Raw genomic sequence first — 272,383 nt, forward strand, 5'->3', positions numbered from 1 at the left:
TAGCATGGGGAGGGCCGGGGGGCCATTGGCCCGGTCACGAATTTATGAGGGGGCACCAGCAGGTGCCCTTACGACAGGCTCCCTCCTCAAGGCCAGAGCTGCAGGGAGGCAAGTCGCACCCCGGCCGGGCCTTCGGGGCTGGGACAGCTGTGGGAACGGTCAGGGTGGCAGGAGAGACTATATTGTTTATTAATATCCTTCGTAACTTGCGCTAGCAAGTTCATTCACTTAGCAGAGCGCATTCCCATTTACACAGCAAAAAGCTAGTTGCAAACTCGTGTGAGTTTCTTAAGACAATACGCAATTCAATCTGGCTTGTCCAGATTGAAATGTGTTCTAATATTTTCCTGGTAAAACCCCTTGAATCCCTCCTAAAAGAATAAAGACGCCACAGTCTTATTCATAAGCAACAAAAAGAAAGTTTACTCACGATCAGGCAGAGCACAATATGATCCCTGAAGGCAGATTTTAGGCTTAAAGTTTCAAACTTGCCACTGTGACAATATACAAACAGGTTTACAACTAAGGGAGATTGACCTACCCTGTTTCTCATATTTTAAGACATACACATAAAATAAGACATAGCAGGATTTTTAAGCATTCAAGGAATATAAGCCATACCCCGAAAATAAGACATAGTGATAGGCGCAGCAGCAATGCTGGCCGCGGCAGGAGGAGGAGGAAAAAAATAAGACATCCCTTGAAAATAAGCCATAGTGTGTGTTTTTTGAGGAAAAAATAAATATAAGACATGTCTTATAATATGAGAAACACGGTAGTGACTGCAGGCTAGCAGTCGAAAGGAAGATGGAAAAGGAGAGAGAGTGGCCGCATTCCTTGGCCTTTTACCAAGTCTGGAAAGGTAATGCTCACCCACTAGTCACATGCAAGGAAGGATGCTCCAAGCCAGGAGGAACAGGAAGTTTCGACTGGCTGGACCAAACATTCCCTTGCATGACCACTCTAGCAAAACAAGGAATGTTGTATTTGACTGTTCCCGGTGGATTACATTCCACAACAGCACTTCCTCCTCCTCCTTGTGGCCGGCAAAGGGACTCCCACACCCCTGGCCTGCCGTGATGGAGGGCGAGGGTGCCACCACTGCCCACTGAGGACCAAGGGAGGAAGAGGAAGGCAGGAAAGCACTGCTGGAACCACATGCATTGCCCAGGCACCTCGCTGCAAGGACAGGAGGGTGAGGTGGCACAGTGGCACACGTTTCTCTGCCTTATCTCTACCTCCAGGTTGGGGCAGATTTGCAAGGAGAGACACCCTTGGTGAAGGGACTGACCACTGCCCAGGCGCAGCACTTGCCCCGCCCCAGGTGCCAGCAACCCACGCTACGCCCCTGCCCTTGGGAAGCCCCAAAGCAGAATCTGAGTGCAACATCCCTCTCCTCACTTGTAATTCCCGGCAACTGGTAACCATAGAACATAGGCATTGCAGACGAAAGTGGGACTGACGCTGGGTACCACTCTCATGCTGGTGCAATGCAAAACTACAAATACTTATTCCAGCTTGTCCTTTGGGCATAGATCTCTGGAATCTAACTACAACCTGAAAGCAGTGTGTATAATAACTGAATCCAAGTACTGCAAAGCTGCCCTAAAACTGCTTGGACCAAGTTAGACTGGCATCAAGTGTTCTGCCATAAAGCACAGGTACTGCTGAACATGCAAACATGAGAGGCTCAGTTCAAATTATTTGCGATGGAGAGCTACAGAAAGCAGATTAGAATCGCCACCTACTATATTACACTGTGAGACTTTTAATTTGGGGTTAGCCAAACAAAAACAACTGTTGAAAGGGTCTCTTAATTGAGAAGTAATTGAGCCTGTTTTGAATAAAAGGTTAGATCAGTACCCAGTGCTTCATTAAACGCTCTAGACTAAGCGTTTTAATTAAAAACTTGGATGTTTTCTTCTCGAAAAGCCTTTTCAGTTTACAAAATAATGCCAGAACTAAGACAAACGTTGAGCCGCAAATCCTTTGTGATTGTCTTGGCCCTCGCAGGGACTCCCGACTTGAGTTCCTATCATTCATCACTGCTACCGTCACCAAGGAGAACTATCTTAACAAGGCATTCCACAATATGAACCACATTCAGCAATTTACCAGCATTGTGAAGGTCCAGGACACCCACTTCTCCAGAGGTACTTCCAGCTATCTAATGTACACTAGTGAGTACAGCCACAAAAATATCATAGGTGTATACCGAAATGGACCAGCTCAAGATTCTTAAAGCCACTGTTTTATTTATTTCCTTACATTTATATACCTCCTCTCATCCATCATGGAACCCGAGGTGGCATATATGTGGTTATCAGGCAGTCACCTATACAGACACTGGCCAGACCTGCTTAGCTTCAGCAAGATGATCTCGTATGCCTTCAGACTTTATCCTGGGGACCAAAGCACTAGACAATGGAAAACTTCCCTGCACAAATTGAGTGTACATCCCAGAATCCTCTTCAACATTGCTGATGATTCTGGAATGGCTGGTCATGAGTCTGTCTATTCACACACTAGTCAGGGCTGGCCCTACCGTTAGGCAGAATGTGACAACCTCCTCAGGTGGCAAAAGCTGTGGGACAAGAGGTGCAGTCCTTCCCCCCCCCCCCAGTTGCTTACCAGCACTGGAGTAAAATTCAGCTGCCATCCTAGACAGCTTCTGTGTGCGTGGAAAGGGTGGTCACTGCTTTGTCCTTCACCTCAGACGGAAAAATGTTTGGGGCTGGCCCTGACATCAGCTTTAGTCAGCTCCACCAAACTGTATTTGTCGAGGACAAAGACACAGAACGAATCTATCTCCGCAGCTCTAAAACAGGGTGTGTGCCACAAGCACCTGCAGAGCAAATACATATAACTGCCGGAACGGAGCCGACATTTTCTCCATCAATCATGTCATCTTAAATAAAATAATTCCCCGTAAAATTCCTGCAGGTGGCACCGAAATGGATCAAGTCATCCAAGAAAACATTCTAAGGCACAACATGATTTAAGCTCAATCTTTAATGGGGGAAAGAAGCATGAGGTAGCTGATTCTACAGCCCAGGAAAGTATGGATTTGCTACACGACTGCAGGAGGGTATGGATTTACTACATGACCAGAGGCAAAAGTCATATTCATTTTATTAGAAATGTGGGAAATTCATTGGCAGTAGAAAGAATTGCTACAAAAGTTCAAATCTTAAATCAAGTGCTGCTTCGAATAATGCCATTAAGCGTCAGGGCTGAAATGCTGCAGAGATTTGTTAACCTAAATGATCTATGGTCTTTTGAGGGGGGGGGGGAAGAGCAGTGGAAGTGAATGGATCAAAAAAGGCTGTATTTGAACTTGTTGCTATGAGGGTGGCAAATAGCACCCCTCTCACTCTCACATGTGGAATACCATTCCTCGAAAACAGTCCTATAGCAACGAATAAGAGTGCCATTCCTGAAAGAACCGGCCTTGCCTGGTAACTGAACAGGAGACGGCCTGGAAACGTCAAAGGAAAAGTCAGATATAAATACAATTTTTAAATGAATGCAAACGGCGCTGGGAAATCTCATAACCAGCCTAGCAGGAAAACTCATGACATGTGGCCTGTACTGTCACAGGCATCAGGGCCGTGGGATCGGCAGGGTAAGAGAAATATGCCAGGACCTTGTATTTTTACTGGTTGTGTACAGGTGATCATTTTTCAGAGGTTGTGTTGTAGAACTGTAGTTTGCACATTAATTTTTTAACATTTCACCAGGCTGAAGGGCAGAACTCTTTGTTAAAACATATGGAGGTGTAACAGGAGCTCAACAAGCGAGGAAAGTGAGCTTTGGAAGGGGGAAGTCATGATGTGTGTGTCGTCTGCACACGAAACCTTCATTGCTTTTCTGCCTCAAATTGCCTCAAGATGCCTGGTCAAATTGCCTCAAGATGCCAGCACATAGCACTATTAGTTTCCTCCTCAGTCTCAGTGCTGCCCCTGCAGAACTCAGCAGGAAGGAGGATAGGGACAAATCTAGAATTAGTTGGGCCTTCCAGCTATTATCTCTGTCTCCACCTACTGTTGACCTCCTACCCTACCAGTCCCAACAAGCACCAATCACTATGGCCAAGACCAGGGGTCAGCAAAGGTCCGATCCACTGTCCCTCAGACCTAGTGGGGGGCCGGACTATATTGGGGGGGGGATGAACAAATTCCTATGTACACTGGTAAGAATGGGGGAAGGGCAGGCAAAATAAAATAAAATAAAATAATGTGCATTAAAGCGGGGTGGGGAAGGCTCCTCAACAGACAAGCTCACCCACCACCACGCTGCTCATCCTCCCGCCACCCCCCAAAACACCCACCCACACAGACCCACAATCGCCCCACGGAGAAAAGGGCAGCAAGTTCAATATGCAGAGAATGGCTGAGGCGAAGGAGGGATGGAGGCTCCGGAGAAGCGGCACCAGGGGAGGGGAGCTGGAAGAAGAGGCAAGGGGGGCTAGTCCTCCTCCCCACCCCAGCCCCAGGCCCCTACTCAGTTTGCTGCTTGCCTCATTTGCCGAAGGGCTGGTGGCGGTGGTGTGAAACGAGCTTCTTCCCCGCCTAGAGAAAGAGGGCGCTGTGCTTACCTTCCGAGGGGCTGTTGCCACCGCCGCCACCACTGCCGCTGCTTCTCGTGAAGCGGGTAGGCAGAGCAAGCTCATCCACTCCACTCTCTGGCCCACAGGAGCACCAGGGCGGCAGCAGCGAGAGGAAGAGGCTGAGCGGCAGCGGCGGCTCTGCCAATCAAACGCCGCGCCTGGTTTACTTCAGCGGCGTTTGATTGACAGAGACATCCCCGTGCTGCGCTAAGGTAAACCAGGTGTGGTGTTTGGTTGGCAGAGACGTCCCCGCGCTGCTTGAAGTGAACCAGACATGGCATTTTGATTGGCAGAGCTGCCTCCGCTCGGCCTCTTCCTCCCGTCGCTGGGAATCTCAGCTTCGCAGAAATTAAGGTTACCAGACATCCCCATTTCTTGGGGACAGTCCCCGGATTTACAAATCAGTCCCCATACAAAATCCATTGAAGTTGAAAAGTGTCCCCGGATTCATTGGGAAAAAATCTGGTAACCTTATCTTAAATGGCCAGGTGGGCCGGATTTAGGACCCAGGTGGGCCTGATGCGGCATGGGAAGCGTAGTTTGCCAACCCCTGGCCAAGACATTTAGACATGGAAAAGCAGCAAGGGTGGTGATTTGAAACTATTGAACCAGCTTGGAGCCATTTGCAGCTAAGAATTGGCAATATTTCCTTGACAGAAAGTGTTGGGGCATGTGCAGAGTGCCTGTTCAACACGCTAGCAGAGTCTACCAATGGAACAGAAAAACACCAGGCAGTTTGAGGTAGGGTCAGTCCACTTAGTAACAGTATGAAGCAAACTGGTCCGGAACATAAGCAACTGACTAATGTCTAGTCTAGCGCAATGTCCTTGAAAGCAACTGTCTGTAGGTCTCCAGGATTTCAGATGGGAGTCTGAACAGCAGAGATTGGACTGGAGAACTTGTGCATGCAAAGCATGCATTCTAACACTGAACTGAAACCCACCCCTGTTTTCTGAGACCCAGTGATCAGCGCCCATAACTCTGATCTTGTTCTGGCTATGCTGGTTACTTGTTTCCCGGCTCAACGTAGAAGTTCACAAACAACAATGCCATCGGAGAAACAAATTGCCCTCTCCCTGGGATATTGCAATCAAGCAAGCTAATACAGAGGGCCGGTTCCAATTTCATGTGCAATCAGCAGTGTACTCCAGAGTTAATTTGTGGTGGTGCTTTTCAAATGCGTGGTATTTATTAGTTGCTTGAATACTTTAAAAAAAAAATACCCCCAGCACCATACACATTAATAACTCAAAACAATCAAGTTTATTAAAGCACAAGGATACGATAAAATCAGAATATTGCAACCCAATACAATCTCAAAATAAAGCAGCCTATAATTTCAATATAACCTTTTTTTAAACACACTCACAAAAAAAAACCCTGCAGCATTTCACGACATGGAACAAATACATAATGTGGAAACTTTGCAAAGAGATTTTGGCATAACTCCTGCAGTGCAAGAGCTGAATTTTGGGTCATCGTTAAGAATTAACTTATAGATAACTTACATTACAATGGCAGGCATGTCAACTCTGAAATAAGTCTCTTCGTGTTTAATGGGACTTACTCTCAGGTAGGTGGGCAAAGCCCTCTGCCCCTGCAGGCCTAAGATACTTCCTTAGGAATCAATCCCTTATCTCTGGTTAAAGGATCAAATATTTGATGCCAATGAGACCACGCTCTCAGGAGTGCCAGAAGAGGACATCCCAGGATCCAATCAGAAGCCGGGGTGGCTTCTGTAATTCTGGGATGTCCCACTTAAAGTAGGACAGTTGGGGGGGGGGGGCGGTATGAGATAAGTAAAATGCTTTTCATTTGTGTTTTCCTGAGCAATGTAAAACTCCACATGCTCAGCATCCTATTTCTTGTCCATGAAAGCTTATATCATAATAAATTTGTTAGTCTTTGAGAGACCACAAGGCTTTACTACCTTATCTCATGCGTTCCTTTTGGGAAGGGAAGGAGGGCTATTTGGGAAACTTCACCAGGGCCCCCAGTCCCCTTAATTTGCCCTTGTATAGAGCAGGCCTGATCTTCAGCATTTGAGGCAAAACGCTTAAAACCACTGTATCCTGAAAAGCTCAGTCACCTCTCATCCCTTCTGACAAAGAGAAAAATAATTAGTCCTGTATTTTTCTCCCCAACTTAAGTTATTCCTCTTGTCAATTCTCGAGGCTGAGGAAGAAGGAAATCCAGACTCAAGAGCAGGCAGGGTACAGACAGCTGAAAACAAATATGCTTTAGGAATGAGAAAGCAGAACTATACCAGCGTGAAGCGTGGCAGCCAGCCGCGTAAACATGCCCCCGGGTTGCTAAATCTCCTTTTGCATGTGCAAGGCAATTACATTTTCCCCCAGTCCCCCATTCAGTGCTGCAACATTTTTCTTGCAGAGGTTATGGCGTCTCTCCTGTGCACATAGGTATTTGTGTACTTAATCTTGGCATCCCTATTCAAAGCAGCTGCTGAAATGAGTGCGCCTCGTCGCCAGTCCGCTATTGGGAGACCACCCCAAGATATCTTAAATATTTGCATTACACATTACATTTCATTAATATTAAAGTACATCTCCTTTGTGCAGGGAACATTTTTCCAATGTAGATGAGGTTTCGATTCCTAAACATTGCAAGATTAGATGCCAACTTGATAACCAAAGAAAGAGGATCCTAAACGCTTCGTCCTTTTAATGGGGTCAACTGCAATTATGTGGGATGGAACACTGGGGCAGACAAGTCACAACAGTTCCTAGAGTGTCCACTAACAGGAACTCACCTGGAGGGACACCTGACTACAGGTCAGTTCCTGTTCCCTCAGACATGCAAATGAGTTGGATTAGACAAAAGCCCTAGCCTGCAATCACTCTCTCTCTCTTAGCTACTTCCTCCTTCGATGGGAACACATCTCCAGAGAATCTCCAGTTAGCATGGTTCTCACTCTAGGCCTGCAGCCAAGAGTGAGACCAAATGGAGTCTTACTTTACTAAGTAGTCTCTAGATGTATATATACTTGTAACTTTTCTAAGCAAGCCTGCCTTTCTGAGATTATGCTGTAACTCAGGATGAAACTGTAAGTAAACTCTATCTTATTTTATAAACACTGTGTTGTGTATTTCTTTTAAGAGGGACAAAGGGGACCTTTGCCAGGAAGTGTAATATTGAACTATAAAGTGTAATATTGTTATAGAGATTCTAGCGAATCTAACGCACATGCTTTGCTGCGCACAAAAGGGGAATGTCACTCTGCTAATATTGGAAGCTTGCTAACACAAGCTTGGATAGGATCTATCTAATAATATATCCTAATCCACATCCCTAACATTCCCATAAATTAGAGGGTGGTCTTCTTTTGGGGGGGGAGGGTGTCTGGGTGTTTTAAGAACTTTATAACCTACCAACCCAACTGCTCTCCAAAGGTTTGAGCGATGGGAGTTATTATCTGAAGTATTATGTATTGTTATATATGCTAGTAGAGGACATACTTATTAGGTTATTGTGCTGTTGTTTTTATTTTGATTATATATTTTGTGGTTTTATATTTTGATTTTGTTCTATGAACCAGCTTGAGACCTCTGAGTATAGGAGGTATATAAATAATAATAATAATAGTAATAGTAATAATATCCTTCCTCGCGTTTGTGAGTTCAGCAGAATGCATCCCTTTGCAGCTTAAAATGGAAACTTAGACAGGCTAGTTTTTGCCTTTGATTTAAAGTAATCCAGGACGTTTTAAGGCAGTCAGGAATTCTCTTGGTATGTCCCCCTTTTCTCCCCCTTAAAATAATATTCACACAAACAGTCTTGTAAAAGGTAAAAAATAACATTTACTCACTCAGAATACTTGTTGAAGAGGAGCAGATACAGCAATTTTGCTCAGGCAGGCTTAAAATGGTAATTCCAGTTTCAAAATCTAGCTTAAGATAGGGTCTGAGACATGGCATACGTATTTTCTAAATTGCTGGAATGAAGTGAAAGAGGAAGTGCCCAGCCAGGGGAGGAGCTTACAGATGACCACGCCCTTCCCCTGTCATGGCACAGTGGGTGTGTCTCTCAAGAGTTCTCTCTAGGAAACTGACAGGAAAACTCTGTGAACTCCAGCTCCTATCATGTGCCTATCTAGCAAACATGCATTTTTGGTTTGACTGCATTGTAATCATCCCACAAAATGTACAGGATTTGAAGGAGTCCTGTGTTTTGGAGGAAGCAATTTGCTTATCTCCAAAATCAGAGTCAAATCAGACATTTTGAAATGCCTAGGTTCCCTACTTTTTCTAGTTACAGGTAGGTAGCCGTGTTGGTCTGGGTCGAAGTAAAATAAAAAAATTCCTTCAGTAGCACCTTAAAGACCAACTAAGTTTTTATTTTGGTATGAGCTTTCGTGTGCATGCACACTTCTTCAGATATCTGAAGGAATTTTTTTATTTTACTTTTTCTAAATATCAACCACATCAGGACCAGAATGTGTGGCAATACAAAAAAATAGAGGTGGTTGGCTTTTGCCAGAGATGAGTAGATGGAGGCAGGATGCAGTGAAAGCAAGGCAGATCTTAATTTTTCTGTTGCAACAGGGTTCCCTCCCTCCTAGCAAGGAGGCAAGAGAGACCAAGAACCAAGAAGAAACATCTCTTTTAAGGGTTTGTATTTTGGGTGGAGAAGAAGGGCACCCCCTCTACAAACAGTCAGAAATTACATCACACATAAGGTGGGGTTACTGTGGCTCAGGCAAGCCAAGGCATTATATTCCTGAGGCTTTAGCAAGATTTACATTGCTGCAGACACAGTTTACACAAAACATTAGCATTTGATAAGACAATACACCTAAGAAAACATTTTAGGGGTTTTTTTGTGTAGCTTGCAGCAACTCATCCCCTAAACAGACCAACAACTGGCCTAAGGATTTATTTAACTTTTAGCTTTTCTTTTGGTCTTCATCAGCTTTAAGGAGCAGCACCAGTTCTGCTGGAGGTTAAGGTTATCAAACCTTCAGTGATTAAACTGATAGATAAATCCATCAACTGTTTTCTGTACCTTTTATTGTAAGTCACTTTGGGGTGCCTCGTGGGAAGTGATTCATGGATAAAATTAACAATATTAACAATAATCCAAACCCTCCTCAGGCATAAGGGGGGGGTGGATTGAGCTGCTCATATTTAGTTGATCATTCAGCACAATTTTAAGGCAATTTTGTTTCATTAGGGTTGTGAGCTAAGGGCCCTTCTTTCAGGGGTGTTTTGGTTTCGATGCTGATGCAGACGTATCTTTGCTTCAGTGGCACTGAAACTGAATTTGCCTCCATGGAAAACTGGAAGCCCGTGGGATCGGTGTTATATGATCCCAGTAGGCAGCTCCACTAAGCTCCCTAGCTACAACATTTTGCACTAGGTGCATCTTCAAAAGCATTTTCAAGGGGAAATAGAGTGCATTATAGTGATCCTGCTATGAGATTCCCAGCATATTGGTCACCATGGAAAGGCAATCCCGGTCCATCAATGGCTTTACCTGTAACACTAGCAGAAGCTGATAAAAGGGGGGCGACTCCTCACTTTCTGAGACCATTTGAACTCCCAGAGATCTAGAAGCACTCTAAGACTATTCGCCTGCTCTTTCAAGGGCAATGCATCCCAGAACAACCCAACTACCTATCTTCTGAACTTGAGAACCATTCCCCTATAGCAGTGGTCCTCAACCTTGGGCCTCCAGATGTTTTTGGCCTACAACTCCCATGATCCCTAGCTAGCAGGACCAGTGGTCAGGGATGATGGGAATTGTAGTCTCAAAACATCTGGAGGCCCAAGGTTGAGGACCACTGCCCTATAGGACCTCTGGCTTGTTGGGATTCAACTTACCGGCCAGCCCACCAGTGGTCCCCCATGAGGCATGAGTGGCAGATGCTGGGAGGACTTGTCATCACTTCCCCTGTAACTGATTAGAACCCCTTTCTGCCAATGCCTAAAGGTAAAGGACCCCTGACAGTTAAGTCCAGTCACGAACGACTCGGGGTTTGCGGTGCTCATCTTGCTTTACTGGCCGAGGGAGCTGGTGTTTGTCCGCAGAACGTTTTTCCAGGTCATGTGGCAAGCATGACTAAGCCATTTCTGGCGAAACCAGAGCAGCGCACAGAAACGCCGTTTACCTTCCCGCTAGAGCCGTACCTATTTATCTACTTGCACTTTGACGTGCTTTCGAACTGCTAGGTTGGCAGGAGCTGGGACCAAGCAACGGGAACTCACCCCGTCGCGGGGATTCGAACCCCCTACCTTCCGATCGGCAAGCCCTAGGCTCAGTGGTTTAGACCACAGCGCCATGGGCTCTAAATCTCACACTGTGTGCATTCTTGGGACCCGGAACAACATACGGTAATGGTTTGCATGGTGCTCTTAAAGTTCTCCATTTGTGGAGCTGAACTAGTGGGAGGATTTGCTTCACTTTTGCATTGCCTTTTGCATCAGAAGGCAAGAGAAGATCAACTGACTCCACTCCTTGTCAGGCAGGATGCTTCTCACAGATGTTCAAAAACTTAATATTTTATTAAATGGGAAGCATTAAAGAGCAGCATCCAGTAGGATTTTCTGCGCTCATTGGAACTGAAAGCAAAGCAAAGTTAATTAAGAATGTTATTCCATAGCTATTAAAAACTTGTGGGTCTTTTTTTGTTTTGTTTAAATGATATTTTACTCTTGCTAAAGGAAAGCAATTACATATACAGTGGTCTTGCTGTTCAGTGACTGCTAGAAATGGTTGCTAGGCTGCAATCTTACCTGAGAGTAAGTCCCATTGAACTCTCTGGGGCTTCCTTCTAAATAGACATGAATAGAAGTGCATGGCAAATCTGATTAGTATTTGCTCAGATTTAATTTTGTAATCGGTTTTTGTGGGTCCTCCACGGGGCCTATGGCAGACAACAGTGACAGCAAAATGAATTAGTTCTGGTGGGCTACTGTTCATTAGGAATGAAAGCGAACAAAAAAGTATATTAAAAAATGACCTTTCATTCTTATTGGTACTAGTAACTTTTGTATGCTAAATTGTAAGTTTGTGGCTTCCCGTGTCTCAAGAAGTCACCTATATTGAGGTTTTGGCAATATGCAAATATATTTAAATTAATTACTCACAGAGTAATCAGTAAAAGGCAGTACCAATTAAACGATCTTTAATCAGTGGGCAGCTGTAATTGAAACTAAAATTATACCACAGCTCAAGCATATGCATAGTTACATAGAGATAAGGGCACTTATGGACTGTCATTGTTTATTCACTCATATACCAGCAAATTCAGGTTGATTTGGAGCTGTTGTGCAATATACCTGCTGCCCCAAAATATTGGACTTTTTGCAATAAGGAAAGTGATGGGGAAACGCACTGGAAATGAGGTAACACTTGCATTGCAGGGGGTTGGATTAGATGACCTTTGGGGGACCCTTCCAAGTCTATGATTCCATGATGCATCACCATATACCCACCCACAAACAAACAAATCAGAATGCCTGCTCATCAAATAGTCAATGTCGCCTAATGTCCCTGCAAACTATTTTGGATGGTTTCTCAATAAACGGGTTGTCTGGAAGCCCCAGAGTTCAACAGAGCTTACTCCCTGCATACCAGGACTGTAGTCCAAAAGTGCAATGCTGAATACCTCTAAAGATTTATGGAAAGGGCTTGTGCACTCTTGATGCTCTGCTTGCAAGCCAGTAGTATGCTTATTAACTTGTACAATAAATATTTCCAGTTATTCTGAACCATAAGAGAAATTAAATGATGCATCCCCTCTCTAGGGACAAAAGCTGCAGCTCAAGTTTAGCGACAGATGAAGCAGGCTGGCTTCCCAGCTTAATGGGTCATGGATAAAACGAGCTTGGCTGTTGTAGCGGAGTCCTGCTCCAGATGATGGTTTTTAACTTCTCTGCTAAATGCTTCCAGTAGGAGATGACGAAGGGAAAAATGAGGCTGAACATAGTGAATTGGGTCTACATCTGCCGGAACTTAGTCCAGTTGGGATTAGAGCACACACACACACACACACACAGAGAGAGAGAGAGAGAGAGAGAGAGAGAGAGAGAGAGAGAGAGAGAGAGAGTCAGTCTGCTAGAGCTAAAGCTATGTGCATTTTACAGAACCCAGGACCCTAAGGCTATAATCCCAACCATGCCCACTTCCCTGGGCGAAAGGCACATTTAAGGTGGTTAGACAACAAGGGCAACACTTGGCAGAACCTCAGAAATAAGATCAGGGTGGAGTTGTATTTCTGCTTCTAGTGATCAAGGTTTGGGGATTCAAATAGGGTTGCCATACTGTATTTTGAAGAGCAAAAACAGGACACATTTGCCAAGTTCTACTTTTAAATATGGATTGCTACGACGACTCTACCCATGAAAAAGAGGACATGCCCTGGAAAAAGAGGACATACGGCAACCCTCGTGGTGATTAGCTGAAAGAAACAGATTTAAGCGGGGAAACAAAGATGCAGATTTATTTGACTTGCTTAACATACTGTAGTTATTTGGTGTGAACTTCATTCCAAGGGAGTGTGCTTAGGGAACACAGCCCAAAAGAGTCCCAACAACAGCCCAGAGTGTTGTAAAACGGGTCTTCTTAAGTACCGGCTGCGGTGGGAAGGTGTATTTCTGAACTCCAAAACAACTCAGCCAAGAAATCTCTTGAATAGTTTTGTTTTTTGATTTAGCAATTAATTCCCCCCCCCAACCGAAATGAAACATAATCAGATGCAATTATGTGGCTTTGAGTGAAAGTGCTAAAATTTGAACTAAACTATTAAATCAGTGTTACCGGAAATAGTGTGTGCAGAAATTATGATAAAATATGTAACACTGTAATGTGCTTCTCCCACCTCCCCACCACACACACACACGCTTACTTCCTTTCTGTATTAAAAGGATGAAGATAAATGGCAAGGAAAGTTACCCTTTGTAAATTATTAAACCCGTTAAGGCTTCATAATGCACATAAACAATGCACAGTCCTTTGTCCCTGCGCTTTGTAAAGAAAGGAATACCTTTTAGGCAAATATATGCATATTTTATATCCCATGCTACATGAGTACCTTTCTCCAGCTGTTACACCATTTTATATTTTATGACCATCTTTGCAGTTCAAGGAGCACAGTGTTAATTTATGTTGTGCATTTTTGCTGCAGAGACGCACACACAACTCTGGCACGGCAAGTCAGTGCTCTCTGGGCTTCGGCTGCCATCTCGTGGCTGCAGAATATTCCCCAGTCCCCGCACAGTTTATTAGTTATTCTGGGCACTGGTGTACTTTTACTGTTCTTTGAAATGCGATGGATAAATCCTGGCTTTTGCTGCCAGAGCCCATGCTGAGAAGCCCAGCAGCTGAGGCTGAGAGACGGCTCCCCCAAGGGCAACCAAAGGCAAAATGACTCTCGAGGGATGAGAGAGCTGAGCAGTGCGCCTTATGGATGGCACAAACAAATATAAACAACAAGCAGCCATATGAACTGCCCCTCCAGAGCAATGCAAAGATGCATTCTGATCTCTCCCTCCCACCCCCTGCCCACCCCCACTGCTTTAATTTGATGCGTCTGGTGCCACCGGATATTTTTATCCCTTTGATTTTATATATTTTCTGGGTGGCCAAATGCACATGAGATTGGACAAGTGTTTGCAATATAATGTATTGCATGCCAGGTGGGCAAAGCCTCCTGCCAGTTGGTGAAGCCATGGCAGTCACTGGCTGAGATGCTGTGATGTCACAGAATAGCCGCTGAGCAATATGAACTACTAGGAAAGAAGCATAGGGACTACCTCCAGACTGTGTGGTACCCATTGCTCTCCAATACAATACAAAGAGCAGGCATAACATCACTATGTGAGCTGTTGGGGGGTGGGGAAGTTGCACCCAAGCATCCACTTAAGAGGCATGCTTATTAAAAAATATTATTTTTAAATCAAAGAAATGCACATTTTAAAGTTTTATTGAGATCTTATTTTAGTATTTTAGCTCCAATACTTTGGCCACCTCATGAGAAGAGAAGAATCCTTGGAAAAGACCCTGATGTTGGGAAAGATTGAGGGCACTAGGAGAAGGGGACGACAGAGGACGAGATGGTTGGACAGTGTTCTCGAAGCTACGAACATGAGTTTGACCAAACTGCGGGAGGCAGTGGAAGACAGGAGTGCCTGGCGTGCTATGGTCCATGGGGTCACAAAGAGTCAGACACGACTAAACGACTAAACAACAACAACATTTTAGTATTTGTTCGAGTGCAGTGAAATAAATATTATGGCACAAATTTCAAAATCAGTTAAGAAAACGAAACTAATTTGCTGCTAAAATGGCCTGGATTAGAAAGGCACTTTATTGTTTTTGCTGTTCTTTTAATATTCCCTGGGATGTTTATGTTGTCTTTTATTCTTTGCCCTGTTAGCCAAGCAGGGAGCATGTGTTGATGGGCTGCCATATAAATCTAGTAATAAATAAATATGCCAGGGTGGTCAGGGTAGTGGTTAGGGTGTCAAACTAGGACCTGGGAGATCCGGGTTCAAATCTCCCCTCAGCCATGAATCTCACTGAGTGATCTTGGGCCAATCACTGTCTCTCTAGCACACACTATGTGTCAGGGACTGGACTGGGGAGGAATGAAGCCTGATACTATGCCACTGATGGAGCCATGGCCATGCAACCTTGAGTTGCTATTAGGGTGGGGAGGTGAGAATGGAACTTTTGGAGGAGGGAGATGGAATGGAGCAGGCTGGATGAATGGAGCCTTTTGCTCCACTTGCCCTAGGTTGAAGGGTCAAACATAATCCTTGACCAGCAACCACACCTAAACAGAAAGAGATGCCTTTTCAGGAAAAAAACCCAGTCTGCCTCAGCATACTACATCACAGGCACATAGTCCTTCAGATGATAACTCAATACTAGTCTTGAAGCTACATTAGGCTTTGTTTTTCTGCAGCAGATATCAAAAGTATTAAAGCATGCATACTTTTGTCCACCCTGCCCATGGAACCATTTCATCCCTGCTCACGGACTTCTTGTTTGGCTAGCACACCTCTAGCATGAAACAGGATTATTATTATTATTATTATTATTAATGCCCCGCCCATCTGGCTGGGTTTTCCCTGCCACTCTGGGCAGCTCCCAACAGAACGCTAAACACAGAATAAAACTTCAAACATTAAAAACTTCCCTAAACAGGGCTGCCTTCAGACGTCTTATAAAAGTCGGATAGTTGTTTATTTCCTTGACATCTGATGAGAGGGCGTTCCACAGGGCGGGTGCCACTACCGAGAAGGCCCTCTGCCTGGTTCACTGTAGCTTAAGTTCTTGCAGTGAGGGAACCGCCAGAAGGCCCTCGGAGCTGGACCTCAGTGTCCGGGCTGAACAATGGGGTGGAGACTCTCCTTTATCTTCTTAATTCTGGTAACCTCAAAACATAGAGGCCAAAGCCTGGAAATGTTCCTAGTTGTTTTGTTATTGTTGCTTTCAGTGCTTTTTTCTGGGGGTACGCAGGGGTGCGCATACCCCTAAACATTTTGTGACTATTAGTTTGACCTCATTGAGGTGCAGTATTTCAATATGAGTAGGAAAATGAGAGTACCCCTAAACATTTTTTAGAGGAAAAAAAGCACTGGTTGCTTAAAAAAAAAAGGTAAGGGAGAGAGATAGCCAAACTCTATGGTGCTGATTTAATCAAATAGTGCCCCCCATAAAAGCTAGGAAGTGTGAATAAAATAAGTTCTGTATCCAGAAGAGTTAGAATTCCCTTTGTGATTTTAGCCAGACTCTGCCAGACTTACGGTAATTACAGCAGCAGCATCTTCCCCTCTTCCCTTTATTATCTTTTATGTATTTACAATTCAAAAGACAGGACTGGAACAACGAAGCATATGTACCAAAAGGCTCCGTTTTTGTCTCTTGAATTCCCCGGGATGGATAGAGGTAGCCTTCTGTGGGGTAGGTGGATCTAGATTAAACAAGAGACCTCGATCCAGCTCTAGTTATGCACTAAAAGCTGTTAACCTGTGGAATGTGGGTAAGAATGCCCATTGGGAGGCCTGTCCCATGCAAAGCAATGTGCCACGTGCCAAGTTTTGAACTACAACTCCCATCAGCCCTCGGGGAGCACAGGTATGTTGGCTGGAGTTGTAGCCCATAGCATTTGGAGAGCACCAGGTTGGTGAAGCCTGTCATAAAAAATTGCCTTCGGCTTACCAGTAAGGAGAGGTATATCTAGGTTAGTTTTTGTCCATCTCAGTTTCTCGTATTCTCCCATTCTTAAGATCAGTTCTCTACTTTTTCACATCAATTTATTTAAATTATAAATAAATAAGTCCTGATGGAAATCTGTCGGCATCTTACTGCAAATTTCTCCTAATAAGGCACATTTTTGTATGCGATTTTTGCCTAATAAACAAAATTTGCAAAGCAATTTTAATGCATTTTTGAATTAATGCATTTTTGTGTTATTTCATTAATATATGTATTGTTCTGCACACTTCACCCTAATATGTGCATTTCTGCATACTTTGCATGGCTGGAGAACTGCATTGCAGAATACAGGGAAGTGCAAATTTCACAGGCTGGCTGTGCTTCGGTTCGCATATTGTTTCGGAATGGGAAATTTACTAGGTGAGTTTGCCTTTAAATGCAAACTGAATCAAATCGCTCCTCCCCAGTGCTCAGGGAACAAGGACCATCGAAGATCCCTAGCTGGCACCTGAAAGCACAATAGAAGAATGAGAGCAGAATTCCAAATGGAGTTCCCCCTCTTCAAAAGATCAATGATACATCCTTGAAGATAGGCACATAAAGGGACAATAAAAGCACAAACAAGAGTTCAGAGGCTGTGAAAACGATGATGTAGACAATAATATGCTACTCTATTTTTCTTGTTCCAATTCCTTTAACGTTTTCAGAATAGACATTCACCAATTGTGGCATAGTCATTTGGCAACTGAGCTAGAAAGGAAACTGGCATATCTATAGGCAATGGCAAAACAATAAACCAGAGAAAGTACTAGGCATGGCTTCAACAAGATAACAGAAAAGCCTCCCTTTAGGGGACTGTGCAGATTACAAACTGTCAATGCCATTGACAATTGAACAATGCTTCTCTGTCAAATGACCCCACAACATCCAGGCTTTGGGTGCTGGGCAGTCACTGGAAGCCTGCAGTCGCTTGAGAAATAAAGATATAGGCCCACATACATTTAACCCACATTAAAAACACTTCAACAGCCATGGCTTCCCCCAAAAGAATCCTAGGAAATGTAGTTCACCCGGTGCTTTTTTTCTTTAAAAATGTTTAGGGGTATTCTCATTTTAACTCAAGAAAATCACCATAGTGGTTTTATAGTTCAAACTATAAAAACTATAAAACCATAGTGGTTTTATAGTTCAAACTATAAAAACGTTTAGGGGTATGCGCCCCCCCCCCCCCGAAAAAAAAAAAGGACTGAGCTCACCCCCACAGAGCTACAGTTCCCTGCAAACTTAGTGAACTACAGCTCCCAGGATTCTTTGGGGGGGAAGCCACATGCTATATTATATATGCTATACAGTCATACCTGTAGTTGCGTTAGGTTCATATTGCAGATTTTCGGGTAGTGAACGCGGCAAACCCAGAAGTGTATACCCGGAAGTGTGCGCTGCACGTGCATGTGCAGAAGCATTTTGCATGCTTCGCGCCTGCGCAGGAGCACTCCATTGTGTCACATGCACGCACAGAAGCATGGGGTGTGAACAGTAAGTAGAGGTACCACTGTATATTGTGTGAATCTGATTCAAAGCTGTGATTCTCTCTCTCTCTCTCTCTCTCTCTCTCTCTCTCTCTCTCTCTCTCTCTCTCACACACACACACACACACACACACACACACACACACACACACACACACAACGCATGGAGGGAGAACATCCTGATGTCCAAATCCACGTACACACAGATTAGCTCCTTCCACTGAAATGAACAAGGCAGCCTGATGAGTTGTTTGCAGAGCACTCAGATGCCTCTTGAACAGGGCAAACAAGCCTCCTCTGCCAATCCACTCCAAGTTGTGCGGTTTAAAGGGGAGAGAACGCAGGAGATTTGCTATACCGCTCTTGGGGTATGAGGTATGTAAAAAGGTAACGGACCCCTGGGTGGTTAAGTCCAGTCAAAGGTGACTATGGGGTTGCGGCACTCATCTTGCATTCAGGCCAAGGGAGCCGGCGTCTGCCCGCAGACAGCTTTTCGGGTCATGTGGCCAGCATGACTAAACTGCTTCTGGTGCAATGGGACACCATGGTGGAAGCCAGAGCGCATGGAAACGCCGTTTACCTTCCTGTCGCTGCTGTACCTATTTATATACTTGCGCTGGCATGCTTTCAAACTGCTAGGTTGGCAGGAGCTGGGACAGAGCAACGGGAGGTGACGAGGTCACTCCGTTGCGGGGATATAAACCACCAACCTACTGATCGGCAAGCCCAAGAGGCTCAGTGGTTTAGACCACAGCGTCACCCACATCCCTTGGAGGGTCCCAATTTCAATTCCTTGGGAAATCCAGCTAAAAGGCTGTCTGGCAGCAGGCTGTGGAAAGACATGAGGGCTGAGCTAGACGTTGCACAGGAGTTGCATAGAATCATAGAATTGTAGAGTTGGAAGAGACCACGAGGGTCTTCTAGTCTAATCCCCTGCAATGCAATGCCCAACATGGGGCTCAAACCCACAACCCTGAGATTAAGAGTGTCATGCTCTACCAACTGAGCTATCCACAGGATCATTGCATGAACAGCCTCCCACCCAGGTCTGGAATCATCTTCACCGGGCATCCTTGGGCACCCAGCAAGATCCCTTGGACTCTACTGGAGGTTTTTAAGCAGAAGTCATGGATGCTTTAGTTGAGATTCCTGCACTGTGGAGGGTTGGACTAGTTGACTGTGCAATTCTATGATTCTGTGATTCTCATCCCTACTCATCACAAAAAATATACTTATAGCATTACATGACTTAAATTATTCTAAAGGCAGATGCCGTTAATGTCCCCAAGTGAATTAATCTTTTTTAAATGCAAGATTTCCACTCGCGACTAAGCAGCCATGGGTAATGTTCTCGGGAGTAAAATATTGCTGATATTATTCTACGGGAGTTAACAATTTGGGGTATAAAAATCATTAAAGCATATAATAAGATACATCAGACAAGCTGAGAGCAAATAGTGCAATTAGAAATGTCACTGCAAATGAGGAAGAAAGGAGAAACAAGGAAAACTAAAGCCTTTAAATAGAATCATCTGCCTCAGCTCCCAGCTCAGTTTACAGTTCAAATCCTTTGCTATTACACACACTGTCTGCGAGATTAATATTGAGCCCCCATCCTAATGTGCTCTCCATTTTCGACAATGTTTCACACGTCATTTGCACAGCAATTGTTGCCGACTTGCAGAAATGCTGAACTGATGAAAGGCCTAAGACTGTTAAGCCAGTTTTTCTAAATAGGTTTGAAAGGCTTTCGGGAGCGCTGCAGGGATGGGCAACCTGTGGCCAGGGATTTTCTGGTGCCAGGACACTGCCTGTGCGTTGGGCCCCCCAAATCCACCTGCAAAAGAGGAGACAGATTTGCATAAGCTTCGCATATATTTTGCGCCGTATGCAATGGATTCAAGCTACAAGAAAGAAGATTCCAACTAAACATTAGGAAGAACTTCCTGACAGTAAGAGCTGTTCGACAATGGAATTTGCTGCCAAGGAGTGTGGTGGAGTCTCCTTCTTTGGAGGTCTTTAAGCGGAGGCTTGACAGCCATCTGTCAGGAATGCTTGGCAGGGGGTTGGACTGGATGGCCCTTGTGGTCTCTTCCAACTCTATGATTCTATGATTCTATGATTCAAATGTGTGTCATCTATTTCAGGAAGAGTGGAGGGCCCAAAAATTAATCAGTGGCCACAAACGTAATAAAATGTCTGACAGATAGAATGAGAATGGATAAAGCATTCCGTGTGATTCTGTTTCCATACTAGAAAAGACTGAACCTGTTGAATTTCTCCTTGGAATACCCAGTTGTAGCAAAAGAACCCTCCTTTTCCCACAAAGCCAGCCCTATACAAAATCCTGTACCCACCTGTCTGGGAGCAAGCCCCTTTAAACACAAATGAGGCAGACATGTGCTGTATACCATTGTACGGTAAGTTAACTATACAGTGAATTCTTTGCACATGCCTGATCTTTAGCTCCTGCAAAGTTTTCACCGTTCGCATTTGCCATTTGGGAGACTGGGGATTCATTAAGTTCCACCTGCACTTATTGTGTAGTAGCATTTGCAGAAAATAACTTCTAGGGAGTACCTGATCTCTGACAAACCCAGCACCAGAAAGATGCATCCTGGTTGCTAGGGGGGAAAGGAAGGTGAAGCCACGGGGATTCCCTGAACTAGAAAAGTGAGACAGAAGCAGGAAAGAAATGTCTGCTAAATAGGAGGGGAAAACAGCAGCTCTTTAGGAGCCCAGGGGTTCCTATATTCTGATTTCTTAACAACTCACTTGTCAGTCAGAGCTCTGACTCCCTGCTCAAAAAACACTGAAAGGTGGAAGCAGCCAGGTTAGTTCATCTCACATGCTTAGATGATACCAGAATATTTTGCTTCTTACCTCTTTTTCAAGGAGAGCTAGAAACTTCCTTTTGTTTTGAAAGACAATTCTGGCTGTGGGCACTGTACATCAGTACCTCCCAAACCTTCCTCTCGGCAACCCTCCCATCTGTGAACCGCCCTGAGACCTCCAGGTATAAGGCGGTGAAGAAGAAGAAGAAGAAGAAGAAGAAGAAGAAGAAGAAGAAGAAGAAGAAGAAGAAGAAGAAGAAGAAGAAGAAGAAGAAGAAGAAGAAGAAGAGAGGAGGAGGAGGAGTTTGGATTTGATATCCCGCTTTATCACTACCCAAAGGAGTCTCAAAGTGGCTAACAATCTCCTTTCCCCTCTTCCCCCACAACAAACACTCTGTGAGGTGGGTGGGGCTGAGAGACTTCAGAGAAGTGTGACTAGCCCAAGGTCACCCAGCAGCTGCATGTGGAGGAGCGGGGAAGCGAACCCGGTTCCCCAGATTATGAGTGCACCATACTGGCTCTCAATTCTAATAATAATAAGCCACACCAGTGACCATGCTGGCTAGCTGGCTAGATGATATGGCAGCTGTTCTCCAGCAACACCAGGAGGGTTAAAGGTTTCACAGAATAGCCTCTTCCTAATCTGAATTCAGATAACCAGAATTGTTCCGTGTGGGATTATAACTGTATGTAGACCAAAGTACCTAATCCTGCAAACTTACACAAAGCATCAGAGAACTCACATATGCCTGACTCCTTTATCCCAACATCAGATGCCTGGTGAACATATTCCTGGTGTCCGCTTCAGCTTTTTTTTTTCCTCACAAGGACTGAAGACCTCTTTTCTTCTCGGGCAAGAAGTCCTCTGCATCTTCTCTTCTTTTTCTCAATAGCTGGGAGAGATCATTACAAGGCAAAACTGTATCGATACAGAACGTAGCATTTTATGTTGAAATACAGGACAATCCTGTGTCATACAGGACAGGTGGCAAGACCTTAACAGTCGGCTGGCGGAGAGGGACGGGGACAGACCCTTTAGTGATGGTATTGTCCATTTCTTCACTTTATTTCAAAATGTGGCATGCATTTTGGGGGCCTCCTCATTCTGCCAAGTAGGACCAGGGCTGGATTTAGGTTTGATGAGGCCCTAAGCTACTGAAGGTAATGAGGCCCTTTAAATGTCCAGCTGTCCTTTGGCAACAACAAATTGTCACTGTTTTTTGTGTTGAATATATGCTATATGGTAATTTATGGACCAAATAGGTATCTGAAGCCATTTGCACACAACAGAATATGTATTTTATTAAAATAATTGCCGACAAAGGTCCGTATAGCTAAATCTATAGTTTTCCCAGTAGTGATGTATGAAAGTGAGAGCTAGACCATAAAGAAGGCTGATTGCTGAAGAATTGATGCTTTTGAGTTATGGTGCTGGAGTAGACTCTTGTCTTGAGAGTCCCATGGACTGCAAGAAGATAAATCCTATCCATTCTTAAGGAAATCAGCCCTGAGTGCTCACTGGAAGTGATCCTGAAGCTGAGGCTCCAATACTTTGGCCACCTCATGAGAAGAGAAGACTCCCTGGAAAAGACCCTGGTGTTGGGAAAGATGGAGGGCACAAGGAGAAGGGGACGACAGAGGATGGGATAGTTGGACACTCGAAACCACCAACATGAGTCTGACCAAACTGCAGCAGGCAGTGGAAGACAGGAGTGCCTGGCGTGCTCTGGTCCATGGGGTCACAAAGTGTCGGACACGACTAAACGACTAAACAACAACAAATTGTTGAAAAGTCCATGAAGAATGCAAAGTCTATGCAGAATATAGGGACCCTATATATAGGAATGAGCAAACCAGTGATATTTTAGGGAGTAGGCCAGCAGGCGGGGCCCATTACTTACCTCATAGGAGCCTACACAACACAAAACAAAGTTGCTGTATGTAGGTTTCATTTTATTTGTTCTTTTATCTTATATTTTGGAAATGTACATCCAGGTTTTTCTTCTTCTTTAAATAATAAATAAATAGCTAGTTATAGCTAGTTTAGCTTATATGTAAATGCGGCACTGAGTAAGGCCCTGGCCTTCTTCCTTCAGAGCCCTGCCCTGACAGTACCTGTGGCCCAGCATTCAGTTTCCTGAGGAGATCAACTTGCTTTGTTTTGTTTTTTTTAAGCTATTTATACTTGCCCTGCGGCCTAGGATCCCCGGGTGAGTCATGAATAAAAGAACAAAGTCCTCACAGTTTAAAACATGTACCCTTGAGGAATAAAAAGCAAATTTAGCCATCAAATGACAGGCCCAAAGGCCTGAACAAAAGAATGGGAAGAAACAGAAGTCCCAGCAAAGGAAGAATGGATACAAAAATTTATGGAATATGCAGAAATGGTGAAACTTACCGGAGGAATAAGAAATCAAGATGACAAATTTTTTAAATAAAAGAATGGAAATGGTTCATTGAATATTTACAGATAAATGGTAAACAGATAAGAATATTGGCAGGATTATTGTAATACTGTATATTTAAAGATGAATAAATGAGCAAATCAATTTAATTTGGATATGCAGAAGATATTAAAAATAAATTTAAGGAACCGCAGAAAGAGGGGGAAGGAAGTCAAGTTTTGAAATGTTAAAAAGATGGTAAAATTAGTGAAATGTATAAACCTAAAAATATTTATTTTAAAAACAACAACGCCTGAACAAAACAGCCAGGTTGTTGTTTTTTTCAGCTGAAGGCCAGCGGTGTGGGTGTCCACTGAAATTTAGGCAGGAGGGCTTTCCAGAGCCAGGGATCCACCAAGCGTACAGTTCCCAACGGCAAGAATTCAGCTGAGATCTTCCTGGAAGATCTCCGCTGACAGGAAGGAATTGTGTACACACGCCATACCCTTAAAGCATATTTAAAGCGCAGGACTCCCCACCCCACCCCCCAAAAACCTTGGAAGTGTAGTTTGCCGAGGGTGCTGGGAATTGTAGCTTTGAGGGTAAGCTACAGTTCCCAGGATGATTTGGTGGAAGTCATCTGTTTAAAATGTATGGTGTGGACACAGCCGCAGAGCAAGTCATTCTTCTCAGGTAGTTAGGTCTTTCTTTCTTCCCCTTTATGGCCTGGTAGGGATGCTCGGAAACATATGGGCAGCATATTTTCTCAGGTGCCAGACAGAATAAGATGTTGTGCATGGTTTCCACAGGAATGCCCTGTGCCAGAGTTAAGCCAAGAACCCCACTAGGATTGATAGCTGTCAGTCGAAAGGATAGAGGCGGACTTATTGAGGGATGCTTTCAAAAGGACTGAACTCAGATGGGTTTGCTTACTAATCCATAACAACTCATTGGCCTGCTTCTACAGACAGATGAAGAATTACAGCAATTAATTTGCATTGTGAAAAATAATTCTATTAGCTGGAAACATCGGAGGGTTGTGTTTTATAGCAGCATGCAAGTGCATATTTTATGGACCATGTTCTTCATTAACCTGATGGATTGAGGGAGGCTAATGAGCTTCCATCTACGGTCTTTCCAGTTTCTACATATTGACATCATTATTATATATTTTTATGGCTTGTGCCAGATTTGTAATTTCTGACTCGGTTCTCTCACATGCCTGTCAAATGGCGATCATTGCAATTTGACTTGAGCCTACTTGTTAGCAGCACTTCCTTCCCGTATGCAAAGCCTTTTGCTTTATGGTCCTGTTTCTGCTTTGCAGGAAGAATGACCCAAGTTCAATTCTTGCTATCTCCTGGTAGGTGCTGGGAAAGTCTCAGTGACTGATGCCACGGAGAAACATTGCCAGTCCGTGCTGAGGCTGAGCTAGTTGGACCAATGTTCTGATCAGGAACCAGGCAGCTTCCTATGTTCCTTTTGAAATCACCTGTATTTGTGTCCAACAGAAACAACCACAGTGACCCCTACAGAAAAAAATGATGGTTTCCCCCTCCCTCTTCAGGTGCTTCAAATCCATAAGAGGAAACAACACAGGGAAAAGAACAGACCCTCCAAGTGTCCCTTTTTTTCCAGGGACAGTCCCGGATTTACAGAAGCCATCCCGATTTCTTATTTGATTCCGGAATGTCCTGCTTTTCCTTAGAGAGCCAGTGTAGTGTAGTGGTTAAGAGAGGTAGACTCGTAATCTGGGCATAGCTGCCAAGTTATCCCTTTTTTAAAGGGATTTTCCATTATGCTGAATAGGCTTCCTCGCGAGAAAAGGGAAAACTTGGCAGCTATGAATCTGGGGAACCAGGTTCGCATCTCCACTCCTCCACATGCAGCTGCTGGGTGACCTTGGGCTAGTCACTCACACTTCTCTGAAGTCTCTCAGCCCCACTCACCTCACAGAGTGTTTGTTGTGGGGGAGGAAGGGAAAGGAGAATGCTAGCCACTTTGAGACACCTTCGGGTAGTGATAAAGCTACCTCTTCTTCTTCTTCTAGGACGTCCCTATTTTCATTGGATAAATGTTGGAGGATATGGAGTTGAGCAACTCACAAGCCAACAAAGTAAGTAATAATACAACCTTTAGAAGACCTCTGAAGGCGGCCCTGTATAGAGAAGTTATTTTTAATGTTTAATGTTTCATTATGGCTGGGGCAACCCAAGACTCGGCTTCACAGGTCAATTAAAAATGTGCTATGAAATGTGACACCAGGTGGCGCTGTAGAGCAGAAATGAAAGTCAATGGTAGATTGCCTTGGTAGCTCCCCCCCCTTAGCTTCTCCCAACCCTTGTCTGACCTGATCAGTCTCTTCCAGCTACTCTGACATGTCCTGTGCCCCCATCCCTGACAGCTGTGACCTCTCCTCTTGCCCTGGCTCCTGCCTCTGGGGTGGCACTGAAGCCCAAAATCTCTGGCTCTGGCTCTCGTCAGTCTCCAGCCCCCTTGCCTCCAGCACACATTTATCAAGAGCCCTGCCAGTCCCTGACATCAAGTGAGTGGGCTGCCTTAAGGGAAAACTAGGGTGGGAACGGTTGCTAAGGCCATTGGTGGTTTCATCTGTGTGAATGTCTTACGTTGGTTTTTACCTAAGTGTTTTGTTAAATGGGAAAATCTTGGGGTGTTTTTTTTTAACATTCTAGATTTGCTTGTTTACTTTATGACAGAGTTGTCATTTCGTTGTTTCCTGGACCTGTTTATATTATTTTGTCACTGTTCTTTTTTCCTCTGCTTATTTTTATTATTTTGTTCCCTGTTCTGAGATTGAAAATATTCAGTGACGAGTAGGCTAGAAATAATAATAATAATAATAATAATAATAATAATAATAATAATAATAATACAACATATAAAATACATATAAAATAATAATAATAATAATAATAATAATAATAATAATACAATCAAACAAATAATTTCCTTGCCCACCAATTTTATCCTGCAATTCACACCTCCCATCAGAATTGGGGACAGTCACCTTATTCCACATTCTGCAAACAAGACACAGAAGGGAAGCTGTGGGGAGAAAATAATCTTTCCCCAAAGCTCTGGAAATTCATGGGGGCCTTTGTTAACAGTCTTGCATGGCACCTTAAGACTAAGCAACTCAAGCTGCAATCCTGTGTGCAACCTTATAAGGCAGCAATCCACATAGAATTCAGAGGGGCTTACTTCTTTGTAACGTATGGTGATTGTAGCATCAGCCCACATTATAAATTGTGACAGCAGGGACCACTCAAAGTGATGGAGAGGTGGTTAGTTTTGCCATGGAAATTCAAATATTTACTTGCCTACTCTCTCACACTATTGTGAAAAAAAACAAACAACAACCAGTGATTGCCACTAGATGGCAATGTGTCTCAAGGAATAGAGAAACACAATAAAATTCAGAAAAGAGAGTAATTCAGAAAAAGCGTGCTCTGGGTTTGGTTCTAAACTGTGTTCTTTGAAATTATTAGTGTCCAGTGCTTTTTTCTGGGGGGACGCAGGGGTACGCATACCCCTAAACATTTTGTGAATCTAAGTTTGGCCTCATTGAGGGGCAGTATTTCAATATGAGTAGGGAAATGAGAGTACCCCTAAACATTTTTTAGGGGGGAGGGAAGCACTGTTAGTGCCCCGCATATGTTTGTGTTCCAGTTGCCCAGGAACATGATGAGTTTCTCTCTGAGGCACTTGCTATGTGTGTGTGTTAGTCAAACAAAACTTTATTGTGGAGGCAACCTGGAGGAGGGGAAAGGAGAATGTTAGCCGCTTTGAGACTCCTTCGGGTAGTGATAAAGCGGGATATCAAATCCAAACTCTCCTCCTCCTCCTCCTCCTCCTCCTCCTTCTTCTTCTTCTTTGACAATTTAGAGCAGTAAAAGTGACCGTCAACCAAAACTGCCACTGTTACATTTCAAAGGGAAAATAAAAACAAATAAAACTTAACATTTACATAATCTGATGACGTTTTTTAAAAAATGAAAGGCACTACGTGATATGTATCTGCATCATAAAGAATAAAAAATGTGATACCCAAATCACAGCAAATTATCTCCAAATTATCCTGTGTGTTGTACAGAAATTCCTAGCGGGTTTAATCTGCAAAACTTGCAAAAGAAGCTACTCTTCAAGTCACAGAGACAAACTTCCACTTAAAAGCAGTTGGATCTAATAGCAGAAGGCCACTGAGGAATATTTTAAAGAACTAGATCCAAAACCCAATTGTTATACATATTTTATACCAAAGATTCTCCTTAATGAGCACAGGATGTCTTCAGTAGAAATTACCAAATGTGTCCATTTTGGCTTCTTTCTCTTCAGAGTTCCACATCACAACTCCTATGATCCCTAGCTAACAGGATCAGTGGTCAGGGAAGATGGGAATTGTAGTCCAAAACATCTGGAGGGCCGAAGTTTGGGGATGCCTGCCTTAAACAAACAAACACAAAAGTCCTTATGAAAATGTGAATTTACCCTAATATACGCATGTAGTATGCATTTTCCCTAATACACACAAGTCTGAGAAGCCATTTCCCCCAATATAATGCATGTTATTTTGACTAATACAGTGGTACCTCGGTTTACGAACACCTCAGGTTACGAACTTTCCGTTTACGAACCATCGAAACCCGGAAGTAAGTAACCCGAGGTTTCCGAGGCCCATGAAGGGCTCCATGGAGGCATCGGAGCGTCCGTGACTGGGACGCAGCCACGGAAGCGCTCCGATGCCTTCACGGAGGCAAACTGCGCAGAAAGGAGCCTTTCCCCAACGCAAGTGCCCTGCGCTGCGGCCGCGTCTCAGTCAAGGCGGCTGAGTAAAGCGCGGGAAACCGGGGGGGGGGGTGTTTCCCTTTGGAAGCTCTTACCTCACACTTAGAAAAGGGCTCGCAGCAGCAGCAGCAACAGCAGTGAGAGGCTTGGCGAGTCGTTTCGCTGCACGGCGGTGGCGGCACTCGCAGCTCTCCTTCCCTCTTTCTCCGCGGTGCCAGCCGGGCGACCTTCCTCCTTTTCAGAGCAGCCGCCTCCACCACCAGACGCCAGGACTGGCCGGGGTGGCTCGCGGTGCGTCTGGCTCTGGTTGGAGCGGCGGCGGCGATGGCGGCTTCTCTAAACCCTGAGCCTCTCCACCCCGCAGGGGCGCAATGGTGAAGGCCGACCTCGCTTCTCTTGACCCCTCCGCGAGGCCGGGCCTTCGCCATCGCGCGCCTGCGACATCTCTCCACCTTCGCGCTCCTGCGGAGAGGCGTCGCAGGAGCACGAAGGCCCGCTTCTCTTCATCCCTCCGCGAGGCCGGGCCTTCACTGTCCTTCCTCCTTTTCAGAGCAGCCGCCTCCACCACCAGACGCCAGGACTGGCCGGGGTGGCTCGCGGTGCGTCTGGCTCTGGTTGGAGCGGCGGCGGCGATGGCGGCTTCTCTAAACCCTGAGCCTCTCCACCCCGCAGGGGCGCAATGGTGAAGGCCGACCTCGCTTCTCTTGACCCCTCCGCGAGGCCGGGCCTTCGCCATCGCGCGCCTGCGACATCTCTCCACCTTCGCGCTCCTGAGGAGAGGCGTCGCAGGAGCACGAAGGCCCGCTTCTCTTCATCCCTCCGCGAGGCCGGGCCTTCACTGTCGCGCCCCTGCGACGTCCAGGATAGTGGCTCTCATATGGTTTCAGAAAGTATGGATTAGGCATAGGAGCCAACTTCTAGGGACCAAGGTCCCATCAGCCCTCTCAATAAAATATTTCAGAGGGCCACTGCCGCCGCACCCCAGTTGATGGGCATCACCATTCAAATGGTGTGCATGCACTACATCATGTGATCGATTATGCAGGGCGGGGCTTACCTGCCCCTGCCCCAATATTTTATTCAAGTTGGCATGCTTGGGATTAGGTAAGATTGCCTTTAAATAAATGAATAAAGCCTGAATGGAGTCCTCAGTCTCCTTATCCTTGTCAGTAGGAAGCTGCCTCGTATCAGGTTAAACTTTTTCATGTAACCCAGTATTGCTTAATTGTCAGCAGCTGTCAGGACTATGGCCCCCAGAGCTCAGGGGAAGAGTTAGACTCAGAAGTCGAACTAAGTGAACAAGGGACCGACTCTGCAGATGAGACCTGGCTGACAGAGTCAAAAAGGGGCAGTTCAACCCCCCTTCCCAGGGAAAACTCTGTTAGCTCTTATGAAGAGGAAGAGTTGGAAGGCAGTCAGAGCATTGCTAGGCAATCAGCAGATAAGCAGAGGTCTGAGTCTGTTGAGTGAAAGTGGGGAGGTCAGCCTCTCAGTCCCTGTTCTAGGCATCTGGATAAGATCAGATGGCAACGGAAGGGCAAGAGGGGGAAGGGAGGAGTTTGGCGTCATTCCTGCTGTGGGAGGGGCAAAAATTCAGACTGACCAACTATTGTAAATGCGAGCAGGTGAGAAGCCGTGCTCTGGATGTGTCTTTTTGTAAATAAATGTACATAAAACTGCTGGAGAGTCATTACGTCTTATCGGGCTTGCTTGCCTGCCAGAAATCGTTACAGCAGCTATCCCTGGTTTCAGGCTCAGATCTTTCCCATCACCTGATCCCTGATTCTTTGAACTGAAAATGCCAGGAAATTGGACCTAGGACCATTATTATGGACCATTTCACATTTTGCTAGTATGGGAATGTATTTCTTCCCAGGCTTTCTTTAAAAGAACCGTTTGCATGGGCTGTTGCATATTATATGCAAGATGCATATCTTATCTGTTTGTTCATTGGGGAGCATAGGGTTAACCAGCTTGCAAATATCAAAGCACAAAACTTGGCAGTGTGGTAGTAAGAAAAGTCACAGCCCGTTTAGGATAGTCATTTCTTCCTGTGGCCTCCTGGGCGATGCTGATGATTGACATGGGAATTTATATCAACAGGTGGACATCCAGAATCTCATGGTCCCTTCAAACTCTACGATTCTAAAAACTCTTGATGGTCCCTTCAAACTCTACGATTCTAAAAATAAGTGCTCCACTTCATAGGAATCTCTGGATGGATCTACACACGGGAGGGGGGAACACACACACACTATAAATAAGTCAGAAATGGTTAAAACAAAAGAAAAAACGCTATGGAAAATCATGTCGAATTTCTTTTCATTCTCTGGTGCCATCTGGTGTTGCATGTTTATAACGCATTCAAAATGCAGTTTACTTACTAATGTAGCTAAGTCCAGAGAAAGCTGCCATAACGAGTCAGTCGATTGTTCCATCTAGCTCCTTATTGTCACCACTGACTGGCAGTGGCTCTCCAGGATTTTAGATGGGAACCTTTCCCAGCTGTACTTGGAACCATCAGGGATTGAACCTTGGACCTTTGGTGTGAAAATACCATAGAGCCACAGCTATTTCCAAGGTATAGATATGTGGTAGGTATAGATGTGTTAGCTGTTGGTATTGCTCGGTTAATTCAGTCTTACTCATCTTCATGGCTCTTTCCCCTACCCCACTTTCCATTCTCTTAGGATGAAGAATGGGGGGGGGGGAGTCACCAAACTGAGATCTAGTAACTTTAAATTTCAAATTCTGAGTAGATTGTAGATTGTTTTCTTTTCTTTTCTTTTTTTCCTTTTGGTGGTTATGTTTGCATTTTTATGCTTATGCTTATGTTTATTTATTTAAATCATTGCTATGCTATACTTAAACTGTGTCATGAATCATGCTGTGTGGGTGTGGGTGCCATGCAAAAATCACAACTGTGAAGCCAGCCAATGCTTCTCTCGATTCCTGCAGCCCCTGTGACTTCTGCCTGCTCATCTCTCCCCTGCCTCATGCAGGGGCAGCGAATCACAAGAGCAAGCGCCAGCAAAAATCACAAAGCAGGAAAAACCATGAAGCCAGCCAATGCCTCTACAGTCACACCTCTGCTTACGTATCCCTCTGGATACGTAAACTTTGGGTTATGAAAGCGGCAAACCCTGAAGCGCTCTGCGCGCCTCGCACATGCACAGAAGCGCTCTATGACGCCGCGTGCATGCACAGAACAGGCGCCTCTGGTTGCGGACACTTCAGGATGCGTCCGGAACTCCGGAACAGATCCCTTTCGCAACCGGAGATACCACTGTACATAGTTCCATCCTTATTTCAGGCATCATGATATATCGGTATATCGTGATGTTTAGCTGGTGATATATTGCGATGTGGAAAACCAGATGGGATGGCTATTGTAGTTTTTAAATGTAGGTCTGTTCTTAGGAAAGTGGGGGAGAGGGTCACGTTTTTTTCTTAATGCAGCCCACTCCAGTGCATATTTATTCAGAAGCAGATCCTCCTGAGTTTGAGATTTATTCCCAGATGTCTCCAAAGAATTGTACCCTTAATTCACATGTTCTAATCATCAAGATTTCGATGCGATGGGATTCAGGTTCGGGGCTTGTGTGTGCAGGCGTGCGAATGCACGCTTGTCTGTCCTTCTCACCATTTTGCTGTGCCGCCGCCACAAACCCAGAGATGCATCAGCTAAAAGCAGCCTCTCCACCTGAAACACCTACTGGTAGCATCCTGGACAGTCTCCAGTGGCGACTGCCCACTTCCCATCAGAAAGAAAGCTGGCAGGAAAAAGAAAAGGTGTCTCAGCCTGATTTCTCATTAGAGGCAATAAATGCGAAACTCTGGAAGAGAAGAGGACTCCTTACCCCATAATGCACTTCCCTTTCCGCAGGAGCTCCACCTTAGGCGGATGCTGCACGTGTCTCTTTAGTATGTAGGTCTGTTTACATTTGTTTGGTGATTACTCAGAAGGCTCTCTGTGCTTTTGGTTCATTAGCACTTTCCCAGAATGCTGACTTCATCCTTTTGTGTTCCCAGAACCATAATGACTCTGGGTCCTCCTAGCAGCTGCGGATCGATTGTATTTCACCTTTTCCTTGGGCAGGCTAATGTGGCAGCTTTCTGCAGTAAGACTATAGCTTAACCCTCAAATAAGGAGTGGAAGATTTGATCTGAAGAGATCCATCCAGTTAAGCACCTAAGGATGGAATAATGGGCAATGCAAATGCTAAAACCAGTGCCATAAATAAAGAAACATTTGCATTTCAGTGCTGCCCCTTTCCGACAGTAGTTAATAGCAATGGGAAATAAAAAAAAATCTATATTTTTAATTTTTTTTAAAAAAAACAACAACACACAGGGTATGGTTTGAGGAGCCATGAGGACCCACTTTGCTGAAGCAAGGCAGGGCTGGGGCTGGTCAGTGTCTGGATGGGATATTGCCTAGGAACCACACGCATGATGCCTTAGGTTCTCTGGTGGGGGGAAAGGCAGGAGATAAACGTAAGCTTTTTATTTTATTTTCACAAAACTGCAGCATATACAATAAAAAGAGAGGGCCAGTTAAATTGCAGTGATAAAAGGGGTACAGTGTGAGTTACAAGCAAATTTGGTGTCATTTCTACAGGAGAAAGGTTTTTACCTGTGTTCCTAACCTCTACTAGCCGTACAGAAGTCAATAAAGCAAAGTTTTGTCTTTGAAATGATAGCTTTAAAAAAGAAAAGTCAAATTGATTTCATAGAGATTGGAGTAAAATAAAAAAAATTCCTTCAGTAGCACCTTAAAGACCAACTAAGTTTTTATTTTGGTATGAGCTTTCGTCATAAGACTTTGCCACTAGATGGTGCTCAGTGCACAATTTTTGAGTTTGGAAGCTAGGTTTGGGTGCACAACAAGATTAGGGAAACTGTGGCCCTCCAGATGTTACCAGACTATGGCTCCCACCATCTCTGGTCATTGGCCATGCTCGCTGGGGCTGATGGGATTTGTAGTCCAACAGCACCTGAAGAACCATAGACCAAATCCCTGAAATAGAAGGAGAGGTGGTATTCCTGGATGGAGAGGATGAAGAATTACAGTTGATTGCCAGGGCAAAATGAGATTGATTGGTGATTCTACTTTCTGAGAGGGCAGGAATGCTTAGACCAGGGTTTTTAAAGAACCTGTCGCCTGGGCCTCCGTAAATCAAGGAAGCATTTCAGCCTCCCATGTGTACGTAGGCATACATCGCTCAACTTTTCTTCTCGGCCTTGGAACTGGGAGGGAGGGGGCAGGGGAAAATGCAGAAGACAACAGGTTTATTACAGTAATGAAATATCTACCTCTTCGTTTTGGTGGACTTGTTTGGGTTAAGCCTTGATTCTAAACCAGTGTCTTCAATTTCTTTGGTCACATTTGCTGTGTAATTTGTACCCCACCCCCTGAAAGCAGAGAATGCAACTTTAGCTCTTGTTCATTGGGATATTAGGAATGTCTAGACCAGGCATGTCAAACCTGCGGCCCTCCAGATGTTTTGGCCTACAACTCCCATGATCCCTAGCTAGCAGGACCAGTGGTTGGGGAAGATGGGAATTGTAGTCCAAAACATCTGGAGGGCCGCAGGTTTGACATGCCTGGTCTAGACTGTGCGTAGGCAACCTTGGCTCTCCAGATGTTTTGGAACTACAACTCCCATGATCCCTGACCACTGGCCCTGTTAGCTAGGGATCATGGGAGTTGTAGTTCCAAAACATCTGGAGAGCCAAGGTTGGCTATGCCTGGTCTAGACTATGATTCGAGACCTCAAGATGGGCACACATCAGGATCGGTGGCATCTCACTACCTCACACAATTGGTTTACCCTTGGATTTCGGTGATGTCTGAACCTTGGGCCATGTTCTCTTGCTCTATTTTTATGAAAGTGTAGATTGTACATTCACATATTGAGGAAAAAGGGGGTAGACTTCTCCACCTCCCATCACTTCTCTCTCATAACGCTAGAACCCAGGCTCATCCAATGATAGGCAGGGGAGCCCAGAGAACTGACAAAAGAAAGTGCTTTTGCACACAACAGATGACTAACTTATGGAACACAGCTACGAGATGTGGTGATGGTAACTGACGTAACATGAAGTGTTGCCAAAATCGCGGAGGAGAATTCTCTCAATGGCTACTAATCATGCTGGCCAGGAGTAGCATCTAGGACCGGAAGCTTTTCTTTTGGGAATTATAGGGACAGAACTATCTAAACGGTATAGAAACTTGTATACAGCGACAAGAATGTTACTTGCCCCAAAATGGAAAGAAGCAGAAGTCCCAGCAAAGGAAGAATGGGTACAAAAACTTATGGAATATGCAGAAATGGCAAAACTTACTGGGAAAATAAGAAATCAAGATGACAAAGTTTTTATAAAAGAATGGAAATAGTTTATTGAATATTTGCAGATAAATTGTTAACAGATAAGAACGCTGGCAGGATTATTGTAATAACCTGCAGTTCATAACAACATATATTTTAAAAAGATGAATAAATAGGCAAATTAAGTTAATTTGGATATGCAGAAGATATTAAAAATAAATTTAAGGACCTGCAGAAAGAGGGGGAAGTCAAGTTTTGAATTGTCAAATTGATTGTAAAATCAGTGAAATGTGTAAACATAAAAAGTATAAATAAAAATGTTTAATTTTTTTAAAAAAAGTTGCATCTGAGTACCAGCTACTGAGGGAGTAACAGGGAAAGGTGTTGCCTTCCTTCCCTGCCGAGTAACATCCCAGAGACATATTGTCAGCCATTGTGGAAATTAAACTCTATTGTAATTCCCATTTGTGGAGTATGCGGAAGCCCTGGGTCATTTGACCCTTTAATTGGTTCTCCTTTACCCTGCTATAAAAAACGATGCATGACAATTAAAAAAAAAAAGTTTTAAAGAGCATATAACTTTTACTTGGTGTATTTGCAGTTGTAGATTAAATATGCAATGCAGGTGGGTGTTTCCTAAATTGCTGAAACACCTTACACAGTTACAGACTAACGAACACAGCAGCATAATAGTTTATACCTGCCGCTCTAACTGTTAAGACTGTTCAACTGCCATAACTGTACCAACTGCCGTAACTGCCACAGGGTGTATGGTGTCACAGAGTCCTACAACTCTTGCAATTAACCCTTTACCATATGCGTTTTGGATGCTAACATCCCACAAAAGATGCTGGATTAGATGAAGGTTCTTCTTGCATTTCTTATGGGTTGTGAAGAAAAGACGCTTCCAGGTGGCATCAATTAGGAGGTACAAAGTGTCCCTTTTTGCCTCTGAATCCCAGTTCAAAACATGCACACGCTGCAGATGAGTGCATCTGTGCAGTGGGATGATGCGGAGTAGCTTGAGCGAGGGCACATCAACTCACTATCTGGAGATGTGTTGAGAAACAACTGCATGGCAAAGTCAGCTCGCATTAGCTTCACCCTGCCATGAATGTGCAAAAAACCTCAGACTGCTCAGCTCCTGGTATAATTGTTTAGACAGCAAGAAATCCATACACCCAGAGTAACCCCCCGCCCCAAGCAAATAATTTAGTTCCATTGCAGTGGCTTTCAAACTGTGTTCCCAGGGACAATGGGGTTCCTCGTCGGCAGTGACAGGCAAGCTTCCCTGAAACAGCTTGTCCACTGCGACCGATCTTCCTTTTGCTGTGTGCAACATCAGGGGAGTTTCTGTCACTTTCTAGGCCGGAGAGCGGGGAGGGACCCAGAGTGAACTGAGAAGTTGCCTTCGAATGCATCCCAGGATCCTTTGGAAAATGCAGGGATTCTCAGCATGGAAAAGGGGTTTCCTGAGAGCAAGGGATCTGATGCCTACTTTGTTGTAAGATGGGTTCATTAAACATGACGTGATCTTCTAGGTACCAAAAAGACTCAGAGTGTAGTCCAGTGATGTATATTTGTTTAAATATAGGCACATGCTAATTTAAATGCAGATATGAAATTTTAGGACAGCTTTTGAAAAGTTAACTTCCTGCCAAGGATTTGCTTTGCTGCCCAGGCTCAAGGTTTTGGGGTGGGCTATCCCATACTGTGGTTTTCAGCACATACAGCTGTGCTCCTTACATCTCGGGTGGCAAGAATAAAGACAGCAAGCAGGAAAATGTTGTTAATTTTCTTTTAATGGCTGCCAGAATTCTTGTGACTTCAACAGACGTAATTAAAGGGAGCTTTTCTGGGGGTCTGCTATAGTCCGATTTCTGGAGTTTTAGGAAAAAATTGGCCCAAAAGGTGCAGATAAAAAAAGGACATATTCAATTCCACTTGGCAAGCTTTTATTAAACACACAGCAAAACAAGGTGCTATCCATGCAGTCTCAGGGTGTTTCCATCCTGCCGCTATTTTGGGGTGGGATTCAATCACATACCAAGAAATTCAGGTTGCACAATTACAATAGATGGGAAAGACTTGCACGGAGGTTTTGTGATAAGAGATGAGGAAATGTGCTAGAAAGTAACACTTGCCTTGATGCATCTAACATCCCTGCAAGCAAAATGGAATGAATATGCATTAAATAGCCATGTCAGCTAATCTCTCTGCAGAAAAATCGAGATGAAAGCTCAATGAACAGGTCATCTGGAAGTTCCCCCCAGAAAGATGCTCTCCTATGGAGTGGTGGGGTCCTTCGTTGGTTATTTGTTGGCTATTTGTCTTTATAAAAAGAAGATCGATCATCGATACATAAATAAAGAGCTGTGGGGCTTGGTCTAAAATACCTGGGACTTGCCTTCCCCTCTCCCCACCTCAGCCAGGCCACCCACTAATAACATCCCTGCTAATTCGCTCAGTCAGCTCTGGCCAATTTCTTCTGGGGCATCTGGAGTAAACTACCTGAAATGACAACTCATTCACCTCAAGTTCAACCCACATAAAGACAGCCAGCAGATCCTTGCCTAGCACCATAAAACAAAGCCAATGAGATTTATGTATCAGCCACAAGGCAGGAATATAAACACATCCCTTGAAATGGGAGAGAAGCTACTATAGGTGGATATCTGCTGGCACAGCCCTCACGGCTGTGCACTCTTAAAAAAACATTGTGCCTCAGCCAGTTACCGCCAGATAAATAGTTACAGCTCTGCCTTGATTCTGAGCCTCCCTTCTCCCAGCACTCAAATCATGAATGTATTGGCGGGCAGGGCTGTGTGATTTTGCTTCTCTACCTAGCTAATGTGTCTGTCTGCAGTTAGGAATGCTGCATGGATTGTGGCTGCTTGAAGGATGGTCCCCTATTGGATGGTTCTCATCATGACATCACTGGCAGAGTGCTGTACTTTGAACTTGGAGACCAGGTTTCGATGTCCGGGTTGATATTTTCAGCCTCAGTCTTCCCTTCTATAAAATGGGTGCAATAGCAGTGACCTTGTAAGCATTTTCATAGGAGGGCATGGGGAAACATACATATATAGACCCTCTTTGTAGGCTAAATACAGCCTCAAGGCTCAGTTCCCAAAGCCATGCCAGTCCTGCTCGCATCTGCTTGTTTCCTGAGGTCATATGTAGGCACCCAAAGCTTTCCAGGGCATGAAAAAAGAGCCCTCAGGTGTAACATTCCCTCTGCCACAAGGTTGCCTGCTCAGCATTTGGCGCCTAGAATTCCTTAAAGCTGAGCTCGGAGGACGAGTCTTCAAAATCCCAAGATGTGCTATTATTTTTATGTAATATCATGACATTGCATTTTCCTGTCTCGGCTGAGACCCAGGGTTCTCTGAGCAAGAGGTGGGGCTTGTTAGGGAAATATGGGGCACCTTCCTGGGAGGTACAGTAGATTGTTCTTCCCTAATGAGAGCTGGAATGTCAGTCAAGTACTGCCAATTGCCTGCTGTCAAACATTCTTTGAAGCCAATATCTCCGTTGCGTAAGCAGTAACCTTTTTATTCTATCATCTAGTAGTGGGCTTAGAAGTGCCTGGCCCACGTCAGACCTGCAGGAAGCAAGATATGAACATAACAATACACACTTCAATTAGGAGTGGGCATTTCTCTTCCGACCTGCTACGACTCTTGGCATCCCACATCATGTATAGCTGCAGGAGCAAACAAAACCAGTTGCCTAGGACAGTGCCATAGATGTGGGGCATGTGGGGGGGGGGGGACTAGCCAACTTTTTTGCCCTGGGTGAAGCCTCCAGAGGGGCACCATTGATGCTCCCAGCCTGTGCTTGTGTGTGTACGCAAATGTGCATAGTGGGGGGTGCCAAACTGGATCTTTGACCTGGATGAATTAAAGCCTAGTTTTGCCCCTGCCCAAGGATACCTTCTGCTACATTCCTACCTGCTTAACAGTGGGCGGAAACTCAGGAGGGCAAAATTTGGAAATATATCTGGTCTTCAAAGCATCGGGATGAGAGGGACATAACAGCGGTCAAAAAAACCTATGGTCGCCTCCAGACCATCAGTATTTTGCGAGAGGAATTCAAAGGCATGCTAAAAATTTAGCTTTCTGCAATTAAAGTAGATTAAGGGCACTCTGTCACTACAAATCCAACCCCCCTCCCCTTTTCTTTTCTAAAAAAGAAAAGCAGGGAAATTCACAGAAAAGTGTGGGATGAATGAATTACTAACAGGAAAATGTATAACCAGTGCTTTTTCCCCCTGAGGATATACTCAAGGGTACGCAGTTCCAGCACATTTCCCCCCACAATAAAATGTTAAAAGTGTGGCACTTACTGTAACAACTTCATGGTGAGTACCAGCCAATTTTTTTCCATGAAGGAAAAAAAAAGCACTGTGTATAACCACCACATAAGCAAATTGGGATGAATTCAGGATGAACGCGCATTATTGTATAACCTCCCCGCAAACAAATCAGAATGAATCCTCAGTAAGGAATAGACATGGTCTAATCTCGGTGTAACCTTTGTGAAATAGGTGTAGAATAGGAATAGACATAGGCATTGAATTGTAGAGTTGGAAGGGACCACGTGGGTCATCTAGTCCAACCCCCTGCAATGCAGGTATCTTTTCCCCAGTGTTGGGCTCTAACCAGTACCGGATTTACGTGTAAGCTAAACAAGCTAAAGCTTAGGGCCCCACTCTCTTGGGGCCTCCCAAAAGAATTAACGGGGAGAACTGGATGTACATTTCCAAAATATAAGATAAAAAGCAAATAAAATAAAACCTACATACAGCAACAGTGTTTTGTGTTGTGTAAGCTCCTATTGTTATGTGCAAATGGCTTTAGATACCTATTAGGTCCATAAATTACCATATAGCATATATTCAACACAAAAAACAGCAACAATTTATTGTGGACAAAGACAGCTGGACATATAAAGGGCCCCATTACCTTCAGTAGCTTAGGGCCTCATCAAACCTAAATCCCGCCCTGGCTCTAACCCATGACCCTGAGATTAAGAGTCCTGCTGCTGCCTACCAGGGCCAACCTCTGACTCCTTTCTGTCTGAGTCTGCGCTCACACTGCAACTTTCAGCCTCTAACCCAGGCATCCCCAAACTGTGGTCCTCCAGATGGCCTACAACTCCCATGATCCCTAGCTAACAGGACCAGTGGCCGGAGAAGATGGGAATTGTAGTCCAAAACATCTGGAGGGCCGAAGTTTGGAGATGCCTGCTCTAACCCATGGGTAGGCAAACTAAGGCCTGATGGCCGGATCCGGCCCAATCACCTTCTAAATCCGGCCTGTGGACGTTCCAGGAATCTGCGTGTTTTTACATGAGAAGAATGTGTGCATTTATTTAAAATGCATCTCTGGGTTATTTGTGAGGCATAGGAATTCGTTCTCCTCCCCCACCCAAAAAAGTTTGCTGACCCCTGGAAGGCCCTCCTTCTGACCGGGCAGCCGTGGTCGCATACATAAATAGTTGTATTGGCAATTAAAAGGAATGGCAGTACACAAAGGGAGTCATGTGTTGAATCATATGTGTCCCCCTTGCCAGGGAAACTCTGCCTTTAAATGCACATTTACAACGGGTGGCATTGCACATGTTTTTTAACTGCGAAAAAAGGGAGATATAAATCAGCTTCTGGTCCTAGGCCAATTATTTGTAAATGAAATTATGTAAAACTGAAAGAACTAGCATAGAGAAGTTCCTCAGAACTGAAGCATTTGGTTTCACGTGAAGTAGATAGGGTACATCATATGTCCCACCCACCCCAGTCCCCAAAATCAAGGGTGAACTCCCTGCTGCCCTTCTGGTGTTACTAAACTACAACTCCCATCAGCATGGCCAATGCTCAGGGATGATAGGAGTTACAGTTTAGCCACACCTGCAACGTAAAGCTCTCTGCTAACTTTCTGGACCTTACTTCTTAGCAAAGATGCTTAGGATGCAGCTGAACAGAGTTAAGTGATGCTCTTTACAACTGATGGAGATAAACTGTTGTGCTAGCATCACTACTGATCAAGCCTTAAGAGAGTTGCATAAATATTCCAAGCAAACAGCCCTTGTGGCTTTTGCTTTTTTAGCCAGAAACTCTCATTAGTCTCCCCCCTCCCCCCAAAAGGCATGTGCTTTAAACCTACTAAGTTGAATATATATTTTTGCAGATCATTTGTAGTTCACTTTTCTTGAGGAAACGAGGTTTTCAAACGTATAAAAGCTCCCCGAGGCTTTGCAGAATTCACTTTCTTTAATCTATTATTTATGTCTGCATGCAGCATGTGTTCTTTTCCACTGATTTAACCCCCTTTAATTTTTTTTTTTAAAAAACCCTCCTTCTCCAGCTAGCTGGCCTTGTTCATGAGTGCGTGCGTCTGCGGGGGGGGGGGGACTTAAGAGAGTCAAATGATATTCCCCCTCCCCAAGGGAAGTTCAGCAAATCAGCTTCATTTGGAAGAGAAGATGTTGGTGGCTTATGATTTCGTAAAATTCTTGGCAAATGTGCAGGTATGGGAGCAAAGCAGCAGGCTCACAGGCAGTGCTAATTCCAAGCTAGTGTTAGTGGAGGTTCCCCAGAAGGTCAAACTAAGACTCGGAGCATAAATCCTTCTCAGTTCTCTTTTTTAGGAAGCCAGCTGTTTTTACAGGTGAATCTGGACCAGGCATCCCCAAACTGCGGCCCTCCAGATGTTTTGGCCTACAACTCCCATGATCCCTAGCTAACAGGACCAGTGGTCAGGGATGATGGGAATTGTAGTCCAAAACATCTGGAGGGCCGAAGTTTGGGGATGCCTGATCTGGACCTACAGGGCCAGCCCTACCATAAGGCAGAGTGAGGCAACTGCCTCAGACAGCAAATTCCAGGGACTGTTACTCCTGAGCCTCCCAGCCACTCCACTCTACAAGATCACAGAGCTGTATGTGCCACACACAGTCTATCCGGGGGGAGGGGGGCTCTAGTGCAGTGGAGGATGCTATACCTTTTCCACCGTTGAAGTAAGATTCGCCTGCCAGTCTTTTGTACATGGAATGAGGAGAAGGTGCCATCATCTACTTTGCCTCAGACAACAAAATATCTTGAACCAGCCTGTGAGCATGCCACAACCCTCCTGCCATAGGTTGGCCAGCCCTGACTAAGGGTGTTGTGACATCAAAAGGCTAACAAACTTATTATATCTTCTTCCTCCTCCTCCTCCTATTATTATTATTATTATTATTATTATTATTATTATTATTATTAACCTTCATCCGTAGAACTCAGGGCACTTCACAGCATAAAATTACAATATAAAACACAAAAAATGCATAATAAAAATAAGAACAAAAACAAACCAAAAATCCCCCCTTCCGACAACACATTTAAAAGTGCATTGGATGTTATACGCACCCATGGACTAGAATCCACTTCATCAGATTATACATTAATAAATTTGTCAGTCCTTAATGTGCCACAAAGCTACCTCCACCCCAGGAAATCCTTTCTGTATGGAGTTTCCTCCTGTGAAAGTTCAAATGGCTAGATAGCTCAGTTGGTTAGACCGTGGTGCTGATAACGCCAAGGTCGCAGGTTCGATCCCCATATGGGACAACTGCATATTCCTGCATTGCAGGGGATTGGACTAGATAATCCTCAGGGTACCTTCCAATTTTACAATTCTATGACAGTAAGTACATCCGAGAAAAGTGTGTGCTTTAAATGTGCTTGGGGGGGGGCTCAGAGAGGGCTACAACAACCATGGACCCAAGTACCATCATGAAGATGGTTGCTCCTACATACAGCTGCCCATATTGGGCAGGGGCAGCCAACATGACACTCTCCAGATATTGTTAAACTATAAGTCCCATCAGCCCCAGCCAGAATGGCCAGTGGTCTGGGATGGTCCAGAAGTTGTATTACTCCAAAACATCTGAAGGCCACCATGTCACCTACCACAGCACCAGAGAGGGATGGAAGGGTAAGAACTCCATCTCTTGGACCAATGAAGATGCACACACAGAAACTGGGTCAAGAAGGAGCGTGCTATTCTCCCACACAACTGCCCACACCTCATTAGGGAAGCCTCCCTGAATATTTGAAACTCAAAAGCAAATACTTGGTGTGGTATTCTTTTTCCCCTCCCTCCATACTTATAAGAATTATTCAGCAATTCCAAGGGGAACGTCCTGCTTAAAGCAAGAGAAGACTTTATTCTTCTATTAATTAAGATGACTTGAGAGAGTCACATGTAAGAATGCATGAAATCTGGCATAGTTAGTCATCCAAAAGCAATCAACTTTTTTTAAAAAATGAAAGTTTACTATTGGAAGAAGAATACAACCTGATCAGTATGGTATGAGGGGGGATTGTTATGATTTGAGGGGAAATAATCCCTAAATATTATTTAGGGATTGAAGGAAATCAGCCCTGAGTGCTCACTGGAAGGACAGATCGTGAAGCTGAGGCTCCAATACTTTGGCCACCTCATGAGAAGAGAAGACTCCCTGGAAAAGACCCTGATGTTGGGAAAGATTGAGGGCACTAGGAGAAGGGGACAACAGAGGACGAGATGGTTGGACAGTGTTCTCAAAGCTACGAACATGAGTTTCACCAAAATGCGGGAGGCAGTGGAAGACAGGAGTACCTGGCGTGCTATGGTCCATGGGGTCACGAAGAATCGGACACGACTAAACGACTAAACAACAACAACAACAATCCCTAAAGAAGCATGAGTGGGTTTAGTTATTTGAAGGTGTGTGTGTGTGTGTGTACACAGCATCCCTAGCATTCCTTGTATTTTGATACTGGTTGTGTGGCAAAATTGCATATTTCTGTGGAAGCTGTAGACCTGCCAAATGAATAGATGTGCTGTTTCAGCTCAGGTGAAGGGTTATGGCCATACAGTACAGGGCAATCTAATACATGTCTACTCAGAAGAAACTCAATGGGACTTACCTCCAGGGATAGAAAGATGTAAGGATTGCATCCTTACTAGCTTAAACTGAGTCAAACCATTGGCTTAGTATTGTCTACACCAGCCTTTGCTAACCTGCTGTCCTCCACCTGTTTTGGACTACAACTCCCATCCTTTTCTGTCATTGGCCATGCCAGCTAGGACCAATGAGAGTTGGATTCCAAGACATCTGGAGGTGCCAGGTTAGTATACAGAATATACCGGCTGGTAGTGGCTCTCCGGAGCTTCAGACAGGGGTCGTTCTCAGCCCTACTGGCGATTGAACCTGCAATGTTTTGCAAGCAAAGCATGCAGTTTCCCACTGAGCTAACCTGCCCTTTTGCCAGCTGAGCAAATTTATGTCCACCAATCTCTGATTTAGACTAACCTGGCAACGTCCCGTAAGCTCGAAGGTGAGCAGCCAGTCTGGGGTATCATTATTATTATTATTATTATTATTATTATTATTAAAGTATTTTCTGCCTGGAGTGACAATAGAATCTAGTGAAGAAATTTTGCTTTAAAGTCCTGTTCCCACCCACCCACCTCCCCCTCTCACAATCCAGCCTGCGTAGCTAGAAGTTGTTAAATTCCAGTTGATGAGCAGATGTACTGACAGCTCCTTTGAGCATTCTTCATTTAGCAGTGCAGATTGCTGGGCTACAGACTGCAGTCCAGATGGTATCTGTGCTGTAGGTCCTACAAGCCGAAATCACCCTTCCGTCCGTCCACCACTCACAAGTTCTGCTCCTCACACTAACTGTGTGTGGCGAAACGTGACCATAACGCAAAGCGTGCCGGGCCTCTTAGTCAGCAGTTATGATGGATTACATAAACCCTAATGAGTATAGCAGTCAAGTAATACCCAGTGCCCAGGGTTGAGAAGGAATGATCCACCTATCAGTATGCTGATAGCTTCTTCTTCTTCCCTGCCCCCCAGCACACCTGCAGGAGTCAATATTGTGCCTCATTCGCTTAGCCCACCTCTCCTCCCTTATAAATCTTGCAGTAACCCAGTTTCCTAGCCTCAAAAGCTCCTGCCACCTGCCCCTTACCTGCACTGACTCAGCATATTGGCCAGACCACCTCATAAATTCACCTGGGCTGTCACACATCTCACTGTGTGCTCTCTTGGTCTCTCTCTCTCTCTCTCTCTCTCTCTCTCTCTCTCTCTCTCTCTCTCTCTCTCTCTCTCTCTCTCTCTCTCACACACACACACACACACACACACACACACACACACACACTTGCATTCTTTTTATAAGGTAAAAGCACTTAGCTTTTGCCCCTCCCCAATATTTTATTCAAGTTAGCACCCCTGTGGCTAAAATTCAAGCATCAACGCCAGCGATAAACAGCAATTCTCAATCGTATTGAAACAGCGGCTTTTTCCAGGTAGAATTCCCCCATAAAGTTTCCTCTCCCTCAAGCCGAGCATATGGCCAAATCCCCTTTACCTGGAAGCCACCGGTCCACTTAGATCATTGTGTCATTATATGGTTTCCAGTGCTTCTCAAAACCATCCTTCCATTTAGGAAAAAGACCGGCCATTTGGAAGAATTTGGCTGACACTAGGCAATCCCTGGTAAAAGTAGTGAGGCTATACATCAGGGGTTGGGAATTTGTGGCCTTCCAGATGTTGGTGGATTACAAACTCCCATCATCCCTTACCCACTGGCCATGCTGGCTGATGCAGATGTGAACTAGAATTCTACTACATCCCAGGGCCAGATTTAGGTTTGATGAGGCCCGAAGCTACTGAAGGTAATAGGGCCCTTTATATGTCCAGCTATCCTTTGTCAACAACAAGGTGTCGCTGTTTTGTGTTGAATATACAGTATCCTATATGGTAATTTATGGACCTAATATGTATTTAAAGCCATTTGCACATAACAAAATATGTATTTTATCAAAGTAATTGAATTATATTTTGGAAATGTACGTCCAGTTTTGTTTCCTTCACATTTTTGGAGGCCCCCCAAGAGAGTGGGGCCCTAAGCTATAGCTTGTTTAGCTTATACAGTACGTAAATCCGGCACTGCTACATCCGAAGGAGCACAGGTTTCCCACCCCTGCTGTACACAAGTATGCATCTCACTGGCCTTGATCGGGTGTTATCCTATACGAGGGGGTTCCGGTGGCTGTTCTTGTGCCTGACAAGTGCTAGGCATTTGCACGGAGAGTTCCACTCTTGCTCTGTCTTCTCTGACTCTCATTCCACCTTCCCAACTGCACATACATCTATTGCCGAAATTGGTTTTCATCCCACGCCGGGATGAAATCCTACACTTGCTCCATTTGTTGTGTAAGATGTGATTCTAATTTCTCAACCTTACATATGTACATCTCTGTGGCAGACTGCTCCTCCCCGCTCCCCATCCATGTATGAAACGATTTGGGATGGATTCAAATGACTTGATCCCCCCCCTACACACACACACCTTCTTTCAACATGGCAAACATCGCAGGCCTCAATGCCTGGGTTGTCTGAACAGGTTCCTCCTAAGACGGATGATACAAGCATTAAAACCATGTGATGTAAAATTCAATGCATACGCAGGCAAACAACTATGCAAACCTTTATATAAGGCTGTGATCGTAAACATACTTACCTGGAAATAAAATCCAGCAGAGCATTTATTAATGTTCTCATTTCCAAGTAAATGTGTGATAGAATCAAGCTTCTAGGATTCTGTTTGGAAGGTCAAAAACCGAGTCAATAATATATGTTAAAGGACCAAAATGCATATATTTAATGAATGTTTTAATTAAACTGAATGTGAACCTTATTTTACTTACAATATATGACGCCAAAACCTCTTAAATATCCACGTGAAAACAGGACTACATTTAAGTGCATTGTAAAGTATATAATCACAGTTGAGTTGATCCTATTGATTCCCATATTCATCAGCATTGGGGTGTGATGCATTTGGTGGGTAAAATACCAGTCCACACAAATGGAGGATTTGTGTTGTTATGGGGGGTGCATGTTCATGTATGCGTTTGCAGTGGAGGCTGATCCATTATGATGAATGGGGCACTGTCCCACCAACCTCAGTCTGTCCTCATTGCTCCCAACCTGCCTCCTTACTTGGAACTAGGGGGTGGTACTGCCTGTCAGCTTCCTACTCCTTAATCTTATGCCACATTCACAGCATACATTTAAAGCCCTTTTACAGTCGTGGCTTCTGCCAAAGAATTCTGGGAGCTGTAGTTTGCTACGAATGCTGAGAATTGTTAGGAGACCTGTATTCCCCCACACAGAGCTACAATTCCCAGAGTTCCCTGGGAAGAGGGAACATTAAACCACTCAGGGAACTGTAGGTCTTTGAAGAAACTCTTGATCTAAATTGCAGCAGAACAGGAGGAAAGAGAGAAACAAGAGTAATGAGAACAGCACATATAATACACAGAAATACATATAAATATTGCAGTACCAAAGCTGCAGTCATAAGCACACTTAATAGGGGATAAATCCCAATAAACTCAATGCAACTTCTGAGTTAAGATTGCACTGTTTGGCTTTGTTTCTCATGTGTTTGTGTACATACATGTATGTGTACATGCATGTGCTGTGATATCCATATAGGAACTGAATGATCCATATAGGATCCTTCCGTTTGAGGGGAAAGATGGAAACATTGCAAAAGCCCACACTATGAATCAAATTAACTAACCTAAAAGGTTGAGAATTAATTTAACAGATAACTAGGAGTTAGATCAACTCTCCTCCTCCCTTTTGCACAAGCTAATCTTCCTTAAAATAATGTCAATGTAAGATGACGCTTCTTCATTTGTCTGTGGACACATTTTGGAAACTGGGCCTCACTAGAAAGCCACATTTGTAAATAATGGATTGGATTGGTGTGGAGCTTGTTTGGAAGATGCACTGAATTATAGATAGCCAAATAAATTCCATAGCCTGCAAAAATGTGCTTTCCTTTGAATTGCCAGGCACATTGTGCTTTGCACTCAGTGGTTCATTTCCAAGAACGGAGATACAGGGGCTCAAGCATACCCAGACTCTGCATTATGTGCCTGCACCCTTTTCTCAGATGTGTCCATCCGTGGTAATTTTGAGTCAGTTCATATATGCATATTCACCACCTGGTGACTGTGCTATCCAGTGATGACTTAAATGTATGGCTGCACCATCTCAGAACTCACACCACAAATAGAACTTCCACATAATCTCAGATGCAATGCTATGCAGCAGAGCCAGTTCACACATACAGATGCCAGCATCAAGCATCCGGTAATCCAGTGCTGAGGGGTGGATTGTTACAAAAGCCTGGTGCCTGCCCATCTCTCTGCTAAGCAGTGGCAAGAGCGCATGGGGCCACAGGCACACACACACAGGGTCTGTGTCCCTTTGGAGAATGGATGACACGGCAGAGACTGTCGTGCTTTAAGAAATATGGTTTATTCACCTATTTACACCTTCAGTCTGCATGGAGGGGGTCCAGATCTTATGGCATAGTCATTCTAAGAGGCAGCAGCATAAGCTGCCTGCAGCCAGCACACTCCAAAGATAGATCTCAGCCTCACTTCCTACTTCTTTCTCCCAGAAAACCCTGCTTCCAAACTCCCTTTTCCTGTCCTCTCAAACATACACCCCATCACCTTGGTAACATCTCACCCCCTAGCCTAGGCTAAAGGATTCCTCTCCTCAATGGTCCATTGTTGTTCCCTTAATGGCCCTAGCTTGGCCAGGCTGGTTTGCATAAGCTAGCCCAGGAATTCCCTGAATTCCCTGTCTGGCACAGTTTTGCACTATAACCCATGTCCCAATTAATCAAAATCCTATTATTAATTTTACCTACACCTATAACACCATGCATGCATGAATCAGACCCAAGAGTAGCAAAAAGCGTAGAGTAACCCAGGCATTTACATACATGATTAGACTGAGAAGGAAGGAAAAATACATATAAAGTCTCTCTGACTGGTTACTATTTTGCACCTGCGGTTCAATTTTATATTGGCAAATTCAGGTTGCACAGTTAAAGTTGGTTTGATGCTCTTGTGCTCTTGCATATCAAACCTGCTTGCAAAAGAAAAAGAAAACCATGGCATTTTTTGTGGCAAGAAAAGCGATGGGACAGTACACCAGAATGTGTGAGATAAAAATGATGTTGAGCAATGTTCTATACTCTGTGCAAGCAAATCACAATGAATGTTCAGTGAACAATGACATAACCTCTGTGCAGGTTCCCTCCCTCTCTCTCTCCCTCTCCCTCCCTCCCTCCCTCTCTCATTTTATCACTGGTTGCTTCACATGTTCCAGGAATAAACAATAAGTCAACAAATCTTTTTTCAAGTGTATCTGAAGAAGTGTGCATGCACACGAAAGCTCATACCAAAATAAAAACTTAGTTGGTCTTTAAGGTGCTACTGAAGGAATTTTTTCATTTTACTTTGACTCAGACCAACACGGCTACCTACCTGTATCAACAAATCTAGTGATGTTGAGGGATCATTTAGCACAGGCAATTCTTGTCAAGTCTTAGCCTAGCCCAACAGTAGAAGCCCAGAGTTCATCTTAACGAAAATGTGTTTCTTCCTTGACAAGCATCAACAGTAGGGTGCTCCATAGCCCTCCATGCCCATTGCTCGTGGCACATGACAATCTGGATTTATTTTTAAGCCATCTTCTCTGCCTGGGCAAGGGTCACTCTGAATGTTCCTTCCCTGAAGCTTATGGCTGAGAACATGTATAATTCTTACATACCTTCCAGCCTTATGTTATTGGATGGCTGGTTGTGGGCAACGGTTCACAATTCCAATTGCATAATGATGCTGTCTAATTAAGTGCAATTTCAAAAAGAAAACACTTCCTCAGAGAGTTCGGCGTAGTTTGCTCAAGGTGATTTAAACAAAAAAACTTTGCCCACCAATATGCATTTTCAAAGCATGCTTAGATTATTGATTATTCCCTCTTCACTGTGGGCTGCATCTTCTTTTAGTGCTCATGCTGCAGAGAACCTCAAAGGACCACTTGCCGTGCACAGTGTGCCACATTTGTTTCTTTGAAATGTGGTAGGCATGACAGGAGACACAGTGAAAATAGTACCCAAATTCACTGACGGTGTTGTTACTCGGCATTATTGGCCGTATAGTTGTCACATTTGCATCCTAGATGTGGTTCACGCATGCATGCATAATGCTCAACAACTGCAGCATCTTTGAGGCACGACATGTGAGATTGGGAGAGGCTGTGGCTCAGTGGCAGAGCATGCATTTCTCATGAAAGCAATCCCTACCATCTCCAGATTTGGAAAATTTCTGATAGCCACGGGTTAGATAGACAAGAGATCCAGCTTAGCTTAAAGCAGTGTCATCTCTGCTGATTCCCAGCATGTACAAGAGAAGAAGGCTGGACCCCATGTAGTCAGTGGCATAGCATGGGATGCCAGTACCCGGGGCCACGCAGAGAGGGTGGGTGGGGAGGAAAGAAGCGGATGGAGTACGCATACGCATTCAACTGCCTAGCGGTGTCTGTGTCACCCAGGAGATTGGAGCCACAGAGATAAGACAAGAAGAGTCATTCCATTGTTGGAAGAGGTCACTTCCTAGTTTGCATGGAGAAGCCATACTGAGGCAGCACTGGGTGTGGAAATTTTGTGCCCCTAACAATTTTGCACCCAGGGCAACCACCCATGTGGCTCCCCCACACTTCACCAGCCCAGCCATGAAAAGGCTCGGTGCTTTACTTCATTTATTTATTGCATTTTATACTACCTTTTCCACTCAGGAACTCAAGGTCATGTAGATGGTTCTCCATGCCCATTGTGGCATAGGTGAGGTGGAGAAAAAGTGACTATCCTAGGGTCACCCAGTTAACTTCATGGCTGAGTGGGGAGCTGAACCCTGGTCTTCCAGATGCACACACGTTCACATGAATAAGTCACTAGAATATGAAGCTTGATAGATGCCATATTGTGCTTAGATGTTCGGGCTTAGTGAATAGTTTGAAGTATGAAAGGATACAGTGGATGGCTTTAGGCAAGTCACGTTCTCCTTGAAGGGTCCCCAGTGGGTGATGTCTAACGCAAGGCATCATCACAGAAATACACCTTATGAGCTGTGAACATAATGTGTGCCTTTATATGGCTGTATGCAGTGCTTTTTTCTATTAAAAAAATGTTTAGGGATACTCTCATTTTCCTACTCATATTGAAATACTGCCCCTCAAATGAGGCCAAACTTAGATTCACAAAATGTTTAAGGGTATGCATACCCCTGTGTGTTGTTGTTTAGTCGTTTAGTCGTGTCCGACTCTTCGTGACCCCATGGGTACTCCCAGAAAAAAAAGCACTGGCTGTATGTAATCATGGTTTGAGAATTCAGAAGGTTCAGATATAATATATGCAGATTTTGTGAGCATGTGAAAGTTTCAGTCAGTCTAATAGACACTCAGTCAGTGCTATAATGCTGCAAGCATGTTCCTGGGTTATGCTGAATGGCTTCATCGCTTGATGCACAGTAGGATCCAGACTAAGGGCCAAAGACTACTCTAGGCCCTGTTATTTGTGTCTCCCAGCTTGGATGAGGACCGAAAGAAGCACATCTTCAATCCAAATGTGGAAAAAGAAAAGATAATTAATATGGATTTGGAGGGATGCCAGAGTAAGTTGCCAAGAGGCTTCTGTTGTTTGTAAGATGTAGGGAGCTGAATGGATACTGATCAGGGGCCAGTGATGTGTGCATTCTTCCCATGTGCTCCACATATACATTTATAAACAAACAGCTATTACAAAAGGCACAAAAATATCCAGTACTGACCCTAGTCAGGCTGCTCTTGGAACAGGAATCAAAGTTAAAGCAATGCTTCAAAACAGGATTGCATAGATTACAATTAATATCGGGTCAAAAAACCCAAAAACTCTCCTGGGTGGAGAGTGAGACCTGAACTGAAGCAGTGGCAATGATTAGGCAATCAATCCAAACACTAGGAACTGTGCTGCAGCACAGTTTGAAGAAGAACAAAGTGAAGGGGGCAGCGGGAGCCGAGACCACTGGGAGGGGCTGCAAGACAGCTCACAGGAAGCAGGCTGAAGGTTGACTGCAGAAGGTTCAGCACTAAAGGTTCTTCTGACAGAAAATTTCTATAAGCCAATCAGAATGCCAGGCTGGGGACCAGTGAGAGCCTGAGAAATGCCTGCAGGGGTGTTGAAGGGCAAGGAGAGTCTGTTGCTTGCCAGATCTCCTGAAATGACTGAGAGGGTGAAGCATCTGCTCTTGGACCTTAAGGACCCAAATGCTGATCCCCTACATAACAAAAACCACCTGTTAGCTAAGAAGATAAATGTGTGGTTTACTACTGCTTTGCAACTTTAATTTAGCATCAGTGATGGTACTCAATGCACATTCCACAGAAATGACATGATCACAGCCTAAGAGACTGAGGGTACTGTACATGCTCATGTTTGCAAGACTGGGAGAAATCATAGCTGCCAAGTTATCCCTTTTTTTAAGGGATTTTCCCTTATGCTGAATAGGCTTCCTCGTGAGAAAAGGGAAAACTTGGCAGCTATGGGAGAAATCTCAGGTAGTGGGGCGGGTGGGAGGCTTAAAGGGTGATGAAGGGGCAATTAAGACCAGGCTAAGGTGGGCCAGAGTGAGCTTCATTGGCACAATGGGACTTGGAAGAGGAGTGGGAGGCATAGCTGTCAACTTTCGGATTTGAAAATAAGGGCTCAGCAGCCTCATCTGTCCCGGGGACAGTCTACGGTATATCTAACAATCCAGGATAGCAGCGGGAAACGGCACTGGAATAAGGGAATTTCCAGCAAAAGGGGGGGGGGGAGGTTGACAGTTACGGTGGGAGGCAGCTTGATGACCAGAGCAGGGTGGGAGGGGGGCTTTCCAAGTGCCATGAGCAGCAAGTCAGAAATTAGACGGAGGGGTTGATGGCAGAAGGTAGAGAGGAGACATGTTTAAAATTGAACCACTAAAAGCTTGATGTTGACATGAAATCATTGCAAAAAAAGAAGGCACATTACTCCATTTTAGGCTCACCTTAACGTTTGTATTCAGCTTAGGTTTGCAATGAAAAAACCCCTGTGATATGTATGAATTCAACACAAGTTTTTGGGCTCATGGGGCTCACCACCAACCCCCTTCTGGGGTTTCTTCCTGTCATAGCACACCAGAGGACTGAACTTCCATGGAATGGAACTTTATTGGGTTTTAAAACAAACCAGGAACTTCATTGGGTTTTAAAACAAACCAGGATAAAGGCGCTATGGAGATCATAAAGCAAATTCCTATTGGTAGCTCAGTGATGAATAAACAAATACTGTAAGTCCCACCAGAGATGGCTATATCTTTTTTTTTCAGAGGGGGTGGAATTATTTGGTGGAGGTGGGGAAGAGACTGGTGCTGAAACAATCCCTAGGACAGCAGAAATGGTAGAATAATGGTGTCTGTTAAGAGCTTCATACCATCATCACTTCTCCAGTTGTGCAGATTTTAACTACTACAGCGGGCCCCATTCATCTGTCTAACAGCAGGCAGTCAAAGGATGGAACTGAGCTAAAGGCAGGTGCAGTGTGGCCTTAAGTGGTTGGATATAACTAATCTTTGCAATTTCAAAATTACAGCCTGACCCTGTCTGATAATACAGATGCTGGAGTCATCCGCTAAAACTAAGGTTTTTGTTCTGTTTTCGAAAAGCACATTCTACGGAACTGAATTGCCACAGGATATTGTGTTAATACAAATGACCGTCCTAACTGCATTAATTCTGACACACCAAGTGAAACCTTCCTTTGCAGAAATTGCATATCTTGCACCATCACATGCCGGAGGTAAATGATACATCTTCCTAGCATGTGATACATCCATTCAGCTGACCCCATAAGGAGAAAGAATGCTGAGCAAAGACTGACTCACACATTGCCCACCCCCCAAAAAGCATATGTTGAATGTTCTCCTTTGTAGGCATTGGCATGAAACCCACACGCATATCATTTCTTGAACATTGAGAGGGGGTGATGATAGCATGCACAGGAAACAGTAGCCAGTCTCAGTTAATTTTCACATCCACATGCAGCTTGGAGAGTGGATGATCATCAGATGTGACAGGCGGCACATGTTAAATCCCACTAGGAAGTACCATCTGTGTCAGAATTTTGTAACTCTGAGAGGCAACATTTCATTTCGTTTCACAGTCTTCTGTGGCATTTCCTTGTTCTCTTTTCCTTTGGATCCGATTAGTGGTGAATTCTGTGTGTGCATATTTCATCTAAACAGGACCATGTTGCACAACTTGCTTGTCTGAGCTACCTGTCATTATTTGGGGGCATTCATTATCTGCCAGGCACCTCTGGCATCATAGCAAACTCATAGAATTATAAAGTTGGAAGGGACCATAAGGGCTATCTAGTCCAACCCCCTGCACAATGCAGAAATCTTTTGCCCAATGTGGGGCTTGAACCCACGAACCTGAGATTAAGGGTCTCATGATCTACCAACTCATACCACACCCTGCAAGTGGATGGTAAAGACTAATGCCTCAGATGTTTTGAGGAATATAGGCAATTTGGTCTTGGCAGACAATCGGGTCTGGAGTGCAGTAAATGTTACGTGTGTGTTAGAGGTATAGCAGGCAGGAGGGGGCCATGGCCCCACGAGCACATTTTTTAGGCACCCCAACAGGTAAGGAGCCCTGGCAGCTGAGTCATGGCAGCAGGCAGATTGGTCTAGTGGGCAGGTGGTTGGAAGCAGCAGGCGAGGAGCCTGTTGGAGGTGAACTCCATTCACCCTCTGTGCGCTACCCAAGCGTGCCCCCGTTGCGCATACCCCCACCCCAGCTGCCCAGTCCATCAGGGGGGTGCAACACTTGCCGTGCCCTGGGTGCTGGCTACCCATGCTACACCACTGGTGCCTGTAAGTCCCATTGAAATGAATGGAACTGAAGTAACCTCTTGATTTTTTTAAAAAAAAATCTGAACTGTAGCCTGTGTTTGATGTACTTTGAGGAAAGCATGATAAATATTGCTGAAGTGCTACACAAGCACTGCACACAATTTCTGCCCCTGCTTGTGACTGAAGGATGCACCCAAAAATCACATAAGGTTTAATGTGGATTAACTAGTTCATTTCCCTGCTCTATGACAGGATATCCTGTCCATAATGCCAGATAATTCCCACAAGTGGAGTCTGTCAAATCTATCTCTGGGGATTCCTTACCATCTTATGCCTTCCTATACTTTAAAATAATTGAGTCAATTCTGTCCTCAGTGGACAGGATGAGCAACTCTTACTCCTTGGTTTCCTCCAGACATTCTGCAAATATTTGAAAACCGTCGGCATATTCTAGCTAAACTATCTTCTCTCTAGATCCCTTTGTGTGTTCTTTATAACTAAATGTGGGAAACATAGGATTATTTTCCCTCCAGAGGACTAATTCTTGTTCAGTCAATTAGGATAGTCATGCTCAGATTATCCGTTGACTTTCATTCAGTTAATGATCTAGGATAAAACGGAATGAACTGTCCCAAACCAACCCAGTTCCTACATTTCCTTTTCTTAATTGCCATGTTCTCATTCCTACCTGAGAAACTATGTTGAGTGATTCAGCGGTGGCTGTTGTCTGCTGGAGCTGATGGGATGGAAGTCAGGGAGCTAAACCATAAGTGGAGACGAAACCACCAACAGGCAGAGCCAACTAATTCTCATTTTGTTCCCATCCTCTTCAGCAGGGAGTTGTAGAACTCCTTGCTGAGTTATACAAGGGCAGCAGTGAAATTAAGGAGGAGGAATCTGAATGGACCAGCCCCCACTGGTGTGATTCAGAAGCTTCCCACATTCCCAGTGGTACTTGCCTATCACAAGGTATCTTCTCTACCTTTTGGGATCTCATCAAATCTTAGGAGTTGGAGAGCACCTCAAAAGTCATCTAATCAAACCTCTGCTAATGCAGGAAACCCACCTGACAGGTAGCCATCCATCATCTTCTTTAATGTAATAATTATAATAATTATGATTTTGTATCCTGCTCATCTTGCTGAGTTTCCCCAGCCACTCTGGGTGGCTTACAACATATATAAAAACACAACAAAGCACCAAACATTTAAAAACAAAATATCCTATATGAGCAACAAACAAACCAATAAATCAATAGAAACCATTAATAACAACAATAATAAAGAGTTTACAGTTATACCCAAATTAAAATAACCACCAACCCCAACTAAACATTTAACTAACATCAACCCGACAAAAACAAAACAGAGGAACCAAAATTAGAACCACTTAAAACATTTTAAAACAGTTTAGCCAGTTGCCCCAACCCAAGAGTGCATGCATGAGAGTCAGAAGGTTGACAATTTGAATCCCCACAACAGTGAGCTCCCATTGCTCTGTTCCAGCTCCTGCCAACCTTGTAGTTCAAAAGTATGCCAGTGTAAGTAGATGAATAGGTACACCTGTGGCAGGAAGGTAAATGGAGTTTCTGTGTGCTCTGGTTTCTGTCACGGAGTCCCGTTGCGCCAGAAGCGGTTGTCATACTGGCCACATGACCCAGAAAGCTGTCTGTGGACAAACACTGACTCCTTCGGCCTGAAAGTGAGATGAACTCTGCAACCCCATAGTCACCTTTGACTGGACTTAACCATCCAGGGGTCCTTTACCTACCTTGCATGAGAAAGTAATGTGGGAGATTTCTAGATCTGAATAACGAATGACCTGACTGCAAGCTTTGATGAAGTTGCATCCTGATGGCACATGCTTTGGCGATCCTCTGATACATACCTGGTGCATATATCTTCCTCCCACTATGATATGCGCCTCTGATGTTATTTCCTTATTCTTTGATAACATTACAAGTAGCAACAGAACATATCAATGCTGGTTAATGCACAAACAATCATGTACTGCAGCAGAGGGGGGGAAGGGGGATTGGAACAGATGGCCTTTGGATCCCTTCTCATTTTGATGAATCTGTGATCCAGGGAGCCTTTGTAGAATCATAGACATGCTCTCCCTTTTTTTGGCATGAGCACAGCAACGAATCTTTTCATTAAAGCTCAGCCTTTCACTGTGAGAATCAGGAAGCAGAGGCTAGGTTATACCTCTAGCAGATAACCTATAGTTGAATAAACATGGTGGAACCAGAAGACCATGGGGCCCAGCTTCCTGGTGGCAGAGGTACACACAAGTTATTTGAACTGCTGCGTCTAGCACAGAGACCCTCCCTTCTTTTGCTATGTCATAATCACTTTGATAAATTTCAGGGTTCAGACTGGGTGACCCACCTGCTTGCATCGGAGATCTCTTGTGGTCATTCACACTGGAGTCAATCTTAAAAAGCGGGTCCCGCATGAATCAAAGAATATTTGAGGGAAACCGTAAGTTCATCCTTTTACATACATATATGTTATATAGTTCTGTAATCTTAATAATATTTTTTGGTCATGTTGTTATTTTTGTTTTCCTCTGCCTTTTAAATGTTTTTTTTTAAATGTATTCATTCTCTCTCTCTCTCTCTCTCTCTCTCTTTACTTTAACTCTCTGTAACATTCTTAATGAAATAATTAACATTTTTTTTAAAAAAAGGTGGAAAGGGAAGTGTTGGCTCTTCCAGCATTTTGTCCATCTGAGAGGCAATAGGTGCTGTCCCTTGCTCCTCTCCTCCTTCGATATGACTTCAGCACCCCAAGCTGTGTGGGGAGCGTTCCAAACCAGGTGGACAAATTGTGATGGAAGCGTGCGCTTTTAAAACCAAAACCAAAACCAGGGCAGACTTTATCAACAGCTTCCCGCATCAGCTCTCTTGAATTTGTGCCGAACATATATACCTACGAATCCTCAGACACTGCTGCCCCAAGTGTACTTAGCACCGGGAAGAGATGGCAGGTCCTCCCTCCGCTGCACATGTGGGTGCCCCCACCCCCGGCTCCTTCGGCAATAGCTGACCTGCTTAGCAAGCGGAACTCACCGCCACCATCCGGCACATGGTGGGGCTTGCCCGAGTTTGGCCTGACATGGGCGAAGGGGGGAGATCCGGCCCACTCGCCCCCACCACCGTGCAGCTCGGCTTCCCCTGCCAGCGCGGACCCTGCCGCTGCGCCCTTCGTCGGTGCCGTCGGGCCTGCTGCTCTAACTCCCGATAACTTCTCCGAAGTGAGTGAGTTTCTCTTCTCGCAGCGGGGGGAGGGCGAGGGAGAGGTAGAGAGAGATAAGAGACGGGAAGAGAGACCCTTGCCTCCTTCCCGATGTCTCCCAACTTTTCTTCCCGCCAACTTTGCTTGGGGGCTGCGGCCCGGACCCTGGCTTAGGGAGCGGGGCTGCGTGGGAGGCGGGCAGGCGGGGGCGCGGAGTTTTGCCACGCTCCCTAAGCGTTCTGCTGAGAGTCATCAATTATGCAAGGGAACGGCGCGCTGCACTGGGGGGAAGGCAGGGGAGGCAGCGCACCAAGATGGCGACAACCGCAGTTTCTCCTGCAGCCTCCCCACCTCTGCAGTCCAGCAACGCCTTGCAGGAGTCGCGCTAGCGCCGAAGCCACAGTAAGTTGCACCGCCAGCCCGGGGGGGGGGCACTCCAGCGTGATCGCAGGGACCGGGGGTGGGCGGTGGGGGGACGGGGACCCGCGGGAATCCCACTCCCAACAGATCTTCCTCCCCTTGGTTGGTATTTGAATTTAAAAAACAAACAAAAAACCCGAGCCTGCCTCTTCTCTCCCTCCCTCCCTCCTTCATTCACCCCACCTCACCCCACCCCGCCGCCCTCCACTTCCAGGCAGGGGCTTTGCCGCAGAGCGATTTCCCAGCCCCGGAATAGGGGCCGGTGCTTCTCTTCCAACCCCGCCTAAACAGACGCGCACACTTTCCCACCTCCCCACTCTTGGGGTAAGAAGTGTGGGGAAGGGGGGCTCATGGGCCCGAGCCTTGATGGCCCCAAGTCCAACAGTGGGAGATCGTTCTCTCTCTCTCTCTCTCTCTCTCTCCCTCCCTCCCTCCCTCCCCCCGCCCCAGCCTTTTCAAGCAATTCACCAGATCGCGGAGGTGGGGGAATGCTTCCTAGTGCTATTCCTTTTCCATCACCCCCTCCCCGCGCCATATAGCAGGCTTTTCCCCCGTTTTCTTGCTCCCCCACCCCGGATTTCAGAGCGGTGCTGCTCTTGCTCCCCACTTGGGAAGCCCTCCAAAGAGCGGGCTCCTCCTGGGTACTTGGAGGGTGGGTGGAGGGTCTGCTGCGCCCCCCTCGCCCTGCGCTCTCTTCTGCAGGGCTGCTGGGCAACTCCTACCTTTCCTGAGCCGAGGGAAGCCGATCCTTGCCTCCCCCCGCCTCCCCCATAGCCCAGCAGCAACCTCCCGAGCGTCTTTTTTTCTGCATTGGGAGAAGGAGCGCGGCGCCGACTTTCCGCTGCTGCAGGCAAGGCAAGGCAGGCCAGCATCTGGGGCGGGAGGCAGAGAGAGAGAGAGATAGGTGAAGGTGGCGGCGGCGGCGGCGGTGAGGGGGCTAGTGGAACTGGTGCATTTTCTCTTCCTCCGAATCTCCTTTCCTATCCTTTGCAGGCCACCTTTTTCTTGGCAAGGCTCCCTCATCCTTGAATCCGGGCCCTCTAGTCTGTATTGGCCTTCGCACGGGGCTCTTTTCAGCCCCAGATTTAAAAACAAATAACCCCAAACCTCTCCCTCCCTCCCAAATCCTCCGCAAAACTCCGGGTCTAGAGCCTCCTTCACCCCTCCCTCCCCCCATGCTCCCAGCCTCGATCTCTTCCCCCCTGATCTTTTTTCTTCTTCGTCCCAGGGAGGGGGAGAGGAACAGAGAACGAGGCTTCCTCCCATTAGGGGACTAACTTAGAGCTGTCATTATACACCCCCACACTTCTCTCTCCCCCCTCCCCCCGCATTCCCAGTGGAGGAAGTGAAAGGACGGCAAGTTTTATCCTGAGTTTGGAGGAGGAGGAACAGGGGGTTGTCTTATTTGGAAATCTCCTTGGCTGGAGCCGGGGTGGGGGAGGTGCTCTCTCTTCCCCCACCCTTACCCCCCCCCCCCGCCGCCTCGCTGTGCCTCTTGTGTCCACTCAGCCGATGTGGGGAGGACATAGGGGGCGTGGAGGACTAGAGGAAGTTGGAAAGGCCGGTGGGGGAGAGAGAGGATCCACGTTGTTGGAGATCAAAGGTACATCGGTTTTGTTTTATTGTATTGTAAAGGGCTGGCTGGGCAGGGGGGTGATGAGAAGGAGCGCAGGCGGCGCAGCCCTTCTTGATGGAGGCAGAGACTGCAGGAGTCGGAGATCGCCCGCCTGCCTTCCCCATCTACATCTGCTCAGCGTGTTGCAAGAACCCATGGTGATGGGTACGGATACATCTGACTTTCTTAGGTGCGATAGGGAGGTGTGGGGCGGGGGGGTTGGGGGTGGACGGCCTGGAGATGGGGCCGTTTCGCGCTCTCGTCTCTTGCGCGCCGACTCCTAGGGAAGCGCTGCTTCCTCTTGTCACACTGCAGCGTTCTCCTCCGCCGTGCGAACTCATGACCCTGGCGTCCTGCGCTCCATCGGAGACACCTTACCGGGTGTGGGGATGGGAGGCGGAGAGGGAGGAGTTACAGCGGCTTCCCCAAAAGACTTTCCTTTTGAATGGGGTTGTGGGGGGGGGAGGTGATTAGCTTTCGCTCTCTGCTGTCGCCGGCGTCTCCCCGTCATTGGAGGGGGGGAATGCTTGTCTACTGTGTTTTACAAGTGAAAGGGTTAAATCGAGGAGCGGTGGAAGAAAAGGAATGTTATTTAGGGTGTTTTATTTTTGAGATGTTCTCCCGGCCCCCATAAATTGGTCACCTCCCTCGGTATCCGCTTTTGGTTTAGGTTTTTATTCCCCCCCCCCCGTCTTTCTGCGGCGTTGGACTAAAGGGGAGAGCGGTTTAGGAATGTGGTGCTGAAACGGACAGCTCCCTAGACCCCGACGGGAAAGGGAAGAGATCTTCGTTAAAAAGCGCACAGATTTTTTTTTACAGGGCAGGTTTTCTTGCGGTGTGTGTGTGATAGTTTGGGTTGGGTTTTTTTTTAATGGGCTGTGCGTTTTTTCTGTGTCGCTTGGGCCTATCCATTAGGACTTCACGCCAATCATCTAGGCTTTTGCTGATGGTGGTGAGGGAAGACGAGAAGCAATTCCCCTTAAGAAAGCCAGGCTTTATTTATTTATTTTGTAACGTGGTTGCGTGCAGTTGCTTTCGAAAAGCTTCCTCAAAGCGATCCCAGTGTCTTTATCAAATGAAAGAATTTCAAGGCTGTTTGATTCTAGCGTGGAGGTAGCAAAAGGAACCACCCGCATGTCCATAGGAATCTCCCCCTCCCCCCTTGTAAAAGACGGTTGCATGATTACATCACAGCAATGGGAAGAAGAAATATAATGAAGCCCAGTAAGCCCAGTAGAGATGAAAGGGGGGGGACTTGAAAAATGGTTTCAAAGGCCATGGGCCCATTGGGTGCCCTGCTGGAGCAGGTAACTCTCTCACTCTCTCTCTCTCTCTCTCTCTCTCTGCCTCAAGACTCCATCTGCAAAATGGAAATGATTCACTAACCCATTTCACAAAATTACTGTAAGGGCCAGTGAGATATGAAATCACATAGCAAAGCTAAAATTCCATATAAAGTATTAATAATAAATGGAAATTACAGATACCGTTGTTAGATGCACAATATACCTTGTGGGGACTCTTGAAGATGCCTCCAGGTAGCATTTACTTTGTATGGTGAGCTGTGCTATGTTTACTGGTTTGCCGCGTGGCTCAGGCCCCACTGTATAGTTTCTCTCCTTGTCGCTGCAAGTTGCCACCCCAGGAAATTGCAGTGCCAGCACAATTTCAGCCACAGTCAGGGCTGAATTATGTAGTGAGCAACCAGCATCACCTGGTTTGCTGCATGGAGTTAACTGCCACACAGAATAGCCTCCTTGGTCCCATCACATTGAGAAATGCTCTTTGGAGTGCATTAAGCATCTAGAAAAATGAACTGCTTCTGTCGTAGAGTAGATGCATTCGGCACCTTGTCATAGCCCCAGAGATATAATGACCCTTCATCATTGTCATACTGAAGAGCCATCACCAGTATACTTCATGACAAACAGACATCTGGCCATCTGATCTGTCCAGCTGGAAGTCAACAGCTGTCATGTGGTGCTAGCCAGATGATTTCCACTTTCATCCAAAACCTTTAAAATGGTATCTTAGCCCTATGTTGTCTGTTGGTCCACTCTGCTTGATCCTTCTAGACAATGTAAACATAGTTTATAAGTTTTCTGATTATTTGAAAAGTTATTTGCAGTTCATATTGAATAGGTTTTAGGGTGGAATGTGTAGCCAGTGGCCCAGTCTTTTGTAACTAGGTATCATTACAGGTTTACACCTATCATTTTGTGTTACTGCAGCACGCTTCTGGGAGTGGCAAATTTATTTCAAGGACTTAATATTTCCAATGCTCTCCAATGGGTTAACATGTTGAGGAGATGGTTAGTAGCATGTGTTTGCAGGATGTTGACATTCTCTTACATGTTGATGTTTGACTGTGTGGGGTTAACCCAAACCTCACATGATAATGAAATACAGTACTTATTTGGTCTGCCCTCAGACTTTAAAACTCATTCTTTTAAGCCAGTTCCTTAGATTCCCACATTAAATGATATAATATATTGATATATTTAGTCAGTAAGAATCTCCCAGCTGAAATCACTGGTAATGTCAACTGGTAAGTTTCTTCCAGTTACTGCCAGATGAAATCCGCTGGCTTGTGTTTGACTAAATTTTTTTTCTTTCAGAAAGAATCTATTTCTGATTGGAAATGATGATAAATTGGTTCCTCTTCTCTTAGGCAGCTTTGTCAATGGTTAATCATCATTGTAAATAGAACTGGATTGCAGTTGCTTGGAAGTCGGTAGTGTGATTTGGCTTACAAACATGTTCTGCTTTCATTCCTATTTAGAGGGAAAGGATGCTTTCAGTGAGACATCTCTAACTCCTCCATAGTGTGCCCAAAAGCATCTGGAGAAGCTGTGTTTTGTGGAATTGGCCAACTTTCTATCCCCATGATCTGATTTGTTTTAATATATTGTTTTCTATAACATGGTACTAATATATATTGTTTTCCCCCAATTACTTTAAAGTTGCAATCATCCATTAATTAATCAGGCTCATTTTAACAGCACACAATCCATGCCAGTCATGCAATTTCCATTCATTATTGATTACTTTCCTGTTACACTCCCTGACCATTGAAATATATTAAACACACTGGAATAAACGTATCCAGTGGTTTGCTCAGAGGAGTTTTGCAAGGTAAGGAGTGAGGTTAATGACACTGTGATAAATGGCATTTCTGAACCATAGAACTACCAAAGACAGGGTCATCCTTAAGTCCTGCCTCAAGGCAGGACCCCACCAATGTAGATTAAGCCACATGATCCCAAACTCATTGTGACACAAGCAGAAAGCAATTTTGAACAGATGCCTTCAAAACATACAATTCCAACTTACTCTAGCATTATAATAAGTTGCATAATACTAAAAAGTGATAATACAAGACAGACAGTGAGGTCACTAGCTAATCTGAAGCATGAAGGATTTGTTCTTATGTCCAAATAGCCATGAACATAAATTGGCATTCAGGTGATGGTAGGGATGGTGACGATGGTCTTGGGTGGTCTGAAGGGGTTCAGATGTTTTAGTGTCAAGATAGAAAGTAAACTGCCTTTAAAATACTAGCTTCAATATAATTAAAGAGATTAACATTCACCAGTCCATTCCCCCCCCCCCCACACACACATTCACACCAGATCACATGTCAGCGATTGTCCTCTTGCTGTTACTATTCCAAAGCCATTTCCTCAGTCCTGGTTCATTTTATTTGCTGAAACATTGAGCCTTATTCATAAGTGTTGGAATAAATGCCTCCTTCAGTACTTGTTTTCCACCTTACTGCAGTGCTACAACCTGAGCTTTATGTTGATTCACCCATTTAACTGGGGTTCTGTCATGTTGTCTTCTGCTTTGATTATAATCAAATAATTATCAGCCTCCTTGCTAGCCAGTTCTTCCTTCTCTTGGATCAGAAGGCATAGGAAACCAGCTTAATCTGCACCTGATGGTGCAGCTTGATGATCCCAGCCTAGTTCTTAAAGTAAAAAATATGTCCCACTTAAAGGTGTTTAGGCAAATACTCCTCAGTAATGAAATAAGGGGTAACTCTCTCACACACTCACTCTGACACATACGTATATTTTTTGCAACTTTGATTGTGCATTGATAAGACCTTCCTGAGTATAGTGGCTACTAAAGATTAATATGTAGTACACTGAAAGTTTTTGTTTGTTTTGTATCTCTGGGAATGACAAGGCTGCCCAGATCAAGAATAAGAACATAAGAGAACATCAGACCAGTGGTCTACCTAGTCCAGCATCCTGCTCTCACAGTGGCCCATTGGAAGCCTGTAAGCAGGACCTGACCACAATAGCGTTCTCACCTTCTGCAGTTTCCAGCAACTTATATTCAGAAGTACACTTTCTCTGACAATGGAGATAATATGCTGTAGAATCTGTGCTAAAATGAGGCTTTCATAGGGTAATGTTATCTTACATTTGTACCCTGTGGGATTCTAGTACCTTTCTCTAACCCAGTGGTTCCCAATTAGCTAATTACTGAGGACCCCCTATTTTTCAAAAGCCAAGCCAGGGACCCCCTACTTTTGAAAATGGTGATAACTCTATGGTAGTTACCTCTGCAAAGCAATTTTTTGAACAAAATGTGGGATAGCCCCTAATAAGCAAAGGATTTTATGTATACTGTACTATAAAAAAAACCACAGACCATAAAATTTGGGCTATTACCATGCAAAAATGACAAACAATAGTTGGGGGGGACCCGGGGGAGGACAAGGGATGGGGCTGTGAATCCCTGGGTGTGTTCTGTGGACCCCTAATTGGGAACCACTGGTCTAACCCTTACATCAGGCATCCCCAAACTTCGGCCCTCCAGATGTTTTGGACTACAATTCCCATCATCCCTGACCACTGGTCCTGTTAGCTAGGGATCATGGAAGTTGTAGGCCAAAACATCTGGAGGGCCGCAGTTTGGGGATGCCTGCCTTACATGATACCAGCGCCAGGGTCAAGAAACTCAGTTTGACGATCCAGTCTGGCATTCCTCATGGTTATGATTTTAAGGAAGCCAAGGGAAACTCATTTAGAGAGGAGATCATTTGTAAAGCAATTGGTATGTAGACCAGCCATCACCTGCTGCTGCCTCAATGGCCCTTTAGCAGAAAAACCTGTCCTGGGCCAGGACAGGAATGGGTAGAGGATGCAGGTGCTCATTCACAGCATTCTTCTCATCCAAATAATGTATCCAAACATACAAAATAAAGAAAAGTGCTAAGAATACGCAACATTGCCATAGCAGCTTAAGCAACACTCTGTTTAGCCCAGTATCCAGGAATAAAGAGCAACCGTTACCAAGTGTTTCAAAGGTTGTCTACAAGGAACAGGAGACAGTTTGGGCAACATCATATGTGCATAAAAGTATATTGTGGACTGTGTGCATTCACACGCCACAGTTCTCCAGAATCACAGCAAAAGTGTAGAATGTGAGACTGTGTTCAGAATCTAGCTTAATGACAGTGTCAGCTTTCACATCCTTAGGGTTTTGTTTTTGTTTTGTTTTGTTTTAAAAGATAGCCCTAACAGGTATCAAGATGTTGTGGGCAAAGCCTGGTAAAACCTCAGAAGCCAGAGGGAGGGCTGAATAATTTTCCTGATAAAACTCAATGCTCTGCACAGATCCTTGTCTCTGCCCTGTTGAACACTGGACCCAAACGAAAACAGTAATAATTTCAGAAAACTCTATGCAAAGTAAAAATAAATTATACGCATTTGCTCAAACTGCATAATATATAGAGGCTTTTTAAAGGTTGCCTTTAATAGGGATTTATGGATTGGTTGAGGAGGACATGCAGCCCTGGTAAAGAATAATTTCCCTGAGGAAGAATAATTATATTGGGCAATACCGGTAATATGCATTCATTCATTTTGAAAGAATTGTATGCCACTTTTCCTGCCATAATGGTATTCAAGGCTACCTAGCAAAGTTTCATAAAAAACATCACACACAAAAACTGCAACAAACGAGGGCATAGCAACAAATAAAAGCACCACCAAAAATTTACAAACTTTAGAAACCAATAGGTTGTGTCTGCAGTCCAGACTGAGCATGCAGCATGACTGAGACTAAAGCCAAACACCGCAGTAAATTAAGGATGCAGTTCTGTACCCACATATCTGGAAGTAAAGCCTTGTTGAGCTCAATAGGATTTGCTTTTGAATAAAGAAGGAGAGGATTCTGCTGTAAACTACCAAAATCAACCATCAGAAGCCCAAGTAAACGACAAGGTCTTATCCTGGTTCCTAACAGATAGTAAGAAAGGTGTGAGGTAGGTCTCTCTTGGGCAGAAAGTCAGGGTGCTGCAACAGAAAAGGGTCTCTACTTGATAGTGACCAAATGGTCCCATCATACCCAGTAAATATGTGGCAGAATTACCCAGCCCTAGCTGAGGTTGATTGGAATGAGGCCAGGCCAGGCCAGGCCAGTGACTCACCCAGAGATACAGTGAGCAGCCAAGGTGTTCTGAGGGCTCAGGAGCCTTGATTTAATTCATTTCTTTCTTACAGCATACAGTACTGTACTGGCATTTCTCTCAAGGCTCAACCCTGCACACCATTTCAGAATTGCTGCTTTAGGATGTGTATGTGCACGTTATAACTACTTCTACAGTGGCTATATTGATTTTACGGACAGCTGTGTACGCACAAAATGTGTCTGAGGGGACCAGTACAAATTCCAGGGTACGTTTGTGCCAGGTCTATTTCCTTCCCTGATTTGGCTTCAATTTAATTTATACTGGCTCGTGCTCTGAGCTACAGCTTTCGCCCCATTTGCCACCTTAATACTCATGTATGTGTCTGGACCTGTCCAAATATGTCTAGCCCAAATTAGTTTTAAAATACACAAACTCAACATCTCTCCCAATGAGAATCTCCCTCCCCACATTGCCCTCAATGAGGAGCTGCTGGTTGCTCGTGAGCAACTGGTGTGTTTTTTTCCATGTAGGAGCGGAAATAATTTGTTCTTCTTTTCATCATTTTTTTCAGCTTTGATACCCATTTGGGAGCAGATGAGCACCCTGGTGACATATGGAATTTGTGGGGGAGAAATCCAGAATAGCGCCCAGCACGTTAAAAGGCTTAAAGTGTGCTTTTTAAGCTGCTTGTTTGAAAGCCAGGTGCAGTGAACTCAATTGGGCTCCCTGCCAAAGTAAGAGAGCAAGATTCTAGATCTTATGGTTCTCATCACAGGCAACTTACAATGCATGAAAACAAATGGTGGCCTAGGACAGGGGATGTGCATTCCTTTAACCAAAGGTCAGGGGTGGCCTGGATGGCCAATACAGTACAATGCAGATGGGGAAACATGGGTCAGAAAGTTGCTTCTATATATGGATTTCCTTTGATAAGGGCAATTGTTTTTAAGATTGAGCTATTAGAAATGCTTTGCTTGCGGTTTTGTTGTTGAAGTGGTTGAATAGCCAACTGCTACAGGAGCTATTGCTAGATACCTCTCCAAGTATTCAGCTACTGTTGTTTTTCAGACTATGGGACATATTTTCATGATGTTCTTCCCTAAAAGTGAGATCTGTTTTTCCTTCTCGTGTTTGGGTCCCATTTTAGTACCGTATAACATACATACCATATTGGCCTAAATATAAACCACACCTGAATATAAGCTGCACCTTTAAAATTCAAGGGGGGGAGAGACAATACCCAAATATAAGCCCCTCCCTTAAAATTCCGCAGGTAATCACACCCATTCCGTTTTATCGTATGTCTGTTTCAGCAGCGATATCGTAAATGCCAGTTTTTGTAAGGTCGCAAATTTAAGCTGCTCTTTAACTTTTCATGGTCAGAATTTGGGAAAACGTGAGGCTTATATTCAGGCCAATACACTATATACAGTCCCCTGGGGGTTATGTCTTTTCAGGTTGCGTCCCGCGGCGACCTGGAAGTACCGGAAGGGGTTACTTCCGGGTTTCGCCACTAGCGCATGCGCAGTAGTGCTAAATCGTGCTTCGTGCATGCGCACAGGTGCCAGATCACGCCACGCACCTGTGCAGATACGGCGCTTCAGGTCGCGGGCTTTTCATGTTGCGAATGGGCCTCTGGAACAGATCCCGTTCGCAACCAGAGGTACCACTGTATACCCCAAGTTGGTGCAAGTAATAGGCCAAAAAGGTGATGCGCTCCCAACTTGTCTGAGTCACTGAGATATTCCGGGGGCAAATGCTATCCGGATTTTGGTTTCCTTTGGAACGAGAAATCACTGGAAACTTAGGCTGTTTTGTAGTATTTGGGTTATTTACAAATATACAAGCAGAGCATAGATGGAGGCAAGCAGCTTATTAAACACTCCTAGTAATGAGGCAACAGATCTGCTGCCTCACATCAAGCCCCCAGAGAGCGCGGGACACAGCACTACCACCCCCACCCCCAATCTGCTTTCACCTTCAACTTGCCCTTTCTCTGCCTCTGTTCCAAATGGCTTTCCCCTTCCCTTTACACATACATATCTTAAGTCAGCATACCCCCTCCCCCACTCCAGGAATAGAGAAGGATGAGTTGCCTTTCCCAGATAGCTGCCACATTTCACGTATTCCCTCTATGGCCTCCCATGAAAGAGACATCCTTGCACAACTTGGGCAATGCAATTTCCATCACAAAAGACATGAGGAAACATGCTAAAGGAGAGTTGGCTTAGCTTTTGCCAAGGAAAACTGGGCTTCACCAGTCTTTGCTGACAATTCCTTAGAATTCTCAATCTCATGGATAGTGGCAAGTTTGTGGTTTTTGATAGACAGACCTTTGCTGCATGGATTGTTGAAGAGCCTTTCAGAAAGAACCTCACCATCGGTCCCTAAGAACTGTAAACTGTTGTGGGACCTTATGTGGGACCATTGTCTGGCCAACAAAGATAGGAACCTAAAGGTAAGGGATAAGGCATTCCTAGCATGTACTTCTTATATATACCTGCTCACTGGCATGTTGCAGAAATACAGGGTTTCACACGGACTTTCCTCTCCTGTAGGACATACAAGAAGCCCAGTCTGGCAAGCATAGGGATGTTGAGGCAGTGGGAGGTGTCCTCTCACACTTCTCACTTGCCAGCTTCCATAGAATGCAGGGACTCAACAACACTAGTAAGTATGATGGGTTGGATCCAGGTTATTTAGAGTAGACTCACTGAAATAAGTGAGACCAAGACAATGACCTAATTCAGTTCTTTTGATTGCTAAGCCTTGATCCAACCCATTGATATTGTTTTCTATCTATAGAGAATGCATATATATATATATATATATATATATATATATATATATATACCTTTGAAGAACCATTGAGAACACATTCAGCTGCCTAAGACTAGGTCAGACCATCAGTTCATCTAGCCCAGGAATGTCCCACAGCTGCTCTTCAGATGGTCTTGGAAAGAGTTTTTGCTGATCTTCTCCTACGGTACCTGATTCTTTTGACTTGAGATACCAGATTTGCACACAGCACGTGTGTTGTAGATATGGCTCCTCCATGGAGATGCTGATAGGAGAAGATACATTTTACCAATGACTACTAAAGTCCAAGCACAACAGGTATGGAGCATCCTGGACAGAAGAAAGTTACACAAACCATTCTTTGTATAATGGAGCAGGCAGGGGAGTCTAGCGTAGTCAAGCAAGAGGAACAGATGTGATTCCTAGAAAATGCCTCTCCATGTGCTGTCCCCACCTCCCAAGTGTTCCTGATTAAACACCCCCATACATCCACCCCCATTCCTGGACACCAGTAGCTGCATCCACTTTTGTGAATGGAGGCCCATTGCCTCCCTTTCTCTTCCACAGGTGAGACTGTTTTCCCCCCCACCCAGCTTTGTACTGTCTGTTCTGAATGGCAGTAACACTCCAGGGGTATGAAGAACAGTTCTTTTGTGTCATCTGAGATCCTTTTAAGTGCAGACGAGAGGGAGTGAATCTGGAACATTCTGCATGTAAAGCAAGGGCTCTGCCACTGAGCCATGGCCCTCATTCTGCTTCCCCTAGCCAATTTGCATGGATTTGCTTAGGGAGAGAGCCCAGGACATCTCCCACCCAACATGAAAATAATTCTACTAGATTAGGGGTAGCCCTCCAGTTGTTTGGCTTCCCAACTCCACAGCCCTAGCCGACATTGCCAGTTGCTAGGAATGACAGGGACTGTAGCCTAATTGCACCCGCAGGGCCACCATTTCCCCCTGTTTGCATTTGGGGTGTGAAAGGCCCTGGGTTCACTTCCTAGACATGCTCACACAATTAGGGGAGAGAGTCTAAGCTCAGTGGGATTGGCAGAAGGTCCAAGCTTCACTCCCTCTCCTCCTCTCCATTTCAAGGGTAACAAGCCTGAGTTTGCAGAGTGCTTGTACCACACAAATTAGAGCTGGGCATAAACCCTCCCTGTAAACATCCATCCTGAAGGCACCAAGACCCTGATAATTGAGGCTTTGGGTATGTGTGTCCCCATTCAATCTAAAACCCAGTGCATGCATTCAGAGCACAGAAGCAAGTCTAGGTTTTAGTCACTCCTGTGCCTTGCAGTGCTCGAAATTAGCCAGGCGCCAGGCGCATTTTGCTCCTGGCTTTCAACCACTTACGACCAAATGAAGATGCCTGGGTTCCAGGCGCCTGCCACCTCCACCATCTGGGGATCATTGGATATGAACTGTTTTCACACACTAATGCCCCATCCTGTAGAATTCTATCTATTTTATGTGCACAATCAGGATGATTTTCTGGAACCAAATTGCTTTTTCTGTGCAGCCTGAGCAAGAGCAGACACCATTCAGAAAAAAGAGGTCGGAATAGGGCCATATATATGTGGACTGTCCCTGGATCAAGTGATGGTTCTTCTTTAAGTTCTCAAAGTTCTTAACCTAGCTCAAGGTTGTCGTCTGAACGAGCCAAACGTTTAACTGAGAATCCATCACAGTCAGTCCATCATTTGAAAAATAAGACTTGAGAGCTGCCTTGCCCCAAAATGGCAACTAGACATTCCGTTTTGGCAACTGCAACTTTGGTTTAAGGAGCCATGTGGCGCCTAGCTTATTTATCTGAGTTTCTAACATTGGCTGCCTTGTGTACCCCAAGATATGCCACTGCCTACTTCTGGGTGTGATGTCTCTGGGGAAGAGGAGAAGGTGGAAGGGAAAAAACCCCTCCCATTTTGCAAGAGTTCATTTTCTCATCCAACCAGCCCCTTCACTTGCCCTTGCTGCAGATGTTCTTTGAGGCACGGATGCAAGGCAGATCACAAAATCACTTGGCTAAGCAAGAATGTGTCCACTAATAGGCGATAACTGTGGGGGCGACATGAGGTGAACTTACGTGATAGGAAGCTGTGAGCACTGTGCTACTTCTAATTAGTGCATTAGGTATGCAGAGGCAGTATGCGAGGAATCACAGGTGGGGAGAGCGCTGTTGTGCTCATGTCTTGCTTGTGGGTTTCCAAGAGGCATCTGGTTGGCCACTGCGTGAACGGATACTGAGCTAGACGAGCCTTTGGTCTGAACCAACAGGGGTCATCTGTTCCTATGCAGGCGAGGACAAGAGGAGAACATTTGGGGTATCATATGCCTGCTTTTTCTAATGGGGGGAATACATGGCAGAAGGAGAGAAATAAGGAGGAAAAGAAAGTATAATTACATACTTGGAGGCTTAGGGTTGGAACAGGATCTAATTCCAGCATGTCTTTGTGGAATTCTCTGTCTTTGCATTGAAGAAATGTAATAAAATGGACTGCCCAACGCACAGAGAGGCTGCGAGAATGAATGAAATTGTCTGAGAATATGAATTGCTTTGCCCACTCAAAGGTGTCATAAAAACTACCTGTATTAATTTTGTTTAATGAGCATCTAATGTGACACACACACAAACACACAGCCAGCTTAGAGACATGAGTATTTGATCATTATTTATTCTGTGGTGAAATGTACATTACATATGTAAAATTCTCCCCAAGGGAGGATTGTAAAACACATACACAGACACTCACACGTGTGTCCTCACTGGAGCATGGGTCCGACCTCAAAATTTTCATCTGTTCATTTATTTCAAACAATGGACTTTTAATTATTGATGGTAATAACTTCATAATGCAGCACTAAATGGACTGTAGGGAACACTTGAAAAAATAATGTGATGTTGGTAATGGAAGGCCCTTGCTACTGTGCCTTTTGAAAATTAAATAATTGAAGCAGGCATATACGCAGATCTGTTCATGGATAGTGCTTTCCTGAACCCCACAATTCCATCATGGAGGCATCTAGGTAAGCTATCAAACCTCAATCAGTGGTTTTCTAATTCAGCTTCTTAACACATATCGGGTCCTCCCTAACAAGAGGGCACGTGTTGTAGTGGGACCTGGCAATCAGACCCTGTGTTGTGGGTGGGAATTTTGGAGCGGCCACAACACCCTATTGGTGGTCCCTTGAACCTGGGAGCAATTGGGCTAGCGGGACGCCAGTCAAAGCAGTTCGAGGGACCACTATATATCCAGATGCACGTGCCCTGAGCTTCCTCTTTCGGACTCTTTGCATCGGAACACCCACCCACCTCTCCCTATATTTAGGGCTTGCACTTGACCTTGCTATGCCATCGTGTGTCGTCTGTCATTGGGACAGGGGCACGGCACAAATTTTCCCCACTTGGCTGATTGGCTGGTGCCATTTGGGTTTTGCCTGCTGCGTAGCAAATCGTCACAACTTGTAAGGTTGCGGATAGGCTCTGGTTCAGGTGGATACCCTATGCTTTGGGTATTCCTTTAACAAGGAATCCACAGACTCATTGTTGGTCTTCCCTGTGAGGGGTTGTGCCCTGAGCCTGAGTCCAGGGGACATCTGGGTGGAGGCCTAGCAGGGCTCCTGCTTGCCACTGTCCCAAGTGTTCACCCAAGGCTGACTTATGGTTGGTGCCCAGGGTCAGCGCTGCCTGCAAGGGTGCAGGGAGCTAGTTGAACCAGAACCTATGCAACCACTCACTTGATTTGTAATCAATAAAGTTGTGGCCTAAATTCTGCCAAAAACCAAACCAAAATTTGAGTCTTGTCTGAATTTATTTATTTATTTACAACTCCTTTACTCCAGTCATACTGGGGTCCACGGCTTTCTACACTGGTTGTTGCCATAGACCCCAGAGGTGAGAAACCTGTGGCTCTGCAGTTCTTGCTGAACTCCAAATCCCATTAGCCTCAGCATGGCAAATGGTCATGGATGTTGGATCCTGTAGTCCAACAGCATGTGGTGGATCGCAGGTACCTCATCCCTGCCATAGACCTTTATACGGATTAGCCGCTAATAACTAAAAATCTGATTTCTCAAAATCAAATCAATAGGCCACATTTTAAAGCCAATAAGTTGTGGTCCTTGACAATACCCATATAGAAGTAAGTCTCTCTGAAATCAAGGGCACTTACTTCCCAGTATGCAGCTATAGGTACTCATACAGAATCCAAACTCTGGTACAAAGATTGCTGCAAATGGAACATTTTTACTAGCTTTGTCTGGGTTTAGGAACAGTCCTTTGGCAAATTCTGGATTGTGTATGGCGAGACTCAATTCTTGCTTAACATCCAGATTCTAAATTCATTTCAGTTGGATCCGAGTAACAGCTAATCTACTTACTTTATTTTTTAAAAAAATTGTTAGGGTTTATTGCAACTGTATCCTTGCAATCTGATCCCGTTTACTCAAAAGTAAACCCCACAGTCTTCAATGGGGGCATACTTGCAAGTAAATGTGCATAGGACTGCAGCTGGAAGCTCCTCTTGTCATAACGTCTTGGATCAGCTTCAGCCTGTAGTGCTTCGGTGTGGAGCCAGGATATTTGGAGACGTTCAGCCTCCCACATTCTTGCTCAGCACTTAAGGAGAGCCCTGCTGGATTAGACAAAAGCTCCATCAAATCCAGCATCCTGTTTTCCACAGTGGCCAACCAGATGCATCTGGGAAGACTTTAAGCAGGGCATGGAGGCAATAGCCTTCTTTTGCCATTGCTCCTCGAGCACTGAAAGGTATTGATGGACCTATCCTTTTCGGCCTTCTTGATTAATAACGTTCTGCAGATAAATAATGGCAATACCACTTTGACAAATGGCAGTGCCGTCTTTCCTAGAGGACACACAATTAGGCAAATAGGATAAACCTGTATGTGAAATGTGTCGCTCCTGATAAACCCAAGGAAGGCATCCGCCAGTTAAATACATGCAGCTACTGACACAATCAAAACCTAGAAACCATATGTCAAGCGTAACTGAGCTGTAGAAAAGACTTTACAACCTGGAAAAAGGACAATGCACATACTTTTGTAAACCATGAAACTCTTTAATAAAAATATATTTTTTAAAAAGTGTACAGTAGTTAGGAAGGTGAGGGCGGGCAGGTCTGCATTCTAACATAAACTCACCCAATTCACAGATCCTGGTTAAATGTATTTGAATGTGGTCTGCTTTGGAATCTGGTTGGAGAATTGTATTTTAGACTCTTCCACCCTGCCTCGGTTTTTTCAGGTCGTAGGCCGCTTGGAACAGCTGGAAAGGTGTTCTATGGGAGCAGACATCTTTTCCCCGCCTCGTACAGTTTACCTGGAAGGGATGACATGTCATCACAGGTATTTGGGGCCACGTTTTTACACATATATGACAGTTTCTGCACTTTCCAGCTAAAATGGGAAGGAGAGCGGGAAAGAGGCAGCCTCAGGCTAAAATGTTAGTATATTTTTTTCAAAGAATTTTGTGTGGATTTTATTTTTATTTTTATTTAGAGCTGCATGTGCAAGTGGTATATCAGTAGTGTGTGAAAATGTCATGGAGCGAATTTAGACCTGTCCTCGTCTAAGTTCAGAGGTCATTATTACAGGTATTTACCTGGTTGATCCTTAGATTAACTGGAATTATGTATGATCACTCTCACCCTTTTTCTCCCTTTGACACACACACACACTGCTTTTTATTTTATTTGGGTGAGGTTGTTGAGTATTCTTTGATGAATCTATAGTGTTGATATTTTAATGAGAGGGATTGTTACGTGTGCGCCTGTGTCTGCTTTTCTTGTAAGCTGTCCTGAATGCCCTTTTGGGGTTGAAAGGGAAAAGCAAACAGCACCTGCAGGTCTGACCCTACCATAGGGCAGAGTGGCGGATTTGCCTCAGGTGGCAGATGTCAGGGGAAATGGCAGAAGCCTCCTGCCTACAACCATTGCTGCTGAGCTTACCTGTATGTGCCACACAGCTTCTCATGCACCTCCTAAACTAGCCAGCTGACCCCAGTCCGCTACTGTATGTGGAATAGTGGAGGGGGATCTTACCCTTTGCCTTAGGCAGCAACATGTGTTGGGGACAGTCCTGAGCATTAATGTCACATGCTGCAGACACCCCTTTCCCGTCAGAGGGTGTGCGGTGGCACTTTTCACTAGGCACTTTTCACTTCTATATGGTTAACGGTGTTGGAAACTCAGATATAACATCTAGGCGCCACATGGCTCCTTAAGGCAAGGTTGCAGTTGCCAAAACGGAATCCTTAGTTGCCATTTTGGCGTAAGATGGCTCTCAAGTCTTATTTTTCAAATGATGGACTGACTGTGATGGGTTCTCAGTTAAATGTCTGGCTTGTTCAGATGACAACCTTGAACTAGGTTAGGAACTTTGAGAACTTAAAGAAGAAAAGTCCACACATATATATGGGGCTATTCCGACCTCTTTTTCTGAATGGTGACTGCTCGTGCTGCACAGTAAAAGCAATTTGGTTCCAGAAATTCATTGTGTGATTGTGCAGATAAAATATAACTGATAGAATTCTACAGGATGGGGCATTAGTGTTTGATAACAGTTCAGATCCAATGATCCACAGATGGTGGAGATGGCAGGTGCCATCCTGGCGCCCAGGCATCTTCATTTGGTCGTAAGTGGTTGAAAGTGGCTCCTGGCTGATTTCAAACACTGGATTAGAAGTTAACAACTAAAAAGGTCCCAAGGTATGAATGATAGTGGCAAATTCACAGGGCCGGACCAAGCCCCTTTGGTGCCTTAGGCAAGACGTGCCACCGACGCTTCTCCGCTGCCTCAGATCTAGGACCACACCCCGGTGGAGTGGGTGTAGCATGTCACTTGAGGTGGGTTAACTCAGGTCACCTTGGTGTGCCAGGCCAGCCATGCTAGTGCAGCAAGCTAGCTTAGGGCTGCAGGGCAGGCCCCATGGCACACCTTTCTAGCCCATGTTTGCTTCTCAGAATTTGCTGCCTGGGGCAGCTGCACACTCTGCCTCATGGGAGGGCTGGCCCTGCAAATCCGTGCTCACCAGGAGACATTGTAGTCGAGTGGGTGCTGGCCATTGGTAGTGTTTCGTTGATTTCAGCAATACCTGGGAAAGCCTGGCATTCTCAATATCATGTCGCAGAGTTGCTGCACTAGGGATGTATGCTGAAAACTGCTTTGTGTGCAGGAAGTCACAGGTCCAATCCCTGACATCCCCCAATCAGTGTAAGCAGCACTGAGACAGATGGACCGATGATCTGACTCACTATAAGGCAGCTTCCTATGATTCTTATAACTTTTCAAGTACAGCACAAAGGTATGCATCCAGATTGGAGTCGTATATAACTAGAAGGTTACGTGCTCTGTTGGTTTGTTGCACAAGGCCAGGTACAATCTGGCACAGAGATTAGGACCTCTAGAATCTTGGATGTCCAAGTTGCAAGTGCTTGTCATTGTAACTCCTCAAAGCATCCCCCCAAAAAAACCTGTCCCTTTTTATCTGCTTTCCCCCTGTTGACAGTTCCTGTGATATTTGAAAACCTGAATGATAGAAACAGATTATATTGTGAAGAACTGAGGAGATGTATGCAAATACCTTTAATCTGCATAATGTATCATGACCACACAGTACTGTGTATAACAAAAATGCAACAGGACAAAAGACAGATGGAAGGGAAGTCCTGAGCAATGATGCAGTAGATGAACATTTACTATTTTTGCCTAAGCGCTGTAACAGCCTCTGCTTTACTGGCCACAGCAAGGAATAAGGTAGCAGGAGTAAGAATAAAAGAACTGGATCAAGTTCTGAGAGAGACCATGCTCTGACAATCTTTTTGTTCAGATGCACTCTTTCAGACTCCTTTTTAATTTACCCAATGCTTTTCTGACCAATAATAATAATAATAGTCCACCAATCATTTTCTGTGACTGTTCTGTCATTTAAATACATTATTTCTGGTGCCTGTTGCATACAGTACTTATTTTTTGCTTTTTGTACATTGCTCAGATATTTTATAATGTGAGCAGTTTATAAATCTTCTGAAATAAATAAATAACATAAAGTGCCTTGTGGTACAGAGTCAAGGGGGGGGAAAGAGCACAAAAATGCTGATCCATTGGCAGGAACATCATAGTTCCACTTATAGGCATGCAAAGCTTTGCATAAGCACTCACACAATTAGAAGTGTGCACCATGATGTCCCTTGCACTAGCTGCTTGCACAAGGAGAATCACCCTTTGGGCAGTGAAATTTAAATGTCACATTCTACAATTCATAAATTGATTCGATAATCAATGCAAAATGAAACATTTGCCACAATCTGACTTTATCAACCAACGTTTCTTTGGCATTCCAGATATTATGTTTTCTGAGAAGTGTTTTTATTGGAATTTGCAGGGGACAGGGAGAAATCTTAAGGCATGAAGCAAATGATGTTGGTACTGATATCAGCAGGCAATTTCTCATGTGTGTGAGGAATGTAAAAAAAAAATCCAGGGAGCAAGGGATGAGAGGCTTCATCCTTGAGACCAAGGGGCAGGTGGTCACCAGAAAAAACGTTTTAGGATCACCACTGATGACCTGGCACCCATGCTGGTGGATGTTAGTGGATGTGTGAGTTTGGGTGGCCAGCTTTGCAGAAGGAAGCCCTCAGTTTGGAGGGCTTATCAGGGAACAGCCCTCTATGTGCTGCCTTTGAAAGGCTGCTTAGTTTGAGTCCAGTTTTAAGATAAAGAGCAATAGGAAGGGAGAGCAGGGAGGGCCTTAAATTTGCCCATCAACAGCCCCTGAACAGACAGCAGATTGAAGAGCCACACGGGGTGCCTGGTCAGGCTTCCGCACCATAGGAAGATGCATTGGATTTCTATTTTATACTAATTTTATGCAAATACACATACATACACATTCTCTTTTTGGGGTGATGTGTAAACAAGCACTAGTTAACTATCGAAGCTGTGCAGTGTGGTGGCCACTAGTTAAGACTGTTTGAAAAAAGAACAAAGACAAATTCATTGAATATAAAGCTAGCTGTGGCTACTACCGGTACCACACAACAATAGGAGAGGACCACCACCTTTGAGTCTTGCTGCTGGGCTTCCTGGAGGCAACTGGTTGATTACACTGCTGTTCAGCTCAGTTCCTGCTTTCAGGCATCCCATAGACATACTGCCTCTGACCGTGGAGTTAGAATATAGCCATTGAGTCTGATAGCTTTATCGTCCATGAATTGGTCTAATCTTTTAAAGGTCCCATGAGTCATTGAAACGTGTGCTTTTAGCCCAGATGTGAACCCCAGGGAATGGGGTTCCACATTCTTGTTCCATTGCTGGATAGCATTGCTGGCAAATTTCCTTTCCTCATTTCTTCTTAAAGCCCATCTTAAGCCTTTTTGAATCCATTGTTTTCTCTCTTTGGGAATAGTGAACAACTTGCTTTCCTCCTTCTTTCTGACATCCCTTGAAATATTTATGTATCGTCAGCATATGTCCTTCTTTCTGCCATTTTATTTTTGCAAGACTGAAACCTTAGATTCCCAGTTCCTTTAAGGTTGCTGTCACAGAACCTGCCTTCCAGACCTTGCCTCATAGCTCCCTCTCTTCTAGCCTTCCTGAAGTGCCCAGATGTTTGCTTTTTAATTAGATTCCCAGAGGTTTAAGCAGATTTTGCAGTCTTTGTTCATGGTGCGGACTCCTTCCTCTGGTCCCCCATTATCTGATTATTCAGTTTGTTTTATTTCCTTTCTAGGTGAACAGTTTGGTTGTTGGGGTAGTGACCAGGAGGAGATATGCAACACCTTACCATCGACTCAGGGCAAAGACAGCTGCGAGATAAATTAAAATGTGAGCAGCACATTTCAAAGCTGCTGTTTGGGTAGCAGGACCAGGAATGACACAGTTAGGAAAAGTTGCTAACCCGGGCATACACCATTGCTATGGGCCACTTCCCTATTTGGCTAGCATTCATCACCACCACCCAAATGGCTACATTTTACTTGGAATTAAGAAATGCTGTTCAAATGTCATTGGGACTGGACCAATAGGGGTAACGGGTCTTTATTTTAACATAGTAATGCAGGGGGTCCCAAACTGTGCCCCATAGACTGCCAGGGGCCTGCAAGCTTCCTTTATGCTATGTCTGTAAAAACTGAATTAAAGATCACACAGCACATTACAGTTGCTACAACAGGCAGAAAAATCTTTACGTGATCTGCCAAGTCCCTCAGCAATTTTCAAGTGGTCCATGGTGTTGGGAAGTTTTGGAAACCCTGAAGTTGGTGGGTTTATTTTCCTTGTGTCAAACCCCTTTGTTTTCCTTATGTCCAATGGATTGTTTGATCAGTTTACTCCAAGGAAAACTTGTAACCATGCATGCGGCCATAAACGATCCTCGCTGTGGGTTGAGCAGTGGTGTAACCCCCATTCCCCGCAACTTCCACTCATGATGAATGAACCAGATGCCCCGTCTGAAAGGACGAGTCACCACAATCACACAAAGAACACTGTCATATAAGAGGCTTTCCCCCTTGCTTCACAGCAACCAAGAGACATTGTGGTTCAAGTATTTATAGCTCCTCCTTGTGTAGGTTCCACACTTAGGTAGCATGAGGGGTCTCCCCCTCCCCATCAAAGGCTACAGCAAGAATCTCTGTGTGTACTTGAGGTGGATCTTTGACCCATGGTTTAGGAATATTCCAGCTCTCCATTGAAGAAATGTTGTGGGTGTGCCCAAGGAGTTCCCCATGACCCTCGTGATTCTTCTCCGGTATTTACTTTATGCCTTTACTTGGTGTTTTCGTGAGTGAATCCCAAGAATTCCATCATCACTCCCCATTTCCTTTGTGCCAGTCAAAATAACCGTGGAGTAGATTGAAGACTCCTGCAGCTATAAGGCTCATAAAGTGGCCCTATGCAGTGCCATAATATCACACAAGATTTATTTTATGTTCTATACCATACTTCATCCATAGATCTCAGGGGCAGTTCACAACATAAAAATACAAGATAAAAACTTTGGTCAATGACTGGGGCTGGGTTTTTTTTGCAGGGGGGTGTATTTAGATTACAGCAAGGGCAAAGGCCTCTTTAAACCTGTCCTTCCCCAGTGTCAAAAACAATCCACTGACTGGGAGTAAATAGGGACAGCAGATTTTGAGGGTGTGAGTAAGTCTCCATAGAATTTGATGGTTAGGCTACAATTGTTTTATTGGTTTGTGGTTGTTCTTAATTTTATTATTTAGTTTGTGGTTTTTATATTGCGATTTTATGTTGTGAATTGTCCTGAAAATCTATTGATGAAGGGTGATATTAAAATGGCTTGTCCCATTCATTTCCTTGCATTGTGTATCTGTGTAGTGTTGGAAATTGATTATAGGATTAAACCTCCCTATCTCCTGGGAGACATTGAGAATCTCAGGTGGCGGAATGGTCCTGCAGGGCATAGTTGACCTGATTAGAGTTCTGCTAGTGTGGCCTTGGGCAAAATCACTCTGCCTTTCTCAATAATTGCTTGCTCTGTTGGCTTTATAAGGTGGAAGGTGAGGTTTATCGGTGATGCTATAATTGCAGATGAACGTGCTTCAACTGACTGGTATTGCATGCTTGCTCTGGATAAACTGCAGAAGTAAATATTTCACTGTCTCATGCTTAGCACTATCAGCCAATTAAAGAAGTTTTGGTTGATTAATCATATGATGTTTAACTTATTGATCAATTAATAAGTCAGATTGAAACACATGGGCATATTACCAAAACCTCGTTATAGATGCCTTTTTAAATATGCCAAAGGAAGTAATGGAAAAAAGAAGAAAGCTGCCATTCTTTGTTGGACGGGACTGGTCATCTTTCCTTTTTTTTTTGTTATCTGTTAGTGTAACAAACCAGAGCTAAAATATCCTTAAAGCAAACAGGTAATGCCTTTGTAGCCTTATGAAATAAAATTACTCCCTCTGATGAATCAAGAAAAACTTTAGCCAGCTGATCTGCCAGTTAAAGGCTGCAGCCTTACTCGTTTTACAGTTGTGTGTCCTCAGACAGTCCAATATGCAGCACCTCTTCACACAACCATTTGATTATGGGGGTGTTGTATTGTTTCCACCCTTCCTCAGTGTGGTATCTCCTCACAACAACCCTGTGAGGTAGGTAAGGCTAGAACAGGCATTCCTAAACTTCGGCCCTCCAGATGTTTTGGACTACAATTCCCATCTTCTCCGGCCACTGGTCCTGTTAGCTAGGGATCATGGGAGTTGTAGGCCAAAACATCTGGAGGGCCGCAGTTTGGGGATGCCTGGGCTAGAAGATGGTGACTTGCCCAAGGTCATCAAGTGAGCTTCATGGCTGAGTGGTGATTTAAGCCTAGGTTTTCTCAGCAGTCTAGTCACTACACCACAGTAATAAACTCCCGTTAAGGTGGAGCTAAGAGATAGCTGCATCGTAATGATTTGGCCCCGTAGGGGATCGTCAGCTTCAAGGAATATGTTGAGTCATCATTCCTTATTCAAGGGGTCCTTGCTAGTCAGTTGTTTTCTGCTGTAAGAATTGTATGTGAAAAAGCATTTTGTGTTTGCATGTGCCTTTCTCTTATTTGCTGAATATATCTGTATCGTCTCTGTTTCTACAAGTTAGTCCCTCTGTGTCTGGTGCACGAAGCAACGGGATTATTTCTGCACCTTAAAAAACCCTCTGCCCATCCAGCAGTTAGACGGCTCCCTTAAGTGCCAAAGCTCGTGTGCTCTGTTGTATTTCAGTCTGCAGTGCTGCAGTGCCGTTGCATCAGTGCACAGCTTCTAGAATTCCACTCCCCTTCCTTCGGAGCGAAAAGCTCTGAATCGTCAGTCCTGAATCACGGTTTCATTCTCCTTCCTGTTTCTCCGGGAAAGGTGTCAAACTACAAAGAAAGGGGGGGGGCTCTGCTTGTGCATTTCTGTGTGTTTGTTCTACACAGGAGCACCAGATGCAGACAAACTCTTGTTTTTCTGACTCACACTTACTGTTCGGTCTGACAGCACGTCATACCTGGTTGGTGGCCTCTTTGCTGGGGACACTGTGCAGTCCCTGCAGAATGCAAACTTATTTCTCTAGACTCATCCTTCAAATGAGTCTTTGTTTGCTTTTCATGATGCCTGCCAAAAAGAAAAAAATTTCTTAGTAGCATCTCTGTTTCTAAAATCTTACGTCTTTTCTTTACTGGCAATGGAATTTGGTCAGCTTGTGGGGGCGAGGAGGAGAAGGTTTGCATTAAATTCAGTTTGATTTTAAAAAGACATGCAATTTTGGCTTTGTATGCATAGGTCCCTATTGAGATCAGACACAGGGTTGCCAACTGATCAGTAAAAATCCTGAACTGCTCTTGTCCTTGGAGCAGAAGCCTTATCTGCAGAAATCGGCAGTAGATGAAGTTTTTTGCTGCATGAAGATAAGGGTTATCATCTTCTGCTCATGTCTGCAAGATCAGCCTGCTGTTAAGGCATAGAAACAAGCATTCTTTTTTAATGGCAACCCTAGAAAAGGTATTCAGCTAGCCACTTCCCCCACCCCATCCCCAGCAAATACTTGCATGTAATACATAATACAGGAGGTTTCACCCATGCAGGAGGTTGTTGCATTCATGTTTTGCCTCTTTCTGTATGGATGCTGAATAGTGAGTATTATTTGCCATCTATCTTTTTTGGCATGGCCCTTCTTTCCCTGATTTCCAAGGCTTGTAAACTCAGGATCCCTCTTGCACCCAAAGCAAGATGCAGGTCCCTAGACTAGAGCTGGGGAACCTGTGGCCTCTAGATGTTGTTGGACATTCTGGCCATTGGCAATGCTGGATGCAGTTGGTGGGAGTTGGACCCTTTAATGATGTTTGGAGGACCACAGTTTCCCCATGCCTGCCCTAGCCAACAAACTAAACCCATAACATTTTTAAAGGTTAAAAATCCAAGCATTACTGGTCCAAATTTTACCTGGGACACATGGTTTCTTTTACCTGTATAATCTGATCTTAACTCCAATACTTGTGGCTTCCAATAGCGTGAGTAATATGAAGAGATTGTGTGGCTTGATCCTGTATTGTACTGTTCAAGGGAGAAGTGAAAAAGAAGGCGCTGCGTTAGGATATAATCTGCTGGTTTAAAATGCTAGCTGAATCTGTGGATGGCAGAGATTGATTTCTTGCTTAGCGCCCTATAGGATTTCAGGCAGGCAGCTTGACGGAAAGGGAAGAGGAGAAATATACTAGAGCAAATCAGCCAACATTTGAAGATATTTCATATAGATATGGGCTCCTCCTCAGTCCCTATCTCCATCAAACTCACTAATCCCTGAAATGCATTTTAACATTGGCATTCAGAAAAGCTCCATGCATGCAGATGTTAGCATGTGGTGCATGTGCATTTGTGTCAGGGCCAATAAATGTACCGGTATTCTTCTGCCATTATTTCAACATAAAAGTAATAAGAATAATGTTTAAACCATTGACTCACATACGTTTGTGCCAAAATTATAGTGTTGGGGTGTTATTGTTGTAATGTTGTATTGACGATGTTCAAACATCATGGTAAGCTGTAAACCATGGTTTACCGTGTATGAGTTGATCCCACCCTGGTTTTTGCTGCCTGCTAGCACTGGAGGGAATCAAACCAAGGTCTTCGACTTAGAGTTACCTTTGAAAGAGGGATTGTGGTTTGTTTCATTTTCAGCAAACCATGATCTGAAGCCAAGGCTTGTTTTGGCTTACCGATTGTGCTTTGTTGGAGTGAAGCAAACCATGGTCATTGGTTTGAACATAACACTAAGCCATGGTTTGTTTCATCTGCGTACTAGCAGGGAGAAGCAAAACAACCCCTATAGGAGCATTCATATTGAATCATTAACTGTGGTTTACAGTGATGGGCCACTGGTGTTGTTGCTGAACTGTTGCATGGAAAGCTGAAGATGTCTACCTTAATATACTTTAAAAAGAGATGGGTTCATGTGTGGAGCTTTGGTCAAATCTGGCACAGTGGTCTCAGTCTTTCTGCTTTCAGGGAAGTATTTCCAAATCGACTTATCTGCCAAGGACCACACAGGCATTTGCCATGCAACTCCTGTGCATTGTGGTGAATTCTGGGGCATGCTTGATTCATGTGGGACTCTGGTTAAGCTTATTGGACCTCTGGAGGTCCTATGTAACTGGGACAACACAGAACATTACTAATACTACCCTGTAGCTAGACACTGTCCTGGAAAATCAGGGTAACTTGTCCATCATTAGGCATCTTCTTATTAAGGAACCTGCTCTTGCAGACTTTGCCATGTTTCTCTTCAGGCGGTTTTTAGAGAAACACCAGTGAACTTTTGGCATCACAAAATGAAGCTGCTCAGAAGGAAAATAGTAATAGGAGGACCATCGGATTTACAAGTTCTGGAGTGGTTGGCCAGCCTTAATATTAAAAAGCTGTCTCCAGAAGAGGTAGACTTGTCAGGGCAGTACTAAGTATCATAAAATACAGCAAGTAGTAGAGAGTTCATCCACATTACCTGCCATTTTACATGAGTTCTATAATGGACCAATGAACTTGACAACCTTAAGTAGTTTAAAACAGGGATGGGGAACCTGTGGCCCTCAGGATGGTCTTGAACTACAGCTCTTATAATCTCTGAGCATTAACCATGATCTCTGAACCATTAATCTCTGAGCATTAGCCATGGTGGCTGGGGCTGATGGGAGTTGGAGTCCCAGGACCGCACTAGGCCCCATGCCAGTCCCAGCAGTCACCTGGCCTTGTGTGACCTTCCAGGGGCAGCTTAGCCTCCCCTCGTGAGCAGGAGGGGAGGGAGGGAGGGAGGGAGGGGGAAGCAGGTGGGCAAGGATGGAGTTAGTGGGTGGGTGAGTGAAGGAGATGCAGGATGGTGGGGAAGGTACCCCGATGGTGGGGTGTCTGGGTTTTTGGTCTCCGAAATATGGCAACCCTAGACAACATCCAGAGGGTACCATGTTGGCTAGCTCTGCTTTAAGCGAGAGGCTAGGGGTGTGTGTTGAGCTCATTGTCTCAGGCAGCTTTGTTTAACGCTCCCCTCGAGAAGATGCAAATGGTGAATGGTAAAACCAATGCAACAGTTGGTGGTATCTCAGTGGGGATGTGGCTCAACACGACTCATTCATTCTTCCCTCCAAAAATGCTCAATTCACCCACCAGTATGTTGAGGATTTGACTTGTGACCGTCTGTTCTGTTCTCTCCTCTACAGAGCTGACCTATCCCGGGCGCATCATAACTAAATAAGTTTCTGCAGGATGAAAAAATGGCAGGGCGGCTGCTTGCACCACCAGGCCCTGATAGTTTTCGACCTTTCACTCCGGAATCTCTGGCTAACATCGAGAAGCGCATCGCAGAAGATAAGAAGAAGAAGCGCCCTAAGCAAGACAGCAGTCACAGAGATGATGACGAAGAGAGCAAACCAAAACCAAACAGTGACCTGGAGGCAGGGAAGAATTTGCCTTTCATCTATGGGGATATCCCAAAAGGCCTGGTTGCGGTGCCACTGGAGGACTTTGACCCTTTCTATTTGACGCAGAAAGTGAGTCACCAAGACCCAGCCTATTAAAAACTCAAGTCTTTTTTGTCCCCAGGAGGAATTACAGGTTTGGGGTGGCAAGATTCTCTTGCTGCATATGAAAGGGGACCTTTTTTTGTGGGCTTTTCAAATATAAATATTTTCTTCATTTTTTTCAGGGTTGGGGAAGAAATGTATCTGATCGTTTGTTGGGGTAGCTGATAGCTCTGCAAAATCTGCATACAGCTCAATGCATAGCTTAAGCAATTATGGAAGTCTAGTAGGGAGGAGGCAGTTAAATATGATGGGGAAGTGGCAACAGAGGCTGAGAAAAGGAGTGACAGTCCATCTCAGTCATGAAGGAGAAACACCATTGTATTTTAGGTCCAGTGTCTCCCAAGCCAATTTGCACCATTTGAAGACTTGTCTTCTATCCATAGTGACTTTTAAAAATTCATCTTGGACAGAGATGAAATGTATCTAGACCTGACAAAGAGATAGGTGTGGTGTGCCACCATATAATCCAGAACCTGACTTACTTAATTGCGTCAAATGCTCCCTAAAGGTTATTGGATCTGGGTTTGTGGTAGTGATGGGACATTTCCTCCATCCTTTCACTGCCTCAATGTACCATTTAGACTAATAAAAGACAATCACCACCATCACATATTGAGCATATGCCTCAAAGTGGTTGTGGGACTTGGCAGCCCTATTCCCTCTAAAGTGGAAGGGGGTGGGTCTTAAAACTTTGCCATAATGCTTTGCGTGGAAAATTAATGTTGCACATTGAAAGCCCTTCCATTTTACTTTATCTAATACACTCTTAACAGTTTTGTTATGCTCTCAGTCAATATAGCTAAAGAGCCCGTTTCACAACCAGCTCCTATGTTGTGCTTCCTTTAACTATACAGTATGTGCAACTTGGTACCATAAATGGAGGTGGTTGTGTGATAACCAATGGCCTGCTCAAAAGCATGAGTCTACTGCATTTTATCAAGCCCCTGCCAATGAACATAAGAAGAACTCTGCTAGGTCAGGCCAGGAGTCCATCTAGTCCCTCTTGACCTCTCATGGAGGGGGCACATGAAGAAGGGTCTCAGATGATTATTGCAGGCCAGGGAGCCAAGTGGGCTCCATGAAGCAGGAGAGGGCATTCAGATGATCACGTCAGCGGCCCAAGCCATCCAGGTGTTCCACAAGTTGGCCAGGGCTTCAACAGGAGCACAGTCATATCAGCAGGGAAATCCTCCAAGGTTGTCTGAAAAACAATTGGAGCCATCAGCTTCTGAGGGTAGACCATCCTCATAGGTCCCCTCCCTCTGCAAAGGGAGAAGGATGCTGAGAGCCTAAATGTCAACAGGAAGTGATCTGACCATGACAAGGGACTGATGCCAATAACCCGCACTTTCAGATCACCCTCTTCCTGCCCAGGTGAGAAAACAAGGTCCACATGTGTTGGGCCGATGACATGTTGGGACAGCCCCATGGTCATCATGGCAGCCGTGAAGTCCTTAGCCACGCCAGAGCTAATGGCTTTAGCATGGATGTTGAAGTCCCCCAACACCAGCAGTCCGGGAGTCCTCAACACTCCCTCCAAGACCAGCTCTGTCAGCTCAGGCAGGGAGACTCAGCCAGCAGAATCCCTAATATGTCCCAATTACCCAACACCAGGAACAAACTCTCTGGATCCCCACCCAACTGGCTAGAAAGTCTGGAGACAGAGATGGAGACAGCAACTCCTCATCCCCGACCCTCAAGTCTGCCCTGGAGCTGTACCAAGGAGCCAGCACCAGCTCCACCCTGCTTACCCATCCAGGTCTCAGTAATACAGACCAGATCAGCCTCCTTATGCACAATCACATCATGGGTGAGGCAGGACCAACCTGACATTGAACAGCCGCAGAGCCCAGCGCTGGCTGATAGGACAGCCACAATTCCCCAAGTTGAAGGGAGGTCTGGCACATGGCACAGTCACCAACTGCCTGTGCCACATGTCCTTTACCAGTCCTGTCCCACCCACTTTCCCAGAACCTCCCCCTTGCCCAGAACCACTGCAATTGGGGTGCCAACTGCTTTCCCCAGTTGCTCTCTTCCCAGGCCCATTTTACCTCCTTTATTTTGAAAACTCCAAATTAAAAACGTACAAGTTAAAAAGCACTTAAAACAATTCAGGGCAAGGCAATCTCCATAGAAGATGATGTTCTGGGGGTGGGCCTTGTCCTTGCTCCCCCCCCCCAAAGCTACTCCTCAAAAAGGGGGTGACCCTCTGCTGGCCAAAGGTGCAAAAAGGGCAATTCCAGCAGCTGTGAAGGGGAGCCAGGTGAACAGCTCACCTCCTCCACTGATGGTCTCTAGCTGCTACCTCTGAGAGTGAAGCATCCGTTCTCCCGGAACTGGAGGTAGTGCAGGAGGTATTGTGCAGACTTTAATTAGGTTATATTAGGCTGGGTGCAAAATAAATTTCATCGCGCACCAGCGGATTCTGGGACTCAGAAACGCCGTGGCCGTTCTCCCTTTGAAAATATGATTTATTTGGATCTGCCTTCGGCGGTAAGCAGAATGCCCAGGCCGCTGGCAAGGAAGAGAGCTTTTAAGACAGGCATCCCCAAACTTGGCCCTCCAGCTGTTTTGGGACTACAACTCCCATCATCCCTGACCTCTGGTCCTGTTAGCTAGGGATGGGTGGGAGTTGTAGTCCGAAAACGGCTGGAGGGCCGAGTTTGGGAATGCCTGTTTTAAGATGATGAGGCACCTTGTGTGGTAGCTAGCTGAGGACTGAGGTGAATTTGCAGGGTCCAGTCAGTGTAGAGGGGGGGAAGGAAGGAGAGGATCTTTTGCTGTGAGGATCTTTTGAGCGCCAATGTCTGGATTTGGTAGGCCGCTGTGACAAAAGGGTGCAAATAGATAGAGATGGGTTGTGGGTCTCTTGCAACGGGGCTCTTCTGATGCTTGTATGAGCTGGGTAAACAGTTTTTAGCCAGCCTTCTCTACCCACCAAGGGAGGTATTTCCAGACCTTCCAAGTGTCCCTGTTTTCCAGGGACAGTCTCGGATTTACAGAAGCCATCCCAGTTTCTGATTCAATCCAGAATGCCCCATTTTTCCTTAGGACGTCCCTATTTTCATTGGAGAAATGTTGGAGGGTATGGAGTTATCCAACCCCCCAGCCATCTAAAGGCAGCCCTGTATGGGGAAGGTTTTTTTTTATGTTTTATTGTGTTTTCATATATGTGGGGAGCTTCTCAGAGTGGCTGGGGCAACCCAGTCGGATTCATGGGTTTTAAACAGTAAAATAAGAATAAGAGTAATAAAGAATAGGACGTTCCTATTTTCATCGGAGAAATGTTGGAGGGCATGCATTTCCTTTTGCCCGCATGACAGTTTTACTGCACACAGCACAGCCACAACTTAGTACCACACCCTCTTGATGGTGGCTTTGATAGAAACCTTGGAGGCTGTTTCGGCAGGTGTGTGTGGGGGTCAACTGAGCTAAGAGGTGCTGTTTGCAAAGCCAAACACATACAAGGAAATGCAGAATTTTTTTGTGTACAGCACTGGGCACCTTTAGGTGCCCCAGTGTGTGAAAGGCTGTACTGAAGAAAGCCCTTTATGTTTCCCAGAGAAGGCTTCCCATTTAGAAATATGTGGGAGGCCTCTGGCAGCGCATCTTGTGTGCTGTGCAGAGAACAACATGACTGCAAAGAAGGTTTGGTCTTTTTCTTTTTCTTTTTAGAAATAGTGAGCTACTGACACGACTGGAAATGTTTTTGATGAACAGTTTCTCCCCCAGCTTCCTGTTCTGTATAGCGAGGCCTTGTGCATTTTCCCACAAACCCTGGAATGGCACATTTCCTGATTCCATTGTGTTTTACCAGAAAGGATGTGCATTACTTCTCCAAATAACCCGTGGTTCAAGATCATCCCACAAATCCATTTCACACACACACACACACACACACACACACACACACACACGTCTCTCTGAATAATCAAAAGCAGCAGTTCTGCTTGAACAACTGGAATGTTGCCATGTTTTCTTTAATGCCAGATTCTAGCGTATGAAAACCAGTCCTGGCTCTTTCTTTTTAATGCCAGTCAGAGAGCTAAGTGCAGAGGCGTGGCCTGACTGGCACCAGAATTGGAGGATGGCACCTGTCTCTGCCTTATCCCCCCAATACTTAGGGAAGATGGCAATTTTTCTTTATTCCAATGAACCTTATCACAACTATAAGACACAGTGTCATCAACTGAAGGCCAAAAGCTTAGTGGGAGACCTTCTTTATGAAAGCCCCAGGTTCAATCCCAAGCATTTCTAGATTATTATTATTATTTATTGAATTTATATACCACCCTGTACCGGGAGGTCTCAGGGTGGTTCACAGAACAAAATCAAAATATAAAACCACTAAACATACAATAAAAATAAAAACAACAACCCAATAACACCCCCCAATAGGCCTAAGAAAGCTCTCTTGCTGAAACCAGCCAGCTATCTTAGCCAGCAGTGCAGACTTTTCATCTACAGTAGATAGACCAATTGTCCTGACTTAGTATAATGCAGATCTGCATGTTGGAATGTTTCCCTACTGATGCAAAAAAAAAACACAGCTACAACATCCTTGTTAGGTGGTCCCCCAGCTTTTGTTTAAAGGGGGGGGGGGAGTCCACTACCTTCCAAGGAATCCTGTTCCTCCCACCGCCTCCAGCCTTTTCCCTTTTCCTTTTGCTATGACTTCCATTTTAAGGGTTGGGTAAGTGAGTTTAATTGGCATCTTGGTAAACCCAGGGGTTTTGCTTGGGCTGTTGCCCTATATGTTATTGGCATCCCCATTGGGAGCTCCTCAGCCCCTGGCCAAATACTTAATTAGAACAACACTGCATCAGTCTCTGCGCCTGCCAAGCAAATGCCCCCGATATGGACCACTGGCAGAGAAACTCACTACATGACAGCCCCAGCTCTAGACAGTGATCTGTACTAATTCAATATAACGTGGAACAGAGACACTTGCCGTGGAGATGTGAGTCTTAAATATAGACCAGCTCTTTGAGAACATTTACCCAGGTGTCCCCAGTCCAAGTTTCAATTTTTCTCTGGGGGGGGGGGTGATACTTGATTTTCAGATTGTCATTCTTTCCCTCAGTCTTGTTCAGAATAGTTCATCTAGTCAGCTTCCTTCCTGTTCTCACAGTAGTCAACCAGGTGCTTATGCGAAGCCCACAAACAGGAGCTGAGCACAACAGCCCTCTCTCCACTTGTGTGCAGCAACTGGAGCTTGAGCATAACCATCAACGCTTACCCAACTAGGAGAGGACTTAGAAACACCTTGCACCCTGCGCCAAGAGTAAATGGAATGGAAGCCAGTAAACTTGTTTTGTTTCAGAAATAAGCTAGCAAGGGGCCTGAGAATTTGAACAAAATGGCGGACGTTATTCTGGTGTTCCCTGTCGCTATTCTGAATGAGCATGAACAGTACGGAGTACAGTCTTCCTTGGATTGTATCATTTCACATCCCAAGTACTGAATTGCATATTTGAATGTTACCCCATATAGCTAGCATTATATAGCCACGGAAAGTTAAGAGGTATTATAGGTGGGTGAGCTCAGTTTTGAAAATGGACTGAACTGTGTGCTTTAAACTTGTTTCGTCTTCATACTTTGAAGTCTCTTAAACGTTGTAGAAGAGATTCACAGTGCAATCCTATGCATGTTTATTTAGAAGTCAAGCTGCAATCCTATGTGTTGGTACTCCTATGTGTTTTGTTTGTTGGTTCTGTGGTCATGCAGCATCCCATGCTGCCCATGCCTGGTTGGTCTCAGAAGTATTATTATTATTATTTATTATTATTATTTACACCCTACCCATCTGGCTGGGTTCCCCCAGCCTCTCTGGGCGGCTCCCAACAGAGTATTAAAAACACGATAAAACATAAAACATTAAAAACTTCCCTAAACAAGGCTACCTTCAGATGCATACCTGCCAAGTTCCTTCTTGAAAAATAAGGGACAGGACCGGAAGTAGCAGACCGGAAGTAGCGCTGCCGTCATTTTGGAACTGGGCGGAGCATGCTCAGAAGTGACTTTTGATGCTGCTTTGCCCTGTTCCAAAATTGCCGCCGCACCAGAAGTAATGCTGCAGCCATTTTGGAACTGGGCAGAGCAGCATCAAAAGTCGCTTCTGAGCATGCTCCGCCCAGTTCCAAAATGGCCGCTGCGCCAGAATAAACCGGGGGGAAACAAAAAAATCTGTTTTTTTCGGCTGCGGACAGCTGGAAAAACGGGGGTTTCCCGGGGAATACGGGAGACTTGGCAGCTATGCCTTCAGGTGTCATCTAAAAGTCAGGTAGTTGTTTATTTCCTCGACATCTGATGGGACGGCATTCCACAGGGCAGGTGCCACCACCGAGAAGGCCCTCCGCCTGGTTCCCTGTAACTTGGCTTCTCGCAGTGAGGGAACCACCAGAAGGTCCTCAGCACTGGACCTCAGTGTCTGGGCTGAAAGATGGGGGTGGAGACACTCCTTCAGGTACACTGGGCTGAGGCTGTTTAGAGCTTTAAACATCAGCACCAACACTTTGGTTAACCTGTGGGCCCATCTAAGGAGCCTCTCTTCCTAGCACAGTAGTCTCCTCACTGGGATGGTAACTAGGAGGACCAGGGCCCTTTGAAGATTGCTGACTTTTTCTGGAATTCTCTCGATCTGGAAACCTTTTAGGCCCACTATCTGTTAGCTCTTAGGAGCCCATTTAAGACTTTTGCTTTTTCAATAGATGTTTTTAACAGCCGGTGGGAGTGCTTGCTACGCGCCATGTCTTTTGTTGGGTTTATGTGTTTGATTTTATTGTGGAAGTTATTTTTTTTAATGTTCAGGACTTTCAGATGATCATTTAAATAAGTACAGATATCCGACAACTGGTCAAAATTAAAAATGAACCAACAAATGAGGGGGGATGGAAGCACTGCGGCACCAGTCAACAACCCACATGGAAATTCCAAGAAGTTTCAAAATCTGGTTTCTTCCACTACATTCCTGCCTTCCTTATTTTACTGCAGGAGTTCAGGAAATGGGCGAGGGTTGGTGCCTGACCTGCTTTCCTTCCGAGGTTTCTATCTAAGCAGGCATTTGACATTATTCTAGTAATTGTTAATACAAACTATACTTGTTTTACAGTTGCCTGTTTTGAAATTGCTGAAATGAGTTGCCTTGATTTTATTTCCATCTTTATGCTGTTATGTACTTTGAGTTTCCTTTGGGAAAGAAAGGTAGTGGTCTATATAAAAAAGTGATGGACAGGGGAGGAGCCTGGAGTCACTGGTAGAACATGTGGTTTACATGCAGAAGGTCCCAGATGCAAATTACATCATTTCCCGATAGGGCTGGGGAAAGGCTCCTGTCTAAACTTATGGAGAATCACTTTCTTGTCAATGTAAACAGTTCTGGACTAATGGCCAGATGTGGTAAAAGACAGCTTCTTAGGTTTGTATGCTACATTTCATTGAGACATAAGCAAAAAGGCCTTTGCCAGGTGGTGCTGATTGCCACTAACATGTGTCCATCTTCCAGAGTTAGCATCATATTCATATTTTTAAATGGGGCTTTATCTGTTGAACATATTGTTGTTGTGTCACACATTTTTTCATGAATGTCAAGTAGCACCACTTTGGACAACTCCTTAACGAAGGCTTGGGTTTTCATTCTTTCTTTCTTGACTTCGTAAAAAGTCAAAACAGCATGAAAACACAACCCTTTATTAAGAAGTTTTCTCTTTGTTGATTTGATAAATATTTGGCTTTTATGTTAGGTGTGTGTGTGTGTGTGTGTGTGTGTAGTGTTTCAATGCTAGAAACAATAAATGACATGGTAATGTACGAAAAAGTTTTAAATAAGTTCTTTGGGCTGTGTACAATTTTGTCTACAAATTTAGATTTACTGTTTATACTTTATTTCCATTACTTACAATGATTTGTCACTTCTTTCTACCAGCTGAGAATCAGGAACAATATCCCTCAATTCATCTAAGTGAAATATAGACATAAAATTAGACTTAAAATCTTCATCTTGATAAAGATTTTCCATCCAAATTTTATTCCTTTTTAGAACATTTTAAACCCACTCTTCAGCTGCAAGAGCCGCATACAATCAAGTGTAATGAGAGAAATATGAAAATAATTTAAAAGCAAAACTAGTGAAATGTGTCAAGCAACTTGCCTGCTTTTTTCCCCGCTGTTGTTTAAGACTTCTTCCTTGTAAGGCATGTTGAAAACATTTTGAATTGGAGCTTGCTGTATATAAACACACACAAAAATTATTGATGTGTGTGTGTGTGTGTGTTTGTGTGTGTGTGTGTGTGTTTGTATAAAAACATGGCTATAAAACCAAAACCAGTACAATTCTCTGCACATCTACTCAGAAGTAAGTCCCACTGAAATCAATGGGCCTGACTTCCAGGTAAGTGTGTACATGATTGCAAACTTCATTTATGTATTTATTCTTAAAGTACTAATAACTTTCTGTACTGTATTTATTTATCTGCCACATTTCAGCTCTAAAAGGGCCCACAAAGCTGCTTATGACAAACAATGAAACGCAATGATAGGAACATCAGACATATGAATGCAGTCTTAAAGCTAACCCAAAATACTGGATTCAAGTTATGGTTAGATTGTATGTGTGTGTGTGTGTGTGCGCGCGCGCGTTTTTCTGCTGAGGTATATGTGCATAACTTTTTCTTTCTCTCTCTCTCTTTCTCTGCAGACCTTTGTAGTACTAAACAGAGGCAAAACACTCTTCCGATTTAGTGCCACGCCTGCCTTGTACATTTTAAGTCCTTTTAATCTGTTTAGGAGAATAGCTATTAAAATTTTGATACATTCATATCCTTTTTTATGGTAATATTGGTTGCCCATTCTGTAGTCACGTTTCCTGGTGTGTAGGGTTGCTGTACTGACTAAAAATATATGGATTGGGTTTATGGCCCATGACACATCAATGTGGGGTTTTCTTTTAACCCAAACAGTCAGGGGACACCCAAAAAATGTCTGTATACCTGGAAGATCAACTAAAGAAGGACACTTTATTTGGAATTACATTGTTACAGAATTAAATGGGGTGGGTGTATGTATATGCATTTGTGACACAATAAGTTTGGATTGCTAAGGGTTGTTCATTGTGTGCCAGGAGTTATGTGCCCACAGAGGTGTTTGCTGGCACCCAGCGGATTCCTGCCTTGCACTGAAATTAGCACATTTAGCTGATTCCCCACCCCTATTTCAACAAGCCAATACACTTTTTAGTGCCCCTGCCTTCACTTCCTTGGGATATTGGCCTGAAAGGTTGACTATAAAATATTAGGAAATACAAACCTAAAGGGCTCTTATTTATGCACCAGCTTTTCTCTGCTTGCATTACAGTTTTACAGCCTTGACATTAGGTGCTAAGTAGTGATGTGTGTCTAATGTTCAAAGGTGAAAGGGGATGTTTTCGTTTTAATGCTTTAATAGTAGATTCAGGCTGTATTCTCACGTGAAATTTAAATCAGCTTGGAATGTGAATGTGAAACCAAAATGGGCCAAAATTAAGTTCAATATCCCTCACATCTACATTCAATCATGCATTCACATTCAATAGAGACTCAAAATTATTTATTATTCCTCATGTATGCAAGCATTTTAAACGTATGCATATGTTTTACAATAAGCACACAGAGACTTGAATTACCGTATATTCCGGCATATAAGATGACCCCCAACTATTCCAGTTAAAATGTAGAGTTTGGGACAGGCATCCCCAAACTTCGGCCCTCCAGATGTTTTGGACTACAATTCCCATCTTTCCCGACCACTGGTCCTGTTAGCTAGGGATCATGGGAGTTGTAGGCCAAAACACCTGGAGGGCCGCAGTTTGGGGATGCCTGGTTTGGGATATACTCGCCGTATAAGAAATATGACCCAGCGTATAAGACGGCCCCCGACTTTTGAGAAGATTTTCCTGGGTTAAAAAGTAGTCTTATACGCAGGAATATACTTTCAGATCTTCTTTGCTGTAATCACTATTAATTAATATCAATTTCCTGTAACCACTGTGAGACTTAATGATTCAACACTTGAGAGTCTATAATATGCACCCAGTATTTGGAATGGGGTGGCTCTTGACTAGAGTTAGACCCAGTTCAGGAGCAACATCCAAGAAGAACGAGTTATATGCCAACTTTCTCCTTCCTCCCCTCTCTGCTTCCCTCTTTACCTCACATGCACAGCTTCAGCAAATCTCTTGTTTTCTTAAACCACAGTTTCCCATTATGTCCTAATTGAGAAACTGTGGTTTAAGAACTTCCTCCAAATCAGGATATGAAACCAGGTATATATACCGCTCATATTTAGATAAACAGTAGGACAGCCCACTGCAGCCGCAAGCACCTGCTGATAAACTGTTGCAGTAGTAATTGCTGATGATATTGTTTTCCGATTTAATTCAGTAAGGTTCAGCAGGAGTTTAATGGGATGAAATGAATATGTGATTTCTTACGTTTCATGCTTCCTTGACTTTATTCTACAGTATTTAGCATGATCATTATGTGCACTATTTTGACGAACTGTGTGTTCATGACTTTTAGTAACCCACCAGAGTGGTCGAAACAGGTGGAGTAAGTAGCAATTCATTTGTTTGTTTTGTGGGTGGTGGTATAAATCTTGCTTAATTCTTTAAAGTGATGGCGGCCTCTCTCTCTTTTGAAAGTATGCTATGCAGCAAATTCACAGTATGCTATAATTTGTTGCAAGTTGGCACCTCAGGTTTTTCCTTAAAAATTGAACTTGGGTAAATCAGACATTGAAATGTCTGTCAAAACCTGTGAAAACATTATGAAATAGAATGTTTAGAAATCATAATCTAATAGTCTATTCGAAAACCTATTTGCAGTCTGTGGTTGGCCAGAATATCTGTGACTGCATTTCCATATCACAGTAACTATAGTTTTAATGGTTTACTGTTTTGTTTCACTCCATGTAAGCCATGATGTGAGGCCACCAGCTATTAACTATGCATGACAATGAATTGTGCACTGAGCCACTGTGAGCAGAAATCCCACCAACTCTTAAATAAATCTGAATCCAATATTTTAATGTGCAACATTGGCCACCTCTCTTAATGAAGACATTGCTGCGCATTCTAAACTGTATTCTATTTTCCTCCACTGCTTTTCCTTGTTCTGATAGGTACACATTCACTGGTATATATACATTTGAATCACTTGTGAAAATTTTTGCAAGAGGCTTCTGCATAGATGGCTTCACTTTTCTCCGTGACCCATGGAACTGGCTAGACTTCAGTGTCATCATGATGGCGTAAGTTACATATTGTGCTGCTTTTATTGTCTAGAAACTGTATATGTTAGTGGAAGGAGGAACAAGCTGTAAAAGAAGTCCAGGAAGGTGACAAAGCAACTGTGCCATTTGATAATTCTTGACTAATCACTGGTAAAACTCGTACATTGGATATGAAATTATTCAGGACCGAAAACCTTTCCTGCAAAAACGGCTAAACGTTTTTGGACAGATCTCCATTGATAATCATTTTTAATTGCTCCAAATTAGTCTTGAGCTGAAGGTTTCGGCACAAAATTGAAAGCTAGGAATATCCTTAGGAACTTGAATCCTGGCTCTTCCTCAGGGCACTGTTTTCCAACTGATCAGCAAGGAGGAGTGAATGAGCAGGCTTGTTTACACAAGGCAGTTTGTTTGATCCCTCTTGTTCAGCCTATATTCACATCTTTCGACTGGGACAGTTTGCCTTTTCATATCTGATAAACTATGAATAGCCTAGCTAGAGAGAGAATTCTGATATGCCTTTTCAATGTATAGATCACATTTGGCTGGTGTATCTATTGTTTTTTCAAATGTTTTACTTAACCCAGTAGAAACACCACCACCACCACCCCGGGCAAAAAACCCCACACAGAAACCCTGGGCATGGTGCAGTTATCAAAGTTACATCCATGATATTGGCTCAAAAAATTGAAAAGGAACTGGAGAGACAAATTTTGCAATGTGTCCAGAGTGCCTAATTTCAGTAGTGATAGTCTACCCTTCTAAAACTCTGGCTGAATTCTTGGACATTGGGCATCACTTAAGTCTGAGATTTAATTCTTTCTTGGGCAATCTCCCCACCCCCCACCCAGTGCTCCATGCTATTTACCAAAGGACAGCTCCCACAGCCAATCTGTTTATGGTCTGGCACAACTTTTCCCAGGTAGCCATAAACTCAAGCCACCATTCTGGCCATTGCTACAAGCCTTCCAGGTGTGGGTTGAGCAACATTCCAGCCTCTGCTGTGGCAAGTGTTTCAGACAATGTGTTTGCCTATAGTATGAAGCAGAAAGGAAAGGTAGCCATTCACAAGTAGATTGATTATGTGCACTTGTACAGGCAAACGGAGCAACAAATTGGGTTGTTCTGCAAATGATCTTTTGGTATACAAATATCATTTTTATACTAAATCTGTTGGAGCCCTGAAAATTCCAGTCATTTTCAGTCCTTGCACAGCTTGGGGATGAATTAACCAAGATGGCAAATGTCAACCTTGAAATTATGGCCAGGTCCTTTTTAACAATTTCAGCATTAAAACACTGTGAACTAACTTCTTATGTATCCTTTTCTGTGGAGCTGACTCTAGGAGGAAACAAGAAAGTAGAGGTTTGGGTTAGGCAACCTGTTTAGGATTAAGGGCCACATTGTTTTGTAGGGGAAGTGGGGGGCACATGTCAGTGGTGGCTGATAGAGCCAAAGTTCTGTAGAGGGAAATGGAGGGGGTTGCATGGGGCAGAGGGGACTGCATGGAGCCCACAGACCGCAGGTTGCTCACCTGTGTTAAAGGTGAATCACAGAGCTTAGCAGTACTTTTCCAGCAGACAGAGATGGCCTTCTTTGGCGATCACTCGTAGCCGAGTAAGATTATCTTCCATGAACATGGTCTTAACTGTGAGTCTGTAAGTGACTGTGGAGGCCAATTCTGGATCCACACATCTTTCACAGTGGGGACATAGATTTCCGGATGGGAGTTGATCATGGTGAGGGTTTGCCAAACGTGCCTTCCTCTTAGCATGTTTCTCCCTTTCATCTTGAGTTCGAGTGTCTTCAAACTACATGACACCTTTGATAAAGGCTGTTTGCCAATTGGAGTGCTCACAGGCCAGTGTTTGGCCTAGGACATGTTGGTACTATTGAAACAGAAAGCTCAAGTGCCATCTCCCCCCAGTTGACAGTTTCCTGCCCTTTAATGGAACTCTAAAATGTGCCACTCTCAGGAAACCTCATCCCCCTTACCCTTGTTTTGCCACAAGAAAAATCACAAATGGGAACCATAGCTGAAGAAGAAGCCCTGTGATAATGGAGACATCTAAAACTGTTTCATTTGGAATCTTAGATTTGTTTTTGTTTTTTCCGTTTTTTCATGCCACTTCCAAAGCAGTTTACATTGTGAATGCTGTTCCCCGCCCCCAACTGAACGTTACACTTTTATTTTATTTTTATTTTTGAAAGCTAGGTAACCCCAATCGGTGCCATTAACTCTGGTTTAATTCTGCAGGTATATAACAGAGTTTGTAAACCTAGGCAATGTTTCAGCTCTGCGCACCTTCAGGGTACTGAGAGCTTTGAAAACTATTTCTGTAATTCCAGGTAAGGCCGTTGGTGTTAGGTGTTGGGTCGCAGCTCCCTGTGAGTGATGTATTGCTGTCTGTAGTTGTTGTTTTATTTCCCCCATTCCTGTTTTTCGTGTGTGTTATTGTCATTGTGTCTCTTTGTGTGTGACCTCCCTCGTTGCAGATATGTCACAGAGTTTGTGGACCTTGGGAATGTGTCAGCCTTGAGAACTTTCAGAGTTCTCCGAGCTTTGAAAACTATCTCTGTCATTCCAGGTGAGAAATGCTTCTAAACCCGCGTTTTGCATTTCCCCTCCCTTGTCTTCCTGGTCACTTGCCTTTTCAAAAATGACCCTGGCACGTTTTTGATAAGCCTTGCATTCTGCATGAAGTGTAGTGTTTACAACAGTGTAAACAGACAGACCAAAAATACAGCGATAATGCACCTCAGTCAATTCTCCTAAGTACCATAACTGGTGCAAAACAAAGAACTTACATTTCTTTTTCAGAACTCCTACACATTGTAGTTTCAACTTTTGGGAACTTGGACATAGCCATTGAAATCTCAAACCCAGACCAGTTGAGGATTCTGCAACAATATTTCCCAACATCACCCACGCTGTGCAAATTGCATGATTATACTTATTTTTAAAAAAATAATAATAATAGAAGGGAAGTTTGTCTGTATACAACGAAAGTATCAGTTGTTGCCAGTTATGACACTAGGTGACATTGCAAAACTGCTCGTGTTTTTAGATATGTAAATTTTGAAGTGTGGGAGCTTATCATGACAGCTCTCATAAGACGGTCCCAAGAAGAATCCTAAAAAATGCAGATGTGTTGATCCATTTTACACATGCACACACACATAGCAGCAGTAGACAGCATAACCCAGTTTATTAGGATCAGTGTGACTATGGTTAGTTTCCTGGAAGTGAGCTCCACTAAACTCAGTGGTGCTTTACCTCTGACTGCATAGCTTCAAATTCTTAAAACTCATGCTTTTTTGTGTTTTCATTTTCAAAGCAAAAGAGCTTCAGTCAGCTGAAGGGCAACTTTTAATTACAAGTGCAAACAATCTTGCAAAGAAATGTTACCATTTAAACCAGGGGTAGGCAACCTAAGGCCCGGGGGCCGGATCCAGCCCAATCGCCTTCTAAATCCGGCCCATGGATGGTCCGGGAATTAGCGTATTTTTACATGGGTAGAATGTGTGCTTTTATTTAAAATGCATCTCTGGGTTATTTGTGGGGCATAGGAATTTGTTTATTTATTTTTTCAAAATATAGCCCCCCTCCCCCACATGGTCTGAGGGACGGTGAACTGGCCCCCTTCCTGAAAAAGGTTGCTGACCCCTGATTTAAACTGTTAGTGTGAAGTTAGGTAAAAGGTAAAGGTAAAGGGACCCCTGACCATTAGGTCCAGTCGTGACCGACTCTAGGGTTGCGCGCATCTCGCATTATTGGCCGAGGGAGCTGGTGTACAGCTTTCAGGTCATGTGGCCAGCATGACAAAGCCGCTTCTGGAAAACCAGAGCAGCACATGGAAACGCCGTTTACCTTCCCGCCGGAGCGGTTCCTATTTATCTACTTGCATTTTGACGTGCTTTCAAACTGCTAGGTTGGCAGGAGCTGGGACCAAGCAACGGGAACTCACCCCGTCACAGGGATTCGAACCGCCGACCTTCTGATCAGCAAGCCCTAGGCTCAGTGGTTTAACCACAGCGCCACCTGGGTCCCTAGTGTGAAGTTGGAACCCATTAAAAATGAAATATCCAGCATCTTAGGCATTTTCTGACTTCCGCTAATCCAGAGGTCAGCAAACCTTTTCAGGAAGGGGGCCGGTCCAACCTTTCATGAAGATGATTGCCACAATGACTAGGATGTCTGCTTGGGATAGGATTGTTCCTTTCAGATGGCTGCTTTGCCCCAGATATTTTATGTGATTTTGGACTGTGTCGCATGTTACATTGCCCCCCCCCCCAAAAAAATAGGCTCGTGCAACTCATCAATTAATGGGAACTCTGCAGATAACCCACTGAACAGGCTAAAACCCTGCCTAACCCATTCTTTGCAGCAGCAGCTTCTGTGGTCCAAAACGCATTTTCGTGGATTAATGGAAATGGAAAGGCAGCCCAATGTAACATATGAAGCAGCTCTTTTCCTTTGTTTAAAAGTAATGAGCTTAATCCCTCTGCCTCATGTTTTACATAGTTTTGGGTAGGTAGGTGTATGCAGAAATATGTTAAATGCACTGTAAGTTAATGTCTTGCTGAAATGGGTTAACCGAGGTCTAGAGCATGCAAACAAACCAGCAAAAGTGGGCCTTTCTGGTTATGTAATCATGATGTTCGCTTGAGGAAATGTTTGAAAACATTTGGGATAGAAGCATATGTGCTTTGCTTAGCCTTGGAATATGAATCCTGTGCATGATGTAACATTTCCAGCCTTTGCTTGGGCCTGGCTCACATAACCTAGCTTGCTTCACGTTGTCTAATGCCTGCTGAATACTTGTAAGATCAACCTTTCCCATTTCCCAGAAGTGAGTGTTTCATTCACAGTGAATAGTTCTATGATCACTTCACTGGAAAAAAGCTTTTAGAAAGGTTATGTTCTCCTCTGTTCCAATGACGGTATTTATATTAGTCATATACTGCTGCTATAATCCAAGATAATTGTCCTCTAGGTTGTAGATTGCATTCAAAGCCAGTCCACATCGATTGACCTCTCCTAAAGGGACACAGTATAGATTTGGTTCTTTCAAAATGCCAGTGTAGAGTTTTGTGTGTCCTAAAATCCATAGTGATAACATGCAACATGTTCCCTGAAACCTAGGAATTGATAAGACAATGCTTTCTAAAGATGCGCCACACACAAGCCAAAAGGTTGCCATCGGGTATGTTTTTTCAGAACCAGGGTATATCCTCTGGAATGATTCTTCTGGCCAGACATTACACTCTGGGGTTGTCAAACTCTTGGTGTGCTTCTAGCCCTTGTGGCAAAAGACCTCCCCATGACATCTTCACAAATTCTTTTCCCCCATTTCTCTAGGTATCCCTAATGATATTCTCCCCCATACCACCAATGGTAGCAACTGGAGGGGCAGCCGTCTCTATTGGGATGCCTTGCTTTGGAGGCTTGCCTGGCACTAACTTTGATGTATTGGATGCCAGACAAAGATAGGTTTTGAACTGGTTTAGTTTAGTTTAATTGTTGCTTTTCATCCAGCTGCTTACGCCTCCTCGTTATATATCAGCCTACCCCTAACCTGCTGCTGCCCTCCGAGTGCTGCTGCGCTCCAAATACCCTCAGCTAGCGTGGTCAGAGAGTGAATGGTCTGAGAGGGATTTTGGACCTGATTGATACCTAGGTCGTGGCTCACAAGGAGCTTTTTGCAAGCTGCTCTGAGCCGTCCAAAAAAATAGCAGCCCATACATAGATTGCAATAAAATAAAGTATGGTGATCTTTGGGAATGATGACAGCTGGAGGGCCAAGTTAGATACCTCGTGTATATTACAAGTGACAGGAATAGTGCATCAAGCGCTTGACATAAATGTGCATCCATCACAGAACTGGAGTATTAAAACAGTGTGCTTGCAAAATACACTGCAACAAAAGCTATTTATTTGTATACCTTAATCCCACTGGATAGATCAGATGATGCTCTTTATTGTCACTTGTGGGAATGCCTGAGGGTGGGGCGAGTCATGAGCTTGGAACAAAATGAACGAATGAGCACCCCTTCCAAAGCTTTATAAACTGGAGCCCTTTGGGAACGCTTGAAAGCAGCAGCGAGGGGAATGTTAATATCAATTACAGCTGCATGAAAGCACCAAGGGGCTGGAGAGGGGGAAAGACTCAGGGCTCTGAGTCAGGAAATGGATGAAATTTAAGAACTGGGAGTAATAAAATTGTCTGGAAATGCTTGGTTCAAGTGGTAGATTGAGGGGAGCAAGAAATTAATAAGTCAGAACATTTAATGGCTCATTAGATGCCACTAATGGGCATAAATTAAAGGAAAGGAGAGTGAGTTAAAGGGGTTGGTGTATTAGCTGGGGAGAAAACAGTGCAGCTGGTTACTTTGATTAGAAGGTTGCTGGCTGTATCACATTTTAGGGTTACTTTAAAAATCAGTGTTGTACAACCATTGAGTTAAGATTGGGGGGTGTTCATTGATGATGTTGACTAGGAGTAATGGATTGATTGAAAACATATAGAAGCATTTGAAACAAAATAAACTGAGAAGTCTGAGGGAGCGCAAGAATGCATTTGGAGAAAAAAAATTATTCCTATGCTAACTTTTGATTCTACAGACAGTGTTTGCTTATGAGGATGCAAAAGTCCAGCCAAGCATCACACTTATTGCTTGATGTTGGAAAGGTACTTTCAGAACATATTTAGGTATTTGGCTCAGGAGTGCAGTCTGGGGTTGTGCCAAGTTTATCCCTCTTGCAACATGGTGGCAAGGTCTTTGCACAACACACTCTCTGATTCCTCTTGCTTCAAGTTCTCGCCCATTCATGTTCCTTTATCTTCTGCAGCATTTGAAATAAACTGTTCTGTGTTTGGAAATACATCAAATTGAGAAATAAACTGACATGAAAGGGCAAAGCATGCCTGTGGAACCTTTGGTTCTCCAGATGTTGCTGGTGTTCATTTTGCTGGTTTCCACACACCCCCCACAAAAAATCAGCTTTTTCTTCCCCTGGAGAGGGGAGGGGGGAAACCTGCTTTCCCCCATGGTTTCAGAATTTCCAGAAATTTTACATCTCTTCCAGGAACCACTGCTGATGGAATCTACCATGCATTACCATAGATTAATTCAGGGGGATTTGTGTAAGCCTGGCCACAACAAAAAATAATGTGCATTCTTTATCTGAATTCATCCTTCTAGTACTATTACCAAATCACTCAGAAAGGTTATAGCAGGTATGTTGTTCCATGTGCTCTTCAGTGCTGTTTTTGGTCTAGTAGTTCATCCATTGGTAATTTATGGGGACTCCAAACATACAGGCACATGCTGGTGTCAGCACTTGTAATATACAACACTAAGTAGTTGTCTCATCAGCACAATGATTTTCACCTGAGCAACTGGACTCCCCCTTCTCTCTTCTCTCTGTGCACCCCTTAAATCTTTTCTGAGGGGTTCCCCCAAAGCTCTAGATCAGGCATCCCCAAACTTCGGCCCTCCAGACGTTTTGGACTACAATTCCCATCTTCCCTGACCACTGGTCCTGTTAGCTAGGGATCATGGGAGTTCTAGGCTAAAACATCTGGAGGGCCACAGTTTGGGGATGCCTGCTCTAGATGCTGTTGGGAAATCATGGAACAAAGCCTCATAATCAGAATTTCTGCGCATTAAAGCCAAGAAGGCTTTATTAACAGGATAAGTTATGAAACTATTGCCACATACTTTAGGAGAAAGGCTGGTTCCTCCCCCCCCCCCCAAATACCTGAGATTGTGGAGTCATGTTATGTTGTTCTTTGAAACTTCCTCCTCATACTTCCGATGCTTGCTTGCTGCTATGGTATCTTTTGTGATACTTTCATCATTTAATCCTATTGGTATCCCCACATTGAAAACATCAAAGTACCAAGCCTATTTGGGTAAATTCATGAACAATACAAAGCTTGCTTTCATCATAACTTGTGACCCACAATAGAAGACGCTCTACTTTTGAGTTATAATCTAAGCTCTCGTAGTAGATGATACATTTGACGTGCTTTGCTGTATCTTGCAAAGATGTTGCTTAAAGCTTCACATAGATGAGGCAGAGCACGGAGTGAATTTCAAAGATTTTCCTTGTTCGTTATCATAAACTGATTTTATCTTTATGGAAGAATATGCTTCTCCCCCCCCCCCCTTAATGGTTCACAACAATGTTTGCTGGAAATAGAGCAGTGATAATGAATAAGTGAGAACTAGTTTGGTGTAGTGGTTAGACTGTTGGACTGGGACTTAAGAGACCAGGGTTCTAATCCCTGCTCAGCTATGAAGCTCACTGGGTGAATCCAATTTATCCTCCCCACAGCATTGTGTGATAGGTTACCCTGAGACGCAGTGACTATCCTAAAGTCTTCCAGTGAACTTTGGTGGCCAAGTAATGATTTGAATCAGGAGTCCAGGGTTAGGACTGGGAACAGCTGGTTTTTATTTTTTTCTAAGATCTACCCTCCCTGTTTTTTAAGACACACACAAAAAAAATCAAAATGCCCCACCAGAGAATAGTTTAAAAGTTTCCACAACTGCAAAAAGGATATGGTTTGTGTTGTTTTTAATTTCTCCACAGTTGGGGGGGGGGGAGAAAGATTTTGAATCGGCTGCTCTTATCTGTACAGTGGTACCTCTGGTTACTAACTTAATTCATTCTGGAGGTCCGTTCTTAACCTGAAACCATTCTCAACCTGAGGAACCACTTTAGGTAATGGGGCCTCCTGCTGCCGCCACTGCGCGATTTCTGTTCTCATCCTGAAGTAAAGTTCTTAACCCGAGGTACTATTTCCGAGTTAGCAGAGTCTGTAACCCGAGGTGTTTGTAACCTGAGGTGTTTGTAACCCGAGGTACCACTCTATATAATATTAGGAAAAGTCTGCAAGAAAGGAGGCACAGCAATGCAGGCTGAGTGTACGCAGCTCTACATTTTCTTAAAACTTATTTTCCCTTTCATGTGAGGGTACCATATGAAATCATTGAGTTGCACAAACTCTAGCTGCCTTCACTAGATGTTTGTGTTCAGGGACAGTGAATTAATTGTGGGCTATCCCCTTAACATAACCCAACCTTCAGCCTCACCTTAACCTAGGAACTTCCCCATAGACCAGGGAACTGCACATGTCCTTGTTTGATGAACCACTTACATTCCTGATGCCTGTATATTGAGTATGAATCTGGTAAATAAGGTTCAGAAGGCAAAACCCTGGGCTTGTTGTGGAATGGGTGGGCAGAGGACCATAGCTATAGAGCAAAATAGACTTCCCTGTTGTCAAGAAAAATTTAATAGGTAACCCATGTTGCTCTGCCTAGGCTGCTTTTCCTAAGATTCCACAGGAATTCCATAACTGCTTTCCCTTTCCTCAGGCCTGAAGACCATCGTGGGAGCCCTGATCCAGTCTGTGAAGAAGCTTTCGGATGTGATGATTTTGACAGTGTTCTGCCTCAGCGTATTTGCTCTAATTGGGCTACAGCTGTTCATGGGGAATCTAAGGAACAAGTGTGTCGTCTGGCCCATTGATCTCAATGAGACCTACCTGGAAAATGGCACCAAGGGCTTTGACTGGGAAGAATACACCAACAATGTTTGTAAGTGTGTGTGTGTGTGTGTGTTTTGTTTTTTTCCTGGCACAATTCTCTCTAAATAATTATGGCTGTGAGATTCGCTGGGTTAACAATCATGACTTAAAACATTACTAAATCCAGAAATGATTCTTCTCTGGAGGAAAGGTGGGTTTTTTTACCAGTATTTCTCTTATGCACTGTATGTTTCCCTCTTTTCCTTTCATAGAAAAGCCCCTGTGCTTTTGCCACAGTCCTTAAAAACTGGTTCTGTGTAGAGTCCTTTTTTATAATCTGTTCAAAATCCTGCCCAGCGGACTGCTCCCCAATATTTATTATGAATTGGGCCTCATATTTATAATCTTCTGTTCAGTTTAGCAAAGTGTGATTGTTTGTTTGTTTAAAAAAATTAAAGTCTCAATAATGACTTTACAAAGTATTGGTCTGGGGGGGGGATACTTAGGAATTCCATTTCCCCGTAAATGAATAAATATGCCTCATGTAGCAATTGACATAAGAGGTTGTCATCGGGCTAGCATACAGAGTGTCAGAATTATACTCTGCAAAGTGGGAGGATAATTCAATCATATGACAATTGCCCTCCCTACCCAAACACCTGCTCTGTGAAATGGTAAAGTCCCAAATGACCTTGCACTCATGGTACTGTGGTTGTGAAATGCTAATATCCCAGCTTGTGGATCACATTAAGTGACTGTGCTCTTATTTCTCCTCCTTCTTCTTGTCCTTCTCCTTCTCCTTCTCCCTCCCCTGTACCTTCTGTAGCCAATTTTTACACATTACCTGGGTTTCTTGATCCTTTGTTGTGCGGTAACAGCACTGACGCAGGGTAAGTTCTCAATTCAGATTATCTCTGTCTCTCTCAATTTGACAAACTACTTTTGAAAGAGAAAAAAAGTCAATAGGCATGGATTACACTCCAAAAGTACTTAAACAAATTCATTTGAAAAGCAATTGGATTACCTGGTACCTTGTACAACCATAAGTCTTCCTGAATATTTAACTTTTTTTTAATGGAGACGCCTACTGTATCTTACTTAAAGCATACATTAAGCAGAAATGCAGATGTGCACAGAGCCTATACATGATACAGGACTGGGACCCTACCTTCTTTTTTCACCCAAAGTCCAGTTAAGACCCACACATTGGACTTCAGTGTTGGAACAGGGAACGACACGTGTTAGGCCCGATCCAAATTGTTTTAACCGCCCCAACTCAGGCAAAATGGTATAATTATTCCTACATATATTGATTTTAGCTGGGGTACCCATATTAAAATGTGAGGATGTATTACAAGCTTGACGGAGGGGGTGTCTACAGTCCTAATTTCCCACCATGTGAGCATATCTGCATTGATAGATCAATGCTGATACCAGGAGTGGCTCAACCTGTAGGGCAGAGCTGCAGCAATAACCAACAGAAAGGAAGATGCACCGGCAGAGCCAGTCCTGACTGATGTATCCATTCCTGTGCATCTTAAGCTGCAATATTCCACATATGAACCACACTGGTTGAATGCCTTGCTGTATGGTTGTTTGCTGGAGAATATACAGGTTAACACTTGCAGAACAATTATGCAGTATTTATGCAGAGGCAAGTGCAATAATAACTGCTTCTATTGTGAACTCTTGATTTTTGCTGTGGAAGCTGCCAGTTCAATTCAAGTTCGTGTTTTGTTTTAGCATTCCAGAAATTCACATTTGTGTGCTACATTAGTGTACTTGCCTATTAATTGCACAGACGGGACTGTATATGGGTGAATGAATCACTCTTGTAATAAAATTATCCCATGGATGTAAAGAAAATCCATGAAGTCATACAGAAAGTCTACTCTTCCATCACACATTTGTTTTACTTAATACAGTAGTACCTCTACTTACAAATAACTCTACTTACGAATTTTTCTACTTACAAATGGAGCTCCGTCTGCCATCTTGGATGCAGTTTAGATAGGATTTTTTCTACTTACAAATTTTTAGATAGGGTTGCTTTGACTTACGAATTTTTTCTCCCAATGCATTCCTATGGGATTCGACCTACAAATTTTTTCAACTTAGAAATGTGTGTTCGGAACGCATTAAATTCGTACGTAGAGGTACCACTGTATGGGATTTCTGAAATGCCCTTCACTGTAAGGTTTCCAGTGCAAGTTCCAACTACAATATACATTTAACGTCAGGTAAAAGAGTTTAAAATTAGCGCTAATACGCCCAGGAACCTCACCAAAATGCTGGAGAGGGTCACCTCCACAGGCACATACCTCCACATGTGGTGGGAATGCCCCCAAATCCAACTATTCTGGACAACAGCCATACGAGAAATATGTAAAATAACTCAGCAAGTATTAGAAATCACCCCAGAATTGGCCCTACTAAACATCTTCCAAGACAATAATGTCCACTCACATCACAAAGAACTCATAACCCACCTACTCTCAGCAGCCAGAAACATCACAACCAGACACTGGAGAGACCTGTCAGGAGTAAGCAGGGACCAATGTTACCAAATAGTATGGGAAACAGCCTTACTAGAAAAATTAACCAATAAACTGAAACTGACACTGGGACAAATACCTTCACCCCGGTATGGCTCCCCTTTATCACACAGCCGAACAAGATGACAAGAATCCACCAACAGTATATGAATCATTACAGCTAACCTGACTCAAAAACACCCGTCCACCCCACTCACACTTGAAAACAAAGTTCACCACAGCCAATCACAAACAAGCAAACACACCCTAGGCCAACCCCAACTTCTCTCGCCACTAAAGGGACACAAGCGAATAGCGACGCTGACACAAAACCCCACACATGTAACCCTAATGTCTCAACAAATGAAACTGGCCTGCAGAAAATGTAACTTGAAAATAGAGACACTGCACATACTTTTCTAAACCAAGAAATCTTTAATAACACACACACACACACACATCCCCCCCAAAAAGATGGAAGGTAAAAGAGTTTAAATGAGAAACTTTTACAATTCAAGTAAGGAACCAACACAATACAGTAGTAACATCAGGCTTGCTGAAAGCAGACTGTTGAATTGGGGGCAGCGAAAGCATTCACGGTGAGTCTTCCTCTTTCTGGTCTAATAGCTCCTACCATGCCAACTAGCTTAAATTTCTTCCATCTTGTCTGCAGCCAATGCCCCGAGGGCTTTACATGCATGAAAGCAGGGAGGAATCCAAACTATGGCTACACCAGCTTTGATACCTTCAGTTGGGCTTTCCTGGCCTTATTTCGCCTCATGACTCAGGATTTCTGGGAAAACTTGTATCAGTTAGTAAGTATGACATCTCCTATCCTTTACCTATGTGTGATGAGTCTCCTTCAGCCTGCACCAGGGGCCACCTAGCGGTCTGCAAAAATAACGAAAGGCGCAGTTGTATGTAATTATGCTTGTGAAAAATGACAAACATTTTCTGGCATCAAATGAATTCGCATCAAAACAGCAGCTGTGATTCAGCTGAGTACAAACCATTCATTGCACTGGCTCAGCTTGAATGTAACACTGAGCCAAACTATGGCTCAACACAAGTATGCAGGCCTCCCAGAGAGGAGACTGCTGCAGCTCTGCTTCTCCAGTCCCGCTGCTGGGAGCTAAACCATGGCTTGCATGTCATCCGAATCTGGGTTTGTGGTTTGTCACCTTCGTACAAACCACAAGCTGTAAGCCAAGAACAAATCTTGGTTACAGCTTGTGGGGTGTCTGGAGCCAGGCAAACCACGAGCCTAGGTTCAGATGACACACTGAGCCAAACATGGCAGTAGCAGAACAGAAGGAGCAGCAAAGCAACCGTGTTCTCTTCTTCAGGAGACTGCAAGTTTGTGTGTGCCATGACTAAACAAAGAATACCAACACACATAGGGAATGCAGAATCATCTACACCAGCCCAACCCAATTGTCAGGATGCTGTCAGCAGTTCCCAGCTAGTTGCCCAGGAAAGTATAAAGACAAGGAAATTTTCTTACCATCCTTTTTTATTTCAATCTTTACTGAGATTGGCTATAGATCCCAGCCTCTTGGATAATGGCATCGTCCCAAGTGAATCTCCACCCCCCCCCATCTCTCCCACTTCCTCATTCGTTACTTCTAGGGGTGCTGCAACAGGCCCTCTGTATTTCAGCTCTTTGCTGAAAGGCTCACTGGGTTCTGGGAGATGGAGGGTCTGGGATGCTTTTTAATGACAACGTGTCAGCCAGGTGTTGTTCTGGTTCTGCCTCCTCCTCTCCCATTATTTCCCAACTTTCCCCTTCATCTGCCTCTGAGCTGCAACCTCCCTCAACCCCCCTGTTGTAAATCTATTCTGTCTTCCTCTTCCTCCTCCCTAGAAGGGTCAGGTTGGGGAGGCAGTCTCCAGCATTCCTCCTCTGCCCAGTCCCTGACACCAATATGCTATAGCAGGGGCATCCAACCAGTAGATCCCCAGCTGATCCTGGTAGATCACGGGATCCTTATTGTGTACAAAAAGTTATGGGGGGAAAGCTAAAAAACTCTGTGCAATCCTCCTCAAAAATGCTCAACAACTCTGGGCAATCCACCCACCCCATGCATGTTCCTTCTCCCTCCAGTGACAATGGGTAGAGCACTGCCAGTTTTTTTATGCTGGGAGTATCACAGTCTCTTGGGAGTTGGATATGCCTGCGCTATAGCTTTGTATATTCCCTTTGTCCCATGCTGATGGATAGAAAACATATGCATGGTCCCCACCCCCACCCAGCCCACAAAAGGGCAAATAAGTGGAAGGGGAGGGACTGTAGGTATAGCAGCAGGGTTTTCAGGGAAGGGATGCAGTGTTGAAATAGCCGATCTTAGAATTTTTTGCACCCAAAGCTAAAATGGTTAAAATAATACCTTCCTGTTGTTGGAACATGTGGGTTATTGTTGTTGTTGTTTTTTAAAAAAATGACACACAGATGGAGAAAGGAGGCAGGAAACTGATATTCCCTCTGTACACAGGGGCTGCTTTGCATTGCTTTGTTGTAAGTTTGGAATCATAAACCAGCCACCCCATATTTTGCAGGGCTTTTGGGGGGGTAATTTTTACATTTTCAGAGAGTGGCGGGGCAGGGGGGAAGGCTTACCATTTTGAGAAGATGCAGCAGAGGTTTCCAGTGATTTCCCTTTAACTGGCCAAAGGGAACAGCCATCTTTCCTCCCCTTCCCTCAGGCCCGTGGGAATAATGCTACGTCGTAAGGTAAAGAGTCAGCATAGTTTAGTGGTTAGAGCGTTGGACTAGGAGTTGGAACACCAGGGTCGGCGGTTCGAATCCCCGTGACAGAGTGAGCTCCCGTTGCTCTGTCCCAGCTTCTGCTAACCTAGCAGTTTGAAATCACACCAATGCAAGTAGATAAATAGCTACCACTATGGCAGGAAGGTAAACTGCATTTCGGTGTGCTCTGGTTTCGACGTGCTTTCGAACTGCTAGGTGCGCAGGAGCAGGGACCGAACAACGGGAGCTCACCCCGTCACGGGGATTCGAACCGCTGACCTTCTGATCGGCAAGCCCTAGGCTCTGTGGTTTAACCCACAGCGCCACCCATGTACTTTAATTCAAATCACCCTTTGCTTGGTAAAAGGTTCTCTCAACACCCCCTGGGTATCCGCTTGCCTTATGGAGTTCCCAGAAATGGGTTCCCAGCACCTCAGGTGGTCTTCTAATAACTAACATGCCACAAACAAATCTTAGGTTCAGCGACCAAAATAGGAAACCTCACAATGACCTCTTTTTCTTCACAGACTTTGCGAGCAGCGGGAAAAACCTACATGATCTTTTTCGTCCTGGTTATTTTCGTTGGGTCGTTCTACCTGGTAAACTTGATTTTGGCTGTGGTGGCCATGGCCTATGAAGAACAAAACCAGGCGACACTGGAAGAGGCAGAGCAGAAGGAGGCAGAATTCAAGGCCATGTTGGAACAGCTGAAAAAGCAACAGGAGGAAGCTCAGGTTATTCCCTAACGTGCCCCACCATACACACACACACACACTATATATAAAAATAAAAATGCACTAGCATTACTTGTGCGTTCTCATTTTATAGAGAGCACAGGCTAATTTAATCCTAATAATAAACACAACATCCAATCTGTGTTCCATTACCTTGGAAATTGGAGAGTTTGCTGTTCTCTCCATAGCTAGAGTCTAATTAATTACAGTGTTTAGAGGCTGGAAGGAATTCATGCAAGGTGCTACAATTTGGTTATCTTGGCTCTTCCTACTACTCCCCCACCCCCACTGCAGGCTGCAGCCATGGCCACTTCAGCAGGGACAGTCTCAGAAGATGCTGTGGAAGAGGATGGCGGAGGAAGGATGTCCCAGAGCTCTTCCGAGATCTCCAAGCTCAGCTCTAAGAGCGCCAAGGAGAGGCGGAACAGGAGGAAGAAGCGGAAGCAAAAGGAGCTGTCGGAAGGAGAAGAGAAGGGAGATGTTGAGAAGGTGTTTAAGTCAGAGTCGGAAGATGGCATGAGGAGGAAGGTCTTCCGCTTGCCAGACAACAGGTTGGGGCGGAAACTTTCCATCATGAACCAGGTAAAGTGTGCAGGCCCTGCAAGTGAAAACTTTGTGTTGGGTGGAATGTGTCAGAGGAATGGCTGGACTGGAGTCTTTTCCCACCTTCCCTGATAGCACTATTTTCCTTCTTTTAGTTTTTCCTCATGCTATATTGTGGCCATATATATACATTAGCATTTGGCACAATATCTCCTAGCTGTCTCTGCGCCATAAAGATGCCCACCAGCCTTCATGCCTACCCCTCACTAAGGGGGTGCAGTTGGAATGATGTAATTCAAAATGCCAGGAAGACAGGTTTTTTGATAAAGTGGAATGGAAGCAATGCCATATTCCACATCATTTGTACTGCCTCTGCTTAAACTGAGCACCAGTCCCTCCAAAATACAGAAATCACTGGGTTATATCCAGCTTTAGTCATACTCAGAGTAGACCCACTGAAATGGGTCATGGACATGGCTAATTTTGTTTGCATCTGTCTGTCTTGGGAGACAATGGAGGAGTGCACCTTTAAGCATAAGGTCAAACATTGCTCTGCTAATTCTAATGGGTTTACTCTGAGCAAAACTCAGTTGGCTATTGCCCATTACCTTCCATTGAAAAGACTTTGATTGCAAACTATCAAATTCATTCCAGATCAATTTTGGTACAATCAGTTGCCTGACTGACCACGTCATTGCATCTCTTTGTGGACATTCTCTTTGTTTTCATGCTGTTGCTAAAAAGCAAATTGTGTTCTGGAGAGGTGTTCAGTTACTTTGTCTTGAGAAAGTAGTCAGTGCTCTAGAGAGTCCCTATTGCTCTATAAACAATCCATGAAGACCCCAAAGGGGACATGTTCAGAGCAGTTAGCTCCTATGGTGAGACTGAAAACTTGTTGAAAAGAGTTGGTTTAATGGAGGAGAGACACGCATAGGTCAAATCAAAACTATAGACATTTTCCACCAAAGAGTTTTATCTATCTAAATATGTACAGATACATATATGGCAGTTTGGGTTTCTCTTGGCGATCCAAGGGGTAAATGAGAACCACGAAGCAGTAGAGGATGACATGTGCTATTAAATTCATATATTAATTTAAACTAATCAGCTGATTCCTTGGCTACCAGCCTCTAGCGTTTTCATGATGGAGAATTTGCCACCCCCCTTTTTTCCCCTTCGTCCAATTGTGCGGTAAATTCTATGTTTTCGCCTGTTGCTGGTGCTTTATAGCTTCCTGTCCACGTTTCTCTTCCATCTTCCTGCTTGCTCTCTCCTTCCAGTCGCTGCTCAGCATCCCAGGATCCCCCTACCTCTCCCGGCACAACAGCAAAAGCAGCATCTTCAGCTTCAAGAGAGGTTTCCGTGACCCGGGTTCAGAAAATGAATTTGCTGATGACGAGCACAGCACAGTGGAGGAGAGCGAGGGCCGGAGGGATTCCCTCTTCATACCCATCCGGGGCCACGAGAGGAAAAGCAGCTACAGCGGTTACAGCGGCTACAGCCAGGGGAGCAGATCGTCCCGCATCTTTCCCAGCATCCGCCGGAACATGAAGCGGAACAGCACCGTGGACTGCAATGGCGTGGTCTCCCTGATTGGTGGCCCAACCTCCAACATACCCAGCGGACGGCTTCTGCCTGAGGTGAAAATAGATAAGGCAGCTACTGATGACAGCGTAAGGAAGTCAATGAGTAGATAGTCTAGGCATGGAGGCCCACCCTTCTCTCTGCTTTCCTGTATGCCGCCAAAATGGATCCTTGACGGAATGAAACTTGGTTTGTCTAGCCAACAGATGTTATAGTCTGAACCCTTATCCCAGGCTCCTCTGCTTCTTAATCTTCACTTTCTTCACTTTCCCTTCTTTCCCAGATTAACCTACTCACATATTTCCTTCTCTTTTCTCTTCTGGCTTCTAAGAAAAAATGGCTTGGAAAAAATTATGTATCTTCTTGAGGAATGAGAAGTGATCAAGTACCCTGTTTGTTAAATCAAATCCCTCAGAAGTTTCAAAATGTGCAGGAACATCTGGGCGTGAATGGGCTAGATCAGAAATTTTTTAATCCCACTCATACAATTAGGATTACTTTTGTATAAATCTTGCTCGGTGTATTAATATCCTATCAGTTTACTTCCTTTTTATTTTGGACATCTCAGTCCGTATTTTAGAAACGAGATGATGAAGGCAAGTTCTAGTGTAAAAAGAAGTTACAAAAAAAAACACAACCCAAATCATTTAGGAATTCCTAGGGCAGTGAGAAACAAGACTTTCTCCACGCAGTCAGAGACCTGTGACTGAGCTGCACCATTTCAGAGACTTCAGATCACTGAATACTCCTTAACTACCAAAAAACAAACCATAGATGTCAAAGAGACTGTAGTTTTCTCCATGGGGCATAGTTGTTTGTGTGGAGTGACAGGCCTTGAGGTGAATTTCCCCATATATGAATAGCTGGAACAGGAGCTGGGGCGAGGCTTGGTTTTTCCTACAGGACCAATCAAAATCCTCCTGCACCCCCATCTTGCACCCTCCCCATTTTTAATCTGAACTGATACAGCCCAGGTTCAGGTTTACTCGATCAGTTAGAACTATGCCAGAGAATGAAGGCAAACGAAAGGTACAGGGTCACCTGTAAGCCAAAACCATTGCCACCAATTCTAAACAAACTTGCTCCCATTATGGCCAAAGAAAGTTGCTCCAGAGTGAGTGTTATTTATGAATAGCATCACCATCTTTGGCCAAAGTGCACATGGGAAGCCTTATTCCTGTGTCCTTAAATTCCAAGCTTTTTTTTCCTTTAAAAAACAAAACACCTCTTTGTCTAGGTTCTTGCAAACTAAATGAAACTACTCCTTCCCAGTCCTTTTCCCCCTCCTTAAGAATGTTTGAAACCCTCCCTAGTTACTTTCAGCTTCAATTACTACCACTTTCTCTAGTTAGCATGCTAGTCTACTGTGCTCTTTCCAAACTTGGTTCTCTAACAGCATGGAAATGTTACAGATTGTTAACTTTAGCATGACGCATGCATGGAAGGGCACCTAAGATACATGTCTGTATTGTGTGATGCCTGTCATCAAATAGTTCTTTGGGACAGTGGCTATAATGTGTTGTTAAACAATAGAAACACCTAATCTTCATCATCACATCTGAGAGACCACATGAGCCATGCAGGCTTTTCAAAGAGTAAATATTTTATTTCAAAACAAAATTTTAAAAATCCTTCCTGTAGCACCTTAGAGACTAAGTTTGTCATAGGTGTGAGCTTTCTGAAGAAGTGTGCATGCACACGAAAGCTCATACCTATGACAAACTTAGTTGGTCTCTAAGGTGCTACTGGAAGGATTTTTTTATTTTGTTTTGACTACGTCAAACCAACACGGCTACCTACCTGTAACTATTTTATTTCAAACCTCTATATGCAGCAAATGCTGAGTTAGTTGTGCTTGATTGAAGCAAACAGCATTTGTCGTTCCATAGATCTGTGCCTGCTCCCATTTACAAAGAAGCATAGAAGGGAGTAGATTCTCAGTTATTTATGTTTACTAGTCATGATTAAATAGCCAATTGGAAAGTCAGCTTTAGACAAACCATTTTAAAGGATTAGCTAGTGCTGTTTTTGGACAATCAAGGTAGGCACAGAATACATGTTCTTCAAACTTTTTCATTTAATGTGATTTCCAGGGACTCCAGATTTAACTGGAATAGCAGCAGAACTTGAAGAATTCAGAGAGTAGATGAACATATCCAATAAAGAGCTTATAAAATATTATGCAGGGTGTCTCTATCCAGTGCACTAATGTGAAATCAGCTTTCTGCAGCTAGTTTCATCTAAGTTCCTTTTACACCAGAATTCCACCCACTGCAATAGTTTTTGAAATGCACTTCAGAATATCCCTGACTTTAAAAAGTTTGGGGTTAAGTAGAATAGATCTCATTTTTATAACAGCAAAACCTTTCTTCACCTTAAGAAGGGGAGGCCAGTGAGGTTATTATTAGCTGGCAAAACCACCATCTTCCACATATATAAAGATTTGACAGAGGCTTGGAAAACAAATTCTGCCTTTGCAGCTGAGAGCCCATCACATTTCCCTGCGCAGACATGAAAGAGGCTGTACTAATGGGATGTTAATGGATTTTGCAGGGAACCACTGAGGTGGAGATTAAAAAGAAAGCTACTGGGTCACTCTTGGTATCAATGGACCAGCTGAATGCATCCTTTGGAAGGAAGGACCGAACCAACAGTATTATGACAGTAATCACAAATACCCTTGTAGAAGGTATGTGTGTTAGAAAGTTGTGGTCCTGTGCCCACTAGCTCAAGGGATTACCCACTTCAGAAGTTAGTATTCATATTTCGTTTTCCCATGCTTTATTTTTAAAAACCACCTTACATTTTTGTTGTTGTTCTTAAGATTGCATAAACCCTACTTTTCAAACTCTGCATGCTGCCCTGAGCTCCTTGGAGGAAGGGCAGGATTAAAATGTAACATACTCTTGATTTAAGATACAGAATTTTTTCTTTATTCCACTCCACCCCCAAATATTAATTTTCCACTCCACCCCCAAATATTAATTTTATGGATTCTTAGATTAATTTTTCACGCATAGCTTGTTTTCCTGTCTCATTGCAGATGTCCTGATTCCTTTTGTTTGTGAAATGTGACCACCTCTTAAACCTAAAACGTAGCAGCCTAGCAAGGCCCAACAAATCGAGAATGACTTAAACCTTGCATAAAATTTCATTGGGCGTGTCTTCATTAATCTGTTAAACTTGCCCACCTTCTTGTTTTGTTGTAGAACTAGAAGAATCCCAAAGAAAATGCCCTCCCTGCTGGTACAAATTTGCCAACATCTTCCTTATTTGGGAGTGCCACCCATACTGGATGAAGCTGAAAGAAATTGTCAACTTGATTGTCTTCGACCCCTTTGTGGATTTAGCCATTACGATCTGTATTGTTTTGAATACTCTGTTCATGGCAATGGAACACCATCCCATGACCCCAGCGTTTGAGCATGTCTTGGCTGTAGGGAACCTGGTAAGCGTGAAAATGTTCCCAATGCGTATCAAAATAGTATGGGAAACAGCCTTATTAGAAAAGCTAGTCAATGAACTGAAACGGACACGGGGACAAATAGTAGAAGAAGCCTTCATCCCGATATGGTTCCCTTTTATCACATACACAGCCCAACAAAACAACAACAAGAATCCCCCGACAGCATACGAATCAATCTGGCTAACCTGATTCAAAAATACACACACTCACACACAAAACCAAATCTCACTACAGCCAACCAAAGACAACCAACCACACCCTAGGCCACCCTTAACCTCACTCACCACCGAGGAAATACAATGAGCAAATAGTAAGAGAACCCACACAAGTGACACTGACACAAAACCCCACATATGCACTAAGTAGAAGAATAGAAGCATTGCCCCCAACCCCACCCCACTCACCGTTCCCCCTCTCTTTTCTTCCTAACCTAACACTGTATGTAACACTAATGTCTCACAACAAATGAAACTGATCTGTAGAAAACACAACTTGAAAAAAGAGACAACACACCTTGGCTAACTGATTACTCTAGTCAAACAGGGACTTGAATTATTGCCAGCTACTTTTGAATATCAGGATAGACTTAGAAAGGCCTACTTATAAATATTTAAATAAATAAAATAAGGCAACTGTTGCTGCCCACAAGTATCTAGAGTTTTGGGGCTCTAGCTGGTGCCACTGCCAGTTTGGGAATTGAGATAATTCAGTGAAATGCTAAGAAAAAGTTGCAGTGGGGCAAAAATTCTGAAAGAAGAAGAAGAAGAAGAAGAAGAAGAAGAAGAAGAAGAAGAAGAAGAAGAAGAAGAAGAAGAAGAAGAAGAAGAAGAAGAAGAAGAAGAAGAAGAAGACTGTCTCTTCATCCAAATTGTTGGTATACTGTGGTCTGTTTATTCATTAATACACTTTTTTTAAGGCAAAAAGTATTGTCAAGTTCAGGTCAGGGAGAGCTTTGAACATTCTGATCCTTTTTTCCCTTTTATAGGTTTTCACTGGAATTTTCACAGCTGAGATGTTCCTAAAGCTCATAGCAATGGACCCCTACTATTATTTCCAAGAAGGGTGGAACATTTTTGATGGATTTATTGTCTCTCTCAGTTTGCTGGAACTGATGCTGGCAGATGTGGAAGGGCTTTCGGTGTTGCGATCTTTCCGATTGGTACTATTTGCTTATTTTACTCCACTTTTTACAGTTTCCTGTCTTTCAACTCATTTCACCCGATATAACTTTAAAAATAAGGTTATATATCAGAACCCACAGTAAAGTTCCATGGGAGGAATAATTTCCAAATCCTTACTGGCCAGTATTACAAATGAAGACTTGTTCCGTGTCCAAGAGTTGGTTTCTATCCCCTTTCAATTGCCACTTATTCTGCCTAAAATTGCCTCTAAATAGCTAGAATTTGAAGGCTAGTTGCTGCAAGCAATGACTGCAGAGGTTACATGCAGACCTTAGCAACAAAGCAATACAAAAAGGAAGCAGTTGATATCCCAAATACACTCTCAGCATATGGTTTTCTTAAAAAATGGCAGTGAGGATTAGCAGTAGGATCCTATTGGGTTGGAGTGTGGAAGTGATTGTGGCAGGTGAACTGCCCAATGCAGAGCACAATCGGGCTTGCACATCTTATGTAGTCACTTCCAAGAACACGCAGGGTTCTTGCCACTGTTTCTGCCTTGATCAGGAGGACATGAAGGGACTGTCTGTTTGAAAAGTGGGCATTGGGTAGTAGAGTAGTAGAGCTTGTGCTCTGCATGCAAAAGATCTCCAGTTCAATGTCCCTGGCTTCTCCCGGCAGGGCTGGGATGCATCCCTGCCCCCTGAAACGTTTGGAAAGCTGCTGCTAGTCACTATAGACAATATTGTACAAGGATGCTCTAAGTCAGCTAGTGGCAATCTGCCGATCCTGACTTCCCAGCTAATATCTATAGATTGACAGCTCTGCCTCTAGAAATCTCCCATTCAGTGTTTAGTTCATGATCAGTGTTTCTTTTATTTTATATATAATTAATTTTTATTAAATTTCAGAAATTTTAACAAATTAACTTCAACTTCAATACATATTTCCCTTGATGGTTTGACTTCCCACCCTTACCTCCATGATGTTTTTATTCCCTCCCTTTTTTTCTGCTGCATTATATAGCATATGTATCTCTCATACTTATTTCCTCTATTACAACTGTTGTCGTCTCCCTTCTGCTGCTTAAATTTTGAATCCTGATCACGACTTCATTTGGCTATAATACTTCCTCAAATAATCCCAATGGGGTTTCCACTCCTCAATAAAAGTTTGTCACTTTGATCTCTTACTCTTGCTATGCATTTTGCCATTTCCACATATTCCATTAGTTTTAAGAGCCACTCTTCCTTGACTGGAACTTTTCCTTCCTTCCTTCCTTCCTTCCTTCCTTCCTTCCTTCCTTCCTTCCTTCCTTTCTTCCTTCCTTCCTTCCTTCCTTCCTTCCTTCCTTCCTTCCTTCCTTCCTTCCTTCCATTTCTTGCATAGAGGATTCTGGCTGCTGCTGTTATATACATAAATAGTTTAATCATCTTCTTTGGGATGTCCATCCCTATTATCCCTAGATGGAAAGCTTCAGGTTTTTGAGGAGTAACCACTTTTAACATTTTCTTCATTTCATTATGCATCATTACCCAAAAACCCTGAGCTTTTTTGCAGTTCCACCACATATGCAAAATAACCCTTCAGTATGTTGTGATCAATATCTCTTTTTAAATCTGGGTTCCCATTGGCAGGACTGTTGCTTTATTAATCATAAATCTATTTTATCTATATTTCCCTTTCTTTTTTACATCTTCAAGTTGAGGGTCTTCAAGCTGGCAAAATCCTGGCCAACCCTGAACATGTTGATTAAAATCATTGGCAACTCGGTGGGTGCCTTAGGAAACCTGACCTTGGTGCTGGCCATCATTGTTTTCATCTTCGCCGTGGTGGGGATGCAGCTTTTCGGCAAGAGCTACAAGGAATGTGTCTGCAAGATCAACCCCGACTGTGAGCTTCCACGATGGCACATGCACGACTTCTTCCACTCTTTCCTTATCGTCTTCCGTGTGCTGTGTGGGGAGTGGATTGAAACCATGTGGGACTGTATGGAAGTGGCAGGACAGGGCATGTGCCTTATTGTCTTCATGATGGTGATGGTCATTGGAAATCTGGTGGTCAGTAAATATCTATCTGTGGTTGCTTTTGAGTGGGAAGTGGATGGCTGTCTTGTAATGGGCTGGGACAAGAACTCACTGTTTCTATTCTGTGGCAGGCTCTGCAGCTAATATTCCCTATTTGCTTACCGTAGATGTTTTAAAGACCAATGCTAAGAGTTACCGCACATTCAGGAAACATTCAGGATTAAGAATAATGACTGCAGCACAAATGCAGCATTATTATTATTATTATTATTATTATTATTATTATTATTATTATTATTATCCACTCCATATGCTCTGCAATTTCAAATAATGGCATGCAATCTAACAGAGATGACACAAAAGGGAAAAGGAAGATAATAAGCAAATTGTTGTACTGATTATTACATAATGATTGTAATTGTTTATAATGCAAATTGCTTGGAGGTTTTTACAATTAAGTGGTATACACATTCCATAAATAAATAGCTAAACAGGTGGCATTAATGGCTGTGGAGGGAAATGGTTCTGGGATGGGAGGAGCCAACTGGGATGGGAGGAGCCAACAGAGCAAGGCCCACTGCCACCGCCTCTTCCTCTGCTGGTACCAAGTAGAATGATGCACTTTGAGGAAGATATTGCCAATTCACTGGCTAGAAGGAGTCTTGTCTTATTTATCTGCTTCTGCAGGTGTTGAACCTGTTCTTGGCCTTGTTGCTGAGCTCTTTCAGTGCAGACAACCTTGCAGCGACAGATGATGACGGCGAGATGAACAATTTGCAGATCTCTGTCATCCGGATCAAGAAAGGCATTGCCTGGGCCAAGATCAGAATGCACGAGTTTGTGCAGACCCACTTCAAGCAGCCGGAGGCGGATGAAGTGAAGCCACTGGATGAGCTGTATGACAAGAAGATGAACTGCATCGCCAACCACACTGGTGCTGACATCAACCGGGAGATCGATTACCAGAAGAACGGCAATGGCACCACCAGTGGCATTGGCAGCAGCGTGGAAAAGTACATAATTGATGAAGACCACATGTCTTTCATCAACAACCCTAACCTCACCGTCCGTGTCCCCATAGCTGTGGGTGAGTCTGACTTTGAGAACCTGAACACAGAAGATTTCAGCAGTGACACCGATCCCGATGGTAGCAAAGAGGTATGGAGCCATGCTTACTCATAGGCCGCACCCTCATGCCTTTGTTTTGGGTGGCCCATTGCATTGCAAGAGAGAAGCAAATTTGGCCTTCTGGCCAGAGCACGAGGCTTTGCAGCCAGCAAATTTCTCGGTCCAAATAAAGTAGGTCCTCTTTACTTCATTTGGCAAGATGAAAACAAAGGTGGCACAGACTTTTCATGGGCCATATGTATGACTAAGTCATTCATAATAAGAGCATACAAAGAACCCTTTTGTATCAGCCCAAAGGTTCATCATGTGTCATGCAATGGAGAACCAGATTGGATAGGGATAAATCTCTTTCTTTCTAGTTCTGTATCACTTCCTCATGTGTTCATAGGCTTTCTACATAGGAGCAGAATGCTAGGCCCTCTGTGTTGTGTGCTTGGCTTAACACCACAATAGGTCTGCCTAAGTTTCTCCACTTTTAAAAAGGGGGAAATATCTTCCTGGGCAGTGCCAGATTTACGTGTAAGCTAAACAAGCTATAGCTTAGGGCCCCACTCTATTGGGGCCCCCCCAAAAAAAATTAAAGAAAAAAAACCTGGATGTATATTTCCAAAATATAAGATAAAAAACAAATAAAATAAAACCTGCATACAGCAACAGTGTTCTGTGTTGTGTAGGCTCCTATGATGTACATATTTTGTTATGTGCAAATGGCTTTGGATACCTATTAGGTCCACAAATTACCATATAGCATATATTCAACACAAAATACAGTGACAGTTTATTGTTGACAAAGGACAGCTGGACATATAAAGGGCCCCATTACCTTCAGTAGCTTAGGGCCTCATCAAACCTAAATCCGGCCCTGTTCCTGGGAGATATTTGCTGCTTCCAATTGTTTCCTTCTTTACGTCTATTTCAAAATTCTTAAAGGATGTACCATATTAAGATGGGCCGATATTCAGCAGGGGTTAGACTGGGAAAGAGTTTTGTTCTTATTTTATTTCTTTCCTGTGTGCATGTTGGCATGAAGTTAGCGTTTTTTAAAAAAATGGAGCTCTTCATTTCTCCCGGCTCATAATATATGTGTTTGTTATGTTCTTTCCCATTGTTCAAGAAACTGGATGATACGAGTTCGTCGGAGGGCAGTACCATTGATATAAAGCCAGAGGCAGAAGAGGTCCCTGTGGAAGTACCAGAAGAATACCTGGATCCTGACGCATGTTTCACAGAAGGTGATTTTGAACACAGTGGGGCAGAATGGACCTTTTAACAATATGGCGTCCACTCAGGGCATGTTACCTCAAGACACGTCTGCAGAGGAGCCTCCCTTGGTAGGGCTGGCTTAAGGTTTGAGGGGGCCTTCAGCAAAGTGCCCTCTAAGACCTCTGCTGTTTAGTCAGCCACTGTGAAATATGCTCTTAATTGCTCAGTGCCCTTATTTGGCATCACTCTGGGACATTCTGGGAAATATAAATGGCAACTCACAGATCCAGCAGAGTTAAGAAGCTTCTAGGATTAAGCAGAGCCCCTGTGCCTAATTACACTTTTTTTTACATTCAAAAACAAGTTAAACATTTCCTGAAGTTAATAATAATAATAATAATAATAATAATAATAATAATAATAATAAGTTTATTATTTATACCCCGTCCATTTGCTGGGTTTCCAGAATATTAAAAACACAATACAGCATCAAACATTAAAAACTTCCCTAAGCAGGGCTGCCTTCAGATAGTTGTTTATTTCCTTGACATTGGATGGGAGGGCCTTCCACAGGGCGGGCGCCACCACTGAGAAGGCCCTCTGCCTGGTTCCCTGGGAACCGCCAGAAGGCCTTCAGAGCTGGACCTCAGTGTCTTAAGGAATTATAATGAAAATAACCATTATTAGATTTTCCAGCCAATCTCTTAAAAGTCTTGTTAAGAAATTTGAAGGGTACTGTTGGACCAGTTGATATGGAGTGGCCGATGCACGTTCTGACTGCAGCAAATTTCGCTGCAACCCTTTATTAGAGAATTAAATCTTCTGCAGGGTCTTAGGCTCTTAGTAGCTATGAAAAATTTAAGATATTATGCACATCTCAATTTAAAAATATTTTGTAGAGCAATGTCATTGATGATTATGACAGTGCTGGGGAAATAATCTATTCTGACCTTTTATTTTTTTGTAATGAAGCCAAATTAATTAATTATTTTTAATAAAAGAAATAAGCAAATGTTACGGCTCTCGGAAAACCTGTACTAATTTTACATTTGCAGGCTGTGTTCAGCGGTTCAAGTGCTGTGACGTCAGCATTGAAGAAGGGTGGGGCAAGTCTTGGTGGAACTTAAGAAAGACATGCTTTCTTATTGTGGAGCATAACTGGTTTGAGACGTTCATTATCTTCATGATCTTGCTAAGCAGTGGAGCCCTGGTGAGCAGAGTCATATTATATTGGGTCTTCTCTACATAATGCTCTTAGTGTCACTTGGGGGGTCAAACTAGAAAATATACAAAATGTGTAAAAAGCATTTCAAACAGCTGAGTGTGTGTTTGTTTTCAAAGTTAAAGAGCAGCTGTCAGGAGTGGGAAGGGATAGGGACCATTGAGGTTATCCCTGTGTCTTCATGCTGGGGAAGATTACCCGTCCCCAAAGCTGCTGCTCACCCAAGGATGGAAGTTTCTATTGCTGCATTTGCTCAATTTACAAACTCAGGAAATTCAGATGTTGCTCTTACAGTCACTTGGGCAGCACAATAGTTGAGATTGTCTACCATCCATAGGGACGTGGGTGGCGTTGTGGTCTAAACCACTGAGCCTCTTGGGCTTGCCGATCAGAAGGTTGGCAGTTTGAATCCTTGCAACGGAGTGAGCTCTTGTTGCTCTGTCTCGGCTCCTGCCAACCTAGCAGTTTGAAAGCACGCCAGTGCAAGTAGATAAATAGGTACCGCTGCGGCGGGAAGGTAAACAGTGTTTCCTTGCTCTCTGGTTTCTGTCACGGTGTTCCGTTGTGCCAGAAGCAGTTTAGTCCTGCTGGCCACATTACCCGGAAAGCTGTCTGTGGACAAACTCCGGCTCCCTCGGCCTAAAAGCAAGATGAGCGCCACAACCCCATAGTCGCCTTTGACTGGACTTAACCATCCAGGGGGCCTTTACCTTTACCTTTTACCTTACCATCCAGTGCTTCCCCCTCTTCTTCTATTGGGGGGGGGGCTTAGTGTTCATGAAGGGACCTATGGACTTTACCTTTGTGGTACCAGTGACAATCATGTTTTTGTAGCGGTCATGGTGTTGTTTTTTTCCACCACAATGTTCTCAAAGTAAACACAGCTACTAGAACTTAAAATGGTGACCACCCGGAGCTGGTATGGGTGTTTGCTTTTAACAGGGTGAAAATCAAGTGTAAGTATTGGGTGTTGGGTCTCCCTAAAGCTGCCTGAGAATGTTTTGTGCTGACGTCAGCTCTGGAGTCACTTACTGTGAGGGACAAGGGATACAGGGAAGTCCCTCCCATCTTAAGTTCCAGCCCATCCCCAAGCGCTGGAGAGAGTAAGGAGAGCTCTGCCTCCAGCGGAGAGTCAGGAAGTGGTGTCCGAGGCTCAGGCAAGGTTGTGGAGCCCATGCCTCAGGTGGGACAGGAAGTTGGACGCACGGGGGGAGGCCAATCCCCCCAACTCCCGAATTGCGACGCAAACGTAGGGGGAAGAGGTTGGGTCTGCCAAAGCTTTGGTGCTGGAAGAAAACGCGCCAATCGCCATTCGGAGGTTCTGACACCTCACCTTAAGGATGCATTTTTACCGCTCTGAACACTGTAAATAATCAGCACTTAATAAAAGCCTTAAAAGACCATGCTGGAGTCGTTACTCTAGAGTAGCCATATCAGGCCCTCTGACACTTACTATATTACTTGTGAAAACACCATAGGTGTCTTTGACAAGCACAGTGAGCGAGTGACTCCAGCAGATCTTTCGTTTATTTGGCATTGCCTCGGATACAATACTTAAAAAACACAAAGGAAATACTAACAACAACCAGTTTCTACACAACCAGAAAAGCATTGGAACCACTTCTGCATGGCCAGATCATACAGGGTAATATCTACTCGAAGGGCCAATGAAGTCCCAGCGAATTACCTGCACCTTTCCAATGCCGATATTGCTCCTCCCCAAGGATTGGGCAACACTTGCATGCGAAGAAAAAACCCTCCGTATAATCCAGCTGGTGTCCTTCCTAGAGATAGACAGAGATAGACTGGAAATGGCATTCCACCCACATGGAAGCAGCTTCTGTGCCTCTCCAACAATGCTTCAAGCGTTGGGAGATGTGTGATATCTGTAGACATGTGTGAACTGTACGTTCCATGAGAAGTCTGTGTGTCTCCCCCAAGTATTTGGACCCAGTTTTTTTATTTCTAGCTCACTCTGCTTCCAGGAAAAGAGTGTGATAATCCTTGTTGCCTTGTTACTCCTTAGGCCTTTGAGGACATTTACATAGAACAGAGAAAGACCATACGGACTGTCTTGGAGTATGCCGACAAAGTCTTCACTTACATCTTTATCCTCGAAATGTTGTTGAAGTGGTGTGCCTATGGATTCGTGAAGTTCTTCACTAATGCCTGGTGCTGGCTAGATTTCCTCATTGTAGCAGTAGGTATCATTTTGCTTCTTCCAATCCATGCATTAGTTGTTGCTGTTGTTTTTAGCAGGACTGGGGCATTCCTTTGCACAGATAAATGAGGCCCGGCAATACCGTTCCTGTAGCTTTCTAAATCTGGGCTCCAATAACGACGGGATGGAGGACCTATGCCCCCACCCACCCATTGTTGTTGGACTCCAGTTACCATCAGCCCCTGCCAGTTTGGCCCATGGTCAGGGATGATGGGAGTTGTAATCCAGCAAAAACTTAAGGGCCACAGTTTCTCCACTCCTGAACCAAGTGTTGAGAGTTCACCGATATGTGTATACATGTGTGAACAGGACCAATCCATCAAAATAGAATTGTTCTATGCTCTCTACTCCAGCGATTCAAATTGCACGGTTCCATACTTTCACTTTCAGGCCTGCTTTTTCATTGGAATTGGAATGTTGACTGAAACTGAGAAAAGGGCACAGAAACAGCAGACAAACAAAAATAGTTTTGCAAGAAAATCTGGCTGCTGGCGGCGGCGGCGGCTGTCCAAGAGATAATTGAATAACCTGTCAGAAAGATCCAACAATCGAAGTATTGGTGAATGGTGCAGTTGACAGAATATTTTGGGATCATCAGTACCCAGTAATGCTTCATTATTCGGGGGGGGGGGGATAAAATGCAGAAAATTGAAATCTAACCGATCTGATCAGTTTAACAAACCAAAGACCCAGAACAGGGAATATTGTTGTGCTTCACCCCAGAATACCCAATTTGAGCTTGGCGTTCCAATACTGATCAAGAATGAACCACATAATTGCACGTCTTCAATATTCCACCTTCCTCCAAAGCAAGGATTCTCTTTCAGTGTTACCGGAGGAGGTGTGAGTACATGCTAGATAAGCTCCCCCTGCGCCAAAGCTTCTCCATCTCTCCACCCACCTGCCTCAAGTATTGTAAGATGCTCAACTATGTGCCTCCCTCCATATTTTAATTGTACTGTGGGGGCAGGGAGGCAGTGGAGGAATGGTATCCTTTCTGCAGGGAATATTTCTTTCCCTCCCTTGTAAGAAGTGTCAAGCAACCCAAGTTTGCTTGACCTGCCCAGTCCACATTGAATGAGGCTGAGGGACAGAGCTTTCGTTAGGCTTACTTGGCGGGACAGCACCAAAAACTACCGTAGCAATTAATCTCTAAGTGTTCCATTAAGTTTGCAAATACCCACTGTATGAGTTGAGTGGGGAGTGCACCAGTCTTCAATTGCCCTGGGCCATGTCATTGTCTCCTTATCACAGCAGGTGGCACTGTGGTCTAAACCACAGAGCCTAGGGCTTGCCGATCAGAAGGTCGGCGGTTTGAATCCCCACAACAGGGTGAGCTGCTGTTGTTCAATCCCAGCTCCTGCCCACCTAGCAGTTCGAAAGCAAGTCAAAGTGTAAGTAGATAAATAGGTACCGCTCTGGCAGGAAGGTAAACAGCGTTTCTGTGCGCTGCTCTGGTTCACCAGAAGTGACTTAGTCATGCTGGCCACATGACCCGGAAGCTGTCTGCAGACAAACGCCAGCTCCTTCAGCCTATAGAGCAAGATTATTATTATTATTATTATTATTATTATTATTATTATTATTATTTATTTCTACCCTGCCCATGACTCCTGGGTGGCTTCCAACAAAACAGTAAAATACAATAATCTATTAAACATTAAAAGCTTCCCTAAACAGGGCTGACTTCAGATGTCTCCTATAAGTCGGTAGTTGTTGTTCTCTTTGACATCTGGTGGGAGGGCGTTCCACAGGGTGGGTGCCACTACTGAGAAGGTCCTCTGCCTGGTTCCCTGTAACTTGGCTTCTCGCAGCGAGGGAACTGCCAGAAGGCCCTCAGCGCTGGACCTCAGTGTCTGGGCAGAATGATGGGGGTGGAGACGCTCCTTCAGGTATACTGGACCAAGGCCATTTAGGGTGCCGCAAGATGAGCACCACAACCCCAGAGTCATCCGTGACTGGACCTAATGGTCAGGGGTACCTTTACCTTTACCTTTATGTCCTTGTCTCCTTTCCTCTGTCACAGTGTAAGCTTTGAGGAAGCTTAGTATCAAACGACAAGTTTAAATTAAATGTGCACCTGCATTAGTATGTCTGTGTCACATCACAATGCCTGATTTGGGTAGCAGCCGTGAAGTAGGGGCAGGGGTCCAGATTGGGACCAAAGCATCGGTGGAAGGCTTTTAAGCCCTTTCCCCCTTTTCCACAACCCCCCTCCTTCTCACTGCTATTTCTCTGGAAGGGAAGCTGTGATTGGCATCAATTGCAACTTCCCTCCTAGGAAAACAGCAGCTACCAGGGATGATTTTCCCCTCAGGGTTGCAGGGCTGCAGTACAAGGAAAACTGTTAACCCGCAGGACAGCACCATTCAACAACACAAAGACACAAGCAACTGCCCATATGTATTTAATATAACAATTAGTTTGGCTCTGTTTGTTGCTTGCAATGGATCGCAGGGGTCTCTGTGACCATACCCGGCAACCTCCATGGGCCAAGATTGCAAAATGTTCTTGTGAACTCATTCCCTCTCTTCATGGAAAAGAAGATCTGAAAGTGAGGTGATTTTTAAAAAAACAGCATATACCTTTTTCATGGACGCTACTGTTACGTGATTAGGAAGAAAGAAAATAAAACTTTTGGAGACAGCTACTGGTGTGCTCTGATCCATGGAGTCACGAAGAGTCGGACACGACTAAACGATTAAACAACAACAACTAAAATATTTTGATGATATTTGGCTAAAATGAAGTGAAGAGCCTTTTGGTCCTCCAGATGTTGCAGAACTACAACTCTCAACCTCCCTGGCCATTGGCAATGCTTTCAGAGACTGGTGGGAGTTATAGTTCAGAACAATCTGGTGAGCCAGAGGTCCCCCACTTTTGCTAATAGTATTATATTAAGATCTCTAAAATGGCTGCATTATTTCAAACCATGTGCAAATGGTATTTCTGAGGTTTGGAAAAAAGTTCTTCCATGAGTTCTTTTCTGATTCCTGAAGTTGTGGGATATATTTGTGCGTCTCTTTTTCTGAGCAATGATACGTTCTGTTCCTACTGTTCTGTTTTGTTTCGTTTGGAAAAATGTGATAACTTTTCAGTTCCATATCAGAATCCCAACCATTATGCATTTTTTCCTGAAATTATTATTCTGAATATTAACATTATAAGCCAATGTAAATGATCTGTTTGTTTTCTTGTTAGTTTACTGCTAGCATTCAAAATTTTAGAAGGAACTGTCTTGGATTTATTTAGTGCTATTTGTCTTTTCTTCTCCCAAAGTGTTTCCCCCCCCCCCAGTAATAAATGTTGACTGTCTGTTTTTATGTTGGGGAAAGTTTATATCTATAGCATGACTGCACTTCCCCCTTGCCATTCTTTGACTCAAAAGACAAGTGGAAAACTAAAATTCCTGTTAAAAGTCAAGCAGAGATTCTTTCCTTTAAACTAATTTCTCATTAAGAGAGTAAGTGTCCAGTACGTAGGGACAATTACTGTACTGTAAATCACTTGAGATGCCTCATAGGAAGCAATTCATCAATGTAATTATTAATAATAATAATTGCAATAATAATTTAATAAATGAAATCTGTATATACTAGTGCTGGAGGGGTTCTGGTTTTCTACCAGTATCTATTCAGGACTGGCTAAAACACGTTTTTTCAATAATTACAAAAATTATCCATTTCTAAAGCACTTTTACTTCTCATTTGTTTCAGCTAGAGAGAGTTAAACATATGTTTTCTTCACTCATTGAACTCCATGGAACTTAAAAGAGCTTAATTTTGGCTTGGTCGTGCCCTATATGAACACACCTTTTGGGGGGATTTTAAATGTGGCTGACTATTAATATATTGTGCTTCAATCGTTTTTTCAAAGACATTGCAAAAACATTGCTGAAATATAATTCTGGGAAGCCTACTATTTTAACAGTAGAGCTTCTTTCATAATTTCATGGGGAATTTTTTTAAGCAGGAGTGGCTAACTCATAGCCCTCCATATTTTGTTTTTGTTTTGATTTTTGCTTGACTATAAGTCCTTGACCGTTGATCATGGTTTCTGGGGCTGATGGGAGTTGGAGTCCAACAACATTTAAAGGGACACAGGTCAGCCAACTCCTGGCTTACAAATACTATTTTTGTCTGTATCACATATACATGTTGAACTGCCTGCTCCTAATTTAATTTGCATTAAACTGTTTATGCAAGCTTAAGACCCACCGGCTTGTATTGATTCAGATATGTAACACACTTTTCAACCATTAGGTCTTCAAAACAGCTTTAACGTCTACTAAATCCTTCCTTTATTCCCAGTACTTTAGCCTTCGCTATATAGTACAGTTCTACAGTAACTCATCCCCACTCAAAACACTGTATAGCCCATTCCTCCTTTCCTCAATTGGTTAAATAAAGCCCATATTATTCTTATTCTCTCAGTTCCAAAGCACTCTTACCCAAACTTAGTTACTTGTCCTCAATGAGCTGGTGCCTTTAGGCATAACCCTTTGGCAGCCATCTGAAGACTGTTGTCTCCCCAGAGCCACAGGTCTATTTTAATATATCAAGAGACAAAACAGAAAGAAAACCAAGGCCTCCTTCCTTCTTCTACCAGTTAATGAATAAATATTAATGAATCATTAGGTGGAATTTTAAAATATCTCCCTAATAAAGCATACCTTGCCTACTGAATTATAAATCCCCAAACTAGGAGAAAAATGTAGGAGGCAGTAAGCAAAAATAATATTTCCCGTAGAGATGCTTCATATAAAATTTGTGTATATATCACCTGTATAAAATCATAAAATTAGTGTGTATACCACCTGTGTAAAATTAGCTTGTATATACCACCTGTATAAAATGGTAACATTAGTGTGTTTACCACCTGTATAAAGTAATAAAATTAGTGTGTAAATGACCTGTACCTTGCAGCATCACCATAACATATGAAAGGGAAACATAGAATCATAGAGTTGGAAGAGACCACAAGGGCCATCCAATCCAACCCCCTGCCAAGCAGGAAACACCATCAAAGCATTCTTGACATATGCCTGTCAAGCCTCTGCTTAAGACCTCCATAAAAAACATCTATAACCAGGATTTAGTAAATCAACCTTTCTCCATTCTAAATGCACTTACATTAAAACAACAACAACACCCTTATTCTCATACCTGTTGTCAAGGCAGGAGTCAGGATCTGGTCATCAATAAGTCACAAGGTGTCAATGAAGTTAACTCTTTATTCAAAGAAACAAAAGAGCTGAGACCTACCTAGTATGCGCACAGCAGCTCTTCCCAGCAGGTCTTGCTCCAGTTGTGAGGACTGAAGGTCTGTGCCTTCCCACAACTCCCTGGGTCTGTCCCAAGCAACCTAAGACTTCTTTGCCTTGTCTGTTCCACCCTCATTATACCTCCACAGGTTCTGGGGAGACCGGGATGGGGAGTGGGAGCTGGTCACATCAGGAGGGGGAGACCCCCCTGACTTCATCATCAGCCCACCTGATCTCTGCCTCTATGTCCACCTTTCTCTCCAACCTCTGATTCTGCCTCTGAGTTTGAACTGCTCTCTGCCACAGCCTCTTCCTGTTCACTAAACCCTGTTGCCTCTTTGGCTTCTGACATCTCCTCCTCCCACTCTGCTCCCTCTTCTCCTTCTGACCATTCATCAGTGTTCCATCACCAGTCCCCAGGCACTGAGCCTTCTTCCCCTGGGGGTTCTCTTGGGGGGGGGGGTCCTCAGCTGGTGTATACAGCCAGTCCCTGACACCTGTTATTTACAGAAATAAAACATCCAATTAACCTCTTCAAAGATGTGTCCAACAAGCTTCAACCACTCCAGTCCCATAGGGCATAGACGACATATAGATGTATGGTAGTCACTCTATCAGCATGATCAGGTCCTATACTTGTTAATATCTATATGCAAAAACCTCATGGGACAGGTGAACCACCCGATTACACTCATACACAGCAACCATGGTTGCAGCTGAATCCTGACAATGCTAAGACGGGAAGTAGCCCCATCGTGTGTCCAGCCCTCATGGTTCCTGTATTTAGACTGCACCACAGCAGTGTAGGAATGAACACTGTGGGTAGCGCTGTGGTATAAATCACTGAGCCTCCTGGGCTTGCCAATCGGAAGGTCAGCAGTTCGAATCCCCGCGTCAGGGGTGAGCTCCCATTGCTCTGTCCCAGCTCCTGCCAACCAGCAGTTCAAAAGCACACCAGCGCAAGTAGATAAATAGGTATCACTGCAGCGGGAAGGTAAACGGCGTTTCCATGCACTCTGATTTCCATCTCGGTGTTCCATTGCACCAGAAGTGGATTAGTCGTGCTGGGCACATGACCTGGAAAGCTGTCTGTGGACAAACGCCGGCTCCCTTGGCCTGAAAGCAAGATGAGCGCTACAACCCCATAGTTGCCTTTGACTGGACGTAACCATATGCTTAAAATTCTACAAGGCAGGATTAAGCAGTATGTGGACCGAGAACTCCCAGAAATGCAAGCTGGATTTCGAAGGGGCAGAGGAACCAGAGACCAAATTGCAGACATGCGCTGGATTATGGAGAAAGCTAGACAGTTCCAGAAAAACGTCTACTTCTGCTTCATTGACTACGCAAAAGCATTTGCCTGTGCTGACCATAGCAAACTATGGCAAGTTCTTAAAGAAATGGGAGTGCCTGATCACCTCATCTGTCTCCTGAGAAATCTCTATGTGGGACAAGAAGCTACAGTTAGAACTGGATATGGAATAACTGATTGGTTCAAAATTAGGAATGGGGTACGACAAGGCTGTATATTGTCTCCCTGCTTATTTAACTTATATGCAGAATTCATCATGCAAAAGGCTGGACTGGATGAATCCCAAGCCGGAATCAAGATTGCTGGAAGAAATATCAACAACCTCAGATATGCTGGTGACACAACCTTGATGGCAGAAAGTGAGGGGGAATTAAAGAACCTTTTAATGAGGGTGAAAGAGGAGAGCGCAAAATATGGTCTGAAGCTCAACATCAAAAAAACCAAGATCATGGCCACTGGTCCCGTCACCTCCTGGCAAATAGAAGGGGAAGAAATGGAGGCAGTGAAAGATTTTACTTGCTTGGGTTCCATGATCACTGCAGATGGAGACAGCAGTCACGAAATTAAAAGACGCCTGCTTCTTGGGAGAAAAGCAATGACAAACCTAGACAGCATCTTCAAAAGCAGAGACATCACCTTGCCGACAAAAGTCCATATAGTTAAAGCTATGGTTTTCTCAGTAGTGATGTATGGAAGTGAGAGCTGGACCATAAAGAAGGCTGATCACCGAAGAATTGATGCTTTTGAATTATGGTGCTGGAGGAGACTCTTGAGAGTCCTGTGGACTGCAAGAAGATCAAACCTATCCATTCTGAAGGAAATCAGCCCTGAGTGCTCACTGGAAGGACAGATCCTGAAGCTGAGACTCCAATACTTTGGCCACCTCATGAAAAGAGAAGACTCCCTGGAAAAGACCCTGATGTTGGGGAAGATTGAGGGCACTAGGAGAAGGGGACGACAGAGGACGAGATGGTTGGACAGTGTTCTCGAAGCTACGAACATGAGTTTGACCAAACTGCGGGAGGCAGTGGAAGACAGGAGCGCCTGGCGTGCTCTGGTCCATGGGGTCACGAAGAGTTGGACACGACTAAACAACAACAACAACCGTCCAGGGGTCCTTTCCCTTTTTTACCTTTTAGGAATGAACCACACAGAAGCAACAGCCACACTGCAAGTGGTGATCTACACACTGGCCCCCAACTGGCATGCACACTGTTGCGAAGTACTGTATTATATGTTACTTTATTGATTGATTGAATCAACACAATTTATATACCATTTGACTGCAAAAAACAACAACCCCTCTCTAGGCGGTTTAATAAAGTATAAAATAAAACACTAAAATGCTCCATTAAAAATGAAACAGTTTAAAACAGGTATTTTAAAACTTTCAAAAGATGATGAAAACAAACAATAGCTTATAGGAGATTAAAACACATCCAACTACTACATTTCTGGATAGGCTTGCCTAATCGAAATGGTTATAAGCAGGCACCAAAAACAATCCTCTGATAATGTTTGAGGATATAGCAGGGATACGTGGGCTTTGCCTACCGATTCCAAAATGCATAAAGGTTTGGTCCGTCCCAAGCATTTTAGCAGTGGGTTTGGGGGCGCAAGGAAATACGTCTCTCTAATTGTACACCACCATTCTTATTCACCATAATGTATAGCACTTTACTGGGAGGACTGGTCCCCCTAGATGAATTGCAATCCAGCATCTCAATAAAGAGCTTAAAATGATTTACCCCCGCCCCTTAACTGCTGCACACTGGTCAGTGTGCTTCACTTTTGGCTGTTTTCTTTTTCTTTTTCCAAAGGAGGAGAGAACTTAGACACTTCCCCTTCTCACCTCAATTCTCTTCCGTGTCACTCCAGTGGAAATGAGCAAGGCAAGCCCTCTATCTGCCCTGTCTGAATGAAAGAACTAAGGCGGCTTGTGCAGTGTGTGTATTTATCTGTATTCTTTCTCATAGGTACCTTTAAAAATTTGTCTGGCTTAATTTAATGGGCGCTGCTGGGATCCTGCAGACTGTTAAGAGGGCGAGGGTAAGGTTCTTGTCATCCGTTTGGGCTCCTAACCTTCCGACAGACCCCGTTTCCGTCTGTGTGTCTCTGCCTCTCTCTTTCTCTATCTCACACATTTTTCCCCCCTTTTGTTTTATTCTTATGCCTCTCTCAACCGCATTATTTCCTTCCAGGTCGTTTTCAGTGAAGTGAAGTAGGCAGCTGGTGTGGTCATGTCTTCGCTATCAATCTAAATGGGGGTGGACTTTGGGCCTGCCTGCAGTCCACTTTGGGGGATGGATTTAAAAAAAAAAAAAGAAACCTTCAGTGCTAGGGGATTTATTCTAACAGTCTGGAACCTCTTTTTTTTTTCTTCCTTTTTTCCTTTTTTTTCTCTTTCTTTTTTCTGTTTTCTGTGTAGGTCTCTTTAGTCAGCCTTGTAGCTAATGCCCTTGGCTACTCGGAACTAGGTGCCATTAAATCCCTTAGGACACTCAGAGCTTTGAGGCCTTTAAGAGCGTTGTCCCGATTTGAGGGGATGAGGGTAAGATGCCATTAGCGAGCTGATCCTTCTGCATGCCTGTGGATTACCGGGGGTTTTTATTTTAAAAGCATGCTAGAACTGATCAAACTGGTAGAAAGACATACAACAAACAGAATCATGACGCAGCTGCTGACTTGATCACCTCCCTCTGTTTATGATTCACCTTCACCCCTGCTGCACACTTCTCCCTTTTTTTAAAATTGTTTATTGGAAGGGAAAGGGGGAAAAGGGAGATATATCAAGCTGCCTCATTATTGGCCCAAACCACATGTCATTTGTAGATTCTCTGTTGGCACTTGGCTGCTCTTATTTAGCCTGGCTTCTGATACCTCTAGCATCTGAGGGGGGCATTTTCTGGCTGTAAGTTTTGAAACAGGGAGAATCACTAGGTGCAAAGAAGCAGAATTTGAACCGCCCCTTGTTTTTTCTTCTCCCCTTCCCCATAAAAAAAAGGCTATGGCCAAAGGTATCAATCAAAAGAGGTCGAAAACCCGTATATCTCTTGTGTGGGGTTATTCATGGCGGTAGGAAAGCACTGGTGGTTGGTGAAGGAGCTTAGCCATCCCAAAAGAAAAGAGTACTGGTTTAATTCCTCTCGTTTGCACCTCGTTGTTCTCAGTCCAGTCGTCAGTGACTGGCAGCCTTGACTGGTAGTTCAGCTTCTCCCCCCCCCCTATTCTCCTTTCCCCTTTTACCATGCTTTATGGTCCCCTTGTCCTGTCACAGCGATGTTAGCAACAAATCACAAGTAAACGCACAGAACCTGAATTTTCCTGAAATTGTTAGAAGATTCGACTGCCAAGTGTATCTGGTAATTTCCAGGCTTTAATGGGAAATGGCCATTTTGATGTTGCTGTATTAAAACAAAATGTTTGTGTGTGAAATAATCTCATGCAAAACCAGCCCAAGGTTACCTATTTTGGTCTGTATGCAAAGGAAATAATGCAACAGTTTCAAACCTAAACATACATACTAAGGAATAGGCTCCATTGAACACCACGAGACTTACTTCTGAGTAAACATGCATTGAATTATGCTGCACCCTGCGAGGGCGGGGGCGCCAGAGCGATCTCCGCCCCTCAGCGCCAGGGCGCGCGACCTGCTCGAGACTGCCCTGGAGCTATTCACACATCCCAAAATGGGGTTAGAAAGATGCAATGTTTAGCATGATCCTCAGCATGTTTAAGGCGTCAATCTTTACCATGACTGCTCAGGAGTACTATTTTCATTCAGTGGGCCTTATTCCCAGGTAAGTGGAGTTAGGGTCCTGCTGATTTCAATCATATTTGCTCTCCCAAGTAAGTGTTTATAGGATTGCAGCCTCAAAGAGTATAGGTAACTTCTATCAGAAAAAAAAGTCATTAACAGGTATCTCAGGCCGTTCAGAGAAAGCACAGAGATTCTCTATTTGAATTTTTCATTCTAAATATTATGTACTATGACCCCCACATAAAACATTTTTTGGGTGGAAGCTGGCCCCACTGAAACCAGTAAACAGGACCTAGGAACTGCATCCTATTCTCACAGTGGCCAACCAGAAGGCTATGGGAAGCCTGCAAGCAGGACATTTCTAAGGCTACATAATTTCTGTCTTTAGCTCTGTTCATGTTTGAATTCCCCCACACTTACGCATCAGAACTTTCTTGTCTGCGGAAACCCAACAACAAGGAGAGGGTTCTAGCTTCCTTTTCTTCCCTGCTGAGGGACAAATGCAGGGAGTGTTATTGTTGTTTTTTATCCACCACAGTGTGATACAGTAATGCAGTTCCAGAAACTATGTACTATGTTGTTTATTTCCTAGTATAGATTGTTATTGCGTCTGCATAATTCAGCAGAGGGTTAATCATGCCTAAGCCCCATTGATTTGGATGAGATCTGTGCATGTAACTATGCACTGAATTGTGCATCTAAGAAAGTTATGGTTGCATAAATGCCATTAATTTCAATACGGCTTAAAACTTCTCCATAATATAACCAATTGTGTTTAGGCTTTGAGTCCCCCATGCCCGTTTAGACATGAAGTTGAACTAGATTTACAGCGCAATCTTTCACATGTTTACCCAGAAATAAGTCCTGCTGTTTTGAATAGGGCTTACTCCCTAGTAAGTACACATTTAGGATTGCAGTACCATTTACTAGGGAGTAAGTCCCCTTAGTGGGACTTACCTCAGATGTTTCAAGGCAGGACCAGATGTCTCTAGTGGAGAACCTATCTTTGGCACAAATGTAGCCCCATGTCTGAAGGGACGTAAAATCTGAGAAATTTCAGGGAGCCCAGGACACCTTCAGTTTACTGTCACCTTTCAACTGCTGGATAGTTGACATTTTTGGAGAAAGGTTAATAAACTAGATGAATCACAGATCTGATGAAGGCTGGTTTTTCATTTTCTGCCGGATAATCTGAAGATAGCAATAAAAGATTTACACCCATATAGAGTTGGAAATGTGTTCTTTTCTTAGTTTAGCAAATCAAAATTTGCTTACTGGGCTATTTTGCAGCATTTCCCCATTCTTGTTATTAGCACTGATTCAATCTTATACCCCTCAAACAATAAAAAAGAACAATCTGAGCCAATATGAAAGAAAATAAGAACTGAAATGATCTTGCTAAGAAGCACTACATGTAGGTCTTTTGCTTTCCTCTATGATCTAATAACTTACATTTCAAAGAATATACTCAGCTGTATTTTTCTCGGGGAGGGAGGTTGATAGTATTGCTATGAAACATGCATGTACTTTTTGAAAATTTCTAATACACAGTCACACGAAAAAAGCCATGTTCCCTCTCATAATACTTGATGATGATTTTTTACCATTTGTTTAGGTAAAGCATGTATACAGTATATATATTGGTTACATATATTTAAGTGAATGAGTAGAAGAGCGAGAAAACTTGGGTCCTATTTTATGATTAATAAGGCAACCCCAAATGCCAAAGCATTTTAAAGTCACAATGCCTGGCCAATAATTGCACTGCTTTACATTTTCACTAGTTGCCCTGTTCCAGATAAATTGTGGCTATAGAAGGGACAAATTCTGAAGCTCATATCAGGATCTGAGATTTAGACTGAAGGTTCTGAATTTAAGCGTATGTATTATTATTATTATTACTTTGCAAGTATATGCAGAGAAATCAATTGACTATTGGGTGTAATGATTTTTTTAAACGCATTCTGCCTTACACATGACGCATTTTTCTGCACAGTGCTGCACATACATAGATTGTGGTACGTGACACTGCAAGCGGTTGCCTTTTCCATAAGGGTATGTAAAGCAACAGTGGCACCTGCTGGCAAGGAAACAAGTGTTTGTGCAATGTCAGTGCTATCCAGTTAATCCTAACTCTCTGCGGAAAGAAGCCTCAGAGACTGCTAGTTGAGGTGTGAATGGCTTTAGAAGAAACTGTAATTGCTTGGTAATGGGGACTTGATAGCTATTGCACAGAAACTGTAAAACTGAAAGGAAGCAAGAGGCCCAGTGCCATCCCCTTTGCAAGCAATAATGGTGTGTTATGTACTCTGCAAACGGGAGAGGTTGTAGTTACTTTTAAAAAATTGCTTTGGTCCCCAAATGAGCATTTAATAGCTCCCCGTCCTGTGAAATTATAGATTCAGAATGGCACGCTTTTCTGTGTGTCAAACATTGTAGAGTGGACATGCGTTTTTGTAATCCTCCGTTTAAGACGCTGGGAGGAGCGATATATACATCTTAATCAAAGGATAAGAGCCTTGAGTCCAAAGTACCCAGAAAACTGACTGAAGACAGTTTTGAAAGAAAAATGGAAAGGGAGGAAGTAGATCAGTGGTAGAGGACACGGTTTCTCTGCATGCCCCAGATGTAATCCCTGGCAATGCCGTGTAGAACTGAGAAAGACTTCTTCTCTGACTCTGAAACCCAAAAGAGTCACTGCCAGTCAACAGTAGGCAGTTCTGAACTATATGGACCAACTGTCTGACTTAATGTAAGGCAGCTTTCTAAGTTTTTCTAAGTGCGATCAGTTCAATGAGGTTTTCTCCCAGTATAGCATTGCAGCCTAAACTTTTCATTCATTCCCAACATAGGAAATCCTAATAAAAATAAATAAATGACAACTCACCTGGCTCTGTTAAAGATGGCTTAACTTTTCTCCATTAGACTTTCTTCGTATTTTCACAAATATCATCTGTAGTGGCAGGGACAAAAAAAAGTGGGAGGGAAGCCCTGTTGAAAAAGTATTGGTTTCATTTGCTTTGTTTCAGGGGAGGGAATATGGCTTTTCTTTTTGAGCTTGCAAACATGCATGCTCAGCTCTTCCGATATGATTGGCCTTGCTTATCAGACAATAGATACAGCCTTGATTGTTTTTACACTAAGCCACTGCTAAGCCTTAGAGCAACCTTGATACCCATTCCTACTCCCATTTGAAATAAATGGCTCAAAACCCCTCACTTTTCTACATGGGAGTAGGATATACCTTGCCCATGAATTCCATAAGTCTGGTTTTAAAGGGGGAAATTTTTGCTGGCAAAAATTCTTTAAGCCTATTCAATTCCACATTCTCTGACTTAGCTGATGGAGTCAGCCAGCGGTCTTGTTGTTATCAAGATAAGGTATAATCTCTTTCTTCATCCACCACATATTTTACTGAATGGCAAAACCAAAAGAATAAGTTGCCAAACAATCTCTTGAAATATAAAGGCTTCCTTTAAAAAAATGACAATGGACAAAGAGGGTATCTTTTTTATTGCAACTAGCCCTGCTTTGGATTCCCCCCATTAAAACTACGCATGTCTAAGTTTTGCTTCTAAATCATCCTCTCTTCGTACTGAAACTCTCCTCCTTCCTCCCCACTTCTAATACAGGTGGTTGTGAATGCCTTGGTGGGAGCTATACCATCCATTATGAATGTGTTGTTGGTCTGCCTTATCTTCTGGCTGATTTTCAGCATCATGGGGGTTAATCTTTTTGCTGGGAAGTATCATTACTGCTTTAATGAGACGTCTGAGTATCGATTCGAGATAGAAGAAGTCAACAACAAGACAGACTGCGAGAGGCTCATGAATCCCAACGAAACGGAGATCCGGTGGAAGAACGTAAAGATTAACTTTGACAACGTTGGTGCAGGGTACCTGGCCCTTCTGCAAATTGTAAGTTCTGCCTTTGTCACTTGACTTCTCCTGGAAAGTAATCGGATATCTCTGTTCAGTGTTTGATGGTTGCAAATATTGGCTTCCCCATGTGAAGTCCCATGCAAATTCATCAAGCAAATAGTATCTTCTCGCCTGTGGAGAGAAAACAAGACCCCATTTTAATCTTTAGGCTAGTTAGGTTTCAAAGAGAGAAGAAAAGCTTAACTATTACCACCTTTCTCCCATTTACCAGTCAGGATTCAAGAGGTTGGGTTGTTCTTTACAGTACTTGTAGGGGTTGCCAGTGGCAGATTATCGTCTCCTGAGCAGGGTGAAGTCTGAGCTAGGTGATTGGGAAACTTTGTGAAAAGAGAAATGTGGCAGCAAGGAAATGGGAGAATAGTTGGTTGAGAATTTCCCCCAACCATTTTAGATGTACTGTTCCAGATATTTTGCTTTGCTGTTTGCAGAGAAGGCTCTTGTTGTAAAGAACTGAGTTTGGTGGCTGCCAGGGGACCACCAGGGGTCAGCAGAGAGTCCAGGAAGTTGGGACCAGGGCTCTCCAAGTGAGAAGCAGCGTCTCGCAACATCATTTGGAAGATGGTGCTGAGGCTTGGGAGGCGGTGCAGAGCCAGGGGGATGCTGAGAGTGCAAGGTTCCCAGAGAGAAGGCTTGAAGGGTCGGACCAGAGCGTGCAGGAGGGGGAGGCTCCAGAGGAGACAGGACTGGCTCCTCAGCTGAGCAGCTCAGGTGAAGAGGGCGCTCCACCAGCCCCATCACCCCAACAGCGGAGGGGGGGGGGGAAAGAGGCGCAAGCAGAGGAGGAGATTCAAGGCGCCAAGGGTGTTCTGTTGGCGGAAGTCCCGACGGGTGGTGCTTCCAGTTTCTGATTCGGACTAGGACAGTCGTGGACTTTGATGCTCTGTCTTGTACATATGTATATAATAAAACTCTGTAAAAACCAGCCACAGAGTTTGGAGCCGCTTACTCATGAGGAAGCAACCAGCATCATTACAGTGGCCAAGAGAATTTGCACATGAAATCAGTTGTTTCCGAGCACATTAGTAAATTCCCCCCGAAGGAGAAAAGAAACTTGACCACAATCTGAGTGACATGGATTCATAAGAAATGGCATAACCAATTGAAGGAACCATCAGCCGACAGGAGGGTCCATGTTATTCAGTTTGCCTTCACCCAAACCGTAGGTGGAAAAGGAAATATGACCTTGTGCCAGTCACTATCCCGCAGACTATATCGAAACAAATTGTTGAATATTTTATGTGCCAAATGACCTACAAAGAGATGCTCTTTTATATAATCCTCCTGTACAGGTGTTTTCTTTTGTTTTTAAATGAGAAAAATCATTTCCCTCTAAAATAATGTGTGTTTCCCTCTATAGGCAACCTTTAAAGGCTGGATGGACATAATGTATGCAGCAGTAGATTCTAGAAAGGTAAAGTACATCCACTTCTGTCACTGTTATCATAGAGCTGGTATTTGAAACAATGTTTTTTCATGCCATTCTCTATGTACAAAGAATGCCACCTTGCAAGGTCATAGCTGCAAAAAAAATTGCCCCATTATCCTGATCTAGCTGTCCCTAAGACCCCAAGGACTGCCACTGTATATGCAGAATATGTGATGCAGAATCCTTTGTTAAATCCCTCTTACAGATTGCAGCTTCTGAAATATGTATATTGTTTTCTCTTCTGCACACAGCAAGATCAGCAGCCCAAGTATGAGGACAACATCTATATGTACATCTACTTTGTCATCTTCATCATCTTCGGATCCTTCTTCACCTTGAACCTCTTTATCGGTGTCATCATTGACAATTTCAATCAGCAAAAGAAAAAGATAGGTCAACATTTCATACTGACTAGCATACAGGACCCTCAACCCCCCCCCCTTTTTTTTTTAAGATGAAGAGAGTGCACACAAATCCCTGATACTCTCTGAGTTAACTTCCAATAAATAACCCATGGAATTCCCTGAAACTTGCAGCTTATGAAAGAACTGATTCACACATGCAAGTTGCCACTACAGTTGCCACATGGTGGCATGGTTGTGCGAATGTGTCTTCTTCACAGAGAGGACTTTTTTGTCCCCTGAAATGAATGTTTCTGTTTCAGTGATTTTTCACCATACTGAAACAAAGCATTCACACCAGTCTCACACAAAGGACTTGCTACTTGGAGCTGCCATCATACAGTTCCATTTCAAGCAATTATTGTACCACACTTTGAACTTAGATCCAATAGCTTCTTCAAAACTACTAAATATATTCTAAGTTCTGAACTACCAAGGACTAGCATATCTTCTCTCATTGTCTGCCAGTGACAATGTGATTTCCCCCCCCCCATTTTTTATTTTATTTTTTACCTCATAGAGTAAGGAGAAATGGCTACCCCACTTCAGTTGTACCTTCATCTTTAAGCAACGGTGAACAGATTGTAACCAGCTTTATTTCCTTTTCCTTCCTTTACTTTGGAGGTCAGGATATCTTCATGACAGAGGAGCAGAAGAAATACTACAACGCCATGAAAAAACTGGGCTCCAAGAAACCTCAGAAGCCAATTCCAAGGCCTCTGGTGAGTTTTCGGGATTATTCTCAATATGCTGCTCCTTGTACACTCAAATAAAGTCTTCACACTTTTCCAGCATCCAGCTCTTGCTCTTTGAGATTTGATCCCTTCTTATTTTGAGCTGGCGTGGTGTCATGGCTGAGGCACAAAGCTACCTCAGGAAGCCCCTGCTTCAAATCTCACCTACCAGCAGATAGCCTTGGGCCAGCTGCAATCTCTTAGCCTCAGCTCCCCATCCCCAAGCTGGTGGGAATAACAACATGCATCTATCTTGCATGGTTGTAATGCCCATAATCATGTGCATGAAACACCCAGAGCTGGAACCAGGTTATAGGCCCCACCGCTTCTTCAAAGTGCCCCGTTCCAACTGTCCCACCGCACCTTGTCACGTGGTTATGAGCTTCAAGCCACCCATCATTTTAATTTCCCTGCGGTATTCCAGAGTGGATACAAAAATCAAGAACATCATGGCACTGTGGAAAAATCAAAATGGTGGATAATTTCCCTGGCACTGTTACATAATCAAGGGGCCGGGAGCAGGCAGGAGGGTCAAATGGCAGCACCAAACAGCCTTTCTAGGGCTCTTGGACCATGGCACATTGCCTAAGACTCACTGCCAGCCCTGAATACTCAGTATTATTATGTTTATGTTACATTTAAGTGATCTCCTGAAGCAGCATAACGGGGCTGCGACTATTCTTCAAAGGTGGTTTAATCATTTGGGTTCTTAGGAAGAAGGTTCTTGCACTCTGGCACACGTCACGGTGTTCCGTTGCGCCAGAAGCGGTTTAGTCATGCTGGCCACATGACCTGGAAAGCTGTCTGTGGACAAACGCCAGCTCCCTTGGCCCAAAAGCGAGATGAGCGCCACACCCCATAGCTGCCTTTGACTGGACTTAACCGTCCAAGGGTCCTTTCCACACGTACCTGGTGATGAACAGGATTGTGCGGTGTGTTTCACCCTTTGCTACAACGATTGTGAGGCCAGATATGTTTATTATTATTTATCATTTATTAAATTTGCACACCGGCCTGTACCCGCATGTCTCGGAGCGGTTACAACATAAAGACACGATATAAAAACATGCAATATAAAAACAACTCAACAAACCACCACCACCCCCATCCACACATGAGGTAAACACACGAACCAGCTGCAATAGAGTGAATTTATTGCAGTGAATTTCCCAGTACTACAAATACATGCATCCTCCTAACTCTGCGTTCTTCCTGTCCGGTGTAACAGAATAGAGTCCAAGGAGCTGTTTTCGACTTTGTCACCCAACAAGCCTTTGACATACTGATCATGCTGCTCATCTGCCTCAACATGGTGACTATGATGGTTGAGACGGACACGCAGAGCAAACAGATGGAAGAGATCCTCTACTGGATCAACCTGGTCTTTGTTATCTTTTTCACGTGCGAGTGTGTGCTGAAAATGTTCGCCTTGCGTCACTACTACTTCACTATTGGCTGGAACATTTTTGATTTTGTGGTTGTCATTCTCTCCATTGTGGGTGAGTATATTGGCATTTTTCTGCAGGGCGCATGCAGCGCAAAGGCCTGCACTTGCGAGAAGAGAAAATGAGTAGACATGCATCGGATTCCGAGTAAACTTGCATAGGATTGTGCAATTAATACAGTGGCACCTCGGTTTTTTAATGTCTCTGTTGACAAACGTTTCAGTTTTCAAACGCCGTAAACCCAGAAGTAAATGCTTCGGTTTTTGAACGCGCCTCAGAAGTCGAACAGGAAACGCGGCTTCCATATTGAGTTTTCCATATTGCGGCTTCCGTATTGATTTTTTGGTTTTCGAACGTTTCAGAACTCGAACGGTCTTCCAGAACGGATTATGTTCGGAAACCGAGGAACTACTGTGCTGCACATTGACTTATTGCTGCTTCCCTGCTTGTAAAATCAGAGCAGGTCAGGTTTCTGTGGGGAAATAGTTTGGGAAGGAAGTTTTGAGTGAGGAAATAGCTGCTCCCCCCAAAAAAACCCGTTCTTCTGCTTAAACTCTGCAACTTTCTAAGGCTGCTTTCATTTGACTAATTGCATTTGTACCTATAAACTACCCTTCTCCAAATGGTCCTATGCTGGATCACAAAATATGACGATTAAAAACAAATGCAAATTAACAGAAGCCAGCCTTTCTCAACCTTGGGTCCCCAGATGTTATTGGACTACAACTCCCATCATCCCTGACCACTGGTCCTGCTAGGCTGGGGATGGGAGATGTAGTCTAACAACATCTGGGGACCCATAAGCATAATAAAACAAAACCACAAAACAGTAACAAACTAGCAGCACACAGCAATGCAGGAGGAAGACAGCCGCCAAACCAAAGGCCTTGGTAATGATTTTTATTAACTGGAAAGTGTTATCAGGAGCATATTGCACCAATTAATCATACTTCGTGCCATTAGTTCCTGGGCCCAATTTAAAGTGCTGGTGTTGACTTTACAGTCCAGAATGATCTTTGTTCTTGAAGGACAACCTTCTCTCATATGGGCCCACCTTCATATTAAGAGCTCCCTTAGAGGCCCCATGCTGTGTGATGGCTCTATTTTTAATGCAGTGCGCATTTATGCAAGGTAGGGCATTGTCGGTGCTGGAACCAAAGGTGTGAAAATCTCTTTCTAGGGATTGCCTTGCTTCTTCCTTGCTCTCTTTTAGACAATTGGCCAGTAGTTCTGTTGAGCATTTGGGGTTCTCTGGATGACCTAGTTTTGTTCTATATATTCTGCTGCTGTTCGCATTTTCCAAAAGCGCCGATGCCTACTTTGAACATGCAATTTGGATTGTTGCCGTTTTTAACATTTTGTTTTTTGTCTTAGCGATTGGTACCCATTTAGAGGATTGTTGAATAGAAAAACAAGGTATAAAAGTTGTTGTTACACGGGGGGAAATTTACCACACACACACACACACACACACACCGGGATGTTACATCTAGCCTGATCCTAAACAACAGAGCAAAGTAAACAGAAAGGAAGAGAGATCATACTATTTTATGATTCATGGGATATAACGAGGCAACAAGCATTGCCTATCATTTTATAATGGTCATAATAAAAAGATGAGGTGCCCTTGTAAAAGGAAATTTGCTGATATGGCTCATGAGCATTTTGCAAAGACTCAAATACTAAGGATATTGAGATAGGAAGACTGCCAGACTCAACGAACCTAGTATGGCGTTTTTCTCCCAAATATGGCCAGGACTACCTGCTTCTGGGGAAATGGTATGTGATTACTTGAAAGAATTGTAACACTATTTTTTCTCCTTTCCCCCAATCTCATTTAAGGTATGTTCTTGGCTGAAATCATAGAGAAATACTTTGTGTCACCTACTCTCTTCAGAGTCATCCGTCTGGCCCGTATTGGCCGCATCCTGCGCCTGATCAAAGGAGCCAAAGGGATCCGCACCCTGCTTTTTGCCTTAATGATGTCTTTGCCTGCCTTGTTCAACATTGGTCTCCTGCTCTTCCTAGTTATGTTCATCTTTTCCATCTTTGGGATGTCCAACTTTGCCTACGTCAAACATGAGGCTGGCATCGATGACATGTTCAACTTTGAGACTTTTGGCAACAGTATGATTTGCTTGTTCCAGATCACTACCTCAGCTGGGTGGGATGGTTTGCTTTTGCCCATCCTCAACAGGCCACCGGACTGTGATTTGACTAAGGAACACCCCGGGAGTGCTTTCAAAGGCGACTGTGGGAATCCCTCGGTGGGGATCTTCTTCTTTGTTAGCTACATCATCATCTCCTTTCTGATTGTGGTGAATATGTACATTGCCATCATTCTGGAGAACTTCAGCGTAGCTACGGAGGAGAGCGCCGATCCGCTGAGCGAAGACGACTTTGAGACGTTCTACGAGATCTGGGAGAAGTTTGACCCCGACGCCACGCAATTCATTGAGTACTGCAAGCTGGCAGACTTTGCCGACGCTTTGGAACACCCTCTCCGCGTCCCTAAGCCCAACACTATTGAACTCATTGCCATGGACTTGCCGATGGTGAGCGGGGATAGAATCCACTGCTTGGACATCCTGTTTGCCTTTACCAAACGGGTGCTGGGCGATAGTGGCGAACTGGACATCCTGAGGCAGCAGATGGAGGAGAGGTTTGTGGCTTCCAATCCATCCAAAGTGTCTTACGAGCCTATCACGACCACACTGCGGCGCAAGCAGGAAGAGGTCTCTGCATTGGTCATCCAGAGGGCATACCGGGCTCGCTTAGTAAGGAGGGGCTTTATTTACCGAAAGAACATCTCCAATAAGATGGAAAACGGAGGGACAAACAGGGAGAAAAAAGAAGGTACCCCATCCACAGCGTCCCTCCCATCCTATGACAGTGTGACTAAGCCCGAAAAGGAGAAACAGCGAGCTGAGGAAGGGAGACGGGAAAGAGTGAAAAGGCAAAGAGACACCAGGGAACCCAAATATTGAGATGATCCGTAACATTAATAACTCTAGGGGAAAAAAGTATGAGCGTAAAAGATTGTTTACAAACTTCCCGATAAAATATATATCAATAGTGAACAGCTGTGGAGACACTTTACCTGAAGATCCTATACCAAACATAGTCTGCTTACTGTGTGACCATGTTGCATCTCAAAGCAGTGATCTACCACCTGTTTAACGGACCCATCTAGGCAAATATATTTAAAAAAAACAGGAAACAATGCAAAGGCGGGGTAAAAAAAAAAGGATTTTATACTGTTTGGGCAGGTGGATACTGCATGTTCCACATCAGTCAATGCAACTTAGGACAAACAAGCAAAATAACACACACACACACACACACACACACACACACACACACTCTTAAGGAAAAACAAACAAACCTGCTGCTTTAGGATTCGTATATATTTTTTCCGAAGCAGCCAAAATGGATTTTATTTTTCTCATTTTATTGAAAGGAAACCCAGAACAAAAACAAAAAAACCATCACTTTGAAGGATTGGGTTGCTCATGCAAAACTAGATTTTCATACTTGACATTTAGTTTAAGCACCAAAAAAAAAGAAGAAGAAGAAGAAGAAGAAAGAATAAGGGGGGAACAAATTGAGCAACGAAAAAAGCTGAAACGAAACGACACATATTTAGCCCATGTCATTTAATCATCATAGTTCCTTTGGTATTTATTATCTGCATACTTCTTTATTATATGGGCTTCACCATGGTTTGGGAGATGGGGATAATCAGGTGTTTTCAGCCTGCCAAAACTCGCTCAGGCTGATTCCAAAAATAAAATTAAATAAAATTGTGCTCGTTTCAATGCATAGAAATGATTTGCATGATGGCATGCTGTGATCAGGAATCATGCATGAGGAATCATAAAATCACAAGACACTCAATATGCTGTCCAGGCCTTGCGTTAAGCCATATGTTCGAGGCACTCCACTGACTACAGCACACTGTATTGGGAGAGTTACTCTTAGCTATATCTATGCCCTTCCGCCAAGTTACCAATCCTTAGATCTTTCCATGCACCTCCTCTAGGAAGAACAAAAATGTGAAACCAACCGACGGAGACCTGTTTATGTGTATGTTTATTAACCATGCAGCCATATATTTTTCGTACTTTTTAAAAGAAACACAGCAAAAACAGAAAATGCTGCTCTTAAAAGCCTTCTGATGGAGAAAGACCATGCAGCAATGGTTTCTTAATACAATGTCGCTGTCAAAGAGTGCTTTAGGGTTCAAGAAAACCCACCCGGTACTTTTGTTTCCTGCAATACTCACAATTACTCTTTAGTCTCCATTCCGCAGCATAGCTAAGTTTTTCCCCCCTCCCCTGTTAGAGATGAAAAAGTGCTATCGGAAACAGCACGTTATCTTTCACAGGTGCAATTTTCAGCAGATCTATAAAGCAATTTTATCGAGGAGGGTAGGGTTACGATAGGGAAGTTTACAGCACTGTGTGCCGTATTGACATGCCGGCGGTTGCATCCTTTGGGATCGTTCTGATGCAAGGAACTCAACAATGGGGCACGAGCTGATTCCCAGAAAAGTGGCCTCTACTTAGCGTTCTTCCATTGACAGACTTCCTGCAGCTTGCAGTCTTGACATTGCACGGTTTTCTTTGCTTTTTACATTTGTTTCTTTATTATTATTTTTACAGAAAAAGCAAACCAAAATGCTAGCAACAATAACCATAATGTTAAAAACCTACGTTTAGTAGAACATCTCACGTTTGATGAGCAAAGTAGCCATGTGACAAGGGTGCAGCGCTGAGAGAGAAAGTGTCCTATATGTCGTGTGCCTTCACCAACTTTGCATTTCATCCCACATTGTTGTCATAATTTTAATCAGTCCTGCAAAATTCAGGTAGGGATGAAAGAGCTACCTCTCAAATTGTCTTAACTCTAAATTGATGGGAGTCTCACCCCGGGGGGGGGGGGGTTGAGGGGGGAAACTAAATTTTGTGTTTCTAGTTAGTACCTGGGCATCTCAATATTTTGAAATGTTTCATTGTGTCACCTTCGACGAGTCGATCATACTGAGAATTCAATTGTGTGGGTTTTTCTTTGTTTTTTAAGGGCACAGCAATAGTTCTCGCTGATGGGCCCAAGGTTGTATTGAACTATAACCAACTCTGTTCCATCATGCAGCTTAAAAGAGAAGGCATAGGCTGCTATGAATCCTTTAGAATGCCTGGTTGCAAAAAGGGAGGTGTACTGAACTTTTTATAGGGCGTGATGAAAGAAAACAAGCTGTTTGAATGTGGACCAAATAAATTGTATCTATAAAAGGGCAAAAACACACAGACAAAATAATTACTCAAAATATTCCAAAAGCAAAACAAACAAATAGCAATGCCTTTTAGATAGCTGGCAGAGGCTTGGCCTATAGAATCTCGCAGCCTAGATGCCCACAACAAGGGCCATGTAGAAAGCAAGCCATTTGATAGACATCTGTGCCAAGTTGGACTTTTTAAATGCATAGTCTAGCTATCATGAAATCAGTGGAAGAATTCTGCTGTACCAGATACCACAAGGAACAAAACATTTCTATCCTGTTAAACTTACCCCACTTACTCCTACAATGTGTATAATAAAATAAAATAAAATAATACATGCATATGTACAGGCAACATTGTAAACAGCACAACAACAACAAAAGCTGGAAAATGTGGTTGAACTTTTTAAAAGAATATTATAAATACTGTAATATATCATTTTATTTTATTGGCATGCCTTTTTGTAAATAACAAAGGACTACAAAAAATTAAATAGAATGGCTTCTGGCATATGCCACTGTCCATGTTTAATTTTATATCTATATATAATACATTTTTTCTCTTTCTTTTTTCCACTTTTGAGACAATGTCAACTTATGTACATCCCCACAGGGAGAGGAGATAAAGCCTCCCAAACAGACACAGAGCAAAGCTTTATTGCAAAGTTACCTTTACAACAATGGAAATATTTAGACTATATTTTGGTTCTGAGGTGCAATATATTTTGACCACTTCTATGCAAGATTTGGCTAAATGTCATAATTGTTCTTTAGCTGGACTATTGTTCCATATGGAAAGCTCGGTACATGTAGTGTTTGTGCTGTCAAATTTTACTAAGCAATTTTTAGTAAAAATGCCCTGCAATCTATATTTACATTGGGTCATTATTTAGCGATACTTGAACTTTCTTATGTTACACTAGCTTTACTAACAAATAAAAGTTATTAACAAACAGCTTCAGAGCTGAGGGCTATGTCCTACTAAAGTGAATACTTCTGCTTTTTCTAGTTGCTACACTACATTTTTTTTGGGGGGGGGACAATTGTTTAAACAAACAATCAGCCAAACTTCACAGATATTGTGGAACTTGCTCCGTATTTTTATATGCATCGTAATTTAAGCAAAGCATAGAATATTAGGGAAATCTTACTCAAAAATCAACAATCACAAAAAGGTAGTTTGATACGTACAGACAGCATATAAAGATATATAGAATCAAATAATTTGGCAATAAAGAAAGGAGCCTATTAGTTTAACAGGCATGGGCAATGCTTTTTTGAAAAAGCATTAGAAAATTAGAAATCGGAGATATCTCAAAATCATTGAGGACAGTTAGAAAATGTACATTTAATTTTGATAGTGCTAATTTTTAAGCTCAACATTTTGTACTCCTCATCACCACCAGAAAAGGTGCTGTATAGAATTTTGTTGAAATGTTGTTTTTCTGAGAATATTTAAATTAGTTTTTGCTTTTATGTTCTTTTTTCCTTTTTTGGAGTGGTAGAATTAGTAAGAAAAGGCAATCTGGTTTTCTGGGCTGTCTTATTAAATGGGCAGTGGAGATTTATAATCAGCCAACAATGAATGGCAGGTGCTTTGTGAAATTGACATGGAAGATCTTCAATCAAATCGCAACCAGGGGGAAAAACACTCATACATCAAGTCATTTGGCATAAATACTATGGCTGGCTGGGCTTGCAACTTCTCACAAACTCATGCTACTCCAACCATCCTCTCCCTCACAAAAAACAAAACCAGAACTTGAGGGTATTATTGTTAATACAATTTAATGGTATAAATGGCAATAGGCCTTGGAAGCAAACATAATTTCAAGACTGCATTTATATATATTTTTTGGACACATATAATTCTGACAATATTCTTTAGAACAGTGGTCAGGTTGTGACAAGTTCCTATATTGAAAATGCTGGATATTTTAAAATAATATGACCGACTTCCTTTGTTTTCTTTCTTCAACTACTTGGATTGTTTTTATGAAGACTCCAAGAATTCAAGTTTTCCTTAACCAACAGACAACTTTATGATGCAGAAATGCTTAGTAAAACTATGTAATTGAGAAGATAATCAAAACTGACTTGTGCATGAAGGGGGAAATCTAGAATTCAAAGTACCAATGTTACAGGAAGTAACGTTCTGATCAATGTTGTCACTTTTATCTGTGGAATTTTTCTGGAGGGTAATGAAAGGAAATCCTGCTTCTTTTATTCTCGACACATTTTATTATTGAGGGTTTAGAATAAATATTACTCCTAACTTCAAATATTCTAACAGTGCAAAAATGTGCAATCCTATCTCTAGATTATTGTTTCACTAGGAGGAATGAGGAGCTTTTCATGAAGTTAGAAAGCAGAAAATGTTTTGCTCTTCAGGTGGGAAGTTGCATATGTATATCCCTGTTTTTGTCTCTCTATTTTGTAAAGACATAGGACAAAAATGATATTGCCCCAGTTTCACCCTACACCCAGTCCTCCCATTTAAACTTTTAAGATAAAGGGAAAATGCTGAGGAATCTTAAACTCAATCTGAGTTTTCATAGACCCGTTAGGATTTGATATCTGCCATAATCCCTCTTGCAAGTGCAGATTGCCAGTAGTGAATTATCCTTGGGGAGAAGCCATTATTCAGTGGTAAAGTACTTTATTTTCCTACAGAAGGTTACAAGTTCAGTCCTAGACATCTCCACATAAAAGGATCAGGTAAGATGTGATGTAAAATACCCTCTGCCTAAAGTCTTGGGGAGCTGCTCCCAGCCCACTGGGCTAAATGAGCAAATAGTCTGACCTCATATACGGTAAATTGGCTGCTCCTTATTAGATAGTTTGGTAGCTCATTGTGGTCATTATACGAAAACACACTTTAATGATCTATGTTGCTGCCACTGCTAGCCAAAAAACATGAAATGAACATTCCCAGTTCGACTGCACATGGGAAAGTTGGTTTGATGTGTGTGTTCTGCATTTCAGCGGTTAAAAAAAAGTTTATGTAGCAATCATGTTAACTCTTAAGAATGTAAGGGAACTGGGCCTGCTAGGTTGAGAATTAGCATGTAGTTATTCTCAAATGGATAGTTGTGGCAATTATCAAAAAAGCAGGGTCTGGCCATCCAGAAATCGTCAATTATGGTTTACATTTGTTTCTTGCACTGATAGACTGCGTGAAAACCTTTGGTGGGCATCTGAGAGTGATCTTGCCAATAATTTTTAGTTAAGACGCCAGCCTGAGCATTGAAAAATAGAGATTCAGTTTTATTTTTTTACTCTGCTACAGAATCTCTTGTCATACAGGGTACATTCAGGTACAATGAACAGGTCCAAATTTGGCCCAGTGAGAATGTTTCCTTGGGCCGAGAGTCTGATGCTTGAAACTGGTTGCCTTGTGGCAACCAATACAAGGCAACAGTGTGATCTGATATTCGTTGTTGATAAACTGAAAGGTGGCTTCCTGTACAGGACAGAGGGGCCGCTTCATATTTCATGTTGTAAAGTATTTTCAGTATGAACGTAGCCATGTTTGACAACGAGGCATATGTGACCTCTTACGTGTTTGCTGGCACACATGCAAGGTTGCGGTGCCGGTGTGGCTCTGAAGCATTGCTCAGTCTCCTAAGCACCAGCTGGTTCGAAAAAGCCTGTCTAAACATATGAAAGTTCACGTGCACCTCTGGGGGGATGAATGGAGAAAATAACCCTGAACTGGCTCTTATGAACTGGAGAGTGACATGAAAGTGAAGGGCTCAAATATCATGGTGATGAAGACTGTAGATAGATGGTAGTTTGAAACCCTCTGGGCTCCATCACCATGTTGAGGACTTCAGTTTCATGACTACGCACCAGCATGCAAAGGCCCTTACCTGGGGATTGCAGGTAAGCACTCTCAATCATGTCCCGTCTGCAACCTTGGCCGCCTTCTGCTACGTATGTTATTACTCCTTCCAAGCCAGAAGGTCCTCAGGTTGATACTGCACTTGCCTTGGTTCAGGAAATGGGTAGCTCTGTGGTCCTGTGGTGTTCCATGTCCTCTCCTCCTCCTTTTGCCATCTCTTGCATACCCCTAACGGTCTCTCTATAAACAGTATGTGCTAGGGCTTTAGCCGCACATAGGTCTGTGGAAAGACACTCCTTTCAGCAGTTTTGAATCCATCCACCAGATGAAAATAATATGCCTACGCTTTGCACTTTAAATTATTTGTTCCAATCAGCTGCTTTTACATTTCTCTCTCCCTGCCCCCACTTTTAAATCTTTCCATTTAAAGGGCTGAGATGCAACACATTTCCTTCATCCGCTAGCTATGACTCCCCGATTACCAGGTGGCAAAACAATTTTGTATTATTATTGTGTTTCTACAAGCTCACAGATTATTAGGGGAATCACACCCACACACCAGTCTCCTTGTCTGTTGTATGAGGCTTTGTTTTGTTTTGTTTTTATTTTTTAAAAAGTGAGGTAGAACTGGGGCATTGAAATTTGCTCAGAAAGTGGCTCATTTGCTGTGGTTGTGGATAGTTCTGCATGCCGCAGGTTCATTTTTTCTATTTTTGTGGTTTGGGTTACATATTTACCCCAGTTTTCCTCCCACAGTTCAGGATACATGGGATCAGGCAAACTTGCAGGCAGAGAAATTCACTGCACTAATGAATAGCAAAATAAACATTTTGCATTTCAAAAGTTACAGTGATCACCTCCATGTGAGGGTGATGGAGGCTACCCTGAGTGAAGAAGCTATAGGAGGTGAATGGATCATCATTCATTAGAAGAGATCCCACACCCTAATTTAAAAAAAAAAGATAAAACATTTATCCAAAAATTGTGAGTCTCCCTTTAGTGGTGAAAGAGATACTCTACTATTAAACAAGTTTGGACTTTAGTGATGTAGGGCGCTTCCAGACAGGTTCTTATTATGGGATGAGTGCTCCTTATGCTGACATTTTTTTCACAGTGCAATACTAGCCCATGACCCATTTTCATTGTGGTGTATCCTTTCCAAGGAAAATGTGATAAGTTAAAAAAAAACAAATATGTTGCCAACATCCCATCTGCAATAGTAAGTCCCTATCTGGAAGCACATAGAGTACTTCAAGAAAAATTGCAAAAAAAATCTCCAAAGCGGCTGAAATTGGCTTGGAATTATGTGTTGTCACAGATACATATATATCCAAATTTTACCGTAGGTTGATGCATGTTGCATTTGTATATAGAAGGGTTTGAGTGTATCTAGAAAGTGCATTTTGTAGAGGAGAGGATAGAAACTGCTTTTCAGGTGTTATGGGCTGAATATTGAAAAACAGAACTTTATTATGATTACCGGTACTGTTTTCAGCTCCATGGCTGATCTGGTGTGCGTGTGTGTGTGTCCCCAAACTTGGGAGAGTCACCTAACCTCTCTATGTGCCTCAGTTTTACCCATCTGTAAAACGGGTAATTACCTACCTCACAGGGGTGTTGTGAGGCTTAATTTAATTCACGTCTGTTCAAATGCTTTTCTGAGATTCACAACTGCAAGTGCTGTTTAAGTGTGCATAGGGCAGAGCATGGACAAAGGGGAAAGCATAGTGAGGTGGTGCCATTAATGCTGCTAATTAAGAAAGTCACTGCTATCGCTTCTTCCCTCCCCCTCCCCCCCCAACAGATATCAGGGCAAATATTTTCTTGCTGCACTTTGCTTGTTCCCCACCCTACCCCTCAATAATGTCTTTATTTACAGCCCCTTTAGACCCTTACCCAGTAGATTTTATTCTGCTTTTAGACACACACAAACAAAATAAAGCAAAGGAGGAGTTTTGGGGAGGGGAGAAAGAGCATGTGTGTGGTTTTTTTTATATAAAAAATACCTACTTCAACAAAATAGCTGGGACGAAAGATGAATACCGTCTGACTTACAGTATTTGATTTCCTTTGTACTGTACATCTTTTTACTTTGGAATTTGCAATAAAAAGGTATGTCCATCTTGTTTTAACCTCTTCTCTTGGATGAAATGTCATCTGTACCTCTTACTTAGCGGTCAGCGCCATTCCTTGCTGTCATCCTAGCTATCCTTCCCATCCCTGTTCATGGTCATCCCCAAGGCTGCAAGCAATTCTGAAGGGTTGGCTCTGGGCTCCATTAGTTCAACTTCAGTGCCACACTATCAATGGGAGCCTGAAATTGGGACCGAGTTTTCACAATGGGTTCAACGGGACTTGACTGCATTTATCTGAGCCTGGATCCAAAAACCAACCCCGTCCACCATCCCCCCCAAAATCAGCAGATTCCAATAAATTCACTAGTCTCAAACAAAGCAGCCTGATGACTAGAAGATGGGACTGGGTGACTAGAGAAAGTGGCTTCTTTACTCTTCTGAGTTTCTGGTTGGGGGGGGGTGTTAAATCAAAATATCCCCAGCCTTAGTCTCCAGGATTCTAATCCCAACATCATGCTGGCCCTCAATTAGTAATAGTTTGAAATTCCAGAGAGCTGCAAATTCACGGTGTCCAACAAAGCTTTTTGCTTTTAAGAGCATCCCGTCCGATTTATACAATAGAACCTGCTTCCACATGCATTGCATGCTGCCTTTTACATTCAGGAGAGCTTCAACATTTGTGGGCAGTGCAGCACTGCAACGGAAATGCTGCTAATGGGCACATGCAAGTCAGCCTGAGCCCTGGTCCCTTCTGCATTGCGCAATGATGACGCAATTCTTTACTCTCCGTGGATTGCCACATCAGTTAGGGGCACATTTTCTTCTGATGGTGCTGCCCACATACGGCGCACGAGCAAAAAAGGAGAGGCCCAGTGACATCACCGGACACACCAGTCTGTTAACATGGATTGATTTAATTGCCAGTAATTGGTAAAACAGTACCGAGCAGAGCTCAGACAGTTTGACTGGAAAGAACTCGGATGGTGACACTGCCTCCTGTTGCTTTGCATGGAAGCTGCACACAACATTAGTGCATGCTGCTCAGAAATGACTCCTTCCTGCTTTTCTCTTCCTTTGCTTGTGCATTATTTCCATCCATAGCATGGGCACACTTTGAAGGAATCTACAGAAATTGCTGCAAACATAAAAGTTATTTAGAGAAGGGTCTTTAGACAAAAACATGCTATGGATCAGGTCTTTGGCCCTTCACATTGCTGAGCTTCAACTCCGCATCACCCCTTGTCACCTGGCTATGCTTGCTGGGGCTGATGGGAGTTGTAGTTTAGCAACACCTGGAAGGTTAAAAAAAAAGGCACAACAACAGTTGCACCCATCATAGTCTGCTGCAATGTTCCAAGAAACCCAACAGACCAATCAAGTGACGGTAGGAAAAGAACCAAACAGATTAGCCTAGTGGCCATAAGAAAAGAAGCAGAGCAGATCCAGGTGCCCTTGGAAGAAACTGATTTTCTAGATCCATTTCAATCGGGGTTTAGACCCGGTTTTGGCACAGAAACTGCTTTGGTTGCCCTGTATGATTACTCTCAGTGGCTTTTGATACTCATAGCTGCCAAGTTTTCCCTTTTCTCACGAGGAAGCCTATTCAGCATAAGGGAATTTCCCTTAAAAAAAGGGATAACTTGGCAGCTATGGATACCATCAACCATGGTATCTTTCTGGAGTGGCTGTCTGAATTAGGGACAGATGGCACCGCTTTATGGTGATTCCGGCCCTACTTAAATGGGTGTTCCCAGAGGGTGCTGTTTTGGGAGATCTTTTCGACCCTGTGGAGCCTTCAATGCAGGGTTCCACAGGGCTCAATCCTATATCCCCTATGCTGTTCAAAATCTGCATGAAACTGCAAAGTTGGGTTATCTGGTGGTTTGGAGTATATTGTCAGCAATAGGCTGATGACACAGCTCTACTTCTCCTTTACATGTGTAGGTGAGGCCGTGGAAGTGTTGGACCAGTGTCTTGCCTCAGTAATGGACTGGATGAGAGCTAGCAGACTGAAGCTCAATCCAGATAAGACTGAGGCACTGTGAGTGGGTGGTTCCCTAGACCAGATAGGTGGGAGATCGCCTGCTCTTGATGGGGTCGCACTTCCTCTGAAGGAGCAGGTTCGTAGCTTGGGGGTTGTAGCTTGGATCCTTTGCTGTCGCTTGAGGTTCAGGTGGCCTCAGTGCCCAAAGTGCCTTCCATCAGCTTCAGCTGGTGGTCCCTATCTGGACAGGGATAGCCTAACTACTGCTGTCTATGCTCTCGTAACCTCAAGGTTAAATTATTGCAATGCCTTAGGGCTGTCTCTGAAGATACCATAGTTTGGAAACTTCCGCTTGTTGCTCACCAGAGCAAGACAGTTTGAGTCCGACTGCACTGGCTACCAACTAGTTTCCGGGCCCAATTCAAAGTGCTGGTTTTAACCTATAAAGCCTTAAATGGGTCAGGACTGCAAGACCCCAGGGACCATCTCTCCATATTAACCTACCTGGACCCTGAAATCATCTTCTGAGGCCCTCCTTCATGTGCCTCCTCCTCGAGAAGTCCAGAGGGTGGTGACATGAGAAACGGGCCTTCTCTGCAGTGGCTCCCCATCTGTGGAATGTTCCCCCCAGAGAAGTTCGCCTAAGCGCCAGGCAAAAACATTCCTTTTTAACCAGGCCTTTGGTTGATTTGACTGACATCCTATGCCCTTTTAAAACGATGTTTTTTTGGGGGGGGGGATTGGGTTGTTGTTTTTATTTTGATTATATATATATTGTGGTTTTATATTTTGATTTTGTTCTGTGAACCACCCTGAGACCTCCAGGTATAGGGTGGTGTGTGTGTTTGTTTGTGTGTATGTGTGTGTGTGTGTGTCACACAAGCCTTTGGGAGGTACAGAGGGCATCAGAGGAGGGAAAGAAGGAAAGAGGGACAGAGTCAAATAGTCATACCTTGGGTTATGGCCGCTTCAGGTTGTGCGTTTTCGGGTGAAAAAGCTGAACCCAGAAGTCCCGGACGGCCTGCATGTGCGCAGATGCAGCGCTGCGGGTTGCGAACGTGCCTCCTGTACGGATCATGTTCGCAACCCGAGCGTCCACTGTATTGCATGCAGTACCCCTATCATTCAAGGCACCCCAGGGTGCCACAGCACTCTGGTTGAAAACCACTGTCTTAAACCATTATTCTACCCACCGGGCTGCCAGACTATCACCTGCAGCGACCCCAACCCCAACTTTGAGAGGTATGTTCCCGAAGAGCGTCACCTGGTTGCAGTTTTGCGAAAAGATTAGACTGTAACCTTATTGCTTTGCAATAAACATAATGGACTCCTAACTCCTCTTGTCTCTGAGTTTTTTATTGGCTAACTCAGAAGATAAGCCATTTTTTGGCTTACAACATTTTGAGGGTGTCATCGTCACCCCTGTAGAGGATCTGTGCGCCATTCCCAGTTGACTTGGTCGTGCGCACGGTGGCCCTATGCTTGGTGACCAATGTCGCGACCAGAGCCGTCACATTAAATAAAATATTTGAGCCCCACCCCCCAAGTTGATGGACGTTGCCATTCAAACGGTGTGTGCGCATAGCGATGAGAAGACATCAGCAAAGGGAGGAAACTCATGCAGAAAGAAGCTAAGGGAGCTTTCAGGTGGTAGCTATTTTTCAGATGGGATCCAGCCCCGCCCCTTCCGGGAGCGACCGTTGCTCTCTCTCGCGCGCGCGCTTGATTTGAACGTGAAGCGACGGTTGGCCGTCGAGGGGGCGCGTTGCTCACGGCCCTTGGTCGGCGGCTGAGCAGGGCCTTGCTCCGGCCCCTTCCTCCGAGATGGTCAGAGAGGTCGTGGTCAACTTCTCTCGCCCGTCGGGTCCTTCCCGGCTCTTCCGTGGCTCGAAGGCAGAAGGGTAGAGGCGAGGGCTTCCACCGCGGCCTCTGCCGCCTCCGCCTTCCTGAGGGGACACACAGCCGTCGGGGGAACCGCTTCGTACATCGCAGTGGCGCCTCCAAGCGCTCCCCCAGCTTCCCCTCGTTTCCTTCGCCGCTGGGCAAGGGAAAGGCTGGCCGTTTCCAACGCCTCCTGGAAACGGTGAGGTTTGGGCGTCAAATGTACGAATTCACCATCCGGATATGCGCGTCAAGTTACCGACGCGTTAACACGTTGTGTTCCGTTTACTTTTTAAAAAATATATATATATTAAGGGTCAATGTATGTTCCAGCAGATTTCTAAAACGGCCCCAAGAAGCGGCCCCAAGAAAAAGCTCCTAATAGCAGAGCAAGTGCAGATGCCATGCAAGGAATTCTGATCGGATCTCCCATCCTTGTTCATAAAGTAGCCACAGAGGGATGTCTGGATGTCTTCATTTTGATTATATATATTGCTATTTTTAAGGTTGATCTCTTCTGTGAACCGCCCTGAGACCTCCGGGTATAGAGTGCTATATCAGTTCAATTAATAATAATAATTGCACTTTGGCCAATTCAGGTTGTGCAACAGCACCTGTTTGCACAGCTCTTATCTTACACAACAAACCTGCTTCCCCCCAAAGGTCAGACTTGTGCACTATCATGCACCGGGAACTGTGGAATGACGCAACATTTTATATTCCTCCTGCAAACAAATTGGGTTGCATGCTTGAGGGGGAAGGGATGACCTGGTGATCTGGAAATAACCCAAGACACAGGACGCTAAGTCTAAAAGGGAGGTCCAGCTTGGGGAGAAGAGGCATAAACCTAGTGCTTTCCTGTAAATTTTTATGCTTAACAATCCAGTCACCAGCTCTTCCCTGTTTTGCAAAACCTGTGGCAATTGCAGACCAGGCTTAAACTTGAAGCTGATACGTAGGTGCTTGTGGGCAGTTTCCTCCTAAGGCAAATGGCCTTAGGAGCCATTTTCATCAGGATCACAACAAGGGAAGGAAACTTGCCCCCCCCCCAAAAAAAACCCTAATGCAGCCCTGCTGTTATGAGCTCCCCATGATGACCAGTCCAATGAAGCTGATGTTGATGAATCATTTCAACACTGGTGATCTTTGCTTCTAACAGCTGTGTTGGCAGTAGAGGGAGCAGTTAGCTAATGTTTTAATTCTTTTCACAAACTTAATAATAACAGCTATTAAAGGGATTTTGATTTTGTTCCACTGGCTTCCTTATTTTATTTACAGTGGTACCTCGGTTTATGAACACAATTGGTTCCGGAAGTCTGTTCATAAACTGAAGCGTTCATAAACTGAAGCGAACTTTCCCATTGAAAGTAATGGAAAGTGGATTAATCCGTTCCAGACGGGTCCGCGAAGTACTTAAACTGAAGTGTTCATAAACTGAAACATGGGTGTAATTGGTTCCGGAAGTCTGTTCATAAACTGAAGCGTTCATAAACTGAAGTGAACTTTCCCATTAAAAGTAATGGAAAGTGAATTAATCCGTTCCAGATGGGTCCGCGGTGTTCATAAACTGAAAATTCATAAACCGAGGTTCCACTGTATTTTTAAAATTAAATTTCTATACCACTCTCCAAGGATAACAGGGCAGTTTACAATATAAAGACACAAAAATACATATCATAGTTGTTGTTGTTTAGTCTTTTAGTCGTGTCCGACTCTTTTAGTCGTGTCCGACCCCATGCACCAGAGCACGCCAGGCACTCCTGTCTTCCACTGCCTCCTGCAGTTTGGTCAGACTCATAGTGGCTTCGAGAACACTGTCCAACCATCTGGTCCTCTGTTGTCACCTTCTCCTTGTGCCCTCCATCTTTCCCAACATCAGGGTCTTTTCCAGGGAGTCTTCTCTTTTCATGAGGTGGCCATAGTATTGGAGCCTCAGCTTCAGGATCTGTCCTTCCAGTGAGCACTCAGGGCTGATTTCCTTCAGAATGAATAGGTTTGATCTTGCAGTCCATGAGACTCTCAAGAGTCTCCCCCAGCACCATATCATAGTAACAACATATAGTAACAACAACAAAAATCACACAGTTTATATTTTTTAAAAATAAATTTTATTAGAGTTTATAAAGAGAGATACAGCATGGTACCTAATACCAAGAAAACTAGTGCTAATACGCCCGGAAACCTCACCAAAATTCTGGAGAGGGTGCACCTTAACAGGCATATATTTCCACACGTGGGAGTGCCCCAAAATCCAACTATTCTGGACAACAACCATACGAGAAATAAGCAAAATAACCAAACAAACATTAGAACTTACCCCAGAACTGGCCTTACTAAACATCTTCCAAGACAATAATGCCCAATTGCACCACAAAGAACTCATAACCCACTTAACTCTCAGCAACCAGAAGCACCATACCCCGACACTGGAAAGACCTGTCAGGAGTAAGCATAGACCAATGGTACCAAATAGTATGGGAAACAGCCGTTCTAGAAAAATTAACCAATAAGCTGAAACTGACACAGGGACAAATAGAAGAAGACGGCTTCACCCCGGTATGGTTCCCGTTTATCACATACATAGCCCAACAAGACAATGACAAAAACCCACCAACAGCATACAAATCAATATGGCTAACGCTAACCTGATCCAAAACACACACACACCCCACTCACACACAAAACAAAAGACCACCACAGCCAACCACAAATGAACAACCATACCCCTAGGCCAACCCCAGCATCTCTCACCACCAAAGGAACACAAGCGAACGACAGAGAACCTGCACAAGCGACACTGACAAAAAAAACCCACATATATTAAGTAAAATAGAAACATCGTCGCCCAACCCAGCCCCCACCCATCTCTCCCCCATCCACCTCTCCCCCTTTCTTCCCAATGTCTCAACAAATGAAACTGATTTGTAAAAATGTTATGAGAGACATTGCATAACAGTATATCTTTGTAAATCAAGAAAATCTTTAATAACAAAATTAAATAGAGATACAGAACTTAATACCAAATATCTTTTTTTTAATCAGACGCTAGTCTAAATAATGTATCCTTACGAGATGCCTGTGCCACAAGATGAACATACTGTACTAGGAGGAATAAAGAACCATTGGTTTATTTCATGAAATAAAAGAGGAAAAGTATAAAGGGACTGATTCAAACAGCAACATTACAGATGTGCAGGCAGCTGTCCATACAGTAAATTATAAGTGCAAGACTACCTGAGCCTGAAGTGTGAGAATTCGCCACAGTACCAAAGGTAAGGTGGTGGTTGGTAGACCTGATCTAGAAGCAAGCAGAGTGCAAAGTCAGGTATAGTGTTACTGTACAGTGGAACCTCGGTTTATGAACACCTCGGTTTATGAATTTTCGGTTTATGAACGCCATGGACCCATCTGGAACGGATTAATTCACTTTCCATTACTTTTAATGGGAAAGTTCGCTTCAGTTTATGAACGCTTCAGTTTATGAACAGACTTCCGGAACCAATTACACCCATGTTTCAGTTTATGAACGCTTCGGTTTAAGTACTTCGCGGACCCGTCTGGAACGGATTAATCCACTTTCCATTACTTTCAATGGAAAAGTTCGCTTCAGTTTATGAACGGTTACTCCGCGGACCGTCTGGAACGGATTAATCCACTTTCCATTACTTTCAATGGGAAAGTTCGCTTCAGTTTATGAACACTTCAGTTTATGAACAGACTTCCGGAACCAATTGTGTTCATAAACCGAGGTACCACTGTATAAGAGTTCTAAGGTCTCAAATATAGAATAAATATTCATAAATGCTCACATATCTAAATATATAAACCATGTGTCTGAAATAGTACAGGAGAGCAATCCTGACTCTCCCAGTATGTATTTTATCAAAGTAATTGTTGAACTGAAATACAATTAAGAAGTATATTAATAGTGAAATAATTATTAAGCTCTAACTTAAAATGATTTTTTATTCCTAACAAACTTAATAATGCAAACACACTGGCATTTGGCAATACTGTAACTAAAGTTCCTTTAGAAACACAGTTTACAAAGACTCATAATCTAGACTCTAGAAACTTACTATAACTTGAAATAATAATAGGTGTAAATATATGGTGCAAACTACAAATAATTATAAATAGCAGATTGTAGGCAGCCTATATATAGAAATGAGCAAACCAGTGATATTTTAGGGAGCAGGCTAGCAGGCGGGGCTCATTACTTAACATCATAGGAGCCTACGCAACACAAAACACTGTTCCTGTATGTAGGTTTTATTTTATTTGTTTTTTTATCTTACACTTTGGAAATGTACATCCAGGTTTTTTTTCCTTTAAAATCTTTTGGGGGCCCCAAGAGAGTGAGGCCCTAAGCTATAGCTTGTTTCGCTTATATGTAAATCCAGCACTGATCCTGCTACGGGGCCCAGTTGTTCTGAAAGGATCACCGTATGCCTATATTCTCATCTTCCGCACTGGCTAGGGGGATTTATAATTAACCTAAGGTAGGTAATAAAAACCATCAGGTGCCCATGTCTCTCCTGCCACACAGAGACCAAAAGAACAGCCCGGGCGAATAAAAGTGAAGCATTTGCAAGGCAGGACTGAGCTGCTCAAGTCTGCAGCTGCTTGAGACAAAAAAATAAACCCACAAGGGAAGCAAACATACCATTGAAGACTAGTTTCAACTCAGAGGAGCCAATCCTCCCACCCCAACATTTTTCAGCGCAGTTTTGGTGTGAAAGAGTTCTGCCATGCTAAAAAGGTTTCCCCTTATATTTCAGAAAAGTTTGTAACAAATTTAAATCAACATTCTCTTTGGGTTACTACAGGACCGCAAAGTGCACTGCTGCAATAAAGTGTTAAATACCCCCAAAATGAGATTATTTCCCTCTTAAAGTCAGCAAATACCATTTTCAAGTACATGCACACACAAGGTTATTGGTGTGTGTGTGTGTTCAGTTTATTAACAATATTTCTTTCCACCCTTTGAGATCTTTGAGGACTGCAAGCAGCAGATAATAACAAGCCCCACCACCGAGACTCTGCAACTGACTTTCTCTGCCCCTCTGGCTTTGCTGTTTTCTGCCCTCTTGCTAACATGGAAGCAACGTGCCTAGTTGTCCTGCTCAGGATATGTGTCCAGATATTAGCCCTCCCTGCTTACTTGCTGTGGTATCTGGGTATCTGGGACCCCCTTTGCAAGAAATTATTCCCCTACTTCATGGCTGTGATGACTGTCAGTTATAATAAGCTGATGTCCAACAAGAAAAGGGAAATGTTCAGCAACCTGAAGGACTTTGCCAGTCCCACAGGGGCTCTCACACTGTTGGAGATTGGCACAGGAACTGGCTCCAACTTTCAGTTCTACCCTGCGGGATGCAAAATCATATGCTCTGATCCAAACCCCAACTTCCAGAAGTTTCTTGACAAAAGCCTGGCTGAAAATCCACACGTGCAGGTGGAACGCTTTTTGGTGGCTCCGGCTGAGGACCTACACGAGGTACCAGCTGCATCGGTGGATGTGGTGGTTTCAACGCTGGTGCTTTGCTCTGTGAAGAGCCCGGAGCAAGTTATGAAAGAAGTTCTACGGGTGCTGAGACCGGTAAGTAGCTCACGCTGTGGGAAGAACAAGGACAATTCAGTAACTGCAGGGGCACGCTGTATTCTCGGGTGTTAGTCAATTCTATATCCATTGGGGAATCACAAATGCAGGTAGAGGGATTCAGATCCCTCCTTGTTTCTGCATAAACCAATTTGCTTCTGAGCTATTTACATTCTTACACGTTGCAGATGTTGGGAGCACTCCCTTGCTTTTCTCCCTAACTACAGTTGTTGTTGTTGTTGTTGTTGTTGTTTAGTCATTTAATCTCACTGTAAACAAGTGGTACAGTGACAATAAAGTATTTCTATTTCTAGTTGTGTCCGACTCTTCGTGACCCCATGGACCAGAGCCAGGCACTCCCATCTTCCACTGCCTCCTGCAGTTTGGTCAGACTCATGTTGGTAGCTTCGAGAACACTGCCCAACCATCTTGTCCTCTGTCCTCTCCTTCTCCTTGTGCCCTCAATCTTTCCCAGCATCAGGGTCTTTCCCAAGGAGTCTTCTCTTCTCATGAGGTGGCCGAAGTATTGGAGCCTCAGCTTCAGGATCTGTCCTTCCAGTGAGCACTCAGGGCTGATTTCCTTCAGAATGGATAGGTTTGACCTTCTTGCAGTCCATGGGACTCTCAAGAGTTTCCTCCAGCACCATAATTCAAAAGCAGCAATTCTTCAGCGATCAGCCTTCTTAATGGTCCAGCTCTCCCTTCCATACATCACTACTGGGGAAACCATAGCATTAACTATACGGACCTTTGTCAGCAAGGTGATGTCTCTGCTTTTTAAGACGCTGTCTAGGTTTGTCATTGCTTTTCTCCCAAGAAGCAGGCGTCTTTTAATTTTGTGGCTGCTGTCACCATCTGCGGTGATGATGGAACCCAAGAAAGTAAAATCTCTCACTGCCTCCATTTCTGATTATCTGAGCCACAGTCAGCTCCAGTCTTGTTTTTGCTGACTGTATAGAGCTTCTCCATCTTTGGCTGCAGAGAATATAATCAATCTGATTTCGATGCTGCCCATCCAGTGATGTCCATGTCTAGAGTCGTCTCTTGTGTTGTTGGAAAAGAGTGTTTGTGATGACCAGCTTGTTCTCTTGACAGAACTCTATTAGCCTTTGCCCAGCTTTGTTTTGAACTCCAAGGCCAAACTTGCCAGTTGTTCCTTTTATCTCTTGACTCCCTACTTTAGCATTCCAATGAGAAGAACATCCTTCTTTGGTGTCATTTCTAGAAGGTGCTGTAAGTCTTCATAGAATTGGTCAATTTCAGTTTCTTCAGCACTGGTAGTTGGTGCATAAACTTGGATTACTGTGATGTTAAAAGGTCTGCCTTGGATGCGTATCGAGATCATTCTATCATTTTTGAGATTGCATCCCAGTACAGCTTTTACCACTCTTTTGTTGACTCTGAGGGCCACTCCATTTCTATTTTGTTGACTCTGAGGGCCACTCCATTTCTATTTATTCTTGCCATCTCATTTTTGACCACATCCAGCTTACCAGGGTTCATGGTTCTTACATTCCAGGTTCCTATGCAATATTATTCTTTACAGCATTGGACTTTCTTTTCGCTTCCAGGCATATCCGCAACTGAGCGACCTTTCAACCTTGGCCCAACCGCTTCAACAGCTCTGAATCTACTTGTACTTGTCCTCTGCTCTTCCTCAGTAGCATGTTGGACGCCTTCTGACCTGAGGGCCTCATCTTCCAGCATCCTTTTATATTCCTAACTAAGAAACAATCCCACACTCTGTTATTGAGGGCCCCTTACACAGATCTAGACATGCCTCTTATTGTATTTTATTTTTCTGCTGGAAGCTGCCCAGAGTGGCTGGGAAAATCCAGCCAGATGGGCGGGGTATAAATAATATTAATATTAATATTAATATTACCGTATTTTCTGTTGTTGTTGTGCACTTGTGAAATATCAAAGCGAATTTATAAATCTCCTCATCTACGACATTGAAACTGGTAGGTGGTTGGGCAGGAAGCCCCAGTATACCTGAAGGAGCATCTCCATCCCCATCATTAGGCCCAGACACTGAAGTTCTGCGCCGAGGGCCTTCTGGCGGTTCCCTCACTGCGAGAAGTGAGATTACAGGGAACCAGGCAGAGGACCTTCTCGGTAGTGGCGCCCGCCCTGTGGAGTGTCCTCCCATCAGATGTCAAGGAAACAAAACAACTATCTGATTTTAGAAGACATCTGAAGGCAGCCCTGTTTAGGGAAGTTTTTAATGTTTGATGTTTTATCGTGTTTTTAATATTCTGTTGGGAGCAGCCCAGAGTGGCTGGGGAAACAAATAATAAAATGTATTACAGTATTATTATTATTATTATTATTATCCTGAATGTTTTTGACAGCAGCAGATAGCTATAGTTTTAAAGGAGAATGCTATGTGCAGAACAAAGCTGTAACATCTTAACTTTTTTTAAATGAGATGATCTAAAAAGCAATCCGATTGTGCAAGAATGTGCATAAGAACATGCTTAACTTCAGGTTCCTTTTTGCAACAGCCTGTATTCAAGCTAGAGAAGGGCATTTGCGACCAAGGCTATTTTAAAAGAAGTTGGAGAGGTTTTACTGCGCAGACTGTTCCAGCGCAAAAATAAATAGTCAATTAATTTTCCGTTAGTATTTGATGTTACCCTTAAGACTTCTCTTGACTATTGTTTCTCAGATATGGATGAATAGACAGAAAGAGGAAACCCAAGGCTGAACTTCTTCTTTTTTTAAACTGACTGCATTGTAAAACATTGTAAAATATGTGAAAGCCCAAAGAATCGTACAGTGCTCCCCAGACACTCCTATTTTCCAGGGACAGTCCCTCATTTACAGAAGCTGTCCTGGTTTTTTATTTGATCCTGGAATGTACCTCTTTTCCTTAGTATGTCCCTATTTTCATTGGAGAAATGTTGGAGGGTATGGACTTCTGCAATCCCTGCATCAAAGGGATAAGTAACTGTATAAGTTTTAGAAGACATATGAAGGCAGCACTGTACAGGGAAGTTTTTTAATGCTTCATCTACCGGTAGAGGGTCATGTCTGCCTTATCCTAAACCACCCGCAGTAGCATAGATTAGGAAATAGGGTTACACAGAAAGTTGAAATTGCTACATCCCTATGGCCTTTACAATAAACTCTGGACAAATCCTTCATGGAATATTCCGATTCACTCTTTGGTGCAAGGTCTGATGATGATGTAAGAGTTCATTGGGAGGGGGGTGTCGCGGTCACTCTGACCTGCACATCACCCCCGGACGTTTCACGGTCTATTGATGATGTGCCAACGACAAAATAAATACCTTCAGACACTCACACACCTCAGACCAGGAAAAGGTAAAATAAAACAAGATGATTTATTGTGTTCATAAGCTTAATGGTTGCAGTACAAATCTTAGATGTTCCAAATTACAGGTGGTTCCTATACCGGCCTATTACCTCTAAATATAAATTACCGGCCTATTACCGCTAAAGTCAACTAAATAAATATTTTTAAATAATCACACAGCTCTGTATCCTGTCTGCCTATAATCACTATCTATTAGCCACCTCAATATTAAACCAGCTCTCTCTCTCTCTGCGAATAACCAACTCCTAACTTAACGCCAACTCAACAACTGCCTTCAACTAACTCACTGACTCCAGGGGTGGGGTTTTTATACTCTCCCAGAGCCCTCCCCTCTGGGTTCTCAGAGTTCTACTAAGATTAACCCTCTACAACCTGGCTAATTTTTAAGCTGATCGCTACAGGGGGTATTAGGATTTTCATTTTGAGTCAGCAAACTGCAACTGATCTGAAAGGAAAGGAATTTGAATTCTGAGCATATATGATAACTGTCAATTGGCGTCGGCAAGAAACAGCATTCAAACCTCCAGATGTTTTGGACTACAATTCCCATCATCCCTGACCACTGGTCCTGTTAGCTAAGGATCATGGGAGTTGTAGGCCAAAAATCTGGACTGGAGGGCTGCAGTTTGGGGGTGCCTGCTCAAGAGCAATATATTTTAAACCAGCAGTGGTAAACTCTTAGCCTAGGGACATGATCCAGCCCAAACAGTTATTATCTTTCTCCCTGCAACACTGCCAATTTGGACAGCTGCCACAAAAAATAAAATAAGGTAGCATTCAGTGCAGGGTAGACCTATGAAAATGAATGAACCTCTCTTAGTCACTGTGATTAATTTCAATAGGTCTACTTAGTTAAATATATGCCATGGTACCAGGGTGGATAAAGTTATGTAAACCTCTCCTTCAAGCCCAGTGGCCTGATGGGGATGTAAATTGCCCTCTCCTCAGTCATCAGATGGTTCATTTGATGAGCCAGGAAAAGGGATAGCTCCTCTTTTCAACTCTTACATCTGTATGGATCCATACTGAGTTTTGGTCCTTCTCAGCATTGGCATGCAGCTCTCAAAGGGTTTGCTAAGCGTGACTGCAACATTGGGCCCAAAAGGTTAGTTACCTCGGCTCCTAATCCTAAAAGCACCCAACATAAATAAACCTTAGAATTTTGAACAGTTTACATACCACTTCACAGTATACTTGAAGCGTACTTAACCCGAGGTATAACTGTAATTGGTTCTGGAAGTCCGTACTTAACCTGAAGCATACTTAACCTGAAGCGAACTTTCCCATTGAAAGTAATGGAAAGTGGATTAATCCGTTCCAGATGGGTCCGCAAAGTACTTAAATTTAAAGTACTCAATCTGAAGCATACTTAAGCCGAGGTATGACTGTATAATAATTTTTATTAGTTTTCAATTGAAGTTCAGTGGTAGCCTCATTATGGACCCAGGTGGCGCTGTGGGTTAAACCACAGAGTCTAGGGCTTGCTGATCAGAAGGTCGGTGGTTCGAATCCCTGCAACGGGGTGAGCTCCCGTTGCTCGGTCCCAGCTCCTGCCCACCTAGCAGTTCGAAAGCACATCAAAGTGCAAGTAGATAAATAGGGACCGCTCCGGCGGGAAGGTAAACGGCGTTTCCGTGCACTGCTCTGGTTCGCCAGAAGCAGCTTTGTCATGCTGGCCACATGACCCGGAAGCTGTCTGCGGAGAAACGCTGGCCCCCTCGGCCTATAGAGCGAGATGAGCGCCGCAACCCCGGAGTCGTACACGACTGGACCTGATGGTAAGGGGCCCCTTTACCTTTACTAGTAGCCTCATTATAACAATACCAATTTATAATACAATTACTAATACAAATCGTTCAAATACAGAATTACAGTATATAACTTAGATAAGGTGGTCCTCCACATGCTAGAATTGATGGTTTAATTATTTTCTTTAATTCTGCGTTCCAAAATCTTATTAATTTCAGTTTCAAGTATTAAAAACTTCTATTTATGTTGACTCATTAAATGATTTATAAATCTACAAGTGAGGCACTCAAACTATATCTTATTCTTTCGGTGTGTGGCAGTTATTCTGTCCATGGTGTTTATTCTTTGGTTTGCTTGACCTTTAAAGCAAACGGAAAGAGTCAACATCTAGAATGACATTTTCCTCTGATTATTCCAGAGGACTGTATTACAGTGTAAAGCTGCTGTAGAACCATGTGTGTTTGTAATGTACAGCTACACCCATATCATCATCCAAAAGAATCAACAGAATTCAGGGGGACAGTGGCTGTTGCCATGAAAAGTTCACAGCACTCTGATACCATTAGCGCTGATTGTGCAAAGGAATATCTGAGGAAATCCAAAGGAGAATAGAAAGTAAATTATATACATCCATTTCTGTTTCTCCAGGGTGGCGCTTTCTACTTCCTAGAACATGTTGCAGGTGCTCCTTCCAGCTGGAGTCTCTTCTGGCAGCAGATCTATGATCCAACTTGGATACGTCTGTTTGACGGGTGCCACTTGACCAGAGAAACCTGGAACGACCTGGAAAAAGCTGGCTTCTCGGAGCTGAAGCTGCAGCACATACATGCACCTTTAAAATGCAACCTAATAAGCCGCACATCATAGGTTATGCTGTAAAATAGCTTGGAAATAAATTACTGAACAAGATCTCCATGCAGATGCCTCTGCGTTGGGGTGTAGAACCTAATCGTGAGAATTATAGGACAGCCCATCACTATGTCACCTATGGGCTGTGAACCTCTTGCGCAATCTGTAATTGGATGCGCACACATGTATGTTATTGCCAATCCATTTTTTATTTCCATTTGATAGACTGTCCAGCTACCTTCACTTTCCACAATCCAGCTGCTCCCATGCAGATGTGAATGTTGTGATAACACAGCTTGGACTTGCCTCATTCACTTCCACGTGAGGATGCATGAACTACCATTACTATTCTCCCTGGAAGCATCTGATCCCCAAGGAGGTTGGGATATCAGAAGAAGAATAAGAGTTTGGACTTGATATCCCGCCTTTCACTCCCCTTAGGGAGTCTCCTTTCCCTTCCTCCCCCACAACAAACACCCTGTGAGATGAGTGAGGCTGAGAGACTTCAGAGAAGTGTGATGACTAGCCCAAGGTCATCCAGCAGCTGCATGTGGAAGAGTAAAGTAGAGGTGAGGCCTTGGCTTGGGCTAGTATTTAAATGTGACCCGAGGCCTCTGCCCTGTCTCTCCATTCCTTGGCCGTGGCCTGACTTTGTGGGTTGTCTGGTAATGGCCGCCTTGGTGGTTTCAGTTGCAAAGTCAGGGATAGTGTTATAAGAATTCTAAGGTCTCAAATACAGAATAAATATTCATAAATGCTCACATATTTAAATATATAAACCATGTGTCTGAAATAGTACAGGAGAGCAATCCTGAAGCCATTTTGACTCCCAGTGACCTCAAATATTCCTCTGCAGTTTGAGATTGCTTTTAATATAAAATATGCCCCTCAGTGAACCATGTCAACTGCACAGATGTGATATCTACAGTAGTAAACTAAAAAGTTCAGATTGGGGCAACTATGCACGTATCCTGCACTGCAAGCCCCTAAGCGCCATGCCACACACTGTAACCCCATACACCCCACACTGACCCCCACAGAAAAACAACTCCACACACAAATAGCCTACACCGAAATCCCTCACATACTCTACTGCACAATGAAATCACCCATAAGTGCTCTGTCCCGCCTTGAACACTGGAACTCTTCTTTGAAATGCCCTGCCCTGCATCAAGACAGGTGGCAACCATTATGTGCCAACGCGTTTTTGTGTGTTGAATGTATGCTATATGGTAATTTATGGACCTAATAGGTATCCAAAGCCTATAACAAAATATGTATTTTATCAAAGTAATTGTTAAACTGAAATACAATTAAGAAGAAGTATATTAATAGTGAAATAATTATTAAGCTCTAACTTAAAATGATTTTTAAGTTCCTGCTACAGGGCCCAGTTCTGAAAGGATCGCCGTATGCCTATATTCTCATCTTCCGCACTGGCTAGGGAGATTTATAATTAACCTAAGTTAGGTAATAAAAACCATCAGGTGCCCATGTCTCTCCTGCCACACAGAGACCAAAAGAACAGCCCAGGCGAATAAAAGTGAAGCATTTGCAAGGCAGGACTGTGCTGCTCAAGCCTGCAGCTGCTTGAGACAAAACAACAAACCCGCAAGGGAAGCAAATATATCACTGAAGACTAGTTTCAACTCAGAGGGAGCCAATCCTTCCACCCCAACATTTTTCACCGCAGCTTTGGTGCGAAAGAGTTCTGCCATGCGAAAAAGGTTTCCTCTTATATTTAGGAAAAGCTTGTAACAAATTTAAACCGACATTCTCATTGGGTTACTACAGGACCACCAGAACCAGATTTAGGTTTGATGAGGCTCTAAGCTGCTGAAGGTAATGGGGCCCTTTATATGTCCAGCTGTCCTTTGTCAACAACAAATTGTCGCTGGGTTTTTTTTTTGTGTTGAATATATGCTATATGGTAATTTATGGACCTACATAGGTATCTGAAGCCATTTGCACATAACAAAATAGGAGCCTACACAACACAAAACACTGTTGCTGTATGTAATGTATGTTTTGTTTTGTTTGTTATCTTATATTTTGCAAATGTACATCCAGTTTTGTTCCCTTCAAATTTTTGGAGCCCCCCCCCCAAAAAAAGATTGGGGCCATAAGCTATAGCTTGTTTAGCTTATACTTAAATCTGGCACTTAGGACCACGGAGTACACTGCTGCAATAAAGTGTTAGAATACCCCCCAAATTAGATTATTTCCCTCTTAAAGACAGCAACTACAGTTTTTAAGTTCCCTCTGACAAGGGCAAGATTACGAGTGCGTGCACACACGAGGTTTTTGGTGAGTGAGTGAGTGTGAGAGTTTAGTTTATGAACAACATTCCTCTCCACCCTTTGAGATCTCTCAGCTAGTGTGGTCACTGCCAAGGGCTCTGGCAGCTGTACCTTTAAAATATATCAAGCTATTCCTGGAACTTGGTGGCTTCATTTTAACTGGCTGGAACTAGGACTGGAAGCTGCAGATAAAAACAAGCCCCACCCTCGAGACTCTGCGACTGACTTTCTTTTCTCCTCTGGCTTTGCTGTTTTCGGCCCTCTTGCTAACATGGAAGCAACGTGCCTAGTTGTCCTGCTCAGGATATGCGTCCAGATATTAGCCCTCCCTGCTTACTTGCTATGGTATCTGGGTATCTGGGAACCCCTTTGCAAGAAGTTATTCCCCTACGTCATGGCTGTGGTGACTGTCAGTTATAATAAGCTGATGTCCGACAAGAAAAGGGAAATGTTCAGCAACCTGAAGGACTTTGCCAGTCCCACAGGGGCTCTCACACTGTTGGAGATTGGAGCGGGAACCGGCTCCAACTTTCAGTTCTACCCTGCGGGATGCAAAATCATATGCACTGATCCGAACCCCAACTTCCAGAAGTTTCTTGACAAGAGCGTGGCTGAAAATCCACACGTGCAGGTGAAACGCTTTTTGGTGGCTCCGGCTGAGGACCTACACGAGGTACCAGCTGCATCGGTGGATGTGGTGGTTTCAACGCTGGTGCTTTGCTCCGTGAAGAGCCCAGAGCAAGTTATGAAAGAAGTTCTACGGGTGCTGAGACCAGTAAGTAGCTCACGCTGTGGGAAGAACAAGGACAATTCAGTAACTGCAGGGGCACGCTGTATTCTCGGGTGTTAGTCACTTCAACATCTGAGCTATTTACATTCTCACAAGTTGCAAATGTTGGGATCACTCCCTTGCTTTTCTCCCTAACTACAGTTAGGAAGAAACAATCCCACACTCTGTGTTATTGAGGGCACCTTACACAGATCTAGACATGCCTCTTATTATTATTATTTTCTGTTGTTGTTGTGCACTTGTGGAAGTGAATTTTTAAACATGCTTGTCTCTGATGTTCAAACTGATAAGATGGTTGGGCAGGAAGGTCCAATATACCTGAAGCAGCGTCTCCACTCCCATCGTTCAACCCGGACACTGAGATCCAACTCCGAGGGCCTTCTGGCGGTTCCCTCACTGTGCAGTGAAGTTACAGGGAACCAGGCCGAGTGCCTTCTTGGTAGTGGTGCCCGCCCTGTGGAACACCCTCCCATCAGATGTCAAGGAAACAAACTTTTAGAAGACATCTGAAGGCTGCCCTGTTTAGGGAAGTTTTTAATGTTTGATCTTTTATCATGTTTTTAATATTCTGATGGGAGCCACCCAGAGTGGCTGGGAAAACCTGTATGAATGAATGAATGAATGAATAAAATATTATTATTATTATTATTATTATTATTATTACTCACATTTCACCCTCTTTGCATTTGTTTTGGGTCTATCCCCACCTGCCTTTCTTTTAAAAAATAGAATTATGCATGTTTGGGAATGGCTTTTTAAACACATTATACCCTCTCCTTCCTTTTGAAGTATAGTGAGTAAAATGTATCTGTTTCACCCACTGAGATTTCCTTGACATCTTCCATCTTTGCTTACCAATAAAACTGGCAAACTCAAAATCACGCTTGGCTAAGCTGTTAACTGACTCTAGTGACAGATTTCATACTCTCCAACATTTATTTGATGAAAATAGGGACATCCTATTCAACAACAACAACAACAATTGTATTATTGGTTGCCCAAACCACCCTGGGCTGCTTTCAACATACATAAAAACATAATAAAACATAAAGCACTTTTAAAAAATCCATATACAGGGCTGCCTTCAGGTGTCTTCTAAAAGTTGTATAGTTACTTATCCCTTGGCTTGGGGGTCACATAACTCCATATCCTCCAACATTTCTCCAATGAAAATAGGGACTGAGGAAAAGCGGGACATTCCAGGATCAAATCAGAAACTGGGACGTAAATCCAGGACTCTTAGTCTAGGGACATGATCCAGCCCAAACAGTTACAGTGGAACCTCGGTTTATGAACACCTCGGTTTACGAATTTTCGGTTTACGAACGCAGTGGACCCATCTGGAACGGATTAATTCACTTTCCATTACTTTCAATGGGAAAGTTCGCTTCAGTTTATGAACGCTTCAGTTTATGAACAGACTTCCGGAACCAATTACACCCATGCTTCGGGTTAAGTACGCTTCAGGTTGAGTACTCCGCGGACCCGTCTGGAACGGATTAATCTACTTTCCATTACTCTCAATGGGAAAGTTTGCTTCAATTTATGAATGTTTCAGTTTATGAACAGACTTCTGGAACCAATTGTGTTCATAAACCGAGGTACCACTGTATTATCTTTCTCCTTGCAACACCGCCAATTTGGACAGCTGCCACAAAAGATAAAATAAGGTAGCATTCAGTGCAGAGTAGACCTATTAAAATGAATGAACCTCTCTTAGTCACCGTGATTAATTCTATTATGTCTACTTAGTTAAATATCTGCCACGGTACCAGGGTGGATGAAGTTATGTAAACCTCTCCTTCAAGCCCAGTGGCCTGATGGGGATGTAAATTGCCCTCTCCTCAGTCATCAGATGGTTCATTTGATGAGCCAGGAAAAGGGATAGCTCCTCTTTACAACTCTTACATCTGTATGGATCCATACTGAGTTTTCGTCCTTCTCAGCATTGGCATGCAGTTGCGGTTCGAGGACCCGCCCCCCACCAGAAATAAAGACACAGCGACACATGGTATTTGAGTTAATGGGTAGAATAAGGCCACAACTTTATTGGTTAGAGCAAGTGAGAGGTATTGGCTTAGGCATTGGACTCGTTAGCAAGCATGACTCCACCCCGCTCGGCGGGGGGGGGGGGGGTGTCATATCAGGTTAACACCCCGAGGAAGGAGCCTGTTGATGCAAATACAACTGAAAGCTCCCCCTGGCGTCACCAGGGTTCGTGAAGCGTGACTGCAACCTTGGGCCCAAAAGGTTGGTTACCTTGGCTCCTAATCCTAAAAGCACCCAACATAAATAAACTTTGGAATTTTGAACAGTTTACATACCACTTCACAGTATACTTTAATTTGTAGTTTGCACCATCAGTTATTTGAGAAACGAGCCCTTAAACTCAAATTGTTATTCATTAACTTTGCAGCCATAGCAGATAGCTTGATGAAGATGTTGACCCAGCTTGTAGCAGCTGTGAGAAAAGGCAAATGATGGAGATGTGTAATATTATGCACGGAATGGAGAAAAGCGGACAGAGAAATCATAGACTTGTAGAATTAGAAGGGAGCCTAAGGATCATCTAGTCCAACCCCCTATAATGCAGGAATATGCAGGGATCGAACCTGCAACCTTGGTGTTCTCAGCACCACACTCTAAGCAACTGAGATCTCTGTGTTCCTCTCATAATACTAGAACGCCAAAGGCATCCAATGTTCGAAGATTCCGGACAGAAAAGGAAGTCCTTCTTTACATAGTGCTGAGTTAAACGATGGAATCTTCTCCCACAAGAGGGAGTGCTGGCCACTAATTTGGATAGTTTAAAAAGGAGATTAGACAAATTCAGGGAAGGGAAGGCTATCAATGCCGTTGTGGCTAGTAGTCAAATGTTCTAATCATGCCACTGTCAGAGGCAGAATGCTAAGCTCTGCAGGTGGAGACAGCATTGTTGCACTCAGGTTATGCTTGTGGGCTTCCCAGAGGCACCTGTTCTTCTGACATATGTTTTATTCTTTCCCTACTCTGATATAAAGTGGGTAGATGTGTCTATTTTTTTATATAACACCAAGCATGTGGATAAAGGGAGATGGCACTGCCCCACTTAACTTCATCGCTTTAAGCAATTTTCTCCCCATCTTACCCAGTATAAGGGCTGGGTTGGCAGAAAAGAAATTGAAAACTTTTGAGATGAGGTAGGAAAGGGGCCAGATTTTACTCCTCACCCTTATGCTCCATTTCGTGTGAAAAAAGGCACACACACACACACACAGAGAGAGAGAGAGAGAGAGAGAGAGAGAGAGAGAGAGAGAGAGAGAGAGAGAGAGAGAGAGAGAGACTTTATATGTGAATTGTGCAGAAAGTAAAGACAAGGCTGGCCTGTCCCTCACATCTGGTTTGGTTGAACTTTTTTTTTACATATAATTATGTATGTACATACATACATACATACATACATACATACATACATACATACATATATTTATATATATAATTTTCCATATAATACCCTCATTATAACAATACCAATTTATAATACAATTACTAATACGAATCGTTCAAATACAGAATTACAGTATATAATTTAGATAAAGTGGCCCCCACATGCTAGAATTGATGGTTTGATCATTTTATTTATTTCTGCGTTCTAAAATCTTATTAATTTCAGTTTCAAATGTTAATAACTTCTATTTGTGTTGACACATTAAATGATTTATAAATCTACAAGTGAGGCACTCAAACTATAACTTATTCTTTCGGTGTGTGGCAGTTATTCTGTCCGTGGTGTTTATTCTTTGGTTTGCTTGAACTTTAAAGCAAGTGGAAAGAGTCAACATCTAGAATGACATTTTCCTCTGATTATTCCAGAGGACTGTATTACAGTTTAAAGCTGCTGTAGAACCATGTGTGTTTGTAATGTACAGCTACACCCATATCATCATCCAAATCCATCAACAGAATTCAGGGGGACAGTGGCTGTTGCCATGAAAAGTTAACAGCACTCTGATACCATTAGCGCTGATTGTGCAAAGGAATATCTGAGGAAATCCAAAGGAGAATAGAAAGTAACTTATATACATCCATTTCTGTTTCTCCAGGGTGGCGCTTTCTACTTCCTAGAACATGTTGCAGGTGCTCGTTCCAGCTGGAGTCTCTTCTGGCAGCAGATCTTTGATCCAACTTGGATATGTCTGTTTGACGGGTGCCACTTGACCAGAGAAACCTGGAACGACCTGGAAAAAGCTGGCTTCTCAGAGCTGAAGCTACGGCACATACATGCCCCTTTAAAATGGCACCCTACTAAGCCGCATATCATAGGTTATGCTGTAAAATAGCTTGGAAATAAATTACTGTACAAGATCTCCATGCAGGTGTCTCTGCGTTGGGGTGTAGAACCTAATCGTGAGAATTATAGGACAGCCCATCACTATGTGGGATTTGACATCTTTCCGCAGGGCCTGCAAGACGGAGCTGTTCTGCCTGGCCTTTGGGCTGGACTCAGTCTGACCCCTATGTTTTCCTTATGGTTTTGATTTGGGTTACTTTAAAATGAGGCTGCATTTTAAAATTTTAAATTTAAATTGTATTTTAATTATTATTATTTCTTTCTTTTACGTCTTATTGTAATTTTACTGGTGTCAGCCGCCCTGAGCCCGGTTTTGACTGGGAATGGCAGGGTATAAATAAAAATTTGTTTTATTTTATTTTTATTTTTATTTAGGTCACCTATGGCCTGTGAACCTCTTGCACAATCTGTAATTGGATACACACACATGTATGTTATTGCCAATCCATTTTTTTTATTTCCATTTGACAGACTGTCCAGCTACCTTCACTTTCCACAATCCAGCTGCTCCCATGCAGATGTGAACATTGCAGATGTGAACATGTAGCTTGGACTTGCCTCATTCAATTCCAGGTGATGATTCATGATCTACCATTACTGTTTCCCGTGGGAAGCATCTGATCCCCATGGAGGTTGGGATATCAGCCATTGTCAATTACCTTAAACATAATTTCTTTTTAATTTGGAAGATGATTGAGAGTTTCCTATCGCAGGTGTTGTCAGTGTGGTGCTCGCAGGCCCTCTATTGTCCCCGGGGAGTGTTGCCCCCTCCCCCCCGTATCCCCATACCTTGGCCCCCCAATGGAAGGAGTGTGGGTTTGTTGGTTACGGTGGTTGTGGGTCCGTGGGTAGTGTGAGTTTTTGGTGGGGGGGAGGGTTGAATAGAGGTGAGGAAGTTTGGGGGGTCCTGTTCTTGGGTGGGGGTCGCGAGGGATGAGGTGTGGGATGGGTGCTTGGAGGGGTGTGGTGTGGGGGAAAGGGTTGAAGAGAGGGTATGTTCTTTGGGGAGTCCTGGTCTTGGGGTGGTTGGGGAGGAATGAGGTGTGGGATGGGTCTGTGGAGGGTTGTGGTGTGAGGGTTGAAGAGAGGGTAGGTTTTTGGGGGGTTCATGGTCTGGGGGTGGTGGTGAGGGATGAGGTGTGGGATGGGTCTGTGGAGGGTCGTGGTCTTGGAGGAGGGGTGAGGGATGAGGAGGTTGTTGTTTTTTTCATCGACGCACACGCGTGTCCAAAGCTGCCCTGAGCCCGCGCCCGCCCTCGTCAAAGATGGTGGGAGCGGGAACGCCGCTCAGTTCCCCCCTTAAGATATTTTCCTTGTAGCTCGCCGTCGGCCCTAAACAAAGATGGCTGCCCTGCCTCAGACGTCCCCATGAGGGCACGCTCAACATGCCCTTCCCATTGATCCGGATCGGGTGGGGAAGATGTTGCTACCGCCGCCACCGTCTCCGTCAGGGCCTGGAGGAGCGGAACCCCCGCACGGCCTGCTCTTGAGCGGCCACGGCGATGGGAGTTGTACCGCGCCGGGGCTCCGGGCGTGTTGGCCTTGAGCCCCACGGTGGACATGGCCCAGCACGGGCTGAGGGTCCACAACGCCCTCAGGGCAGTTGGCATCGGCGCGGTGGTCGTAGGAATTTGTATCCCTCTCTGGACAGAAGGGGAGCGGGAGGATGAGCGGCCTTTCGAGTAGGTTTTCAGAGAGGACATGGGGGGGGGGGGGTAAGCAACTCTGCACATGCTCAGGTGCGCTCTTTTCATCCCGCCCGTCTGGATACAGATCGTGGCCTGTCCTGTCGGAGAGGGGGTGGCGAGGGGGGGGGTTGTTTAGTGGGGTGTTTGCGGTGGAGGTCCGGTTCATAGTGGTGGCGACGGGGGTGTGGGTTGGCTAGTGGGGTGTTTGTGGCGTTTGTTGGACTCAGTGTATCTCCCGTCGTCTGGCTTTGAGGGGTTACAGCCGTTTCGGCAGATATAGCATGTTGGGGTGTGTGTGTGTGTGTGTGTGTGTGTGTGTGACGTTGTCCTGCCCTCAAAGATGCAGCTTATTTCTATTGGATGATGTTGGAGTCTTCAGACCTTCTGCTGGTGACGTCTAACTTAGGCACCACTTTTTTGTGTGTTTAATCATTATTTTAGGTGTGAAAGGTGTGGTTTTTTGATATTTTTTTAATGCTAGATCCCACCCTGATGGGCAAGGTGCGCTTTGTCCTAATTTGATGCAATTTGGTTCAGCGGTTACGGTGAAAGGTTGTTACATCCGCGCTCGCAATGCCTACATTTTTATATATACAGTGGTGCCTCACAAGACGAAATTAATTCGTTCCGCGAGTCGCTTCGTCTTGCGATAATTTCATCTTGCGAAGCGCGGTTTGCCACGGCAAAACCAAACAAACAAAACACCCGCCAAAAAAAATCCGTCTTGCGAAGCGCGGCCATAGAAAACTTCGTCTTGCGAGTCACCAAAAGCATCGCAAAACGCTTTCGTCTCACGAGTTTTTTGTTGCACGAGGCATTCGTTTGTGAGGTACCACTGTATAGATAAAGCTTTACAGTTTGTCTGCTTAAGTGCGTGCAGTGACCAACCTCAGGATTCTGGAATCCCCTTGTGCATGGAATTCATGCTAATTTGAATGTTTAGGACCAGCGTCGTAAGAAACCAGCACATCCTTCTGAGATCTCAGAGAGACTTGCAGAGTGTGGGCTGCTTTTACGCTGTGAGCAACGTGTAAGTGAACGGTCTGGGAAATGGGGGGTGCATTGGTCCCAATGTTCCAGGGCTTTAAGGGGTGGGTGGGTGGATGGGGCTGCTTTGATCTTGGAGTGGGATAAGGCAGCTGGAAGCTAGCCCTCCTTTTCCCCATTAGATTGTGTGTAGGTTGAACTGAGGAGTTCAGGTTGCAGTGGCTAGGAGCCTTTTTTTCAAATAAAAAAATGAATTGCTTTGGTGCAGCCCCAGTCGCCCCCCCCCACCTCATGGGTTCTGGGACTGTGGGTGGTGGCTAAAAATGGGGCTGGTGGTAAATGGTAAAAAGATAAAGGACCCCCGGACGGTTAAGTCCAGTCAAAGGCAACTATGGGGTTGTGGCGCTCATCTCACTTTCAGGCTAAGGGTGCCGGCATTTGTCCACAAACAGCTTTCTGGGTCATGTGTCCAGCAGGACTGAACTGCTTGTGGCGCAACGGACACCATGACGGAAACCAGAGTGCATGGAACGCCATTTACCTTTTCGCCACAGCGGTACCTATTTATCTACTTGTGTTGGGGTGCTTTCAAACTGCTAGGTTGACAGGAGCTGGGACACAGCAATGGGAGCTCACCACCATCAAGCGAATTTAAACCCCCGACCTTCCAATCAGCAAGCCCAAGAGCAGGCATCCCCAAACTGCGGCCCTCCAGATGTTTTGGCTTACAACTCCCATGATCCCTAGCTAAGAGGACCAGTGGTCAGGGATGATGGGAATTGTAGTCCAAAACATCTGGAGGGCCGACGTTTGGGGATGCCTGCCCAAGAGGCTTGGTGGTTTAGACCGCAGCACCACTCGCTCCCCTTATTGGGTGGTGGCGGCAGCAACTGGCGGAGACTTAAGACTCAACTGGCAGCACTGCAGGGCCTCCCCCTTCTCCACACAGCCTTCTCTAACTGAACAAACTGGAAGATTTGCTGTTAAGGTTCCATTCCTCTTAAGAGTACAGTAACATATCTACAGAAAGGAGGGAGGAGGGGCCATGGAAATGAGGGTGGTGCAAGGGGAGTTTGAAAAAATAAAGGAGGAAAAAAGGGGGTGAAAGTGAAAAGGAGGGAGTGCCAAAGGGGGCTGCAAAAAGGAGGCAAGGGACTGAGGATGAAGGTTCAGGCAGTTACTATGAGGGAGGTCTGTGCATAAGTGGGGTTGCAGAAAAGGAGGCAGAAAAGCTATGGACGGGAGGGTAAAGATTAAAACTGGCGCAAAATGGGAATGCAGAATGGGGGGGGGGATTATGTCTCTAAGGAACAGAAAATCCAGCAATTAAAGTGTCTTTTGAAGGGGGGTGGGGGTCAGGCAGTGTGTTGGCAAACAGTGGGGTAAACTGAACTTTCCTTGAAAAGTCCTTTCACCCCGATGCTACATTTGCCAAACTAGCTGGCTTATTAAAGGTAGGTAGCCGTGTTGATCTGAGTCGAAGCAAAATAAAAAAAATTCCTTCAGTAGCACCTTGAAGACCAACTAAGTTTTTATTTTGGTATGAGCTTTCATGTGCATGCACACTGCTGAAGAAGTGTGCATGCACACGAAAGCTCATACCAAAATAAAAACTTAGTTGGTCTTTAAGGTGCTAGCTGGCTAATGGCAGCCCTTAGCCAAGAAATCATGCGCTGTCCTTTGCACAAAAGAACTCTCCATAAAACAGTAGCAGATAAGGTAGATCTTCAGATCCCTGCCTGAGGGGCAAAAGGTTGCATTGACATCAAGGGAAAGCTATAGGAGAAATTGCAAGGCTGCTTTGAGAGAGAGAACTGTACATACTTGAGCCTAACAACTTGAATGAGTTAGAGTAGGAACAAACTGTTCCAGACCCTCCCAAGTGTCCCTATTTTCCAATGACATTACCAGATTTACAGAAGCCGTCCCGGTTTCTGATATGATTCTGCTTTTCCTTAGCACATCCCTATTTCCATCGGAGAAATATTGCAGGGTATGGAGTTACTCGACCTTTGAGCCAAGGTGATAAGTAAATATACAACCTTTAGAAGGCATCTGAAGGCAGCCCTGTATAGGGAAGTTTTTAAAATGTTTATTTATAAATGAGAAAAGTTGTTGTTGTTGTTGTTGAATAGGATGTCCGTATTTTTATCAGATAAATGTTTGAGGGTACGGTATGTTGTTCTAAACACTTAAGATTTGGCTACATGTTAATCAGTTAATCCTCCAGAGATTTTTTTCTTAACCCCCCCCCCCCCCCGCTTGGGTTAAGCTGCCTGTGAATGGAAAAGGCTTTACCTCAGGTAACAACAACAACAACAACAACAACAACAACAACAACAACAACAACGTAGTAGTAGTAGTAGTTTAGTCGTGTCCGACTCTTCATGACCTCATAGCACACCAGGCACTCCTGTCTTCCACTGCCTCCCACAGTTTGGTCAAATTCATTTTAGTAGCTTCGAGAACACTGTCCAACCATCTCGTCCTCTGTCGTCCCCTTCTCTTTGTGCCCTCAATCTTTCCCAACATCAGGGTCTTTTCCAGGGAGGCTTCTCTATATCGACGTTTGCACAGAGTTCAAAGCTATTTGCCCTGCTTCTGGACTTTAGAGGGGAAAAGAGGGAGAAAGATCGAGACTGGGCTGGAGGAGTTGAAATGGCAACAGCCCTGGTCTTCTGCCTACGTCTCTGTCTCCAGCTGCTAGCCCTTCCCATATACATGCTCTCGTACTTGGGAGTATGGCAGCCTTACTGCAAGAAGATCTTCCCGGCCTTCATGGAGAAGTTTGCAGCCAGTTACAACAAGAAGATGTCAAGGCAGAAACAAGAGCTGTTCCGCAACTTGTTGGAGTTTGCAGGCTCCTCGGGGCAGCTGCGGCTGCTGGAGATAGGAACTGGCACGGGCTCCAACTTCCAGTTCTTTCCGGCCAACTGCAGGGTCACCTGTACAGACCCCAACCCCCACTTTCAACGGAGTCTAGCCAAAAGCATGGCCCAGAACCAGCACCTTCAGTTTGACAGCTTTTTGGTGACCCCTGCGGAGAATCTGCACGAGGTGGCCGATTCTTCCGTCGATGTCGTCGTTTCCACTTTGGTCCTCTGCTCCGTGCGGGACATGCAAAGTGTTCTGAGCGAAGTCTGCAGGGTCCTCAAGCCAGTGAGTATTTGAGGGGGAGAGGGCAGCAAAAGAGACATGGTGGGGTAGAGATGCAATTTCAGAGGGGTGTGGTAGGCAGCAGGCTGATGCAAAGGAAGGGAGCAGCAGGGTTCATTTGCACCGGACCTCAAAGATGGCTAGGGGGCCCTCACGAGAGCCTGCCAAACTTATGCTGTCATGCCACTAACAAGACTCCCACCCCAGACCTCAGACAAGCTCTGAACAGGCCTGATAGGCAGCTGTATATTACAGTGCAATTGTAGGCACACTTATTAGGGGAAAAGCTCCATCAAACTAAATGGGATTGCAGATCCTCCAAGTGTCCCTCTTTCCCAGGGACAGTCCCAGAGTTACACAACCGTCCCAGTTTCTGATTTGATCCCAGAATGTCCCACTTTTCCTTAGGATGCCCCTATTTTCAACGGAGAAATGTTGGTGGGTATGGATTTATGTGATCCCTGAGCCAAGGAGATAAGTAACTATACAACCTTTAGAAGACATCTGTCTTAGCAGACTGACTGTGTGTATGTTCCTTTTGACAAAGGCCTAAAGCATCACTGAAGCCTGTGTCTATTTGGCATTCCTTTTGGGACCACTGACTATGGACCCCAACCTTGTGCTAAATTTTCCTGTCAGACAGAAGGGAGATTGCTAATGGCAGGTAATCAGCCCTTGGGCTTACATGTTTGTGTATGCCCCGAGTTTAATATTCATTTAGAAGTTGTATATCTTGCCTTTTGACTGAATGATCCTCAAGGCAGCTTGCAACAGATTGTAATAACATACATATGTGCAAACCACAAACCAGGAGCTCTTAAACCTTCGGGCTACTGGAATACTGACATTTTCACAGGTATTTATGCAAGGAACAAGCAAAGTACAAGTCAGTCAGTCAGATTTTGGGGGAAATTGTAGGGTTTACTCATGAGTGTAGGGAAGAATAGGGAAAGGGGAAAAGACAGACAGACAGACACTTTGACCTGCAAAGCTCTGGTCCGAAGTGGGAGAGAGAGAGAGAAGGGACCTCTCGACCCTTCACCCAGGCTACTTTAATCACACAAAAGAATTGCTTCATAGAATTCAAAACAACCAATCAAACGCATCAGCACATCCCAAAAGGGTTTCACGTGGGAGAGGAGTGGGAAAGGATCAGGTAGCAGAGAATAGTGAGGAAAAACCAGGAAGGCCTTTCCCAGGCTATAGATCAGGGTCCCCAGACTACGGCCCGCGGGCCAGATGCGGCTCAATTGGCCTCCCAATCCGGCCCGCGGCGACCCCCGCCGCCTGCTCTTATGGCACGCAGTGCGGCGGTGCACTTCCAGATCGGGAAAAAGCGCCAAAAATTGTTTGTGCGCATGTGTATGGGCCTCTCCCGACCCAGAAGAGGTCATTTCCAGTGCACTTCCGGGTCAGGGGAGGCCCATACGCATGCACACAAACGATTTTCGGCGATTTTTCCGACCTGGAAGCGCGCCAGTAAGTGTGTGGGCGCATGCGCATGGGCACGCACTCCCCCGCCCTCTGGCCCGCTGCACGATCGGCGCGGCGGGCACCGGCCCAAAGCCGGGTAAGTCTGGGGACCCCTGCTATAGATCTATCTGCACTACAAAGCATGTAATAAATTCCTGAAAGGATTAGGCAGGGGAACAAAGGATTTTTACAAAGGGGAGGAATGCAAATGCCTCTTTGCCTGTTTGCACCAAATGTTTAGACAAATGTCTTAGACAAATGGCTTGTGCCTGCTTATAGCAAATGGCGAATTTATAAACAGTGACCATGTTGCAGAGCCTGTAGAATCATATGCCAGAACTCATGTATCTAAACTGGTTTAGGTAAGGGCACCCTACTCGACCAGATTTGAATCCAGGAGTATCCTGCTCAATTAATCCACTGACCAGATTATTTCATGAATTCCTTTATCAAACCCACAGGGATGCTACAGGAAATAAATATCATGATTTTAAGGCACTAAGAGTGGTCTTATATCATTCACAAAACATCCTACACTCTGATTTCCCTGAAATACTTGTTCAAATGGTCTCCTCCTTTCCCTTAGGGTGGAGCATTTTATTTCTTGGAACATGTGGCTGCAGACCATTCAAGCTGGTGCTACTTTTGGCAGCAAGTTCTCTTCCCAACATGGAAACTTCTCTTTGACGGATGCTGCTTAACAAGAGAGATCTGGAGTGATCTTGACAAAGCAAATTTCTCAGATGTAAAGCTGCAACATATATGTGTCCCCTTACACTGGACACCGATTCAGCCACATATCATTGGTTATGCTGTAAAGTAATTTTCAATGCACCAGTGCAATCCAATCAGATGAATGTTTACAGAAAAATATGTTCCACTGAGTTCAGCTCCTGTGTCGGACTGCAATACAGTAGTATGCTCAATTACTTGGGAGAAAGCTCCACTGAACTCAGTAAATTTTTATTTCTGAGTAAACATGCTAAGGATTCTCCTTTTATATATTTCAAAGGAAGTTTCCTTCTCTAAAAGGAATTCAGTTCTACTTTCCAAAGTGCAGAGCATACTGGGAAATTTTTAGAAGATATTGAACAACAGCATGTTTAAATCAATTAACTGCAAATTAAAGCACCACTAAGATACCATTTTAATGTTCTCTGCATGCTGCTTCTTTTTTCTAAATATATATATATACGTAAACACATAGCATTGCTAACTGGCCAGAAAAAGAAATCAACGTGCCCAGCTTGTGTGCAGATTTGATCTGCAGAATTCAGCTGGTGAAGCATTTACTGACAGGCACCTAAATATTATGAGAGTGTGGTGTAGAGATTGGAGAATTCTCACCACTTGCTTCAAACAATTCCAGGACTGTGAGGGGCAGAGCCATGGCAGAGTGGGGAAGGGACCCTCACTCAGTGACAGAACACAAGGTGCAATCCTTGGGCTTCCTGTTAGAACCCAATAGCAGGAGCATTGAAAAAATACTGTCCAAGACCTCTGGCAGCGTAGGTGAACATGGGCAGAGTTTGACAAAAAGTCTGACCCTATATAAGGCTACCTATATTAAGAAATGATGGTGTGTTTGTCTGGCCATTGCTTTATAGCAGTTAAGCTTAGCCAGCCACGTTGGGCAGAAGATTCCTGCATCACAGGCAGTTGGACTAGATGACCCTCAGGATCCCTTTCCAACTCTACACTTCCATGCACAAAACAAAGGAGTCTGTATACACATAAATTTAATTTATAACGTTCTTTTTTTTAACCAGACCTTTGGATGATCTGATTGACATCCTATGCCCTTTTAAAATGTGGCTTCTTTTTTGGGGGGGTGTTAATTGGGTTGTTTTCATTTTGATTTTTTATATATTGTGGTTTTTATGTTGATCTTTTCTGTGAACCTCTGGGTATAGGGCAGTATATAAATTCAACAACAACAACAATGCAATTGCTGCAAATCAACTGGGTATAGGGCGGTATATAAGATAGATAGATTAGATAGATGGATGGATGATGCTGATGATGCAATTGCCGCAAATCAAACCAACCAGTAAAGCAAGAAGGTGTGTGAGCGGTACAGATGCAATGCAATTCTTTATCTAAAACGAAACAGAAAAAGAAGCATCCGAGTCAAATCTTAATTTTAAATTTTACTTCCAAAATAGATTTCTCGAAGGCTGGGGATGTATTCCCTCGGCGTTCTTGCAATGGGCTTTAATCGCACAGAAATCCCTTGCAACCGCGGCTTGATCGGCCTCGCTGTTATTTTTGCCCCACCACGGTATTACGGTAGAAGGGCGGGAGGTTTCGTCGCGCCGGAGTTTCCCGCGCACCCTTTCCCCGCAGGTAAATGCAAGAGCCGGAGGCCGCCGCGCGTTGCTTCCTCGTGCCCCCCGTCACGTGACGCTTCCAACGTCACCGGCCGAGGAGAGGGAAAGACAGCGAGGGGGGGGGAAGTTGGCCGCCATTTTTTCTCCCTCGACGGACGATGCGGCGGAGCCTTCGCCCCGCAGCCGGGACCTCGCTGGCGCTCCTCGCGCTGCTGTACGGACCCCTGCTCGGAGCTCTGCCCTCCAAGGTCCCCGGACTGCCCGCACATGGTGAGCCCGGCGTCCTCCCTCGTTCCCGCGGGTGTGGCAGCGGGCGCTTGGGCAGGGCAGGTTCCCTCACGCGTTGAGGGCCGAGGGGCGGAAGTGCGCCTGCGCGCGGAGTACCCTTCCGAACTACGACTCCCGGCATCCTCCAGTGCAACGGACGTAGTGTGCGTAAGGGGCGTGCCAAGGAGAGTCGCGCACGTGGAGGGATAGGAAATGCCTCCTGGCGTGGTGGAATCCTCAGCTGTTTCTTCCCCGACGGCTCTTCCTTCTACTCTCCCGATTACTGGGATGTCTTCCCAAGTTAAGTGGCCCTCGGTTTGCCGCTCTGTCTGGCTACTGTTTTTCATGGAGGTCGAGGCACGTGGGTCTACTGTTAGGCAGAAAAGGCAGCGAAAACTACCCTTTCCCCTCCCTTCTGCTCCTGTCAAACGGCGCTTGCTGCAGTACGTGGTGGAGTTTAGGTCCCAAGGGGGAAAAGGCTCCGGGGCTAAATCCTGTTTGGAAGCGCCCGGGAAATTTAATTCGAGTAATTCCCCCATTTAGTAATTTTCTGAATTACCGTGTAACAATGCCACAGCCATATAGCCCATTAAATCAATTTCCATAATTCATAATAATGGAAAAGTTTAAGAAGCATTGCCTTTCTAAAAGCCTTCTATGTTCATTTGTTGTTGTTTTTATTTAATGCTGTGTAATCATGTGAAGTAGAAGAAAAACAAGTTCTAGTTTTAATCTTGTAAACTAGATCTTGAGCATAGGGTAGATGAGATTGTGATATTTCCAGGTGGGGATTCTGATCAAGTTTTTGCTGGGTGGTGCCACAAAGACAAATTGGAATGAGATCTGCTACTTCACCTATGTTTAGACTTTGTTTCTCCTTTGTCATCTTGTTGCAGCAATAGAGAAACAGGTCTGGATCTGCTCTGGGACTTCTCAGATTTTTATTTTTATTTAATTTTGTTGCAGGATTGTGAAACTCTTATCGGATTTCAGTTTAGTCTGAGTTTTTTATCTAGACCAGTGGTTCCCAATTAGGGGCATGGGGACCACTGGCGGTCCAGGAAATGCATCCAGGGGGTCCGCAGCCCCATCCCTTGCCTCCCTCCCAACTAAGTTTTTGCATGGTAATATTACAGTTTTTATGGTCTGTGGTTTTTTTGTATACCTTTGCTTATTTTTAGTATACCTTTGCTTATTAGGGGCTACCCTAAAAAAGTAGGGGGACCATGGCTTGGCTTTTGAAAAATATGAGATTCTCAGTAATTAGCTAATTGGGAACCACTGATCTAGACTTCATACCATGTTACAGTAATAATTTACATAAAGCATTTTGTTTTGTAATGAAAAGTAGTCCGCTTATTGAATTGTATTGTTACCTTTTCCTTTGTCTTTTTTATGCCCCTGTGTGTCTGTCTTTTATGTACTGTTATAAGAATTCTAAGGTGTCATAAATAAAATGTATGTTCATAAGTGCACAAGGTAAACACAGATACTGTACATAAATACAGAAACTACATGTCTGAAATAGTACAGGAGAGCAATCCTGAAGCCATCTTGACCAGCCATAGGCAAACTCGGCCCTCCAGATGTTTTGGGACTACAACTCCCCTCATCCCTAGCTAACAGGACCGGTAGTCAGGGATGATGGGAGTTGTAGTCCCAAAGCATCTGGAGGGCCTAGTTTGCCTATGCCTGATCTTTACTCTTAATGACCCCAGCTATTTCCTCTGCAGAAGAAAATATCTTGGAAAAACTTCTCCCAATAGTTCTTTTAACTTTCAAATCCAATCAAAAGAGCACATTTTGTGTATGAATATGTGTATGGAATATGTGTATGGTCTGTGGCCATGATTTCAGAAATTAGGGTATTTACCATTTTAAGAGAATGGCCCAAACTAGCCAGAATAAGGCAGTCAGCACACATCAGGTAGCTTGACAAATAGGAGACAAACCACACTCTCAAATTCCTGTTGTAGACTGCCTCTTTCTGTGATGCTTGTGTGATGCTTTTGGGTGGTCTTTGAATAAGGGGTGGGCAATTTCTAAAGTCTTCAAAAGCTGGACACTGGTGTTGTGGGCCCTCATCACCTCATTGCAAGGGAGGAAGGACTCTGTTGCAACAGGAAAATAAAGATCTGCCTTGCTTTGACTGGTTCCTGCCTCCATCAATTCTTCTGTGACCGATCATTGTCTTAAGGGACACTGAATCCCTTGATGGAGAGTTGGGCTGTAAAAGCCTACCACAATTTTTCTAAAACAATACCTTCCATAATATCTTTTAAAAATTGTAATGTTTTGTACTCCTTTGTATCTGTTCATAAATGTGTGCCTTTTGTAGTAAAAGAGGAAGAAGCATCTGTGCAAATCACCCCTGCCCCCGCTCAAAAAAAACATTGCCAGGAGTCTGGGCAGCAATTCAGCTTAGGAAATAAAACTCCTTTGTAAGGAAGAGCAGGATATAATTTTAATAAAATTTTGTGACTATGACTTTTTCTCTAAGCTTGAATGTATCTGGGGAGGGAAGAGGAAGGAGAGAAGAGGGTGCATTTAAATTACTGGGTGGATGAATGTGAATGAAATTTGTATGCTACTCTGGTCCCAGTCACAATTGACCTCTTATGTTTTGGCTTCTGTTATATGTTTGGCCACCATCCTGGAGGCATGCACTCTGTTAGCCTCAGTCAAACAAGTTGGTGTGTTCTTTTAGGCCGGCATCTGACAATAAGATGATTTAATGGTTCACAGAAGCCTTCATGCTTGCATAATCTCCAACAGAAAGCAGTCTGATAACAGAATTGCTGTGTCAGATTGGACGGTTGAAACAATGGCTGTATTGTATTGTTGCTGAATGCCTGCTGTGTATTACACTGAAATACCAGTACAACTTTTTTGATTTCTAGAATGCGGAAGAAGGCCTCTTGTGGATGAGAAAGCAGAAGGACCTCGGATTATAGGTGGACATGATGCTCAGCTTGGGGCTTGGCCATGGCAAGTTAGTCTGCAAGCTCAACCCGCTGCTGGAGAATCTTTTTACCATATATGTGGTGGATCTTTAATTAATAGCAACCTAGTGCTGACAGCAGCACACTGCGTTAAAGTAACTATGTATGTATTTTTCTGTTCTGAATCTTTCTGTAAGTTTTGTGCTTAAGGGACATGTATTGGTCTCTACCCACAAGGGGGGACCTGAAACAAAATATTTTAGTACTGTATATTGCCAACCTTTAACGGGGGTGTTTTGGTTCATGTGTCTTCAACAAGCCTAATTGAACCATACCAGAGCAGGAGCCCTATAGCGTTGGTCATGGCTTAGGGGAAAGAGGAGGGAGAAAAGGAAGAGGGGAAGTTGAGTTGACAGAATCTGCAGGCTGGCATATGTCCATGGAAACCTTTTTTTCCAAAATAACCACCAACCATCCTCCTGCAGCAGCTACTTAATGAACCATGACATCTACATAACAGTTATGTACTGTACTTAAGTTTTGGCTGTTTCCTTAATAGCTCATATAGTATTGTATAATAATGCAGTCTTATTTAAGTACTGTACAGTGGTGCCTCGCAAGACGAATTTAATTCGTTCCACGGGTCTTTTCTTATAACGAAAAATTCGTCTAGCGAATCCCATAGGAATGCATTGATTTTTTTTTTGGCCCATAGGAACGCATTAATTGAATTTCAATGCATTCCTATGGGAAACCGCGATTTGCTAGACGAATTTTTCATAAAACGAATTCGTCTAGCGAGGCAACCTCCGCTCGAAAAATCCTTTCGTTAAGCGGGAATTTCGTTAAGCAGGGCATTCGTTAAGCGAGGCACCACTGTAATATAATTATGCGAATAATACTCAAAATAGGTACAAAAGAAGTGGAGATGTGTACCTCAAACTTTGAGTCCCCACAAATGATATATCCACACTCCAGGAGAGTGTCCTCTGCAAGATGGACTGGAATGCCACCTTATTATAGTAATTTTTACACATTTACCTGTTTTAATTGTATGATTATGTTGTTACCCACTCTGGGACTTTATGGTGAAGGATAAGAAATCTGGGTGGGGAGGGCAGCCCAGGAAAGGAGTGTTTGTTTGTTTGTTTGTTTGTAACTCATGGTGACTATCTCCCAACTCTAATGATCACTTACAGTATACTATTAAATGTTAGGGGCTTAAGCAGGCCATCTTGCCCTCTGAATTGACATCTTCACCATCCGACAGCTGAATTAGCCTCAACGATAGATCAGATTTCTAAACTCACACAATCTGCCCAACATCCATTTACTGAAGGTTCTTTTCTCTCTCTCGTGAGGTGGGAGTGTAAGTTGCCCAGCAGGCTATTTTTATGTTCTTGTTTTATTTTTTTAATATCCCTGTTTCACTCCCAAACTTAACCACTGAGTTCACTATTAGACAGAACAAACAAAAATCAAAATGTTGCAGTGTATCCTTGGTCCCTAAAAGGCCTCCTCCTGTTCAAGATTTTATCCAGCAGTGGTCTAAACCACTGAGCCTCTTGGGCTTGCCGATCAGAAGGGCAGTGGTTTGAATCCGCGGGGGTTTGAATCCGCATGACGGGGTAGGGTCCCATCACTCTGTCCCAGCTTCTGCCAACCTAGCAGTTTGAAAGCACACCAGCTCAAGTAGATAGTTATTGGAATTTTTCAACATAAGTGTGCCATTTTAATCCTCAGCCATGCATGCTAATGTAACGTGTAACAGCTGAGAATGGGGATGCTACTAAAGGCACTTTCTCTTTTTTTAAAAAGCATTTCTAAATTGCTTAATATTCTAAAAGCCTAAGTGCCATGCAACACAAAAACAGTATCTGTATCACCAACATACTTTGGTGACCAAGAGCAACGGAATGGCCGCAGAACCAGCAATGAAAAGTACATGCAGATCAAAGCCCATCAGTGGTGCACTTTGCATGTCAACCAATTATATGAAAAGGTCACACACACACCCCAATGATCTTTTTATGGATCAGTAGGCTTTGCAGGAGAGCACCCGTGTTAGCCTCTTGCAGGAGAAACAGTAAGCATTGAGGCACCTTAAAGACTTCACAAGTGTTACCGGCATAAGCTTTTGTTGACTCTGGCTCATTTCTACAGATAGCGGAGCTGGTAGCGCTGTGGTCTAAACCACTGAGCCTCTTGGGCTTCCCGATTGGAAAGTCGGCGGTTCAAATCCACATGACAGGGTGAGCGCCCATTGCTCTGTCCCACCTTTGCCAACCTAGCAGTTCAAAAGCATTCCAGTGCAGGTAGATAAATAGGTACCGCTGCGTCTGGAAGATAAAAAGCGTTTCTATGCACTCTGGCACTCATTACGGTCCTCTGTGTGCCAGTAGCAGTTTAGTCATGCTGGCCAAATGACCCAGAAAGCAGTCTGGGCAAACTGGCTCTCTCGGCCTGAAGCAAGATGAGGACCACAACCCCATGGTTGCCTTTGACTGGGCTTAAGTAAGGGCTGGAAAGGGTTAGTTTAACCTCCAGTTTGCTAGTAAAACTGAATTACTGTGTCGTGAAATGATGCTTGTCCAAAAAGTGTGCCACCAACTTGAAAAGTTTTAAAAGCACTGACCTAGAAGTTCCAGTAGGATTTATCAGCAAAAGGATTTTCACCATAGGTTCAGGTTTTTAAAGAGCCTTGTATCATGAAACTCATACCATTGTAGAGAACAAATGACACTTAACTTTTCTCTCTTTATGGCTTCCATGATTCGCTATGGCATGTCCAAAGGGATTGTTTACTTTGAGCAACAGGTGTACATACTGAATCACAAACTGCTTATGCAGATCTTCCCATTCAAAAGTGCTCTGGAATAGTTTCTACTCAAAAGTTCCAGGGTCAGATGTAAAATTATCTGTGCAGTTCTTTGTGTCAATGGACAATCTTTCAATTACCTCCTATTTTCTTGTCTTTTTTTCCACTTAACTTTATTTTTGATTCTGAATAGAATTTCCGAATAAATTTCTATAAAACTAATATTCTATTTAAATGACAGAGATAGCAAAACTCCTAGGCTAGCTTTTATGAAGAGTGAGCCATGACAAGATTCCAAGTTCATGGTTTAAGTAGAATTCCTGAAGGGGAGTGGTTGCATGTGTATTAACTCTGTTTTGCTGTTATTCTCAAATTTTAAAGTCTGAAGTGGGAACTTCTGCACTAATTATTTACTCTAGAAGGGATTTTATTCTGTCCTAGGAGTCCAGAAGCTTGGAGGGCAGTGATTGGCTTGCATCATCTGTATAAACCCCACTCTCGTACTGTAATAAAGAAGGTCAGCACTATCACAATCCATTCTGACTTTGAATGGGGAACCTTTGAAAATGATGTTGCCTTGTTTCAACTTGCCAAGTCTGTCAAGTACAATGACTATATTCAGCCCATCTGCTTACCTGACACTTCTCCTCCCCTGTCTAATGAGACCTCGTGTTACATAAGTGGATGGGGAAGCACATATGAAGAGGGTAAATCTTTTTTTTTCTCCTTTGAAAGTTTGTTACTAGTGAGAATTAAGTTATCTCCAGCTGCATACTTAGCTGGAAAGTAAGTCCCATTGAAGCAGTGCAACTTATTTCATACATGGGGAGAACATGGATCTTCAGATCAGTGGCACTGCCATGTGCACTTACATAGCTCCACAGTATGGCAACCTTTTCCTGGCTGACTTAGAACATGTTTGGATTTCCCCCAAAACTTTTCCTTTACCTGCAGGTGCTTCCGGATGGCTGTTATTGCAGTATCAGTGTTCTTCATGTCTGCAAGTATTTTGTAGGTTCCTCATGATGTCTTTATCCCAATGCCAGCTTGTATTTTCCTCATTTAATCCAGATTTGCCATTTCCAAGGAAATAATAATTTTTAATTGTTTGTTTGTTTGTTTGTACATACATACATACATACATACATACATACATACATACATACATATATACCGTACCTCAGCCATTTGACTGGGTTGCCCTGGGCAGCTTCTGACATAATAAAAACAAAGCAAAACATTAAAAACTTCCTGATACAGGGCTGCCTTCAGATGTCTTTGGAAAGTTTTGTAGTTGTTTATCTCTTTGACATCTGATGGGAGGGCGTTCCACAGGGTGGGTGTCACTACAGTGGACGCTCGGGTTGTGAGCGTGATCCGTGCGGGAGACACGTTTGCAACCTGCAGCGTTTGCAACCCGCGTCTGTGCACGTGCAGGTTGCGACCCAGCGTTTCTGCGCATGCACAAAGCGCATTTTTGTGCCTTTTGTGCATGCGCACGCATCGAAACCCAGAAGTAACCCATTCTGGTACTTCCGGGTTCGGTGCGGAGCACAACCCGAAAAAACACCACCTGAAGCGGCTGTAACCCGAGGTATGACTGTACTGAGATGAAGGCCCTTTGCCTGGTTCCCTGTAACTTCTCAGTGACGGAACCGCTAGAAGGCCCTCAGAGATAAATCTCAGTGTCTGGGCTGAATAATGGAAGTGAAGACGCTCCTTCGGGTGTACAGGGTCGAGGCTGTTTATTGCCAGTGGCCCATTTGCAACATTAAGTGAATGTCTGAGATACACTGATGTACATTTATCATTTGGACTCTTGGACAGGAGGCTCTTGAGCAGTTCTACCAGGACTTCAGTAACTTTCACTCCACCATTAACCTGGACCTGGGCCACTGCATATAATAGGTCAACTGTCTGGACACTACTGTGAAACTATATAATAGAAATATAAGCACCACCTTGTATCGGAAACTCACTAACTGCTGCACATACTTATGTGCTTCCAGCTGCCACTTATACACTGTGGTGTGTCCTCAGGTAGAAGAGAGACTTTGAGGGACAGGACCTGAGGAAGGATTGTTGTAAGTCAGCCATGGAGATGTTGGCATCTAAAGGAGCTTTGCAAACAGACGATCTGACAATGAATGTTCTCTCCAAAGCTGAAGTATTTGTGAGAAAGTATAAAGTAGCAGGTCTTGGCGGCTAGATGTTCTGTAGCCTCATCGGGGATATTTCTGATGGCTTGCAGTCCATCTTTGTGGGAGCTGTTGGTGTAAAGAGCTGTAGCATCCATGGTAGCTGGTATGGTGGTTTTGGGGGCATTGTCAATGGACTGTAGTTTAATCAGAGTTAGTGGTACCCCATATGTAACTTGTACAGTAACACCACATCTTAACATGTATATTCAAACTGTTGGGGCCACCCCAGCAAACCAAGTCATCATGCTGAGTGGGCCTTACCTAACAAGGTGAAGAGCTTAAAACTTTTTTGTACCATGTAACCCAAATGGACCTGCAGCAAAAATAGCTTTTAAGCGCTCTGCCTTGCTGGGGCAAGGGTAGTGGGTGGTAAATTCTGCTCAGTGCACTGGCTCTGAAAGGATGGTGGTGTTCATTTTGCCCTGCAAAATGAGAGCATCTCATAGCCAGCATGCTGAACAGGCCTTACCCAACAAACAAGGCAGAGAGCTTTAAAGCTATTTTTATGCTGGGTAACCCCAAGCAGACCCAGCACAAAACGAGTAAGCTCTCTGCCTTGCTTCAGACTTAACCTGCACAATTTCAACCAGCCTACCTTCAACTGCATATGATTGAAATTGCACAAGTCAAATGCATCTAGGATTAAGGATTACTCTGCTGGTGGCATTGAGTCTATATATCCAGGCACCCCAAACTGTGCAGGTATTAATGCCTGAAACAATGAGTTCCCTATGGTTTCCTGGTTTGTGTAATTTGGGTAGTAGATTGAAGGTGCCTGGTCAAAGCTCCTGAGATGGGTATGTACAGGTTTGGTCTTGCACATCTGTAGGAAATTCCTCCATCAGGCTGTGTTGTTTCTTCTAGTACTTCTAAGTGGAATCTGAGGATAAAGGCACAATACATGATAGAACTCGTATCTCAATATATAATGAATCATTTGTGTGGCAAGGAGGAGTAGATGCTGGTCTATTCTACCAAAAAAAAAAAAAGCCAGTTATTCAGATACTCAATTACGCTGGCTTTTGCTCTGACCAAACCTGTGCAAACATTATTATTCTCATATTGTGCACCAGACTAACCTGGCTAATTTGTAAACTGTTTGAACTACCATGCATAGTATAGTGATAGCCATAATAAAATCTTTACAATATGAATAGCAGTTCAAACAGTTTACAACTGGCCAAAGCAAATAATGTGACACTGAATCTACTGAATTTACATCTGTTTGTCAAGCCATAATGACATCTTATTGCACAGTAGACACTACTACTAACACTGTCAGTGGTGGGATCTAAATTCAATGTACTGTATATTCCTGCATATAAGACTACTTTTTAACCCAGAAAAATCTTCTCAAAAGTCGGGGGTCGTCTTATACGCCAGGTCGTATTTCTTATACAGCGAGTATACTCTATATTTTAACTGGAAAAGTTGGGGGTAGTCTTATATGCCCTTATATGTCTTTCACGCCGGAATATACAGTACTATCTTTACACATAGCCACACTCATTCAACAATTGCACCTACTAGAAAAATGAAAAGGGAATTGAGTACTGCATTAGTTTCTTAAAGGTACACACCATAATTCTTGAACCTTAGTTTAGCAACTAATGTAGATTATGCATGGAGAATGGGGGTCTGGTGCAGTAGGCTTAAGAAAGATGTACTGACCCAAGAGCTACTAATATCCCTGTTGTCCTGTACATTCCAGATTATTAAACAACAAAACTGCATACTTCCACTTTTGTCTTGTGTTTTCATTATAGGCAAAGCTGTACGTACATTACAAGAAGCTCAAGTCAACATTATTCCACAGCAAATCTGTAACAGATTTGATTGGTATGCTGGGGCAGTATCATTGAATATGCTTTGTGCTGGTACTGCAAACGGGAGTGTCGATAGCTGCCAGGTAAAATTCCATTTGAAAAACATTGGTGAAACCTCCTGCCGTGTGGTTTTTAAGTCAAACTTTACTACCTGGTAGTAACACAATTATATGTCAGTGTAACACCACAGTAGTCAGTCAGTTCCAGAAACATACAAATTTGTTCATATTTATGTGCTAAAACATTTATTATTTATAATAGTGCATACGGTAAGTATCCCCTTCCTGCCAATCTAGCAGTTCGAAAGCATGAGGTACAAGTAGATAAATAGGTACCACTCCGGCGGGAAGATAAACTGCATTTCCGTGTGCTGCTCTGGTTTGCCAGAAGCCGCTTAGTCATGCTGGCCATATGACTTGGAAGCTGCAGACCGGCTCCCTTGGCCAGTAAAGTGAGAAGAGCGCCGCAACCCCAGAGTCGTCCGCGACCGGACCTAATGGTCACGGGTCCCTTTACCTTTAAGTATCCCCTAGGCAATGAACAATAATAATAAAAAGTTCCCCCTTGCAAGTACACACTTGAAAAGACAAAAGGAGAGTTGGAGAATGGGTGGAACTAGGGTTGCCATATTTCAAAAAGTAAAAGACAGGACACCCTGCAAGTTGTTGAGGCTTTTTTAGGAAGACCCATCCCCGTTTGAGTTTTTTTAAAGGAAACCCCAGAAACTGTAGCGCTTTTTAAAAGACAAACCCCAAAGTTGTTTTGTTGAGCTGTGTGTAACAAAAACACCAAAAGAACTGTGATTTTTCGTATGGCAGCCCTAGTGGAACTAGATTTCTAATACATACAGATTTCAAGGAATGTGCAAGTCTGGGCATACTTCCAGCTGAAGTAGAAAAGCCTTCACCATGATTTTTAATAACTTGTTTACATCAGTAAAGACTGTTAAGGGGTGGGGTAGAGGATAAAAGCAGAGGAACTTTATAGAATAGTCAGAGAGTGTTTATTTTCTTCCATTCAGAACACTTGGACCACATTATTTGCATTCAAAATAGAGAGTGAGGAATGTTCTTCTCAACACCTGTGTACATAATGCCTTGTTAGGATAGTAAAGACTGGATGGAGCGCCATGCGCACTTCAATGCGTAGACTAAATTTCTCATCAGGCTTACTGAGCTTGTAGCTGGAATTCCCAGAATAAAAGGCATTACCAATTTTTTTTGTAAGTGACATAGTTATGGTTAGTGCTGTTCCACAAAGTCCAGCTTTCCCACATCCATCTTTTCTAGCAATCAGTATTTTTCTTTTGATAACTTTTGTTTATAGTTACTTATTAATAGCATTTAATCTGTCGCTCAACAATGCCAAAGCTCTCTGGGACGCTTACAATAACATGGAAGGCATAGCTCAAACTTACTGAATTATATCCAGTGCTGTGTGAGTGGAGTTCCACTCACAAACAGGACTTCCACTTCCTCTCCTCCCTTCCAATGCCCAAAATCGGTTTGGTTTTTCAACCCTCCAGAACTGTTTCTGAGGGTGCACAGGGAATGGAGAGGAAGTTCCACTGTGTGCATGGAAGCCTATTGCACCAGTAAAGCTCCAGCATTAGATACAGCCCCTACCATAATTCCTATGCACACTACATCTCCAGAATACCTTCAGCAGCACTCAAGTGATCTTCTTTATTTTTTTTATCCTCCAGGGAGACAGTGGTGGTCCTCTGATGTGTTCTTTCCTAGAGGACAAGTATTATCTGATAGGAATCACCAGCAGTGGTGTTGGTTGTGGCCGACCACAATTACCGGGAATCTATATCCGTGCAGCAAATTACAGAAGTTGGATTGATTCACATGTATTTGACAAAACCACCACTGTGAGCGTTCAGTTTGTCCTGATCTTTTCAACTGCTGGATGGGTAACTTTCCACCTCATTCTCTAAAGAGGCAAACTTTTACTCCACTGAACTAGAATAATCTCAAATTGTTTTCTGAAGTTTTCCTCTTGGCAAATGTGTTTTAGCAAAATTCATTGATCTGGATTCAGGCATTAAGATCCCGTTGAAATCAAAGTGTAGTTTGTCCCATGGATTTAATTGGGAATGAAAAGTGACATGCAGAGCAACCCAAACTGGGCTTGGAAACAGCAGTGGAGTGACATATATGTTGCTACATCGAAAGTCCTGCTGACTGACACTCATGTTGAGCAGGGCAGATGTTGGGGAGGGGAGAGATATTTTTTTGCTGTGCCAGCTCCAGTCTGCTGTAGTCAAGAGGCCTTGAATATCAAACCTCTCAGGGAGTCTGTGGGACTCTGCCCTGTAATGCCTGCTTTGTGGCTGCTAGATACCACTGGCAGTAACTTTTTGAACGAATGATTCTGGGGCATCTGCAAAGCAACCCCCACCCCATGGCAGAGAGGTGATTACATTTCATCCAATCCCCATCAACGTGTGTTTATGTAAGGGATTGTGTTATTAGTTTGCATCCAGTCCTGTATTTTTAAACAACCTATATGCTTTGTAGTTTTATTATTTATTGAATTTATATACTGCCCTATACCCGGACACCTCAGGGTGACTCACAGAATAAAATAGATTCAAATATATTATTTCACTCTTAATTTAAAAATATGAACCCGAAAGGCACTTTTCAGTTAATGTGTGATTTACATTGCAACTACAGTATCACACCCTTCAAAATGGGCTAACAGGCATGCACTGTAAACAGTCACCGAGCATACGAAACAAACATATTTTTATCAATGTTTAAGCAGAGGACTCCTAATTCATGGAATTCAAATCTTACCCTCCATTTTTTTTATTCTAGAAAAAATGTACATGACAGTTGCCTAACAATGCCATACAATTATATCACGTTGGATAATAAATTTTGCAGTTGAATGCCAACCTATTTGAAACTCAAGTGTAGTACTTATGGGAATCCTTCACTTTCCGCTGTTGGTGCCCAATTTAAAGACGGGACGTGGGGGTGCGGTGAATATTATTATTATTATTATTATTATTATTATTATTATTATTATTATTATTATATTTCCCAAGCCGCTCTGGGCGGGAATATAATATAATATTCCAGCAGAATATAAAAACATATTAATACATCAAATATTAAAAACTTTCCGAAACACCTGTGTCCCTAGCAAGTGATAGGAAAACAGCCACTTATGCTGAACCCTAAGTCAGCCCCTTTTCTAGGAAGATAGCATTTTGAATACAGGCTTTTGATACAAAGAAGGACAAAAAGTGATGTGGCATAGAAGAATTATTCTGTTTTGTTACCATCTCTATACAGCAGCCTAAGGTACAGTGTGTGCTTCTGAACATGACAAGAGCTTATGTCACCATAAGTGCATTCCCAGAGCACAAGAGTGCATTCCCAGAGCAGTTTCCCATGCTTGGTCCAGTAATGAATGTTGGATAATTATTATTATTATTATTATTTTTAAAAATCACCTATATGCCAGAATACTGTTTCTGGAGTGGAAAGGCGGCAAAGTGGAAAGCTCAATCTGTTGAGTTTCTGCCCTGTCTCTCAGCTTGCTAATGGCACAGTAAATCTGCCAGAAAATGAAACAGAGGAAACGGAAGTTCAAGCTCCTGCTAAGTTACGAATCTCTATTATAGATACCATGTGCAAATCTCTTCTACCTCACATGACTGGAGGGGGGGAATACATACAGTTGGTATTGTGAAGATCTATAAATAATAATAGTTAAGCCCCCCCCCCCAAAAGCTGCTTCAGAAGTATTGCGGTGGGGGGGGGGGACAGGCGGTCTCCGTCCTCCAGAACAGCATGCGACCCCGAAAGCCGGGAGCGGGGAAATGAATGGAAATCGCCTTCCCTCCCTCCAGCAAGGCGTTTCCACCGGCTCCCGATACCTCCGCCGATGGCAGGGGAGACCCATTTTGCAGAGACGAGTCGGAAATGTTTGGGGGGGGGGAGCGCGGCCACCACGTGACGCTTAGCAGAGAAGCGCGGGAAAAAAGCGGGAGAGGACTCTCCGCCCGCCATTTTGTGTTCTTGACAGACGATGAGGCGTCTTCGTGGGGCGGCTGCTGGCTGGCTGGCGCTGCTCCTGCTGCTGGACGAGGCCGCCGGCGAGAACCCTTCGGCCGGGGTCTCTCTAGACAGTGAGCCCGGCTTCACTTGGCGTTGGGCGGCGGAACCCGCGGGCACATTCTCACGTGTCAGGTTCTCACGTGTCAGGAGCGGGCAGGCACGCCCTTCGAGCCTGGGGCTGGAGGGGGGGCTGCTAGTGGCCTCCGGTGTCACGGGCTTCCCATCCCGTGAGAACCAGCCACAAGAAACGAGGCTGGGGGTGGGGGGCTGCACAATGAGACCCTCGGCTGCCATCCGAAAAATAAGGCCAACGAGAACGAGGGGATTCGGTTTCTAACCAATTGGAACAAGCAAAATTATCTGCAGTGTTTTAGGGGTGGGGTGGGGTGGGGAAATAATATTTAGAGTCAATCCTTTATTTAATTGACTGGAAGGTAAAGGCAAAGGCCCTAGACCAGGTGTCCCCAAACTTCGGCCCTCCAGATGTTTTGGACTACAATTCCCATCATCCCTGGCCACTGGTCCTCTTAGCTAGGGATCATGGGAGTTGTAGGCCAAAAATCTGGAGGGCCGCAGTTTGGGGATGCCTGCCCTAGACGGTTAAGACCAGTCAAAGGCGACTATGGAGTCTATTGAGTATGGGACTATTGAGTGGAGGGACACAGGTGGCGCTGTGGTCTAAATCACCGAGCCTCTTGGGCTTGCCGATTGGAAAGCAAGCGGTTCGAATCCCTTCGACGGAGTGAGCTCCCATTGCTCTGTCCCAGCGCAAGTAGGTACCACTGTGGTGGGAAGGTAAACGGTGTTCCCGTGGGCTTCCATCACGGTGCCCCATCGCGCCAGAATGTTTAGTCATGCTGGTCACATGACCTGGAAAGCTGTTTGCGGACAAACACTGGTTCCCTCTGCCTGAATGAGATGAGCACCGCAACACCATAGTCTCCTTTGACTGGACTTAACTGTCCAGGGGTCCTTTACCTTTACCTTTCCCCCCCTAATTGACTGGAAACAAGGCTAGATCCTTTTATGGAAAGCACCTTCAAGAGAAGGAATGAGTTGCCCACATACAAAACAGGAACAGCCTTAGATTTCTTGATGCCCCTTGGGGGAGAGGAAAAGCATGAACTCTGGATCTTTCCTTGGAACTAGGATCTTTCTCAATTTAGAACATTTGATTTTTACCCATCTTCTTGCAGGTTTATTTGCCCTGTTGGGGTAAAAAGAGGGAGCACCTTACAATAGTTGTATAATGTAGTCTTCTGTTAACATAGGTTAAAATCAGTGATATTGCAGAGGCTGGCTGTGGTTTGCAACCCAACAAAACAGTATAACCAGGGTTATTTCCCCCCACACTGTGAATGTAGAACAGAGCAGTACATGACAACAATCCAGAGGTTATCCTATCCCTTTCTTTCTCTTTCAATTTTTTTTTTAAAGATCTACCGGTATTAGTTCCCAAGGCAGAGCCATAGTTACAGTGGGGAGGGAGGGGTGGGGCTAGCTGGATTTTTTTTTACCCCAGGTGAAGCTTCCAGAGCATTGAGGCGCCAAGCCTGTGTGTGTGCAAATGCATGTGCAAGGGGTGCCAAACTGGGTATTTCACCCGCATGAAATAAAGCCGTGTGTCGCCCCTGCCCAAGGCCTAGCAGCCCTTAGAGCTGATGTGAGTGACAGAGAAGGGATGATCCCTGAAGGAATGAAAGCTCCATGTGGAGAGGAGGAGGGATGCTGAGGGTGGGAAGGACAGAACGTAGTCCAGAGGTATCTTGATTATATTCTATTGTTACCACGTAGTAATAGAATAAAGTTCAGGGGAGCTCATGACTTGTTTTAAAGCCTTTGCAAAAGCCTCTTTGAAGTAGCTCTTGCATGATGAGCAGGAATTAAATCCTGCTGCCTTGGCTACACACATATGTTCTTTGCTAGGATCAAGATTGAGCAGCCAATGCAGGATGTTGATGATGATTAATTAAATTTCTATACCGCCCTTCATCTAGGGATAACAAGATGGTTCATAATATAAAACAACAAGAATACATAACAAAAATAACCCCCCTCTGCAGTTTAAAAGGCCTGGGGGAAGAGGAATGTTTTTGCCTGAGAGAAGAGGAATTTTTAAATAAATTATTTTAGGTTAAACCTAGTCTGCCCACTATGGGTGTAGCCAGGATTTTTGTGGGGAGCAGGCCTTTTGGGGGGGGGGGGTAGGCAGAACCTCAACTATATATTTTTATTGATGGGGGGGCAGCTGCCCCTCCCTGCCCCACTGCTTCGCCCATGCTGTCCACCCATCAGCTGATATCACCAGTGATGTCAGTGTATGGACAGGTGAGCATGGTTTGGGGGAAATGGCCTGGCAGGCCAAATTGAACCCCTGCTAGGCCACAATTGGCCTGTGGGCTGGAAGTTCTGCTCTAAAAGAGGTCTCAGGTTCCATACCATGGAAGAGGATACTCGGGAGCAATTGTGTCATTTGTGCATTCTGTAGATTGACCAGGGTTTCAGAGAGAGAGAGTGAGAGAGAGAGTTTTGGATTTGATATCCCACTTTATCACTACCCGAAGGAGTCTCAAAGCGGCTAACAATCTCCTTTCCCCTCCTCCCCCACAACAGACACCCTGTGAGGTGGGTGGGGCTGAGAGACTTCAGAGAAGTGTGACTAGCCCAAGGTCACCCAGCAGCTGCATGTGGAGGAGCGGAGACGCGAACCCGGTTCCCCAGATTACAAGCCTACCGCTCTTAACCACTACACCACACTGGCTCTTCAGCAGGAGTTGCCAGTCCTTTCAACTGGAAAATCCCCCAGAACTGTCTGGAAACCAGCTGGATCTATCAGACCATCCTAATAGATCCTGCACATTTTGATGGTGTAAGTTTAAATATCAACAGGAAGTGATCTGAACATGACAAGGGAATGGTGGTAAGATTCTTCCCGCTTTCAGACCACCCTCTTCCTGCTCCACCGAGAAAACAAAGCCCAAAGTGTGTCTAGTCACATGCATCGGGTTGATGACATATTGGGACATTCCTTGATAGTCATGAAGTTCTGAGCCACCCTAGATCCGGTGACATCAGGATGAATGTTGAAATCTCCCAGGAGTAACAGCCTCAGGCTGACAAGTATTAAATGGGCCTTTCATATAATATGAACATTCCCGTCAAAACAAAGCATATGCAAGCCCCAGTGATTACCATTCTGTTTTAAATTAGTTCATTATCCTTAAAGTATTCACCCTATTAACTTTTGAGTCAAGCAAGCACAATTTCTGATACAGGGGGATTTAGGACTCACAGAAAGAACCGTTTCAGGCTGGCATAATGTCTCCATCAGGTGTTCTGCGTATTCCCAACAATTCAAGGAATGTACCAGTGCACAAACGGAAGTCCTTGCATAAATGGAAAGATGCAACCCAATTGCTGGATTGCATCTCACCAATATAAATTTTGATATTTAGAATGTGGAACCAGGCCACTTGTAGATGAGGCCTCAGAGGAAGGACGGATTGTAGGTGGACGTGACACTGAACCTGGAAGATGGCCTTGGCAAGTTAGTCTTCAAGTTTACCGTACTAATGGAAGATACAGTCATGTATGTGCTGGATCTTTAATTGATTATAACTCCGTGCTAACAGCAGCACACTGCGTTAAAAACAGGTATATAAATCTTTATATATTCAACCTTTTTTCTGTGTCTGGTGTGAGAAAAGTATATGGATCAAATATAAGTATATGTACTTCCTGAATATTTTTTGTATGTGTATCCATCCATACATGTGGCTCTTTTATCTTATTTCAGCTTTTTTCAAGGCCAGGTGATTTGTAGTGTTATAGCTACCTCTCACACCCTCTCAAACACATGGAAAAGGCAAAAACTAAGCAAAAGAGAAACCACAAAGACAGTGGTATATAGAATAAGGACCCCCGCCCTTTCTGGCGGTTCCCTCGTTGCGAGAAGCCAAGTTGCAGGGAACCAGGCAGACGGCCTTCTCAGTGGTGGCACCCGCCCTGTGGAACGCCCTCCCGTCAGATGTCAAAGAGAAAAACAGCTACCAGATTTTTAGAAGACACCTGAAGGCAGCCCTGTTTAGGGAGGCTTTTAATGTTTAATATATTGTTTTATTTCATTTTTCTGTTGGAAGCCCCCCAGAGTGGCTGGGGAAACCCAGCCAGATGGGCGGGGTATAAATAATAAATTATTATTATTGTTAATACTATTTTTCCCATAGAAAAAAGGAATCTGCCAACCTGACCAGAGCCATGTTCCCCAGTCCACTCTGGCAAATTTCTGAATGTAATTCCTCCCCTGGGATAATGAGCACCATAAAATCAACTCCCTGCAAAAAGGCACAGATAGGAAAGGAAATAACATTGCTCTATTTACAGACACAATTGTCATTGTGGCATTCCAAGCGGTGCAATAGCTACAGAGGGGCTAGCCCCGAGAGGGGTGCCATTGAAGCTCCCAGCATGGTGTGTGTGTGTGTGCACGCGCACCAAACTCTTGCCTTTGACCTGGGTGAAATAAAGCCTAGTTTTGCCCGATTCCAAGTTAAAAAGGTAAAGGTAAAGGGACAATTCACCATTAGGTCCAGTTGCAGACGACTCTGGGAACTGAATTGAAACTCTGGTTGAGCATGTTTTGAGCATGTTTTGAGCTTGTTCTTACTGGTGTTACCTATCTGTATATCTGTTTGGAATGTAAACGATTTCCTGAATATGTTGCTTTTATTATCTGCAGCAATCTCTTCTGTTCTTTTGGTGTTTGATGAGTCTAGCTTCATGTTTATTTTTGAACAGATGGTGAAGAAAGAAACAAAATTCATTGCTCTGAAGTTGCAATCCTATCTTAATGATTGACTCTGCAAGGGCTTTCGTTTTGTCCTAGGACAGCACCAGAGCTTTGGAGGGCTGTGTTTGGCTTGCATCAACTTTATGGAGACAAGATTCATTCTATAAGCAGTCGCGTGATGGAAATCAGGCCCCACTGTCGCTATACTACAAGACGTCACGTAAACGATATTGCCTTGTTTAAATTAAGCCAGGTTATCACATACAGTGACTATATTCAGCCCATCTGTTTACCTAGCACTCCTCTTCTCCTGAGTGACAGGAACCCATGTTATATAAGTGGATGGGGATTGACAGAAGAGAAAGGTAAATATTTCCTTTTATTTTTTATTTATTGACTTTATATACCGCCCTATACCTGAAGGTCTCAGAACGAAATCATAATATAAAACCACAAAATTATATATATATATAGTTTTCAACTAATCTGTTATTGAGAGTGAGAATTAGTTTGGTGATCTTAGAATACCTCCTTGCTGTGAATACATTGGGACTATTTCTTGTTACTCGGAAGGAAACCCAGGTTTCCCAACAAGTATACACTCAGTAGGTGTTCATAGCCAAAACAAATAACACGACAGTGAGCAGAATAAACTTAGGACCACAAACATATGCACATTTCACATATAGTGGTACCTTGGTTCTCAAACTTAATCCATTCCGGGAGTCCATTCCAAAACCAAGGCACACTTTCCCATAGAAAGTAGTCCAAATCGAATTAATCCATTCCAGACTTTTATAAACCCCTAAAAATTTAACATGAAATTTACTAACGAGACCATTGATCCATAAAATGAAAGCAATAATCAATGTACTGTACTATAAAATAAATAAGACAGAATTGTAGATGATAAAAATGAAAAATTAATTTTTCTTCTTCCCTGCACTGATGATAGTCATTGTTTGGATTGGGGAGGGAGGCATAAATAAATAGCAAAAACAAAAGCACCAAACCTGATCCGTTCCAGAAGTCTGTTATCTTCCGAAATGTTTGAAATACAAGGTGCAGCTTCTGATTGGTGCAGACGCCCTGGAAACAATAGCCAACAGCCACTTGGGACGTTCAGCTTCCAAAAATAGTTTGAAAAACAGTACACTTACTTACAGGTTTTCAGAGTTTGAGAACCAAGATGTACTTGAGAACCACTGTACTTGATCTCAGCTTTACACACTGTGACTGGGGGGACTAGAAAGGGGGGTGGGGCAGCCTTGCGTATCAGTGTCCTGGAGACTTGTGAGAACCTCCAGAACCCTTGTGTGACTCAGCCTGGTAAGAAAGGTGGAGGACTTAAAAGCTCTTTCCGCAAAGGGCTTTCCCACCACAGAAATAGTTTTTAAGCCCTCTGCCTTGCATTCTGGGCTCTGGGAAGTTTGCGTGAGATCCCACATAACCCTCACATAAGTTGTGGTCCTATTGTAATTAATTTGATTACAACTTAGTACACTGCTGCCATGACTTCTAACCCTAACCATGGTGATGCCTAAACTCATTGCACCATCGTTAAGCCCAGCCCTGCAGATTGCTCATTTAAAGGTTGCACCACTAGAAAATTTAAAGGAGAATGCAGCACACTCAAAACATAAATGGGGTTGCATCTACAGCTAAGACTAAGAGTGTACATTGAAAGTAGATGAATAAATGATTAAGTTAATTTGGAATACAGTATGCAGAAAATATAAAATACAAATATAAGGAACTGCAGAAAAAGGGGGGAAGGAAGTCAAGTTTTGAAAGGTTAAAATGATTGTAACATTATTAAAATGTATAAAATTGAAAATCATAAATTAAAATTTATTATTTTTTAAGGGCTTGTATCTACAGCTCTGTATTCACCTAGGGTCAGTGTACCAAAATTCATCACATCTCCAAGGTGGTGGAATGACTTTTGAGCTCTGTTTTAGCAATTGACATAGGTTCTTTGCACTTTAAGGGCAATGTGGCTGCGGTGCATGAGGCTTAAGAAAGTTACTTTGGACCAAAAGATGTCAATAGCCAGCATTTTTGTGCATATTGTTCAATATGTTACAGAATGCTAAACAGAGGCATACTACCAGCTGTATTTTATGTATTCATTATAGGTAAACCAAGAAATATATTACAAGAAGCTCAATTAAGAGTTTTTCCACTCAAAGTCTGTAATAGTTACGGTTGGCATAATGGACGATTATCAAGGAATCAGCTTTGTGCTGGCTCTGAAAGTGGACATGTTGACACTTGCATGGTAAAATGAAGATAATTCTATTTCAAAACAAATTGAAGAAACGTTGTCTTCTTGTTGGTAGCTCAAATATCATTACTGGATTAGGGTAACACCGGTCACAGTACTACCAAAGCAGTTGGAAAATTAATAGAAATAAGTTGCTGTTTCTTCATTTGATGAAATGGTCTCATTGACACATCACAGTAAAATTCAAGCAATAGCATAATTTCATGTGCCTAATATTGATTTGAGATTGCATGCGGCATAATTCCGGTTAAGATACCACTATTTTCTTTTTGGGTCCTTTTTTGGCTCACTGAAATATACCGTACTAGTAGCTGAGGAATGAGAGTGGGGACTTTTGAGTTTATTTTAGAAAGAAAAGTGGGTTATATATTTCAAAACATAAAATAAATGAAAGCAGAGCAGTGCATAAAAACTCAAGGTATTCGCTTATTTCCACTTTGCTTCCCTTCAAAACAGAATTTGGCAAGAGAGGGTGAGGCAAGAATTGTAATAAACACATGTCTCATTAAGGTAGCTTACATTAAATGGAATATCATGTACTGTACTATTATTGTTTGACTAGCTTGATTTTCAGGGTATGTATATTGAGCCTATATCTAGAATTCCTCTCCCCACCTGTCCCAAATGATCACATTGTTAAAGTGGCCTACCTGTTGCTAGTGCTGTTGAGCCACAAAGGAAGATTACTCAATTCATTATTTCCAGACTCATCCTTATTTCCTAGCAATGAGTATTTTCTCTTGATGATTTCTGAGAGGTAAAACTCAAAACAATTGTATCTCAATCCCTCTGCATGTGAAACCTTCCGAATACTGTCAAAAACACTTAGATTGTCTTCTTTATTTTTCATTTTCCAGGGAGACAGTGGTGGTCCTCTGATGTGTTATTTGCCAGATGAAAGCAGGTTTTATCTGGTAGGAATCACCAGCTATGGTATTGGCTGTGGTCGACCAAAATTACCAGGAATCTATACAAATACAGCTAATTACAGAAGTTGGATAGATTCACGCCTATTTGGCAAAACCTCCACTGTGAGCATTCAGTGTGTTCTGGTTTTTTCAGCTGTGGTATGGGTAACCATTCACCTTGTTCTGTGAACAGGCAAACTCTGCTTCCATTGCACTTTTAAACTCAATTATTTCCTCCTGCAAATCTTTACCAAAATGCAATATTTAACAGTAACTATGCTTTATAATCCACTTTGAATTGACAAATTCAAAAATAGGTTTTATCCGCAAAGATGTAAACCCAAAAGCACTGTTCATTTAATTTCCTTCATGAAGTGTTTTTAATAAAGTTTCCCAAAGTGATTTCACAATAAAAACACATGTATATACAGACTGGTTTATTCATACCTCCCCTTGTTATGCTGCTTCCGTCACCCTCCTGGAAAAAACCCTGCTCTTTAGTGCTCAATCGGAGCGAACAGGAATCTGGGTTTCCCCCAGATTGCCATTTGTTCTGATATATCACTAAAGAGCGGGTTTTCCCTTGGAAAGGGGAAAACTCCGGGACCCATGCTTAGAAAGCGTGGGTCAAGCAGGAAACTGCCAGGTCTTGTGCTTTCTAGGCATAGCACATGCGGAATGTACATATACCAGTATGTACATTTTACAATTTTTTATGGGTGGGGTATAAATAATAAAATCATTATTATGATGTATAATTTTTAAAGCTATGGTAGATCAGTGGTAGCTAATGTTATGTTGCTTGTGTTTAGGACCAAGCTTTATCAGTACAAGGTAGTCCGGTTTGTTGAGTGATGCATTATTCTTTGAGTGTCTCATAGATAATATTGGGGGGGGGGGAATGTACACCGCTCTCCATGGGAAAAGTTACTGTGCTTCAGTTGGCTGGATGCAAAGTCAATCTTCCATGAGTTTTACACCCACACCCCAAACACTGAGTTGATTCAGAACTAAATCCTTTAAGATACGCTCCCCCCCCCAAACTGCATAATGGTCATCTATAAGAGGGAATAGTAGGAGGGCACTTGTGTTACTCTTACACAAGCATTGTCCAGCCCTGACACTGAGGTCCAAGTCTGAGGGCCTTCTGGTGGTTCCCTCACTGCAAGAAGCGAGGTTACAAGGAACCAGGCAAGAAGAGGGCCTTCTTGGTAGTGGCACCCATCCTGTGGAATGTCCCCCCCCCCCGTCAGATGTCAAGGAAATAAACAACTACTTGACTTTTAGAAGACACCTGAATGCAATTTTTTATATGCCTAATGTTTTACCATTTTTATATCAGGGACATGGATGGCGCTACTGCTCTAAAACACTGTGCACTTGGGCTTGCCAATCGGAAGGTTGGTGGTTGGAATCCCTGCAATGGGGTGAACTCCCGTTGCTCTGCCAACCTAGCAGTTTGAAAGCACGCCAGTGCAAGTAGATAAATAGGTATTGCTGCGGTGGGAAGATGAACAGCGTTTCCGTGTGCTCTGGTTTCCATCACTGTGTCCTGTTGCGCCAGAAGCGGTTTAGTCATGCTGGCCACATGACCCGGAAAGCTGTCTGTGAACAAACACTGGCTCCCTCTGCCTGAAAGCCAGATGGGCACTGCACCCCATAGTCGCCTTTGACTGGACTTAACCGTCCAGGGGTCCTTTACTTTACCTTTACAAGTTTTTAATGTGCTGTAAGCTGCCCAGAGTGGCTGGGGAAACCCAGCCAGATGGGCGGGGTATAAATAATAAAATCATCATCATTATTAGGCATTTCAATCCTCATTTATCAAAATCCCTTTAACTGCTAAAAGCACCCATGCCCCACCCCTTTGCCTCTCTTAGCCCCGATTACTTTCGTAAAATACGATTTATTGTAAGGGGTAAAGTCCGCATCAGCTGCCATCTCTGTCACATTTCACCAGGCGGTGTTTTACTTTCCTTACGTCGGGTTAAATACCGGTAATAGGAAGCTTTGCTTCCGTAGGGCTTGGGGAGAGGTTATCCCCATCCTCTTTCGTTACCGGCTCTCGGGATTCCCTTATCGATCCCCGACAGGAGACTCCCGCCCCGAGGAACAAGCGATCCAACCGACGGGCGTAAAGAAGGCGCGGAAGCTCCTGATGCGCGCGTCGCCCCCCACCTTCCCCTCCCCCGCGCTAACGTCACTTCGGCCGGACGAGAAAGTTTCCTCGACGGACGATGCGGCGAAGGCGTCGCAGGGCAGCCGCTGCGCCTCTGCTGGCGCTGCTGGTGCTGCTGCTGTGCCAAGCCGTGGCCATGAACATAACGTCTCTGCTTCCCTCGGAGGGTGAGCCGGGCTTTCTTCGTCCCCCTGAGCGGTGCGCTGACCGTCGGAAGCGTTTAGGATTGCCCAGCGCGCCGCCAAAAAGCAGGGGCGGAGCTGTGCGTGGAGCGCACTTTCCCCGAGGAAGGCAGGCAGCGGGAGGGAAGCCGCCTCAAAACCTCCCGCGCAACAAGCGGCGCAGCAGGGGAGGGAAGGATGCGAAGGCATTGGATCTCTCAAATCAAGCGGGTGGTTTCTTTCCTGCAGGTCGAGGCCCATGGCTCCGCCGTGAGGAGGCTCCGCTTGGACAGGGAGGAGTGCGGAGCCCCTTCCCATCCCTCCCCGTCTCCTGGCAAGAGGCTCTAGGGGTGGCATTTGGGTCCTGGAAACGACCACTGTTTATACTTTTAGATATGTGTGCATTTATGAATATTTATTCTATATCTGAGACCTCCTTAAAATAGCACTATACACTCATCCTTGAAGGTTTATGCCCCCCAAAACTAGGCAGCCTCGAAGGTTGCTGCCTCTTGTTTCAGGCGGACCTTCTACCACCCAGCCAACTTCTTTGTTGCTACCCTTTCTGCTCTGCTGTGAAATCTATCATCTCTGGCTGACACAGATTTCACAAGGTGTTGCACAAGATTTAAACACTGTTACACATACTGTAGCCTACTGGTCAACAAGTTACCATAAATATCCTAGTTTTGACCTTTTGAATAATACAAAAACAGAAACCCAACTTGCCGTCCTAACTAGCCACTCTGGAGTTCCTCACACAATAAAGTTTACATGCAAACACACCCCTGTGTTTGGGGTGGGTAGAATAGTTTGTAATACTTGAAGTATACACACTTTGACCTTTCAAATTATTGTAGATAAAATGTATTCCTTCCTTTTAATGAGATTGAATCACATGTGGTGTTATTTTATGTTTTTAAAGATTCAAAAACAACAACAACACGCCTCCATCTTGAGCCGCCCAGCGACACTTGCTGGAAAAAAGAAAACATTTTTTTTTGGGGGGGGGGCAGCATGCCTCCTGACTCATACGGCCATGATAGGTCCTTCCACGGGGACCCAAATGCCACCCCCAGAGCCGCTTGCCAATAGATGGGGGGGGGTTGCGAATGCAGAAAGCCAAGCTCTGCAGCAGGGTTCCTACATACGGCTCTGCTTCGCGCTCTCGTTGCCGCATTTATGCAGTTCAGATGGGAAGCGAATCGGAGCAGAGCAGTCACATGTGAAAGCTTTTCCAGGGGCGTCTTGCCACCTCCAAATGGGTGCCGCTCGCATGGCCGCTGCAATTTATGCAGAAGAGCCTCCGTTATAGCAGAAATCTGGGCGTGTGAAGGTGCTGGTTCTCACAAATGATGTCTCCAGTTAAGTGGTGCTATGTAGTCCAGAACCTACCGTATACATGGTAAAGGGTGCATTTTGCCAAGTCCATACCTCAGGCTTTATATCCATTAGCACGAGGGAGAAACGGGATTTTAAGGAAGTTGTGGTGGAGCAACACCATGACCAAACAATAAGTGGCAGCGAATACAATAATTAGTGTTCTAACTGACGTTCATTTCATGTGGAAAATAGGCTTGTTGTTATTATTTTTAATACTCAAACTTTTCTAAAGCAGACTTTAATCGTTTGTTGTGTTTGGGGGGGAGTAGGCATGACTGATGGCTTGGATTTTCTGCGATCGGTTCTCGGCAAAGTAGAGTCAAAGTGGTGGTTGGGGGGAAAATAGCACCTAAGTGAAGCAAAGAGCTTTCATTCTATTGTGTAAACTTAAAACCATAAGCAAAGCCAGTGGCCTATCGAAGTCCAGCAACCTGTCCTCTCTGTGGCCAATCAGATGCCTGTAGGAAGTGCTTTTGATACCATTGACCACAGTATCCTCTTGAACTGCCTCTTTGGGTTGGGACTTGGAGGCATTGTTTTCCTGTGGTTTGGTTCCACTCCTACCTGCATGGACAATTCCACATAAAGCGCCAACATATCTCCATCTTGGCAATTTAGCTGCAGGGCGCCACAAGTTCTGCCGCCAGTGCTATTTAACATTTATACGAAGCCATTGGAAGCAGTCATCGGGAGTTTTGGGGCACAGTGTCGTCAGTGTGCTGATGACATTCAACTCTACTTTTCCAGTAAATCTGAGTGCATAATCTGAATCAGTGCCTGCCTGGATGCAGAGGTGGAATGTATGATCCATGAACGAAGGACAATCAACTGAATCCTGAGATACCGGGTGCTAAGAATTGGGGACTCTTCCCATTCTAGATGGGTTTGTACTCCCTCTGAAAGAACAGGCACACAGTTTAGGGGTATTATTGGAATCATCCTTGTTCATGAGGGCCCAAGTGGCTGGTATATTTATTGGCCACTGTGACACATGCATTGGAAATCTCCCATCTGGACTACTGTAATGTGCTCTATGTGGGGTTTGCATCTAGTGCAGAGCAGACCACACAGCTTGGGTGGTGAGTGTGCACATACCATGCCAGCGTTGAGGGATCTTACAGTGACTGCTTAATAGCCACCAAGCTTTAAGTTTCTGCTTGCCTACATACAAAAACCTATACAGTTGTACCTTGGATCCCGAACTCCTTGGTACTTGGGCGTTTTGGCTCCCGAACGCCGCAAACCCGGATGTGAGTGCTCCAGTTTGCGAACCTTCTTTGGAACCCGAACATCTGACAGGGCTTCCATGGCTTCTGATTCGCTGCAGGAGCTTCCAGCAGCCAATCAGAAGCCGTGCTTTGGTTTCCAAATGTTTTGGAAGGCGAACAGACTTCTGGAACAGATTCCGTTCAACTTCCAAGGTACAACTGTATGTATATATATATCCCCTGCAGTATATGATCAGCTAATGAAACCTAGTTACCGGTAGTTTTGTTAAGCTAAAGTTTTGGAGAAAATGAGTGAGACTGAATGGTGGCAGAAGCATAAGTTTAAGTGGCCAGCAGGAGTGGGAGTTGGGTTTTGTTGTCCAATAAGTAAATAAATACTTCCCTCCACAATGCCCAACAGAAAGTCATCCGGTAACAGAATTGTTGTGCTATACCGATCCATTCAAAACAATGGTTCTAAGGATCTGCTTTAAATGTATTTGTTGCTGAACGCCTGCTGTATTTTGAGGGACGTATCTCACCACTAGCATAACTATGTTTTGATTTATAGATTGCGGGACAAGGCCTCTGATGGGTGAGATGACAGAATGGAATCGGATTGTGGGTGGACGTGATGCTGAGCCAGGGGCATGGCCATGGCAAGTTAGTCTTCAAGTTTACCGCTTTGGTACAGGATATCACCATGTATGTGGCGGATCTGTGATTAATAACAACTCAGTGCTGACAGCAGCACACTGCATTAAAAAATGGACGTAGGTATATTTCTGTTCTAAATCTTTTTCCTCTTCTTTTTGCCAATTATAGGTGTGAGAAAAGTATATTCCTTAAAGCGACATTAGCTTATTTTTGAAATCTCTATCTACAGCTAAAGACCCGGAACAAAAAGTTTCAGTATATCAATAGCAGGAGCAACCCACTTGTGGCAATAGGCCTGTAACATCAATCCAGAGATCAGAGGCAGGGGGATAGTTCAGAAATTGTGGGCCCTTTTTCTTTTCACCCCCATCCCCATCCCCACCTGAAACCATTCCCTGCTATGCTTTATAGCAAGGGTGGGGAACCTTTCACAGCCCATGCGCAATCAGAGGCAAAAAGTAGATTGAACAATGGATCTAATTCATACTTTTCTGGAGTTCACAGGTTTATACACACACAAAAACACTCACATCCCTCCAACCACCACAGGCAGTGAATTTTAGCATAGACATCCAAACGCTTTGCAAAGATCAATACATGGCATGGATAACCAGATCTCTACAGCGGAGTTCTTTACAAAAAAAATCCCATCTGGACCCTGCAGTTAAAATAACTACCACCCAGTCATAAATACCCCCTTCTTGGGCAAGGTGGTGGACAGAAATCTACTAGAATGTTGTAGTTTTTCAGATCTGAAATGGGAGGGGGGGCAGGGACTCTGCTTTCTATGTATAAAATAAGTTCACATCTGTTTGGTGGAAAATGCCAAGCATTTATTTATTTAGAACATTTGTACTCTGCTCTTCAGCCAAGAAGCCTCCCAGAGCGGCTTACATGAAATCAAGACACTCCCTACCTGTAGGCTTACAAACAAACAAGCAAGCAAACAAGAATACAACACACAAGGGAAAAGGGAGGAGGGAAGAGGAAAATAAAACTCAAGCACCGATTTCTAGACAGTTTCTATATTTCTATATTGACCAGCCAGCATAGTTCAGAGGCTGGAGGTAGCTGATGGAACTGGGCCGCCAGCAAAGCAGATGCAATGAAACCGATTGGAGACATTTTATACTGTACTGCAAAAGAATAACTTCAGTAGTTACTTCCTTATCTCTTATGTACAGCATATTTTTAAAGCACATTACTTCTTCCCAAAATCATGGGAACTATAGTTTGCCTCCTCACTGCCCCAGTACCCTAAACAAACTACAGTCTCCAGGATCAATTTTTTTTGGGTGTGTGTGTGTGTGCTTTAAGAGTGCAATGAATCTTATTTAAATGTGGTGTGGCTCTGATTACTGCAGATAATCATACTTTTCAACTCAGTTTCTTGCAGGTGTCTCGGGTACAATTGGTTGTGCATTTGTCTGTTAACCAAAGGTGTATTTGACTTTTTAACTCCAAACAGGGATAGTTTGAAGGTTGCCAGTTCGAATCTGCACGATGGGGTAAGCAGTAGATAAATAGGTACCACTGTGGCAGAAAGGTAAATGGTGTTTCCATGCGCTGTGGCTTCTGTCACGGTGTTCTGTTACGCCAAAAGCAGTTTAGTCATGCTGGCCACATGAACTGGAAAGCTCTCTGCAAACAAAGGCTGGCTCCCTCTGCCTCAAGCAAGATGAGCGCCGCAACCCCATTGTCACCTTTGACGGGACTTAACTGCCCAGCGGTCATTTAACTTTACCTTTATGTTAGCTCAATGAAACTATGATTTAGCCAGATGTATTTATAATTACATCTGTAAATAAAATAATCAGCATCGAAGAGCAGTAGGTGTAGTTGCACTGTGATAAAGAAGTCTCATTAAGAGGTGGTAGTTATATTGAGAAGACATGGCCACATTCATGATGGAGATGCAGACAAATATTTTTGCAGAAGATCTCCATTATTAAGGTATAAAACAAACAAATGGAAATAGGTGTTGCTCACACACAAATCACATGCCTGTTGTGAAGGTGGTAGCATTTGTCTTCCACACTTCTGAATGTTGTTTTTTTTTACAAGGCAATGGAGCAAAACTGTAGTGGAGGACAGAGAAAGAGTGGTTGGGGTGAGGGACAATATAAAATCCAGAATATTTTTCATCAGGATCTGCCTACTGATGTGGACAGTAAGCAGTGGAACAGCAACAAATATGGTGACTGAAAAAAAGGTATGAAGGTGTCTTATGAACCAATGACATGTGCAGTAAAATCATTTCTGAACCACCCGTTTGTAAAAAAAAAAAAAAGCCTGTATGTGGGCATGACCTGACTCTACAAAGGATTTTATTCTTTCTTAGGGATCCAGCATTTTGGAGGGTTGTATTTGGCTTGCACCATCTTTATAACCATGAGTTTCCTACTGTAAAGCGCTATGTCAGAGCTATCGTGATGCATTCTGGTTTCAAGAGAAGCACATACGAAAATGATGTTGCCTTGTTTAGACTAAAAAGGCCTATCAGCTACAGCGATTATATTCAGCCTATCTGCTTACCTAACAGCACTACTCAGCTAGTGGCAGATGAAAACCCATGTTTCATAAGTGGATGGGGAAACACGGAGGAGAAGGGTAAATATCTTACGTGTCGTCTAATCTGTGTTAAAAATCAGTTTGGTGATCTAATTGAGATTGGTGATCTCAGGAAGCATCTTTGCAATGAGTTGTATTCAATGCTAGCCCTTCTCAGAGTAGCATTTGATTCACTCCAATGAGGATATTCGGGATTATTTCGCACAATGCACAGAAAGAAAACTGAGTTTGCTGTAGAATGTACGGATTATTCCTTGTACCTGTCAAAGCTCCCTCCCTCCCTCCCTCCCTCCCTCTCTCTCTCTCTCTCTCTGTGTGTGTGTGTGTGTGTGTTTGTTGCATTCACACTGTGTGTTTTTTAAAATGTACTCTTAAAATGCTTTAAAAAAATTATTAATCTGTGGAATACTGGAAATAGACTTCACAGGGGATGTGTGGCACAGTTCATGAGTTTTATCATTGTCCTATCCCAAGTGCTGCCATAGCTAGCAATTTTATATTACACAGTGCTAAAGAGGCACAAGCATACTTCTAACAGTGTTTTGTGTTCATTACAGGTAGAGGAAATTTTATATTACAAGAAGCTCAAGTTGACATTATTCCACTATATATCTGCAATAGATATGACTGGTATGCAGGCGTAGTATCATGGAATATGCTTTGTGCTGGTTCTGCAACTGGAGGTGTGGATAGTTGCCAGGTAAAAAGGAAATAATTCTATTTAGAAATATATTGCCAAAAATGTATTAGTGCACCATTTTTTACCATGCTTCCCATCTCCCTATCTGCATGTGTACACAAACTAGCATGTTATGCTTGCACTCACAGAAATGTGGTTTTGGGAATCTTTAATCTGGAGATCATTGCACGCCGCAAAGTTACTGTAGTGTACTATACCAGTGCCAAGTTTTTTTCTTACTTGGGAGAGTTAGCAAAAGACTCATAGATTGCGAGATAAATAATATTTATTTTAACAAAATGGCAGAGAAAGTGGCTTTGTAGCTAGAAGCATCAGTTGCAATGGTACAGAATAAAATGGGTAAGTTACTACTCTAACACACATTGCCTAGACCAAAAGTCTACACTTAAGTAACAAGACTGTAAGTGGCAGCATATATGCACAGTGGGAATGCTCAGATGCCGATGACTGATGTTTGTGAAAATGGGGAGGGCAGAAAGACATCAAGGTTTAGGAAATGAAGAAGGCAGAAATCAAAGGAACGAATAAAATGTTGGTGTTTGGAGTTAAAAAGCTGACCAAAGTTGAACTGAGTACTGAATCCCTGCTAGAGGTGATTATCCTGGATATGATCACATTAAGGCTCAGGGTTTTCGGAAAAACACAAAAGCTGTGTTCATTGTAGGAAATACATACATGATAGGAAAGATCCTAGTTCTATCCCAAATAGCTAACTCCTCCCCTACTATGAGGTATGGAGAAAGAGGTGGAATTGAGGCCAGCAACCCTAAGAGTATTGGTCTAACACTGAGGGAGGATCAATAGGTCAGCACAAGGATGACAAGCTTGGGAGGTTCCTCACTAATCTACCCTTTCCTCATGCAGATACATCAGCCTACAGGGCAAGCAGAGTTGCCCCTGACTTTATTAAACACTAATAGTTACCTGTCCTGAGGAAAGGATTGGTTCCCTGAGTTTTACTATGATTTGAAGGTGTGAGGCCGTGTCTGTGATAGGTGTTAGGAGCACATGCAGTGGTACCTTGGTTCTCAAATGCCTTGGTACTCAAATGCTTTGGTTCTCAAACACCAAAAACCCAGAAGTAAGTGTTCCGGTTTTTGAAAGTTTTTCGGAAGCCGAACGTCCAATGCGGTTGCCGTCTATTGTTTCCAGGGCACCTGTACCAATCAGAAGCTGCGCCTTGGTTTTTGAACATTTTGGAAGTCAAAAGGACTTCAGGGAACGGATTAAGTTTGGCGCTTTTGTTTTTGCTATTTATTTTGCGTTTTTTGTTTTTGAGGCTTTTTCAGTTGATTTGTTTTTGTGACTGTGTGGAACCCAGTTCAGCTACTGATTGATTGATTGATTGTGTGACTGAGGAAATGGATAAAAGCCCCCCATCCAAACAATGACAAACGTCAGTGCAGGTAAGAAAAAATAATAATTTTAATTTTTATCATCTACAATACTGTCTTGTTTATTGTATAGTACAGTATATCGTTGCTTTCATTTTATGGCTCAATGGTCTCGTTAGATAGTGAAACTCATGTTAAATTGCTGTTTTAGGGGTTGTTTTTAAAAGTCTGGAATGGATTAATCCATTTTGCATTATTTTCTATGGGAAAGCGTGCCTTGGTTTTGGAACGCTTTTGTTTTGGAACGGACTTCTGAACAATTTAAATTTGAGAACCAAAGTACCACTGTATTTTGTTGGCCATTCTACCTATGTGTCAAGAAACATCCCGGGAAAAGGCTCAAGCAGTGATATAATGGTCCAAGATAAGCCAGCCTTTGTAGTTTGCTCTTGAGGTGCTAGGCCCATACACCAACCCTGGGTTCCTTGTCTAATGCAGTTCAAAACACATTTTTGAAAGCTTCCTTAAGGGAGAACACTAAGATAATGTTCCTTTCAGAGGCCCTGACTAACCCAAAGAAAATAGCAATGTTGGAGAGGGTCAAGAAGGGCAATCTAACCAAGTTTAACTTTCATGGGAATCCACAAGGTCAGGTACCCTGGGGAAGAACTAAAAAAAGCTGGGCAGTTTTGGGGTCTCAGGAAAATGCAGTTAAATGAAAAAGAACCTGATGGATGGTACTTTATAATCAAGGGATGACCATCTTAAGGTCTAAGATAGATGGAAGGAGTGCAACATGACAAAGGAGACAGGTAGCCAGTTGTGAGCAGGCACAACATGATTTCCTGTTACAAGGGGCCCCATAGACAATTGAAATACCTTTCTAGGTGACCAAGATTTCCTACTTGGGAAGAGGCAGTGGCACTTTCCCAGAGAATGGAAAAATGCAACTTAACCAAATTACCAGTGGAAAATGTTATTGCCATTTTATTTTTGAATATCCAATATACTTTGTATATATTCCCCCCCAAAACATTAATAAAACCTATTAAAAAGAAAAAGTTACTGCCGTGGCATGCCTTTTGGGGGGAGGGTGTCATGTGACCCCTCTCCGATGATAGCACGCTGCTGCAGACCAATAGGATGAGGTTTTGAAACTCTCAACCAATCAGGAGGGTGGGGGAACTTGGGCTTGAGGCAGGAGGGCTTAGTTGCATACCCAGACATGTTTGAAGGCAGCATCAAAGCTGGCCGTGGCACCTGTGGACTTTACCTACCTACTAGGCACTTTGAAGAAGAGCACCAGGAGAGTACAGTAGGTCAAGAAGGCAGATACTGTGAGTTTATCATACTCCCTGGCAGCCATCAGTGTTAAACCTGAAAAGTGAGAGTCAGGGATGTTAGGGGGGGGGAATACCTGTTTCAACCCAGAGCTTACCTGTAACGATGTTTGCAGTGAGACCAGACCCTGAACTTGAAGCTGCAATCCTTGTAAATGCCGTGATTCTGACCCAGAAGGCTAATGTGGTGTGTGTGTGTGTGTGTGTGTCCATTTCCTGAAGGATGAGGACAAGGAGCCCACATCAACATGCTTACCTGCAATGATGTTTACAGCAGGACAGGATCCAGACCCTGAAACCATGTTCCTGGCAAATTCCAGCAATTCTGGTCTAGAGTGGGATTGTAGATATATGTGTATATAATATTAATGCTCAAACCCCAATGGATGAGGCTACATCCATTTCCCTACCTGCATAGCTGCCAAGTCTCCCGTATTCCCCAGGAAACCCCCATTTTTTCCAGCTGTTCCCAGCCAAAAAAACATATGATTTTGTTTCCCCCAGTTTATTCTGGTGCGGTGGCCATTTTGGAACTGGGCTGAGCATGCCCAGAAGCGACTTTTGATGTTGCGCTGCCCAGTTCCAAAATGGCTGCAGTGCGACTTCTAGTGCGGCGGCCATTTTGGAACTGGGCAGAGCAGCATCAAAAGTCACTTCTGAGCATGCTCCGCCCAGTTCCAAAATGGCGGCAGCGCTACTTCCAGTCCGATCCCTTATTTTTCAGGCAGGAACGTGGCAGGTATGCCCTACCTGTAGAGGCTGTGGATGGCAGTGTAACTTTTCAAATTGCAGAAGAAAACGGGTCAGCAAACTTTTTCAGTCCACTGTCCCTCAGACCTTGTGTGGGGCCAGACTATATTTTGAAAAAATATATGAATTCCTATGCCCCACAAATAACCCAGAGATGCATTTTAAATAAAAGGACACATTCTACTCATGTAAAAACACCAGGCAGGCCCCACAAATAACCCAGAGATGAATTTTTTTAAAAAGGACACATTCTACTCAAGTAAAAACACGCTGATTCCCAGACTGTCCGCAGGCCAGATTTAGAAGGCGATTGGGCAGCATCCGGCCCCCGGGCCTTAGAAATAGAGCATGAAGGAAAGGAAGCTTTAACTGAAGAGCTGGAGGAGGAGATTCTGCAGGTGAGAGTTTTGTATCTGAATGATGTACGTGTTTGTGTTTTATTAGAAGGTTGGTTTCCCTTGTTACTAAAGAGCTTCTTTGTTTTCTACAGGGTGCTATATAACTTAAAGGTAAAGGTAAAGGGACCCCTGACCATTAGGTCCAGTCGTGACCGACTCTGGGGTTGAGCGCTCATTTCGCATTATTGGCCGAGGGAGCTGGCGTATAGCTTCCAGGTCATGTGGCCAGCATGACAAAGCCACTTCTGGCGAACCAGAGCAGCACACGGAAACGGCGTTTACCTTCCCGCTGTAGCGGTTCCTATTTATCTACTTGCATTTTGACGTGCTTTCGAACTGCTAGGTTGGCAGGAGCTGGGACCAAGCAACGGTGAGCTCACCCCGTCACAGGGATTCGAACCGCTGACCTTCTGATCAGCAAGCCCTAGGCTCAGTGGTTTAACCCACAGCGCCACCTATAACTACGTAGTGGTAATTTTGATGAAGCATCAATCGATGGAAGAGTACTTTTGAAACTGCAGGAGAAAATAGAGTATGAAGAAAAGGAAGATTTAACTGAATAGATGGATGAAAAGAGCTTGTCGGTTGTTAATATCTGTCCTATGTCCGAGCCCTGAATGCCAAAGGGTGCATGCATGTGTGTGTTTCTGATGTGTGTAAATAAAAATGATTTGCTTTAAACATCTGTGTGCATACCTTTATCAAACAGCAACATGGCTGAGCATGATTACTGATTCAGGCTTTCTCAATTGATCCATATTTCCTAGAAAACTGTATTTTGTTTTGCCTATTCATGAGATGCAAATTCAAACTTATTGTTTTTCATGTTCCAGGGGGACAGTGGAGGACCTCTGATGTGTTACTTTCCAGATTACACCAGGTTTTATCTGATAGGAATCACCAGTTTTGGTGTTGGCTGTGGCCGACCCAAACTTCCTGGAATCTATATACGTGCAAAAAATTATCGACCATGGATAGATAAAGCAGTCACAATATTGAGCAGAACTTCTACTATGAGCTTGCAACACATTCTCATGTTTTTGACCGTTGGATTGGTAACCTTCCATTTTGTACTATGAAAAGTCCTGCTGTTTTGGAATTTTATATTTTCTCTTTTAAAACGTATTCATTCTTCTTGAAAACAAGTATATGGCGCCATTTGTTTTTTATAATAATGAATGCTTTGTACTCAGTTGTTTAACCTTGTCCAAAATAAATGGAAAACTCCTTCATTAAAAACGTCAGTCCAAAAGGCATTGTTCAGTTACATTTATATGTTTTGGGGGCTGTAAGTTGTATTGTGACTATTGTACTGATCGGCTCCAATATGAAAAAAGAGCATGGTTTCAAAAACATGCAGAAAATTATAATTTAATATGTGAAAGAAATGCTTTAATTCTTCATAGAGGCTTAATTTACAAACTTCAAATGATCCTATCCCAAATATATATTTCCATATTCTATAAGAAATATAGATGATAGGTTCCTACCACTGCCATGCTTTTCTGTATCATTTAAAAAATAAAACATAATTTACAATTAATATTTTTTAGTCCTTATCCCCCAAAGGAGCATCTACAAATGAGAATTTTGTCTATAAGTAGTTCCATGTTTATTGTTATTAATTGCTTTCTGAAACTTCTCTTACAGCAAAGCAAAGTATTTAATGATTTGGTGTTAAATGGGTTTGGGGCTCCTCTGCAATCCTGTAATTTCATAGTGGTAAAATTGGGTTCTTTCAGAAGCTATTACTAAAATGGTCACACCAGTTTCTTCATTAAGTAAATACCTAGCCAGATCTGCTAAGTATATACTTACTGGCATTTACACTTGGGCCAAAATGTTGCAATCGAAACTACTGCTCCTGGAAAGTGAGCTGTAGGGGGAAGATCTCTAGTTGCAGATTAGCTCAGCAAGGTCTGAGAGTGAAAAGGAAAAATCCAGGGGTCAGCAAACTTTTTCAGCAGGGGGCCGGTCCACTGTCCCTCAGACCTTGTGGGGGGCCGGACTATATTTTGAAAAAAATATTCCTAAGCCCCACAAATAACCTAGAGATGCATTTTAAATAAAAGAACACATGCTACTCATGTAAAAACACCAGGCAGGCCCCACAAATAACCCAGAGATGCATTTTAAATAAAAGGACACATTCTACTCATGTAAAAACATGCTGATTCCCGGACCGTCCGCAGGCCGGATTTAGAAGGCGATTGGGCCGTATCTGGCCCCCGGGCCTTAGTTTGGCGAACCCCTGGTCTTATCTGTGCTTTGGATGGCAGTGCTAAAACCTGAGACATGAAAGCTTGGAGCTAAATGGCACCTTAAACCTAGGTTCTGGGCACAACAACGGAATGTCTAGGCGCGCTTTTTTAATCACAAGAATACAAAGCTGAAAATGAATGAACTGCAGGTAAAATATTATGTTTATTTTTCACAGGGTTTAATCCTTCCCACTCCCACCCCCACATATTTTTAAGAGGGTCTCTTCTCTGGTCTTCAGAGAGTGGCTGGAAGTGGGGAGGCTGAAACAGCTCCTCCTTTCCTTCCATTCTGCAGTTTTAATCGTGCAAAATGCTCCTAGGAAAATGATGTTTTTATTATTTATACCCTGCCCATCTGGCTGGGTCTCCCCAGCCACTCTGGGCAAAATGAGTTGGCTCCTATCCAGGGCCGGATTTAGTTTTGATGAGGCCCTAAGCTAGGCCCTTTATATGTCCAGCTGTCCTTTGTCAACAAATTGTCCCTGTTTTTTCTGTTGAATAGATGCTATATGGTAATTTATGGACCCAATAGGTATCTAAAGCCATTTGCACTTGCAGAATGTAGGCACCCTATATACAGAAATGAGCAAACCAGTGATATTTTAGGGAGCAGGCTAGCAGGTGGGGCCCATTACTCACATCATAGGAGCCTACACAACACAAAACACTGTTGCTGTATGTAGGTTTCGTTTTATTTGTTTTTTATCTTATATTTTGGAAATGTACATCCAGGTGTTTTTTTTCCTTTAAATTTTTAGGGGGCCCCCCAAGAGAGTGGGGCCCTAAGCTATAGCTCGTTTAGTTTATAGGTAAATCCAGCACTGATCCTATGGCCCTAACCTATGTTATGAAAGAACCTATGCTATGAAAGAACGGCCTCAGCTCCTTTAATGATCTCCCCTCGAGAACCAGAACCCTGCAAGACGTGTGTGTATGCGTTCGGTGAAAGCAGCAAAAGGTTCTGTCAGAACGAGCGAAGGAACTCCGCGCCATCTTCGCTCCATTTCCCTCCCGTGCGCCGCCGCAACGTTATTCCCGCCGCGGGGGGAGGGGGCGGCCGCCATTTTGTTTCGCCGACGGACGATGCTGCGAAAGCTCGTCCGGGCAGCCACGGCCTCTCTGCTGGCGCTCCTGGGGCTGCTCAACGCGCCCAGAAACGTGACGTCTCTGTTGCCCATGGAGGGTGAGCCCGGCTATCTCCTCCCCCCGCCGCCTCCTCCACGTTCCCCGCGCGTTGCGCTCGCGCCGCCAAAAAAGTACAGGGGTGGAACTGCGCGTGCGCGTGGGAGGGAGAGAAGGAAGGAAGGAGGAGCGGGGATTTCTTCGGAAAGTCTCCGAGAGGACTGAGATTTGCTCCCAAATCGAGCGGGTAGGCGAGGCCTGTAGATCCGACGTGAGGAGGATGTGGCGGCGGCATTGGGGTCCCCGTGGAAGGACCCATCGCGGCCTCACGAGTCGGATAAATGCGGTTTTTATTTTCCCCCCCCCCAGATGTTTTCTTTCCAGCAAGTTGTCGCTGGGCGGCTCGAAACGGAGGGGTGTTTTATCATATTCATGATTCATCGTCATTATTTTAATCTTAAAAACCATAAAATTACACATCACGGGCTCCCATCTCATTAAATGGAAGGTTAAAATGTGTATAGTTCAAGCATTCCAAACTATGTTACCCAGTCCAAACACAGGAAGGTGTTTGCCTGTAACCTTTATTGCCTGAGGAATGGAGTTCCAGAGTGGCTGGTAAGGTCTGCAAGTTGGGTTTTTGCTTCTGTTTTTGTAGTATAAAAAGGCCAAAACTATTCTGTGAGGAACTCCAGAGTGGACTGTTAGGTCCGCAAGTTGATTTGTTTTTGTTTGTTTTTTGTATTATTAAAAAGGTCATAACTAGGACATTTATGGTAACTTGTTTCCCAATATGTGTAACAATGTTTAAATCTTGTACAATACCTTGTGAAATCTCTGTCAGAGATAATAGATTTCACAGCAGAGTAGAAAGGGTAGCAACAAAGAAGTTGGCTGGGTGGTAGAAGATCTGCCTGAAACAAGAGGCAACAACCTTCGAAGCTGATTTGTTTTGGGAGAGCATAAACTTTCAGTGGTCAGTGTGTAGTTAAATCAGATTTGGGAAAGCAGTTTATAAATAATAAATTATTATTATTACTTGGAAATTGAAGTCCCCTCCTTCCTAAAGTGCTTCCATGGAGGATGCTATTGCCTAATAGACACAGTGACACAAGTAGGCAATGGAGCATTCGCTGTTAAAATAGTGCTTTAAATTTGGGAGCTCATGAGTGGCATTCATTCTTAGGGCTTCATCCCTCTGCACCGTTAGCCTTGGAGTAAGCCCTACTGAAGCATGGAGCATTGGTGTCTTGTGAACCATGTCCCACAGAGTAGCTGTGTTAGTCTCTTCCAGCAAAAAGGACAACGGAACTAGTGACAGCTTAAAAAAAATAAACAGAAGCTTTCACAGACTAAAAATCACTTCAACGGATCATGAAGTGTTATGAGGGGCAGAGGGAGGGGTAGAATTTTAATAATAATAATAATAATAATAATAATAATAATAATAATAATGGCATTTGAAGATTAATTTGAAGATCTGGAAGAAGGGGCAGTAGTTATGGTTAAGACCAGGCATCTCCCAAACTTGTCCCTCCAGGTGTTTTGTGACTACAACTCCCATCATCCCTACCTAACAGGACCAGTGGTCAGGGATGATGGGAATTGTAGTCCCAAAACATTTGGAGGGCTGAGTTTGGGGATGCCTGTAAGACCATCACCCTTTGTGGACTAACCTCCAGTCCTCAGAGTTGAGGTGAATATGTTGGCAAACCCTTTGCTCTAGTAGTGATGTTATTTGATGCCAGATCAGTCCAAATAAGTCATCTGTTTTCCGTGGGGGTGCCCAAGGTGGCATGTATTACTGAGACCCAGGTAGGTTAGCTGAGCAGACCATATGTATCCTAGCTTTGTCCCCCAGGGTACTTGGTGCAGAACCAGGCCAGCTCAGATGGGAGGGGAGAGATGCTGCTGACCATTAAAATTCCATTGTCCTCACCAGGAAGCCGGTGTGCTCTGTAACTGATAAGAGGGTTTGTTCCTGGATTTGGGCCCTCGAGATACTATTGATGTACTACCCATCCCACTGCCCAGCTCAGGTGGTCTCAGAGGTCATGTTGGAGAGCATTTCACTGTTGCATTGGAAGACGTCAGTGCAGCTGAAGCTGCATTTACTGAGCCCACGGAGGATTTCATGACCTTCATGACAACCACGGGGTTTCTCAGTACATCAAGGTTCAACTCATGTTGTGGGGCATACCCCAGATCTGACTTTTGCGACAGAAGGAATTGTTGATTTGTGGTGAACTGTTTATCATGGATGAATACTTTTGGTGTGCTTTGGACTGCTAGCAGCAAGATCCCCCTTCAGATGTGGGGGGTTAAGATGGTCCACCCTGGAGACTTACGGAATCCAAAGGATTCCTGAATGTTTCATGGGATTTTCTGACTCACGTGGTTAGTGCTGCTGTTGAAGCCTTGGTTGGCCACAGGTTTTTATAGTCTGGTTATTTCCAAGTAGGGCTATTGTAATGTGCCCTACATGCCTTTGAAAATGGTCTGGAAGTTGCAACTGGTGCAGAATGCTGATGCCAGAGTTCTAGCTGAATGCCCCACAGGCTATCCTCTAACATAAATTCTGAAACAATTGCACTGCTTGTCTATTGTCTTCCAGGCCTAATTTAAGATGTACAAATTTATAAGTTAACCTGAATGCCCTAGGCGCCAAAATCTGAAAGTGTGCCTCCTCCCATAGTGACCTGCATTAATTTTAAAATCTACGTGGGAAGCCTTGAGGCTTATGGAATAGGGGTCTGTGGACCATCTTTCTCTGCAGTGGCTGCTCTTCTTTGGAACAGTCTCTCCTTTAGTAGTGGCATGGAACCTTTGAAATTATATTGTTGCTGATGGTTTCATTTGTTACTGAGTCCCGTATATTGTTTTAGAATGTTTCAATTTCAATTTTTACCTTTTGGTTTGGATTGTGTATATTTCCAACCTAGGACCTTTGGTTAATAACATACAAAATTACAACACAGTCCAGTCATTGTTCATAGCGTTTCATCATCTGAAGCATGTGCCAAAACTCTGGTGGGCTCAACAATGTCGGAGTGGGCATTTAAGGATGATCACGTTGATGGCCCTAGACACCTTGCCATTCCACAGTGAGACCAGGACCTAAACAGGGGTGTCAGACATGCCAATCAGAAAATCCCATAGAGCAGGGGACCTCAGACTGTGGCCAATGGACCATGAACGATAGGAGCCATAGCTGCCAAGTTTTCGCTTTTCTCGCAAGGAAGCCTATTCAGCATAAGGGGAAATCCCTGTAAAAAAAGGGATAACTTGGCAGCTATGATAGGAGCACTGTCTGTGAACAGTGGGTGCAAAGACTGCTTCATCATTCTTAGAACCCAGCGATCCAGTCTGGACACAAGGTGAGCAGGAAGTGGTCCAGAAGTAATGGGAGGGAGACACTTGGAAAGGGTTCTAAGCAATACAGATTGTAATACAGTACAATGAAGTACAGTATATGAGGAAAAGAAGCAATGAAAGTGCAGTTAAAAATCATACAGCATTTACCAAATTGCATCACATTTACAACAACAGGCAGAAAAAATAAGTGGTCCACTAAGACCCTCAGCAATTTTCAAATGGTCTGGGAATGAGAGGTTTGGGAACCAATGCCCTAAAGAATTCCTGATCATCTGTAAATTTCTTAACCTGTCCCTCACCTTTACAGGGGGGGAAACCATCACTGCCAGACCTAACTCACCAATAAATGGTGTCTATCTTTATTATTTATCTAAAACATTTATATACCACTTAATTATTTGCATTTCTAAATGGTATACAGTATATAAAAACCAGCCACAGAAAATGGGTCCAGAGGGTGGGTGCATAACAAAGGTGCTAACACCTCCAACCACAGAGTCAAAACCAGTCCACTCTGTGGCAAAAACCAGATTGTGATCCACAACGTGTGTCAAAGGGGTAAGTGATTCAAAAGTTTGCAGTCTTGCATAAACTCTCCCAGTAGTCAAGAGACAGAAGTGCTATGGCAAACTGGTTGGTTTATAACAATGACCCTTTAAATCTACTTTTAAGTTTCTTCGGTCGATGGATTAGTCGTGTGTATTAACAGAACATTTACGTTCATGGCATCTCATCAGTATATCTGTGTTTTTATTTCTAGACTGCGGAACAAGGCCTCTTATGGATGAGAAAGTAACAGAGACTCGGATTGTAGGTGGACACGATGCCATGGTTGGATCTTGGCCATGGCAAGTTAGCCTTCAGCATTATACCACTGGCCTAGGATATTTCCATATGTGTGGTGGAAGTTTAATTACAAACAACACGGTGTTGACAGCAGCACACTGCGTTAAAAAATATAGGCATGTATCTATTCTAAATCTTTTTTGCAATTTTAGGTGTGAGAAAGGTGTACAGATTTTTTTTTAAAGCACTTGCTGAATATTCAGAATTCATGGGGGGGACATATTTCAAGGAGGAATGGGAGAGGAAATGGGACACTGGGACTTCAGGAATACATTTCTCCTCTCATCCTCCCCAAAGCTTTCCCCACCAAACAACATAGCATGTTTCCTTTAATACTACGGTATATTGCTTGGTAGGTAAAACAGTGTGGCAAAGTAGATTTTTAATTGCCTGGTGCTCTTCCCCTCTGCTCCCATCGGCACTTATCAGAAGCCTCTCAGGTCTGAAAGGTGAAGAGGGAAATGGAAGCAGGGAAAGAATTATGAGATTATTTCAGTTGTGTGCACTTCTCCTTTATTACAGTAGGGTTACAGTTTCGAGCATAAGTTCATGTTTCAAGAGACTCATTGCACGGAAGACAATCTAATCTATTTTAGGGTATGCAAGTACAGAGGGCACTAATGTCCTTCAATTTCCAAATTACGGTATGCCCAGGTGTTTTTTTCCTACTTTGGCAGCAGGCATACATGCTGATTCCGCAAAGTGTTGATGCAAAACTGCACTCAAGCTTCAAAATATGCTTTTCATGCAGCATGGGTTATCAGCTACCCTTTTGTAGTTGACACATGCCCAAAATCTTGGTGCAGAATTATTTTTTGCAGTTCTTCGGCTTCTAACCTTAGTATTTCTAACTCTGTGGGGAGTCATCCTCAGTATTCTTACTCTGGTTTCCAGGGATGGAGATTTTATTTAATTCTAAATATATAGGTTAAAATTCAACATCACAGAGATTTGACTGTTCTGTTAGTACAAGTATTTCCGCATGCTGGAGAGATCAATATCCCATATCCTCTTCCCACATGCTGTTCTGGAGATTTTTCTGAGCTTCCAGACCGGGGGGAGCTCCCGTCACACTTACATTTTTGCACTGGCTTCCACTAGTGCTCCGTGTTACTTGAATCCAACTTGTAGCTTCCATTTTTATTTTATTTATATACTATCTTCTATTTAGATAATTTCATTATGGTTCACAGTAGAGTTATTAAGACCAATACATTAAAGCAATAAATAACAGCAGCGCCCCCCAAACCAAACAAAAACAGAGCTACTGGTAGCTAATACAAATGATCAGAGAGAACCATTTTTCAACAAGCCCCATGAGCACATCTCTATTGGTGCTTGTCTTATTTCATAGCAGTGGTGATTCCAAAGGGTCAACGGCACAACGGGAAAATATCCCGTACTTAAAGCAAGATGGACCTCAGCAGATGACAGTTGGGCTAGGAAGGTCTCGCCTGCAGATCTTGGTGACCTGGAGATTCACATTGGAGAAGGGATAATTGTTATCATAAGACCAGTCCAGAGGCAGAGTCCTGGCAGAGACAGGCAAACGACTTATAAAGTTGCTGTGCTTATTGATAAGTCCATCATGATAAGATTTTTTGGGAGTTGTGTGTAAATGGAATTATTGTGGCATGTTTCAAGAATGCTTTGGTCAATGTGAGGCATATCAGCTTAGATGACTTTAAAAGTGCATGAGACAAATTTATGGAGGATATGTCTATCAATTGTGAATAGTCATACTGAGCATGGCACATGCTGCTTCCAGATTTAGAGGCAGTATAACTGAGTACCAATTGCTGAGCAGCAACTGTAGGAGAGGGCAGTCACCTTTCAGGTTCTGCTTGTGAGCTTCCTACAGGCATCCATTTGATTGGCTGTTATAGGACATGATTTGGTTTGCTCTAGTCTAGCAGGATTCCTCTTAGTCTTATGCATATACTGTATGCTTTTACTGGTTATATTACTACTAGTATCTTGAAGCCCGTTAAAATAACGGGTGCTAGAGCAGACCTGTTGCTCTAGAGAGAGGGAGGGGGAGAGAGAGAGCGCATGTGTGCGTTCAGTCTCTGTGTCCAGTCCCTGTGTCCATGGGGCACATGTGCAGTAGCACAAACCCAGGGACACAGGGACTGGACGCAGAGACACTTGGACTTTATTATATAGGATTAGTGCAGAAAGCTTTGTCATTCCCTCATCATTTGACTCTGGCTCCATGCTTGCTAGTTTACCACCAAGCTTGAAGTAACTATTCTAAAATAGTTACTGACTCTATTTTTTATTTTATTCTGTCCTAGGAATGCAGCCTTTTGGAGGGCTGTCATTGCCGTGCATCATCTTTATGAACAAAACTCTTATACTCGAAAGAGCCGGGTCAGTACAATCACGGTCCATTCTGATTATGATTCAGAAAGCTATGATAATGATATTGCCTTGTTTACGCTAATAAGACACGTAAAATATAACAATCATATTCAGCCCATCTGCTTACCTGAAAATGATACTGACCCGTACCCATGTTACATAGCTGGCTGGGGAAACACAAAGGAGAAAGGTAAATCTTCTACTTTTCCTTTAAACTAAACTATTGTTAAGAGTGAGAATTCGTTATTTCAAAAAGCTTCTTTGCCATTTGATTGTGTACACAGAGGTAAACCTAGGTTTGGTTTGCCCGTTAGTGTACACAAGGAATTTCTGGTATTCGTGATGATTAATTTGGTTTTTGTACCCTTTCTTTATATTTTTTAATGTACAATTAAAGTTTTTAAGTATTTAATGTAATTATGAAATGTTTCTTGCTCATCACCTTTTCTGGGCACTGAACTGTAAAACAGGTGTTCAGGAAGGGTTATCAATATTAGCAGCCCTAACCCTGAGTCAGTTTTTCTGTCAGCAGTAATGATGTAAAATTTTAATCTTGCGTGCAGGATATTTACTAGCTAACCATGAGCAAACTGGACTGATTTCTTCAGAAGTCTTTGCTCTTTTAATCCAGAAAAAGGAGTGTCGTATGTTGAGTCTATAAATTATTTAGCTTTGTTTATGAATCTTTGTAAGCTTGCAGCATTTTAAACTCTTTATTAAGCATGATAAAAATATTTAACAGCTTATAACCAAGGTCAGAAAACACAAAATAAAAATTTACTCTGGGAGCATCAAATTTCTGCACTAAGAAAAGTTGGATTCTGCAAGGTCTGCAGACACACCCTCCAGATTTTGCTGAACTGCAACTCCCATTGGCCCTAGCCAGGATGGCCAGTGGCAGAGGAGGATGGGAGTTGTAGTTCATCATCTGGATCAGGCACCCCCAAACTGTGGCCCTCCAGATGTTTTGGCCTAAAACTCCCATGATCCCTAGCTAACAGGACCAATGGTCTGGGAAGATGGGAATTGTAGTCCAAAACATCTGGAGGGCCGAAGTTTGGGCATGCCTGATCTGAATGGTCAAAGGTTCTTTGCATATGATCTATTGCTTAGACAAAATATTTGTCATGCTTTCTGCATTTATCATATGAGGGCAGTATATGTACGTACTTGTGCCTTGAACCTGCCAAATATTTGTCTCTATCACACTTTTCGGAAATACGGTAAGCACTCAGAAAATCACTTCGTTGCTTTTTCAAAACTTGCCTGAGATTTGTGCACTTGAGAAAACTATACTTTAATTTTTAGGTATTTGATCTAGTCTACATAGAATATATCTTTTGTTATGACTCATAGCTGATGCAGGCATACCGAATTGGGTAAGCCACTGGGCTATATTTAAATGTATTAATCAAGCCGGGAAGATGCTTATGTACTGATGATTAATGCATATTTCAATTCAACCTTGCTGGATGGAGAACACTGAAGGGCTGGTTTTAATTAATTAATACCTCAAACCTTGAACCAATAAGGCAACAAACAATACAAACAAGTTCAATAACACCTGAAATCATAGAATAATTAACTATGAAGAAAACAAAATACTCTAATTAAAACACAAAGACCCAAATCTCAAGGTAGAGCATACACAGTTCCATATATACATGGGGCCTGCGATGGCTAGCAAACAGAATTCATTACAAGTTCAGTTAGGATTTGTGAGCCTTATTCTGAAAACGAAGGTAGGTTTCATAGACCTACTTGGGAAATACAAACCTAGTGTATTAAGTTTAAGCGTTAGACTAGCTTAAGCGGTTACCCAGCCACGTTGCATACCCGGCAACCTTGTTTCAGAATGTTAAATGCATTCTTCCAGCAGTTTTTTGTGCTTTCCTTTCAGGTTCTGCCAAATTAATATTGCAAGAAGCTCAGGTAGACGTTCTTCCGCTGAGATTATGCAATAGATATGACTCGTATGCAGGGAGATTAACAAAAAACATGCTTTGTGCTGGCTCTATGACTGGACGTGTTGATAGCTGCCAGGTAAAATGGAGAATCTATCTATATATATATATAAAAATGTAGGCATTGCGCGCGCAGAGGTCACAGCCTTTCTCCGTAACTGCTGAACCAAATTGCATCAAAATAGGACAAAGCGTACCTTGCCCATCAGTGAGGAATCTGGCATAATTTTTTTCCCAAAAAAAGCACAGCTTTCATACCTTAAATAGTGATTAAACGCAAAAAAGTGGCACACAAATTAGACATCACCAGCAAAAGCCCTGAAGACTCCAGCAGCATCCAATAGAAAGGCAGATTGCATGCGGTCACCAGCAAAAGCTCTGAAGGGTGGCGCCAAATAATGACATCATCAACCAAGCAACCGAAAACACCAAGGCAGCCCTTACCAGACCCTTAGGCCCCTGCGAGGCTGCCAAGCCCCCACTGGGCCCGGGGGGGGGGGAGAGGGCGAACACCCGGATTGCAGGCCGCAGCATGGCCTTTGTTTTATGTAGGCCCCTGCCAGGCTGTCAGGCCCCCACTTGGCCTGGGGGGGGAGGGTGAGCGCCCGGATCGCAGGCTGCAGCAAGGCCTTTGTGTTATGTAGGCCTCTGCCAGGCTGCCAGGCCCCCACCACGCCTAGGGGAGAGGGCGAGTGCATGGATCGCAGGCCGCAGCATGGCCTTTGTTTTATGTAGGCCCCTGCCAGGCCCCCCACTGGGCCTGGGGGGGGAGAGGGCGAGCGCCCGGATCGCAGGCCGCAGCACGGCCTTTGTTTTATGTAGGCCCCTGCCAGGCCCCCCACTAGGCCTGGGGGGGGGAGAGGGCGAGCGCCCGGATCGCAGGCCGCAGCACGGCCTTTGTTTTATGTAGGCCCCTGCCAGGCTGCCAGGACCCCGCAAGGCCCGGGGGGGGGAGAGGGTGAGCGCCCGGATTGCAGGCTGCAGAACGGCCTTTGTTTTATGTAGGCCCCTTCCAGGCCGCCAGGCCCCCATTAGGCCCGGGGGTGTGTGTAATCCACAGCAACACACTTGGGGGCACGGCAAGGGGTTTTTACTTTAAAATTTAGCGGGCGTTGTGTCACATGCGAGGCTCCAGTGGCCCTTTTAACCTAGGCTTTATACTACGACTGATTGGAAGTCTCTGCGTCTTCAAAAAAAAAATCAACTATGCACTTTCTCTCCCCAGTTTAAGTCCTCTGATATTTGCAGTGGCCAATCCCCCACCCCACCCCTTGATTTACAATATCCTACCTTCTCCATGCCACCGAACAGCTCGGGCGCTTTGGAACTCGCCTTCTGTTGCTATGGGGCTGTGGGTCTTCGCTATTCGATTCCCCCCCCCCCCCGGTCGGGATTATTAAAGTGGTTCTCTGGGTCACCTACTCCAAAATTAGAAAATCCAAATAACAAAAAACACTCACACACAAAAAAACCCCAAAACACACAACGCCCAAATCATACAATACCCACCAAAATAAATGACAACACCAAAAATAAAATTAAACAATAATAACTTCTGCTTCTCGTGGTCTTCTTTCAAATTTTTTAAATAGAAATATATAAAAATGTTCACAATGTGTGCGCAGGGGCCAATGTATGGAGATAGAGGGGGAAGGGGACAACACTCTCCAGGGAAAACAGAGGGAAGGGTATCCTACCGAAACACAGGGATGAGCCAGGGGGTTGGAGGGAGGAGGGGCGGGATACGTCATGAATCGGGACGGGGGGGGGAATCACAGGGATGACCCACAGCAATGCGTGGCCGGGTCAGCTAGTATACAATAAGTTGTCAAAACGTTCTGTCATGTAGTTGCTTGACTAATATATCAAAGCAATATATCAAATTTGCTGGTAAATGAGGGGAAAATGAATACTTTTTATTTTAAGACATATTGCCAAAACATGCTGTCATGCAGTTATTTGTCCAGGCTTACTCACTGCTGTGTCAAAGTAGCACCAAAGTAGTTAATACATTTTGGAGGAAAATTAGTTGATGTGAGAAAATGGGACATAAGAAACATCACAATAAAATTCAGGTGGCAACATAACTTCACCTTGTGAATCAGCACAATCAGTTATTTCTAAAAGCACATAATATGCATGAGGCACAGTACAAAAACACAGCATGAGTTCCTGACTGAAAATTCACAACTGAAGAAAGAAACATAAATACAAAGGCAGAGGGGAATTGGAGGGAAAAGGTATGTTCTTTCCTAATATGGATTTGAAGGATTATATAAAGAAACCATTGAGGTTTAAAACATATCACGTTGTGAATACTAATATTAAAATAATGATGATGCAGTAATAATAAATATAAATAATAAATAAAATTTTATTTATACACCGCCCTCCCCAGTCAAAATTGGGCTCAGGGTGGCTAACTCCAGTAAAATTAGAATAAGACGTTAAAAAAACAATTAAAATATGGGTTAAAATACAGTTTAAATTTAATTTTTAAAAAAATGCAGCCTCATTTTAAAGTAGCCCAAATCAAAACCATAAGGGAGGAAAACATAGGGGTCATACTGAGTCCAGCCCAAAGGCTAGGTGGAACAGCTCCGTCTTGCAGGCCTTGCAAAAAGATGTCAAATCCCGCAAGGCCCTGGTCTGCTGTGAGAGAGCGTTCCACTAAGTCGGGGCCAGTACCGAAAAGGCCCTGGCCCTAGTTGAGACCAATCTAACCACCTTATGGCTCGGGATCTCCGAAACGTTATTTGTGGACCTTAAGTTTCTCCGTGGGGCATACCAGGAGAGGTGGTCCTGTAGCTATGAGGGTCCTAAACCGCATAGGGCTTTAAAGGTCAAAACCAGCACCTTAAATCTGATCCTCTACTCCAGTGTTTCTCAACCAGTGTGCCTCCAGATGTTTTGGGACTACAACTCCCATCATCCCTAGCTAGCAAGACCAGTGGTCAGGAATGATGGGAGTTGTAGTCCCAAATCATCTGGAGGCACACTGGTTGAGAAACACTGCTCTACTCCACCGGGAGCCAATGCAGCTGGTAAAACACTGGATGAATGTGGTCCCGTGGCAAGGACTCCGTAAGGAGCCTCGCCGCGGCATTCTGCACCCACTGGAATTTCTCGGTCAGCTTCAAGGGCAGCCCCGCATAAAGCGAGTTACAATAATCAAGCCTGGAGGTGACTGTCGCATGGATCACTGTGTCCAGATCAGGGCGAGAAAGGTAAGGGACCAACTGCATGATACGGCGGAGATGGAAAAATGCCACCTTAGCTGTGGCTGCAACCTGTGCCTCCATGGAAAGGGAGGTGTCAAAGGTTACACTCAAATTTTGACAGAAGGTAATGGCACTAATTGAGCCCCCGCAAGAGATGGGAGTTGGCCCCTCAACCCCATGTCATCCCGACCCAGCCAGAGGACCTCTGTCTTCAAGGATTTAACTTCAACCGGCTCCCACGTAGCCATCCAGCCACAGCTTCCAGGCACCTGGTCAGTGTGTCCGGGGCCGAGGCAGAGCAGCCATCCATCAACAGATAAATCTGGGTGTCATCAACATATTGATGACAACCCAGCCCAAAACTCCGGACAATCTGGGCAAGGGGACGCATAAAGATATTAAAAAGCACCGGGGAAAGGTTTGCGCCCTGCGGGACTCCACACACCAAGGAGTGCCACGGCGGCAACTCCTTCTCTAGTGCCACCCTCTGTCCCCGACCTGAGATTAAGGAGCACATCGGCAAGGCAGTGGTCTAAAAGTTCGTGATCAACCATGTCAAAGGCTGCTGACAAATCTAAAAGAATCAACAGTCCCGACCCGCCTCGATCCAGCTGTCTACGGAGATCATCTTTTAGGGTGACCAGAGCCTTCTTGGTCCCATAACCAGGGCGAAAACCGGACTGAAATGGATCCAGAGCCGATGTTTCATCCAGAAACCTACCAAGCTGTTCGGCAACTGCTAATAATGTCATTTCTTTTATTAATTGCTTCCGATGAAACATCCCAAAATTATTTAATGTCAACAATTGAAAAACTTCAACTTTAAAAGCATATTTAAACATATATAAAAACAGATGTAGACTGGGATAAAAATCTCCACTTAGAAAGCTTTTAAAAAATGATAGAGACAGTGCTTGTTTGCTTTGTAATAGCAGCGAGATCCAAAGGGTAGGTTCCAACATCATATGAATGGGTCCCCTGATGAAGTGGCATGTGCAAGAGACAATTCTTCAGAATGCAGCAATCATTTGCATATATAATGGGGTTAGGATTGTTGGCGTTCTGATCACCAAAGTTTAGGGTTATTGATAGAAGTACAGGAGCTTTGCAGAAAAGGTATGATGTTAATTTCCTTCCATTCAGAACACATTGGACCACTTTGCTTCCATCCAAAATGGACGAACATGGAAGCAGGATGGTGCTGTCCCCCACCTGTGTCATGTTTTGCTCTGATAGCTAAGATAAAATAGCCCTTTTGAGTCTTGAGTTGATTTTCAGGGTCAGCTTATTACTTCCTTATATTATTACATGTATCTCTCATCTTTCCTCCAAGGGGTGGTGTACATGATTTCTCCTATTCCTTTTCTCCCCACAACAACCCTGTGAGATAGGTTACGCTGAGAGAATGACTCAGGGTCACCTCATGAGCTTCATGACTGATTTGAGATTTATACTCTGGTCTCTCAGATCCTTCTCAACACACTAATCACTACACCACACTGTCTTATTGAAACTGTTGCTGGAAATCCTAAAGCATCCATGATCAAATTGTGTCAGCAAGGAAACCAAGGTAAGATATCCAATTCAGGCTTTCTGGAGGTACTGTTTCTAGAAAACTGTGTTTTCTTTTGATAGTTCATGAGAGACATAACTCAAGATTGAGTGGATCCCAATCCTGTTTCCTAAAACTTCAGGGTACCATATTTTTTCATGTTCTAGGGAGACAGCGGTGGACCTTTGATGTGTTATTTTCGAAATGTTACCAGGTATTATCTGATAGGAATTACCAGTTTTGGGTTTGGTTGTGGCCGACCAAGATATCCAGGAATCTATGTTCGTACAGTTAATTACAGAAATTGGATAGATGCACATTTACTTGCTAAGACCACCAATGTGAGCATTCGATGGGTTCCAATCTGTTGTCTTGTTGCATGGACAGTCTTTTATATTCTATGAAGAGGCAAACTCTCCATTGTACTAGAGTGAATTTGGATTGCAAGATTGGAAGCAAAATTCTTCACTTTTATCAACAAACTTATCGTATCCCCCCTTATGAATTAAATATACGTATATATCAGATGTTATTTAAAATATATGTATTTAATGGTCTGTAAATCACATCATGAAATCATACTCTTCAAAAAAAATATGAAAATAAAGTTGAAAAAATAAGAAATGAACATGATCATTCAGTACACAATAAAAATGTTTTTGTCTTGATAGAAGACGACTGTTAAATATAAGCATCACATTTTCAAGGATCTATCCTGCAAACAAAATTCATTGTGCTGAATTCTTAAAGTAAATCCGCAGTGTTTTGAAGAAGTCAGGACTAAAGTATCGGACAGTTTTATCTTAAATCATTGCTGCCTCTACTTATTTGTCTATTGCAATGTAATCACACCATATTTCTTCTAAGCAGCTTTGTTGTTAATCTTTTAAAAACAAAACACCAGCATCTGTTGTAGGGTACAATCTCTTAAATAGTGACTAGGTGTTAGACTTTACACTAAAGGTGAACTTCTAATCAGGTGTCAAGGAAATCAACTTCAAGGGCCTTCTGGCGGTTCCTTCACTGCAAGAAGGGAGGTTACAGGGAAGCAGGCAGAGGGCCTTCTCGGCAGTGGCACCCGCCCTGTGGTACACCCTCTCATCAGGTGTCAAGGAAATAAACAACTATGTAACTTTCAGAAGACATCTGACGGCAGCCCTGTTTAGGGAAGTTTATAGTGCTAGATGTTTGATTGTGTTTTTAATATTCTGTTGGGAGCTGCCCAGAGTGGCTGGGGAAAGCCAGCTTAGATGGGCAGGGTATAAATAATTTATTTTTTATTGAATTTATATAACCCCCTATACCCAGAGGTCTTGGGACAGTTCACAGACAAGATCACAATATATAAAATCAAAATAAGAACAATAACCCATTAACCCCCCCCCCCAAAAGAGCCACATTTTAAAAGGGTACAGTCATACCACAGGTTAAGTACGCTTCGGTTTGAGTATTTTCAGTTTAAGTACTCCGCAGAAGTGTTTACTTCTGGGTTCTGCCGCATGTGCAGAAGCAATCTGCGCGGTTCGCGCATGCGTAGAAGCGCTTTATCAGCACTTCACGCAAGCGCGCTATCGCCGCTCGGATTAAGTACTTTTCAGGGAGCGAATGGCACCCCGGAACCAATTAAGTACTTAACCTGAGGTACCACTGTATAGGATTTCGATCAGGTCAACCAAAGGCCTGCTTAAAATGTTTTTGCCTGGTGCAAAACAGAAAAGGTTTATAATATAGGTGCCAGTTGAACTTCCCTGCATTCCACAGACTTAATAATAAATTATTATTAATAATAATATAAATATCATCATGAGCCAGAAAAACCACAGCAGTCAAGAAAATGCATAAGGGACATCAGGCTGATGGGTGGGTGGGCATATATACAGTGGATGCTCGGGTTGCTAACATGATCCATGCGGGAGGCAGGTTAGCAACCCACAGCGCCGCATCTGCGCATGCACAGGTTGCGATTTGGTGCTTTTGCGCATGTGCGAGCGCTGAAACCCGGAGGTAGTGTGTGTGCATCTGATCTAGATCTAGATCTAGATCTAGATCTAAATAAAACAAAGTACCCCACCTTTCCTCCTGGTAGCTACTTTGTTGTTGCAAAAGAGAGCTTTTCCCAACTCGCTGTTAATAGGCAAGTCCTACACCTGAACCATACCACCTAGTTATTATAAGAACTGCTGAAGGATTGGGGTCGGTTTAACGGTTTTTAAAATATTTTTTCCTTCCCCTGGTGCCGCCCAGGTCCCGCGCCCCCTTTTCCCAGCGCATGCTTCCCTCTGTCCCACGAAGACAAACTGCCGATACGCTGGAGCTTTCCCGCGCGCCCCGTCACGTGACGCTCCCAGCGTCACTGCTGCCGAGAGGGAAAGGCGGCGGGTTGGCCGCCATTTTTTCTCCCTCGACGGACGATGCGGCGTAGGCTTCGCCCCGCGTTCTCACTGGCTCTGCTCGTGCTGCTGTATGGACCACCGCCCGGAGCCCGACCCTCCGGGGTCCCTACACACGGTGAGCCCCCGTTCCCGCGAAGTGCGGTGCCGGCGTCGAAGCCGCTTGTGGGCCGGGCACTGACACGTTCGAAGGAATTAACTGCGCCTGCGCATGGAGTACGCTTCACCCTCTCTAAACTACGACTCCCGGCAGCAAGTGGTGTTTGGGTGTCAGCAGTGAAGGCGTGGTCCTCACGTGGGAGTCACGTGTACAATATTTGAGCCGGTGGGCAACGGATTTGCGCGCGGTTTTTTGCATAGAGTTTGAGGCGTGTGGACCTGCTTGTGAGAGTCCATTTTTTGGAGAGGGACGGAGAACTGTATCGCCTCTTCCGGCCGTAGTTTAAGTCGCAGCGGAAAGATACTTTTGAAACACGTCTCTTCACGGACACGCTTTTTGCAAAGGACACCATTAAGCCGTGTTACGTCCAACGTTGCCCTGTGTCGGTATTTGTTCTAATTTACCAAGTTCGGAGACAAGCACACGTCAGCTGCAGCTCCCACTTTGAGGTTTCAAGGGCGCTGCTTCCACAGCCTCTGGGCTTTTGTGCAAAGACAATATGATGATCTTAACAATGTGATCATAACTTGGTTTATCTTGACGTTACATTGATAGCAGGCATTTTTTGAGAAGGCTACAGCAAAAAAAGAGAAAAAAGTGTATGTCAATGAGTATGATGTAGTCTGTTCGCGTTGAACTATGGCTCGGGAGACCTGAGTTCAAATAGACACCAAGAGAGCAATCTTAAGAAGTTAATGGAACTTGACTGACCAAGCTGAGTGAAGTTCAAAGTTCAGCATAGGCTGTACAGCCCTAAAGTTCAGCATAGGCTGTCCAGTCAATTCGTGGAGGAGTTGGGCTATATATCTTAAGTATACTGTAAGTATACTGTAAAATAAAATAAAAATCCTTCTAGTAGCACCTTTGAGACCAACTAAGTTTGTCGTTGGTATGAGCTTTCATGTGCATGAACACTTCCAATGACAAACTTAGTTGGTCTCTTAAGGTGCTACTAGAAGGAATTTTTTTATTTTACTTACATTATACTTAAGATATATAGCCCAACTCCTCCATGAATTGACCAGCTGACCTGGAAATCCACTGGATTTCAATTTGCACATCCCTGTGGATCTTGGGTTTGGATTGTCCCCTAAGCCACCAAGCTCCCTGAGCATAACAATGCTGTTATATGGATAACATGAGGAGGGAAGACTATGAATACTGCCCTGATATTGAATAAATTGTATATAAACAAAGCACATGGATTATGCTGTCTTTTGAACATTGGGATATCATCCTGTAAGTATGTGTCCTTTTATTCTGAGAATCAAAGAAGCTGCGAAATTATTTTGGATTCATTTCCGATAACAAGGGATGGTGATTCAAAATGGGTTTGCTTCAGCTCTCTAACAGGTGACCCATTTTTGGAATTGTTGTACTGAACCAATCAGTTTAAATTAAGTGGCTCTAAGCATCTTGCTGAATACAGATTGTGTTTTATGGAACACTTACATTCATTGCATCTCACCAATATAACTTGTGGTTTTTTTTTTTAGTTTGTGGAACAAGGCCTCTTATAGATGAGAAAAAAACTGGGACTCAGATAGAAGGTGATCATGAGGCTCAGCTCGGGGCATGGCCATGGCTTGTTAGTCTTCAAATTTACCGTGTTTTTGAAGGCGGGTATCGTCACAAATGTGGTGGATCTTTAATTAGTAACAACTCAGTTTTGACAGCAGCACACTGCATTAAAGAATGGGTGTATGTATCTTTATATTTTGTCCATTTTAGGTATAAGGGAAAAAATGTATGGGTTCTTTCCCCCCTCTTTTTGCTTGGTTGCTTGATGTCAGGATTCTGTGCATATCATTTTGGTAGGCTTCTCACGAATCTTAAATAATAATATGATTTTATTAATACAATTTCTGAAAACATACTCAGAATAAGCTATGTTTCAATCATGGATCCAGTGCTTTAGAATTACTGCATTTAAGAATGTATTTTATGCTATTTGAGATTTTTATGTACGAGTCACGCTGCTGCCAAGGGTGTTGAGTGGCATCTTCAATTGTTCACATTATCCAAGTGATGTGTCATCTCATGAAGACCTGTGATTGATCCAGGGCCATCAGTTCAACACTATCTCAAATAATACTCAACCTTTCTTATATTTTCCAAAAGGAATAAGAATGGCAGGTAACACTGGATCTGAAGCGTGTGATTTAGAACTTAAAGGTAAAGGTAAAGGGACCCCTGACCATTAGGTCCAGTCGTGACCGACTCTGGGGTTGCGCGCTCATCTCGCATTATTGGCCGAGGGAGCCGGCGTATAGCTTCCAGGTCATGTGGCCAGCATGACAAAGCCGCTTCTGGCAAACCAGAGGAGCACATGGAAACGCCGTTTACCTTCCCGCTGTAGCGGTTCCTATTTATCTACTTGCACTTTGACGTGCTTTCGAACTGCTAGGTTGGCAGGAGCTGGGACCAAGCAACGGGAGCTCACCCCGTCACAGGGATTCGAACCGCCGACATTCTGATCAGCAAGCCCTAGGCTCAGTGGTTTAACCACAGCGCCACCTAGATTTAGAACTTAAAGATGCACAAATTCTGAATGGTGATTCATACAACCATCTTGAAGAACTTCCATGGGGGGATTTCTTGATTTCACTGGACCTTGTGAAGGTGTAGCTACACATGGTGATTCAACAACTTCATCACCAGTATGTGAGGTTACTAGGCAGCTTAGCTTAGACATGGTGCGCTCAGCACTTACTCCACCCTACCAGGTTCTTATACTGTACTGTGTTTCAAGGGTGATTCTGGACTTTGAGCAGCAGTTGCCCATACCAAGTAACTGTTTATGAAGCTTCACTCACTCAGTTTCGGCGTTTGGGTTCCGAAAGGTTCGTCAACTGAGATGTTTGAGAACCGAGGTACCACTGTATTGCAGTCATAAAATCAATCCCTTGCTGAATGAAAAGCCAGTTATAACATTGCTATTTGTATTAAACAGTTTGCCAAAATGATATCTATTCTTTTTTTTTTTGATTAAGGGAAGTACATTTGAATTGAAGTGGAATTATTACTGCATGTTTTGAGCTTTGTTATGGTGTTGCTCAGAGTTAAAATTCTCTTAAGCAGCAATTTTGTATTAACCATACAAGGGGTTTTTTTGTCCTAGGAATCCAGAGTACTGGAGAGTTGTGATTGGCTTGCGTCATCTTTATAAACGTCATACTCATACTGTCAATTTCCGGGTGAGAGACATTGTGGTCCATTCTAATTTCAAAGTGAACAGCTATGGCAATGACATTGCTTTATTTGAATTAATAAAGTTTGTCAAATACAATGAATATATTCAGCCCATCTGCTTACCTGACATTCCTCTTCTAGTGACAGACAAGAACCCATGTTATATAAGTGGATGGGAGGGAAAAGAGGAGAGAGGTAAATCTTTTGTTTTTCTCCATTCATAATAATCTAATATTAGTTTAGTGCAGTGTTTCCCAAACTTGGGTCTCCAGCTGTTTTTGGACTATAATTCCCATCATCCTGACCACTGGTCTTGCTACCTAGGGATGATAGGCATTGTAGTCCAAAAACAGCAGGAGACCCAAGTTTTGGAAACACTGTTTTAGTGAACACAGAAAGCTTTGTTGATATCAATACATTGAGATTTATATCACCTGAGGAAAACCTGGGTTTCGCTTGCATGTATTCTTAGTGGGGAACTGCTGGCTGGCAGGATGATACATAAATTTATTGAAGTTCAGTCTTATTCCTAGTCTCATTATTGACTGGGCACTGGTTTTTTTTTGGGGGGGGACGACGACCCCCAAACCCTTAAAAGTGCCAAACAATTAAAAACTGGGGGCAGGGATTGAACATGTGGGCTCTGTGGCTCTCCCTTAACCAAACAACCACCAGTCTCTGCAGTGTTGTCACTTTTAACATCCTGTACTCTTTCTGCCCAGAAGCGAATGGAGGGGGGCTTGCATCCATTTGGAACTGAGTTTTGAAAGGAGGCATGCTCAGCCTACATACAGCCCAGCAGAGAACTTTGAAGTCTGGTTTCTATCTGGATTTTCACTGTGTCCATTTGTTAGTACAGTAGGTATCTTTTGCTGGTGCCAGAGGGTGCTTGCAGGTGCAATGGTGTCCCCGACAGATGTAGCCCACGACCAGCAATTATGCCACAAATTGTACTTGCTTACAGCTTAGTCTCGTCACACGCACACTTTTACTTGGTCTTTCATCCCATATCCAGGTGGGGTGGGTGGAGTCCCCAGGAACAGATGCCCAAAATTGTCCTGGTCCTGTATTGCCTTATGAAACATCTCAGCCTTATTATACTGCTAGAAGTCTCCTCCTGTGGTTGACCCTTGCCTGTTTGTTGCTTATATCAGTAGCTGGCAGGATGGGTTAGAGTGGGGAAATTGGGGAAATTGTGGACTTCTGATTCAGTAGGGGCAAGAATGATTCCGTTGCCATAGCCTTGTTTCCTAGCACCATTACAAATGATTATTTTCTCATGTCTGCGAAGTATATCCAACCTTTCCTACGGCCTCTAGAATATCCTCACAGGTACCATAGAATTGCACTGTATTAATGTATGAATTGTTATCCATGTGCATGATGTGGTATTGACTCATTGCACCATCTTTACCCCCAGCCACACAGGCTGCTCACTTAAAGATTGCATCATTGGAAAGATATACAGTAAAAGGAAAATACCACAGTAAAAAAAAAAATACAGCAGCCTGCTAATCTCATGTACTGTTAACAAAATAAAAAATAAGAACCACCACAGGTCACACGGTATGACAGTCACACAAGCATAAATGAGATCGCATCTACAGTTTCATGTTTTAGCTGACAAAATTTTCTGTTTCTCCAAAATGTTAGAAGGAATTCTAAGCCTTGTTTGACAACACATGTAGATTCTGCACAAGGGGATGAAGGTCTGCTGCATCAGGCTTATAACATTTGTACTGGATGCAGAAGGTTGAACACAAGCATACTTCCAGTAATATTTTGTGTTTTCTTTACAGGTGATATGAAATATACATTACAAGAATCTCAGGTAGACATTATACCACTGTACATCTGTGCTAGACATCGCTGGTATTCAGGGCATGGAATATCAAGGGATATGATTTGTGCTGACTCTGCAAGTGGACACGAAAACACCTGTAAGGTAAAACAGAGATATTTCCACTGTAAACCATGTTACCAACAGATGCTGTTATGTGGCTTGCTTAGACAAATTATATTGCCTGGTAGAATGTCAAAGTAGCACTAAGTAAATTTACAAAATAAAAATTAAGATTACAGTACATTGTGTGATAAAATAGACAACAGAGACAGCCATGTGAAATTCAAGTGAGATAATAATGTTTGTAAAAGTGCTCTCAGCACTGTAAAAATCTAGAGCAAACACAAGTTCTTGTCTGCAGATTCATAGACTTAGAAAGGGTGGGGAGGAGAGGGGATGTGAAGGGGGAAAGGGCAACTTACTTTTTATAATATAGATATGGAAAGAAACTGATTCCAGTTGTGGTTGAAAACGTGTTACCATTAATACCAATTTTTTTATCAAATAGAACTATAGTAAGCTCACAGCTTGCACACATTCAGTTTTATGTATGTGGCACAAAATAAAAAGGGGATGGGATTCTGGGGGAAATGATTTTGACCGTCCCACCTTCCAATGAACCCGGTGGGCTTTGAGTGTACACAATTTTGGCTTTAGGCATGCTCCCTGGAATGTAACCCCCACATAAGTTGCAGGCCCTTGGCTGAGTGGTGAGAGGGCAAGATAGAGGAGCCATATTTTTTTTTCTAATTTGAACACTTGTACCACTTTGCTTCCAAAGAAAAAAAGCAACCTGAAAGCAGAAAGGGGTGTGTGTGTCTTTCACATAATCTCTGTGCATCACCATCACCACCACCATGTTATGAGAGCTAAGAATTGTTAGATCATATTGTATTCTTGGGATTTTCGCTTGATTTTAAGTCTTAAGTTTATTGACCATGTAGCTGGACTCTTCAGAACACATGATAAGGTTCTATAAACAACTTATCTGCAGGTACTATAAACCAGCCAAAGTGAGATTACCCAATAAAAAGATTTCAAGATTTATCTGTGTTTCCCTAGAAAGCATTGTTTTCTTTTGACATGAAATGCATTGTTCAGACTAATTAGTTTACAGCCCCTCTGCATATAAAATACTTCAGTATAAGCAACACTCAAATTTTGATTTTATATTTTTCATGTTCCAGGGGGACAGTGGTGGACCTTTGATGTGCCATTTCCCAAATGTTTCCTAATATTATTTGATAGGAATCACCATCTCAAGCATTAGCTGTGGCCAGCAAAAGTATCCAGGAATCTATCTTGGTACAATTCATTTTAGAGACTGGATAGTTTCACACCTACGTGGTAGAACCAGCACTGTGAACATTAAGTGTGTCCTGATCTTTTTGACTGTGAAGTGGCTAAGCTTTCACCTTGTTCTATAAAAGGTAAAGTTCCTCAAAACCCCACAACTGATTTTAATATATTTAGCAATATCAGCCCATTAGTCAGCTGTCAGTTTGTTATTTAAATTCAATCAACCCTAATTGAAAATATTTGTTCTTAATCTGAAAAGAAATACCGGTAGTCATAAGGCAGTACCTATTTAGTTGACAGTAAGCCTCACTGAATTCAGTGAGAATCAGTTCTGAGTAGATGTAGGATTGCACTGTTATTAGTGCATTAATAATATATTATTTGTATATCGATTATTATTATTTTTATAAAGCAAACAAGTTGATGTTTACCATAAGTACAATTAGTGATCTGTGAAATCTTACGTGACAATTTTATTTGCAAACAGCATGGTGGGGACCATTTATCAGCAGGAGGTGGGGTTCATTTTTAGACCTCTGGTGGGAGGGCATTCCAAAGGGTGGGTGCCACTACCGAGAAGGCCCTCTGCCTGGTTTCCTGTAACTTGGCTTCTCATAGCAAGGGAACCGCCAGAAGGCCCTCGGCGCTGGACCTCAGTGTCCGGGTAGAATGATGGGGGTGGAGATGCTCCTTCAGGTATACTGGACCAAGGCCGTTTAGGGCTTTAAAGGTCAGCACCAACACTTTGAATTGTGCTCAGAAACGTACTGGGAGCCAATGTAGGTCTTTCAGGACCAGTGTTATGTGGTCTCGGCGGCCGCTCCCAGTCACCAGTCTAGCTGCCGCATTCTGCGTTAGTTGTAGTTTCCGGGTCACCTTCAAAGGTAGCCCCACATAGAGCGCATTGCAGTAGTCCAAGCGAGAGATAACTAGAGCATGCACCACTCTGGCGAGACAGTCCGCGGGCAGGTAGGGTCTCAGCCTGCATACCAGATGGAGCTGATAAACAGCTGCCCTGGACACAGAATTGACCTGCGCCTTCATGGACAGCTGTGAGTCCAAAATGACTCCCAGGCTGCACACCTGGTCCTTCAGGGGCACAGTTACCCCATTAAGGACCAGGGAGTCCTCCACACCTGCTCGCCTCCTGTCCCCCACAAACAGTACTTCTGTCTTGTCAGGATTCAACCTCAATCTGTTAGCCGCCATCCATCCTCCAACCGCCTCCAGGCACTCACACAGGACCTTCACCGCCTTCACTGGTTCTGATTTGAAAGAGAGGTAGAGCTGGGTATCATCCGCATACTGATGAACACCAGCCCAAACCCCCGATGAGCTCTCTCAGCGGCTGCATATAGATGTTAAAAAGCATGGGGGAGAGGACAGAACCCTGAGGCACCCCACAAGTGAGAGCCCAGGGGTCTGAGCACTCATCCCCCACCACCACTTTCTGAACACAGCCCAGGAGGAAGGAGCGGAACCACTGTATGACAGTGCCCCCAGCTCCCAAGCCCTCTAGACGGTCCAGAAGGATGTTATGGTTGATGGTGTCAAAAGCCGCTGAGAGATCCAGCAGAACTAGGAAACAGCTCTCACCTTTTCCCTAGCCCGCCGGAGATCATCGACCAGTGTGACCAAGGCAGTTTCAGTCCCATGATGAGGCCTGCCCGACTGGAAGGGATCCAAATGGTCCGCTTCTTCCAGGCATGGCTGGAGTTGTTCAGCAACCACTCGCTCAATCACCTTGCCCAGGAATTGAAGATTTGAGACTGGGCGATAGTTGGCCATATTGGCCGCATCTAAAGACGGTTTTTTAAGAAGTGGTTTAATAACCGCCTCTTTCAGCGGGTCTTGGAAGGCTCCCTCACAGAGAGAAGCATTCACCAACCCATGAAGCCCATTGCCGAGCCCTTGCCGGCTAGCTTTTATAAGCCAGGATGGGCAAGGATCAAGGAGACAGGTGGTTGGTTTCACTCGTCCAAGCAGCCTGTCCACATCCTCGGAGATAACAGATTGGAATTGATCCCACACAACTTGACTAGACAGGACTCTAGCACTCCCCCGCCCCGGCCCTGCTCCCACGGTGGAGTCTACCTCTTCCCAAATCTGAGCGACTTTATCTGCAAAAAACTTTGCAAAATCATTGCGGGAGATCATGTGGCCTGTACTGGGCCCCGATGGAGCAGGTGGTTCTGCTAAATTGCGAACCACCTGAAAGAGTCTCCTGCTGTTTTCCGCAGATGCAATAGAGGCGGCGAAGAAAGTCTTCTTCACCGTCGCTACCTCCACTTGGTAGGCTCGACATTGAGCTCTAACCTGTGTCCGGTCAGCTTCAGAATGAGTTATCCGCCACCGGCGCTCTAGCCGTCTCAGTGATTGTTTCATTGCCCTCAGATCCGTGGAGAACCACGGGGCTGTCCAGGCTCCATGCAATCGGAGAGGGCGCTTCGGAGCCAAACAGTCAATAGCCCTGGTTAACTCCACATTCCAGCGGGCCACCAGGGAATCGGCTGAAAGGCCATCAACATGGGATAAAGCATCCCCTATCACTCTCTGGAAACCATTTCGATCCATTAGGTGGCACTTTAACCCATTGCCCCTGGTTACTTTGGACCAAAAGATGTCAATAGCCAGCATTTTTGCATATTGTTCAATGTTACAGAATGCTAAACAGAGGCATACTACCAGCTGTATTTTATGTATTCATTATAGGTAGACCAAGAAATATATTGCAAGAATCTGAAATAAAAGTTTTTCCACTCAATAGTGGAATAGTCTGTAATAGTTACGATTGGCATAATGGACGATTATCAAGGAATCAGCTTTGTGCTGGCTCTGAAAGTGGACATGTTGACACTTGCCTGGTAAAATGAAGATAATTCTGTTTCAAAACAAATTGAAGAAAATTTGTCTCGTTGTTGGTAGCTCAAATATCATTACTGGATGAGGGTAACACCGGTCTACCAAAGCACTTGGAAAATTGAAATAAGTTGCTGTTTCTTCATTTGATGAAATGGTCTCATTGACACGTCACAGTAAAATTCAAGCAAAGGCATAATTTCATGTGCCTAATATTAATTTGAGATTGCATGCGGCATAATTCCAAAACAAAATTTAAAAAATCCTTCCAGTAGCACCTTAGAGACCAACTAAGTTTGTCATAGGTATGAGCTTTTGTGTGCATGCACACTTCTTCAGATACACTGAAACAGTAGGCACCAGACCCTATGTATAGTCAGAGGGTGGGTCTGGTCTCTTAAGGTGCTACTGGAAGGATTTTTTTAAATATACTAGTAGCTTAGGAATAAGAGTGGGGACTTTTGAGTTTATTTTAGAAAGAAAAGTGGGGTATATATTTCAAAACATAAAATAAATGAAAGCAGAGCAGTGCATAAAAACTCAAGGTATTCACTTATTTCCACTTTGCTTCCCTCCAAAACAGAATTTGGCAAGAGAGGGTGAGGCAAGAATTGTAATAAACACATGGCTCTTGTTAAGGTAGCTAACATTAAATTGAATATCATGTACCGTACAGTACTATTATTGACTAGCTTGATTTTCAGGGTATGTATATTGAGCCTATGTCTAGAATTCCTCTCCCCACCCACCCCAAATGATCACATTTTTAAAGTGGCCTTCCTGTTGGTACTGCTGTTGAGCCACAAAGGAAGATTACTCAATCCATTATTTCCAGACTCATCCTTATTTCCTAGCAATGATTATTTTCTCTTGATGATTTCTGAGAGGTAAAACTCAAAACAATTGTATCTCAATCCCTCTGCATGTGAAACCTTCCGAATACTGTCAAAAAACACTTAGATTGTCTTCTTTATTTTCCATTTTCCAGTGAGACAGTGGTGGTCCTCTGATGTGTGATTTGCCAGATGACCAGTGGAACGCCCCCCCCCTTCAGATGTCAAGCAAATAAACAGCTACTTGACACCTGATGGCAATTTTTTATATGCCTAATGTTTTACCATTTTTATATCGGACATGGATGGCACTACTGCTCTAAACCGCTGTACTTTTGGGCTTGCCGATCAGAAGGTTGGTGGTTCAAATCCCTGCAACGGGGTGAGCTCCCATTGCTCTGCCAACCTAGCAGTTTGAAAGCACGCCAGTGCAAGTAGATAAATGGGTATTGCTGCAGCGGGAAGATGAACAGCGTTTCCGTGTGCTCTGGTTTCCATCACTGTGTCCTGTTGCGCCAGAAGCGGTTTAGTCATGCTGGCCACATGACCCGGAAAGCTGTCTGTGAACAAACACCGGCTCCCTCTGCCTGAAAGCCAGATGGGCACTGCACCCCATAGTCGCCTTTGACTGGACTTAACCGTCCAGGGGTCCTTTAGTTACCTTTACAAGTTTTTAATGTTCTGTAAGCTGCCCAGAGTGGCTTTGGAAACCCAGCCAGATGGGCGGGGTATAAATAATAAAATCATCATCATTATTAGGCATAGCAGTCCTCATTTATCAAAATCCCTTTAACTGCTAAAAGCACCCATGCCCCACCCCTTTGCCTCTCTTAGCCCCGATTACTTTCGTAAAATACGATTTATTGTAACGGGCAAAGTCCGCATCAGCTGCCATCGCTGTCACATTTCACCAGGCGGTTTTTTGGATTCCTAACCTCGGATTGAATAATAGGAAGCTTCGCTTTCGTAGGGCAAGGGGAGAGGTCATCCCCATCCAGGGCAGTCTCGAGCAGGTCGGCCGCCCTGGCGCTGAGGGGCGGGGATCCCTCCGGCGCCCCCGCCCTCGCAGGGCGCAGCATGGCTTCCACGGGCTTTGCCACATAGCACCCGGCCTACCGGCCCGGTGCCCTCGCATCCCGCGCTACCGGGACTCTACCTAGAGCCGGCCCTGTCCCCATCCTCTCTCATTACCGGCTCTCGGGATTCCCTTATCGATCCCCGACAGGAGACTCCCGCCCCGAGGAACAAGCGATCCAACCGACGGGCGTAAAGAAGGCGCGGAAGCTCCCGATGCGTGCGTCGCCCCCCTTCCCCTCCCCCGCGCTAATGTCACTTCGGCCGGACGAGAAAGTTTACTCGATGGACGGTGCGGCAAAGCCGTCGCAGGGCAGCCGCTGCTGGTGCTGCTGCTGTGTCAAGCCGTAACCATGAACCTAACATCTCTGCTTCCCACGGAGGGTGAGCCGGGCTTTCTTCGTCCCCCGTTTAGGATTGCCCAGCGCGCCGCCAAAAAGCGGGCGGAGCTGTGCGTGGTGTGCGCTTTCCCCGAGGAAGGCGGGGAGCGGGAGGGAAGCTGCTTCAAAACCTCCCGCGCAACAAGCGGCGCAGCTGGGGAGGGAAGGATGCGATGGCATTGGATCTCTCAAATCAAGCGGGTGGTTTCTTTCCTGCAGGTCAAGGCCCATGGCTCCGCCGTGAGGAGACTCCGCTTGGACAGGGAGGAGTGCGGAGCCCCTTCCCATCCCTCCCCGTCTCCTGGCAAGCGGCTCTGGGGGTGGCATTTGGGTCCTGGAAACGACCACTGTTTATACTTTTAGATATGTGTGCATTTATGAATATTTATTCTATATTTGAGACCTCCTTAAAATACTTATAGCACTATACACTCATCCTTGAAGGTTTATGCCCCCCAAAACTAGGCAGCCTCGAAGGTTGCTGCCTCTGGTTTCAGGCGGACCTTGTTCCACCCAGCCAACTTCTTTGTTGCTACCCTTTCTGCTCTGCTGTGAAATCTATCATCTCTGGCTGACACAGATTTCACAAGGTGTTGTACAAGATTTAAACACTCTGTTACACATACTGTAGCCTACTGGTCAACAAGTTACCATAAATATCCTAGTTTTGAGCTTTTTAATAATACAAAAACAAATACCCAACTTGCAGTCCTAACTAGCCACTCTGGAGTTCCTCACACAATAAAGTTTACATGCAAACACACCCCTGTGTTTGGGGTGGGTAGAATAGTTTGTAATACTTGAAGTATACACACTTTAACCTTTCAAATTATTGTAGATATAATGTATTCCTTCCTTTTAATGAGATTGAATCACAGGTGGTGTTATTTTTTGTTTTTCAAGATAAACAAAAAACAAAAAAACGCCTCCATCTTGAGCTGCCCAGCGACACTTGCTGGAAAGAAAACAACCCAGAGCTTACCTGTAACAATGTTTGCAGTGAGACCAGACCCTGAACTTGAAGCTGCAATCCTTGTAAATACCTTGATTCTGACCCAGTAGGCTATTGTGGCTTGTTTGTGTGTCCATTCCCTGAAGGATGAGGGCAAGGAGCCCACATCAGCACGCTTACCTGTAACGATGTTTACAGCAGGACAGGATCCAGACCCTGAAAGCCTGTTCCTGGCAAATTCCAGCAATTATGGTCTAGAGTGGGATGGTAGATATATGTGTATATAATATTAATGCTCAAACCCCAATGGATGAGGCCACATCCATTTCCCTACCTGTAGAGGCTGTGGATGGCAGTGTAACTTTTGAAATTGCAGAAGAAAATAGACGAGCACAAAGAAAAAGAAGCTTTAACTGAAGAGCAGGAGGAGGAGATTCTGTAGGTGAGAGTTTTGTATCTGAATGATGTGCGTGTTTGTGTTTTATTAGTATGTTGGTTTCCCTTGTTAATAAAGCTTCTTTGTTTTCTACAGGGTGCTATATAACTACGTAGTGGTAATTTTGATGAAGCATCAATCGATGGAAAAGTACTTTTGAAACTGCAGGAGAAAATGGAGTATGGAGAAAAGGAAGATTTAACTGAATAGATGGATGAAAAGAGCTTGTCGGTTGTTAATATCTGTCCTATGTCCGAGCCCTGAATGCCAAAGGGTGCATGCATGTGTGTGTTTCTGATGTGTGTAAATAAAAATGATTTGCTTTAAACATCTGTGTGCATACCTTTATCAAACAGCAACATGGCAAAGCCTGATTACTGATTCAGGCTTTCCCAATTGATCCATATTTCCTAGAAAACTGTATACAGTATTTTTTTTTGCCTATTCATGAGATGCAAATTCAAACTTATTGTTTTTCATGTTCCAGGGGGACAGTGGAGGACCTCTGATGTGTTACTTTCCAGATTACACCAAGTTTTATCTGATAGGAATCACCAGTTTTGGTGTTGGCTGTGGCTGACCCAAACTTCCTGGAATCTATATACGTGCAAAAAATTATCGACCATGGATAGATAAAGCAGTCACAATATTCAGCAGAACTTCTATGAGCTTGCAACACATTCTCATGTTTTTGACCGTTGGATTGGTAACCTTCCATCTTGTACTATGAAAAGTCCTGCTGTTTTGGAATTTTATATTTTCCCTTTTAAAACGTATTCATTCTTCTTGAAAACAAGTATATGGCGCCATTTGTTTTTATAATAATGAATGCTTTGTACTCAGTTGCTTAACCTTGTCCAAAATGAATGGAAAAATCCTTCATTAAAAACGTCAATCCAAAAGGTGTTGTTCAGTTACATTTATTTTGGGGGGGCTGTAAGTTATATTGTGAGTATTGTACTGATCGGCTGCAATATGAAAAAAGAGCATGGTTTCAGAACATGCAGAAAATTATAATTTAGTATGTGAAAGAAATGCTTTAATTCTTCATAGAGGCATAATCTACAAAATTAAAATGACCCTATCCCAAATATATATTTCCATATTCTATAAGAAATGTACCATTGCCATGCTTTTCTGTATCATTTAAAAAATAAAACGTAATATACAGTTGAATACAGGCGTATTTGAAATAATAGTGTAATTTTTTTTAGTCCTTATCCCCCAAAGGAGCATCTACAAATGATAATTTTGTCTATAAGATATAGTTCCATGTTTATTGTTATTAATTGCTTTCTGCAACTTCTCTTACAGCAAAGTAAAGTATTTAATGATTTGGTGTTAAATGGGTTTGGGGGTCCTCTACAATCCTGTAATTTCATACTGGTAAAATTGGGTTTTTCAGAAGCTATTACTAAAATGGTCACACCAGTTTCTTCATTAAGTAAATACCGTGTTTCCCCTTTTTTAAGACACCGTCATAACTTTTTCCCCTCAAAAAAAACACAGGGTGGCTTACTTTCGGTGGGATGTCTTTTTTTTTATATTACCGGTACGGTTTTTATGGCTCAGGGCGCTGCTGGGCTCTCTTGAATGCTCGGCGCTGCAGCAGCCACCGGTTCCGGGTGGCGGGGCGGCAGGCGTCCTTGGCCAGGCCAGGCGGAGGCCGCTGGCTTAGGCACTCCGCCCGCCGCTGCAGGGCTCTCCAAGCTCCTTGGCCGGGCCAGGCAAGTGAAAAGCAGTGAGCCCAGCGATGGCGGCAAGCACAGATGCGGCAGGGACGGCGGTGGACGAGAAGGCGGAGCGCGGGGATGCAGCCAGCAAGGCGGGAGCGCAATCAGCTGTTAAGCGGCGCTCTTGGAGTGCTGCCTCACAGCTGATCGTGTTCCTGCAGTGCCGGCCGCATGGAGTGACTCTGTGAGTGGAGGTGCCTTGTGGGGCTTGGTTTCCGCGGCGCGGAAGTATGGCTTATTTTCGGGGTATGTCTTATATTTCTCAAATGTTTAAAAATCCTGCCATGGCTTACTTTATGACTACGTATTTAAAAAAGGGGAAACAGGGTACCTAGCCAGGTCTGCTAAGTATATACTTACTGGTATTTACACTTGGGCCAAGATGTTGCAATTGAAACTACTGCTCCTGGAAAGTGAGCTGTAGGGGGGAAATCTCTAGTTGCAGATTAGCTCAGCAAGGTCTGAGTATGAAAAGGGAAATCTTATCTGTACTTTGGATGGCAGTGCTAAAACCTGAGACATAAAAGCTTGGAGCTAAAGGGCACCTTAAACCTAGGTTCTGGGCACAACAACGGAATGTCTAGGCATGCTTTTTTAATCACAAGAATACAAAGCTGAAAATGAATGAACTGCAGCTAAAATATTATGTTCATTTTTCACATGGTCTAATCCAGGCATCCCCAAACTGCGGCCCTCCAGATGTTTTGGGCTACGACTCTCATGATCCCTAGCTAACAGGACCAGTGGTCGGGGAAGATGGGAATTGTAGTCCAAAACATCTGGAGGGCTGAAGTTTGGGGATGCCTGGTCTAATCCTTCCCCTGCCCACCTCCACATAATCTTCAGAGGGTCTCTTCTCTGGTCTTCAGAGAGTGGCTGGAAGTGGGGAGGCCGAAACAGCTCCTCCTTCCATTCTGCAGTTTTAATCGCGCTAATGAGATTCCCTGCCGCAAAATGCTCCTAGGAAAATGATAATGATGATTTTATTATTTATACCCCACCCATCTGGCTGGGTTTCCCCAGCCACTCTGGGCAAAATGAGTTGGCTCCTATGCAGGGCCAGATTTAGGTTTGATGAGGCCCTAAGCTACTGAAGGTAATGGGGCCCTTTATATGTCCAGCTGTCCTTTGTCAACAAATTGTCGCCGTTTTTTCTGTTGAATAGATGCTACATGGTAATTTATGGACCCAATAGGTATCTAAAGCCATTTGCACTTGCAGGATGTAGGCACCCTATATATAGAAATGAGCAAACCAGTGATATTTTAGGGAGCAGGCTAGCAGGTGGGGCCCATTACTCACATCATAGGAGCCTACACAACACAAAACACTTGCTGTATGTAGGTTTTGTTTTGGTTTTTATCGTATATTTTGGAAATGTACACCCACGGTTTTTTCCTTTAATTTTATAGCCCCCCCCCAAGAGAGCGGGGCCCTAAGCTATAGCTTGTTTAGCTTATAGGTAAATCCAGCACTGATCCTATGGCCCTAACCTACCGGTATGTTAATCGGGTAACCTTCAGCCGCGTTCTTTCTTGGCCTCAGCTCCTCTAATGATCTCCCCTCGAGGAGAACCAGAACCCTGCGAGACGTGTGTGTATGCGTTCGGTGTTTGTGAGGGAGAAAGCAGCAAAAGGTTCTGTCAGAACGAGTGAAGGAACTGCGCGCCATCATCGCTCCATTTCCCTCCCGCGAGCCGCCGCCGCCGCCGCCGCAACGTTATTCCCGCCGCGGGGGCGGCGGCCGCCATTTTGCTTCGCCGACGGACGATGCTGCGAAAGCTCGTCCGGGCAGCCACGGCCTCTCTGCTGGCACTCCTAGGGCTGCTCAACACGCCCAGAAACGTGACGTCTCTGTTGCCCATGGAGGGTGAGCCCAGCTTCCCCCCCGCCGCCTCCTCCACGTTCCCCGCGCCGCCAAAAAAGTACAGGGGTGGAAGGAAGGAGGGGCGGGGATTTCTTCGGAAAGTCTCCGAGAGGACTGGGATTTGCTCCCAAATCGAGCGGGCAGACGAGGCCTATAGATCCGCCGTGAGGAGGATCTGCCGCCGTCATTGGGGTCCCCGTTGAAGGACCCATCGCGGCCTCACGAGTCTGATAAATGCGGGGTTTTTTTTTAACCTCCAATCTTCAGAGTTTGGGTGAATATGTTGGCAAACCCTTTGCCCTAGTAGTGATGTTAATTGATGCCAGATCAGTCCAAATAAGTCATCTGTTTTCCATGGGGGTACGCAAGGTGGCATGTATTACTGAGACCCAGGTGGGTTAGCTGAGCAGACCATATGTATCCTAGCTTTGTCCCCCAGGGTACTTGGTGCAGGGCCAGGCCAGGCCAGGGGAGAGATGCTGCTGGATTTTCGGCCCTCAAGATAGAATAAGATACTATTGATGTACTACCCATCCCACTGCCCAGCTGAGGTGGTCTCTGAGGTCATGTTGGATAACATTTCACTTTTGCGTTGGAAGACTGCATTTACTGGGCCCACGGAGGATTTCATTACCACCATGACAACCATGGGGTTTGTCAGTACATCAAGCTTCAAGTTCAACTCATGTTGTGGGGCATACCCCAGATCTGATTTTTGTGACAGAAGGTATTGTTGATTTGTGGTGAACTTTATCATGGATGAATATTTTTCTGGTGTGCTTTGGACTGGTAGCAGCAAGATCCCCCTGCAGGGGTGGGAGGTTAAGATAGTCCACCCCGGAGACTTACGGAATCCAAAGGATTCCTGAATGTTTCATGGGATTTTCTGACTCACATGGTTAGTGCTGCTGTTGAAGCCCTGGTCGGCCACAGGTTTTCATAGTCTGGTTATTTCCAAGTAGGGCTATTGTAATGTGCCCTACATGCCTTTGAAAATGGTCTGGAAGTTGCAACTGATGCCAGAGTTCAAGCTGAATGCCCCAGGCTATCCTCTAACATAAATTCTGAAACAATTGCACTGCTTGTCTATTGTCTACCAGGCCTAATTTAAGCTGTACAAATTTATAAGTTAACCTGAATGCCCTAGGCTCCAAATATCTGAAAGTGTGCCTCCTCCCATAGTGACCTGCATTAATTTTAAAATCTACGTGGGAAGCCTTGAGGCTTATGGAATAGGGGTCTGTGGACCATCTTTCTCTGCAGTGGCTGCTCTTCTTTGGAACAGTCTCTCCTTTAGTAGTGGCATGGAACCTTTGAAATTATATTGTTGCTGATGGTTTCATTTATTACTGAGTTCCATATATTGTTTTAGAGTGTTTCAATTTCAATTTTTAACTTTTGGTTTGGATTGTGTATATTGCCAACCTAGGACCTTTGGGTAATAACATACAAAATTACAACACAGTCCAGTCATTGTTCATAGCGTTTCATCATCTGAAGCATGTGCCAAAACTCTGGTGGGCTCCACAATGTCGGAGTGGGCATTTAAGGATGATCACGTTGATGGCCCTAGACACCTTGCCATTCCACACTGAGACCAGGACCTCAACAGGGGTGTCAGAAAATCCCTCAACTTTACAGGGGGGAACCATCACTCCCACCGCGGTGTCTGGAAGTGAGAGGTTTGGGAACCAATTCCCTAAAGAATTCCTAATCATCTGTGAATTTCTTAACCTGTCCCTCACCAAGAAATGGTATCTAGCTTTATTATTTATTTAAGCCATTTATATACCACTTAATTATTTGCATTTCTAAATGGTATATATAAAGACCAGCCACAGAAAATAGGTCCAGAGCGTGGGTGCATAACAAAGGTGCTAACACGTCCAACCAGGGTCAATTCCAGTCCACTCTGTGGCAAAATCCAGATTGGGATCCACAACGTGTGTCAAAGGGGTAAGTGATTCAAAAGTTTGCAGTCTTGCATAAATTCTCCCAGTGGTCCAGAGACAGAAGCGCTACGGCAAACTTGTTGGTTTATAACGAGGACCCTTTAAATCTACTTTTAAGTTTGTTTCAGTTGAATGGAATAGAGTGTATTAACAGAACATTTAAATTCATGGCATCTCATCAGTATATCTGTGTTTTTATTTCTAGACTGCGGAACAAGGCCTCTTATGGATGAGAAAGTAACAGAGACTCGGATTGTAGGTGGACACGATGCCATGGTTGGATCTTGGCCATGGCAAGTTAGCCTTCAGCATTATACCATTGGCCTAGGATATTTCCATCTGTGTGGTGGAAGTTTAATTACAAACAACACGGTGTTGACAGCAGCACACTGCGTTAAAAATTTTAGGCATGTATCTATTCTAAATCTTTTTTGCGATTTTAGGTGTGAGAAAGGTGTACTGATTTTTTAAAAGCACTTGCTGAATATTCAGAATTCATGGGGGGGACATATTTCAAGGAGGAGTGGGAGAGTAAATGGGACACTGGGACTTCAGGAATACATTTCTCCTTTCATCCTCCCCAAGTCTTTTTCCACCAAACAACATAGCATGTTTTCTTTAATAATATATAGTTTAATCTCTTGGTGCTCTTCCTCTCTGCTCCCCTTGGCGCTGAGCTTCCAGACCTCTCACACTTACATTTTTGCACTGGCTTCCACTAGTGCTCCGAGTTACTTGAATCCAACTTGTAGCTTCCATTTTTATTTTATTTATATACTATCTTCTATTTAGATAATTTCATTATGGTTCACAGTAGAGTTATTAAGACCAATACATTAAAGCAATAAATAACAGCAGCGCCCAAAAAACCAAACAAAAACCGAGCTACCGGTAGCTAATACAAATGATCTGAGAGAACCATTTTTCAACAAGCCCCATGAGCACATCTCTATTGGTGTTTGTCTTATTTCATAGCAGTGGTGATTCCAAAGGGTCAACGGCACAACGGGAAAATATCCCGTACTTAAAGCAAGATGGACCTCAGCAGATGACAGTTGGGCTGGGAAGGTCTCGCCTGCAGATCTTGGTGACCTGGAGATTCACATTGGAGAAGGGATAATTGTTATCATAAGACCAGTCCAGAGGCAGAGTCCTGGCAGAGACAGGCAAACGACTTATAAAGTTGCTGTGCTTATTGATAAGTCCATCATGATAAGATTTTTTGGGAGTTGTGTGTAAATGGAATTATTGTGGCATGTTTCAAGATTGCTTTGGTCAATGTGAGGCATATCAGCTTAGATGACTTTAAAAGTGCATGAGACAAATTTATGGAGGATATGTCTATCAATTGTGAATAGTCATACTGAGCATGGCACATGCTGCTTCCAGATTTAGAGGCAGTATAACTGAGTACCAATTGCTGAGCAGCAACTGTAGGAGAGGGCAGTCACCTTTCAGGTTCTGCTTGTGAGCTTCCTGCAGGCATCCATCTGATTGGCTGTTATAGGACATGATTTGGTTTGATCTAGCAGGATTCCTCTTATGCATATACACTTTTACTGGTTATATTACTATTACTGCAGAAGCCTTTCTCATTCCCTCACCATTTGACTCTGGCTCCATGCTTGCTAGTTTTACACCAAGCTTGAAGTTACTATTCTAAAATAGTTACTGACTCTATTTTTTATTTTATTCTGTCCTAGGAACGCAGCCTTTTGGAGGGCTGTCATTGCCCTGCATCATCTTCATAAACAAAACTCTTATACTCGAAAGCGCCGGATCAGTACAATCACCATCCATTCTGATTATGATTCAGAAACCATTGATAATGATATTGCCATGTTTACGCTAATAAAACATGTAAAATATAACAATCATATTCAGCCCATCTGCTTACCTGAAGATGATACTGACCCGTACCCATGTTACATAGCTGGCTGGGGAAGCACAAAGGAGAAAGGTAAATCTTCTACTTTGCCTTTAAACTAAACTATTGTTAAGAGTGAGAATTCATTATTTCCATAGCTGTCAACCTCCGGATTTGAAGATAAGAAAATCCTATTGTGCTGTCAACTCCTGGATATGAAAGTAAGGGCGCTGAATAAGGGAGTTTCCCGCAAAAAAAGGGAAAGTTGACAGCGCTGTTATTTCAAAAAGCTTATTTGCCATTTGATGGTGTATTACGAAGAGGTAAACCTAGGTTTGGTTTGCCCGTTAGTGTACACAAGGAATTTCTGTTAGTCGTGATGATTAATTTGGTTTTCGTACCCTTTCTTTATATTTTTAATGTACAATTAAAGTTTTTAAGTATTTAATGTAATTGTGAAATGTTTCTTGCTCATCACCTTTTCTGGGCACTGAACTGTAAAACAGGTGTTCAGGAAGGGTTATCAATATTAGCAGCCCTAACCCTGAGTCAGTTTTTTTGTCAGCAGTAATGATGTAAAATTTTAATCTTGTCTGCTAACCATGAACAAACTGGACTGATTTCTTCAGAAGTATTTGCTTTTTTAATCCAGAAAAAAGAGTGTCATTTGTTGAGTCTATAAATTCTTTAGCTGTGCTTATGAATCTTTGTAAGCTTGCAGCATTTTAAACTTAAGCATGATAAAAAATATTTAACAGCTTATAACCAAGGTCAGAAAACACAAAATAAAACTTTACTCTGGGAGCATCAAATTTCTGCACTAAGAAAAGTTGGATTCTGCAAGGTCTGCAGACACACCCTTCAGATTTTGCTGAACTGCAGCTCCCATTGGCCCTGGCCAGGATGGCCAGTGGCAGAGGAGGATGGGAGTTGTAGTTCATCATCTGGATGGCCAAAGGTTCTTTGCATATGATCTATTGCTTAGACAAAATATTTGTCATGCTTTCTACATTTATCATATGAGGGCAGTATATGTACTTGTGCCTTGAACCTGCCAAGTATTCATCTCTATTACACTTTTCAGAAATATGGTAAGCACTCAGAAAGTCACTCCTCTGCTTTTTCAAAACTTGCCTGAGATTTGTGCACTTGAGAAAATTATACTTTAATTTTTAAGGTATTTGATCTAGGCTACAAAGCATATGGGATGCGGGTAGCGCTGTGGGCTAAACCACAGATTCTAGGGCTTGCCGATCAGAAGGTCGGCGGTTCAAATCCCTGCGACGGGGTGAGCTCCCATTTCTCGGTCCCTGCTCCTGCCAACCCAGCAGTTCGAAATCACTTCAAAGTGCAAGTATATAAATAGGTACCGCTACAGCGGGAATGTAAACAGCATTTCCATGTGCTGCTCTGGTTCACCAGAAGCAGCTTTGTCATGCTGGCCACATGACCTGGAAGCTGTACGCCGGCTCCTTCGGCCAATAATGCGAGATGAGCGCCTCAACCCCAGAGTTGGTCACAGCTGGACCTAATGGTCAGGGGTCCCTTTACCTTTACAAAGCATCTATATTTTGTTATGACTCATAGCTGATGCAGGCATACCGAATTGGGTAAGCCACTGGGTTATATTTAAATGTATTAATCAAGCCCGGCAGACGCTTATGTACTGATAATGCACTTTATTTCAATTCAGCCTTGCCGGATGGGGAACACTGAAGGGCTGGTTTTAATTAATACCTCAAACCTTGAACCAATAAGGCAACAAACAATACAAACAAGTTCAATAACACCTGAAATCATAGAATAATTAACTATGAAGAAAACAAAATACTCTAATTAAAACACAAAGACACAAATCTCAAGGTAGAGCATACACAGTTCCATATATACATGGGGCCTGCGATGGCTAGCAAACAGAATTCATTACAAGTTCAGTAAGGATTTGTGAGCCTTATTCTGAAAACATAGACCTACTTGGGAAATACAAACCTGGTGTATTAAGTTTAAGCGTTAGACTAGCTTAAGCGGTTACCCAGCCACGTTGCATACCCGACAACCTTGTTTCAGAATGTTAAATGCATTCTTCCAGCAGTTTTTGTGCTTTCCTTTCAGGTGATGGCAATTTAATATTACAAGAAGCTCAGGTAGATGTTTTTCCGCTGAGAAAATGCAATAGATATGACTCGTATGCAGGGAGATTAACAAAAAACATGCTTTGTGCTGGCTCTATGACTGGACGTGTTGATAGCTGCCAGGTAAAATGGAGAATATACAATAAGTTGTCAAAACATTCTGTCATGTAGTTGCTTGACTAATATATCAAAGCAATATATCAACGTTGCTGGTAAATGAGGGGAAAATGAATCATTTTTATTTTAAGACATATTGCCAAAACATGCTGTCATGCAGTTATTTGTCCAGGCTTACTCACTGCTATGTCAAAGTAGCACCAAAGTAGTTAATACATTTTGGAGGGAAATTAGTTGATGTGAGAAAATGGGACATGAGAAACATCACAATAAAATTGAAGCAGCAACATAACTTCACCTTGTAAATCAGCACAATCAGTTATTTCTAAAAGCACATAATATGCATGAGGCACAGTACAAAAACACAGCACATGAGTTCCTGACTGAAAATTCACAACTGAAGAAAGGAAAATAAATACAAAGGCAGAGGGGAATTGGAGGGAAAAGGGTATGTTCTTTCCTAATATGGATTTGAAGGATCATATAAAGAAACCATTGAGGTTTAAAACATATTACCGGTGAATAGTAATATTAAAATAATGATGATGCAGTAATAATAAATATAAATATAATTTTATTTATACCCTGCCCTCCCCAGTCAAAACCGGGCTCAGGGCGGCTAACACCAGTAAAATTACAATAAGACGTTAAAAAAAACAATTAAAATATGGGTTAAAATACAGTTTAAATTTAATTTTTTTAAAATGCAGCCTCATTTTAAAGTAGCCCAATTCAAAACCATAAGGGAGGAACTGAGTCCAGCCCAAAGGCCAGGCAGAACAGCTCCATCTTGCAGGCCCTGCAGAAAGATGTCAAATCCCGCAGGGCCCTGGTCTCCTGTGAGAGAGCATTCCACCAAGTCGGGGTTAGTACTCAAAAGGCCCTGGCCCTAGTTGAGACCAATCTAACCACTTTATGGCTGGTTGTTATTTGTGGACCTTAAGTTCCTCTGTGGGGCATACCAGGTGAGGTGGTCCCATAGATATGAGGGTCCTAAACCACATAGGGCTTTAAAGGTCAAAAACAGCACCTTAAATCTGATCCTGTACTCCACCAGGAGCCAGTGCAGCTGGTAAAGCACTGGATACGGACCCCCAAAAGAGCCCCAGATTGAGCGTTCTGGGGACGTGGGGACTCAGCTGCACCGTTTTCGGTCTCCTCTGTCCCCCGGTAAGGGTGCTGAGAGCGAGAGGAGTGGAGATGGGGTGCCTTGAGTTAAACTGCTACCCTCACAACGCGAAGCTCCATGCCAGCAGCCTGGAGCGGTGGAATCTTCTAAATTAGGTGGATTTGAGAACATTGGACACCATAAGTCAAGAAAAAGACTTTATAATAAATTTTTATTGGATACGGGTGGAGATTTAAAGAGGAAGTCAATCTCCCCCATTGAGTGAATCGAGATGCAGTTAATTTGCCCGAAGCCAGAAAGACTGACAGGAAGCATTCAATTATCAAAAATTGGAGCTGAAACCTTCCCCCTAAGGCAGGGTAAAGGGGAGAAGGATTGAACTAGCAAAATCCCTGTAAATATCTTTATTCTGGTCTGGGGAAAGTCCCCCTGAAAACTGGAGTCGGGTCCCTGGAGGGATCAGTGAACCGCCATTATGACATCATAATAGAAAGGAATTTGCTTGCCTCTTTGAGGCTGGAAACCGTCAGCAGTGAAGAAAGCACAAAATATAAGTCTGTGTACATGAAGTTGGACAATGCTCTTTTCATAAATGCTCACAAGATTTTTAAGATATGAAGAAGGATTAAAAATGAGAATAACCAGATCAGACATAACTTTTGTTTCTGAACTTTGGAAATAAGAACTACGCCATTTTCTGTCTAGTAATCTCTGCTTTCCCAGGAAATTTGAGATGAGCAGGATGACAGTAGACACATTATCTGACTTGGACTTTCAAAAGCAACTTCTGGAACTTATTGAAGATTTAAGATGTGACGAAGATTTAAGATGTGGGGCAAGAGGCTACAGTTAGAACTGGATATGGAATAACAGATTGGTTCAAAATTGGGAAAGGAGTATGACAAGGCTGTATATTGTCTCCCTGCTTATTTAACTTATATGCAGAATTCATCATGCGAAAGGCTGGACTGGATGAATCCCAAACTGGAATTAAGATTGCCGGAAGAGGACTTCCGGTCTGCCGCCATTTGCCGACCGGTGGGGGAAACCTCGGTCTCCGAGGCCCCTAGTGCCCCAGAGGGGGGGAGCCGTGAGAGCACCGCGGCCCCCCGGAGAACCCCCTGGATCGAGCATTCCAGGGACGCGATACCCAGCTGAGCCCCGCAGAGTCCCGCTCGCTGCCCGGTAAGCACCTTTTTAGGAACGCCCAGAGCAGGCAGAGCGGGACGGAGCCTTGGGTAGATTGCTTCCTCTGGGATGTGAAGCTCCGTGCCGGTGACAATTGAGCGACAGATACCTTCAAGCAAAGATTGGACTTGTAAGTAAATTTCCGGATTAAAAATTGGAGAAGATTTGGCCCTGGGAGGGGAACCTAAAAAGGAAACAGAGGTCATTCCCCCTCCCCATGAGATAACTAAGCAGTCACAGAACCTGCAGCTAAAATGCTGGAACGGGACTTTGAGATCCGCTAAAAAATTAAGTTGAACCCCTTCCCTGTGGGGCAGAGCCAAGGGAAGGAGATTTAATTTTGTTGATCTCTGCAAAAATCTTAAAATTACCTTGAACGAGCCCTTCGGTAACCTGGCCTGGAAGCAAAGACCAGCCACCATTGTGACGTCACCGGCTAGGAAGTTATTTATCACTATGAACTCTTGAACTTTTGAATTAGGTGTTGAAATAGTGGGATTCGTGCTGTAAAAGACTTTGGAAGTAAAAAGTGAAGTTGGATTTTACAAGACAAGTAAAGGATCAAGTTTAAATAAAAGTGTTGAAGGTAATCTGGGTGAGAACAGTGCACCGCCTTTGGAAACAGCAGCTCACGCCTCTCACTGTAATTTGAGAACACAAAGGATGTGGGTAGACAAAACAATGAGTCCTCAATCGAACAAAGACAGTAAGCAATATCTGTTAGAACAATTCCAAGAATTGGTGGAGGATGTGCAGGACTATAGAAGACAGACACAGAGTCTCAAAGAAGTGTTACAATTGTCTCCCCCAAAGGATATTTTGGAATTACAAGTTAAGGATGCAGAAGATAAATATGAAAAAAAAGTAAAGGAAATAGTTCAAGATGAGCCGCAAAATTTGAATCCTGGGCAACTTGTGAGAGAAGCTGCAAAGGACATTGGTTTTATTCAGAAGGCTCCAGTCCAAGAAAAGACTCAGGATCCTGGCCTCTCAGTGGGAGAGGGAGACCAGATTCTTGTCAATGATAATCAGGCAAAGACAAAAGATCAAAACAAGACCTGGCTTTTGGGGGGGGGGGCAAGAAGAAGAAAGATGGGAATGGGAATTGGGGACAGGAAATGGAACAACAGAAGGAGAGGTGGAGAGTGGGGCTTGAAGTGGGCAAGAGATGGAGTGGGGTGAAAGATATAAGGAATTTTAAACAAGGGATGGATTAAATGGTATGAAATTGGATCGTTATAAGGAGCTGGTCGGGGTTTTCAGGGAATTGTCAGCCAGGGGAGGGAGGGGGGTATTAAAAAATAAGGGTAATAGATCAAGAATTAGGTTATTAGATTTAATAATTGGGAATTTTTTAAGGGAATTTATAGGCTAAGGGGTTTTTATAGATAGAATATTTTTAGGGGAATTTCATAGGATTTAAAAATTAATTAATTATGTGAAGATTTAGATAGTAGTATTAGATGAATATGTTAAATGAGGAAAACTGCTGAAGTTTGGATTAAAATGGACTCGGGAAGGGAGGGACGGGGAAGTTGAAGTTATGTAAAGAATATTAGATAAGATTGAATATTTTTCTTTTTGCTTTCTTTTTTAAAATTTTCTTTTTTTCTTTTCTGTGTTTTTTTTGTATGCTTTTTTCTTTTCTTTTTTCCGTAGTTTATATTTTTATGTTATGATGTTATGATAAATGTTTTAAGTTGAAAATCTTCAATAAAAATTATTTTAAGATTGCCGGAAGAAATATCAACAACCTCAGATATGCTGATGACACAACCTTGATGGCAGAAAGTGAGGAGGAATTAAAGAACCTTTTAATGAGGGTGAAAGAGGACAGCGCAAAATATGGTCTGAAGCTCAACTTCAAAAAACCCCAAGATCATGGCCACTGGTCCCGTCACCTCCTGGCAAATAGAAGGGGAAGAAATGGAGGCAGTGGTAGATTTTACTTTCTTGAGTTCCATGATCACTGCAGATGGTGAAAGCAGTCACGAAATTAAAAGTCACCTGCTTCTTGGGAGAAAAGCAATGACAAACCTGGACAGCATCTTAAAAAGCAGAGACATCACCTTGCCAACAAAGGTCCGCATAGTTCAGGGGTCCCCAGACTTACCGGGCTTCGGGCCGGAGGGCAGGGGAGTGTGCGGGCAGCGGGCCGGAGGGCGGGGGAGTGCGCGCCCGTGCGCATGCGCACACGCACATGGTCGGGGAAAAATCGCCGAAAATCGCTTGTGCGCATGCGTATGGGCCTCCCCCGACCCGGAAGTGCATCGGAAATGACCTCTTCTGGGTCGGGAGAGGCCCATACGCATGCGCACAAAGGATTTTCGGCGATTTTTTGCCGATTTTGAAGATCGCCGACCCGCCACGCGCCGTAAGAGCAGGCAGCGGGCGGCGGGGGTCGTCGCGGGCCGGATTGGGAGGCCAATTGGGCCACATCCGGCCCGGGGGCCGTAGTTTGGGGACCCCTGGCATAGTTAAAGCTATGGTTTTCCCAGTAGTGATGTATGGCAGGGAGAGCTGGAGATGAAGAATGCTGATCGGCGAAGAATTGATGCTTTTGAATTATGGTGCTGGAGGAGACTCGAGAGTCCCATGGACTGCAAGAAGATCAAACCTATCCATTCTGAAGGAAATCAGCCCTGAGTGCTCACTGGAAGGACAGATCGTGAAGCTGAGGCTCCAATACTTTGGCCACCTCATGAGAAGAGAAGACTCCCTGGAAAAGACCCTGATGTTGGGAAAGATTGAGGGCACAAGGAGAAGGGGACAACAGAGGATGAAATGGTTGGACAGTGTTCTTGAAGCTACCAACATGAGTTTGATCAAAGTGCGGGAGGCAGTGGAAGACAGGAGTGCCTGGCGTGCTCTGGTCTATGGGGTCACGACTGAACAACTAAACAACAACAAACAACATATATAAAAACAGATGTAGACTGGGATAAAAATCTCCACTTAGAAAGCTTAAAAAGATGATAGAGACAGTGCTTGTTTGCTTTGTAATAGCAGCGAGATCCAAAGGGTAGGTTCCAACATCATATGAATGGGTCCCCTGATGAAGTGGCATGTGCAAGAGTCACTCCTTTAGAATGCAGCAATCATTTGGGTATATAATGGGGTTAGGATTGTTGGCGTTCTGATCACCAAAGTTTAGGGTTATTGATAGAAGTACAGGAGCTTTGCAGAAAAGGTAGGATGTTAATTTCCTTCCATTCAGAACACATTGGACCACTTTGCTTCCATCCAAAACGGACGAACATGGAAGCAGGATGGTGCTGTCCCCCACCTGTGTCATGTTTTGCTCTGATAGCTAAAATAAAATAGCCCTTTTGAGTCTTGAGTTGATTTTCAGGGTCAGCTTATTACTTCCTTATATTATTACATGTATCTCTCATCTTTCCTCCAAGGGGTGGTGTACATGATTTCTCCTATTCCTTTTCTCCCCACAACAACGCTGTGAGATAGGTTACGCTGAGAGAATGACTCAGGGTCACCTCATGAGCTTCATGACTGATTTGAGATTTATACTCTGGTCTCTCAGATCCTTCTCAGCACACTAATCACTACACCACACTGTCTTATTGAAACTGTTGCTGGAAATCCTAAAGCATCCATGATCAAATTGTGTCAGCAAGGAAACCAAGGTAAGATACCCAATTCAGGCTTTCTGGAGGTACTGTTTCTAGAAAACTGTGTTTTCTTTTGATAGTTCATGAGAGACATAACTCAAGATTGAGTGGATCCCAATCCTGTTTCCTAAAACTTCAGGGTACCATATTTTTTCATGTTCTAGGGAGACAGCGGTGGACCTTTGATGTGTTATTTTCGAAATGTTACCAGGTATTATCTGATAGGAATCACCAGTTTTGGGCTTGGTTGTGGCCGACCAAGATATCCAGGAATCTATGTTCGTACAGTTAAATACAGAAATTGGATAGATGCACATTTACTTGCTAAGACCACCAATGTGAGCATTCGATGGGTTCCAATCTGTTGTCTTGTTGCATGGACAGTCTTTTATATTCTATGAAGAGGCAAAGTCTCTCTCCATTGTACTAGAGTGAACTTGGATTGCAAAATTGGAAGCAAAATTCTTCACTTTTATCAACAAACTTATCGTATCCCCCCTTATGAATTAAATATACGTATGTATCAGATTTTATTTAAAATATATGTCTTTAATGGTCTGTAAATCACATCATGAAATCAACTCTTCAAAATAAAATATGAAAATTAACAGTTGAAAAAATAAGAAGAAATGAACATGATCAATCAGTACACAATAAAAATGTTTTTGTCTTGATAGAAGAATTTTCAGAATTAAACCAGTACTATCACAATATCTGCATCTTATTTCTATGCTAGAATATCAAAGTTTATGATAGATGGCAGATGTCGTCATATATACAAAGCACTTTAAAATATAACTTGTTATACTTGTATACTTGTATACACATACTCCATTGTAACACTTCCTCACTCAAATGAAGAGCGACTGTTAAATATAAGCATCACATTTTCAAGGATCTATCCTGCAAACAAAATTCATTGTGCTGAATTCTTAAAGTAAATCCACAGTGCTTTGAAGAAGTTGGGACTAAAGTATTGGACAGTTTTATCTTAAAT

The 272,383-nt window shown here is 43.8% G+C and overlaps 6 protein-coding genes and 1 pseudogene across 8 annotated transcripts; all 7 read left to right on the forward strand.

Annotated features, from left to right (window-relative positions):
- Positions 1–85,266: 85,266 nt before the first annotated feature.
- SCN8A (sodium voltage-gated channel alpha subunit 8) lies at positions 85,267–149,312 on the forward strand. Its single transcript, XM_060272013.1, has 26 exons — positions 85,267–85,542; positions 94,271–94,389; positions 96,069–96,158; positions 96,730–96,858; positions 99,337–99,428; positions 106,231–106,452; positions 107,209–107,272; positions 109,590–109,731; positions 112,190–112,396; positions 112,691–112,978; positions 114,220–114,579; positions 117,077–117,212; positions 117,733–117,971; positions 118,975–119,148; positions 120,811–121,167; positions 121,822–122,292; positions 123,377–123,494; positions 124,521–124,675; positions 126,714–126,887; positions 135,912–136,034; positions 140,876–141,160; positions 142,542–142,595; positions 142,862–142,999; positions 143,629–143,733; positions 144,974–145,244; positions 147,033–149,312. Exons 1-26 carry the CDS (start codon positions 85,267–85,269, stop codon positions 148,175–148,177), a joined length of 5,934 nt encoding a protein of 1,977 aa, XP_060127996.1. The 3' UTR covers positions 148,178–149,312.
- LOC118079554 (transmembrane protease serine 12-like) lies at positions 100,729–206,562 on the forward strand. Of its 3 annotated transcripts, none has more exons than XM_060272012.1 (7): positions 100,729–100,893; positions 189,697–190,243; positions 192,020–192,224; positions 195,321–195,586; positions 198,847–198,989; positions 200,612–200,782; positions 205,599–206,286. In XM_060272012.1, the coding sequence occupies exons 2-7, from the start codon at positions 190,159–190,161 to the stop codon at positions 205,848–205,850; spliced, it is 1,122 nt and encodes a 373-aa protein (XP_060127995.1). In that variant the 5' UTR covers positions 100,729–100,893; positions 189,697–190,158; the 3' UTR covers positions 205,851–206,286. The 3 variants fall into 3 exon arrangements, with proteins under 3 accessions (XP_060127995.1, XP_060127994.1, XP_034959707.2); XM_060272011.1 differs by lacking the exons at positions 100,729–100,893; positions 189,697–190,243 and adding exons at positions 187,549–189,122; positions 206,441–206,562 and having other exon boundaries at positions 205,599–205,854; XM_035103816.2 differs by lacking the exon at positions 100,729–100,893 and having other exon boundaries at positions 189,131–190,243.
- On the forward strand, positions 165,216–173,035 carry LOC118081455 (N6-adenosine-methyltransferase TMT1A-like). The gene is made up of 2 exons (XM_035107941.2): positions 165,216–165,857; positions 171,598–173,035. Exons 1-2 carry the CDS (start codon positions 165,354–165,356, stop codon positions 171,814–171,816), a joined length of 723 nt encoding a protein of 240 aa, XP_034963832.2. The 5' UTR covers positions 165,216–165,353; the 3' UTR covers positions 171,817–173,035.
- LOC118079556 (N6-adenosine-methyltransferase TMT1A) lies at positions 174,295–179,582 on the forward strand. The gene is made up of 2 exons (XM_035103819.2): positions 174,295–174,873; positions 178,971–179,582. The coding sequence occupies exons 1-2, from the start codon at positions 174,370–174,372 to the stop codon at positions 179,205–179,207; spliced, it is 741 nt and encodes a 246-aa protein (XP_034959710.1). The 5' UTR covers positions 174,295–174,369; the 3' UTR covers positions 179,208–179,582.
- On the forward strand, positions 181,088–187,463 carry LOC118079555 (N6-adenosine-methyltransferase TMT1A). Its single transcript, XM_035103817.2, has 2 exons — positions 181,088–185,052; positions 187,109–187,463. The coding sequence occupies exons 1-2, from the start codon at positions 184,552–184,554 to the stop codon at positions 187,343–187,345; spliced, it is 738 nt and encodes a 245-aa protein (XP_034959708.2). The 5' UTR covers positions 181,088–184,551; the 3' UTR covers positions 187,346–187,463.
- A 6,408-nt stretch (positions 206,563–212,970) lies between the features above and the next one.
- Positions 212,971–240,759, forward strand: LOC118081597 (transmembrane protease serine 9-like). Its single transcript, XM_060271063.1, has 9 exons — positions 212,971–213,315; positions 216,472–216,673; positions 218,899–219,167; positions 219,686–219,828; positions 224,484–224,724; positions 231,169–231,370; positions 233,552–233,808; positions 235,519–235,661; positions 240,523–240,759. The coding sequence occupies exons 1-9, from the start codon at positions 213,207–213,209 to the stop codon at positions 240,757–240,759; spliced, it is 1,803 nt and encodes a 600-aa protein (XP_060127046.1). The 5' UTR covers positions 212,971–213,206.
- Positions 240,760–242,759: 2,000 nt separating this feature from the next.
- On the forward strand, positions 242,760–249,367 carry LOC118081596 (transmembrane protease serine 12-like; annotated as a pseudogene).
- The last annotated feature ends 23,016 nt before the right edge of the window (positions 249,368–272,383 follow it).

Source organism: Zootoca vivipara, chromosome 2 (assembly GCF_963506605.1).
Source record: "Zootoca vivipara chromosome 2, rZooViv1.1, whole genome shotgun sequence".
Taxonomy (NCBI): domain Eukaryota; kingdom Metazoa; phylum Chordata; class Lepidosauria; order Squamata; family Lacertidae; genus Zootoca; species Zootoca vivipara.

Coding starts and splice junctions, on each gene's coding strand:
- LOC118079554 (XM_060272011.1), top strand. CDS start 189,011: ATGCGGCGGAGCCTTCGCCCCGCAGCCGGGACCTCGCTGGCGCTCCTC. Junction 192,225..195,320: donor CACTGCGTTAAAGTAACTAT/GTATGTATTTTT, acceptor ATTCTGTCCTAG/GAGTCCAGAAGCTTGGAGGG. Junction 200,783..205,598: donor TATTTGACAAAACCACCACT/GTGAGCGTTCAG, acceptor CCCCCACAACAG/ACACCCTGTGAGGTGGGTGG.
- LOC118081597 (XM_060271063.1), top strand. CDS start 213,207: ATGCGGCGAAGGCGTCGCAGGGCAGCCGCTGCGCCTCTGCTGGCGCTG. Junction 213,316..216,471: donor GTCTCTGCTTCCCTCGGAGG/GTGAGCCGGGCT, acceptor TTTGATTTATAG/ATTGCGGGACAAGGCCTCTG. Junction 219,829..224,483: donor GAGGTGTGGATAGTTGCCAG/GTAAAAAGGAAA, acceptor TTCATGTTCCAG/GGGGACAGTGGAGGACCTCT.
- LOC118081455 (XM_035107941.2), top strand. CDS start 165,354: ATGGAAGCAACGTGCCTAGTTGTCCTGCTCAGGATATGTGTCCAGATA. Junction 165,858..171,597: donor TTCTACGGGTGCTGAGACCG/GTAAGTAGCTCA, acceptor CTGTTTCTCCAG/GGTGGCGCTTTCTACTTCCT.
- LOC118079556 (XM_035103819.2), top strand. CDS start 174,370: ATGGAAGCAACGTGCCTAGTTGTCCTGCTCAGGATATGCGTCCAGATA. Junction 174,874..178,970: donor TTCTACGGGTGCTGAGACCA/GTAAGTAGCTCA, acceptor CTGTTTCTCCAG/GGTGGCGCTTTCTACTTCCT.
- LOC118079555 (XM_035103817.2), top strand. CDS start 184,552: ATGGCAACAGCCCTGGTCTTCTGCCTACGTCTCTGTCTCCAGCTGCTA. Junction 185,053..187,108: donor TCTGCAGGGTCCTCAAGCCA/GTGAGTATTTGA, acceptor CCTTTCCCTTAG/GGTGGAGCATTTTATTTCTT.
- SCN8A (XM_060272013.1), top strand. CDS start 85,267: ATGGCAGGGCGGCTGCTTGCACCACCAGGCCCTGATAGTTTTCGACCT. Junction 117,213..117,732: donor CACAAATACCCTTGTAGAAG/GTATGTGTGTTA, acceptor GTTTTGTTGTAG/AACTAGAAGAATCCCAAAGA. Junction 122,293..123,376: donor ATCCCGATGGTAGCAAAGAG/GTATGGAGCCAT, acceptor CCATTGTTCAAG/AAACTGGATGATACGAGTTC.